The 262,039-nt window shown below is 42.4% G+C and overlaps 5 protein-coding genes and 2 long non-coding RNA genes across 12 annotated transcripts; 2 read left to right on the forward strand and 5 right to left on the reverse strand.

Moving 5' to 3' along the window:
- The first annotated feature begins 24,066 nt into the window (after positions 1 to 24,066).
- On the forward strand, positions 24,067 to 27,585 carry LOC115114305 (LIM/homeobox protein Lhx8-like). Of its 2 annotated transcripts, none has more exons than XM_029642430.2 (8): positions 24,067 to 24,291; positions 25,156 to 25,308; positions 25,618 to 25,739; positions 26,119 to 26,339; positions 26,527 to 26,630; positions 26,937 to 27,032; positions 27,122 to 27,320; positions 27,497 to 27,585. In XM_029642430.2, exons 1-8 carry the CDS (start codon positions 24,208 to 24,210, stop codon positions 27,571 to 27,573), a joined length of 1,056 nt encoding a protein of 351 aa, XP_029498290.1. In that variant the 5' UTR covers positions 24,067 to 24,207; the 3' UTR covers positions 27,574 to 27,585. The 2 variants fall into 2 exon arrangements, with proteins under 2 accessions (XP_029498290.1, XP_029498289.1); XM_029642429.2 differs by having other exon boundaries at positions 27,122 to 27,350; positions 27,497 to 27,582.
- On the reverse strand, positions 26,382 to 132,978 carry LOC115114828 (choline transporter-like protein 5-A). Of its 2 annotated transcripts, none has more exons than XM_065013349.1 (22): positions 132,825 to 132,978; positions 71,229 to 71,277; positions 56,402 to 56,475; positions 42,510 to 42,594; positions 39,757 to 39,841; positions 39,054 to 39,182; positions 36,221 to 36,281; positions 36,019 to 36,142; positions 35,811 to 35,894; positions 35,560 to 35,672; positions 34,458 to 34,589; positions 33,980 to 34,079; positions 33,767 to 33,859; positions 33,450 to 33,537; positions 33,083 to 33,345; positions 32,838 to 32,932; positions 32,657 to 32,760; positions 32,429 to 32,502; positions 32,258 to 32,328; positions 31,645 to 31,733; positions 31,468 to 31,552; positions 26,382 to 28,293 (listed from the first exon to the last, which is right to left on the reverse strand). In XM_065013349.1, exons 1-22 carry the CDS (start codon positions 132,859 to 132,861, stop codon positions 28,046 to 28,048), a joined length of 2,283 nt encoding a protein of 760 aa, XP_064869421.1. In that variant the 5' UTR covers positions 132,862 to 132,978; the 3' UTR covers positions 26,382 to 28,045. The 2 variants fall into 2 exon arrangements, with proteins under 2 accessions (XP_064869421.1, XP_064869422.1); XM_065013350.1 differs by lacking the exon at positions 26,382 to 28,293 and adding an exon at positions 28,476 to 31,162.
- An 18,103-nt stretch (positions 132,979 to 151,081) lies between these two features.
- On the reverse strand, positions 151,082 to 167,281 carry LOC115114308 (epidermal retinol dehydrogenase 2-like). 2 transcript variants are annotated; one of them, XM_065013351.1, is made up of 7 exons: positions 167,034 to 167,276; positions 166,291 to 166,622; positions 165,606 to 165,737; positions 165,211 to 165,310; positions 164,438 to 164,582; positions 163,911 to 164,036; positions 151,082 to 152,193 (listed from the first exon to the last, which is right to left on the reverse strand). In XM_065013351.1, exons 2-7 carry the CDS (start codon positions 166,609 to 166,611, stop codon positions 152,097 to 152,099), a joined length of 921 nt encoding a protein of 306 aa, XP_064869423.1. In that variant the 5' UTR covers positions 166,612 to 166,622; positions 167,034 to 167,276; the 3' UTR covers positions 151,082 to 152,096. The 2 variants fall into 2 exon arrangements, with proteins under 2 accessions (XP_064869423.1, XP_064869424.1); XM_065013352.1 differs by lacking the exon at positions 151,082 to 152,193 and adding an exon at positions 163,149 to 163,242 and having other exon boundaries at positions 167,034 to 167,281.
- On the forward strand, positions 156,562 to 162,979 carry LOC135565676 (uncharacterized). Its single transcript, XR_010461773.1, has 3 exons — positions 156,562 to 157,025; positions 161,842 to 161,948; positions 162,232 to 162,979. It is a non-coding gene; the product is annotated as an uncharacterized LOC135565676 (long non-coding RNA).
- Positions 167,282 to 195,038: 27,757 nt separating the features above from the next.
- On the reverse strand, positions 195,039 to 208,431 carry LOC115114307 (uncharacterized). Of its 3 annotated transcripts, none has more exons than XR_010461774.1 (7): positions 208,335 to 208,431; positions 203,374 to 203,467; positions 203,021 to 203,137; positions 201,025 to 201,154; positions 200,680 to 200,779; positions 198,775 to 198,920; positions 195,039 to 196,863 (listed from the first exon to the last, which is right to left on the reverse strand). It is a non-coding gene; the product is annotated as an uncharacterized LOC115114307 (long non-coding RNA). The 3 variants fall into 3 exon arrangements; XR_010461776.1 differs by lacking the exons at positions 203,021 to 203,137; positions 203,374 to 203,467 and adding exons at positions 206,883 to 206,996; positions 207,565 to 207,724; XR_010461775.1 differs by lacking the exons at positions 203,021 to 203,137; positions 203,374 to 203,467; positions 208,335 to 208,431 and adding exons at positions 206,883 to 206,996; positions 207,565 to 208,116.
- A 1,149-nt stretch (positions 208,432 to 209,580) lies between these two features.
- On the reverse strand, positions 209,581 to 218,313 carry LOC115113921 (proenkephalin-A-like). The gene is made up of 3 exons (XM_029641859.2): positions 217,933 to 218,313; positions 217,575 to 217,715; positions 209,581 to 210,754 (listed from the first exon to the last, which is right to left on the reverse strand). Exons 2-3 carry the CDS (start codon positions 217,710 to 217,712, stop codon positions 210,206 to 210,208), a joined length of 687 nt encoding a protein of 228 aa, XP_029497719.1. The 5' UTR covers positions 217,713 to 217,715; positions 217,933 to 218,313; the 3' UTR covers positions 209,581 to 210,205.
- A 29,641-nt stretch (positions 218,314 to 247,954) lies between these two features.
- Positions 247,955 to 258,205, reverse strand: LOC115114309 (3'(2'), 5'-bisphosphate nucleotidase 2). Its single transcript, XM_029642431.2, has 5 exons — positions 257,442 to 258,205; positions 255,404 to 255,563; positions 253,019 to 253,114; positions 252,234 to 252,395; positions 247,955 to 249,539 (listed from the first exon to the last, which is right to left on the reverse strand). Exons 1-5 carry the CDS (start codon positions 257,778 to 257,780, stop codon positions 249,268 to 249,270), a joined length of 1,029 nt encoding a protein of 342 aa, XP_029498291.1. The 5' UTR covers positions 257,781 to 258,205; the 3' UTR covers positions 247,955 to 249,267.
- Positions 258,206 to 262,039: the final 3,834 nt, after the last annotated feature.

The raw sequence follows: 262,039 nt of genomic DNA on the forward strand, positions 1-262,039 counted from the left end.
CAGTAGGGTTGACCAGGGAGGTTCTCTTGATAAAGTATACATTTGAATATTTTCCTGTCCTGTTAAGCATTCAAAATGTAACGAGTACTTTTGGGTGTCAGGGAAAATGTATGGAGTAAAAAGTACATTATTTGCTTTAAGAATGTAGTGGAGTAAAAGTAAATGTTGTCAAAAATACAAATAGTGAAGTAAAGTACAGATACCCCCCAAAAAAGACTCAAGTAGAACTTTACACCACTGATACTGCTCAGGCAACACTCGGATCTCTGCCTTTACTCAGTTCTATGCTGATGATAGAGTGGTGTGCGTGTGTGTACGCTCCTGTGCATAAACAAATACCTCAGGAGACAGAACTGTGTATTTTTTTTTCCTAACAGTGAAAGTTCTACAAAGATCCACTGGGTCTCATAGACTAGAATTAAATCCAGGCCACTCAAATTAGTATGATATGTTACATTTTGTGTGGTTACATAAAACAGAAGGTTATTTAAGGCAAAACCTATGGTTGGGATGGATGGATGGGTGGGTTGCGTGTTTTAATCTCATCAGGGACAACTTTACCATTTTTGCAACTACTTACTACTTTTAGCTACTTTGCAACTACTTAGCATGTTAGCTAACCCTAACCTTAACCCTACCCTTAACCCATATCCTAACTAACGCTAGCCACCTAACTAACTGTGTTGATGGCTTTAATGTGATTTCTGTTATTTCATTGACTAATGCACTTAACTTAGGAAAAACTAAAAAGGCACTTCCAAAGAGCTTTGTTATACTTGCCATTGTGCCGACTGTAATCTTTAAAGGGAAACTGCACCGGCTGATTTGGTCTTGTTTTTTGGATTGCTCCTCAAGAAATTCTGGCGGAAATGACAAAAGCCAAACGTAAGTTGGCTTGGGGGTGTGGTTTGCTGTGGGTTACTTGGGTGTGTCCTTGCCACCACCCAGACACACCCATCTGTTAGAACCTTGCCCGCAGCTGTTTCCTCCCACTCAATCACAACAAACAAACCTCCTGCAGGTTGAGTTCAATAACTACTGGCAGATGTATGGTGAGATGCCGGAGGAAGCTTTTGAATCGTCAGTAGCCTACAGAGTAATATGGTAAGAGTGCAAGTGCTGAATTTATGTAGATATTCTAAACTAAGTGTTTTCATACATTTCAAATGTAGTAACAGGTCCATGTAAAATAAACAACCCTTTACATAATACCATAGAAGCATAGAAGTCCATAATACCATACCAGAGAAGTCGTGCTAATATAACAATGTGCATGTTTCACCTTTCATTGTCATTCCCAGCCGAAACAGATACGGTGTCCATTTTGTCTGGTGGTAATGGGGCTACCTGGGCAAACATGTCAGCGTGGTCATACCTTCCTGTGTGGTGCCCCGTATACAGCAGGAGTTCCCTGATCCTAGTGCAGAATACACATGGTTTCTCCCTTCCCATATTGACTGATTCCATTCAATTCAATAATAAAACAGACAATACAAGTAAAAGTTGTGTATTTTTCACAGCCCAGTGTGAAAATATACGGCAGCAAGAAATCCAAACTGGATGGTGTGCAGAGATAGATGGGAGGGGTTGAGTGTAGCTGAAGGCTGGGACTGGATGGTCTTCAGAGATAGATGGGAGGGGTTGAGTGTAGCTGAAGGCTGGGACTGGATGGTCTTCAGAGATAGATGGGAGGGGTTGAGTGTAGCTGAAGGCTGGGACTGGATGGTCTTCAGAGATAGATGGGAGGGGTTGAGTGTAGCTGAAGGCTGGGACTGGATGGTCTTCAGAGATAGATGGGAGGGGTTGAGTGTAGCTGAAGGCTGGGACTGGATGGTCTTCAGAGATAGATGGGAGGGGTTGAGTGTAGCTGAAGGCTGGGACTGGATGGTCTTCAGAGATAGATGGGAGGGGTTGAGTGTAGCTGAAGGCTGGGACTGGATGGTCTTCAGAGATAGATGGGAGGGGTTGAGTGTAGCTGAAGGCTTGGACTAAAAACAAATATAACTCATGTAAAATATATAGTATGTACTGTATAAGCTGGAAGTAGAAACCTAAGTGTTGTTGTCCATTAGTTTACTCCAATTAGTTGGAGGGGTGGTAGGGTTAGTGGAAAATAATAAAATTGAAAATGTACAAATATATATATATTTAACATAATATATATATTTACAAAACAATATATACGGGGGATTGGAAATTATGCAGACAATTACATTGATAGAAGCCACAATCTATATGCAATATTAATGCAGAGTGCCAGGTCTGGACTCCATCACATCATCTTGCAAGTGCTGGCTCCATAAATGCATCTGTGAACACATACACAGTCACTGATTCCACCAGGCTATGTTATGAAGGTGAATTAGGACAACACTCTAAACAGTTTTGACCTTTGACCAGGTCATATGTCACCAACCTGATTCAAGTGTCCTCCTTGTACTATTTATAGGAATGCTCAAAGCGAAGGCATGTATGCGTGATGCTGAGGGTTCCCCTTGCTGGTCTTCTCTGTGTTGCATGTTCGGTTTGCAAACTGGACATCTCTCGAACAACTGCAACAGGCAATCCTCAACAATGTACTTCCTTATCGTATGAGGTGGTGTTGACTGGGAGGGCCTGTGGTAGGGTGATACAATAGACAGCCAAGTAGTCAATTGCTTTTTGATCATGCCTTCACAACCAAAATGGCTCTACTACTTGTATCTGCTTGGCTGGGTAATTTTGACCTACAAGTTTATCAAACCAAGAAAAAAGATTATACAGCTAAAGTCAGCTAACCTGCGTTGCTTTATCAAAAGATAACGTTATTGCTGAATATGTAGGTAGCTATCTAACATGGCTAGTTATGTTATTCCAGAGTGGTCATTATATTCCAGTGTCTCTGGTTACTCACCACCACCGGTCGTTGGACACCAAGCTATTGTTACTGGTGCCGACCTGGGGGCCAACGAACTCCTAGCACCTACTCCGACCGCATACGAAGGTCCTTCGGCAGGGCATGCAAACCATCAAACATTTGGCTGTGGAGTCATGGTCAATCCGTATAGGGCCAGTGATCCTTTGAATGCGTTTGGGGGCGATGAAACAATGGAACCCCATTCAATGAAGGGAAGAGAAGTGGGCAGAAGGGCGACATGCATGTGGATCTTGGCAAAAGGGGGCATGATCTGTTGACATAATTGTAATCCAAACCCAACCGTAAATTACTTGTTGTGGCTCACTGAGGTTCCAAACTCTGTTTTAGATGAGATTGACTTCATGACAAAAATTATCCTGTTTACGCTTTGTAGTCAATGTTGACACTAGAATAAATGTTTCTTACTCATGTCGATGCCAAATAGGCCGTTTTTCAAGAGATTAGTTGCATTTTAGCAGCAGTCGGTCTTTAAAGCTAACACACGGTTAATTTTTGTTTATCATGACAGATCTTAAACTGCTTTCCTCTCATAACTCATAAACTCATAACCGTGAGAAAGGAATGTCTTTGAAGAGAGAATAATTTGGCTTCTTGTCCACTCTTTCACTCTCCCTCCCTTCTATCTCTCTAAATCCCCCTCTGTCTGTCCACATGTCTCTCTTTCTCTCCCTCCTCTTTTTCTCCGCCTGCCTGCCTGCCTCTCTCTCTCTCTGACTCTCTTTGACGACATTCTGCTTCTCCTTATTTTAGAAATGGAGTAACTCCAGTATAATATTGTTTTTGTTTTACGTTGGTCGGCTGCTAGAGAGTCATGTTCGCCGGCACGCTATTGAAGGAAATTGGTAAATAACAGGTGCTAAGTGACAGGCTATTTCTAGCCTGGTAAATGGTCTAAACAAACTGAGATAATCTGGTAAACGTCCGGGTTACTCACAAACAGTGTTTTGGAGGTATGGCTGGTCGGACAAAAGCGTCAGTCAACAGGAGTGGAGACAATGCCAGTTAAACACAACTCGGAAGTCTTTGTGTCGACTGCTTTTAGAGATTTGGCCAGACTGAAATTCTTACTCATATTGATAATTCTGATACAATTGTTGCCTATGGCTGTGTGTGTGTGAGAGCTTGTGTCTTCAGGTGTGTGTGTGTATGTGTACTGTATGTCAAATTTCACTTGCTCCCAATACAACTGGTGTAGAATTTACAGTGAGATGTTCACTTACGAGCAGTTCCCAACGATGATGAGTTTAAAAATAATAATACAAATAAAAAATGTAGGTTTTTCTTTATTTTTACTATTTTCTACATTGTAGAATAATAGTGAAGACATCAAAACAATTAAATAGAACATATGGAATCATGGAGTAACCAAAAATGGTGTGAAACAAATGAAAATATGTTTTATATTTGAGATTCTTCCAAGTAGCCACCCTTTGCCTTGATGACAGCTTTGCACACTCTTAGAATTCTCTCAACCAGCTTCACCTGGAATGCTTTTCCAACAGTCTTGAAAGAGTTCCCACATATGTTGAGCACTTGTTGACTGCTTTTCCTTCACTCTGCAGTCCAACTCATTCCAAACCATCTCAATTGGATTGAGTTCGGGTGATTGTGGAGGACAGGTCATCTGATGCAGAACTCCATCACTCTCCTTCTTGGTCAAATAGCTCAAGGTGTGTTGGGTCATTGCCCTTTTTAAAAACAAATGATAGTCCCAACCAGATGGGATGGTGTATCGTTGCAGAATGCTGTAGTAGCCATGCTGGTTAAGTGAGCCTTAATTTCTAAATAAATCACCAACAGTGTCACCAGCAAAGCACCCCCACAACATCACACCTCCTCCTCCATGCTTCACGGTGGGAAATACACCCATTCACCTACTCTGCATCTCACAAAGACACGGCGGATGGAACCAAAAATCTCAAATTTGGACTCATCAGACCAAAGGACAGATCTTCACCGGTCTAATTTCCATTGCTCGTGTTTCTTGGCCCAAGCAAGTCTCTTCTTCTTATTAGTGTCCTTTAGTAGTGGTTTCTTTGCAGCAATTTGACCACAAAGGCCTGATTTACGCAGTCTCCTCTGAACAGTTGATGTTGAGATGTGTCTGTTACTTTAACTTTGTGAATCATTTATTGGGCTGCAATTTCTGAGGCTGGTAAATCTATTGAACTTATCCTCTGCAGCAAAGGTAACTCTGGGTCTTGCTTTCCTGTGACGGTCCTCATGAGAGCCAGTTTCATCATAGAGCTTGATGTTTTTTGCAACTGCACTTAAAGAAACTTTCAAAGTTCTTGACATTTTCCAGATTGAATGACCTTCATGTCTTAAGTTAAAGTAATGATGGACTGTCATTTCTCTTTTCTTATTTGAGCTGTTCTTGCTGTAATATGGACTGGGTCTTTTACCAAATAGGGCTATCTTCTGTATACCACCTCTACCTTGTCACAACACAAATGATTGACTCAAATGCAAAAAGAAGGAAATAAATTCCACAAATGAACTTTTAACAAGGCACACCTGTTAATTGAAATGCATTCCAGGTGACTACCTCATTAAGCTGGTTGAGAAAATGCCAAGAGTGTGCAAAGCTGTCATCAATGCAAAGGGTGGCTACTGTGAAGAATCTGTTTTGATTTGTTTATCCCTTTTTTGGTTACTACATGATTCCATATGATTCCACTTTTGGTACTGTAGGTTTATTAAACAAAAGCAATGTTGCAAAATAATCCCTGAGACATACAGTATGTAATAGAAATGGCAGATATAGAGTGTATTCGGAAAGTGTTCAGACCCCTTCCCTTTTCCCACATTTTGTTACGTTACAGCCTTATTCTAAAATAAGCTGGTTGAGAGAATGCCAAGAGTGTGCAAATCTGTCATCAAGGCAAAGGGTGGCTACTTTGAAGAATCTCAAATATTTGTTTAAGACGTTTTTGGTTACTACATGATTTCATATGTGTTATTTCATCGTTTTGATGTCTTTACTATTATTCTACAATGTAGAAAATAGTAAAAATAAAGAAAAACCCTTGAATGAGTACATGTGTCCATACTTTTGACTGGTACTGTATATATGTACATGAAGGCAGGGTAAAGTGACTAGGCATCAGGATAGATAATAATAATAGTAAAATAAGGAACAGAGTAGCAGCAGCAAATGATTAGTGTAAAAGTGTGTGAGTGTGCCTGTGTGTGTGTAATGTGTATGTATGTGTGTTTGTGTTATGTCGGTGCGTATGTATGTGCTATGTGTGTGTGTGCATATACCGTTTGCCAGACAGTAGCAGAGTGAATGGCTTGGGTGATTTGATTTGATTTATTAGGATTCCCATTAGCCGACACAAACGGCGACAGCTAGTCTTACTGGGGTCCGACATATAACGGAAAAGACATGACATACAAAATATTTTACAATTTACATACATTTAAAAAACATTAACATGTAGTGTGTGTGTGTGTGTGTGCATCTATCAGTTACACATGTCAGTACATACACACAAGTAGGTGACTTGGGGAGAGGCATTGTGCCATGAGGTGTTACTTTATTTGTTTTTTGAAACCAGGTTTGCGGTTCACTCGCACTATGTAAGATGGAAGGGAGTTCTATGTTCTCATGGCTCTGTATAATACTGTACGTTTACTTGAATTTGTTCTGGACCTGGGGACTGAGAAAAGACCACTGGTGGCCTGTCTAGTGGGGTAAGTGTGTGTGTCAGTCCTGTGTGTAAGTTGACTATGCAAACAATTTGGAATTTCCAACACATTAATGTTTCTTATAAAAACAAGAAGTCTCAGTCTTTCCTCAACTCTTAGCCAAGAGAGACTGGCAATGCATAGTATTAATATCAGCCCTCTGATTACAATGAAGAGCGAGACGTGCCCCTCTGTTCTGGGCCAGCTGCGGCTTAACTAGGCCTTTCTTTGCAGCACTTGACCATATGACTGGACAATAATCAAGATAAGATCAAATTAGAGCCTGCAGGACTATGGAGTGTGGTGTCAAAAAATCAGAGCATCTGACAGACCTCTCCCAATCTTTACAACCATTGAATCTATATGTTTTGACCATGACAGTTTACAATCTAAGCTAACACAAAGTAATTTAGTCTCCTCAATTTGTTCAACAGGCACACCATTTATTACCAGATTCAGCTGAGGTCTAGAACTTAGGGAATTATTTGTACGAAATTAAATGCTCTTAGTTTTAGAAATGTTCAGGACCAGTTTATTACTGTCCACCCATTCCAAAACAGACTGCAACTCTTTGTTAAGGGTTTCAATGACTTCATTAGCTGTGGTTGCTGATGGGTGTATGGTTGAATCATCAGTATACACGGACACACATGCTTTGTTTAATATCAGTGGCAGGTCATTGGTAAAAATGTTAAAAAGTAGAGGGCCTAGAAAGCTGCCCTGCGGTACACCACACTTTACATGCTTGACATTAGAAAATCTTCCATTAAAGAAAACACTCTGAGTTCTATTAGGCAGATAGCTCTGAACCCACTATATGGCAGAGGTTGAAAAGCAATAACACATAAGTTCTCTCAACAACAGGTTATGATCAATAAAAGGCTGTACTAAAATCTAACAGTAGAGCTCCCACAATCTTCTTATTACCAATTTCTTTCAACCAATCATCAGTCATTTGTGTCAGTGCAGTACATGTTGAGTTCACTTCTCTAAAGGGGTTCTCTTTGGGCCCCAGAGTGGTGCAGCTGTATAAGGCACCACATCTCAGTGCAATAGGTGTCACTACTGTCCCTGGTTCAAATCCAGGCTGTATCACATCCGGCTGTGATTGGAAGTTCCATAGGGTGGCACACAATTGGCCCAGCGTTGTCTGGGTTTGGCTGGGTTAGGCTGTCATTGTAAATAAGAATTTGTTCTTAACTGACTTGCCTTGTTAAAAAAATATTTCAAAAAAGATTTCAAAAATAAACATGCTGAAAGTCTGTTGTTCAGACAGAGAAGTAGCATTGTATTTGCTCAAACATAATTTTTTCCAACAGTTTGCTAAGAGTTGGCAGCAAGCTGATAGATCTACTGGTCTATAGTAAATGCTGCTTTACCACTCTTGGGTAGTGGCATGACTTTGGCTTCCCTCCAGGCCTGAGGACAAAGACTTTCCTCTAGGCTCAGATTAAAGATATGACAGATAGGAGTCATATCTTGCAATGCTTTTCTTGAATTATTTGTTTTTTTATGCATGAGTACAATGGCTCACTGTTGGTTGTTGGCATTTCCTGCCTGTTTTCCCACTTTGCCAATGAAGTATTCATTAAAATAATTGGCAACATCAAATGTTTTTGGTGATGAAAGATGGAATTGAATATGTCTTTCTGCCAATAATTTCATTTAAAGTATTCCAAAGTTTTAAAAAAATATATAATTGATCTTGGCTTCATAATACAGTTACTTCTTCCTTTTGTTGAGTTTAGTAACAAATAATTTCTCAATTTGCAGTAAATAAGTCAGACTTATTAGCCACTCCCTTTGCCCCATATTTTTCAACCATACAGTTTTTCAATTCCTCATCAATCCATGGAGCCTTAACAGTTCTAACAGTCAGTTTCTTAACAGGTGCATGTTTATCAATAATTGGAAGAAGTAATTTCATAAATTCATCAAGTGCAGCGTCTAGATGCTCCTCATTAATCACATCAGACCATCACATATCTTTAACATCAACCACATACGAGTCACAGCAAAATATTTGGTATGATCTCTTATACACTGGATACTGTATAGCCATTATACTGTGATCACTGCATCCAATGGGTACGGATACAGCTTTAGAATAAAGCTCTTCAGCATTAGTAAAAATGTGATCGATACATGTGGATGATCTTGTTCCTGTAGTGTTCGTAAACACCCTGTTAGGTTGATTAACAACCTGAACCAGATTACAGGCACTGGTTAGAGTGAGAAGCTTCCTCTTGAACGGACAGCTTGATGAAAACCAGTCAATATTCAGGTCCCCAAGAAAGTAGACCTCTCTGTTTATATCACTTACACTATTTCACACATTTATTTAGATACTGACTATTAGCACTTGGTGGCCTATAGCAACACCCCAAAAGAAAAGGCTTCAATAAAACGTCTCAGCATTGCAGGGATATGGCTCTGAATACTAAACAGCAACTCCACCCTCATAGGCATTCCTGTCTTTTCTATAAATGTTATTTCCTTATATGGCTACTGCTGTATCATCTAATTCATTATCTAAATGAGTCTCAGAAATGGCTAATATATGAATGTTATCTGATGTTAGCAAGTTATTGATTTCATGAACCTTATTTTCAGCCATTTCTTGGGTAGCTTATTAGAGATAGACATAATATATAAAAACCCACTATCTTGATAGGCAGTTAGCTAGCAGCTAGACTAGCTGCTACGCCAGACAGCTCCTCAGATCTGGCCTTGGTCGGCAGGATCACTGGACAGATAGTAGCAGTCCCAGCAAGGGATTCCAAACGCTTTGCGGGATCCAAACTTAAAAGGTAGCTAGCTAGTAAACAAACCTTTCAATAGACTTTCAAAACTTTCCAAAACGACATACTTTCCAAAATAACAAACCAAGCTCTCCCTTGTTCCGCGTTCAACTGAAAGTGACGACAGGAAGTGACGAGTGGCTGGAGTCTGACATTTTTTGGGGCCTTCCTCTGACACTGCCTGATATAGAGGTCCTTGATGGCAGGGAGCACAGCCCCAGTAATGTACTGGGCTGTCCGCAACACCCTCTGTAGCTCTTTGCGGTCAAGGTTGATGCATTTGCCATACCAAGTGGTGATGCAGCCGGTCAAGATGCTCTCGATGGTGCAGCTGTATAACCTTTTGACGATCCGAGGGTCCGTGCCAAATCTTTTCAGCCTCCTGAGGGGGAAGAATTGCTGCCATGCCCTCTTCAGGGCTGTACGGGTGTGTATGAATCATGTTAAGTCCTTAGTGATGTGGATGTCAGGGACCTTGAAGCTCTCGACCCACTCCACAATAGCCCGGTCGATGTGGATAGTGGTGTGCTCTTCCCTCTTTCTCCTATAGTCCATGATTAGCTTACTGACGTTGAGGGAGAGGTTGTTATTCTGGCACCACACTGCTAAACCTCTGACCTCCTCCCTGTAGGCTGTCTCATCGCCGGTCATCAGGCCTACTACAATTGTGTCATCAGCAAACTTGATGATAGTGTTGGAGTCATGCGTGGGTGAATGGGGAGTGCAGGAGGGAACTAAGCACACACCCCTGTCCCCTGTGTTGAGGCTTAGCGTGGCGAAGGTGTTGTTGCCAACCTGGGGTTGGTCCGTCAGGAAGTTCAGGATCCAGTTGCAGAAGAAGGGGTTCAGTCCCAGGGTCCCTAGCTTGGTGATGAGCTTAGAAAGGACTATGGTGTTGAACGCTGAGCTATAGTCTATAAACATCATTCTCATATAATTATTTCCCCTCTTGTCCAGGTGAGAGACGGCAGTGTGAAGTGCAACTGAGATTGAGTCATCTGTGGATCTGTTGGTGCGTTATGCGAATTGGAGTGGGTCTAGGGTGTCTGGGATGATGGTGTTGAGGTCTATCATGACCAGCTTCTCAAAGCACTTCATAATTACAGATGTGAGTGCAACAGAGCGATTTTCATTTAGGCCTGTTACCTTGGAGCTCTTGGGAACAGTGACAATGGTGTTCAGCTTGAAAGATGTTGGGATTACAGACTGGTGCTGAGGAGTATTTCTGTCTGTAATAAAGCCCTTTTGTGAGGAAAAACTCATTCTGATTGTTTGCACCCCTTCCCAGTCATGCGAAATCCATAGATTAAGGCCTCATTTATTTATTTAAATTGACTGATTACCTTATATGAACTGTACCTCAGAATTTTTTTTGAAATTATTGCATGTTGCGCTTATATTTTTGTTCAGTATATAATTCCTCCTCACATCTATCTACGGGTTCTCCTCCTCTCATCTTTTCACTTCGCTTGTGGACTGTAGTGCACAACACATCAGCTGGCCAGGTGAGAAAACCTTTCCAAGTCAAACCTTCATGTCATGACCGCTAACCGCTACACACAGCCTACATCGTTGTCACATCATAGTCAACATAGTTACTAGGACTAACACGTTAGTAAACCTGCTACAATCATGCCTTACAGTGTACGGTCAGCAGCCAGTAGTTTAGTAGCTGGCAATAAATGTATAAAATCAAAAGTTTACCTTGACTTGGAAGAGTTCCAGTGTTGGATAACCATAGTGAGCTAGCTAACATAGCATCCCTCTCTGTTTGGGCCAGGTGTTTGAGTAGGCTAAACAAGCTAGCTGCATTCAAAAGTGAAATGGAACAAAAATATACAACGGAATATAGCTCTCCATCTCTCTCTCCTCTCCTTCCCACTGCCCTTTCTATTTCTGCCCATCCCCCTCTTTCTTGGCAGTTTTCCCTCCAGTCAGTTGGATTTCTAATCATTCCTCTTTTTAGAATGGAGATCAGGTTGGATACTGCTGTGTAAAATTCATTGAAAAGCATCACTTCAATCAAGTAAGCCTTATTTCAGCAGTGAAAGGGAATTGCATAGCTGTCTGTCGCTAGCCTTTATCTCCTCCGATTTTCAGTAAAAACTGATATCTCTCTCTCTCCCTTCCCTGCTCTCTCTGTCACTGCTGCCTCTACTCCATCTGCTCCTATTGTCACTCCATCTTTCCCACCCCTCTCCATCTGCCCCTTGTTTCTTTCTCTTTCTCTCTCCCCCTCTCGCTTTAATTTTGGAACAAATTAATATGTTCAACTATTGTCTTCCTTTTTGAGTCAACTACTGCAGTGCTAGCTAAATGTAGCTTATGCTTTCAGTACTAGACTCATTCTCTGATCCTTTGATTGGGTGGATAACATGTCCTTTCATGCTGCAAGAGCTCTGATAGGTTGGAGGACATCATCCGGAAGTTTTCATAATTACCGTGTAAATCTATAGAAGGGTTTGAGAACCATGAGCCTCTTAAGTTTTGTATTGAAGCCAATGTACCCAGAGGACATCTACTTTGGGAATGACACGAGTAATTTTTCCAACAATTGTTTACAGACAGATTATTTCACTTATAATTCACTGTATCACAATTCCAGTGGGTCAGATGTTTACTTACACTAAGTTGACTGTACCTTTAAACAGCTTGGAAAATTCCACAACATGATGTCATGGCATTAGAAGCTTCTGATTGGCTAATTGACATCATTTGAGTCAATTGGAGGTGTACCTGTGGATGTATTTCAAGGCCTCCCTTCAAACTCAGTGCCTCTTTGCTTGACATCATGAGAAAATCAAAAGAAATCAGCCAAGACCTCAGAAAAACAATTGTAAACCTCCACAAGTCTGGTTCATCCTTGGGAGCAATTTCCAAACGCCTGAAGGTAACACGTTCATCTGTAGAAACAACAGTATGCAAGTATAAACACCGTGGGACCACACAGCCGTCATACCACTCATGAAGGAGACGCATTCTGTCTCAAAGAGATGAACGTACTTTGGTGCGAAAAGTGCAAATCAATCCCAGAACAATATCAAAGGACCTTGTGAAGATGCTGGAGGAAACCGGTACAAAGGTATCTATATCCACAGTAAAACGAGTCCTACGTCGACATAACATGAAAGGCCGCTCAGCAAGGAAGAAGCCACTGCTCCAAAACCGCCATAAAAAGGCCAGACTACAGTTTGCAACTGCACATGGGGACAAGATCGTACTTGTTGGAGAAATGTCCTCTGGTCTGATGAAACTAAAATAGAACTGTTTGGCCATAATGGCCATCGTTATGTTTGGAAGAAAAAGGGGGAGGCTTGCAAGCCGAAGAACACCGTCCCAGCCAAGAAGCACAGGAGTGGCAGCATCCTGTTGTGGGGGTGCTTTATTGCAGGAGGGACTGGTGCACTTCACAAAATATATGGCATCATGAGGCAGGAAAATTATGTGGCTATATTGAAGCAACATCTCAAGACATCAGTCAGGAAGTTAAAGCTTGGTCGCAAATGGGTCTTCCAAATGGACAATGACCCCAAGCATTCTTCCAAAGTTGTGGCAAAATGCCTTAAGGACAACAAATTCAAGGTATTGGAGTGGCCATCACAAAGCCCTGACCTCAACCCTATAGAAAATGTGTGGGCAGAACTGAAAAAGCGGGTGAGAGCAAAGGAGGCCTACAAACCTGACTCAGTTACAGCAGCTCTGTCAGGAGAAATGGGCAAAAATTCACCCAACTTATTGTGGGAAGCTTGTGGAAGGCTACCCAAAACGTTTGACCCAAGTTAAACAATTTAAAGGCAATGCTACCAAATACTAATTGAGTGTATGTAAACTTCTGACCCACTGGGAATGTGATGAAAGAAATCAAAGCTGAAATAAATAATTCTCTCTACTATTGTTCTGACATTTCACATTCTTAAAATAAAGTGGTGATCCTAATTGACCTAAGACAGGGAATTTTTAAATGTCAGGAATTGTGAAAAACTGAGATTAAATGTATTTGGCTAAGGTGTATGTAAACTTCCGACTTCAACTGTAGCTGTCCTTCGGCTACACCATGGTCTTAATCAATTATTTGGTGACATATGAATATATTTAGTATAGTTTTATCTAAAAAAGGATAACTTTTTAATGTTTCACTATTTTTATTTGACTTAATCTGCAAACATTAAATGGTGTTTGTGTTTGTCTGCACTGCTGTTGACTCTGGGGGTGTATGAATGAACAGGATCACAAGGCTTCAAGGTTAGAAGTTACACTGTGTTGACTTGAGGGGTTACAAAAGACCGGTTTGACAATTCCACTGCACAGAGAGGCTTTTCAGAGAGAAGAAACCCTGCTCCTGGTTTGAGTCTTTTCAATGTGATATGCATGTCATTTGTAATATCATGACAACACTAAATAAAAAACTGGTGCATATCAAACCAGTCAATATAACAATCTGTCACTTCATTGTCAATTTGTGGTCAATCAGTTATCTTCTCCTCTTTCAATTCAGTGAACCAGCCAACTGCAGAAAGCTGTATGAAGTAGTCATGAACAATAATAATTAAATGTGACATTTAAGGATATACTGGTAGATCAGTGTTTCACTTCACTTACAGTAAGTGTTTATAGGAGCACCACTGGGTGTATCTTCCAAATGGAGTGATACATTGCATCTTAGTGTCTTTAATCTGGCAATGCTAAATGTTTTAAAAAATAAACAAGTTGGGACAGCCTGAAAATCTGTTCCTGCAGTTGTCTCTCTCTGCAACTGTCACCACTCTCAGATGATAATCATCTTACAGACAGAATAGATGCCCTCCACGCAGCAAGGCTATAACTGTAAATAAGGGTGCCGTTTCTGTCTTTTCAGTGTGTGTGTGCACACATCCGTGTGTGTGTCCTTTATCTTCCCATCTTCCTATGCTCCAGAGTGCTTTGCTACATTGTTGTGGCGGCTTGAGAGATCAAGTGGGGATAGAGGGAGAAATTAGAGAATGCACCTGGGCAAAGCTAAACTGGGACCACTGGCAGCTGCCTAGCTGTAACCACATTTCATTTGCCATCAGTAAGATAGGCATAAAATATGGCGAACAATGTTCTGGCTCAATTCGCCTCCTGATTTCCTTCGGAGGGCACTCCTCAGGAAAATAGTAAGCGTATGGACGAGTTAAAATGCGTACTCTGAAGAACTACCGCATATCTTGCGACTTTTGAAAAATAAAATAATATATTTTAACACTGCCTCCTTGAATCTGAGGAGAGACCTGGAGAGAAACGATCCCTTTCTGACACGCCATCCAACAGTCTCCTGGGAGCCGGCTCCTGTGCTCATGTCCAGACATGCCACCCTTCACCAAAACTGTTTTGATAGATGGCAGCTCATGATAAATGAGATGAGAGTTTTTTTCATACTGAAATAAATATTTCTCACAGTGCGGAGTAAGCAACAGAATCACATGTGCGTGTGCATTGAACTGTGAATTTTGGCCATTTCAAAGTCACTGCAATGTGAAGTCCTACAGTACATTGACCATTAAATAATGGTCAAAGAGACTAGTATTCAAAATGGGAAATGGGATGTTCTGCACAATAGCCTCTCTTGTCATTCCCCCTCTCTCAACCCTGGGATGCCAAGATCATTTTCTCAATGGAAATACCCATAATAGGCATGTGTGGGACATCACTACAAAATCCCAGTTCAGACTGATCCCGATCAAGAGCCAGTACCCTAAATATGCTACCCAGCATTTAGTGCCCCAAAACTCCCACCCCAGACCAGTCCGGGGGCATGATCCCCACTAAACCCCATATTGGGGGTTTAGAATGGGAAGTAGATGGGGCCTCCCCTGTCTGGGGAAGTGCAAGATGACTCCCTGGCAAGAATTTCCCCTCACAATCATTTTTGCACAACAGCGGCCAAGAGAAATTCAGACTTTTTTTTGCACCTGGTTCGACACACGCAACCAGACCCCCCCAAATCCCACCAATATCCCACTTCAGGAGTGAATAATGGAGGTTTTGTGGGGGGAGGTAGAGGAGGAGGTAAGGACTCAGACTGCACAGGGCTCAGAGGGAAAGTGTGTGTGCGTACATACATGTGGTGTGTGTCCGTGGGGAGTAAGAAGTGTGTCGCTCCAGACAAGGTCCATGGGGACGAGGAGGACACGGAGCCTAGGTTATGAGGTTCTGAAGGTTGCCGAGGGCAGGAAGAGAGGAGAGGCGGGGGGCATGCAAATGTCAGATGTCACCCTCCTCTGATGGGGAGAGGAGAATAGGGGGGAGTCAGCCTCCCCCTGGTGTTTATGTAGCCTTGGCAGGATTTCCTGCTACATGATGAAATAATTAGAGGCCCAGTGTGGAGGGGCAACGCCATGCCAGGAGTCTGACCAGGAGGAGGCGGTGAATCTATTACTGGTTCTGTAGTAGATGTGTCTCCTTCCTCCCAGGCCTCTTCAATGCCCTTTGTCTTGGTGAAGCAAAGCAACGCTTCGTCCACAAAATGATCTTCAGATCTGTGTATCGTTTGAGCTAAGAGGACACAAATGATTTGTCAATAAAATGCTGGAAAAGTTCATACATTTTTATGATGATACTATTCTTCAACCTGTATTTACAGCTCACGAGCAAGCGAAGGCCATTCGCTTCTGCAACATCACTACTCGTTTACTTGTGGATGTTCAGAAACCCCGCCAGTCATTTCATGGTGTATGATTACCTTTTCTCCCCAGGTCAGGAGCACGGAGGTACGGTGCAGGGTCAGAAGGTCAGGCAGATTTGGTGCAAGGACACGTGCAACAGATCAGACTTGTCAGTAGAGGCCCAACTCACTGGAGCAGGATAGGGATGACTGCCAGTCAGCCATGTTTGGTTACAAAGCAGCTCAAGTGTTTTCTGAAGACTCAGTCTAACACATGTCAATATAAAGGTATTGAGTATGTCAGTTTTAGTTGTACTTAAATGAATGGAAATTTCCATGCACTAATAAATTGTAACTACACACTTCGGCTAAGGGCTTTCTGACTGTTTGGCAAGGTAACTCACCCACATAACAACACTCAACTGTTTTCAGACTGGATGATGTCATGTTTTTGGTGTGTATGTGTGTCCGCCCTTCTTCACGTTGTCCATTTGTTTCTCCCCATACAGCCGCGCTGAGGTGTTACCCCAACGCCCTCCGCCACTCCTGGTTTCTCCGCTGGGGCAGCTGCGACAGGTGTCAATGGTGCCTGAGTTCCCTCTGACCTCGCATTTGTTGTCATAGCTGGAATAATTGTGCAGGTTACCGTCATCGGCCTGCTTCATGCCTGCCTTCCTCTCAAAGCTCACCTTTACACCCTTTTAACTTGTGTTATGTTCCCACCTTAAAATAGGAGGGGTTGTAGAGAGGGGACGTGTGTGTGTGCTGCATGCATACTCTTACCTGTGTGTGTAAGCAGGGCAGATTCTGAAGCCTCCAACAGGCAAGCCATTTATCCCCTGGTCATGGTTGTTACCTTTTACATCCCCCCAGAAACACCCAGAATACAAGAGGCATATAAACAAGACTTGACATTTGTGTGCCTGTATTGTGTGGGCTGATGGTTCTGGTTAGTTGGTGTTTACCTTCACCTACGGTAACACAAATGTGAAACTTGTGGTTTCTGTCAACATGCCAGCTACACCATGTGGTATGTACTGTATAGTGGGAGAGACATACATCTTTTTTTCTCGGGGAGAGCTCTGTGTGTGTGTGTGTGTATGTGTGTGTGTGTGTGCCTGCACATGCACTTTGTGAATGTGTTTGAGTGTGTTGGGGGGGTATGCCTGTGTGCATTATAGGCTGTTTAAATAAGACCAAACATTGTACAATAGAAAATCTGATCAGATATTATTCAATGGAGAGAGTATTGCATCTTCCGTTCAACGCACTCAATGTACTATACATGTGCGGCCATCTACTGTACAGTCAGCGATCAAGGAGTTCAGCAAAGTCCAAACTGGGGTAGCAAGTTATGGGAACTTGCTTGAAATACTGAGCTCAACACATTTACCCAAACACTAAATGAAGCACAGTTAGAGTAACAACCCTCTAAACATACCTTGCTTAAAACACAGAACTTAATACTATCTGCAGGCCGTCTATATGCCCAACCTCAGGCCCTCTTCCTGACTTGACACATGCAGTAATCAGACCACCCCCTGACTCTCCACATAGATCAGCTAGACTCTCTCTGTCTCTGTCTCTGTATCTCTCTCTCTCTGTCTCGCTCTGTCTCTCTCTATCTCTCTGTCTCTCTCTGTCTCTCTCTCTGACGTGACTTAAGGCCAGGGGTACACTGGGAGACAAATCCTTCCTAGATGAGGACAGTGAGGCTGTGTGTGAGGGCTACAGTACAACATACAGTAACATTTCCTCTTTCTTTCAGTGACCCCCACACCACCGCTACTCCACCATGGCAACGAGATGGATGTGAGGTTTTGGGGTGTTTCTGAGTTCACTGAACACACGTAATAAACCCACTGTTGACAACAATGCAGAATTAAAAGATTTCAGTGTACCAAACATTAAGGACACCTTCTCTATCCATGACATAGACTGACCAGGTGAATCCAGGTGAAAGCTATGATCCCTTATTGATGTAATCTGTTACATACTCTTCAATCACTGAAAATGAAGGGGAAGAGACAGGATAAAGAAGGATTTTTAAGCCTTGAAACAATTAAGACATGGATTGTGTATGTGTGCCATTCAGAGGATAAGTGGGCAAGACAAAACATTTCAGTGCCTTTCAACAGTGTATGGTAGTAGTTTACAATTGGCTCATTCATCCCCCTCCTCTCCCCTGTAACTATTCCCCAGGTCGTTGCTGTAAATGAGAACGTGTTCTCAGTCAACTTACCTGGTAAAATAACAGATAAATAAAAATGTTTTAAAAAAATAGGTGCCAGACGCATCGGTTTGTGTTAAGAGCTTCACACTCAACAGTTCCCTGTGTATCAAGAATGGTCCACCACCCAAAGGACATCTAGCCAACTTGACACAACTGTGGGAAGCATTGGAGTCAACATGGGCCAGCATCCCTGTGGAAAGCTTTCGACCCCTTGTAGAGTCCATGCCCTGACGAATTGAGGCTGTTCTGAGGGCAAAAGGGGGGATGCAACTCAACATTAAGATGGAGGTCTTAATGATTTGTACACTCACTGTACAGTCGTTATAAACATGAGCGTAGTGAGAGATGCAGACTCCATAGTCCAGCTTGTGTCATCATCAGCAAAGTTGAGAAAGTTGAAGCATTTGTCAGATCATTAATATAAACTAGAATTAAAATAATACAGATCCAAGAATCGATCCCCGTTGAACACCACATGTGAAAAGTGAGGCTGCAAAATGAAGGCATCGGAAAAGTTCAGCTCATTTTAAATCATGAGGTAAGCGACCCTGTCATGGCAAGCGTCAACAACTTCACTCCATGAAATCCATCAATCAAAAGAGAGGAAATATCATCGGTCACACTTACTCTGATACATCGTGCCAGTAAATAAGGTCTGTTTGAGTACATACAAGCAGTTTTATTTCCATCCATTTCCTCTGAGTATGCGAATATGCAAGGCTTTAGAGCTCCTCTCTCATTGCTCAATCAAACTAGATCCTGTTCCAGCGCAAGTGTAATTGAGCAGTGCGTGCGATTGCTCCAGAGGGGCTCCCCCTGGCTTACGTTCCCTAGCCTCGGTGACTCAGCCCTGGCCAGATGAAAGGAAGCAAGGCCCTGAGCACTCCGCTTACATCCAGGCCTTTTTCCTCCGGTCGCTATGTGGCCCAGCCAAACCAACCGTCCCTCTGTGGGTATGAGGTGGGGGGCTTCAGCGGATGTGGGGGTCCAAGGGTGGTTGTCAAGGGGTGTGTAAAGGGGTGCGAGGGGGTATAGATTGGAACCGGAGCGGTGTGACCGAAGCTGAAGCGATGTCGGCTCACCTGGGACGCAGGGAGAAAGGACGGAGTTCAAAGCTGAACGTCTAGACAACATCTTCCTGTCTGGAGGGATCCGGTGTGGCACCAAGATGGCCGACAGGGGTGCAGAGAGGGAGGGGGTTTGGCAGCAACTGGCTGGGCTGACAGAGCTCAATTTACAATCCACATTGAATATGAATTGCATGGTTAAGAAGCCACGAGAGTGTGCTCTAAAGTTCACAGGTTTCTTGATTTCCTTGTTCATTCTTGATCCCCAAACTTCCCTCTGAAAGTGATTCTCGTTGTGTTAGGGTTAGTGACTATGGAGGGAAAGAGTATGCGAAGAGTCTTGAGTAGAAGTAGGGGGTGGGTTCTACAGCACAAAGTGCAATGTTTCACGGAGTCATAATGGCATTAAACATACAACCTTGCTGTTAGCAGCACTATGCACCAAACAACTGAGACATTTGACAGCCAAGAATGACAACATAGTTTGGGAGGTCAGTAAGGGTTTTGCAGGACACTCCTCTTAAAAGCAACAAAACAAACACCAGCTCAGAGACGGAAGGTCTGGGCCAGAGTAGGCAGATCCAGAGGAGCGGGCATTAAGGGCAGTGTGTTTTGGGTCGGACTTCCACGTGGGAGTGATGTTGTATTCTCTGTTTCCTAAGGCCAGAGTGATAGTGGCTGCACAGAGTCCTGTCGCTAGCCAAGGAGCTGTCATCAGCTCCATTTCCTACCACCAAAACAACATCCATGGACTGAAGCCCTGACATGCAACACACTAGAAGAAGAGCATTGTTCCTGCCAGCCTGACCATCCAAGCCATCAACATGGCATGTACAGTAATGCCATAAGAAGCAACATATTTTCATCCCAGTCATTCTTTCTATCCTCAATGTAAACCTTTGCCGTCCCAACGATCAACACACCAGCCTGTTTTATAAGTTGTCAACATGACTTTAAATCACATACATCTAAAAACACCTACATCTTCACATTGAAAGAGCTGGGCTCAGCATTGAGATCTGATGTCACTGAATGAGACCTGATGCATATGACACCAGTGGAGATTTATCTTCCTTCCAGAAAACATGACCTCTGCAGCCCTCTTCTGTCCCCCAGGTTAGCCTGTCACAGCTTATTTGGATGACAGGCGCTCTGAGGGCTCTAGCCCCCCAGGTCTGCTGGGTAATAGGACTCCTGCCCACCTCCACCTTAATTTTCTATATTTCGTCTTTTGGTCAAAAAGACGTATACGGTCAAAATTGTGGTTATATGCCAATGGAAAATAGCCTCCTGTTGAATCGCTATCATTTGGATTAACCTCTCTGAAACTGTCTAGACTGAAAACATATTTCACAATGTCAAAACTCATCAACATGGCTTGAAATTGTATAACAAACCCCCTAACTTAATGATGAAATAAAAAACAATCGCCATAGGTAAATGTGCTGTGCCTTTCCATCAACACCAAAATAGCAAAACAAGACCATTTCCATTAGGTTTGTTATTCTTCCATGGCCGATGACAAGATGCAATGCCTTGAGGGGTATTATCTTACACACACAGGCATATCTGTGTGGACCAAGTATATCTCCACTGTCACAATAGAGAAAGCCCTACCGAGACGTTGTTGTAAGAACAATTGCATTGCAAGAGGAAAACGGGATGTGAAATGTTTTCAGACTGTTTTGAGGGAGGAAAAACAGCAACAGAAGTCTCGAATAAAGGATCCATTTCCTTTTTTAAGACTTTGATCACTTATCAGTTTGCTTTGTAATGTATATCCTTCACCAGTTGTTGTACTACTTGCCATTTCTACTGTGTATAAATGCTTGTCCCTCCTCTTCCTTCTGCTTCCTCCACATGTGTGTAACAGGATGAGGGTTTCACTATGATGGGAAATAGAAAGAACGCCGCGAATACGAGAGAACGTTAGAACCAAGTCGCTCTTGGATTGGGCCCATTTCCCGACGAAGTTAGACAACATAGAGCAGCATCAGAATCCCGAGAACCCCTCTCCTCTCTAGGGCCAATCGAATGGAGAGGACACTGCAATTTGTCATTGTTTCATATTTGATGTGCAGCCAATACATCTCTGGACTGAGGATCTTTGTCTATTCTATCAAATCTATTTCTATGGTTGTACCAATCCAGAGCTCAACAAGGTATGAGCTTGGTGTCACACACAGTACGGTGAAAAAAGGGAGGCAAAGAGAAGCCAATGAACAAAAATTCTTCAGCTGTGCTGCAGAACATTTCACATTTAGGCCTACGTGTGGTTTTGCAGATAAACTTATCCAGAGCAACTTAGATTCAGTAAGTACTGTAACAAAGAGTAGCACAGTGCACTTTGGTGATCACTGCAGTTCTATTTGAGACAACCCCCCAAAAAAATCACCATGCAGGTGGGAAAAACAAAGCCTTTGAGTTTGGAGTTTGGAGCAAACAAACACACACGGATGTCAAGTCAACCAACAGTATTCCCCCAATACATTTTTTTATATGATGTCACCTGGTATGATATCATGACCTAACCAAAAGATTAGACTCAATGCACCTTTATCTGAGCCTTGTGCACAATGGTCTGAGTAACAGGGAGCACTAACTTAGAAAGATGACAAAATCCAGATGACTGTTTTGGCAATTATGTCAGGCATACTATGATTCCTCTCTCACACAATTATGTCAGGCATACTTTGATTCCTCTCTCACACAACTGTATCACGCAAGCATTACCTCAAATGGACCTACACCAAAAAATAAGATATCACCAAAACAATAGCTTCCTAGTTCCAACAAGACCCTCTAACAAACTTCAGATTAACTGTTTCTACTGTATGTCTGTCTCAATGATTCAATGAGGTGAGTTATCCAATATAATGATAATGGGCTTCTATGGAAAGAGCTAAAATGTGAGCCAGTATTATGAGGGACTCAATTTACATATGTTTGTCATCATACCTGTGATGGACATGAATTGTTGGACGTCTGTGTCCATATTGCCTAACCCCCATGCTTTCCCATTAACAGCTTAGGGGAAAACATTTGGAAATAACGTTGTGAAGTGGGTCAATTAGGTTTTTTAAATGGTGAAATTCACTGGCGAAGGATTTAAATCGGAGTGGTTTACTTGTCTTTGTAATTATGTTACAAAAAAAACGTTTTCCCCAAGCGTCTGAAAGTTGATATTTTGAACGGTTGTGGGTTTTTATGAAATTCCCGCATAGGGAGAAAAACAAAGATGAAGAGGCTGATATTGTCAATCACACACTCAAAAACGAAATATAAAAATGTGCACATTATAATAAGCATACCGTTCATTTGATCAGATTCAGTGAGTTTCAGTGGTAGCCCAGAGAAAGGTTTAAATGGTTCTGTCTGCTCGTGAAATGTGATAATTCCATATTCTAGGAACGGTGAATCTAATAATAATAATAATAATTATGTATCGTCATATTTTTCCATTACAAGAAATCGATTTCTTGCACTTTGGAAAAAATGGGGTGTAAGTAGGATTTATCAAATTATCATTTAAAAATTATGTAGCTATAATAATAATAAAAAGCATTTGTATGAATGTAATTGGCACGTTTAAACTAGGACTATCTGAAAGAATGTCATTGCTGATAACAAATAAATACATATATTTTAAAGAAAGGATAACATTTACAAAATACTTTAATAAAATATTTTCAACGGTGATGATTAAAAAAAATCCACTGTGTGTATGTGTCAGAGCTGATGTCACGCGCACAAAGTCAAGAGTGGTCAGCTGCTCTCTTATAAAAACAAAACAAGAAACGAACTTTGTAAAAACAAATAAAACGTTAATACAGGCATAAATGTTAGCACAAGGCTATCACAGTTAGCATAACTCAACGTCAATACAAGTAATTATTAAATATTATGCTGGCTATTATAGCAAATGAGCACCACTATACTAGAATTAGCATGCATTTGTATTATGAAAACGAAAAAATGAAAGAGACGTGCTGAAAAATTCATTTAGAGCAAAATTATACCATTTCAGTAAAACAGGGAAGGTAAAGAATTGCTATAGTGGGCCATACATCGCATAACTTTTAAGAGTTGCATTATGATCATTGTTATAATGCTTTTCCAATTGAAAAGGGTCCCCACGCCTATCAGGTTTAACTAATGCGTTGTGCGTACAATGCCAAAAGAAATAATGGGCAAACAATAAATTATTTTTAAATATTAGAGGTTTCACAAACCTGCTTGTATTTAGCAATTATAGGGCCCATTGTTCATTGAACTACTACCACCATCATAATCAGCTGCAGGTAGCAATAACGATACTGAACTCAGCTGGGATACAATAAGCCAAAATTGGGTGCTGTCCGTTGCTTTCTGCCCAGATGCCACCGGTTAGTCCTAATGGGGTGGATTAAAAAAGAAATGATTGCGGCTGTACGAGTTCGTTCTTTTCTGAAACTAAGGTTGCAAACATTCGGCTACACTAGTAGCTGTAAGATATACACCAGGCCTAAATGGGCTGTTAAATTTTGTTCCAATTTCTTTTTACGTTTGGCATTGGATCAGCGTGTAGCCTACTGTGAAATGGGAATTAATCACGAGCGTTTTATCCAGGAAGATTGTTGCATATGTCCCCCCCCAAAAGATCAAAGGTTACATCGAAATACTTGCCCTATGGATAACATGTCATATCCACTACAAGGCGGGCATGTGGTAAAGGAGGTGCGGCCAAGACCGTCATAATGAAAATGGAGAGGGAAAAAGCTACACCCTCAGTAATGTAAAGACCGCTTTCAGTGGAGCATGGTTGGTGCAGCAGCCTCTGACACTGGACTATATCGGATTATTCTCCTGGTCGATTTGTTTTAGGACTACAAGTAATGTATTGGAAAAGTGAACTAATGTTGGCTTGCTCCAAGGTGGACGATATTGAAAATGGGTTCAACTCAATTTCCAACAGCACGGTAAGCCTATGTTCAATATTGGCAAAATAAAGTATCGGAGCATTCATCGTGTTTTGAGAATATTTTTCTTCATTTCTTGCTATTACCACTAGTTTAAACGACCTATAATTGGACCGAATTGTGGTTACTCCAAACCGATAGGCCATGATTCGGTTCCAAGTTAACGACATCATTTTATATTAGTTTTCTTGGGCACAAATCAGTTAATTCATTACCTGAGGGAGTGTGCGTTTATTAATCAAAAATAAACCCCTGCAGCTGTGACAGCCGCGGGCTGATCGCACGTTGGTTTGAAGAGGGTTGCAATGGCGCTAATGGCCAAAAGTCAGCAAACATTTTGTTTATTTGATTTGGCCATTAAGGCTTTAATAAAAATATATATAGCCTATTCTGGTCGATAATTTGTCTTAAATTTCACTTTGAGAATTGCCCTCCTGCAGACAACTAATTTGACATCGGAAACGGATGAGTTGGTAATGTGAACCATCCTGTTGCGAAAAATGCTTGAAGTAGGCTATAACATTTTTCTCAAGAATCGTGCAATTTGGTTTGTAAATTTTAATTATTCGAGATGGTAGCTTATTTTGCTCCAATTTCTTTTGACCCCTTACTATACCTAAGGAGAGATGTGTAGGGACATCTTCCGACCCTCAGGACTTAAATGTAAATGTAAACAGGCTACCTGTGATTCCTACTTTTACTTGTACGCCTATTTCAGTATGCGTAAAACCTTCAGTGGAAATTATGACAACTTCCAAACTGTTAGGCCACATTTTGTCAAACATACATTTTTGTCCGTAGTTTACACATGGAAAATATTTTGTACGTTTTATTTGACTTTAATTTATTCCATTTTATATCCAGGGCACCTCGGAAGACATTTTTGAAGACGAGTCATATTCACCGTCATCGTCTTTGTCGTCATCCTCGACACTGCAGACGATGGCATCAGCCTCTCTGGGGAAAAGCCTTTGTGCAAGTTGTGGCTCGGAGATAGTTGACAAATACCTGCTCAAGGTAGGTGGACCGGCATTATTAGGCCTATTCAACCAAGGCCTAAAAGTATTATGTTAAATGGTTGTCCCACCTCCATAAACTAACCGGCCTACAGTAGTCACATTTTCAACTGAGAAGGTTTGACATTGACCTATTTAAGTTAGCCCAACTAAAATCACATTTCAGTTCAGATATTTAAAAAATTATTAAACATTTTTCACTGACATTGAAAGATATTCATACTTGCCTTTCGTGTACTGAAACTGTAGATGAAGCTACTATTTCGGTTGAATAAATGTTTGAGGTCGGACTGTTATGGCTACATTTCAGGTGAACAACTTGTGCTGGCACGTGAAGTGCCTCTCATGCAGCGTGTGCCAAACTCCTCTTGGAAGGCATGTCAGTTGTTACATCAAAGAGAAAGAGGTTTTCTGCAAACTCGACTACTTCAGGTAATTATATGGCCTCAGATTGTTTATCTTAAGCCTGTTTAAATAAAAAATATTGATTCTTAGAATTAAGTGTTGACATTACCTTGGGCCCTATGAGGCCATGTACCACCTCAGCCTACAATTTGTTTGAGAACAAAGGTTTAAATCTTCAATTTGAACATGTATTTTTACATCTAACTTTTCATAACGTATACAAGTTTATAAGAGTTGCTATATAGAATATTTGCATTCCCCACAGTTCTACATTATTAGTAGGCTATAATGTATTTTGGCCTATCATGCAAAATTGTATAATACAAATGTGTTACATTATGTAGTTTACTGTAAACTACAAACATATCAGTGTCATGTTAAAAAATACAATCCAACTTCCTCACAGGAAGTATGGAACTCGCTGCGCCCGCTGTGGCAGGAACATCCACTCCAACGACTGGGTAAGGAGGGCGAAGGGCAACACCTACCACCTGGCCTGCTTTGCCTGCTTCTCCTGCAAGCGCCAGCTTTCCACGGGGGAAGAGTTTGCCCTGGTGGAGGAGAGGGTGCTGTGCCGCATCCACTACGACTGCATGCTGGACAACCTGAAACAGGCCATGGAAAGTGGTAAGCAACATTAAGGGTGCATAGAAAGAACAGGAAGGCCTGTATTTTGAGAAGGTGTTTATTGTACAATATTCAGACTGTACACAGGCCTTTTTCCAACACATTGATGATGTAGCAATTTATTTTAAGCTTGTTCTTTTGAAACATTCATTGATAACTGAATGTCTGTGGTCACATGTCCTTACAGGAAAAGGTGTGAATGTAGAGGGAGCCCTACCGTTAGAGCAAGAAGGGTCCCAGGCCAAACCAACTAAGAGGGCTCGCACTAGCTTCACTGCAGACCAGCTACAGGTGAAATTCATGGATTATTTTTGACTTTTCTGTTCCCCCAGAAACCACTGACGTGCATTTTTGGAATTGCACTTTACACGCCCCAAGCGCTCACTCTGCTGATAGATACTGTACTTTGTGGAAAAATGTACTTTCTATGCCTGTGGTATGTGGTTGTCCAACCTAGCGATCTTAAGATGAATGTACTAACTGTGTAAGTTGTTCTGGATAAGTGTCTGCTAAATGCCTAAAATGTAGAAGTGCCAAAACCATACCAAGATCAATATTCATGTGTGCATCTTGCATTCTCTGCATCTTGTCTGTCAGGTGATGCAGGCTCAGTTTTCTCAGGACAACAACCCGGATGCTCAGACCCTCCAGAAACTGGCAGAGAGGACTGGTCTCAGTCGCAGGGTTATCCAGGTTAGCGCGCTAACATTTTAGCCTAGTCAAATAATTAGGTGTCCCTGAAATGACAAAGAAAGCTTAACCCACCCCTGTTCCATCTCCAGGTTTGGTTCCAGAACTGCAGAGCTCGTCATAAGAAGCACGTGAGCCCCAACCACCACATGTCGTCCGCAGCAATGTCATCACTACAGCAGTCCAGGCTCTCTCCGCCCCTCCTGGATGATCTCCAGTACACAGCTTACATACCAACAGACACACCCATGCACACGCCCATGCTTACTGCACTGCACACATACATGGATGGTGAGCAAAGTCGGCACTTGGAGATCACAGGTTCATATTTTTACATGTCTTGTGTATCATGAGTGACATCTAATTTTGTGTTAGAAATCGGTGCAAAGATCTGAAGTCACAATATTTGAAATCACAATAACCAATAATGGATTTTGGACTAACAATAGCATGTTTGTGTTCTTCAGTGCACTCTCCATCCTCACTGGTGTTCCAGCCTATTATGTCCCATTCCATGACACAGCTGCCAATCAGCCATGCCTGATCGTTATATTCCACCCCCTGCAGAACCGGGTCAGAATGCTGTGGAGCGACACTCACCGTCCATCAAAGGGTGTGGGGCACCTACATTAAATTATTTGAGGGTTTATCGAAGGAGATCCAATGGTCAGAATTTAATGTAAAATAAGGAGGTTGATTTCTAAACTTTTTGTTAATATATATATATATAGTATCTATATTGGTTATGAAATTTCATATTTAATTTATTTGATGCATGTGACAGCACTTTGTTTAAAGTAATGAAATTATTTGATATGTTAAGTTTCTATTTTGTCGCTGATATATAGCTGAGCTCTGTTTTTGATGGCTGTGAAGAAATACTGAATAAAAGCCATATGATCACTGCTGACAATGAGGGACTGGTCTTTACTAGATGCTTGTTCTGATGTCCATGAGGATCATAATGCCATTTGACACACTTCACATTTTAACTGATTGAATAGTCTTTGTTGAGCCTAAAAGTCACATTTCTGTTGCTGGTAGACTATTTCACATGGGCACTGGCACATGCCCATGGGCAAGAATGCCATTAAAACATTGAGACTAATCCTCTTGCCTTTAGTCCCTCGTCGTTTCAGTCTTCTGAATCTTTTTCTCTCCCTACTCGTCTGTCTTTTCGTCCAGCGTCTGCGGAGCATCCTCAGAGTGCTGGTATTGTAGTAGGGTCGAGCGGCTGAACCATCATTGTACTCTTGATCCAGCACTGGAATAAGAGTGGAAAATACTAAATGAAACTGAGGGAGAATAGACTGGTATTTGGGATTTATGGTTCGGTGTAAAAAAAGGTCTTAGCTGCAATAGGTGTGGATTTGTATCATGCAGGTACACTTTTTTTTTTAATGGTGTAATTTCATTGTGGCACAGCAAATGCTGTAAAGCACATGGAACTATTCAAATGTGTTTTATTTATAGAAGTCACTTCACGTTCATTGACAACATCTTACAAAAGAAAATCCCAAATGAAAAATACATTAAATACGGATCCCAAAATGTAGAAAAGAGCATGTACAAGTAATTGACAATATTAAAAATGTAGCACTTTTTTCATCTGTACCACTGACCGTACAAATTCGACAAATGGCTTTGACATCCTTCCATTGTCAGGAGTCTAAAATATGTTTAGCTTAAAGTAAAACCCTACATTTTCCACTAGCTAGGCACGCTAACTAGAACCTGCAGTTGTCATAACACCTTATGCTCAACTAACAGAACTGCATTTGTTTTTGTATGGGTCTTCATTGCAGTGACACTGACACCAAGTATTTGCCAGAGCCACAGTGATCAAGGTAAAAAGAAAATCACTTCAGACAACTGTAATCCACCAAACATCAGCCAAAACTAGGCATAGGAATTATTTTGCTTGCAGGCTTTCCTATCAGACAACATACAGTATATGTATGGCTTATGGAAAGCAGTCCATTGGCCAGGAAGTAACACCATTCAGTTGTAAGGACATCCCATAAAGACCAAGAGATGACATGCCTTCAAATCCTGAGCTCTGGTTGAGTTAAGTGAAACATCAGGTTTGATGAAGTCGATTCACTATTCATACAGCAGGGGAGGAGCATATTAGATATACGGGAGCCCTTATTTGAAACTGCTAGCCCCCCCATACATACAGTATTAGTCAAGTTTGGTCACACCTACTCATTCAAGTTTTTTAAATAAATGATTTTCCAAATGTTCTACATTGTCGAATAATAGTGAAGACATCGAAACTATGAAATAACACACAGAATCATGTAGAAACCAAAAAAAGTGTTAAACCAATCAACATTTTTTAATTGGGTTGAGGTTGAGTGATTGTGGAGGCCAGGTCATCTGATGCAGTGCTCCATCACACTCCTCCTTGGTCAAATAGCCCTTACACAGCCTGGAGGTGTGTTTTGGGTCATTGTCCTGTTGAAAAAATCTCTGAATAGTTGAAATTGAGATGTTTCTGTTACAGATTGAGGTACAATCTGAGGTGCAGTTAATTGCCGATTTCTGGGGCTGGTAACGCTAATGAATTTATCCTCCGCAGCAGAGGTAACTCATCACAGCACAGAGCCAGTTTCATCACAGCACTTGATGGTTGTTGCGCCTGCACTTGAAGAAACTTTCAAAGTTCTTGAAATGTGTCTTTGCTTATTTAAGCTGTTCTTACCATAATATGGACGGTGTCTTTTACCAAATAGGGCTATCTTCTGTATACCCCCCTACCCTGTCACAACACAACTGTCACAAATTAACTTTTAAAAAGGCACACCTGTTAATTGAAATGCATTCCAGGTGACTACCTCATTAAGCTGGTTGAGAGAATGCAAAGGGTAGCTACTTTGAAGAATCTCAAACAGAAAATATATTTGGAGTTGTTTTACACTTTTTTGGTTACTACATGATTCCATATGTGTTATTTCATAGTTTTGATGTCTTCACTATTCTACAATGTAGAAAATAGTAAAAAAAGAAAGAAAGAAAAGCCCTGGAATGAGTAGGTATGTCCAAACCTTTGACTGGTACTGTACATGTAGGGTATCACACACATAATGTAGGCTACCCGTGCTATACATTACATGAGCCCATGTGTGGGTGTAAAGGTCATCACAGATGCAGGTTTTGACTGCAAACTGCACTGTTTTCTGCAGTAGTGGGATATAGGGCAGAATTTGATCATGATTGTCCTTTGACACTGTTGTTGCTTAACCTTTAGTGGCTGAATATTGGGAACTCCATTAGTACCCAATATTGACTTTGAGTAGCATAAATCAACTGGTTGATTTAGCTAAAAGTCTGCAGAACAAGTATTAGTCGGACCACAATTGAGAGTTATGTCAGTCTGCTGCACCCAAAAGGTTCCTTTTGTTCTAAATAATGAAGTTCATGGCGTGATTGTTTTTGCAGTAAGGGCAATCGTCCATGTAAACTGCAGTTACAGTACAGCTGCTGAGGACTAATAATGATGCTAGGGATGATACAGTAGTGCACTGCATGTTGGATATGCATAGCCTCTGATCTGTTTGGCGCAAACCAGAAGTGTTTCTCTCTCTCGCTGGACCAGAGAGTTACACGTTGATTTCAGTATCAGCACAAGTCACAGTGAAGTCTGACCACCTGAACTTGTTCCAAAATAGTTCCTGCCTGTCAGTCCCTAGTCTTGAGGTAAGGCAGTAGCAAAGTCTAATGGCCACACTATTAGTCTCATTGTTCGATTCTCTAGGTCTAACAGTTATTCTAATGATCACACATGTCATAGTCAATGTAAGTGTTCGTATGAGTCTCTCAAAATCGGTCAATGTTAGTTCTGAAGACTTTCGAAGTTTCTGAGTTGCAAAAGTCACAGTCAGTGGTCTCATTCTCCATTAGGGACTGATATCTCCTTGTTAGCTGATAGACAGCATAGTGTAGGTAGCCAGAGTTGAGCTCTGTTCAGTTTAAAGCATGCTAAATAACTTGGAAGAAGTAAAGCTATTAGTTTGTAGGAGAGTGTTGCATTCCTCAGTGGTGTTCAGTTTTTCTCAGAATACTGTGCAGCTCAGCAGACATGAGGAAGGGTTTCTCAGGGCTCCCGTCGTTCCTCTCCAAGTCCTCACCTGGAGGGGTGTATGGGAGGAGTGGAGAAAGGAATACAGGAGGAAGGGAGAGGTGGAAAGGAGATGAGCGAGAGGGATTAGAGGTGCTCAGATAGAACGTGAAGCAAAGCAAGAGAACAGCCACGGTGTGTAAAAAAAGAAGAAGGTCAAAGCGTTGATATTGGGATCGACTGAATATCCAAGGATAAGAGCAGGTGTATTCCTTCAGGTGTTATTTTTGATTTAAAATGGAAATGAATCAAAAACCAACACCACAGTGTTTTGGAAGCACGTCTATGAAGAACAATTACGTAGGCTTTACTTACAGAAACACAGAAACAGCGTGTCCACACACATTGCATAGACGCTGAAGAATCCATGAGCGATCAAATAGGACCCGAATATCACCGTCTGCCAATGAGAAGACACGATACTACACCATCAATACCCAGCTGAATGTAGGATGTACCCATTTCTATACCCTTTCTATTGTTGTATCTTACCAGTAGAGGTACCCAGTAGTAATGCAAGGTCGGCACATCTTCCTGAACAATTGGTATTTTGTGTGTGAAGAAAAAGAAGGCTATGACGCCTGCAACACACAAAAAACACAACATTATAAATACCCCAGCCAGGTCACCTGTGATACAAATCAGTATTCGACGTCCATCCATGTCTGAGGATGTCGGGAGTTTATGTGGAAACTGGCCACTAGGTGGCACCAGTGAGCGCTGTTACCTTAAAGTAGGTTTCGGTAAGCATCTGCCTTTGATTCCAAAGGTTGTAAGTTTGAATCCAGCGATAACTATTAACTTAATCATTCAGAGTAAATGACTAACCTTAAGAATTGGGAGTTCATGCCTAAACTTAGCCTTAAACACTTGAAATTCAACGTTTGGTACAACTTTGAAATTCGACGTTTGAGAAACATGGATGAACATCTAATTCTGACATGAAACTGTGAGAGCTTGTTGAAAAACCCACAGATATGCTTCATCGTTTATTTAGACTTTAAAACGTGACTTTTGACTGATTGCAGTCAAATAAAATATCAACTGTTATCCTAAAAGGATTACGTAGTCACAAGAAAAAATATGTTTTTTTGCAATGACTCACCTACACTCCCTGCTATTAGCACTTTCCCCAGGAACAGTAGGAAGTCTGTCACTCTGTCCAGCACCGCCACCCTGCAGGAGAAAGGGGTGAACCCAGTAAGGTTACCCCAGTGAAGTGCCAGCCAACACTGGGTAGCCTAATAATCCAACCCCTGGCTTCAGAGGGCCTTACCTTACTACGTTTCTCATCAATAGGCAGAAGGCATCTCGAGCTGATGTGCAGAAGCACTTCCCATATATTGCAATCTAGAGGGAACCCACAGACCATGGGACCATATTGAGTTATAGCATACACCGTAGCTAATCTACCCTTGATACAGTTGCTACATATGCAGCGATTAACACAGATCAAAACCATGTAATAATATCAATACATATAGACACACATCACACTACTCACCATAATGTAAGCATTTCTGTTCATGAATTTGATGAAGCGCTCTAGACACCAGAAACAGCATTTGAGGCAGCAGAGCAGGAAGCGTGCTGCCACGTTACTGGCACCTGAACACAGACCACCGACCATTAGTGATGAGTTACTCCACAGAGTCACATCCACGACTAGATGAAGCCGAACTCACCTTTGAGTTTTGAATCTAGATACTCCAGGATAACTCGAGCCATCTGAACCAGGGCCAGAATCAGAGCACCAAATGCCAGCGAGCCAGTGTGATACCTGTAACCCAGCCACACACACATCTTTAGTCAGTCCATCATGAAAAAAAATCAGAACCTCCCAAACGCTCCAAACACCTAAAAACCTGTCTCAAACAATCGCTGAGCCATAGTGAAACGAACTGGCAGAATGGTACGGAAGGCTCCTTACCGTATGGCCCTGCTAAATGAAGAAAACAGGGGGCAGGTGGGGATGTCCTGGGGCTTCCTCCGGGCCCAGTAGTAGGAGGTGAAGGCCCCAGCCAGGGTACACTGGCCCAGGGCGATGATAAAGTTGACCAGCCACAGGAAGATTAGCAGGTTGGACAGCTGGAGGATGAAGAGGTAGCGGTGGTAGGGCGTCTCCCCGCCGTAGAACGCAAATGTACACTGGGCGCCCGGGCACGTCTTGGACACGTTGGTCTTGTTGAAAGTCTGGGAGGGAGGTTGTGATAATAAACAACTATTTATACAAATCGGGGGTACTCCACACCAGAGTTTCTGTGTATGTCTGCAGGATACTTAGAAAGGGGACTTACCTCAGGATCGCATGTCTTGTTTGCGTACATGCAGTTGGGCTCAGCAGCCATTACTTTATAGATGGCATCTCCAGAGGAGGCCAGGAATCTGTGTGTAATGCTGATTAAGCATCAAACATGTTGCTGTTGTACAACAATACACAACAAAACAGCACTTTCTTAGATCAATCTCTGTGTCTCTGTTTCTGTATTCCACAAGTCGTTCAATACAATATACTTTATAGAATCTGGGATCGGAATCATGAACAGCACGATGACCAAAGAAATGCACCAACAGCTCCCTCTAGTGGAGAAACACCACACCAGTAAGAGGATACACAGAGGTGACGGAAAAGTAGGAGATGCAGATGGCCAGCAGCAGGAAGGTGATGATTGGGTAGAAAAGTGTTGACATGATGTAGCTAACAGCCCTAGAGACAGAGGCACAAGAAGAACATTGTAAATAAACTATTCTCAAACAACAGTCGTGAAGACAGCGAGAGAACACAAGCAGTTACTGTGAGAGAAACTGTTACTATTAGTCGACTTACTTGCTTCCCTCCCTCAGTAGAGCGATAGCGATCCATACTCTCTTCCTCAGAAAGATCAGAATGATCAAGATGGAGGCCTCTATGGTACACAGAGCTATCACTAACAGAGAGGGGGGTGGCACAGCAGAAGGTCTGAGCCAAACCATAGTAACATCAAACCATAGTAACATCAACCCATAGTAACATCAACCCATAGTAACATCAATCCATAGTAACATCAACCCATAGTAATATCAAATCATAATAACATCAACCCATAGTAACATCAAACCATAGTAACATCAATCCTAACCCAAATTATCCTCTCCAAATGTAATGTATTAAGTAAATGACAGACTGTGTATTTACAAAACATCTATTTACTAATTTTCAACTTTTACAGGAACTGGTAATCAGGCTAAATGGTTTGAAAGAGGCTTATCCCTAAGATAAAGCTGAGAGAGAGAGAGAGATTGTCATGAGTGAGGTGATGACATACAGAAGATGAGCCATGTCTGACTGAGATGCAGGTAAACCGTGACGTCTGTCTGGAAGCCGATGTCTACGATGGTCACATCTGCCCCGGGCTGCTGCCTCAAGAGGGAGAACTCCAGGTAACAGTGCCATATCCCTACAGAGACACGGGAAGCAGAGGTTAGGGAGGTAAAAACAGACACACAATGACACACACTGGTACACGGCCATGCACGCACACGCGTATGTACAGTTACACACACTTTATTATAGTAAACTAAAACTGAAACTAAAATGAAAACTAATCATGAAAAAACTATTTGTAAATCAAATAAATAATGAACACACCCGTTGCCACAGCAGCACCGCAGATATTGGCCACGTTTGAGTGGTAAAGGCTAAAGCAAACAACTGTAGACAAAATTGGAGTGAAGTCGGGGGAGGTGCATCTGCGACAGCTGAAAGTCTAACATTGCTGTGTTTTTTCAACAGCAAGGCTCCGATCAACATGGCAGTGTTGCCATTGTTTCTAAAAGGTTTTCTGTGTAATGTCGAAATAAACATGTCTCCAACCCCCATATCACACACTCACAAACTGAAATCATAATATAATATTATGTGTGTACATTGTACAATCCCTTAGTGAGACAGAGCCTCAAATATCAAATTCATTTGTATATATCCACTGTACACATAAATTTGTGTGTACAAAGTATTAACTTAAGGGGGCTGAATAATTTTGCACGCCCAATTTTTCAGTTTTTGATTTGTTAAAAAAGTTTGAAATATCCAATAAATGTCGTTCCACTTCATGATTGTGTCCCACTTGTTGTTGATTCTTCACAAAAAAATACAGTTTTATATCTTTATGTTTGAAGCCTGAAATGTGGCAAAAGGTCGCAAAGTTCAAGGGGGCCGAATACTTTCGCAAGGCACTGTATATATATAAAATATATATAATATGTTTTTAATAAAACTTAGACTAAATAAAAACTATTGAAGTGGATCGGAAAACTAACTGACACTAAACTGAATTTCGAATAAAAGTCTTAAAATTAATAGAAATAAAAACAAATATTAAAAACACAAAACTCGAATAACTTTGACACACACACACACAGACCGACCGTAAGCGATCACCAGTATGACGGCGATGATGGTGAACCAGAGGAGGAGTCCGGCAGTGAAACGTAGCAGCATGATGAAGATCAGACTGACCACCAGTGCTATCACCAGACCTCTGGAAATAACACACAGTACACACTCTAAATATAGTATTTTACAGTAGCGTAAAAGTACAATAAAGTACCGTACAGCACAATTTATTGTCTGTTATAAGAACTCAACCCAGTGTATCTCTGCCAGTAAGACTTCTTACATCAAGATCCAGTTCCATGAGGCGGCGTAGTCCTCCACAATCTTCATCCCAACCTCCTTAGCATCCACCAGACCTGTGATGCCACTGCAGGAGACAATGGCCATTATAAAACTGCCATAATTACAGAAATGTTTGTGTGTGTACTATATGTGCCCGCATGCATGTATACACACATCCACATGCATGTGTGGGTGTCTTTGTAACTCACTTGGCGGCATCTCTTAGTTCAGTCACACTGCGGGCTTTGTCCAGGGCATCTTTGAAGTGGGTTCTTTTGGCCACCGTCAGGGTTCCATTCAGAGTGATGAAGTCAGGAAAACAACGCTGTAGGACTAGTAGACAAGATCATTCAGTATCATGACTTCTTCCTTATTGCCCACCAGTTGCTGTCATTTTTTTGCTGTACTTACACGGTCTGCTAGGCACAATCATTGATGGACAGTCCTCGTCTCGTAACACTTGTGCAACAGGCTTAAAGCAAAAAGAGGAGAACTGTCAGCCATGTCATACTAATTGTCGTTACGCTCTGTGAACAGAAAATGACAAAAGTGTTAAAACTCTGTCTTTAATTCATCATCTTTAACACAACGCAGCACAATTCAGTAGCCTGGGTGTGAGGTATTTGTATTTATTATGGATTCCCATTAGTTCCTGCCAAAGCAGCAGCTACTCTTCCTGGGGTCCAGCAAAATTATGGCAGTTTATACAATTTTAAAACATTACAACACACTGTGTGTCCTCAGGCCCCTACACCACCACTACCACATATCTACAGTACTACATCCATGTGCATGTATAGTGCATATGTTATCGTATGTATGTGTGTGTGTGTGTGTGTGTGTGTGTGTGTGTGTGTGTGCATGCGTGTGTGCGTGCGTGTGTGTATGCATGTGTCTGTGCCAATGTTTGTTTTTTTAATCTGTTTTTTTAAATACAATTTTACTGCTTGCGTCAGTTACTTGATGTGGAATAGAGTTCCATGTAGTAATGGCTCTATGTAGTACTGTGTGCCTCCCATAGTCTGTTCTGGACTTGGGGACTGTGAAGAGACCTCTTGTGGCATGTCTTGTGGGGTATACATGGGTGTCCGACCTGTGTGTCAGTAGTTTAGACAGACAGCTCGGTGCATTCAACATGTCAATACCTCATAAATAAAAGTAGTGATGAAGTCAATCTCTCCTCCACTTTCAGCCAGGAGAGATTGACATGCATATTATTAATATCAGCTCTCTGTGTACATCCAAGGGCCAGCCGTACTGCCCTGTTCTGAGCCAATTGCAATTTTCAAAAGTCTTTTTTGTGGCACCTGACCACACGAATGAACAATAGTTAAAGGTGCGACAAAATTAGGGCCTGTAGGACCTGCCTTGTTGATAGTGTTGTTAAGAAGGCAGAGCATCACTTTCTAATAGACAAACTTCTCCCCATCTTAGCTACTACTGCATCAATATGTTTTGACCATGACAGTTTACAATCTGGGGTTACTCCAAGCAGTTTAGTCATCTCAACTTGCCTAATTTCCACATGATTTATTACAAGACTTAGTTGAGGGTCAGTGTTTAGTGAGTGTTATGTTCCAAACACAATGCTTCAGGTTTTATAAATATTTAGGGCTAACATATTCCTTGCCACCCACTCTGAAACTAACTGCAGCTCTTTGTTGAGTGTTGATGTAATTTCAGTCGCTGTAGTAGCTGACGTGTATAGTGTTGAGTCATCCGCGTACATAGAAACTCTGGCTTTACTCAAAGTCAGTGGCATGTTGTTAGTAAAAATTGAAAAAAGCAAGGGGCCTTAACAGCTACCCTGGGGAATTCCTGATTATAACGGGATTATATTGGATAGGCTTCCATTAAAAAACACCCTCTGTGTTCTGTTAGACAAGTAATTCTTTATCCACATTATAGCAGAGGGTATAAAGCCATAACACAAACGTTTTTACAGCAACAGACTACGATCAATAATGTCAAAAGCTGCACTGAAGTCTAACAAGACACCCCCCACAATCATTTTATCATCAATTTCTCTCAGCCAATCATCAGTCATTTGAGTAAGTGCTGTGCTTGTTGAGTGTCCTTCCCTATAAGCATGCTGATATTCTGTTATCAATTTGTTTACAGTAAAATAGCATTGTATCTGGTCAAACACAATATTTTCTAGACGTTTACTAAGGGTGGGTAACAGGCTGATTGGTCGGCTATTTGAGCCAGCTTTAATATTATTGGGTAGCGGAATGACTTTAGCTTCCCTCCAGGCCTGAGGGCACACGGTTTCTAGTAGGCTTAAAATGAAGATGTGGCAAATAGGAGAGGCAATATCATCTGCTATTATCCTCAGTAATTTTCCATCTAGATTGTCAGGCCCTGGTGGCTTGTCATTGTTGATAGACAACAATACTTTTTTCACCTCTTCCACACGGACTTTACGGAATTCAAAATTACAATTCTTGTCTTTCATAATTTGTAGTGTCAGGGTTTGTTGCTGGCATGTCATCCCTAAGTTTGCTTATCTTGTCAATGAAAAAGTAATTCAAGTAGTTTGCAATATCAGTGGGCTTTGTGATGAATGAACCATCTGATTTAATAAATGAAGGAGTTGAGTTGGCTTATTTTCCCAAAATTTCATTTAAGGTGCCCCAAAGCTTTTTACTATCATTGTCACGTTCTGACCTTAGTTCTTTTGTTATGTCTTTGTTTTAGTATGGTCAGGGTGTGAGTTGGGTGGGTTGTCTATGATCGTTTTTCTATGATTTGGTATTTCTGTGTTTGGCCTGGTATGGGTCTCAATCAGAGGCAGCTGTCAATCGTTGTCCCTGATTGAGAGCCATACTTAGGCAGCCTGTTTTCACCCTTGAGTTGTGGGTGATTGTTTTCTGTTGAGTGTTTATATCTGCACCAGACAGAACTCGTTCGTTCGTTCGTTCGTTCGTTCGTTCGTTCGTTCGTTCGTTCGTTCGTTCGTTCGTTCGTTCGTATTGTTTTTGTTCAGTGTTCATTTACTTTATTAAAAAGATGGACACTTACCACGCTGCGCATTGGTCCTCACCTTCTTCCACCACCAACGGCCGTTACAATCATTCTTTATATAATTTATCTTTGTTTCATAGTGTAGTTTCTTTTTCTTTTAATTTCAGTTTATTTCAGTTGTTCCTGCTTTAGACAACTAGTCGTTGTTACACGCGATGAAAGCAGTTCACATCCTAACAGTACACACTTCCAAACAGTGCTACGCCTACATGCATACCTTTGTTGGGTTGTTGAATCCTGGTTTGCAGAACAGCCTGTAATATTCCCAGGGGGCTGCAGTGATTTGGTATTGCAACTGCATATCTGTGTAGGTTGCAAATCTGTCCGGGCACTTGGAAACACACATCTGAGGAAGTATTGAACACACTAATGAATACCCAGTAAGCTGATATGACACCCTTTTTTAAAGGCCCCAACGAAACTGTTTTTATATCAATATCAAATAACTTTGGAGCGACAATTAAGTTCTTTACTGTCACAGATTAAATAAAAAAATGGACAAAAATGTATTTTTAGCAAACAACTATTTCTCAAGCTAGAATTTTCCTCGGACTGTCTGGGAGTGGTCTGAGTGGGGAAGGGAAAACTGAAAACTAGCTGTTATTGGCAGAGAGGTTTGGAACTCTCTCTCTTATTGGTCTATTAACCAATTCACTTCATGGTGAGGTCACCATGGAAAGCGTAAACTCCCACCCATGCAAACCTGCTGATTAGAAGGTTCTGTGTAGATTGTATTTTCAACCAGCAACTATTAGGAAATAACACTGATATTTAGTTTTTGTTTTTTACAGTGTTAGTTTCATCAACTGTTGTACAATAAGATATAAAACAAATAGTTTGACTGCACTGGGCCTTTAACAATAACTCCACCTATGTACTCTATGAGTCAATATTGTTATTGACCAATATGCTATGAATACCTGAGTGGTGGGACACTGGAGGTTGATGAGGACAGCAGGGTTGGCACATTTCAGGATATTGAAGTAGAACAGTATGGATTTTTTTCTATAGAGAAAAAAAAAACATTGACACAGTGCTGATACAGTATTAGCACTAGGTGGCTGTAGAGTACAGAGCACACATTCAAAGAAAAGCCCTCACATACAATGATGTAACAGTCCCACATACAATGATGTTAAAATGGTCAACTATCTCTTCCCTTCTGTTCTTAATATCTCAATGCATTTTTGGTGAATTTCAGGATGATACTCTCCAGTATTTCAGTATAATGGTTAAGATGGTGTAGTCTCCCCCCCGACACGTGTTCCAGACTAAACTCCATCGTAATCCTTTAAGCCTGGGAGAACAACACATTGCTAATTATTAGCGGATGAGATGTGAGGGCCCTAGCTAGCTGGGAGTAAACACACTACTCCCTATCTCACAGCCCGGCTCCACAAACAGCCTTATCACCGCTCCGCAGCCGCCACTAAAGAACTACTTTAATCATTGCCAAGGTTACAGCCTGTCAATCACACTTGAGGTTTATGAGGGGAATTCAACACCGAGCTGTTTAGTGTGGGGATCCAGTACCAGACTTTTGATTCAATGGGTTGGATTCTATTGACAATGGGAACTGTGTGTGTGTGGGTGAGCTGCCTTTCAATTGTAATGGTCAATATAACAACATTGAAGCACGCAGGGCTAAGATAAAGAACCAGCCAGTGGCCCAGGGGGCTACGCTTGGGCTAGATTGAAGTTAACATTAACAAACATATCTAGGATCAGATTATCCTACACTGAATTCAAGGGGATGAAAACCTATGTAACCCTGTATCAGTGGTAGGGGGGAAATTCGACTAAATTCTACATTAATATCAGCAAATTGGGCACAAGGGAATTATCATTACCTCAAATTGTTCACAGGTATGTCCCTAGGGCTGCGTTTACATAGGCAGCCTAATTCTGATATTTTCCAACTAATTGTTCTTTTGACGAATCAGATCAGATATTTTGCCATTAATTGGGCAAAAGATAAGAATCGGGCTGCCTGTGTAAACACAGAGATATCGAGATAGTCGGAAGTCTACATACACTTAGATTGGAGTCATTAAAACTCGTTTATCAACCACTCCACAAATTTCTTGTTAACAAACTGTAGTTTTGGCAAGTCGGTTAGGACATCTAATTTGTGCATGACACAAGTCATTTTTCCAAAAATTGTTCACAGACAGATTATTTCACTGATATCTCACTGTATCACAATTCCAGTGGGTCAGATGTTTACATACACTAAGTTGACTGTGCCTTTAAACAGCTTGGAAAATTCCAGAAAATTACGTCATGGCTTTAGAAGCTTCCGATAGGCTAATTGACATCATTTGAGTCAATTGGAGGTGTACCTGTGGATGTATTTCAAGGCCTACCTTCAAACTCAGTGCCTCTTTGCCTGACATCATGGGAAAATCAAAAGAAATTGGCCAAGACCTCAGAAAACAATTGTAGACTTCCACAAGTCTGGTTCATCGTTGGGAGCAATTTCCAAATACCTGAAGGTACCACGTTCATCTGTACAAACAATAGTACACAAGTATAAACACCATGGGACCACGCAGCCGTCATACCCCTCAGGAATGAGACGCATTCTGTCTCCTAGAGATGAACGTACTTTGGTGCGAAAAGTGCAAATCAATCCCAGAACAACAGCCAAGGACCTTGTGAAGATGCTGGAGGAAACAGGTACAAAAGTATCTATATCCACAGTAATATGCGTCCTATATCGACATAACCTGAAAGGCCACTCAGCAGGGAAGAAGCCACTGCTCCAAAACCGCCAAAACAAAGCCAGACTACGGTTTGCAACTGCACCACGGGACAAGATTGTACTTTTTGGAGAAATGTCCTCTGGTCTGATGTAACAGAACTGTTTGGCCATAATGACCATCGATATGTCTGGAGGAAAAAGGGGGAGGCTTGCAAGCCGAAGAATACCATCCAACCGTGAAGCATGGGGGTGGCAGCATCATGTTGTGGGGGTGCTTTGCTGCAGGAGGGACTGACGCACTTCACAAAATAGATGGCATCATGAGGGAGGAAAATGATGTGGATATATTGAAGCAACATCTCAAGACATCAGCCAGGAAGTTAAAGCTTGGTCACAAATGGGTCTTCCAAATGGACAATGACACCAAGCATACTTCCAAAGTTGTAGCAAAATGGCTTAAGGACAACAAAGTCAAGGTATTGGAGTGGCCATCACAAAGCCCTGACCTCAATCCAATAGAACATGTGTGGGAAGAACTGAAAAAGCGTGCGCTAACAAGGAGGCCTACAAACCTGACTCAGTTATACCAGCTCTGTCAGGAGGAATGCGACAAAATTCACCCAACTTATTGTGGGAAGCTTGTAGAAGGCTACCTGACACGTTTGACCCAAATTAAACAATTTAAAGGCAATGCTACCAAATACTAATTGAGTGTATGTAAACTTCTGACCCACTGGGAATGTGATGAAAGTAATAAAAGCTTAATAAATATTTGTTTCTACTATTCTTCTGACATTTCACATTCTTAAAATAAAGTGGTGATCCTAACTGACCTAAAACAGGGAATTTTTACTGGGATTAAATGTCAGGAATGGTGAAAAACTGAGTTCAAATGTATTTGGCTAAAGTATATGTAAACTTCCGACTTCAACTGTACCTGGTTAATCAGTCACTACAGCAATTACTTACGCGTTTGGGGTACCTTTCTGCCCACAGAACTGTCCGTAGCTGTCTGTAGGGTAGATCACCTTCCTGGGGTCACCGTGTAGCCACGCTAGAGAGAGAAAAGGGAGGAGGTAGAAGGACGGAGAGAAAAAGAAAGAGAGAAACCAGTGAATTAATTAATCACCCTCTTGTGTCATTACCAAAATAAAAGACCAAAAATTGAAAAAGTCTCTTTGCACGACAGAATGAAATCGTATTCCCATTCCCTGGATCTAACTGATTCTTTTGTGTAGGGCAATCTTGATGTGTTCTTCAGCTCCTGTGGCAGGGTTTTAAAGACAAGGTCATTGTGTGTATTTTAGTGCCTCTCTACTACTGTGGCTGAGTGTTGACAGGAGTCGATAATGTTGGCCTAAAGCATAATCCCTCTTCTAAGGCTTATTTTCGCATCGTTTACAGCACTGTTCAGAAAGCGTACAGGAAAGGAGCTGGATTTCCCTTTCTAAAACACCATATGTGTGTATGTGTGTGTGTGCTTGCGTACCTGCATGTTTATCTGTGTCCTTTCGTGGGGATCAATAGCAGTACCTTTTTTCCATGAATGAAAGCCTGTCACTGACTACCTCTCTCTAAGAGTCTGACTGACTAATGGGATCGTTGATTCCTGGCTGGCATGAAATGAGTGGCAGGTAATGTACTTCACTGCACAGTCTGTATTGTCGCCACATCAAAACTGATGTTTACAACTCACTCCACGCAGTAAGTACAGTATTCATGTTTTCACCCATGTCTTGGCTCTTTCCTTACCCATTAGGGTAGAGAGTCACCCATCCACAATGGGGTATCCGAATCCAACTGTAATGCGTCTGTACAGTATCTGAACTACTTAGTGAATGCTGATGACAGACAGATACAGAGATAGAGAGTGGACTGGCATGTAGGGACCTGTAGATACACTCACCGGACAGTTTATTAGGTGCACCACCCCGTTCACAAAAATGGTTCACTCCACGTGACAGTGAATCACGTGGCCGTGGCATGCTATATAAAGCAGTTACTGTTCAATTGAATGTGACCTAATTGACTTTGAGCACGGTATGATCGTCGGTGCCAGGCACGCCGGATCCAGTATCTCAGAATCATCCGCCCTCCTGGGTTTTTCACCAATGGCGGTGTCTAGGGTTTACCGAGAATGGTACGTCAAACAAAAAATAACTTCATCTTGGAACACACAACTCGTCAATCTTTGTCACGGATGGGCTATTGCAGCAGATGACCACACAAGGTTCCACTCCTATCAGCTAAAAACAAGAAGAACAGAAATATTATAAAATTCACAAAAAAATCCATGCCCTGAAGAATTCAGGCTGTTCTGGAGGCAAAGGGGGGTCCGACCCAGTACTAGATGGGTGTACCAAATAAACTGGCAGGTGAGTGTAAATAGTAAAGTTGCCACTACTCTAAAAATCAAAGAGAATCAGTAATTATGCTGAATTAATTATATAATGTATGGTGTCAGACTAATCTTTTTATTATGGTCCAAGAGTACTTTAAATCAGCACAGCCAGAGGCTTCCCCCAAACCACACATGATTCTTCTGGGGTGAGAGAGAAAGTGTGTGTGTGTGTGTGTGTGTGTGTGTGTGTGTGTGCGTGCGCGTGCGTGCGTGCGTGCGTATGAGTGTGTGCAAGAGAGAAAGAAGTGGGTTGAGTGAGCGTGTCTGAGAGGATGAAGTTCTTGTGGATTTTTTTGTGTGTTGTAGAGAGGGTTGGATTGGAGTAAATTGTAGTAAGGTGTGTGTGTGTGTGTGTGCACGTGCTCATGCTTGTGCGCATGCATCCATCCTTTTTTTGTGCATGTGTGTACGGTGTTTGCAATGACCGTCTGAGTGAGTGAGTTTGCAATGACTGTCTAAATGTGTGTTTGCAATGACTGTCTTGTGTGTGTGCGCGCGTGCGTGTAGTATGTGTGTATGTGTGTGCTCGTGCGTGTAGTATGTGTGTGTGTGTGATGGTGGGCTCTCCTCTCCTGGTAGCATGAGGTAATTTGTAGCTGGCAGGTGGGATGAAGAGTAAGGAGTGACTTCATCATTGCTCCAATATCAAGAGCTCTACGCTCTATTGGTTATGACTGCCTGCATCCCTTCTGCTCTTCAAAGGATGAGATCACACTAAAATATGAGACAAGAGCTACAACACGCCATTACCGAGGAGAACTCATACTAAAATATGAGATGGAATGGCTGTGGCACATTGAAAAAGGATGAACTTGAGTCTAGAGGACTGGGCTGCAGCGTGGACAACTTACATTATAATGGGTCTGGATGGCACGGTTCAATAATGACATTGGAAGGAATAAGGCCAGTTGGGCGGTTAAAGGTCATGAGTCTCTGGTGGCCAGTTCTGAGTAAGCTGCCAAGCATGAATATGTCTATCATCTGTCTCAAAGAAGGGTTGGGATTGGGAAGCTCCTCATCTCAATGTTTCAGAAGCATATATATATATATACTTAAAACACCGATGCCTGCATTCACTCGTCTTATTCTGAAAACTGGAGGAATGTATTTGTGTGCTAAGTTGCCAAGGCCATTCTGTGGTTTCATTTGACTACAGGACAAAAGGTTTGTTTCTATTGTGTGCTACTAAGGACTGCAATGTAGGTTTGAATTGAATGATGCCCTATGTTCTCAAAGGCAATGTCACAGTATATATATATATATATCTGTCCCTTTTCCAACAAAAAGACCCCTTGCTGAGACTGTCTGAATCAAAAGGATTTTTGAACAAAGGGCCTCTCACCCCCTTTTCTCTCTCTCCCTGGCTGTCCTTTGCAGCATATCACCTCTCTATTTCAACACTGACCAGTTATCAGTCATAACCCAGCTTTCTAGAACCGGAATCAATACACAGGAATGCTATATTTTACATTTCTACGTTTGATCCTTCTCTCTCTTTTCTCTCCCTCTCACTGAGCTACTATTGGGCATAGGGAGTAGGGCTGCCTATAACATTTGTACCTAGTGGTGATGGTAATATAAGGGGAACAGTTGATTGCATCAATAATTATTCAGAATGGAAAACGCATATCCGCTAACAGGGGAAATTGTAGAGCACAGCATGCATAGTAATTAGCTGCTTTTGTACAACTTTACCTTCAGAGTCACTTCTAAAACGACACTTTCAATTTGCTGGCTGCTTACCATTTCTGAGATCATTACTATGAGAAAAGGTACAGAACTTTTGAAGCAGAAGCAATCATTGACTGATGGATTGATCTTTACCAGAACAGGGGAGGAGGAGAAGAGGAGAGAGGGATTAAAATGCAAAATAAAAAATGAGAGAGGAGATAAGAAGCACTTCATAGAGCTGTGGGGCATGAAACATTCATTTCTACCAGAGGTGCTGTGAACGTCTTCGCATTCTGTCTCTGTGAATAGAACGGATGCTACACACTTATCTTTCTATTTCTCTCTCTCTCGCAGGCTCTTTTTCTTTGTATCTCTCTACTGCACACTCTATGATGGCGATGTTTACTATGTCTCTCACACTTGCTACTTCTTTCTCTATTTCTCTCACACACATATGCGCACACACACACACACACACACACACACACACACACACACACACACACACACACACACACACACACACACACACACACACACACACACACACACACACACTTTCTTGTTTTTACCCTTTTATCTTCCTACTCCACCATCTAAACCCCAGTAGCTAGTTAGAAATGAATGGTATTCTGTTTAATCTTTTCTAACACAGCGCTGAGTATTGAGTGGTGGGTTTTCAGAGCCCTCTGTGATCAAAAGGTTAATCTGCTGACTCGCACTCAGGGGGACAGTGTGTTTGAGTTTAGGCCAGTGTGGCATCACTGCTTTCAAAGATTTCTAAACACAAGGCTTCTCATGTAGCAGCTCCCTTTACATCGCTTGTTAACACTGTTTTGTTTTGAAAGGACCAGAAATTTGACTCAACTAGGACGATGAAATAAGGGATGGATAGAATTTTACAGAATGGGGACCTGGAGGATAATGGAGGGTCATGCTTTTTCAATTTCAGTCAGGGGGAGGGTTTAGTATTGTTTTAAATCTAGTCAAGGGGAGGGTTTAGTACTGTTTTAAATCTAGTCAAGGGGAGGGTTTAGTACTGTTTTAAATCTAGTCAAGGGGAGGGTTTAGTACTGTTTTAAATCTAGTCAAGGGAGGGTTTAGTATTGTTTTAAATCTAGTCAAGGGGAGGGTTTAGTATTGTTTTAAATCTAGTCAAGGGGAGGGTTTAGTATTGTTTTAAATCTAGTCAAGGGGAGGGTTTAGTATTGTTTTAAATCTAGTCAAGGGGAGGGTTTAGTACTGTTTTAAATCTAGTCAAGGGGAGGGTTTAGTACTGTTTTAAATCTAGTCAAGGGGAGGGTTTAGTATTGTTTTAAATCTAGTCAAGGGGAGGGTTTAGTATTGTTTTAAATCTAGTCAAGGGAGGGTTTAGTACTGTTTTAAATCTAGTCAAGGGGAGGGTTTAGTACTGTTTTAAATCTAGTCAAGGGGAGGGTTTAGTACTGTTTTAAATCTAGTCAAGGGGAGGGTTTAGTACTGTTTTAAATCTAGTCAAGGGGAGGGTTTAGTATTGTTTTAAATCTAGTCAAGGGGAGGGTTTAGTACTGTTTTAAATCTAGTCAAGGGGAGGGTTTAGTACTGTTTTAAATCTAGTCAAGGGGAGGGTTTAGTACTGTTTTAAATCTAGTCAAGGGGAGGGTTTAGTACTGTTTTAAATCTAGTCAAGGGGGGGTTAGTACTGTTTTAAATCTAGTCAAGGGGAGGGTTTGGTATTGTTTTAAATCTAGTCAAGGGGAGGGTTTAGTATTGTTTTAAATCTAGTCAAGGGGAGGGTTTGGTACTGTTTTAAATCTAGTCAAGGGGAGGGTTTAGTACTGTTTTAAATCTAGTCAAGGGGAGGGTTTAGTACTGTTTTAAATCTAGTCAAGGGGAGGGTTTAGTACTGTTTTAAATCTAGTCAAGGGGGGTTAGTACTGTTTTAAATCTAGTCAAGGGGAGGGTTTAGTATTGTTTTAAAATCTAGTCCAGGGGAGGGTTTAGTACTGTTTTAAATCTAGTCAAGGGGAGGGGTTGGTATTGTTTTAAATCTAGTCAAGGGGAGGTTTTAGTACTGTTTTAAATCTAGTCCAGGGGAGGGTTTAGTACTGTTTTAAATCTAGTCAAGGGGAGGGTTTAGTATTGTTTTAAATCTAGTCCAGGGGAGGGTTTAGTACTGTTTTAAATCTAGTCAAGGGGAGGGTTTAGTATTGTTTTAAATCTAGTCAAGGGGAGGGTTTAGTATTGTTTTAAATCTAGTCAAGGGGAGGGTTTAGTATTGTTTTAAATCTAGTCAAGGGGAGGGTTTAGTATTGTTTTAAATCTAGTCAAGGGGAGGGTTTAGTACTGTTTTAAATCTAGTCAAGGGGAGGGTTTAGTACTGTTTTAAATCTAGTCAAGGGAGGGTTTAGTATTGTTTTAAATCTAGTCAAGGGGAGGGTTTAGTATTGTTTTAAATCTAGTCAAGGGGAGGGTTTAGTACTGTTTTAAATCTAGTCAAGGGGAGGGTTTAGTACTGTTTTAAATCTAGTCAAGGGGAGGGTTTAGTACTGTTTTAAATCTAGTCAAGGGGAGGGTTTAGTATTGTTTTAAATCTAGTCAAGGGGAGGGTTTAGTACTGTTTTAAATCTAGTCAAGGGGAGGGTTTAGTACTGTTTTAAATCTAGTCAAGGGGAGGGTTTAGTACTGTTTTAAATCTAGTCAAGGGGAGGGTTTAGTACTGTTTTAAATCTAGTCAAGGGGGGTTAGTACTGTTTTAAATCTAGTCAAGGGGAGGGTTTGGTATTGTTTTAAATCTAGTCAAGGGGAGGGTTTAGTATTGTTTTAAATCTAGTCAAGGGGAGGGTTTGGTACTGTTTTAAATCTAGTCAAGGGGAGGGTTTAGTACTGTTTTAAATCTAGTCAAGGGGAGGGTTTAGTACTGTTTTAAATCTAGTCAAGGGGAGGGTTTAGTACTGTTTTAAATCTAGTCAAGGGGGGGGGGTTAGTACTGTTTTAAATCTAGTCAAGGGGAGGGTTTAGTATTGTTTTAAAATCTAGTCCAGGGGAGGGTTTAGTACTGTTTTAAATCTAGTCAAGGGGAGGGTTGGTATTGTTTTAAATCTAGTCAAGGGGAGGTTTAGTACTGTTTTAAATCTAGTCCAGGGAGGGTTTAGTACTGTTTTAAATCTAGTCAAGGGGAGGGTTTAGTATTGTTTTAAATCTAGTCCAGGGGAGGGTTTAGTACTGTTTTAAATCTAGTCCAGGGAGGGTTTAGTACTGTTTTAAATCTAGTCAAGGGGAGGGTTTAGTATTGTTTTAAATCTAGTCCAGGGGAGGGTTTAGTACTGTTTTAAATCTAGTCAAGGGGAGGGTCATGCAATTTGTAATTGATTACATTTCAATATTTCTCAGTGTTTTAGAATTAGTCGCTATATATCGATGTGTGTCCAATACCGCCCCTCATCTCTCATTCTTCGCTGGGCGTGCAATACCAAGTGAGCCTATAGGCTATCTAGTGAGGTCTCAATAAATGATCCATAGCCTATAGGCTATCTAGTGAGGTCTCAATAAATGATCCATAGCCTATAGGCTAGGGGCTACGAAGTACGTGCTGGGAGAAGCAAAGAGCAAAGTTATATTTCTAAGATAGCTGCTGGCATGGTGTAAATAAAACTACGCTGCATTACACACTGCAATGGTATTCCAACCCTGAGCCCCGGGCCTGCTCTGCTTTTGCTGATACATTTTTTGGTGTGTTCTGCCTAACCAATGGTTGTGCTGTGTAGGCCTACGGTGGCAGTTCAGTAATTTGTGATTAGGTCTAGTCCAAAAATTATTGCACGAGGACTAGCCTATACCCTATGTTCTATTCAAATTGAGAAGGAGAGCGCGAAGATGGAAAGGAGGACCGGTGGCTACTACTATAATAGATTTTCATTAAAAACAATATGTTTCTTGCCCATGATATATTTATCAGAGTTATTGGCCTCTCAATAAGACAGATTAGAGATATTTACACTGTGGTGCTGAAACTTGAAGCAGCAGCTGATGAAAATAGGCAAATTAGAGTAGGTATATTTAATTAAAACGGGTCTTCATTTGAATTAGACTTTACTAACAACAAGAGGGCATTGTGTTGGAGCCTATTTCTTCCTATTTAAGAAATTAGAGTTAGGCCTACCTGTTTGACAGATGAAATCTAGCTATAGGCTGCTATATCCATATCCATCCATTTGTCGGTCAATTTCTCCACCCACCATGTACTCTTTAAATAGCCTACCTACGTGTCAGTGAAGGGCTGTTAAGTTAAAACCAAGACTCAAATTGAGGGGGTGTGAGAGGGTATGCCATAAATCTTTCTTTAATTAAAGAAAATGGCAATCACTGGCCTACCACGTGTTATCTTAAGATTTTAAAGAAAAGAAAACAGATCCGATTATATAAAGGGATCAATAACAGCGATTTGGTCCGCAATACTTTATGCTAGAAACAAGCTGTAAAATACCAAGGAAAGACGTGACTCCGATGCATATGGGGATATCATTGTTTAGTTTATTTGTCATTCAAAGGCTGAGCTACAATCTTCTAAAGCCGAGGAGACAAAACATTTACTTTGCTTGGGAAGTAATCTAATTCTGTCACTATCCATTGATTAAGCTATTCACTTTCTGTACAATAGAAGATGTTTAAACTCAGACAGCTTTTAGGGAAACACTTGTAGGTAGCCTTACTCTGTCTGGGGTGGAAAGGTAGACCTACTCTGTCTGGGGTGGAAAGGTAGGCTTACTCTGTCTGGGGTGGAAAGGTAGGCCTACTCTGTCTGGGGTGGAAAGGTAGGCCTACTCTGTCTGGTGTGGAAAGGTAGGCCTATTCTGTCTGGGGTGGAAAGGTAGGCCTACTCTGTCTGGGGTGGAAAGGTAGGCCTACTCTGTCTGGGGTGGAAAGGTAGGCCAACTCTGTCTGGGGTGGAAAGGTAGTCCTACTCTGTGTGGGGTGGAAAGGTAGCCTTACTCTGTCTGGGGTGGAAAGGTAGGCTTACTCTGTCTGGGGTGGAAAGGTAGGCTTACTCTGCCTGGGGTGGAAAGGTAGGCTTACTCTGTCTGGGGTGGAAAGGTAGGCTTACTCTGTCTGGGGTGGAAAGGTAGGCTTACTCTGTCTGGGGTGGAAAGGTAGGCTTACTCTGTCTGGGGTGGAAAAGTAGTCCTACTCTGTCTGGGGTGGAAAGGTAGACCTACTCTGTCTGGGGTGGAAAGGTAGGCTTACTCTGTCTGGGGTGGAAAGGTATGACTACTCTGTCTGGGGTGGAAAGGTAGGCCTACTCTGTCTGGGGTGGAAAGGTAGGCCTACTCTGCCTGGGGTGGAAAGGTAGGCTTACTCTGTCTGGGGTGGAAAGGTAGGCTTACTCTGTCTGGGGTGGAAAGGTAAGCCTAACTTTTGAAAGTACCATGCTCAGATTCCTAATGACATCTCAGATTTAAATATCTGCAAACAGGAACAGTTTTGTTGCAAACAAGACACACTGATTTGGCATTTTAGAAATATAATAAGATAGGCCTATTCTCTGTCCATTCCTAGCCTGTAGTTTTGGTAATTTGTGTGGTATTAAAAAATATTCTGCTAATATATTTTTTCCAAGATGCATAGCAGTTCAGACGTCTTTTGTCCTCGTCTTGTCGTGTCCCGTATATATATATATATATTTACAACTTTTTTCACATACATTTTTTAAATTTTCCATCAACTCATCTTCAAAACACTCTCCTGCAACCCGCCTCACCAATTTATATTTATAAAAAAGTATTATTTACCTCAAATCTGTAATCCTCCAAGAAGCTAGCCAGAAACTCCAAGAAGCTAGCCAGAAACTAGCCAGAAGCTAGCCAGGAGCTAGCCAGAAGCTAGCCCAGAAGCTAATCCAGAAGCTATCCGTGTGACTATAAGCTTTTGTCGATTCCGGAGCAAACATCAATTATTCCGGAGCTAGCCAGCTCCGTCAATCACTCCTGAGTTCCATCAATCACTCCTGGGCTGCAGTCACCTATCCGGACCCGTTTTACTGCCTACGCGGAGCCCCACCGGGCCTTCACAACTGGACTGCCGACGTTATCTACCCGAAGGAGTTATCCGGCTGGCTCCTCCGTCGCGACGTTACCTGAACGCCCATCTGCGGCCTGCTAACCGTTAGCTGTCTTATCGGCTGCTATCTGAATAGACAATCAGACAATTTATTTATTTATTTTGATTATTATTATGTTTTCTTCTTGGGCCTCTATAACTATATCTATTGTTTTTATTTTTGTTGTTGTTGTGTGATTTGGATTAATCCCCTCTACCACACGGAACCCCACTAATCTACTGACGGAACGCAAGAGGTGGCTAATAACAGACCTCCATCCTATGCTAGCTTGTTACCGATGGCCTGGCTAGCTGTCTAAATCGCCGTGACCCCCAACCAACCTCTCCACTCACCGGACCCTTTTGATCACTCGACTAAGCATGCCTCTCCTTAATGTCAATATGCCTTGTCCATTGCTGTTCTGGTTAGAGTTTATTGGCTTATTTCACTGTAGAGCCTCTAGTCCTGCTCACTATACCTTATCCAACCTATTAGTTCCACCACCCACACATGCAATGACATCTCCTGGTTTCAATGATGTTTCTAGAGACAATATCTCTCTCTTCATCACTCAATACCTAGGTTAACCTCCACTGTATTCACATCCTACCATACCTTTGTCTGTACATTATACCTTGATGCTATTTTATCGCCCCCAGAAATCTCCTTTTACTCTCTGTTCCAGACGTTCTAGACGACCAATTCTTATTGCTTTTAGCCGCACCCTTATTCTACTCCTCCTATGTTCCTCTGGCGATGTAGAGGTGAATCCAGGCCCTGCAGTGCCTAGCTCCACTCCTATTCCCCAGGCGCTCTCTTTTGACGACTTCTGTAACCGTAATAGCCTTGGTTTCATGCATGTTAACATTAGAAGCACCCTCCCTAAATTTGTTCTATTCACTACTTTAGCACACTCTGCCAACCCGGATGTTCTAGCTGTGTCTGAATCCTGGCTTAGGAAGACCACCAAAAATTCTGAAATTTTAATTCCAAACTACAACATTTTCAGACAAGATAGAACTGCCAAAGGGGGCGGTGTTGCAATCTACTGCAAAGGTAGCCTGCAGAGTTCTGTCCTACTATCCAGGTCTGTACCCAAACAATTTGAACTTCTACTTTTAAAAATCCACCTCTCTAAAAACAAGTCTCTCACCGTTGCCGCCTGCTATAGACCACCCTCTGCCCCCAGCTGTGCTCTGGACACCATATGTGAACTGATTGCCCCCCATCTATCTTCAGAGCTCGTGCTGCTAGGCGACCTAAACTGGAACATGCTTAACACCCCAGCCATCCTACAATCTAAACTTGATGCCCTCAATCTCACACAAATTATCAATGAACCTACCAGGTACCTCCCCAAAGCCTTAAACACGGGCACCCTCATAGATATCATCCTAACCAACTTGCCCTCTAAATACACCTCTGCTGTCTTCAACCAAGATCTCAGCGATCACTGCCTCATTGCCTGCATCCGTAATGGGTCAGCGGTCAAACGACCTCCACTCATCACTGTAAAACGCTCCCTGAAACACTTCAGCGAGCAGGCCTTTCTAATTGACCTGGCCAGGGTATCCTGGAAGGATATTGATCTCATCCCGTCAGTAGAGGATGCCTGGATCTTTTTTTTAAATGCCTTCCTAACCATCTTAAATAAACATGCCCCATTCAAGAAATGTAGAACCAGGAACAGATATAGCCCTTGGTTCTCCCCAGACCTGACTGCCCTTAACCAACACAAAAACATCCTATGGCGTTCTGCATTAGCATCGAACAGCCCCCGTGATATGCAGCTGTTCAGGGAAGCTAGAAACCATTATACACAGGCAGTTAGAAAAGCCAAGGCTGGCTTTTTCAAGCAGAAATGTGCTTCCTGCAACACTAACTCAAACAAGTTCTGGGACACTGTAAAGTCCATGGAGAATAAGAACACCTCCTCCCAGCTGCCCACTGCACTGAAGATAGGAAACACTGTCACCACTGATAAATCCACCATAATTGAGAATTTCAATAAGCATTTTTCTACGGCTGGCCATGCTTTCCACCTGGCTACTCCTACCCCGGTCAACAGCACTGCACCCCCAACAGCAACTCGCCCAAGCCTTCCCCATTTCTCCTTCTCCCAAATCCGTTCAGCTGATGTTCTGAAAGAGCTGCAAAATCTGGACCCCTACAAATCAGCCGGGCTAGACAATCTGGACCCTTTCTTTCTAAAATTATCTGCCGAAATTGTTGCCACCCCTATTACTAGCCTGTTCAACCTCTCTTTCGTGTCGTCTGAGATTCCCAAAGATTGGAAAGCAGCTGCGGTCATCCCCCTCTTCAAAGGGGGGACACTCTTGACCCAAACTGCTACAGACCTATATCTATCCTACCATGCCTTTCTAAGGTCTTCGAAAGCCAAGTCAACAAACAGATTACCGACCATTTGGAATCTCACCATACCTTCTCTGCTATGCAATCTGGTTTCAGAGCTGGTCATGGGTGCACCTCAGCCACGCTCAAGGTCCTAAACGATATCTTAACCGCCATCGATAAGAAACATTACTGTGCAGCCGTATTCATTGATCTGGCCAAGGCTTTCGACTCTGTCAATCACCACATCCTCATCGGCAGACTCGACAGCCTTGGTTTCTCAAATGATTGCCTCGCCTGGTTCACCAAGTACTTCTCTGATAGAGTTCAGTGTGTCAAATCGGAGGGTCTGCTTTCCGGACCTCTGGCAGTCTCTATGGGGGTGCCACAGGGTTCAATTATTGGACCGACTCTCTTCTCTGTATACATCAATGAGGTCGCTCTTGCTGCTGGTGAGTCTCTGATCCACCTCTACGCAGACAACACCATTCTGTATACTTCTGGCCCTTCTTTGGACACTGTGTTAACAACCCTCCAGGCAAGCTTCAATGCCATACAACTCTCCTTCCGTGGCCTCCAATTGCTCTTAAATACAAGTAAAACTAAATGCATGCTCTTCAACCGATCGCTACCTGCACCTACCCGCCTGTCCAACATCACTACTCTGGACGGCTCTGACTTAGAATACGTGGACAACTACAAATACTTAGGTGTCTGGTTAGACTGTAAACTCTCCTTCCAGACCCATATCAAACATCTCCAATCCAAAGTTAAATCTAGTATTGGCTTCCTATTTCGCAACAAAGCATCCTTCACTCATGCTGCCAAACATACCCTTGTAAAACTGACCATCCTACCAATCTTCGACTTTGGCGATGTCATTTACAAAACAGCCTCCAATACCCTACTCAACAAATTGGATGCAGTCTATCACAGTGCAATCCGTTTTGTCACCAAAGCCCCATATACTACCCACCATTGCGACCTGTACGCTCTCGTTGGCTGGCCCTCGCTTCATACTCGTCGCCAAACCCACTGGCTCCATGTCATCTACAAGACCCTGCTAGGTAAAGTCCCCCCTTATCTCAGCTCGCTGGTCACCATAGCATCTCCCACCTGTAGCACACGCCCCAGCAGGTATATCTCTCTAGTCACCCCCAAAACCAATTATTTCTTTGGCCGCCTCTCCTTCCAGTTCTCTGCTGCCAATGACTGGAACGAACTACAAAAATCTCTGAAACTGGAAACACTTATCTCCCTCACTAGCTTTAAGCACAAACTGTCAGAGCAGCTCACAGATTACTGCACCTGTACATAGCCCACCTATAATTTAGCCCAAACAACTACCTCTTTCCCAACTGTATTTAATTTATTAATGTATTTTGCTGCTTTGCACCCCATTATTTTTATTTCTACTTTGCACATTCTTCCATTGCAAAACTACCATTCCAGTGTTTTACTTGCTATATTGTATTTACTTTGCCACCATGGCCTTTTTTGCCTTTACCTCCCTTCTCACCTCATTTGCTCACATCGTATATAGACTTGTTTATACTGTATTATTGACTGTATGTTTGTTTTACTCCATGTGTAACTCTGTGTCGTTGTATCTGTCGAACTGCTTTGCTTTATCTTGGCCAGGTCGCAATTGTAAATGAGAACTTGTTCTCAACTTGCCTACCTGGTTAAATAAAGGTCAAATAAAAAAATTAAAAAATATATAAAATTACATACAATTCCATTAAATGTTTACGAAATGATTTTTTTTCTTGGACCTACAAACAATATGAGAAATTCCTGCAATGCTTTTACTATAAAGGAGATAGTTCCAGCCCTACTCTTGTCCACAGTGGTCTGCGAACCCACAACATTCTCCCCCCTGTAGCCATATGTGCTGTCAAAATTCCTGCATTGCCATGTAATGCTTACCGGATGAAGAACAGTTTCTAAAAATGCATATCTAAGGCAATTATCTGTCCAAGAAGTGAGGGTAAATGGTAGGCATCTTCTCTGTATCCACTTTTTGTTTGAATTATTATTTTGGGTATAGGGGAGGGTCACTTGTTTAAAAAAAAAAGTGTTACAGGAGGGCTTAGATCAAATATATTTTGCTGAAGGCAGGGCCATCCATTTTCATTTTCCAAGGTGTCCAATTTTCTCTAAGTAACCCTGATTATAAACAGCGTTCACTCCACGAAGGCTAATATTTAGTCTGTCCAATGCTAGTCTCACTTCCTAGACTTGTGGGAAGGTGAGAGATCGGGTTTCGTCCAATACATGTAGACCTATATGTCATGAAAAGTTGTATAGACATCCTTACACTTTCCTGGTAATAGTGGTTATGGTTTGGTATCCACTCACCCACAGTCCCCAGTGCTATGTATCCAAGGATGACGATGATGAAGATCACACAGCAAAACACGTCTGTACAGCTTCTGGAGAGAGAGAGAGAGAGAGAGAGAGAGAGAGAGAGAGGGAGAGGGAGAGGGAGAGGGAGAGAGAGAGAGAGAGAGAGAGAGAGAGAGGGAGAGGGAGAGAGAGAGAGAGAGAGGGAGAGGGAGAGGGAGAGGGAGAGAGAGAGAGAGAGAGAGGAGAGAGACAGAGAGAGAGGAAGAAAATGTAAATACCCTTGACAAGGCTTTCAATACTCAACATACTCGCAGAAAGAGAAACGATAGGAGAGAGAAATTAGAGTGTAAAAGGGAGAGAGAAACGAGAGGAGAGAGATAAGTACCCATCAAGGCCTCGTTCATTATTCTGTTTAAGATCAAACCGCAGCCGAGGGGAACCATGGCATTGATGAGATGTTTTCCAAACGTTTAAATGAAATATTAACCTCAACAATCTGCTGCTATCAATCCCTGTGGACGCGTCACATTCCCACACTCTCTTTCCCTGGGTTTGGCCACTGGAATGGCTCTTGCAGTGTCTGTACTAGTGTGTGTACCAGTGTGTGTGTGTGTCAAGTGCTTACATGTTTCTCTGGACTGGATATTGTCACTTATCCACAATAGGTAGTGTGCATGCAAGTGTTCCAATCCATGATTTGATTTGAGATAATTGTTAGCGTGGCCTCCAGGAAATCATTGATCCAGCGACCTATCTAGTGTCATGTTTAATCACAAAGGGGACTGTGAAGAGACACAGCCATTTTATATATCTTGTATTGTAATTTGAACTGTACTATGTATTATGTCATGCTTCATGTGGACCCCAGGAAGAGCAGCTGATGCTTTTGCAGTGGCTAATGGGGATCATAATTAATACATAATTACTCAGCTTACATATCAATCGAATGTGTAGAAATCCCTCCCTTGCCTCCCAGCTGACTACTTATCGAGCACTGAGGTAATGTCTGATTACTCCAATTTGATTGGTTGGGATTGACCTCTATCAATGAGAGTTATGCCCAGCCCCTCTCTAACCTGTCAGGGAAGGCCTTCACAAGTGGCAGCGTTTGTTTTGGGCGAAAGTTCCACAGGGACCGGGCAATACAAAATGAGAGCACCCAATCCCTTTCACCAGCAGTATACTGTCATTGGAATGCATGAACCTCAACAGTCCAGGTTAGTGGGTTATAACAGACCATGACCGTAAGGTGATGTGTTTAGGGAATAGTGATCAGGTTGTGATTGGCAGCACTGGGTCATTGAGTTGACAGTGTAGTAGTAGACCTGGTGTTGAGCTGCACAGCAGGCTTTCACAAACACATTGCTCAACGCTCCCCACTGCTCAATAATTCAGTCTTTAGCTGAGCAGCACTTTTCCCAGATCCAACAGGCCTGCCGAGACACACAGAACTGTACACAAATACACAAATACACACATACACAAGCACCTGCACGCACGTATACACACACATGCGCACGCACACGTATACACACACACGCGCACGCACACGTATACACACACACGCACACGTATACACACACACGCGCACGCACACGTATACACACACATACACACACACGCAAACACACACACACGCAAACACACACACACACAAACACACACACACACAGACACACACACAATGTTGAGCCGTGTGAATAGTTTAGGAACCCCATTATCTACTGCACATGCAACAGCTACTCTTCCTGGGGTCCTCATAAAACGCACAAATACATGACGAAGAACAGAACAGTTATAGACAAGGACATTACATTATGTTTAAATAATAATACATCAATAAAAACGAAACAAGCAAAATAACTGAATAAAATAAGCGTTATATATTGGAAAGACACTAAGAGACAACAAAAATACTATTTACACACAATCCTATTAAGTATTCATATTCTTAAATACAGTTAAGCAGTAGTAGTAGAAGGAATAGTGGTAAGACAGGTTGAAGGTTCTGCCTCCCTGTTGATATTAGGTCTGCCCATAGTACAGTAGTTAGTGTTTTCCTGCTCTGTCCTTTCCAGTCCTCTGGAACAACCATGGGTGATGCTGAAAGCATAACACTCTCCTCTTAACTCTCATTCACCAGCTGATGAGAATTAAACACACTGACGTGAGAGCAGAAACATCAGCTAAACTCAAGCAGGGAGAGAGAGAGAGAGAGAGATAGAGGTAGGAAGAGAGGGAGGAGAGAGAGAGAGAGGTAGGAAGAGAGAGTGGAGAGAGAGAGGTAGGAAGAGAGGGAGGAGAGAGAGAGAGAGAGAGAGAGAGAGAGAGAGAGGTAGGAAGAGAGAGTGGAGAGAGAGAGAGGTAGGAAGATAGGGAGGAGAGAGAGAGAGAGAGAGAGAGAGAGAGAGAATGTGTGTGTGTTTATGTGTTTGTGTGCAGGCTTGTGGGTGTTTGTGTGCAGGCTTGTGGGTATTCGTATGCATGCTTGTGGATGTTTGTGTGCAAGCTTGTGGGTGTTTGTATGCATGCTTATGGGTGTTTGTGTGCAGGCTTGTGGGTGTTTGTGTGCAGGCTTGTGGGTGTTTGTGTGCAGGCTTGTGGGTGTTTGTGTGCAGGCTTGTGGGTCTTTGTGTGCAGGCTTGTGGGTGTTTGTGTGCAGGCATGTGGGTGTTTGTGTTTGTGTGCAGGCTTGTGGGTGTTTGTGTGCAGGATTGTGCGTGTTTGTGTGTAGGATTGTGGGTGTTTGTGTGCAGGCTTGTGGGTGTTTGTGCAGGACTGTGCATGTTTGTGTGCAGGCTTGTGGGTGTTTGTGTGCAGGCTTGTGGGTGTTTGTGTGTAGGATTGTGGGTGTTTGTGTGCAGGACTGTGCGTGTGTGTGTGCAGGCTTGTGGGTGTTTGTGTGCAGGCTTGTGGGTGTTTGTGTGCAGGATTGTGGGTGTTTGTGTGCAGGATTGTGGGTGTGTGTGTGCAGGCTTGTGGGTGTTTGTGTGTAGGCTTGTGGGTGTTTGTGTGCAGGATTGTGGGTGTTTGTGTGCAGGATTGTGGGTGTTTGTGTGTAGGATTGTGGGTGTTTGTGTGCAGGATTGTTTTGTGTGCAGGACTGTGGGTGTTTGAGTGTGTGTGTTTGTGTGTAGGATTGTGGGTGTTTGTGTGCAGGATTGTGGGTGTTTGTGTGTAGGATTGTGGGTGTTTGTGTGTAGGATTGTTGTGGGTGTTTGTGGATTGTGGGTGTTTGTGTGTAGGATTGTGGGTGTTTGTGTGTGTAGGATTGTGGGTGTTTGTGTGTAGGACTGTGGGTGTTTGAGTGCAGGATTGTGGGTGTTTGTGTGTAGGATTGTGGGTGTTTGTGTGCAGGATTGTGGGTGTTTGTGTGCAGGATTGTGGGTGTTTGTGTGCAGGATTGTGGGTGTTTGTGTGTAGGATTGTGGGTGTTTGTGTGCAGGATTGTGCGTGTTTGTGTTTGTGTGCAGGATGGATTTGTGTTTGTGTGCAGGATTGTGGGTGTTTGTGTGTAGGATTGTGGGTGTTTGTGTGTAGGATTGTGGGTGTTTGTGTGTAGGATTGTGGGTGTTGTGTGGATTGTGGGTGTTTGTGTGTAGGATTGGGGTGTTTGTGTGTAGGATTGTGGTGTTTGTGTGTAGGATTGTGGGTGTTTGTGTGTAGGATTGTGGGTGTTTGTGTGTAGGATTGTGGGTGTTTGTGTGTAGGATTGTGGGTGTTTGTGTGTAGGATTGTGGGTGTTTGTGTGTAGGATTGTGGGTGTTTGTGTGTGTGAAATAAAGTTAGAAAGATAATACTTTTTCAGAATCAGGATTCTAAAGATCCTGAGGACACTAAAATCAACTCAGAGTAGCACACATGGATAATGTCCCTATATACACTACCGGTCAAAAGTTTAGACACACCTACTCATTCAAGGGTTTTTCTCTGTTTTTACTATTTTCTACATTATGGAATAAAATTGAAGACATCAAAACTATGAAATAAGACATGGAATCATGTAGTAACCAAAAAAGTGTTAAACAAATCAAAATAGATTTAATATTTGAGATTCTTCAAATAGCCACCCTTTGCCTTGATGACAGCTTTGCATACTCTTGGCTTTATCAACCAGCTTCATGAGGTAGTCACCTGGAATACATTTCAATTAACAGGTGTGCCTTGTTACAAGTAAATTTGTGGAATTTCATTCCAGGTTAATGCATTTGAGCCAATCATTTGTGTTGTGACAAGGTACAGAAGATAGCCATATTTGGTAAAAGACCAAGTCCATATTATGGTAAGAACAGCTCAAATAAGCAAAGTGAAACGACAGTCCATCATTACTTTAAGACATAAAGGTCAGTAAATACGGAAAATTCAAGAACTTTAAAAGTTTCTTCAAGTGCATTCGCAAAAACCATCAGGCGCTATGATGAAATTGGGTCTCATGAGGACCGCCACAGGAATGGAAGTCCCAGAGTTACCTCTGCTGCAGAGTTCATTAGAGTTAACAGCCTCAGAAATTGCAGCGCAAATAAATGCTTCACAGAGCTCAAGTAACAAACATATCTCAACATCAACTGTTCATTGGAGACTGCGTGAATCAGGCCTTCATGGTCGAATTGCTGCAAAGAAACCACTACTAAAAGACACCAATAATAAGAAGAGACTTGTTTGGGCCAAGAAACACGAGCAATGGACATAAGACCGGTGGAAATTTTTCCTTTGGTCTGGAGTCCAAATGGAAGATTTTTGGTTCCAACCGCCATGTCTTTGTGAGATGCGGTGTGGGTGAATAGTATGGCATGTGTATTTCCCACCATAAAACATGGTGTGGGGGTGCTTTGCTGGTGACACTGTCTGAGATTTATTTAGAATTCAAGGCACACTTAACCAGCATGGCTACTGCAAAATACATCATCACCTCTGGTTTGGGCTTAGTGGGACTATCATCTGTTTTTCAACAGGGCAATGACCCAACACACTTCCAGGCTGTGTAAAGGCTATTTTTACCAAGAAGGAGAGTGATGGAGTGCTGCATCAGATGACCTGGTCTCCACAACCCCCCGACCTCAACCAAATTGAGATGGTTTGAGATGAGTCGGACCGCAGAGTGAAGTTAAAGCAGCCAACAAGTGCTCAGCATACAGTACGTGGGAACTCCTTCAAGACTGTTGAAAAAGCATTCCAGGTGAAGCTGGTTGAGAGAATGCCAAGAGTGTGCAAAGCTGTCATCAAGGCAAAGGGTGGCTATTAGAAGAATCTCAAATCTCAAATATGTTTGGATTTGTTTATGATTCCATGTGTTATTTCATAGTTTTGATGTCTTCTCTATTATTCTACAATGTTGAAAATAATAAAAAATAAAGAAAAAACCCTTGAAGAATGAGTAGGTGTTCTAAAACTTTTGACCGGTAGTGTATACAAACAAACAACCTGCAGAGTACAGTATCTATCCTTCAGTATGTTCCCACCTATCTCCCTCAGAGTGAAACAATAGACAGGGGTCCCTAGTTACATAGTTAGAAATAATTTGTACACTGCAAATTGTCCGCAAGAATCTCAAACAGATATAGTATTTGAAAAAAACTGAATTTCAAATATTGCGATACGATCACATATGCCTCTCTATTTATACCTGGGAATACTTGGTTACAGTTTCCCTTAAAATTAAAATCACATTTAGCTTATTTCCTAATAATTTTACAATACTCTATGTCCAAGAAAAATGATTTTAAAAGATACAATAAAAATTATTATTTTTTGCTCAGAAAACTTGGTGGCCCCCCAAAAATCATGCTACATATTTTATGAAAAAAAATTAGATATATTTCACCTTTATTTAACCAGGTAGGCAGATTGAGAACAAGTTCTCATTTACAACTGCGACCTGGCCAAGATAAAGCAAAGTAGTGGGACAAAAACAACAACACAGAGATACACATAGGATAAACAAACGTACAGTCAATAACACAATATAAAAATGTCTGTACAGTGTGTGCAAATGTAGAAAGATTATAGAGGTAAGGCAATAAATAGTCCATAGTGGCGAAATAATTACAATTTGGCATTAACACTGGAGTGATAGATGTGCAGATGATGATGTGCAAGTAAAGATACTGGGGTGCAAAAGAGCAAAAAAAAAAAAGATAACAATATGGGGATGAGGTAGTTGAGTGTGCTATTTACAGATAGGCTGTGTACAGATACAGTGATCGGTACGCTGCTCTGACAGCTGATGCTAAAAGTTAGAGAGGGAGATATAAGTCTCCAGCTTCAGTGATTTTTGCAATTTGTTCCAGTCATTTGCAGCAGGGAACTGGAAAGAAAGGCGGCCAAAGTAGGTGTTGGCTTTGGGGATGACCAGTGAAATATACCTGCTGGAGCGTGTGCTACAGGTGGGTGTTGCTATGGTGACCAGTGAGCTGAGATAAGGTGGGGCTTTATCTAGCAAAGACTTATAGATGACCTGTGTTTGGTGACAAATATGTAGCAAGGGCCAGCCAATGAGAACATACAGGTTGCAGTGGTAGGTAGTAAATGGGGCTTTGGTGACAAAATGGATGGCACTGTGATAGACTACATACAATTTGCTGAGTAGAGTGTTGGAGGCGATTTTGTAAATGACTTCGCCAAAGTCGAGGATCGGTAGGATGGTCAGTTTTACGAGGGTATGTTTGGCAGCATGAGTGAAGGAGGCTTTGTTGTGAAATAATAAGCCGATTCTAGATGTAATTTTGGATTGGAGATGCTTAAGGTGAGTCTGGAAGGAGAGTTTACAGTCTAACCAGACATCCCAGGTATTTGTAGTTGTCCACATATTCTAAGTCAGAAGTAGTCCAGAGTAGTGATGCTAGTCTGGCGTGCGGGTAAGGGCAGCAATCGACGTGCAGGTGCGGGTAAGGGCAGCAATCGACGTGCAGGTGCGGGTGCGGGCAGCAATCGACGTGCAGGTGCGGGTACGGGCAGCAATCGGTTGAAGAGCATGCATTTACTTTTACTAGCATTTAAGAGCAGTTGGAGGCCACAGAAGGAGTGTTGTATGGCATTGAAGCTCGTTTGGAGGTTTGTTAACACCGTGTCCAAAGAAGGGCCAGATGTATACAGAATGGTGTCGTTTGTGTAGAGGTGGATCACCAGCAGCAAGAGCGACATCATCGATATATAGTACTGTCTTTTATCGATGGCGGTTATGATATCGTTTAGGACCTTGACCGTGGCTGAGGTGCACCCATGACCAGCTCGGAAACCCTATTGCATAGTGGAGAAGGTACGGTGGGAATCGAAATGGTCGGTGATCTGTTTATTAACTTGGCTTTAGAAGACTTTAGAAAGGCAGGGCAGGGTGGATATAGGTCTATAACAATTTGGGTCTAGAGTGTCTCCCCCTTTGAAGAGGGGGATGACTGCGGCAGCTTTCCAGTCTTTGGGGATCTTAGACGATACGAAAAAGAGGTTGAACAGGCTAGTAATAGGGGTTGCAACTATTTTGGCGGATAATTTTAGAAAGAGAGGGTCCAGATTGTTTAGCCCAGCTGATTTGTAGGGATCCAGATTTTGCCGCTCTTTCAGAACATCAGCTATCTGGAAGGATGAAGGATGAAGGAGAAGCGTGGGGGGGCTTGGGCAAGTTGCTGCGGGGGGTGCAGAACTGTGGCCGGGGTAGGGGTAGCCAAGTGGAAAGCATGGCCAGCCGTAGAAAAATGCTTATTGAAATTCTCAATTATCGTAGATTTATTGGTGGTGACAGTGTTTCCTAGCCTCAGTGCAGTGGGCAGCTGGGAGGAGATGCTCTTATTCTCCATGGACTTTACAGTGTCACAAAACATTTACATTTACATTTACATTTAAGTCATTTAGCAGACGCTCTTATCCAGAGCGACTTACAAATTGGTGCGTTCACCTTATGACATCTAGTGGAACAGCCACTTTACAATAGTGCATCTAAATCTTTTAAGGGGGGTGAGAAGGATTACTTTATCCTATCCTAGGTATTCCTTAAAGAGGTGGGGTTTCAGGTGTCTCCGGAAGGTGGTGATTGACTCCGCTGTCCTGGCGTCGTGAGGAGTTTGTTCCACCATTGGGGGCCAGAGCAGCGAACAGTTTTGACTGGGCTGAGCGGGAACTGTACTTCCTCAGTGGTAGGGAGGCGAGCAGGCCAGAGGTGGATGAACGCAGTGCCCTTGTTTGGGTGTAGGGTCTGATCAGAGCCTGGAGGTACTGAGGTGCCGTTCCCCTCACAGCTCCGTAGGCAAGCACCATGGTCTTGTTGCGAGCTTCAACTGGAAGCCAGTGGAGGGAGCGGAGGAGCGGGGTGACGTGAGAGAACTTGGGAAGGTTGAACACCAGACGGGCTGCGGCGTTCTGGATGAGTTGTAGGGGTTTAATGGCACTGGCAGGGAGCCCAGCCAACAGCGAGTTGCAGTAATCCAGACGGGAGATGACAAGTGCCTGGATTAGGACCTGCGCCGCTTCCTGTGTGAGGCAGGGTCGTACTCTGTGGATGTTGTAGAGCATGAACCTACAGGAACGGGCCACCGCCTTGATGTTAGTTGAGAACGACAGGGTGTTGTCCAGGATCACGCCAAGGTTCTTAGCGCTCTGGGAGGAGGACACAATGGAGTTGTCAACCGTGATGGCGAGATCATGGAACGGGCAGTCCTTCCCGGGAGGAAGAGCAGCTCCGTCTTGCCGAGGTTCAGCTTGAGGTGGTGATCCGTCATCCACACTGATATGTCTGCCAGACATGCAGAGATGCGATTCGCCACCTGGTCATCAGAAGGGGGAAAGGAGAAGATTAATTGTGTGTCGTCTGCATAGCAATGATAGGAGAGACCATGTGAGGTTATGACAGAGCCAAGTGACTTGGTGTATAGTGAGAATAGGAGAGGGCCTAGAACAGAGCCCTGGGGACACCAGTGGTGAGAGCACGTGGTGAGGAGACAGTTCTCGCCACGCCACCTGGTAGGAGCGACCTGTCAGGTAGGACGCAATCCAAGCGTGGGCCGCGCCGGAGATGCCCAACTCGGAGAGGGTGGAGAGGAGGATCTGATGGTTCACAGTATCGAAGGCAGCCGATAGGTCTAGAAGGATGAGAGCAGAGGAGAGAGTTAGCTTTAGCAGTGCGGAGCGCCTCCGTGATACAGAGAAGAGCAGTCTCAGTTGAATGACTAGTCTTGAAACCTGACTGATTTGGATCAAGAAGGTCATTCTGAGAGAGATAGCGGGAGAGCTGGCCAAGGACGGCACGTTCAAGGGTTTTGGAGAGAAAAGAAAGAAGGGATACTGGTCTGTAGTTGTTGACATCGGAGGGATCGAGTGTAGGTTTTTTCAGAAGGGGTGCAACTCTCGCTCTCTTGAAGACGGAAGGGACGTAGCCAGCGGTCAGGGATGAGTTGATGAGCGAGGTGAGGTAAGGGAGAAGGTCTCCGGAAATGGTCTGGAGAAGAGAGGAGGGGATAGGGTCAAGCGGGCAGGTTTGGAATTAATTCCTACTACAAAACGAAAAAACGTTTTGGAATTAGTGCTACAGGATGCAAATTTCTGTTTGAAAAAGCTAGCCTTAGCTTTCCTAACTGACTGTGTATATTGGTTCCTAACTTCCCTGAAAAGTTGCATATCGCGGGGGCTTTTCGATGCTAATGCAATACACCACAGGATGTTTTTGTGCTGGTCAAGGGCAGTCAAGTCTGGAGTGAACAAAGGGCTATATCTGTCCTAAGTTCTAGATTTTTTGAATGGGGCATGCTTATTTAAGATGGTGAGGAAAGCACTTTTAAAAAAACAACCAGGCACCCACTACTGATGGGATGAGGTCAATACCCTTCCAGGATACCCGGGCCAGGTCGATTAGAAAGCCCTGCTCGCTGAAGTGTTTTAGGGAGCGTTTGACAGTGATGAGGGGTGGTCATTTGACCGCGGACCCATTACGGACGCAGACAATGAGGCAGTGATCTCTGAGATCCTGGTTGAAGACAGCAGAGGTGTATTTAGAGGGCAAGTTGGTCAGAATGATATCTTTGAGGGTGCCCATGTTTACGGATTTAGGGTTGTACCTGGTAGGTTCCTTGATAATTTGTGTGAAATTGAGGGCATCTAGTTTAGATTGTAGGACAGCCGGGGTGTTAACCTCTTCAACCTATGGGGGCGCTATGTCATTATTGGATAAAAAAACGTGCCCGTTTTAAGCGCAATATTTTGTCACGAAAAGATGCTCGACTATGCATATAATTGCCAGCTTTGGAAAGAAAACACTCTGACGTTTTCAAAACTGCAAAGATATTATCTGTGAGTGCCCCAGAACTGATCTTACAGGCGAAACCAAGATGAAACTTCAAACAATTATTGCGTAATCTGTAGGTCCATGCGCGTTCCATTTCTTCAGAAGAGAAAGTCAACTGCCACGAAGGATTTATCATCGATAGATATGTGAAAAACACCTTGAGGATTGATTCTAAACATCGGTTTGCCATGTTTCTGTCGATATTATGGAGTTAATTTGGAAAAAAGTTCGCGTTTTAATGACTTAATATTTTATAAAAAAAATAAAAAAAATCTTACCCAAACGTGATGAACAAAACGGAGCGATTTGTCAACAAAAATAATATTTTTTGTAAAAACGGAACATTTGCTATCTAACTGAGAGTCTCCTCATTGAAAACATCTGAAGTTCTTCAAAGGTAAATGATTTTATTTGAATCCTTTTCTGGTTTTTGTGAAAATGTTGCATGCTGAAAGCCAGGCATAATCCTATGCTAGGCTATCAATACTGTTACACAAATGCTTGTTTAGCTATGGTTCAAAAGCATATTTTGAAAATCTGAGATGACAGTGCTGTTAACAAAAGGCTAAGCTTGAGAGCAAATAGATTAATTTCATTTCATTTGCGATTTTCATGAATAGTTAACGTTGTGTTATGCTAATGAGCTTGCGGATAGATTTACACAATCCTGGATACAGGTTTTTTTCGTAGCTAAACGTGACGCAGAAAACGGAGCAATTTGTCCTAAACAAATAATCTTTCAGGAAAAACTGAACATTTGCTATCTGAGAGTCTCCTAATTGAAAACATCCGAAGTTCTTCAAAGGTAAATGATTTATTTGAATGCTTTTCTGGTTTTTGTGAAAATGTTGCCTGCTGAATGTTAACGCTAAATGCTACACTAAATGCTACGCTAGCTATCAATACTGTTACACAAATGCTTGTTTTGCAATGGTTGAGAAGCATATTTTGAAAATCTGAGATGACAGTGTTGTTAACAAAAGGCTAAGCTTGAGAGCAAATAGATTAATTTAATTTAATTTGCGATTTTCATGAATAGTTAACGTTGCGTTATGGTAATGAGCTTGAAGCTGTAGTCACGATACCGGATCCGGGATGGCTCGACGCAAGAAGTTAAACATTCCCAGTTTAAGCCACCTAACAGTATGAACTCTGAAGATAGATGGGGGGGGAATAAATTCACATATGATGTCCAGGGCACAGCTGGGGGCTGAGGGGGATCTATAACAAGTGGCAACAGTGAGAGACTTATTTCTGGAAAGGTGGATTTTTAAAAGTAAAAGATTGAACTGTTGGGGCACAGACCTGGATAGTATGACAGAACTCTGCAGGCTATCTCTGCAGTAGATTGCAACTCCGCCCCCTTTGGCAGTTCTATCTTGTCGGAAAATGATGTAGTTGGGGATGGAAATTTCTGAATTTTTGGTGGCCTTCCTTAGCCTGCACTAGAATAATTAAAAAATAATAAACATTGGCCTGTGAGCTCTATGATAAAGAACGACTGAAGGGTGATGGACAATTTATAGAGATAAATCACCAAGACAGGGACCTCTCAACGCCGCGCTGCAATTTATGTGTTGCCTTTCAGGAGTTATCGGCACACAAAATGTTGTTTTATAAATCACTGCCTCTGAACCAGTCATGTGTTTGGGGGGCCCTGTGCTGTTCGCTTAATCGCTGTCATAAATTCAAATTTCACAGGAGAATTTAGGAAGGAGAGAAACAGTCAGATTATGAGAATTGATGCGACTTGGGATTCAATAGCCTGGTCCATGATCTGTTCGTGCTCTTTTGCCAACTTGCGGCAATCAGTGACAAGGAGTTGGAAAGGCAACACAAACAGATCTGAGACCAGGCTAGAGATTCAATAGTCGACTGGTTTAATATGCGGCCATCTTTAAAGTCCCATCATTAAACGACTCCATATCGCTCACTCAAAATAGACATTGAAGAGACTGAATTAATGTCTCTTGTTTTTAATTAAAACCACTGATCCATTCCTGCAGGACTGCTTTATGTCTCTGAATAGGAACTTGATTAATGATTCTAACAATCGCTGTGAACGGTAATGAGAAGGTGGCAGTTGGCACCCTGAGTGAAATATGGGCTTGAAATTATAACTGCACATAACAAAGCAAATCTATATTTATGAGCTCAAAAAGAACAACCAGACAAAAGTGTCCCCAAATAGGCCTAGTCAAAGTTTTCAGCATCTTTGAGCTACTGTAAATGATTGGATAAACAGACGGGAGGAAAAAAACGATTAGTCTTCTGTGTGGCGAGCCAGAGAAAATATATGGTCAGCAGCAGAACTAGTAAATGGGCAGAGGTGGGTGGGTTCCATACGTCTCATCCTTGACAGGAACCGAGAAGTGTTCTTAGAGTCGAGGGTGGGGGGCAGAACTTGACAAATAGAGGGTCGCTAGCTGGCTACAAACCCTTCACTTCATCATGTCCACTCATTGGTTTTATAACAACTTTGCAACAAACTGCACTTGTAAGTTTGAACACGGATATCGTAAGGACATGAGACATAGTCATTAACCAGTACTTACTTATGAAATAGCGAGCGACCCAAGCGGGTATTTTGAGGTATGAGTGTGTAAGAATCTCATAGGTAGCTCTCATTATACAGGTAGGACTCTCACTGTTTTAAAGGTGAAAACTAACTATATTCTAATACAGAAAAAGATGAAGCAATACACATACACAGCTTTAGAAAACTTTTCAACATAGTCTTAGTTATCTGGGGAGGATCTCTGTCTTGTTGGGTAGCTGAAACATATATTTAATAAGATATCCACTGAGCCCTGAAATGGCTGCTTGGGTGAAAACACTGATACAGAGAAATCCTAAAATAATCAAATAGAACAACATTAACAGTTGTTGTGTAGCTATAAAAAGTGTGATAATTTAATAATTCATTCCTGTGTAATTTTTGCCACCATAAGAGCTTCACAAACACACACACACACACACACACACACACACACACACACACACACACACACACACACACACACACACACACACACACAGGATCTATAATTACATCTCTGCAGCTCCCTACTCTGACTTCAAGGGAAGCCTTCAGTAAAGGATCAATGTATTTTTCACATTCTCTATGAGAATAACTGCAATAATGTACTCTTACCTAATTAAGAAGTGAAAGACACTTTCCCTCATCTGCTAGATAAGGTGTTATTTATTGTCAGTTGAGCCTTGTGAATATAAGCTGATGAAGAAACAGTTGGAGATGGGTGGATGGCAGATCTGAGGTCTGTGCACCCACAACACTCTTAAAATCATACAATTAGTCCTAATACATTTCCATTGACAAACACTCAAAACAAAACCACAAAGATGACTACAATCCCCACAACGCCAATCCTCCAGCATTATCCCACCATAACAATCAACCACCCAGACACTTTCATTTTCTCCTCTCTTTTCCCCTGGTTAGGTTTTGTCAGTGATGTCCAATAAAGGATTTGAAGTGTCCTCCTCATTGCTTATTTAAACATCCCACTCTGCTCCACTCCTTGCCACCCCTCTTTGTCTGGCTCTAGCCGGTTGACCTGGTCCCTGTTCCAGCTGGTTGGCACTGCAGCCACACTGATTGCAGCCAGTCAGTCACCTGAGTCTCTAATAGCCATCGATTTCCTCCCCCTTTTTCTCTGACAGGCTTTTAGCTGTGACACTGTCAGACAGGAGAGAAAAGGCTTCTGTCAGGTTTAATGCTAGGAGATGGGTAGGGAAGGGAGGGTCTGTATCATCTGTGAAGGCTGGCTAAGAAATCTCAAATGTTTGGGTTTGTAATATAGTGGCAAAGACATGTATAATATGATTGGTATTAGAATAGAATGTTTTATCTCCATGGTTAATAGTCTTTCTGTCTGAGGAGATTTGTGCTTTTCCAAAGCACCAAATCCATCTATTAAATTCTATGGATTAATATTTAGTTATTTCACCAAAGGATAATCTCTTATAATATCTGAAATGTAAGTTAAACACTGGGTCTACACTGACATTTCACAGGGTCTGTATGAGAATAGGCTTAACTCATATTCAATATTAGCTTGAAAGTTAATGGCTATAGCCTATAATTTCGTTTTTTTTTTCTTCAGTTCAGCCAAAGCAGAGATCAGAGCAGACCATGGGCGCCGTCTCAAATGACACCCTATTATTTAATTACTGCACTACTTTTAGAGGGTAAGGGACAAAGCCCTTCATTCGATAAAACATTATGTTTTATATCAAATCAAACACTACTGTCGATATGGGCAGTTCCATGGTGACTGAGTCTTTAACATTGATGTGTAGTACTAAAAGTTGTGTAGTACATCACCGAAGCCCTAAAATGTGAGCAGTACATCACCAGTGGGACAGCCCTTTGGCAGCACTCTCATTTCATCACCACTGCTAGCTATTAGCAGCAGTATAGTGAAAACACTCACCGTCTGGAAATGGGATCACACATAGCAACAAGCACTCAGTGCCTCTCACAAATGAAACAAGACCCACTGTTGAGCTGTGAAGGCAAAAGCAAAGAAGGCAAAAGGGGGAAATTACCTATTGCTGATTGGTCCTCTGAATGTGGGGTCAAACTTGCTTGGTTCTCCTGAAAAAGAGAGGTTTGCACATTAGTCAAAGTGATACGAAGAGTAACGATACGAAACATAATTAAAACAGCTGTCAGCTTACACTTAATAACCAAACAGCAAGACCCAACAGACATGATTCTGTCCATGTAGTGGTCCTGGTCTTTGTGCGAGAAAAGTTGGAGAAGCCACAACAGAAGAAAAACAAAAGATAGGAAAGGTTCAAGTCAGTGACCTGGAAAGCTTTAGGAGAGAAGACTGAGCTGAGTTTGAAGGTATTCTGCTCATAAATTCTGTATCTGTCTCCAGTATAGTTCCACTTGTCTGCCTGTGGTAGCAGTGTGAGAGAGGAGTAGTGTAGAAGGGTGGTGGTGTGTGTGTGTTGAGGAGGAGGGGGGGGTGACAGAGGTTAAGAGACTGAGGCAGAGAAAGAGTTTGTGATTCTGGGCGGAAAATTACTTCATTGTGGTTTGTTGAAGGTCAGCGACAGTCAGGACAGCGGAGTCAATCACCACCTTCCGGAGACACCTGAAACCCCACCTCTTTCAGGAATACCTAGGATAGGATAAAGTAATCCTTCTCACCCCCCCCCCCTTAAAAGATTTAGATGCACTATTGTAAAGTGGCTGTTCCACTGGATGTCTTAAGGTGAACGCACCAATTTGTAAGTCGCTCTGGATAAGAGCGTCTGCTAAATGACTTAAATGTAAATGTAAATGTAATGAAGGTGACTTTCCTGAGTTTGTGTTTTCACATTCTCACTCAGGTGTATGAATGCCAGTCATCCACCATCGAATTTCCCTCTTCTTGTCCGACTAATGCAGCTTGAGTGACTTTGCTGAATGAAAATCCGGCACTTGATATAGGAGTGTGAAAAAAATGAGCGTGCTCATTGAACAATTATTTAATCTCAAACCAAAAACAAAAGATTCAGTTGATTGGCAGGCCGCAGTTTGTAGAACGAACACCTCAATTCAAGGTGCCTTTAAAGGGGAACTGCACCTGCTGATTTGGCCTCGTTTTTTGGATTGCTCCCCAAGAAATGCTGGCGGCCATGAAAAGAGTTGGCTTGGGGGTGTGGTTTGATGTGTGTGTTTCTTGGGTGTGTCCTTGCCACCACCTAGACACACCCATCTGTCAGAACCTTGCCCGCAGCTGTTTCCTCCCACTCAATCACAACAAATAAACCTCCTGCAGGTTGAGTTTAATAACTACAGGCAGATGTATGGTGAGATGCCAGAGGGAGCTTTGAAAAGGTAAGTAGCCTACAGAGTAATATGATAAGAAGGCAATTGATGAATTTATGTAGATATTCTAAACTAAGTGTTTTGATAACTTTAAAATGTAGTAACAGGTCCATGTAGAATAAACAACATTTTACACTAATACCATAAAAGCAGGGTTCTGCTAATATAACAATGTGCATGTTTCACCTTTCATGGTCATTCCCAGCCGAAACAGATACCGTGTCCATTTTGTCTGGTGGTAATGGGGCTACCTAGTCAGAGTGGTCATACCATCCTGTGTGGTGTCGGGTACACAAAAGGAGTTCCCTGATCCTAGTGCAGAATACACATGGTTTCTCACTCCCCATATTGACTGATACCATTCAATTCAATAATAAAAAAAGACAATACAGGTCAAAGTTGTCGAGCAAAACTTTAATGCCAAGTGCCAGGTCCCTCTCCATTCAGAGACATCAGCATCAAGCCCATCTGTCAGTCTGGACTCCATCACATCATCTTGCAAGTCTCTATGTACTGGCTCCATACATGTTTCTATGAACACACACAATCACTGTTCTATTACCAATGGCAGTTAGGATAGGTGATATCTGACACACAAACAGGTACTATGTGGAAGTTTGAACGGTCAGATAAAACCTACCTAAATCTGTTCTCCCCATCGATGACCGTTGGTGAGCAGGCAAGAGGTGAGGTCTTTGCCAGAGCCTCATTGATGATCATAGCAGCGTAGATTCGCTCCAACATGTGGCTGACTGTTATATTTGTAGGAATTCTCACAGTGAGGACATGTCTGTATGATGCTGATGAGGGTCCCCTTGTTGGTCTTCTCTATGCTGCATGTTCGGCTGCAAACTGTACATGTCTCCAACAACTGCAGCAGGCAATGTTCAAGGTGGTGTTGACTGGGGGGGCCTGTGGCAGGGTGACATGAGAGAGCCAAGCCTATGGGTTCGTAGCCTCAACCTCGCAGTGCACGCACACACATCAATTGATTAATGGACTGCTGAATGTATATTTTTTTCTCTTGCTTTGTCTGCTCTTTTCAGTATTATGTCTGTCTCCGATGAGTTACCCAGGAAAGGGCTGAAAATAGCCCATATTAATACAGTTGAAGTTGGAAGTTTACATACAATTTAGCCAAATACATTTAAACTCAGTTTTTCACAATTCTTGACATTTAATCCTAGTAACATTTCCGTCTTAGGTCAGTTAGGATCACCAGTTTATTTTAAGAATGTGAAGAAGAATAGTACAGAGAATTATTTATTTCAGCTTTTATTTCTGTCATCACATTCCCAGTGGGTGAGAAGTTTACATACAGTCAATTAGTATTTGGTAGCATTGCCTTTAAATTGTTTAACTTGGGTCAAATGTTTCGGGTAGCCTTCTACAAGCTTCCCACAATAAATTGGGTGAATTGACAGAGCTGGTGACAGAGATGGTGTAACTGAGTCAGGTTTGTAGGCCTCCTTGCTCACACACGCTTTTTCAGTTCTGCCCACACATTTTCTATAGGATGGAGGTCAGGGCTTTGTGATGGCCACTCCAATACCTTGATTTTGTTGTCCTTAAGCCATTTTGCCACAACTTTGGAAGTATGCTTCAAAGCACTTCATGGCTACGGACGTGAGTGCTACGGGTCTGTAGTCATTTAGGCAGGTTGCCTTTGTGTTCTTGGTCACAGGGACTATGGTGGTCTGCTTGAAGCATGTTGGCATTACAGACTCAATCAGGGACATTTTGAAAATGGGGTCTGCATTGTCCATTTGGAAGACCCATTTGCGACCAAGCTTTAACTTCCTGACTGACGTCTTCATACTACACCGGCTCCGACGCTCGTCAGATGTGGCAGGGCTTGCAAACTATTACAGACTACAAAGGGAAGAACAGCCGCGAGCTGCCCATTGACACGAGCCTACCGGACGAGCTAAATCACTTCTATGCTCGCTTCGAGGCAAGCAACACTGAGGCATGCATGAGAGCATCAGCTGTTCCGGACGACTGTGTGATTACGCTCTCCGTAGCCGACATGAGTAAGACCTTTAAACAGGTCAACATACACAAGGCTGCGGGGCCAGACAGATTACCAGGACGTGTGCTCCGGGCATGTGCTGACCAACTGGTAGGTGTCTTCACTGACATTTTCAACATGTCCCTGATTGAGTCTGTAATGCCAACATGCTTCAAGCAGACCACCATAGTCCCTGTGACCAAGAACACAAAGGCAACCTGCCTAAATGACTACAGACCCGTAGCACTCACGTCCGTAGCCATGAAGTGCTTTGAAAGGCTGGTAATGGTTCACATCAACACTATTATCCCAGAAACCCTAGACCCACTCCAATTTGCATACCGCCCAAACAAATCCACAGATTATGCAATCTCTATTGCACTCCACACTGCCCTTTCCTACCTGGACAAAAGGAACACCTATGTGAGAATGCTGTTCATTGAGTACAGCTCAGCGTTCAACACCATAGTACCCTCAAAGCTCATCACCAAGCTAAGGATCCTGGGACTAAACATCTCCCTCTGCAACTGGATCCTGGACTTCCTGACAGGCCGCCCCCGGGTGCTGAGGGTAGGTAACAACACATCTGCCACGCTGATCCTCAACACTGAAGCTCCCCAGGGGTGCGTGCTCAGTCCCCACCTGTATTCCCTGTTCACCCACGACTGCATGGCCAGGCACAACTCCAACACCATCATTAAGTTTGCTGACGACACAACAGTGGTAGGCCTGATCACCGACAACGACGAGACAGCCTATAGGGAGGAGGTCAGAGACCTGGCCGGGTGGTGCCAGAATAACAACCTATCCCTCAACGTAACCAAGACTAAGGAGATGATTGTGGACTCCAGGAAAAGGAGCACCGAGCACGTCCCCATTCTCATCGACGGCGCTGTAGTTGAGTAGGTTGAGAGCTTCAAATTCTTTGGTATCCACATCAACAACAAACTAGATTGGTCCAAACACACCAAGACAGTCGTGAAGAGGGCACGACAAAGCCTATTCCCCCTCAGGAAACTAAAAATATATGGCATGGGTCCTGAGATCCTCAACAGGTTCTACAGCTGCAACATCGAGAGCATCCTGACCGGTTGCATCACTACCTGGTACGGCAATTGCTCGGTCTCCGACGGCAAGGCACTTCAGAGGGTAGTGCGTACGGCCCAGTACATCACTGGGGCAAAGCTGACTGCCATCCAGGACCTCTACACCAGGCGGTGTCAGAGGAAGGCCCTAAAAATGGTCAAAGACCCCAGCCATAGACTGTTCTCTCTACTACCGCATGGCAAGCAGTACCGGAGTACCAAGTCTAGGACAAAAAGGCTTCTCATCAGTTTTTACCTCCAAGCCATAAGACTCCTGAACAGGTAACCAAAATGGTTACCCGGACTATTTGCATTGCTTGTCCCCCCACCCAACCCCTCTTTTACGCTGCCCCTACTCACTGTTTATCTTATATGCATAGTCACTTTAACTATACATTCATGTACATAATACCTAAATTGGCCCGACCAACCAGTGCTCCCGCACATTGGCTAACCGGGCTATCTGCATTGTGTCCCACCACCCGCCAACCCCTCTTTTTACGCTTCTGCTACTCTCTGTTCATCATATATGCATAGTCACTTTAACGATACCTACATGTACATACTACCTCAATAAGCCTGACTAACAGGTGTCTGTATAAAGCCTTGCTACTCTTTTTACAAATGTCTTTATACTGTTGTTTTATTTATTTCTTTACTTACTTACACAAACACACACCTTTTTCCCCCGCACCATTGGATAGAGCCTGTAAGTAAGCATTTCACTGTAAGGTTTACCTACACCTGTTGTATTGGGCGCACGTGACAAATAAAATTTGTTTTGAGATGTTGCTTCAATATATCCACATAATTTTCCTTTGTCATATGCCATCTATTTTGTGAAGTGCACCAGTCCCTCCTGCAGCAAAGCACCCCCACAACATGATGCTTCCACCCCCATGCTTCCCGGCTGGGATGGTGTTTTTCGGCTTGTAAGACTACCCCTTTTTCCTCCAAACATAACGATGGTCATTATGGCCAAACAATTATATTTTAGTTTCATCAGACCAGAGGAGATTTCTCCAAAAAGTACGATATTTGCCCTTTGTCCGTAGTTTGGCTTTTTTATGGCGGTTTTGGAGCAGTGGCTTCTTCCTTGCTGAGCTGCCTTTCAGGTTATGTCGATATAGGATTAGTTTTACTGTGGATATAGAAACCTTTGTACCTGTTTCCTCCAGTATCTTCACAAGGTCCTTTCCTGTTATTCTGGGATTGATTTGCATTTTCGCACCAAAGCATGTTCATCTCTAGCTGGCTGCATGGTCCCATGGTGTTTATACTTGCGTACTATTGTTTGTACAAATGAACGTGGTACCTTCAGGCATTTGGAAATTGCTTTGATTGAACCAGACTTGTGGGGTTCTACAATTTTTTTCCCCTCCATGATGTCAAGCAAAGACGCACTGAGTTTGAAGGCAGGCCTTGAAATACATCCACAGGTACACCTCCAATTGACTCAAATGATGTCAATTAGCATATCAGAAGCGTCTAAATCCATTACATAATTTTCTGGAATTTGTTATATAAATAATCTAATATAAAGCGTTACTAGCAGACCAAAGCTCTGGTTAAACCGGATGCCCTCAGATAACTCTGGGCCCAGTGTCCTCAGTCAAGTCTAGAGCCTGTGTGCAATAACATGATTATCCGAAGGACACACAGCTGCCATCACGCAAATATACTCCCCTGTAAACTACAAAGAGCAGCCTGCAACAATAACGAGCTTAGAAGAGCCAAGCTATCTCACTGACATTGAACCCTGCATGCACTCCTGCAAAGACAGGAAACACCTGGGCCTAAAGCAGACATTACCAGTCCCTAATCCACGCCTCCTTGACACACATACATCTCATGAAGCACTGTACACTCACACTCTACCCCCGCCCTACTGGTCGGGTGCCAAGAGCAAAGGACTTTGCTGTGCACCAATGGGGCCCGCTCTGGCTAGAGCAAGGCCCGCCTACAACTATTCAGGACCAGTCAGAAGACCAACACGACGAGACTCCACCTACATTATTCTGTGTATACATTCTGCTGTAAACTCTGGCTGAGCAGCCTAATTATTCTGACTCTTCACAGAGTCGCATTGCTTAGGTCCGTGCACGATAAACGGCAGGACAAGATATCTTTGACCAATAAATTGCCTTTTTTATACACCTGATTCCACTCTGTCCAGCGTCGTTGTTTTGCATTCCCTCTCCAGTATGAAACACCAACAAATTTTCCAAGCTGTTTAAAGGCACAGTCAACTTAGTATATGTAAAGTTCTGACCCACTGGAATTGTGATACAGTGAGTTATGTGAAATAAACAGTCTGTAAACAAAAGTTGGAAAAAGTACTTGTGTCATACACAAAATAGATGTCCTAACCGACTTGCCAAAACTATAGTTTGTTAACAAGATAATTTGTGGAGTGATTGAAAAAACAAGTTTTAATGACTCCAACCTGTGTATGTAACTTCCAACTTCAACTCTATATGTAGTCTTAGAAATAAGGTTCATGAAATCAATAACTTGCTAACATCAGATAACATTCATACAGTATATTAGCTATTTCTGAGACTCACTTAGATAATTCATTTGATCATACATCAGTAGCAATACAAGGATATAACATCTATAGAAGAGACAGAAATGCTTATGGGGGAGGTGTTGCTGTATATATTCAGAGCCATTTCCCTGTAATGCTTAGAGAAGATCTTATGTCAAGTGTTATTGAAGTGTTGTGGTTGCAGGTTCACCTGGCACATCTAAAGCCTTTTCTTTTGGGGTGTTACTATAGGCCACCAAGTGTTAACAGTCAGTATCTAAATAAATGTGTGAAATAGTGTAAGTGATATAAACAGAGAGGTCTACTTTCTTGGGGACCTGAATATTGACTGGTTTTCATCAAGCTGTCCGCTCAGGAGGAAGCTTGTTACTGTAACCAGTGCCTGTAATCTGGTTCAAGTTATTAATCAACCTACCAGGGTGTTTACAAACACTACAGGAACAAGATCATCCACATGTATCGATCACATTTTTACTAATACTGAAGAGCTTTGTTCTAAAGCTGTATCTGTACCCATTGGATGCAGTGATCACAGTATAGTGAATATATCCAGGAAAGCCAAAATTCCAACAGCTGGGCCTAAAATAGTGTATAAGGGATCATACACAATATTTTACTGTGACTCGTATGTGGTTGATGTTAAAGATATGTGATGGTCTGATGTGATTAATGAGGAGCACCCAGCTGCTGCATTTGATGAATTTATGAAATTGCTTCTTCCAATTATTGATAAACATGCACCTGTTAAGAAACTGACTGTTAGAACTGTTAAGGCTCCATGGATTGATGAGGATAAAAAAAATTTAAAGGTTAATTTTTTATAGGGGACAATGCACATGAATCAACATCAATATTACAATAATGCAACATCCATGTAAATGTGGAGGGGTTAGCCAAAAGCTCATTTGCACCCGTAGTCCCAGGGCAGCTAAGGACAATTACACAGCCACAATACAAATACTCACTAAAACAATACAAGATAACAAATACATCACATCCAATGATATATCATTCTAACGACAACAACAACACTATCATCAACTGTCGTCTTACATATGAGGAACCACAGATAACTCACGTGTACAGGTTTGGATAGATTTCAGCCATGTTTTCAATTCAAATGTAAAAGTATAATAATCAGTGCAGCTTCTCAAGTCCATGGGCATTGTATTCCAGTATACTGTAGCTCTAACAGAGAAGGCCGATCTAGTTACTGCCCTTGTTATCCTGGAGGTGCTTTCCTTGAGCATGATATGCCGGCATAGGGGTGGAGGGGCAAGACCATGCAGGATCTTAAAGACAAGGCTTGCATCTACATCCTGCTTAAAGCTATACAGACTAAATCAATTATGTTTGTAAATGATATGACAATGGTGGTAACTGTTTGGTTTGTTATCAAAAATCTTAAGTGCTTGTTTGTAGAGTGATTCAATTGGTTTCAGAATAGTAGTTCCTGATTGTGACCAGCATGTGAGGCAATATCTCAGATGTGAGAAGATCATAGTATGCATATATAGTTTGGCGGCCTCCAGAGGAAGGAAAGGTCTTATCAACCTAAAGTTGGATAATCCAAACTTAACCGTGTTGACCACCTTCTTCACATGTTTCTTAAAAGTCAAGTTGGAGTCCAACATGACACCAAGATATCTGAAGTTAGACACAACTTTCAGATTCTCCCCATTAACAAGAACAGCTCGTTGGGAAGAATCAATGGATTTCTTAGAGAAGTACATACAAACAGTCTTGTCGATATTTAAATGCAGGCAATAATTAGTCATTCATTTAGAAACATGTACCATAGCTCCAGTGAACTTGCTAACAACAAATGGTCTATTTTTTGAGTGTACATACAGAACTGTATCATCTGTATATATCTGCATGTTAACTTGTGGGAGATCATTTATATAGATGGTAAACCACAATGTAACATTGTGGTCAGATATGTCAGTTAGTAAATTACTGGACATAATTATTCGATCAGGTCTGTTAGTAAATACCGGATCAATTTGAGTCTGGGATGACTGTGTTACTCTGGTAGGACAGGCTGAAATAATCTGTGATTTCTTAGTTTTTTTCCTGCAAGGTTTGTTTTCCCAGTTTATATTGAAATAGCCCATGAAGACACCTTTTTATGATCACATTCTTTAAGCATGGCATTTAGATTGTCATAAAACAAGATATCAGATGTTGGTAGTCGATATAATCCAATAATAGTAAGAGACATATGTGGGGAGAGGAAGACATTCAGCCCCATACATTCAATGTCATTGGCATGTTTTCATATGATACCATTGCATTTAAAGTTATCTTTCATGTACATAAACAATCCACCCCCTCTGCCCTCTCCCTTGTCCCTCCTGAATGTGGAATATCCAGGGACGTTAAAGGCAGAAATAGGAGAAGATTTCTTCAGCCATGTCTCAGAGAAACAGAAAACATCTAGATTAGAGTCATTCAATAAATGAATTGAAAAACTGTATGGTTGAAAGAGATGGGGCAAAAGAGTGGCTAATAAGTCTGGCTGCACATCTGACTGGAGATTGAGAAATCATGTGACTAAACTCAACAAAAAGAAGAAGAAACTTTATTATGAAGCCAAGATCAATGATTTAAATTCAACTCCATCTTTCATCGAATCAGGCGGCTGATTCATCACAAAACCATTTGATGTTGCCAATTATTTTAATGATTATTTCATTGGCAAAGTGGGCAAACTTAGGGAGGAAATGCCAACAACGAACAGTGAGCAATTGTAGTCATGTATAAAACAACAAAGAATTAAATAAATGCAGTGCAAGTTTGAATTTTGTAAAAGTTAGTGCGGGAGAGGTGGAAAAAATTATTGTTATCGATCAATAATGACAAACCTCCTGGCATTGACAACTTAGATGGAAAGCTACTGAGGATGGTAGCTGACTCTAAAGCCGCTCCTATCTGTCATGTTTTTAATCTGAGCTTAGAGGAAAGTCTTTGTCCTCAGGCCTGGAGGGAAGCCAAAGTAATTCCGCTACCCAAGAGTGGTAAAGCGGCCTTTACTGGTTCTAACAGCAGACCTATAAGCTTGCTGCCAGCTCTTAGCAAAATGTTGGGAAAAAATGTGTTTGACAAAATACAATGCTATTTCTCTGTAAACAAATTAACAACAGACTTTCAGCATGTTTACAGAAGAGGGAACTCAACATGTACTGCATTGACACACATTTCTGATGATTGGTTGAAAGAAATTGATAAAAAGAAGATTGTGAGAGCTGTACTGTTAGATTTCAGTGCAGCCTTTGATATTATTGACCATAACCTGTTGTTGAAGAAACTTATGTGCTATGGCTTTTCAACTTCTGCCATATTGTGTATTCAGAGTTATCAAATATAACTCAGAGGGTTTTCTTTAATGGAATCTTCTATAATGTCAAACATGTCAAATGTGGTGTACCACAGGGCAGCTCTCTAGGCCCTCTACCCTTTTCTATTTTTACCAATGACCTGCCACTGGCATTAAACAAAGTATGCTGATGATTCAACCATATACGCATCAGCAACCACAGCTAATGATGTCACTGAAACCCTGAAAAATAGTTGCAGTCTGTTTTGGAATGGGTGGCCAGTAATAAACTGGTCCTGAACATCTCTAAAACTAAGAGCATTGTATTTGGTACAAATCATTCCTTAAGTTCTAAACCTCAGCTGAATCTGGTAATGAATGGTGTGGCTGTTGAACAAGTTGAGGAGACTACATTATTTGGCATTATCTTAGATTGTAAACTGTCATGGTCAAAAGATATAGATTCAGTGGTTGTAAAGATCGGGAGAGGTCTAGCTGTATGCTCTGCTTTTTTGACACCACACTCCAAAAATAAAGTTCTGCAGGCTCTAGTTTTGTCTAATCTTGATTATAGTCCAGTCGTGTGGACCAGTGCATAAATACATGCATGCCAGTCTCTCTTGGCTAAGAGTTGAGGAGAGACTGACTGCATCACTTCCTTTTATAAGAAACAATGTGTTAAAATAGTCAACTTACACACAGCCCTGACACACACATATTACATTTCACCAGACATGCCACCAGGGGTCTTTTCACAGTCCCCAAATCAAGAACAAATTCAAGAAAGTGTACAGTATTATATAGAGCCCTTATTGCATGGAACTTCCATCCATCTCATATTGCTTAAATAAACAGCAAACCTGGTTTAAAAAAAACATATAAAGCAACACCTCGCGGCACAACGCCTCTCCCCTATTTGACCTAGATAGTTTGTGTGTATGCATTGATATGTAGGCTACGTGTGCCTTTTTCAAAATTGTGTCTAGTTCTGTCCTTGAGCTGCTCGTCTATTGATGTTCTGTATTATGTCATTCTGTATTATGTTTCATGTTTTGTGTGGACCCCAGGAAGAGTAGCTACTGCTTTTGCAACAGCTAATGGGGATCCTAATAAAATACCAAATATACAGTGCATCCGTAAAGTATTCAGACCCCTTGACTTTTTCCACATTTTGTTTCAGCCATATTCTAAAATAGGTTACATTTAAAAAATCCTTATCAATCCACACACAATACCCCTTAATGACAAAGCGAAAACAGATTTTTAGAAATGAACAGAATTTTAGAAATGTTTGCAAATGTGTTACAAATAAAAAAGAAATAGCTTATTCAGACCCTTTGCTATGAGACTCAAAATTGAGCTCAGGTGTATCCTGCTTCCATTGATCATCCTTGAGATGTTTCTACAACTTCATTAGAGTCCACCTGTGGTAAATTCAATTGATTGGACATGATTTGAAAAGGCACACGTCTATATAAGGTCCCACAGTTGACAGTGCAATTTAGAGCAAAAACCAAGCCATGAGGTCGAAGGAATTGTCTGTAGAGCGCCGAGCCAGGATTCTGGCAAGGCACAAATCTGGGGAAGGGTACCAAAACATTTCTGCAGCATTGAAGGTCCCCAAGAACACAGTGGCCTCCATCGTTCTTAAATGGAAGAAGTTTGGAATCAACAAGACTCTTCCTAGAGCTGTCCGACCCGCCAAACTGAGCAATAGGGTGAAAAGGTCCTTGGACAGGGAACCCGATGGTCACTCTGACAGAGCTCCAGAGTTTTTCTATGGAGATGGGAGAACCTTCCAGAGGGAAAACCATATCTGCATCACTCTACCAATCAGGCCTTTATGCTAGAGTGGCCAGACAGAAGCCACTCCTCAGTAAAAGGCACATGACAGCCTGCTTGGTGTTTGCCAAAAGGCACCTAAAGGACCCTCAGACCATGAGAAACAAGATTCAAGATTGAACTCTTTGGCATGAATGCCAAGCTTCACTTCTGGAGGAAACATGGCACCATCCCTGTGGTGAAGCATGGTGGTGGCAGCATCATGCTGCGGGGATGTTTTTCAGCGGCACGGACTGGGAGACTAGTCAGGATTGAGGGAAAGATGAACGGAGCAAAGTACTGAGAGATCCTTAATGAGAACTTGCTCCAGAGCACTCAGGACCTCAGACTGGGGCGAAGGTTTACCTTCCAACAGGCCAACGACCCTAAGCACACAGCCAAGACAATGCAGGAGTGGCCTCGGGACAAGTCTCTGAATGTCCTTGAGTGGCCAAGCCAGAGCCCGGACTTGAACCCAATCTAACATCTCTGGAGAAACCTGAAAATAGCTGTGCTGCGACGCTCCCCATCCAGCCTAACAGAGCTTGAGAGGATCTGCAGAGAAGAATGGGATTAACTCCCCAAATACAGGTGAGCCAAGCTTGTAGCGTCATACAGCGTCATACCCAAGAAGACTCGAGGCTGTAATCTCTGCCAAAGGTGCTTCAACAAAGTACTGAGTAAAGGGTCTGAATACTTACGTAAATGTAATATTTCAGTTTTTATTTTTAATACATTTGCAAACATATCTAAAAACTTGTTTTTGCTTTGTCATTATGGGGTAGTGTGTAGATTGATGAATACATTCTGAATGCACTGTAAGACGGCCAAGAGGTAAGTTGCATTTTGTTCTCAAGAAAGGACAACGCTTTTTGCTAATGCAATTCACAAACAAAATGACTTGAATAGTTGTATCTGCTTGGCTGAAGAATTATCCTAATATATTATCAAACCAGGAGTTGTTTAATACAACTTTTCAAATTTCACATAACACACATTAGCTGTCGTTGTTGATGATGCCATCTGGGCAGTCATCAGGGCAATAACTCGGGTCACTATCAGAGGCCTCATGTCCTTTTCATAGGAGTCGAGGGAGACTCTTGCAACAATGGAGGTGGTGTGACAAGTCTACTTGTGTAGCATGACACACTTTTATTCTGTGGTCTTGACTGACAAGCTGTGAAAATAGCAAGTGAACAGTGAATTAAATTACTTTGGAGGTCGCTAAACCATTGCAATTACATTGGTGGACATGATATGATGCCCCCCTTTGCTCCTTCTGGTAGGTCCCAGCATCCTTTCATTACCAGAGGATTAGTCTGGCACCCTACTGAGCACTTTGTCTAACAGAAAAACAGGGTCAGTGATTGTCATCATCCCTCAATTATAAAATAACGTAGTCTTTGATTGGATTAGATTCAGGTCGGTGACGCCGTTACACTACTCAAACAACTGTGACATGTTTTGCTATGGCTCTGAGGTGGTTTGAGTTTGTTGCTGCTAGTTTGTACCACGTTGTAGTCAGACATGAGTTAGCTAGTAGAGATGGCCAAGTTATTGATTACTGTTAATAGCAAAGTTTGTCAAAAATAACTAGCAATGCTAATGTAGGCTAGCTAAAATAGGGTGGTCCCCTCAATCTTAGTTAGCTGGCTAAAGTTATACTGCATTTAAAATCACTTGCGTGACATCACAATCATGACAAAAGGTTTTCCTTCAAATGATTTGCCTTCTTTTGAAATGTTATTATGTTTCCAAGCCATATCCGAGTTGTATTGTGGTAGGCTAACGTTAGCCAGCTAGCTAGCTTGCTAGTTAGGTAGCCAGCTTGCTACAGTAGTTTGGTAGCTAGCTGGTTGGTAGCTAGCTAGCTAGTTAGGTAGCTAGCTAACGTCAGCTATGCTAGCAATGATAGTGATAATGATTGTCAAAATCTACATAACTAGATACATTACCAGCAATTTATGGTCTAGTTACCAGTATACTCACTGGGGACCAACAAACTCCAAACACCTATTTTGATAGGGTTCTTCGGCAGGGCATGCAAACCATAGTTGTTGGCTGTGCATCCTGCTGTAACCATGTATTGCACGGTCAATCCGAGTAGGGCTTTTCAGCCTCAAACGGCCATGTTCCTTTGAACAAATTGGTTGGCCGGCCGATGAAACAAAGGAGCCCCATTCAATGAAGGGAAGCAAATTGAGCGAAGGGCGATTTGCACGTGGAGCTTGGCACAAGGAGGCATGATCTGTTGACATAATTGTAATCCAAACCCAAGCTTTATTTACTCGTTGTGGCTCACTGAGGTTCCAAACTCAGTTTACGACGAAACTGACGTTATGACCAAAATTATTCTGTTTACACTTTGTTTTAAACTTTGACACTAGAATAACCGTTTCTGACTCATATTGATGCCACATAGGCTGTTTTTCAAAGGGATTAGTTGGTGTGAAAAATAGGGCTGCGCTAGAGCGGTGTTTGTGAGTCAAGGGCAGACCTGGAAAGGGGCCTGGGGCCAGGTCTTTTATCCTATCGTCTGTAGGGTCTGAAGGGTTTGAGCTACAAACTATTAAAAGCTACCTATGAAAAGCTGAGACTGTCACAAACACACACATGTTTTACTCTATGACGCTCACAAGCCACACAAGTCGCTAGAAGGTAAAGGTTTCTTCTAAAGCACATAGAAGATCATAGGAAATCCCAGGACATAGTGTCTATAATACTGTAATAAGATCATATAGTTGCTGTCACAAACTACAAACTCCATACAGTTGTCACTGACTAGTTGGATATTCATTTCCCAGTGTGCAAACAATTTCTGTACTTAAGCATTTCTTATACATATATTTTTATCAGATTTTTGCTTTTGCTGAACTTATATTTTTTTAATTGACATTTGTCAATAAAAACAAATAAATGACAAATAACTATAAAGCTCATGAATGCAACTGTTTATGTCATATTGTTTTGGGTTCTACTTGTAGCCCTGGTTGTCCTGAAAAGAAAATGTTAAAACACTTAATTGTGAGGTAAACATAAGGGCTGGACATGCAGAAAAATGAAAGTCAGATAAATGAAAAGCCCATTTTCTGCTGGGGTCTCGGAACTGATGGTGTTAAAATAACTACTGCTATACTGCTGTTTAACTAACTTCAAACTACTCCACTGGATAACTAGTATCTCCAACAGCATTCTACTGTGAAGCAAAATAAATCCTCACCTAAAATGGAGAGTAGGTACTGAATAGTCCACATTTTTCAAGATTCAGTCAAAGCTTTTAAAACTACTGTAAATCCCTCTCTATAATTGGCTCAGTTTGTGCATCATCCCTCCATGTAGTGTGTTAAGCAAAGGAAACAGAAATAGGCCAGACAGAGTTACTCTCATTTCTTATTTAACACTCTTTCATAAACAGCTACACACACACACACACTACATTATCAATGGTGGTTATGACTAACATAGTGGAACTAACCTAATCGCTGCGTTCACCTTTCTATTTCAACTCAGATATCATAAATATAAGTCAGATAAATGAAAAGACCATTTTTGCTGGGGTCTCAGGACTGATAGGGTTAATAGGTCTGATAGGGTTAAAATACCTACTGCCATGCAGTAACTTAACTATAGTACAGTATGTACATGTACTTACTGCTGTCTAACTACCTTCAAACAACTGTACTCCACTACTCCAGCATCTCCAACAGCATTCTACTGTGAAACAAAATAACCCTGACCTAAAATGGAGAGTAGGTACTGAATAATCCACATTTTTCAAGATTAAGTCAAAGCTTTTGTAAGCTACTGTCACTCTCTCTCTCTCTACACTCATCGGCTAGTTTATTAGATACACACATCTAGTACTGGGTCGGAACCCCAATGCCCGAATTCTTCGAGGTATGGATTATACAAGGTGTTTGAAACATTCAACAGGGATGTTGGTCCATGCTGACGCAATGGCATCGCACAGTTGCTGCAGATTGGACGGTAGTACATTCATGCTGCGAACACCCCATTTCATCTTAGAGGTTTGGTCAGTACAGGTTTGGTCATCAACAATGTTCAGATACGCTGTGGCGTTCACTCGTTGCTCAATTGGAAACAAGGGACCAGGAAAACATTCCCCACACCAGTAGACCACCGCCACCAACCTGTACCGTTGACACCAGGCAGGATGGGTCTATGGACTCATGCTGCTTATGCCAAATCCCGAATCCAAAACCACGGCCACGTGACTCACTGTCTGTAGGAGCGATCCATTTTCGCGAACAGGGGTGTATACCTAATAACGTGGCTGGTAAGTGTACAGATGTCGGATCTTAACTTGATCACTCTTTTGTCTGGGAGAATGTTCCTGATGCATCAGGAAATTCCAATAAGCCTCGTGAGTGGTGGAAAATGAGCAGTTCTCTTATTGTCCATGCGGAGGCAGTCGACTCATTGGGATCAGGGTTTGCTACTTTTATGTTCTCTCTTGCTTGTTCAAACGCTAGGCCTAGCTCCTATTACTGCAACATTCAAATATACATAAATGTATCTGAAATGCAGCCATACACATGAACAAACATTGTTTTATATAGCTTAATAACACAAGATAGAAACTGGTCTCAACTAGGCTACTACATACAAGTGTCTAGTGTATCCTAAGGTTACAAATTAACAAAAATTGAGGCCTGGGGTGGTCTAGCGGTTAGAGCAACTGCCTTCACCGCGCACATATAGGCCTACCGTGTCACCGTGGGTTTGATTCCGGCCCACGCCCTTCTGGCACAAATAACTCAATCCCCTGATTGACTTTAATGTAGTTATACATTTCAAATATGGACAGTATAGGGTTATTTTCCCAGTTCCCTCAACACTATAGTTTTTTAAAAAGTGACTAGGAAATACTTTATTTCTATTGTACAGAATGCTTGTAAAGTAGATAAATCGCCTTTAGTCAGTTCAAAAATAACTAAATTGTTGCGATGACAATACCAACCAGAGGATGAACATATCTTGAAAGACTTTGGTTGCAAGCATCTTTTAGGGTGTGGTAATGAGGTGACCAATAATACTTGCAATTGAGATAAGCTGTGAGTGTGAATTTAGCGAGTATTGATGGTTTAACGAGACAAACTTGTGATGCTCAGAGCTGAAGCGTGCTGCTCAGACCACTGCACTACGGCAGTTCACAATGCTTCGGCAAGCTGTGAGAATACTTGATGATACTTTATGGTATGAGTTCGGTTGGTTTGCAGAGCCTTCCCCAAAACATAGCCCCATAGGTACAGTACTGCATTTTAAATCAACCTACAAATACCACTTCCAGCTGCCCCCTGGCGACAATTATACATTTTAAATATTAAAATCCTCCTGCTAAAGGATTATTTTCTTCCTGCGATGACATGGGTCATATTGAGATCTGACATCTGTATAACTGGCTCAGTTTGTGCATCATCCCTCCATGTAGTCTGCTAAGCAAAGGAAACAGAAATAGGACAGACAGAGTTACTCTCATTTCTTATTTAACACTCTTTCATACACAGTTAAATCAAAGGGTGTCATCAGAGAATAGGCCACTGGAGTGTGGGAGTTGATTATCAGGTTTGCCTGGCAAGGATCCTAGTTATTCTTGTGTCATTGCGATGTTTTCAGAAGCTTTAAGTATCGAATAGAAGTACAGTACCAGTCAAAATGTTTAACACACCTACTCATTCAAAGGTTTTTCTTTATTTTTACTATTTTCTACATCGTAAAATAATAGTGAAGACATCAAAACTATGAAATAACACATATGTAATCATATAGTAACCAAAAAAGTGTTAAACAAATCAAAATCTATTTTATATTTGAGGTTCTTCAAAGTAGCCACCCTTTGCATTGATGACAGCTTTGGATACTCTTGGTATTCTCTCAACCAGCTTCACCTGGAATGCTTTTCCAACTGTCTTGAAGGTTGAGGTCAGTTGATTGTGGAGGCCAGGTCATCTGATGCAGCATTGTAAAAATAAAGAAAAACCCTGGAATGAGTATGTGTCCAAACTTTTGACTGAAAAGTATTCACACCCCTGACTTATTCTTCATTTTGTTGTGTTACAGCATGATACAAAATGGATTAAATATGATTTTTTTCTCACATACTGTATCTACACACAATACCCTATAATGACAAAGTGAAAACATGTTTTGAGACAATTTTCATAAGTATTCACACCCCTTTGCTATTATACTCCAAACTGAGCTCAAGTGCATCCAATTTGCATCTCTGCATGTCTGGCAGACATATCAGTGTGGATGACGGATCACCACCTCAAGCTGAACCTCGGCAAGACGGAGCTGCTCTTCCTCCCGGGGAAGGACTGCCCGTTCCATGATCTCGCCATCACGGTTGACAACTCCATTGTGTCCTCCTCCCAGAGCGCTAAGAACCTTGGCGTGATCCTGGACAACACCCTGTCGTTCTCAACTAACATCAAGGCGGTGGCCCGTTCTTGTAGGTTCATGCTCTACAACATCCGCAGAGTACGACCCTGCCTCACACAGGAAGCAGCGCAGGTCCTAATCCAGGCACTTGTCATCTCCCGTCTGGATTACTGCAACTCGCTGTTGGCTGGGCTCCCTGCCTGTGCCATTAAACCCCTACAACTCATCCAGAACGCCGCAGCCCGTCTGGTGTTCAACCTTCCCAAGTTCTCTGACGTCACCCCGCTCCTCCGCTCTCTCCACTGGCTTCCAGTTGAAGCTCGCATCCGCTACAAGACCATGGTGCTTGCCTACGGAGCTGTGAGGGGAACGGCACCTCAGTACCTCCAGGCTCTGATCAGGCCCTACACCCAAACAAGGGCACTGCGTTCATCCACCTCTGGCCTGCTCGCCTCCCTACCACTGAGGAAGTACAGTTCCCGCGCAGCCCAGTCAAAACTGTTCGCTGCTCTGGCCCCCCAATGGTGGAACAAACTCCCTCACGACGCCAGGACAGCGGAGTCAATCACCACCTTCCGGAGACACCTGAAACCCCACCTCTTTCAGGAATACCTAGGATAGGATAAAGTAATCCTTCTCACCCCCTCCCCCCTTAAAAGATTTAGATGCACTATTGTAAAGTGGCTGTTCCACTGGATGTCTTAAGGTGAACGCACCAATTTGTAAGTCGCTCTGGATAAGAGCGTCTGCTAAATGACTTAAATGTAAATGTAAAATGTAATTTCCTTAGATCATCCTTGAGATGTCACTACAGCTTGGTTGGAGTCCACCTGAGGCAAATTAATTTGTTTGGACATGAAAGAAACACACTTGTCTGTATAAGGTCCCACAGTTGACAATGCATGTCAGAGCAGGAACTATACCATAATGTCCAAAGAACTGTCCGTAGATCTGTCTTGTGATGAGGCGTACACTGAGTGCACAAAACATTAGGAACACTTGCTCGTTCCATGACATAGACTGACCAGGTGAATCATGGTGAAAGCTATGATCTCTTATTGATGTCATCTGAAGTCCACTTCAATCAGTGTAGATGAAGGGGAGGAGACAGGTTTCACAGATTTTTAAGCCTTGAGACAATTGAGACATGGATTGTGTATATGTGCCATTCAGAGGGCGAATGGGCAAGATAAAACATTTAGGTGCCTTTGAACGGGGTATGGTGGTAGGTGCCAGGCACACTGGTTTGAGAGTGTCAAGAACTGCAATGCTGCTGTGTTTTTCTTGCTCAACAGTTTCCCATTTGTATCAAGTATGGTCCACCACCCAAAGGACATCCAGCCAACTTGACACAACTGTGGTAAGCATTGGAGTCAACATGGGTCAGTATCCATGCCCCGACAAATTGAGACTGTTCTGAGGGCAAAAGGGGGTGCAACTCAATATTAGGAAGGTGTTCCTAATGTTTTGTAGTCAGTGTATATCTGGGGAAGGGTATACAATCATTTCTAGAGTGTTGAAAGTTTCCAAGAGCACAGTGGTCTGCATCATTGGGAAATGGAAAACATATGGAACTACCTAGACTCTGTCTAGAACTGGCCGTCCGACCAAACTGAGCAACCGGGCAAGAAGGACGTTGGTCAGGAATGGAAGCAAGTCCCCGCAGCAATGTTCCAACGTCTAGTCAATGATTTTGGAATGAAATTTTCGATGAGCACGTGTCCTTTTGGTAATGTAGGGTAGTAAAGCTAAACCTATCGATGTTACATTGAACTGGGTGGATGGAATATAAATGACAGTCATACAATATGATGTAATAGAAATAAGGCCATGCTCATTAAAAAAAATATTGGCCTCCCTCATCTTAAGCGGCACCGACCGCAACTTTAATCAACATAATAATTCACATTTCCTGTTGCTGCAGGATTATTTCCCTGCTGTAGCAAACTGTCTCAAATTAAGATCCTACATCTGTTATCATTTATTTGTTTATGCTATCCAAAAGTGTCTGGTATGGTAATGTCTTATAAAGAAGATTGGGGAGAAAATATCCCTGGACTGTCTATATTTAAATAAATCAAGTCAATCATGGGGATTAAGTTATTTGTGCCAAAAGGGAATGGGACGGAATCGAACCCACGCCAACACAGTAGGCTTATGTGTGTGTGGCCACGACCCTGACAGCTAGACCACCCCAGGCTAGGATTAAACTACATTTTGACCTAAGCATAAACTTGACACTAGTGGAGAACAATATCTATCTTCTGTTATTAAACTATATAAAAAATACAGTTGTTGATGTGTATGGCTGCATTTCAGAGATTTTTTTGTACATTTGAATGTTGCAGTAACAGGACCTAGGCTTAGCGTTTGAGTGAGCGAGAGAGAAAATAATTTTGATAGCAAGTCCTGATCCCAATGACTCGACTGCTCCCACATGAAGAGAAAGATAACTGCTCTTTTTCAGGGACTCATGAGGCTCATTTGAATTTTCTGATGCAGTAGGGAAATTCTCTGTGACAAAAGTGTGATGAAGATAAGATTTGACATCTATATAAGTACAGTGCATTTGGAAAGTTTTCAGACCCCTTTGACTTTTTCCACATTTTGTGACGTTACAGCCTTACTCTAAAATGGATTAAATAAAAAAGTTTCCTCATCAATCTACACACAATATCCCTTAATGACAAAGTGAAAAATGGCAAATGTATGGCAAATGTATAAAAAAAATAGGATATACCTTATTTACATAAGTATTCAGACCCTTTTCTATGAGACTCGAAATTGAGCTCAGGTGCATCCTGTTTCCATTGATCATCCTTGAAATGTTTTTACAACTTGTAGTAAATTCAATTGATTGTACCTGATTTGGAAATGAACACACCAGTCTATATAAGGTCCCACAGTTGACAGTGCATGTCAGAGCAGAAACCAAGCCATGAGGTCAAAGGAATTGCCTGTAGAGCTCCAAGACAGGATTGTGTCGAGGCTTTGAGCTGAGAGAGAGGACGGGGTACACTATCACTAAAGCTAATTTGAGCTGAGAGGACGGGGTACACTATCACTAAAGCTACTTTGAGCTGAGAGAGAGGATGGGGTACACTATCACTAAAGCTGCTTTGAGCTGAGAGAGAGGATGGGGTACACTATCACTAAAGCTACTTTGAGCTGAGACAGAGGATGGGGTACACTATCACTAAAGCTGCTTTGAGCTGAGAGAGAGGATGGGGTACACTATCACTAAAGCTGCTTTGAGCTGAGACAGAGGATGGGGTACACTATCACTAAAGCTGCTTTGAGCTGAGAGAGAGGATGGGGTACACTATCACTAAAGCTGCTTTGAGCTGAGAGAGAGGACGGGGTACACTATCACTAAAGCTGCTTCGAGCTGAGAGAGAGGACAGGGTACACTATCACTAAAGCTACTTTGAGCTGAGAGGACGGGGTACACTATCACTAAAGCTACTTTGAGCTGAGAGAGAGGATGGGGTACACTATCACTAAAGCTGCTTTGAGCTGAGAGAGAGGACGGGGTACACTATCACTAAAGCTACTTTGAGCTGAGAGAGAGGATGGGGTACACTATCACTAAAGCTGCTTTGAGCTGAGAGAGAGGATGGGGTACACTATCACTAAAGCTGCTTTGAGCTGAGAGAGAGGACAGGGTACACTATCACTAAAGCTGCTTTGAGCTGAGAGAGAGGACGGGGTACACTATCACTAAAGCTGCTTCGAGCTGAGAGAGAGGACAGGGTACACTATCACTAAAGCTACTTTGAGCTGAGAGGACGGGGTACACTATCACTAAAGCTACTTTGAGCTGAGAGAGAGGATGGGGTACACTATCACTAAAGCTGCTTTGAGCTGAGAGAGGATGGGGTACACTATCACTAAAGCTGCTTTGAGCTGAGAGAGAGGATGGGGTACACTATCACTAAAGCTGCTTTGAGCTGAGAGAGAGGATGGGGTACACTATCACTAAAGCTGCTTTGAGCTGAGAGAGAGGATGGGGTACACTATCACTAAAGCTGCTTTGAGCTGAGGGGGATATTAGTGAATTATTATTACGTAAGTCTGTGTGTGCACTATGTGTGTGTGTGTCTATTCATGGTGTATGCATGCATGCATGTGTGTATCCATGCATGTGTGTGTGTGTGTGTGTGTGACTGTGTGTACTGCACCTAGACTCTCCAGGAGAGAAGCAGAGAGGCAGAAAGAGAGCAGAAATGTTGTGTTTACTCCAGTCAGGCAAGACTACAGGGGAAGAAGTGTGCTGACACTATTGAATCGGATGTGCAGCTCCAAACCCTGCAAAGTCTGCTGGCCTGGCCCACAGACCCATGCCAGCCTTGGATTGATCTGTTTAGGTGGCTGGGGAGGGAACCTAAGTCCACTGATAGAGCTAGAGTGGTGTTGTTTTCTACACTGCTAGCATTGAGTACAGGGTAGGTACGTACGTGTGGAGAATTTTGAGTGAGCTGGGAAGTGGAGAGGAGAGGCACTTACACTTTACTAGCCAACTAGCTCACAGTTTGTGTCATGACTGAAAAGGGAGTTTCATTTGACAGCTGAGGAAGTTTTGTCTGACCACTTACAGTTTTTTCTGATAGCTGACCATTTCCTAACTGTTGATATGCAGGTTTCCATTGACCCAGGTCTATTCAACAAAAGCAATGGTCACAAAAAAATAATTGCGACGAGTAATGGAAACGGCAGATATAGGAGACATTTTCTAAAGATCAAAAACAAAATTGAGTTCAACAGAGGTGGCTATTTCTTCTGTTTAACTTTCTTTATTGCGACAAATTATTATGGAAATCGTTTTTTATATTTTTTTATAAATGATGATTGCGAATCACGGGGCATGTGATGTCACTGGGTAACTATAAAGCTTCACTCCACAATTAATTCTAAATGCTTACGTCTTGCAAAATTTATTTTTTCAACTATAAAAATGTTTCTTTGCAGGACAAGGATTGTCTTGACTTTCAAGAATGGCTGAATTGCTTCGCCTTGCTTTTCTGGTTGGCTTCACCATCCAAGTATTTCAGATGTACAGGAGTGCAAGTTTTACCATGGCACAGACCGTGGCGATACGATGGCACGTGAATAATTAGAATATGGCAAATATTAGTCAATTATTGTATTCTATCCATGCTGTCTTTCGCAGGCTGCCTGATACGTGAAACAGATAGGTGTGAGGGCATAATGGCTGTCGGCAATTTATTAATGCACAACTTGTCTAAATGGGTAATGGAAATACTTCAACCACTACATTCATTTTTTTCAACACTAGGTTTCTCCGCATATTTTTATTTGTTTGACGTCATTACTATTTTCATCGACACCAGATAGTTAAATGGAAACGCCCCCCAGCGGGTAATTGTCATATCTATTTTCTATGCTAACTTTCTATTTGCTCTGTCAAATTAGATTTTGATCCTTTCTAGACAACAATTTTCATTGTCGCGCACCACCATCTCAGGTATCCCTTGGTTACTAAAGCTCTGTCATATGAAATCTATAGTAGTTGTGAATGAAGCAGAACTAACATCCATCCATTTTGAATGTGCATCGATGACTATCAGGAACCTTTTCCCCATGAATGGCCCTGCATAAATCTATGTGCAATCTTCTCCAAGGTATCGCCGGAAACTCCCAAGGGTGGAGTGGAGCTGCTGCTTGTGTCTTATCTGTGTTCCTGACATGTGACACATGTCTCGACTAGATTCTCTTTCTCCTTATCAAGTTTTGGCCACTATAAGTAACTCCTAGTCATCGCTTTCATACGCGAGACCCCAGGGTGACTCTGATGTAGTTGCTGTAGGATAGCCTGGCGTACTGGCTGTCCTGTGCTTCCCACAAAACGCAACCATCCTGTACGCTCAACAGTTTTCCTGACACTGTATGGTGTGAATTCAGTCCCTTCTGTTTGTGTGGCCATACGCTTAGAACATATTCTCTAACTCTAGACAGCACTGCAACTTCACCTGTCCGGGTTCTCACTTGCTCTGCAGTCAGGAGTGCCATGTCTGTGACCTCGAACATCAGCACTCTGTCCTCTTGAGCTGTTATGATGGGTGTGTAGGGTGGCAGAAGCCAGCTCAAGGCTTTGGTGTTCCCATGGTACTTTCCTGCCTTGAAAACGATGACATACTCGTATGCCCTCAACGTCACTGCCCACCTCTGGCTTCTCGGAGACACCATCTGTGAAACTGCCTTCATTTAATTGAAAATAGACAGTAAAGGTTTATGATCTGTACATATGGTAAACGTCCTGCCATATACTGTATGTATTTGTGGAACCTCTGAACCCAGAACATTACTGTCGTGGAACCTCTGAACCCTAAACATTACTGTTGTGGAACCTCTGAACCCCACTTTGTCTAGTTTGGAATGGTTATTTTCTGCTGGGAACTAACAGTTCTCGACATTTAACCTTTATTGATCTCTCTCAGTTCCGTTCTGCATACAGTGTGACAGAGTTGCTCCTTCCCCTTATGTGACGCATCACAGGAGAGAATGAGGTCCTTCTCTCCGTTGTAGTGAACCAACACATCCGATGACTGCATCAGTTTCTTCGATTTTGCAAACAAAGTATCCTGCTCTTTCCCCCACTGCCACTTTGTCTTTTTACGCAGTAGTGTGAAGAGGTGCTAACACTGTTGACAAGTTCGCCAAAACCCTGTTATAATAGTTTAGCAGTCCCAGGTAAGCTTTTAACTCTCATTTGTAGGAGCAGGTGCGTTCTGCATTGCTTGTACCTTGTCATTGAGTGGATGGATACCCGCGGCGTCCACACTTTGTCCTAGGAACACTACCTCATTCTCCATGAAGGTACACTTACTCTGCTTGAGACGTAAGCCAATACTCCCCAATCTCTGTAGTACCTCCGTCAGCGTGCCCAGATGCTCCTGGTCACGCCTGTCCGTAAACAGGATGTCATCCAGGTAAATGGCAACATGTGGAATCTCTTAAAGTACACCTCAATAGTCATCTAAAAAATATCAGGACTGCTGGAGACACCAGAAGGTAAACGTATATACACAATCAACCCCTTGTGTGTGTTCACTGTACAATTCTTCTAAGATTCCTCATCCAGACTGATCTGTTGATATGCATGGCTCATATCTAACTTTGAACTTCTGTCCACCAACCCGATTTGCAAATAGATCCTGTTTTTGGAACTGGATACCGCTCCAACTAGGATACTCTGTTAACAGTCAGTTTGTAATCCCCTCAGATTCTCATAGTAGTGTCAGGTTTCCAAACAGGCACAATGGGAGCCTCCCCTTCTAAGAATTTGACTGGTTCCATAATGTCCTCTTTCAAGTGAAAGTCAATCTCTGCCTCTACGTTTGGCTTCATGGCATAAAGCACAGGTCTTGGTTTGTAAAACTGTGGTGTGTCCTCCTTGTCTACATAGATTTTTACCTGGGGGGCCTTTCAATGTTCCAAGTTCCTTTTTGAACACATGCTCATACTTAATCAACACCTCTACCAATGTCCACTGTTGAGCCTCATCAATCTGATTGACTGTTCCCCAGCCTAACTTCAGTTCTTTTATCAGGCCACAAGCTAGGTTTGGTCCAGAGTATCATAGGACTACTACCAGGTAGCTCAGTCACTGTGTCTCTGTGCTGCACCATTACTTTAGCTGCACCTAATGTTCCTACTCTCTCACCTGTGTACGGTTTGAGATGACGAGAGCAAGTCTTTATTAAGTCGTGAACTTTTGCACTCCCACAACTCTGTTCATTATGGTTACATTGCACCCTGTTTCCACTTCCAACTTCACATCTGACTCATTGACTTTCAATTTCAATGTGATCGGAGCCACTTTTGGAACGTTATCTGACATTGTGAACATATCCTCTTCTTCCTCTTTGTTTTGTTCAGCTTCCCCACTGATGTTTTGATTTTATATAACCTTTATTTAACTAGGCAAGACAGTTAAGAACAAATTCATATTTACAATGACGGCCTACCAAAAGGCAAAAGGCCTCTTTCGGGGGCAGGGGGCTGTGATAAAAAAAATATATATAGGACAAAACACACCATGACAAGAGAGACACCAAAACACTACATAAAAAGAGACCTAAGACAAAAACATAGCATGGTAGCAACACAACATGGTAGCAGCACAAAACATGGTACAAACATTATTGGGCCCAGACAACAGCACAAAGGCAAGAAGGTAGCGACAACAATACATCACGCGAAGCAGCTAGTGTCCATGATTGAGTCTTTTGAATGAAGAGATGGAGATAAAACTGCCCAGTTTGAGTTTTTTGCAGCTCGTTCCAGTCGCTAGCTGCAGCGAACTGAAAAGAGGAGAAACCCAGGGATGTGTGTGCTTTGGGGAGCTTTAACAGAACGTGTGATGTGCCCCACACTTTTTAACTAATTTTTCTTGCTTTTGCTTCCCTCCCCCTTTTGGATTGGAACTCCGCAGGGGATTTAGCCCTACATGCTCATTTTATGAGTCCTTGTTAAATCACACTTAAGGCACTTTCCATCCTGAAAATGGCCCTCACTTGCCATGTGATCACCTTCACATCTGTAACATGCCTTCACGTGCTCACCTCATGCAGGTTCCTCTCTGACGCATGCTTAGCTTGGGCACACTTCTCTGGCATGTCCCTTGTTTCCAGGTCACATTAGCACTGTCCACACATTTTCCCTGGATTTATTTTACAACCTGGTTGGCAGTCGCCATGGCTGTGCAAGAACCAATGGTCTATCAAAAGTAGTCCAGTCTCGAATAATAACTTCATTTGGATCCTGTCATTATTTATGCAGCAAACTAGCCTATATCTCAGCATTTCCTTCAGATTGTCCCTATAACTGCAAACCTGTGCCAGTTTACGCAACACAGCTACAACACTCTTGTCTGCATTTCTGTTTCTTGACAATCTCCCTCGGCTTCAGGTTGAAATGTGCTTTTAGCAACTCCACTAGCTCCTCAAAGTGTTGATCTCCAGGCTTACCAGGACTAAGCAGAACCTACAGTCTCATAAGACTGTAGGTTTGGCTTCCCACTGAACTCAACAGATTGGCTTTTTCCTTGTCAGTACTTCACAGTATTCCTCCCACGATTGCGTCTGATGATCAAAGGAAGATACAAATCCTACCGCGGCAGCCATTTCTCTGCTATCTTTAGCCTTCCTGTTAGTGAATCCTTAGAAGTCCCTGGAATGTAAACTTGAACTTTTCAAGCATCCAGTCGATCTTTTCGTCGTCCTTTTACCTCGTCGCCATTTGTAATAACCCATGGAACTCTTTATGCCTTGGAAGGAGTGAGGGAGTAGTTCTTTATAAACTGATTACTTTATTACTAACCTGATGCATAGTGTAACAGGCTGGCAGTCGCAGCTGCACAGAACGCGTGTATTGGGTGCATCCCAATCCTCTAACAATGATACCAATATGCACTCAAGTGCTACACCACCTGGTGGTGTGTATGTGTAATAACTTTAATACCACATTATCAGACTCGCCATAGATTTTCAAGCAGATTTAAGTTAACTCGGCCACTCAGAAACATTCACTGTCTTCTTGGTAAGCAACTCCAGTGTAGATTTGCCCTTGTGTTTTAGGTTTGGCTTCCCACTGTCCTGCTGAAAGCAGAATTCATCTCTCAGTGTGTGATGGAAAGCAGAATGAACCAGGCTTTTCACTATGATTTTACCTGTGCTTAGCTCCATTCCGTTTCTTTTTCATCCTGAAAAACTCCTCAGTTCTTAATGATTACAAGCATACCCATAACATGATGCAGCCACCACTATGCTTGAAAATATGAGGGTGGTACTTAGTAATGTGTTGTATTCGATTTTCTCCAAACATAACACTTTGTATTCAGGACAAATAGTAAATTGCCTTGCCACATTTTTGCAGTTTTACTTTAGTGCCTTATTGCAAACAGGATGAATGTTTCTGAATATTATTTATTATGTACAAGCTTTCTTCTTTTCACTCTGTCAATTAGGTTAGTATTGTCGAGTAACAATGTTGTTGAACCATCCTCGGTTTTCGCCTATCACAGCCATTAAACTGTGTAACTGTTTTAAAGTCACCATTGGCTTCATGGTAAAATCCCTGAGCGGTTTTCTTACACTCCAGCAACTGATTTAGGAAGGACGCCTGTATCTTTGTAGGGACTGGGTCTATTGATACACCATCCACTTCCCCATGCTCAACGTGATATTCAATGTCTGCTTTTTTTTGCCATCTACCAATAGGTGTCCTTCTTTGCAAGTCATTGGAAAACCTCCCTGGTCTTTGTGGTTGAAATTCACTGCTTGACTGAGGGACCTTACAATTATCTGTATGTGTGGGGTACAGAGATGAGGTAGTCATTCAAAAATCATGTTAAACACTATTATTGCACATAGAGTGAGTCCTGGCAACATGTTATCTCACTTGTTAAGCACACTGAACTTATTTAGGCTAGGCATAACAAAGGGGTTGAATACTTAAAAGACATTTCAGCTTTTCATTTTTAATGAACTTGAAAACATTTCTAAAAACATAATTCCAATTCGACATTATGGGGGTATTGTGTGTAGGCCAGTGACAAACAAATCTAAATGTAATCCATTTTAAATTCATTCTGTAACACAACAAAACATGGGAAAAAATCAAGGGGTGTGAATACTTTCTGAAGGCACTGTAGCTAATGACATCACTCTTAAATGGCCGTATGATGGATAGATCAAGTAAAATTTCACCTCTTTGTCTATAGGCGGGTTTGTTCAGCAATACCCTCTCTGCCACATAGTGGATGTGTTCAGTACTGAAACTCAAGTCTAGTAAACACACCTGTCATTCAGGCCCTGCATGGTTTAGGCATGGTCACACTGTGTCACTCTGGGACTTTAATCCTGGAACAATCCCATTAGCGACACCATGGCTACAATCTGTGCTGGTGTCCCCTAAATCCCTGTTTAGTTTGGCCTGCCACACTTGTTTACATTAGCCTTATGTTCCTCAGTACTACGCTCAAGTCAGGGGTACAGGTCGAATGGACCAAGCAAGGTCTATAGGCCAAGCTAGCCAGGTGAGACTAAGGCGCTTATTAGAGTCCAAAACATGTGTACGTGTCTGCACAGCAGTGTTCTAGACTACTGAACCGTTGGCTTTCATACTTATCTAATTCTCAGCCCGGCTCAAGCTATTTCTCCAACGGTCACCACATTCAAATGAATACAGGCGGACAGTTGTCTCAGAGCAGCCTAGCTATGCCACAATGGACCACCATACTATCGCGCAGATTAGATCCTTTTACAGTGAAGGAATTGAAGATGTCCAGATCCCACCACTGTCAGCAAATGTAAGATAGTGGATCTTATCTTACCAGCTTCAATTATACCAAACTTTGCTGAAATCTGGGGTGATGAGTCGGTGAATTCCTATTAACTGAACCATAAAGGCCAGTCTAGCAAGTGTAGCGTCATTTAAGTTAATATCCAGTGTGAGTTTCTTCAGCTCTCTCATGTCCCTCATCCAGCACCGTGAGCAGCCAAACTATCAGACAGTCTCCCCACGCCTCACACATTACCCAGCAAATATACTACCAGGAAATCTCCCCGTTTTTAATTCTGCTTTAATTCCCTGGCCTACAGTAAAAACACACATTAGCATTATTACTGCTTGTCAGGAGCAGACCCCATGAATCGCAAACCGTCTGCATTCCTCCTACAGGAAGAATGCTGCGCAGCGGTGTGCAGAGAGGATGACGACAAAGTTTAGTGGAGTGGTTCTGCTCTGGGCTGGCAAATCTCATGGTCAGACAGATGCTCATGGTCAAGTGAGTGCTAAGGGTTCTCACAGCTAGATGGTCACGGTCAAACACGATGAAACGCGGTCAGACATAGTCAGACAGAGTAGAAATTGAGGTAGCATTTTACAATAAAGGGTCAGACACACTGAGAAATCTGACTGCCGATAGGTACTTAGCACCTCTGCCCAGAGTGTTAACTTTTTGTTGTTCACATGGAAAATGTTTACCTCCGATTTGCTTCGTTTAAATACTCCAGGCCACAAGGTGGTAGTAGCCTGTTTGGCTTGTACCTGCTGTAGCTAATGTTATTTCTAGCTAGATAGAATTTGTAGTAAGACCTTGTTGATACTAACCAGATGGCCACAACTAGATAAATAGTGTAGCGAGCAAAATTATAATTCAATCACAATGGATTCGTTTTTGAATGAAGCAGATGCCTGTTAGCTGTTGAGCGTCAGTGTAGTAGCTAGCAAGCTATGTTGTGCTAAAGAGTGTTGCTAACCTTTTAGCTAATGTTAGCTAGCAAGCGAACTGGCACTGGCAGTATGGGAGAGTGAATTAAATTAATTCTTTATCTTGCTAGATAGCTAGCTTTGTAAAGATTTTAGTGTTGTTTCCTGCACTTACCACTCCCTTAGTTTCATATGAAGTGTGTGTGACTGCCTGGCTAGCTAACTAATGAGCAGGTGCACATTATCAAACTGAACCTAACAAAAAAATCCTTCTACAAGAACAACATTTCTTAGCTATATGTAAAATATGTAAAGACCTGCTCTAGAAAATATGCATTATGCAGCTTTATTGTTTTAGTTAGAACAATCGTGATGAAAAGGGGGCGGATCCCACTGGGAAAAGCGCCCTTTTTTCCCTTTTCTTTTCATTTCTGTCAGCTGCCTGGAGGTTGGAGGTTGGTGCTCTCTGCTTGGCTTAAAGTCAAATGTTCTACCACTGACGAGGATTGCGATTCTATAAGCAGAAATGGCAGGTTCCAGGTCGGGGCACAGCAGGAACGTATTTTGTTCTAGCAAGAGAAAGACCGGTCTCCTACTGTGCTAAGTACCTATAGCCAGTCAGACTTCCCAGTGTGTCTGTACCATAAGACTTTGTGGTGCCACAGCTATTTCTACCTGGAGTAGCACAACACAGCAGTGCAGTAAGAACTTATTTTCTTCACAGCAGTGCAGCTCCCAATACTGTAGTTGTGTTTGTTTTTCATGGTTAGGAGGATTATTAGACCACGCAGGGTTAACATTGGTGATGGCCACAGGACCTGCTGTCTATGTTATCCATTTAAGTACTGTTTTCAACAGAATCGGCAGAATGAATTCACCCCTGATCACGCATAAACACAGTTCACTTTCATAGCAGCGACGTTATATTCCTTCTCACATCTATGCGCTCTCCCCCTTTCACCTTTTCCCTTTGTTTGTGAACTTCAATGCTCAACACATCATGACCAGGCGAAAAAATCTTACCAAGCCAAACCATATCATAACCACTACACACAGCCTGCATAATTGTCACCATATTAGCTAAAGTAACGCCAAAGTCAACATAGCTAATAGAACTAACACGTTAGTAAACCTGCTACAATCATGCAGTAATGTTAGTGTATAGTCAGTAAGCAGTTTAGCAGTTTAGCAGTTACACTGGTGGGCCCCGTTGACAATACATTTGTAAAACCAAAAGCTTACCTTCACTTGGAAGAGTTCCAGTGTAGTGTTGGATAGTCATAGTCAGCTAGCTAACATAGCATGCCTCTATTTGAGCAGGGTCTTTGAGTAGGATAAACTAGCTAACTGCATTTTCTAGCTACTATTAAGTAAGTGAACCTGAAAGTGAAACAAAATTAAGAAATCTCTCTATCTCTCTCTTGATTCTCCTTCATTTTCAACTGCTGTCTTTCTCTTTGAGACAACTACTCACTACATGTTATGCACTGCAGTGCCAACTAGCTGTAGCTTATGCTTTCAGTACTAGATTCATTCTCGGATCCTTTGATTGGGTGGACAACATGTCAGTCCATGCTGCAAGAGCTCTGATAGGTTGGAGGACGTTCTCCGGAAGTTGTCATAATTACTGTGCAAGTCTATGGAAGGGGGTGAGCCTCCTAGGTGTTCTATTGATGTCAACGTACCCAGAGGAGGATGGAAGCTAGCTGTCCTCTAGCTATACCATGGTGCTACCCTACAGAACACTGTTGAGGCTACTGTAGACTTTCATTGCAAAACAGTGTGTTTTAATCAATTATTTAGTGATGTGAATAGTATAGTTTTATCTAAAAAGGACAACTTTTTAAATGTTTTTTATGAAATTCACTGAGGAGGATGGTCCTTCCTCCTCTGAGAAGCCTCCACTGGTATTCACACACATCTCACCACCACATATAGGTAGCAACTTCCAGGTCTTCAATCAGGCCGAGCTGAGACACGGACAATTCTACTTCAGTGCCACATTGCTACAACAATAAAACTCTCTTACAGCTAACTTCAGCTGAGATACAGAGGGACTTGATATAGGAACAAAAACAGATGAAGCACTTTCTCGTGTGTTGGGCTTCCCTCCCAGCACTAGCAGTGATAGATTGAGGTACTTTGTTCCAGACAAGATGATTCAAACACCAACACCCACAGTCAATGACTCTCTATCTATTGAAGAAGGAAGTCAGATTGGCTCGTTCAGTCATAATAACACAGTGAGGTAGAGGAACAACACTTTGTCCTGTCTCAAGGTGGTTAGAGCTCTGAGCTGTCATGACTACCGGCCCACTGAAATACATCACACTGGAACACACGAACACGCGCAAGGGTGCATGTACGCGCGCACACACACACACACACACACACACACACACACACACACACACACACACACACACACACACACACACACACACACACACACACACACACACACACACACACACACACACACACAGACACACACACACACACACACACACACACACAATCAGACATAGCGCCATTTCGACAGAGCTACGGAATTAAATGTCAAAAGGTCATATCAAATCAAATTTGACACGGAATTACATGTCAAAAAGTGTTGCTGTACTACCATTACCAACTCGCAAATGTTGTCATCAAGCCACAATGTCTCGGGAACGTTATCAAAAAACTAAAATTGTTTGCAATTCAGCAAAGTTCGCAGTTCAAAGGTTTGTTTGCTTGGAAGTTCGTTGTGGAGTCTGCAGTAGTGGAGGAAGTAAGTTGAGAATTTATATGGGGCGCAATAAGCATAAGTAGCCTAAATACACTACATTACCAAAAGTATGTGGACAAGTCTGCTCGTCGAACATCTCCTACCAAAATCATGGGCATTAATATGGAATTGGTCCCCCTTTTTTGCTATGACAGCCTCTACTCTTCTGGGAAGGCTTTCCACTAGATGTTGTAACATTGCTGTGGGGACTTGCTTCCATTCAGCCACAAGAGCATTAGTGAGGTCGGGCACTGACGTTGGGTGATTAGGCCTGGCTCGCAGTCGGTGTTCCAATTCATCCCAAAGGTGTTCGATGGAGTTGAGGTCGGGGCTCTGTGCAGGCCAGTCAAGTTCTTAAACAGCGATCTCGACAAACCATTTCTGTATGGACTTCTCTTTGTGCACGGGTGCATTGTCATGCTGAAACAGGAAAGGGCCTTCCCTAAACTGTTGCCACATAGTTGGAAGCACAGAATCGTCTAGATTGTCATTGTAAGCTGTAGTGTTAAGATTTCCCTTCACTGGAACTAAGGGGCCTAGCCCTAACCATGAAAAACAGCCCCAGACCATTATTCCTCCTCCACCAAACTTCACAGTTGGCACTATGCATTGGGATATGTAGCGTTCTGCTGGCATCCACCAAACCCAGACTCGTCCATCGGATTGCCGGATGGTAAAGGGTGATTTATCACTCCAGAGAACACATTTCCACTGCTCCAGAGTCCAATGGCGGAGAGCTTTACACCCCTCCAGCCAACGCTTGACATTGTATATTGTGATTTTAGGCTTGTGTGCGGCTGCTCGGCCATGGAAACCCATTTCATGAAGCTCCAGATGAACAGTAATTGTTCTAACGTTGCTTCCAGAGGCAGTTTAGAACTCGGTAGTGACTTTGCAACCGAGGACAGACAATTTTTACATGCTTCAGCACTTGGCGGTCACATTCTGTGAGCTTGTGTGGCCTACCACTTTGCGGCTGAGCCGTTGTTGCTCCTAGACGTTTCCACTTCACAATAACAGCAATTACAATTGACCGGGGCAGCTCAGAAATTTTACGAAGTGACTTGTTGGAAAGGTGGCTTCCTATGACGGTGCTACATTGAAAGTCACTGAGCTCTTCAGTAAGGCCATTCTACTGCCAATGTTTGTTTATGGAGATTGCATGGCTGTGTGCTCGATTTTATACACCTGTCAGCTACAGGTGTGGCTGAAATAGCCGAATCCACTAATTTGAAGGGGTGTCCACATACTTTTATATATATAGTGTATAATAGACAGTGGATGTAGTAGGAAAAAAAGTTATAGAAATAGAGAAATTCTCATGACTCAATCTACGCAGGAGGAGTTACAGAATCAGTCTTAAGCGCCTCCATGTAAAATGTATGATTGAGTCATCATAAGCTGTTAGGCTCCATAGACTTTCCCATCTATTTTCCAGAAGCTTTATGATTAGACTTTCACCAGTGTGAATTTAGAGCAGGTCTTGCTGTGTGGTATATAGAGGGTGATACACCCAGCTGTGTTTGTAATAACCCTTTTCCTTTCCTGCACCAAGTGTGGGGAATATAACGCTGGCTAATAATTCATTTTGGAACTGAATTATGGAGGGTGTTAGTCTCTCCTTTATCACGCTGCCACAGGATGTCTTACACATTAAGAACAGAGTTTCATCTTTGCAGATATGGGAGCTTTTCTCTCTCTCTCTCTTCTATCTCTCTTCTATCTCTTCTCTCTCTCTCATTTGGCTTGAGAGCTGCACCCATATCCTGGGTAAGAACAATAAATGAGAGAGGCATCCATATATGATGACGGTACAGGAGGTATAAATAAAACCAGGCCCTAACTCGTCTGACGCCTCCCTTCTCAGATAAATCTGTTTACCTCTTGGAGGAAAAAACTGAAATATTGGGCGAGCATGTGACATCACTCCCCTCTCATCCTGCTACTTCCTGTGAGTATGATCAAAGCGCGGGATCGTTATGTAACAGCCAATCAACCACCCCCGTCTCGACCAGGGCCCAGATACTAGAATCTCTATTTTCTCTTCCTTCTCGCTTTCTTTCTTCTTTTCCCTCCCTCTCTCTTCCTCTTCCCCTCTCCCTCCCCCTCTCTCTCATCATCTTGTCATTACTCTCAGTGAGGGATAGTTTAAATTGCCTCACTAGTATCCACTATCCTGAGTAATGCTATACTGGATCACAATGAAATGTTTCTAAACACTTAACCCATGACAATCACCCAGACCATGCTCGGCTTTTAGTCGCTGTTTCATATACAGTGTCCGAGTTCTATTGAGACTGACACAACTCCTGCTATGACTGACACAAGTCCTGCGGACACTGACAACTCCTGATGAAACTAACACAAGTCCTGCTGACACTGAGGCTGTCCTAACATGGACACCGTATCCATAAGGCCGTTTTAAAACTGCCTCTACAGTCCTAAGGTAGTGAACTAGACCGATGAAGACCAATCGAGAGAAAAACACTGGGGAGGGTTGGAGCTCCCCACAGTAATGGGATCTAGTTTGTTAGCAATTATTAAAGTTTAATACGATGCAGCCTGTTCTAAACTAGGTCACATCCACTGGCTGTGTAGATCACTGCTATCTATGGCAGTGGGAGAAAGTATACTGCTCTCTTCATCATTCCTTTTCTCTTCCTCTCATATCCTTTCTCTCTCTCTCTCACACACACACACACATACACATACACACACAAAACCACACACACAAAACCACATAAAACATAGATTTTTGTTGAGTCACGTTCAAAGAAAGATGCCAGATCCCTCCCTCCATATTTCCTTGAATCTTTTCAAACAACAAGGGATGTCAAGCTTGTGTCTTCATTATGTCATTAACAGTGCCTTGATTAGGCATAATGAGTAGTGCTCTAATTAACACAATACAGGATCATTGTCCTGTATTATCATTGACTATCAGCCAATGTTTATCTTTAATTTACAATCTGTAGAAACTATGAGAATAGAAAGGTTCAGAACGTTTGTGAAACATCACAACACAGCTGAAAAAAAAATATGGCAAATAGAAATCAATGTCCATTCATTTACACCAATTAGGGGAGGGTGGAAGGGTTAGGGGAAATAATAAAATATTCAGCATATACATATATTAAAAATATATATCTGGGATTAGAAATAATGCAGACAATTACATTGATGGAAAATATACAGTGGGACAAAAAAGTATTTAGTCAGCCACCAATTGTGCAAGTTCTGCCACTTAAAAAGATGAGAGAGGCCTGTAATGTTCATCATAGGTACACTTCAACTATGACAGACAAAACGAGAAAAGAAAATCCAGAAAATCACATTGTAGGATTTTTTATGAATTTATTTGCAAATTATGGTGGAAAATAAGTATTTGGTCACCTACAAACAAGCAAGAGTTCTGGCTCTCACAGACCTGTAACTTCTTCTTTAAGAGGCTCCTCTGTCCTCCACTCGTTACCTGTATTAATGGCACCTGTTTGAACTTGTTATCAGTATAAAAGACAACCTCAAACAGTCACACTCCAAACTCCACTATGGCCAAGACCAACGAGCTGTCAAAGGACACCAGAAACAAAATTGTAGACCTGCTCCAGGCTGGGAAGACTGAATCTGCAATAGGTAAGCAGCTTCGTTTGAAGAAATCAACTGTGAGAGCAATTATTAGGAAATGGAAGACCACTGATAATCTCCCTCGATCTGGGGCTCCACGCAAGATCTCACCCCGTGGGGTCAAAATTATCACAAGAACGGTGAACAAAAATCCCAGAACCACACGGGGGGGCCTAGTGAATGACCTGCAGAGAGCTGGGACCAAAGTAACAAAGCCTACCATCAGTAACACACTACGCCGCCAGGGACTCAAATCCTGCAGTGCCAGACGTGTCTCCCTGCTTAAGCCAGTACATGTCCAAGCCCGTCTGAAGTTTGCTAGAGAGCATTTGGATGATCCAGAAGAAGATTGGGAGAATGTCATATGGTCAGATGAAACCAAAATATAACTTTTTGGTAAAAACTCAACTCGTCGTGTTCGGAGGACAAAGAATGCTGAGTTGCATCCAAAGAACACCATACCTACTGTGAAGCATGGGGTTGGAAACATCATGCTTTGGGGCTGTTTTTCTGCAAAGGGACCAGGACGACTGATCCGTGTAAAGGAAAGAATGAATGGGGCCATGTATCGTGAGATTTTGAGTGAAAACCTCCTTCCATCAGCAAGGGCATTGAAGATGAAACGTGGCTGGGTCTTTCAGCATGACAATGATCCCAAACACACCGCCCGGGCAACGAAGGAGTGGCTTCGTAAGAAGCATTTCAAGGTCCTGGAGTGGCCTAGCCAGTCTCCAGATCTCAACCCCATAGAACATCTTTGGAGGGAGTTGAAATTCTGTGTTGCCCAGCAACAGACCCAAAACATCACTGCTCTAGAGGAGATCTGCATGGAGGAATGGGCCAAAATACCAGCAACAGTGTGTGAAAACCTTGTGAAGACTTACAGAAAACGTTTGATCTCTGTCATTCCCAACAAAGGGTATATAACAAAGTATTGAGATAAACTTTTGTTATTGACCAAATACTTATTTTCCACCATAATTTGCAAATAAATTAATTAAAAATCCTACAATGTGATTTTCTGGATTTTTTCTTCTCATTTTGTCTGTCATAGTTGAAGTGTACCTATGACGAAAATTACAGGCCTCTCTCACCTTTTTAAGTGGGAGAACTTGCACAGTATTTTGGTGGCTGACTAAATACTTTTTTGCCCCACTGTATATATATTTTTTGTAGCCATTAGACATTGATTAAAAACAATAAATTACTGTAACAACAATCAATTTATATTTAGAGATGTAAAACCACAATCAATTCATCCTCACACACACACACACTACCACTTCCAGGGCATATACTAATATTTATACACACGTCTTAGCCAAATTTATACACGTAGGCTAGAGCACCAACATCTCCTTGTCTGGGTCTCCAGTATCACTGGCGATGTGACAGACCTGAGGAGAGAGATAACCTGAACAGGCAGCTTGACCTGAACAAGTAGTGAGGTGTCCAGTCAACCTAAATCACTGTCACCACTTGCTGAAGTGGCAGGCTACAACTGTCTGCCTCTTCTTCAATGACTCATTACCAGTCCTCCTTCTGTCTGTCACTCTGCACCGTGTGGGACTCCAAAGGGAGTTTGTCACACTGTTGTCTGTCTCAGCTTGGTACATAATACAGTAGCTAGTTGTCAAATCAAATTGTATTGGTCGCATACTCATATTTAGTAGATGTTATTGTGGGTGTAGCGAAATGCTTGTGTTCCTAGCTCCATTTGTGCTGTAATACCTAATGATTCACAACAATACACACATCTAAAAGTAAAAATATATCAATATTAGGATGAGCAAAGTCCGGAGTACATAAATACAGTTGAAGTTGGTTTTCAACCACTCCACACATTTCTTGTTAACAAACTATATTTTGGCAAGTTGGTTAGGACATCTACTTTGTGCATGACAGAAGTAATTTTTCCAACAATTGTTTACAGACAAATTATTTCACTGTATCACAATTTCAGTGGGTCAGAAGTTTACATACACTAAGTTGAATGTGCCTTTAAACAGCTTGGAAAATTCCAGAAAATTATGGCTTTAGAAGCTTCTGACAGGCAAATTGACATCATTTGATTCAATTGGAGGTGTACCTGTGGATGTATTTCAAGGCCTACCTTCAAACTCAGTGCCTCTTTGCCTGACATCATGGGAAAATCGAAAGAAATCAGCCAAGACCTCAGAAAAGAAATTGTAGACCTCCACAAGTCTGTTTCATCCTTGGGAGCAATTTCCAAACGCCTGAAGGTACCAGGTTCATCTGTACAAAAAAATAGTACACAAGTATATACACCATAGGTCCATGCAGCCGTCATACCTCTCAGGAAGGAGATGCGTTCTGTCTCCTAGAGATGAACGTACTTTGGTGCGAAAAGTGCAAATCAATCACAGAACAACAGCAAAGGACCTTGTGAAGATTCTGGAGGAAACAGGTAGAAAAGTATCGATATCCACAGTAAAACGAGTCCTATATCGATATAAACTGAAAGGCCGCTCAGCAAGGAAGAAGCCACTGCTCCAAAACCGCCATAACAAAGCCAGATTACGGTTTGCAACTGCACATGGGGACAAAGATTGTACTTTTTGGACAAATGTCCTCTGGTCTGGTGAAACAAAAATAGAACTGTTTGGCCATAATGATGATCATTATGTCTGGAGGGAAAGGGGGAGGCTTGCAAGCCAAAGAACACCATTCCAACCAGGAAGCACGGGGGTGGCACCATCATGCTGTGGGTGTGCTTTGCAGCAAGAGGGACTGGTGCACTTCACAAAATAGATGGCAGCATGCCGAAGGAAAATTATGTGGATATATTGAAGCAACATCTCAAGACATCAGTCAGGAAGTAAAGCTTGGTTGCAAATGGGTCTTCCAAATGGGCAATGACCCCAAGCATACTTCCAAAGTTGTGGAAAAATGGCTTAAGGACATCAAAGTCAAGGTATTGGAGTGGCCATCACAAAGCCCTGACATCAATCCTATAGAAAAGTTGTGGGCAGAACTGATAAAGCATGTGTGAGCAAGGAGGCCTACAAACCTGACTCAGTTACACCAACTCTGTCAGGAGGAATGGGCCGAAATTCACCCAACTTATTGTGGGAAGCTTGTGGAAGGCTACCCGAAACGTTTGACCCAAGTTAAACAATTTAAAGGCAATGCTACCAAATACTAATTGACTGTATGTATACTTCTGACTAACTGGGAATGTGATGCTAGAAATAAAAGCTGAAATAAATCATTCTCTCTACTATTATTCTGACATTTCACATTCTTAAAATGATCCTAACTGACCTAAGACAGGGAACTTTTACTAGGATTAAATGTCAGAAATTGTGAAAAATTGAGTTTAAATGTATTTGGCTAAGGTGTATGTAAACGTCTGACTTCAACTGTATAAAATGGGTAAAACAGTATGTAAACATTATTAAAGTGACCAGTTTTCCATTATTAAAGTGACAAGTGATTCCATGTCTATGCAAATTTGGGCAGCAGCCTCTAAAGTGCAGTAATCGTGTGGTAGCCAGCTAGAGACAGTGACTAAGCTCAAGGCATTGTACTGGGTGGAGGCAGGCTACTGATGGCTATTTAACAGTCTGATGGCCTTGAGATAGAAGCTGCTTTTCAGTCTCTCTGCCCCAGCTTTGGTGCACCTGTACTGACCTCGCCTTCTGAATGATTGCGGGGTGAACAGGCTGTGACCTTGATGTCCTTGATGATCCTTTCGACCTTCCTGTGACATCGGGTGCTGTAGGTGTCATCTGTAAATGTTTGTGAGAGTCTTAGGGGGCAAGCCAAATTTCTTCAGCATCCTGAGGTTGAAGAGGCGCTGTTGCACCTTCTTCACCACACTGTCTGTGGGTGGACCATTTCAGATTGTCAGTGACGTGTACACCGAGGAACTTGAAGCTTTTCACCTTCTCAACTGCGGCCCGTCAATGTGGATGGGGGCGTGCTCCCTCAGCTGACGTTGAGATAACGTTGTTTTCTAGGCACCACTCCGCCAGGGCCAACACATCCTGTCTCATCATTGTTGGTAATCAGGCCTACTACTGTTGTGTCGTCTGCAAACTTGATGTTTAAGTTGGAGGTGTGTGTGGCCTCTCAGTCATGGGTGAACAGGGAGCAAAAGAGGGGGCTTAAGCACCTTTGTGGGGCCCCTGTATTGAGGATCAGCATAGCGGAGGTGTGGTTTCCTACAGTACCTTCACCACCTGGGGGCCCAGTTGCACAGAGCGGGGTTCAGACCCAGGGCCCCAAGCTTGGAGGGTACTATGGTGTTGAAAGCTGAGCTGTAGTCAATGAACAGCATTCTTACATAGGTATTTGCCTTAGTTACAGAGTTAAAATAACTCTTCATTATGCTAGGGACTGGTGGTTATGGCTCGTTCAGATATTATCCAATCAGGGCACTGTGTCAGGGCCTGGGACACCTATAGTATTAATAAGGGATGTGTACAAAAACTATTTCTCTATAATCAATCTGGATAGTAAGACAAATTCAATGTAAAGTGTAACTGACCCAAGTAGTTGCACAAAGGTAAATATTGGCTCATAGTTTATTTTTTTTATTGTTTACATATGACTAGAGAAATATAGGCTTGTTAACAAAAATCCAAAACCAGAGAGCCTAGAACTAAAGTAAATATGTGATTTTAAAGATAATCATATTCGTTGTATCTGACTAGAATAGATTGAGTGCCTGGAAGGTAAATGAGATGAACACATATTGTCCTACAGTAATAGAGACTGAGTGGGTGGCGGTGTAGCCACAGCACAGGATAGATATTGGTATGATATCACATTCACCCTTCTTCATTGCTACAGTAAAACAAGAACATGATCAAGTAGCGAAGGAGAGAGAAAGAGAGATGAAAATAATGTTTTTTTTTAATGGAGAGCACTCTTGGCCGTGCTTTATATCAGCAGTGTCATATCATATCACACACACACACACACACACACACCTCTGAAGCAGAGCCTCAGCACAAAACAAAACAGGAATCAAAGCCCAATTAGGCACCAGATGGCTGCTTAATTTATCTATTTTCAAAAGAAGCCTGGTAATGAGAAACTGCAGTGGCAGCTAAGCTGCTGAAATAACAGCTTTTTGCATAAAAGATTTCTGCTGCTGAAAGGCTGTGAAGATTTGAAGAGGGGGTGATGGAGAATTAAGAAGTAGAACAGACAATGCAGTGGGTCTCGTTGTTGGGAACTTGTCCAACCATCTGTGAGATGTGTCTATGTAACTCTGGCATCTTCACTCAAAATGGGAATGCAGAAGACGGAGAGAGTGTGTTTGTGTGTGTATGTTCGCACAGTGTGTGTGTGTGCATATGTGTGTACGGTTCCGTCTGAAAGTATTCATAACCCTTGACATATTCCACATTTTGTTGTGTTACAGCCTGAATTCAAAATGGAAAAGTATTGTAAAAAAGTATATAAATAAAAATGTTGCACCTATACACATACAATACCCCATAATGAGAAAGTGAAAACATGTTTAGATTTTTTTGCAAATGTATTAAACATTTAATAAAGAAATATCTCATTTACATAAGTTCAAGTACACCCGAGTCAATTCTTTGTAGAAGCAGGTGCAACATTTGCCCATTATTCTTTTCAAAATTCTTCATGCTGTGTCAAATTGGTTGCTGATCATTGCTAGACAACCATTTTCAGGTCTTGCCATAGATTTTCAAGTCGATTTAAGTAAAGAATTTAACTCTGCCACTCAGGAACATTCACTGTCTACTTGATAAGCAGCTCCAGTGTATATTTGACCTTGTGCGTTAGGTTATGATCCTGCTGAAAGGTGAATTAATCTCCCAGTGTCTGGTGGAAAGCAGACTGAACCAGGTTTTCCTCTATGATTTTGCCTGTGCTTAGCTCCATTCCCTTTCTTTTTTATCCTGAAAAAAACTCCCCAGTCCTTAACGATTACAATCATACCCATAACATGATGCAGCCAACACTTTCTTGAAAATATGGAGAGTGGTATTCAGTAATGTGTTGTATTGGATTTTCCCCAAACATAAAGCTTTCTATTCAGGACAAAAAAGTTAATTGTTTTCCCACATTTTCTGCAGCAATACAGGATGAATGTTTTGGAATATTTGTATTGTGTACAGGCTTCCTTCTTTTCACTCTGTCAATTAGGTTAGTATTGTGGAGTAACTACAATGTTGTTGATCCATCCTTCTCCTATCACAGCAATTAAACTCTAACTGTTTTAAGGTAACTACTGGCCTCTCTGTGAAATCCCTGAGCGATTTCCTCCCTCTCCGGCAACTTAGTTAGGAAGGGCGCCTGTATCTTTGTAGTGACTGGGTGTATTGATACACCATCCAAAGTGTAATTAATAACTTCACCATTCTAAAAGGGATATTCAATGTATTTTTTCTATTTATTTTTTACTCATCTACCACTAGGTGCCCTTCTTTGAGACACATTGGGAAAACTCTCTGTTCTTTGTGGTAGAAAAGGTGCTTGGAATTCACTACTCAATTGAGGGATCTTACAGGTAATTGTATGTGTGTGGTACATAGAAATACTTGACTAAATACATTTCAGCTTTTCATTTGTAATTAATTAGTAAAAATGTTGAGAAACAAAATTCCACTTAGGCATTATGGGGTCTTGTGTGTAGGCCATATAATCAATTTTAAATTCAGACTGTAACACAACAACATTTGGAAAAAGTCAGGGTGTGAATACTTTCTGAAGGCACAGATGTGCATATGTCTGTGTTCCCAAAGCCAAGAATGTGTTGTCAGTCTGAAGCATTTCAGCAACTCTAGCTTTCATTTACATCATCCCTGTCAATCATCCATTATCTGACCAAAAGAAAGTGCAACACAAGTTAAATCAAAGACTCTGACAACCTAATTGAAGTAAGAGATAAGACATTGACAAGAAGGATGTAGATCACCTCTATCTGCTGTGTTTCATCTGAGTGCTGAGGTGTGATTGAGAACGAGAGCTCTGCTGAGGCTGCAGTGTGTGTGAATCTTTGTTCCAGAGCAATCGCAGGGCGAGAGAGGTCGACTCACTTCAATCCACCGGAGGGAGAGCGAGACAAGTGCTACAGGGCTTCAAAACAACGCACAGATAGAGAGAGAGAGACAGAGAGGGAGAGAGACAGAGAGAGGGAGAGAGACAGAGAGAGAGAGACGGGACAGAGAGAGAGAGAGAGAGAGACAGAGAGAGAGAGAGAGACGGGACAGAGAGACAGACAGAGAGAGAGACAGAGAGAGAGAGACAGAGAGAGAGACAGAGAGAGAGAGAGAGAGAGAGAGAGAGAGACAGAGAGAGATAGACAGAGAGAGAGAGAGAGAGACAGATAGAGACAGACAGACAGAGAGAGAGACAGAGAGAGAGAGAGAGAGAGAGAGAGAGAGAGAGAGAGAGAGAGACGGAGAGAACTCATGACAGCGGCTGTCAACACAAGCCTTTGAGAGCGTCTGGCGCAAAACGAAAACAGAGATGTAAGGAGATGGGGGTGTGGCTAGATGAGTTTTGAAGAAGAAAAAAACCCAGACAGAACGGTCACGGTATCAAAGCTTAAAAGAGAGGGAGGAAAAAAGGCAAGCGGAACATGGGATGTATCAGAATGAAATATATTCACATTATTCCGAGAAGAAAAAGGGATACGAAAAGAGGCTATTACATAAGAACTCTCTAAGGCTCTGGAACAATCAAACTCTGTTGATGCCAACTGGGAATGTTACACAAAATTTGCCGGAAAACAAGTGATGAAGTCTGTTTGTATTTCTTCTAATTAAAACTGCCATTGCCGATAAAATAGATATCGTTTCTAGGGAGCGTGTGAAAAGGAATTGAAGCACTTTGTTAGATACAGCACCTTATTTTACATATAGACTCGTTGGCTGACAATGTCGTGAAAATAATGCATGTGCATCTATGTGGCCGGAAGTCGTGCTTGTGCTTTGTCATGAATCTGAACGGTCAGATAGCTAGCAACAATGACAAGAAGCTGCCATGTGTAAAATTGTAGTTGGCTTGTTTAAGCTAGTTTTGTCTTGTTCTTGACACCATGTCTTGTTTGGGGGTGTTTTGACTGATTTCAAGTCAATGCTAAAAATGCTAACATTTCCTAGCTAGGTAACCAACAACTGTAGTGATGTACACTATATATACAAAAGTATGTGGACACCCCCTCAAATTAGCCTAATCCACTATTTCAGCCGTAACCATTTCTGACAGGTGTATAAAATCGAGCACACAGCCATGCAATCTCTATAGACAAACATTGGCAGTAGAATGGCTTTACTGAAAAGCTCAGTGACTTTCAACGTGGCAGTGTCATAGGATGCCACCTTTCCAACAAGTCAGTTTGTAAAAATTCTGCCGTGCTAGAGCTGACCCAGTCAACTGTAAGTGCTGTTATTGTGAGGTGGAAACATCTCAGCCGCGAAGTGGTAGGCCACAAAAGCTCACAGAATGGGCCGCCGAGTGCTGAAGCGTGTAGCACGTAAACATCTCCTGTCCTCGGTTGCAACACTCAGTACCGAGTTCCAAACTGCCTCTGGAAGCAACGTCAGCACAAGAACTGGAGCAGTGAAAACGCTGATGACTCACGCTTCATCATCTGGCAGTCCAATGGACAAGTCTGGGTTTGGCGGATGCCAGGAAAACGCTACCTGCCTGAATGCTTACTACCAACTGTAAAGTTTGGTGGAGGAGGAATAATGGTTGTTTTTCATGGTTCAGGCTCCTTAGTTCCAGTGAAGGGAAATCTTAATGCTACAGCATACAATTACATTCTAGACAATGCACCCGTGCACAAAGCGAGGTCCATACAGAAATGGTTTGTTGAGATCGATGTGAAGAGCTTGACTGGCCTGCACAGAGCTCTGACCTCAGCCCCATCGAATTCACCTTTGGGATGAATTGGAATGCCGACTGTGAGCCAGACTTAATCACCCAACATCAGTGCCCAACCTCCTTAATGCTCTTGTGGCTGAATGGAAGCAAGTCCCCGCAGCAATGTTCCAACAAGAGGTCGACCGATTATGATTTTTCAACGCCGATACCGATTATTGGAGGACCCAAAAAAAACGCTACCGATTAATCGGACAATTTTTTTATTTTTTTATTTGGAATAATGACAATTACAACAATACTGAATGAACACTTATTTTAACAGATTATATGCAACGCAGGACACTCTAGATAATATCTAGTAATATCATCAACCATGTGTAGATAACTAGTGATTATGATTGTTTTTTATAAGATAAGTTTAATGCTAGCTAGCAACTTACCTTGGCTTACTGCATTCGCATAACAGGCAGACTCCTTGTGGAGTGCAACGAGAGAGAGGCAGGTCGTTATTGCGTTGGACTAGTTAACTGTAAGGTTGCAAGATTGGATCCTCCGAGCTGACAATGTGAAAATCTGTCGTTCTGCCCCTGAACAAGGCAGCTAACCCACCATTCCTAGGCCGTCATTGAAAATAAGAATGTGTTCTTAACTGACTTGCCTAATTAAATAAAGGTATACATTTTTTTTTTTTAAATCGGCAAATCGGCGCCCAAAAATACAGATTTCCGATTGTTATGAAACCTTGAAATCGGCCCCAATTAATCGGCCATTCCGATTAATCGGTCGAACTCTAGTTATAACTAAGTCTATGATTTGATAGAGCAGTCTGACTGAGCGATGGTAGGCAGGCTTGTAAGCATTCATTCAAACAGCACTTTTGTGCGTTTGCCAGCAGCTGTTTATGACTTCAAGCCTATCAACTCCTGAGATTAGGCTTGTGTAACCGATGTGAAATGGCTAGCTAGTTAGCGGGGTGCACGCTAATAGCGTTTCAAACGTCACTCGCTCTGAGACTTGGAGTAGTTGTTCCACATGCTCTGCAAGGGCTGCGGCTTTTGTGAAGCGATGGGTAATGCTGCTTCGAGGGTGGCTGTTGTCGTTGTGTTCCTGGTTCCAGGGACGGAAGCTATACTGTTACACTGGCAATACTAAAGTGCCTATAAGAACATCCAATAGTCAAAGGTTAATGAAATACAAATGGTATGGAGGGAAATAGTCCTATAATTCCTATAATAACTACAACCTAAAACTTCTTACCTGGGAATATTGAAGTCTCGTGTTAAAAGGAACCACCAGCTTTCATATGTTCTCATGTTCTGAGCAAGGAACTGAAATGTTAGCTTTCTTACATAGCACATATTGCACTTTTTCTTTCTTCCCCAAAACTTTGTTTTTGCATTATTTAAACCAAATTGAACATGTTTCATTATTTACTTGAGGCTAAATTGACTTTATTGATGTATTATATTAAGTTAAAATAAGTGTTCATTCAGTATTGTTGTAATTGTCATTATTACAAATAAATACATTTAAAAAATGTCCGATTAATTGATATCGGCTTTTTTGGTCCTCCAATAATCGGTATCGGCATTGAAAAATCCTAATCGGTCGACCTCTAGTTATAACATGATAACACACAGAAATTACGAGCCTTAGGTCATTAATATGGTCGAATCCGGAAACTATCATCTCGAAAACAAGACGTTTATTCTTTCAGTGAAATACGGAACCGTTCCGTATTTTATCTGACGGGTGGCATCCATAACTCTAAATATTCCTGTTACATTGCACAACCTTCAATGTTATGTCATAATTACGTAACATTCTGGCAAATTAGGTTGGCCCAAACTGTTGCATATACACTGACTTTGCGTGCAATGAACGCAAGAGAAGTGACACAATTTCACCTGGTTAATATTGCCTGCTAACCTGGATTTCTTTTAGCTAAATATGGAGGTTTAAAAATATATACTTCTGTGTTTTGACTTTAAGAAAGGCATTGATGTTTATGGTTAGGTATACATTGGAGCAACGATACGCACCGCATCGATTATATGCAACGCAGGACACGCTAGATAAACTAGTAATATCATCAACCATGTGTAGTTAACTAGTGATTGTGATTGATTGATTGTTTTTTATAAGATATGTTTATTAATGCTAGCTAGAAGCTTACCTTGGCCTACTGCATTCGCATAACAGGCAGGCTCCTCGTGGAGTGCTATGAGAGGCAGGTGGTTAGAGCGTTGGACTAGTTAACTGTAAGGTTGCAAGATTGAATCTCCTGAGCAGACAAGGTAAAAATCTGTCGTTCTGCCCCTGAACAAGACTGTTAACCCACCGTTCCTAGGCCGTCATTGAAAATAAGAATGTGTTCTTAACTGGCTTGCCTAGTTAAATAAAGATGAGAAAAAAAACGACCAAATCGGTATCCAAAAATACCGATTTCCGATTCTTCTGAAAACTTGAATTCGGCCCTAATTAATCGGCCATTCCGATAAATCGGTCGACCTCTAGTTCCAACATCTAGTGAAAAGCCTTCCCAGAAGAGTGGACGCTGTTATAGCAGCAAAGGGGGGACCAACTCCATATCAATGATTTTGGAATGAGTAGGTGTCCACATACTTTGGGTCAATGTAGTGTATTTGAGAGACAACAAGTGCTCATTGTGCAAATGTCTCTGTATATTTAATAAACATGTTTTTTTACATGTTGTCAACAATCTAAGCCAACCCTGTCTATTTTGCCATAGTTGCGCACGCATAGTTTTTGTTGCTAAACAACAAACCCATCTACCTATATATTACTACGCATTCCCAAGTGGGAATTAATGCACTCAGTAGTTAGTATAAAGACTTAGAGGTGCACTCAATTTGTAATACATGGCACACACACACACACACATGTGCACGCACACACACTCACTTGAAGATGCAGAGTCACAAATAGCAACAACGAGACGATGATGCAATTCCAGAAACTAATTTGGTGCAAATAGTATCTCTAATTGAACTGCTATGGATTATGTGAAAATAAAAGCTATTTCTTATTGCACAGAATGTGTCTGTGTCATTTGATGACCCTACTCAGAGCCTCCAGTCCACTCATTCCATTCCATTCTCATTATTAGCATGCATTAAAAACAGGTTAGAATATTACTGGAATACAAAACACCATCCTCAATCAGTAGTGAAAATCAAAAAATGTCTCTGTGTAAATGTGTATCAGTCCTGCACCACCAAGGGTATTTGCATTAGGAGTGAGATGCATACTGGGTGAAGTTATAAAATTTGCTTTTTTCTTCCAAAAAGTAGTTGGATAACAACATCCAGAGCCATATACACTACATGACCAAAGGCATGTGGACACCTGCTCGTCGAACATCTCATTCCAAAATCACGGGCATTAATATGGAGTTCTTCCCCACTTTGCTGATATAACAGCCTCCACTCTTCTGGGAAGGCTTTCCACTAGATGTTGGAACATTGCTGCGAGGACTTGCTTCCTTTCAGCCACAAGAGCATTAGTGATGTCGGGCACTGATGTTGGGCGATTAGGCCTGGCACGCAGTCTGTGTTGCAATTCATCCCAAAGGTGTTCGATGGGGTTGAGGTCAGGGCTCTGTGCAGGCCAGTTCTTCCACACCGATTTCTGTATGGACCTAGCATTGCTACAGGGGCATTGTCATGCTGAAACAGGAAAGGGCCTTACCACAAAGTTGGTAAGCACAGAATCGTCTAGAATGTCATTGTATGCTGTAGCGTTAAGATTTCCCTTCACTGCAACTAAGGGGCTCGAACCATGAAAAACAGCCCCAGACCATTATTCCTCCTCCGCCAAACGTTACAGTTGGCACTATGCATTGGGGCAGATAGCGTTCTCCTGGCATCCACATACCCAGATTCGCCTGTCGGACTGCCAGATGGTGAAGCGTGATTCATCACTCCAGAGAATGCGTTTCCACTGCTCCACAGTCCAATGGCGGTCCGCTTTACACCACTCCAGCCGACACTTGGCATTGTGCATGGTGATGTTAGGCTTGTGTACGGCTGCTCTGTCATGGAAACCCATTTCATGAAGCCCCCTGACGAACAGCTCCTGTGCCGACATTGCTTCCAAACAGAATCCACTAAGTTGAAGGGGTGTCCACATACTTTTGTGTGTATATATATATATAGTGCATTTAGACATATTTACATATATGGCTCTGGCATCACCCATATCGACCGGAACCACAAAGCAGCATAGAGTATTGCACCTTGTCTGACACGGTCCATTCTCAAACAGCCCTGACCTTTAGAGCCGTGAGTCCAGTAGTACACTGGGGAGCTACATCTGGTAATATAACCAAATATATCTCTCTGCAGTTTCTGTCGACTCCACAGTCAACACTAAGGTCACCTAGAATATTAACAATATACAGTGCTGTTCATTTTAGCACAGACTGTGACTCACCCCTGAAACTGACAGCTACTCTCTCTTCTGCTCCACAACACCTATTACATAACAGAAATCTGAAATTCAAATCATACCCACAGTACAGTATGCAAACGCGTAGACATTCCCGTGCACTCACACAGGCACATACAACACTTGCGCACACACACACACACACACACACACACACACACACACACACACACACACACACACACACACACACACACACACACACACACACACACACACACACACACACACACTGACACACACTCAAGTGCAGGGGGGTTGGTGGAGTCCTGGTAAGTCTGCCAGGGAGCTCCGGCAGTCAGCTCAGTAAGGCCCAGCAGCCCAGGACAGCCTGCCCCCCTGGGGTGCCTGGTTCCTGGGTATCCTCCATGCTCCGCCTGCTTCCTCTGATCCACCCCTGGGGAGATCCCCCTCCCCAGCCAGCTCCCATATGCCCACTGTCTCCTCCTCTTGACTTTGTGATGGCTTCTCTCTGGAGTTAACCGTCACAGTCATGTCCAACTGTAGCCGAACATTTTCCTGTGGAAAATAACGTTTCCCCCCCTTTGACTTTCCCCCCTCCCTGTCTCCCCTGTCACTCTGCAGCATAATAGCACTGTAATAACTTAGGATTGCACCATAAACAAAAGTTGCTCACTTCCTCATTGAGTTGTCCGTCACAGTGAAATAAGTTATTTTACTCAAATAACTATGAGAGACTTCAGGCAAAAAAAAGAAACAGGACCAGATTCAGTCAGGACGCAGCCATCACAGAGGTGTGTATAATCAACAGCTAGTGCTGTAAACATACCCCTACTGAAAGTATTATGGTGACCAGCTGCTTAGCAACAGATGACAGTGTCTGCAAGAGAGCGACCTGCGTGGCTGACGGTCGTCTGTGTGTTCTTGTCAACTCACTGTGGCATCCCATCCAGAGTCCCGTCCTCTTGTGGTGTGGGGGCTGTGCTTTGGCAAAGTGGGTGGGGTTATATCCTTCCTGTTTGGCCCTGTCCGGGGGTGTCCTCGGATGGGGCCACAGTGTCTCCTGACCCCTCCTGTCCCAGCCTCCAGTATTTATGCTGCAGTAGTTTATGTGTCGGGGGGCTAGGGTCAGTTTGTTATATCTGGAGTACTTCTCCTGTCCTATTCGCTGTCCTGTGTGAATCTAAGTGTGTGTTCTCTAATTTTCTGCTTCTCTCTTTCTTTCTCTCTCTCGGAGAACCTGAGCCCTAGGACCATGCCCCAGGACTACCTGACATGATGACTCCTTGCTGTCCCCAGTCCACCTGGCCATGCTGCTGCTCCAGTTTCAACTGACCTGAGCCCTAGGACCATGCCCCAGGACTACCTGACATGATGACTCCTTGCTGTCCCCAGTCCACCTGGCCATGCTGCTGCTCCAGTTTCAACTGTTCTGCCGCTTCCTGCCTCACACAGGAAGCGGCGCAGGTCCTAATCCAGGCACTTGTCATCTCCCGTCTGGATTACTGCAACTCGCTGTTGGCTGGGCTCCCTGCCTGTGCCATTAAACCCCTACAACTCATCCAGAACGCCGCAGCCCGTCTGGTGTTCAACCTTTCCAAGTTCTCTCACGTCACCCCGCTCCTCCGCTCTCTCCACTGGCTTCCAGTTGAAGCTCGCTTCCGCTACAAGACCATGGTGCTTGCCTACGGAGCTGTGAGGGGAACGGCACCTCAGTACCTCCAGGCTCTGATCAGGCCCTACACCCAAACAAGGGCACTGCGTTCATCCACCTCTGGCCTGCTCGCCTCCCTACCACTGAGGAAGTACAGTTCCCGCTCAGCCCAGTCAAAACTGTTCGCTGCTCTGGCCCCCCAATGGTGGAACAAACTCCCTCACGACGCCAGGACAGCGGAGTCAATCACCACCTTCCGGAGACACCTGAAACCCCACCTCTTTAAGGAATACCTAGGATAGGATAAAGTAATCCTTCTCACCCCCCTTTAAAAGACCTAGATGCACTATTGTAAAGTGGCTGTTCCACTGGATGTCATAAGGTGAAAGCACCAATTTGTAAGTCGCTCTGGATAAGAGCGTCTGCTAAATGACTTAAATGTAAATGTTACTATTATTCGACCATGCTGGTCATTTATGAACATTTGAACATCTTGGCCATGTTCTGTTATAATCTCCACCCGGCACAGCCAGAAGAGGACTGGCCACCCCACATATGCTCTCTCTAATTCTCTCTTTCTTTCTCTCTCTCGGAGGACCTGAGCCCTAGGACCGTGCCCCAGGACTACCTGACATGATGACTCCTTGCTGTCCCCAGTCCACCTGACTGTGCTGCTGCTCCAGTTTCAACTGTTCTGCCTTATTATTATTCGACCATGCTGGTCATTTATGAACATTTGAACATCTTGGCCATGTTCTGTTATAATCTCCACCCGGCACAGCCAGAAGAGGACTGGCCACCCCACATAGCCTGGTTCCTCTCTAGGTTTCTTCCTAGGTTTTGGCCTTTCTAGGGAGTTTTTCCTAGCCACCGTGCTTCTACACCTGCATTGCTTGCTGTTTGGGGTTTTAGGCTGGGTTTCTGTACAGCACTTTGAGATATCAGCTGATGTACGAAGGGCTATATAAATCGATTTGATTTGATTTGTGTGAATCTCAATTTTCCACTCGGTAAAACACTTTCACTGTTGATTATCTTGCGCATTAGCTTCTTCACAGGCTAAGCAAATGCGCACGATTACTAAGAACTGCACAGACACACACACACACACACGTACAGATGCACCCACCCACATGCACGGATGCCCACACAGGTACGTATGCACACACGCACACACACACGTTACTAATAACTGCACTCACACACTAACAAAAAGTTCCCTCCTTTACGATCCAAATTCATTTCACTCAATTACACAGAGACATGCAAACACCAGCATCAGTCAACATGTCCTATCTCCACTCCACTCAAACAACCACACATTCCTCCAAACCACATCCACGACTAATACAACTTGAAACTTGAAACACCCAAAAAAGGACTCAACTATAGACATTCTCTCAATAAAACCATATGAAAGGGAGATCATCTCCTTCCTGGGTTTGCCTACACACACAGACCTTTAATCCACCTCGCTAAATCTGTCCAGAATCCCTGTGAAATCCAGCAAACAAGACAGCTAATGGCGTGTACAGAGTGTTAATGGAGTCAACGCTGAGCTTGACACTCCCAATTAGTATCTGAACGCCAGTGGGAATTGTCATTTCAAAGATCCTCACAGCAGGGGGAGAATCTGGAGCCCACTCCACGACATAACTGATTTGGAATTTCTTAGATTCTTACAGTAGCCAAGGACAAAGATAAGATGGAAAATGTTGCTCGCGGCAGTGCAAGTCTACGAAGATGACCTTCATTTCTCATCATATTAACTCATTTGACATCAGAAGATAAAGAGATTTAAGGGAACGCGTGTGTGCATTTACAGTATGCACAAACATACACACCACGGAAGATACACAGCATGGTATATACTTCAACTGTCACTCGCACAAGCACCAAGTTCTCCTCAAGCACCAAGTCTCACAAAATTAGACAAACACTCAAAAAAGACCAGCTCATTCCCTAGTCTAGTCTACACAAAGCTAACCCAAGTTTCAACCTTCTCAGCAGTGCCTCTCCCATCCATTGCACTTGTGTTTACCTCGCAGTAAGATAAAGTACCTCCTAGTTACTCTCCAAAGGGAAGTTTATCAAACAGACTGTTGTTTGAAACAGATTGTTGTTTACTCTGAGTCAATCCTACAGGGAGTCTTCCAGCATGTACACAAGATGATGAAGCAGTCACAGCGGTCCAGTCCAGAACGACAAAAGCATCCAACTACGAAGCAAACACAACAATTCAGCTATAAATTAAAGACTGTTGTTGAGGACCTTTAAAGAGAAGATGTGAACCATGGGAAAGTTCAGTCTTACACTCTACTGATTTGTGTCAAATGACACCCTTTTCCCCATACAGAGCACTATGTTTTCCAAAATAGAGTAGAGGAATAGTCATTTGAGGACACTACCATTTTCTATGTAACTTTGCATGGACATTGCATATTATAGAGTTACTGTAGCTATTCAGTTCATGCATATTCCCTGTGTAGATGAGCTGAGTCATTTCTAACTCCCAGATACAGTCCCGTCCCTGGTGACCATGTCAATGAGCCCAGAGGGGACAGAGGCAGTAGGAGACAAACCCCAACAACAGAGAGCATCCTCAGTGAGGGCTTCCAAATTACACCTCTCAGAGAGACAAGTCAAGTATACAGTGTAATGGGAAAAATAGCAATAAAGCAAATTGCTTCAGCAACAGCTCACATCCATTTTGATGAATAGTGGTAATGTATTTAGGGACCAGAATTGTTTGGAGGCTATTGGTTTGGTGTTGTCCATACTGTGTGTGTGTGTGTGTGTGTGTGTGTGTGTGTGTGTGATGTGTGTGCTGATGTTTATTTGCTGGCCTTATCTGTCCTCAAACACAGTGAACGGGCTGCTTTCCCGGTCTGTCACCCAGAGATAATCCTGCCCGTCCTGTCTTACTCCCTCCTCCGGCAGTCACATAATCTGGGAGAAGGTGTCTCACTCACTCACTCACTCACACACACACACACACACACATGCACACATACAGCCCAAACCCTTAACACACAACCCTTCTTCACAAACCATACCTCTGAATACTTTCCCACCTCCTGTACTAAAAATGATGTTCCAAAGATGATCCCTTGCTGCCCCACATCCAAATACACATATCCGACCTACACCATCACTCACTCCCTTCCTGTGCAAAGCATCATACTCTTCCTGCTCTGCTCTCTCAGTATGTCTGAATAGCCTGGGTGTCTGACTGTCTGTAGCCACATCATTGCCTTCCCATTGACAAAGCCAACCATGCGTGGCAAAGCCCCAACAAGTTGGCTGAGGCACAAACAGACTGGTACCGGACTACTGAGACTTGTGTCTGAAGACATGAGACACTATTAGGAGTGGAGCTGACAAGAGTGGAGCAAGAGACTTAAACGATGCTGACAAAGCACTTTTTAGGTTTTAGGAAGTTTTTGGGAGTGAGATCGCTTTTACCTGGGGGCTCGGTAAATCCCTTTGGTTTAGGGAGTGAGGATGAACGGTACAGATTTTATCTCGGTTTTCACAGGGAGTAACAGCTTGCAGCTCTTTATCAATCCGATGATAAAAATCCTATTAGTACAACCAATTACTGAATAGTCTACACGTCATACTGATATGCCCTGATCGATTCATTACCACACAGCCAATAACATACATCAGTTAGAGGTCTGTTATCTTGGTATTGTCTGCTATAATCGCATAGAGCTTCATTCCCGACAGATACCTCACAAGGTAAAGACAAATAAATGTGTAACGACAACCGACAACTGTCACTTGACAGTTGTAAAAGAAAAGAGGGCACCAATGCAAACAAACCAATGTATATTGTACAGTTATATTCACAAGGACAAGCGGTTTGGGTCCGGTTTATATTTCATAAACCATTTCCCATTCCCGTGTGTTGACACATTTTGTCAAGATGACTTCCACCTATTTGAGGTTATATGGTAGCGATGGATCATCCTTTACTCCACAGACGTTTCAAAAAGGTGTGGAACAGAAAATCTATTATTGATGTCACCACATTAAAATTTCAATCTCAAGTCCTAAATTTGTAACACTAAATAATTTAAGAATTTTATGCTAGCCCAGGGGTGTCAAACTCATTTTGGCCCAGGGGCCTCATTCAGTTTTTAACGAGGTCCGGAGGGCCGCACTGAAAATTAGTTACATTACCTGGCTGTCAAAATTTGCTCAAAAATAGTTTGGGGAATTTTCTATGCTCCCTGACTGTCTTAGCTTCCACTTTGGTGATTATTAGCGAGCTAGAAACAGTCAAGAAACTAGGTCCATTATAATTTCTACACAGTTTCAATTTGGTTTTAGTCATTTTAAAGTATATTGACTTTGTTTCTCCCACCCAAAGAAAAAATAAAATCATAATAATGTTTTACTCAAACCACCCGTGGACCGGATTTAACCCGGGCCATATGTTTGACAAATTGACACCCCTGCTCTATCCTCACCTAAAATAGGTGTTTAGTGAAAGGTTTACAAGCACAATACTGCCCCACATCCAAATACACATATCCGACCTTACTTGAGTCATGTTACTTGTGGCAAAATCATCCAAAATGATTTATGAGGGGAGTGAACACAACCTTGCTGTGCCATACATGAATAACCAAGAGTGTTCAGAGCAGAGGCTTCCCAAGCCTCAACAAAGCCTGGTCCCAGATCTTTTTGGCACTGTTTGCCATGATAAGGACCATAGGAGTTGACAGGATGGCACAAACAGATCTGGGACCATGGCTAGCTGAAGGACACTGAATTTGAACAGCTTTTCCTGGTACGCTGGCTGATAGAAACAGAATCTGTGCCTCACAGCTTTTGAGTTTAATGTTCGAGGTTGTCTTTAAAAAACACTTCTGGAATGATGCAAAGCCTGCACACAAACAGCAGTCATATTACAGCTACTATAACACAGTACTCAGGCAGTTGATATGGTCTGCAAAAGTGTATATTTGTATGGATTTGTTTGGCCTTTTAGTTGGTTTTTAATGTATTTAGTATATCTTCTTTTGCAATATGCAGCGTCCTCTTACTGGAATTGAGCCTTTATTTTTAAACAAATGTTTCTGTTCAGAAAATTTCTCATGGGTCATAGTTATCTTCATTTCACACTGCCAATCAGTGGTGTAAAGTACTTAAGTAAAAATACTTTAAAGTACTAGTTAAGCATTTTTGGGGGGGTATGTGTACTTTACTATTTATACTTTAGGCAACTTTTACTTTTACTTCACTACATTCCCGAAAGAAAAGAATGCACTTTTTACTCCATACATTTTTCCTGACACCCAAAAGTACTTATTACATTTTTACAGGAAAATTGTCCAATTCACACTTATCAACAGAACATCCCTGGTCATCCCTACTGCATCTGATCAGGCAGGCTCACTAAACACAAATGCTTTGTTTGTAGAGTGTTTGAGTGTGCCCCTGGCTAGTCTTCAATAGAAGAAGAAAAAAAAGTTGTGCTGTCTGGTTTGCTTAATATAAGGAATTTTAAATTATTCATACTTTTACTTTTGATTCTTAAGTCAATTTAAGCAATTACATTTTTCTTTTGATAGTTAAGTATTTTTAAAACCAAATACTTTTAGACTTTTACACAAGTAGTATTTTACTGGGTGACTTTTACTTAAGGTATCGTTACTTTTACTCAAGTATGACAATTTAGTACTTTTTCCACCACTGCTGCTAATCAGCAAATAGAAGGAAAAAAGTTAGAGAAACATTATGTTAGAGAAAAACTGTAAGAAGATTGAAGTGAGACATTCACGGGGAAGCAAAAGCATACAGCAAAAATATGTTCAGAGGAAATGGGCCCCTTTAAAAATCATAAGGAGCCACACAGCTACCGTATACAGCAGCACCCATTCGGAGGACTGTCAAACTGTGTAGACACACACACACAAACACCGTTCCCAGGCAGCTCGAGGGAGGTAACCAACAGATTAGAACCACATCTCTGGATCAGAAGGACGCAGCAGAGACAACACGGGGAACCTGCTTCATTATTCATAAGCCTTAGTACAGAGGAAAGAAACTTCTCCAACTACAAAGGCACACTGGCCCACTCTCTGCCTCTGGCCCTACACTGTAGCCACCTAGGAAGAGAGACACAAGCCAGTGATGTCTGTCCTTGGGAGTTTTAGTGTAACCAACCTGATACTAAACCCTGGTATCTGTGCAACTTGAGACTGTGTTAGCTCGCTGAACTAAAGCTTTGACACTGGGAGGATTCAGGTCTCAGGCAAGGTTAGCTAAAACTTAAAGGGCAAGAGCCATGTTTTGGAAATGGAAAACTGCCGAAATCACTGTCAGCGAACAGCTTGACTTTGACTCAGTAAGAGTAGCAGTGCTTAACACTCCATGTAAATGTGTGAAAATGACTTAAGGCCCATTATTCACTAATTTTAATAGCATCGTACATCCCAGTACTCATTCACACATCCCATACCAGCACTGCTTCAATGCCTCCAACAATGGATTGTTCAAGTGAGAGAAAATCCTTTCTCCACTCTGCTTAGGAATAAGGCATTCAGGCCAGTGAACATAATACTGGTTTATACTGGTCTGGTGCACATCCAACCCTCTCATTCAAATGGCAGACTACACACATGCATACCTGACAATAGTTGACAGATGTCAGATTCTCTTCATTGAGCACAATCATATTGCATTCCAAAACAGTGCACGTTCCTGTATCCAGCTGGCACTCCAGTACCAATCTACTTTGTCACAGAGAGCAAGGTATTCCGCAGTGCAGAGAGAAATATCCTGAAGCTATGTCTCAGAGAAAAAGCAAATGACAATTATGAACAACACAGCAACCATATCAGCCTGGTCTCATAGACTAGGCGTAACATAGTAAATGAAAATCCATGATGCTAAAATTAGTATGATAAGTTACGTTTGGTATGGTTACATAAGACAGAAGGTTACTTAAAGCAAAAACTAAAGGTGGATTGTTGGTCGGGGTGGTTGATCGGGATGGATGGGTAGGCATATAATGCAAATGTCCAACAACCCAAAGGTTGTGTGTTACTACTTACTACCGTTTAGCTACATTGTATCTACACTGAAAACAAATATAAACGCAACATAAAAAATGTAAAGATTTGACTAAGTTATAGTTCATATTTCTTAAATCATTCAATTTAAATTAATTAATTAGGCCCTAATTTACAAGCTCGTCACGGTATAACTGTGCATTCAAATTGCCATCAATAAAATGCAATTGTTTGTAGCTTATGCCTGCCCATACCATAACCCCACCGCCACCATGGGGCATTCTGTTCACAAGTTGACATCAGCAAACCGCTCGCCCACGACGCCATACACGCTGTCAGCCATCAGAATGGTACAGTTGAAACAGGGATTCTTTTGTGAAGAGCACATTGAAGGTGAGTATTTGCATACGGATTTCGGTTATGATGCAGAACTGCAGTGCATTGATATCAATGGGAGAGGAGTTATCTGGGCATATCAAGTTAGGATTCCGCCCTATACGATTGCTTATATGATTCTGACAATCACTCGGGTGAAGATGCCGGACATGAAAGTCCTGAGCTGGCATGGTTTCATGTGGTCTGCGGTTGTGACGCCGATTGGACGTACTGCCATGGTATGGTAGAGAAATGAACATTCAATTATCTGACAACAGCTCTGGTGGACATTCCTGCAGTCAGCATGTCAATAGCGCGGCCCCTCAAAACTTGAGACATCTGTGGCATTGTGTTGTGTGACAAAATTGCACATTTTTGAGTGACCTTTTATTGTCCCAGCACGAGGTGCACCTGTGTAATGACCATGCTGTTTAATCAGCTTCTTGATATGCCATACCTGTCAGATGGATGGATTACCGTGACAAAGGAGAAATGCTCACTAACAGATGAGATGTTGTTCTGCACACCACTGTTGTACTGCGCCGTTATTTGTCTGTTTGTGGCCCGCCTGTTAGCATGATTCTTGACATTCTCCTACAACCTCTCTCATCAACAAGCTGCTTTCGCCCACAGAACTGCTGCTGACTGGATGTTTTTTTTTTGTCGCACCATTTTTGGGGAAACCCTAGACACTGTCTTGCGTGAAAGGCCCAGGTGGGTGGCCGTTTCTGAGATACTTCTGATCCAGCGTGCCTGGCACCGATCATTCCACACTCAAAGTCGCTTAAGTCACTCATTTTGCCAATTCTTCTAACGTTCTTTTGAACGGTAACTGAATGTCTCGATGTAGGAGCAATCCATTTTCGTGAACCGGGTGGTGTATCTAATAAACTGGCCGGTGAGGTATCCCCTTTGCCTTTCCTTTCCTTTTCCTAATTTGTAACTTATCAAATGAATTGTAATTCATAACATATCACAAGAAATGCATGATGGACACCCACAAATTAATACATAACATACCATATGTAACATATCATACTAATTTGAGTGTCCTGGACTTTCATTTACTATGTTACACCTATCTCTGAATCCAGGTTGACAATATAGGCTACAATAGCAGCTTAATGACCTTGAAAACCATAAGTTACCTAAGAATGGTGTTTGTGAAAAGCTTCAGAAAATTGATAGGGTCATTTAAATGTGGAATATAAACGAAAACCTTTCTTTCATCATCTTCAAATGCTCTGCACACTTGCCTGAGTATAGATTGGCAAAGGCCAACAATGCAAGGATGTGAGTCATCTAGTTATAAACTCAAATATAGACTATAGCCTATAAAAGTAGCCTAAAGAATGATGAATAGTGTTAAATTCAGAGAGTTCGGTTATAGTTCACCGTCAGACGAGGCTGCAGTAGCCTACAGTTGGATCGTCACTAGTTAGCACAGCCACAAAGTAATAATTATGGTTTAACCCCGTCATTTTCTACAATTTATCTTATTACATTTTTATTTTAAACTTAACCCTAACCACACTGCTAACCTTGTGCCTAACCCTAAAAAGCGAGTTTGACTTTGTGGCTGTGTTGTCTAGTGGAAACCCTACAGTTGCCATCCTCGATATCTTCGGCGCCGAGATGTGCCCTGTGCGCGAGCAGCACATGATGCCCTTACTAACAACAAAGTTGCATCCCCGACGATATTCAGGCGAGCGGCTCGTAACATTGGTTAACCTCCGGGCTTCGAATCGAAAAGCATACCAAAATAGCAAAGCCAGTTGATGCCAAGTTGAGGATTTCACGCAGGGCTGTTGTTATGTTATAGCTTTAGCATTATTAATGACAGAGACAAACATTTCCTAATCAATGTATTTCGATGTAATAGGGTAGGGTTACTTGCGCTCATGGAGGCACAAGAACATGCTCAATAATTAGTGGTCAAAATAATACCATAAGGAACCTGAGACAAAAATACGACTTAAAATCCCTTTCCCTGTTGCTTTGACAATATTTTGAGAACTCAATTTCACCTTATGCCCGATATCCTAAATATAATGTGCCGGTAGGTAGGCTGATGGTCCAATTTCTGACCCATGCTACATGCGCAATGAACGTGCCATATTCAATAACAGACCCCATCACTGTGAAACACGTGACTTAAATTAGGCTAGGCTACTCACCGTAATAAGGGGAAGGGACGTCCGATTTTCTTGCCATTTCACTTTGAACGATGGAATTGTCTAATGTGTAGAGGTTCGATGGCTTGGATGTGAATGAACAGTCGCGTATTTGGCTCCAAGTTTATAGGATTCCTCCTCTCTCCTAGCGTTTCCCTAGAGATGCAAGGACGCAGCTCAGCGTCAGCACTGTTTATAGCACGGAGCGTCATCAAGAGAGGGGATGTATGTGAATAGCGCACCTTAGTGGAGGCATGTGCCTTTGTGTGCCCAATAGGCTACTGTTATGATAAAATGTGTCTGCTGTACTTTTTACTTGCGTATTTTTTTAATTGGGTTATTGAGATGGGTGTATGGGATACTGTTGTTGTTGTGTGACAGACATATTAATATTGTAGAAAATTACATTCTGTGAAATACATTTTTTTTAAATGGATACCAGACTAGAATTTAGTTTCAAATCAAAATCAAATATATATATTTTTGTCACATACATGTGTTTAGCAGATGTTATTGCGGGTGTAGCGGAATGCTTGTGTTTTTAGCTCCAACGGTGCCGTAATATCTAACAAGTAATATCTAACAATATCACAACAATAGACACAATACACACACATCTAAATTAAAGGAATGGAATTAAGAATATTTAAATATTTGACGAGCAAAGTCAGAGCGGCATAGAAACAGTAGAATAGGATAGAATACAGTATATACACATGAGATGAGTAATGCAAAATATGTAAACATTATTAAAGTGATTAGTGTTCCATTTTTAAAGTGGCCAGTGATTTCAAGTCTATATAGGGTACCATGGCTATTTAACAGTCTGATGGCTGTTTTTAGTCTCTTGGTCCCAGCTTTGATGCACCTGTACAGACCTTGCCTTCTGGATGATAGCAGGGTCCGGGTGGTTGTTGTTTTTGATGATCTTTTTGCCTTCCTGTGACATCGGGGGCTGTAGGTGTCCTGGAGGGCAGGTAAGCCCCCTGTGATGCTTTGGACAGACCGCATCACCCTCTGGAGAGCCCTACGGTTGTGGACGGTGCAGTTGCTGTACCAGGCGGTGATACATCCCAACAGGATGCTCTCAATAGTCCATCTGTAAATGTTTGAGAGTGCAAGGACAGACGCTGGGAGACAAGAAGCAAGTACAGAGACATTTTGCAAGCAACACTGAAGCATGCATGAGAGCACCAGCTGTTCCGGATGACTGTGTGATCACGCTTTCGTAGGCGATGTGAGCAAGACATTTAAACAGGTCAAAATTCACAAGGACGCAGGGCCTGTCGGATTACTGGGGCATGTACGCAGAGCATGCGCAGACCAACTGGCAAGTGTCTTCACTGACATTTTCAACCTCTCCCTGGCCAAATCTGTAATACCTACATGTTTCAAGCAGACCACCATAGTCCCTGTGCCCAAGAATGCGAAGGTAAACTGCCTAAATGACTACTGTCCTGTAGCACTCACGTCAGTAGCCATGAAGTGCTTTGAAAGGCTGGTCATGGCTCACATGAACACTATCATCCCGGAAACCCTAGACCCACTCCAATTTGCATACCGCCCCAACAGATCCACAGATGATGCAATCTCAATCGCACTCCACACTACCCTTTCCCACCAGGGAACACCTATGTGAGAATGCTGTTCATTGACTACAGCTCAGCGTTCAACACCATAGTGCCCACAAAGCTCACCAATAAGCTAAGGTCCCTGTGACTAAACACCTCCTTCTGCAACTGGATCCTGCACTTCATGACAGGCCACCCCCAGGTGGTAAGGGTAGGCAACAACACATCTGCCACTCTGATCCTCAACATCTGGGCACCTCAGGGGTGCGTGCTTAATCCCCTCCTGTACTCCCTGTTCACCCACGACTCTGTGGCCAAGCACGACTCCAACACCATCATTAAGTTTGCTGACAACACAACAGTGTAAGGCTTGATCACCAACAGCGATGAGACAGCCTATAGGGAGGAGGTCAGAGACCTGGCAGTGTGGTGCCAGGACAACAACCTCTCCCTCAATGTGAGCAAGACGGGATGATCATGGACTACAGCCGAACAGGCCCCCGGTTACATCACCGGGGCTGTAGTGGAGCGGGTCGATAGTTTCAAGTGCCTTGGCGTCCACATCACCAACGAGCTGTCATGGTCCAAACATACCAAGACAGTCGTGAAGAGGGCTGCCAACACCTTTTCTCCCTCAGGAGACAGAACATATTTTGCATGGGTCCCCAGATCCTCAAAAAGTTCTACAGCTGCATCATCGAGAGCATCCTGACTGTTTGCATCACCGCCTGGTATGGCAACTGCTCAGCATCCAACCGTAAGGCGCTACAGAGGGTAGTGCGTACTGCCCAATACATCACTGGAGCCAAGCTTCCTGCAATCCAGGACCTATATACTAGGCGGTGTCAGAGGAAGGCCCAACAAATTGTCTAAAAATCTAGTCACCCAAGTCATAGACTGTTCTCTCTGCTACTGCACAGTAAGCGGTACCGGAGTGCCAAGTCTAGGTCCAAAAGGCTCCTTAACAGCTTCTACCACCAAACCATAAGACTGCTGAACAATTAATCAAATGGCCGCCCCTTTGTTTTTACAGTGCTGCTACTCGCTGTTTATTATCTATGCATAGTCACTTTACCTCTACCTACATGTACAAATTACCTTGACTAAACTGTACGCCCGCAAATTGACTCGGTACCGGTACCCCCTGTATATAGCCTCATTATTGTTATGTAATCTTATTGTGTTACTTTTGATTTAAAAAATTACATTAGTTTGTTTAGAAAATATTTTAACTCTATTTCATGAACTGCATTGTTGGCTTTACAATTAAGTAAACATTTCACAGTAAGCCCTACATCTGTTGTATTCAGCGCATGTGACAAATACAATTTGATTTGATATGATTTGATATGTTTTGTTCCATGAGATAATATCAGTCTGTTAACATTACCTTTATGAATTATGAAGCCTTCATGTGCGTTAGGCTTTTTAAATGATACATCCTTCAACAATCTCAAAAAGTGACATTAGCTGATGAAGATAATCTAATTGAGAAAAAAAATGTATAAGATCTCCTAATCCTGTGTTTATCACAGACCTTCTTTTTGGTGTTTAACCCTACAAAAACTCAATTTTTCCATAGGCTTTGTTCAACGAACCATGGCTGAGTTAGTGCCTACAAAAATAAGTCATTAGTATTGCTCTCTATAGCCTATTTCGGTAAATAGCCTGCCATTTGCAAAATATGTTGAACGTGTTTGCAGTCCATATTGTTGTAATTGTATATAGGCTATAGCATTTGCACTGATATGGGGGCTAGGCATACCGTAAAATTGCAGTCTGGACATGGACATGCCAAACGTAGTCAATAAGCAAGATACAATTCAATATAAAAGACAGTGTATGATTCTATATCAAATTCTATATAATTCGAAGAAAAATGAAATAATAACTTTAAATAGGCTGTCTATATACAGTTACAGGCACCATAATTGCTCCCTGTTGGAGTATAGTACAGACGAGGCAACTTCGTATAATACAGACAAGGCAATTTAGACTGTCGGGGTTTTATCAAACATTTTCACAGGAGCTGGATAAAGATCCAATATAAAGAAATCCAATACTCACCGTTATAACTGCTCGGAAATGTAGGCTAATGTTTTATAAACATAATGAAACCCTCTTACCGGTCATATTTGCACTTCTATAGAAATAGCAGACGAAATTGTTTGCATTCGAGCCATGTAGCCTACGTTCTCACCATAAACTCATGGATGGTTTGGTTTTTAATCAAATTAAATGAAAAACAATCAATCAAGCTTTTTAAACCAACATCAATATTTCTAAATAGGATCGGGTCAGAAGCATGATACACTACATGACCAAAAGTTTGTGGACACCTGCTTGTCACCCATCTCATTCCAAAATCCTGGGCATTAATATGGAGTTGCTCCCCCCTTTACTGGTTTAACAGCCTCCACTCTTCTGGGAAGATTTTCTGCGGGGGTTTGCTTCCATGTTGGGCGAGTAGGCCTGGCTCCCAGTCGGTGTTCCAATTCATCCCAAAGCTGTTCGATGGGGTTGAGGTCAGGGCTCTGTGCGGGCCAGTCAAGTTCTTACACACTGATGTCGACAAACCATTTCTGTATGGACCACACTTTGTGCATAGGAGCATTGTCATGCGGAAACAGGAAAGGGCCTTCCCAAAACTGTTGCTACAAAGTTGGAAGCACAGAATCGTCTAGAATGTCATTGTATGCTGTATTGTTTACATTTCCCTTCACTGGGACTAAGGGTCCTAGCCCGAACCAAGCTTGTGGAAACCCATTTCATGAAGCTCCCAGTGAACAGTTATTGTGCTGATGTTGCTTCCAGGGGCAGTTTGGAACTCGGTCGTGAGTCTTGCAACCAAGGACAGACAATTTTCATGTGCTACATGCTTCAGCACTCGGTGGTTCCGTTCTGTGAGCTTGTGTGGCCTACCACTTCGTGGCTGAGCCGTTGTTGCTCCTGGACGTTTCCACTTCACAATAACAGCACGTACAGTTGATCTTGGCAGTACTAGCAGGGAAGAAATTTGACGAACTGACATGTTGGAAAGGTGGCATCCTATGACTGTGCCAAGTTGAAAGTCACTGATCTCTTCAGTAAGGTCATTCTACTGCCAATATTTGTTTGTGGAGATGTCATGGCTGTGTCCTCGTGCTCCTAGACCTTAGTGCTGCTTTTGATACCATCGATCACCACAAGAAACAAAGAGATCTTCTGTTGAGTCTGACAATGAATCTTAATGGTTGTACAGTCGTCTCAAATAAAACTGTGAAGGACCTCGGCGTTACTCTGGACCCTGATCTCTCTTTTGAAGAACATATCAAGACCATTTCAAGGACAGCTTTTTTCCATCTACATAACATTGCAAAAATCAAACTTTCTGTCCAAAAATGATGCAGAAAAATTAATCCATGCTTTTGTCACTTCTGGGTTAGACTACTGCAATGCTCTACTTTCCGGCTACCCGGATAAAGCACTAAATAAACTTCAGTTAGTGCTAAATACGGCTGCTAGAATCCTGACTAGAACCCCCCAAAAATGTGATCATATTACTCCAGTGCTAGCCTCCCTACACTGGCTTCCTGTCAAAGCAAGGGCTGATTTCAAGGTTTTACTGCTAACCTACAAAGCATTACATGGGCTTGCTCCTACCTATCTCTCTGATTTGGTCCTGCCGTACATACCTACACGTACGCTACGGTCACAAGACGCAGGCCTCCTAATTGTCCCTAGAATTTCTAAGCAAACAGCTGGAGGCAGGGCTTTCTCCTATAGAGCTCCATTTTTATGGAACGGTCTGCCTACCCATGTCAGAGATGCAAACTCGGTCTCAAACTTTAAGTCTTTACTGAAGACTCATCTCTACAGTGGGTCATATGATTGAGTGTAGTCTGGCCCAGGAGTGGGAAGGTGAACGGAAAGGCTCTGGAGCAACGAACCGCCCTTGCTGTCTCTGTCTCCCCTCTTTCCACTGGGATTCTCTGCCTCTAACCCTATTACAGGGGCGGAGTCACTGGCTTACTGGGGCTCTCTCATACCGTCCCTGGGAGGGGTGCGTCACCTGAGTGGGTTGAGCCCCCCCCCCCCCCTTGTGCCGTGGCGGAGATCTTTGTGGGCTATACTCAGACTTGTCTCAGGATGGTAAGTTGGTGGTTGAAGATATCCCTCTAGTGGTGTGGGGGCTGTGCTTTGGCAAAGTGGGTGGGGTTATATCCTTCCTGTTTGGCCCTGTCCGGGGGTGTCCTCGGATGGGGCCACAGTGTCTCCTGATCCCTCCTGTCTCAGCCTCCAGTATTTATGCTGCAGTAGTTTATGTGTCGGGGGGCTAGGGTCAGTTTGTTATATCTGGAATATTTCTCCTGTACTATTCGGTGTCCTGTGTGAATTTAAGTGTGCTCTCTCTAATTCTCTCTTTCTCTCTTTCTTTCTCTCTCTCAGAGGACCTGAGCCCTAGGACCATGCCTCAGGACTACCTGACATGATGACTCCTTGCTGTCCCCAGTCCACCTGGCTGTGCTGCTGCTCCAGTTTCAACTATTCTGCCTTATTATTATTGGACCATGCTGGTCATTTATGAACATTTGAACATCTTGGCCATGTTTTGTTATAATCTCCACCAGGCACAGCCAGAAGAGGACACTCCCTTTAAGAGTGTGCTCATGATCTCAGCTCGTTACCTGTATAAAAGACACCTGGGAGCCAGAAATCTTTCTGATTGAGAGGGGGTCAAATACTTATTTCCCTCATTAAAATGCAAATCAATTTATAACATTTTTGACATGCGTTTTTCTGGTCAGTGGGCAAACGTACAAAATCAGCAGGGGATCAAATACTTTTTTCCCTCACTGTACTCATTAGATGAATTAGTTGCATTGCAGTTGCGTGTGGTGTTGTTGCCATTAAGCCTCATCTAGCGTTGGTATGGAATAACATGGAATAACATAACTGACAAAGTATCTCAGCCTTAGGAAATCATTGGGGAAAGAAGTCACACTTCCAGTTTGCACTAATCCTTATTTGATTTTCTGTAATACATAAATACAGATGGTATAAAATAATACATTCTGTAACAGTTGTCTGTGGTGGAAGAAGGTGAGGACCAAAGCGTGGTAAGTGTTCATATTCTTTAATAGAACTCAGAACACTAAAATACAAAACCAACAAGAGAACGAAATGAAACCGAAACAGTTCTGTCTGGTATAGATACGAAACAGAAAATAATCACCCACAACTCAAGGGTGAAAACAGGCTGCCTAAGTATAGTTCTCAATCAGGGACAACGATTGACAGCTGCCTTTGATTGAGAACCATAACAGGCCAAACACAGAAATCCAAAATCATAGAAAAAATAACTTTGACAACCCACTCAACTCACGCCCTGACCATACTAAAACAAAGACATAACAAAAGAACTAAGGTCAGAACGTGACACAATGTCACAATGACACAATGTCTTCATAGTGTTTTAATTGAAAATGAAAGTATAGTCTTCCTTTATCCACCATTTTAATAAGGAAAGGGCAATACCAGTATTAATGGCCAGCAGGCTCAGCTAATATCTATAATGACTATAGAGAAAGTACTCACACTTCAAGACCCTATGGACTTTTCATAAAGTCATATGGTAAGTAATGAAATACAGGTTTCTGGGTGAGTGGGTCAGTGACTTGAGTGGGAAAAAGAATCAGTGGCGGTATCAACAGGCTGGTAGAGGGGGGCAAGGTGGGACTGGGCCAGGCATGTCCAGGTGTAAGGCCAGGGTGTCCTAATTTCGGTCCAAGAGCCTCAGGCATCCGGAATGAGAGAAAGAGAAAACATTAGGGTTAGTGAGAGCATGGTGTGGTATCCCGAGAGGTCTACCCCGGGGGTTGGTGATAGAGGGAAGGTATATGCCTCGAAGTTGGCTCCCTCTGCTGGGGGTACAAGGGATGGGCACCCCAACACGCATGGCTCCAAGTAGAGGTAATTAGGGGAAAGTGCCAACCAGCCGTGGAGGCCACATAAAAGGAGCACTGTGGCACACTGCGGGAGAGAACAGAGAGACTGACACAGAGCAGAAGCTGGGAAGAAGGACCAAGCCAAATCCATGACTGGGCCTTTGTCTCTACCCTCTCCCCCCGTGCTCAAATGAGCAACCTGGTGCTCCTGACCAAGGGCTGCTGGCTACTGACCGACGTACTGTCCCTCTCAATAATCGATAAGGTCGTCCTGGATCGATATCTTCGGGCCACGCCATACAAGATGAAGATGGCGAGCATGCAGAACCCCCAGAGCCTGGAGGAAGGGAAAATCACTAGAAGACCCAGGACCTGCTGAAAGGGGCCCGGGCGGAGAGTGGACACGGGGGGTGGGAGCACAGAGGCGAGGGGCTGAAGTGCTATGAGTGCGACGAGCCGGGACACCTTGCGTGGAGCTGCCCGGCCGAGAGGAAGCCATGCCCTCCGCATCTCCCAGCTCTGGGGTAACCCGGATGCTGAGTTATGTCACCTCCTGTTTTGCGCACACCGAGGCGGCCCCTCCGATGGTTCCTGTACGAATCGATGGCGTTGACACCAGCGCTCTGCTGGACACTGCCAGCATGGTGACCCTGGCCCACCCGCAGTGGCTCACACGAGAGGGGAACGATGAATCAGGGGACGAGGAGATGACAGTTTCCTGTGTACACGGGCACACAAAGAGGGACGCAACCGTGCCGGTGAGGATAACCACTCCAAGGGGGAATGCCAGATGCGTGTGGGGGCTGTTCCTAACCTGCCTGTGCCTATTCTCCTCAGTAGAGATTGCCCCCTCTTCCAGGCACTGTGGAGGAGGGACCGGGGGAGGTGCGCACTCGAGGTAGGAAGGAGAGGAACAAGGACAGTCGCCTGCGCAAACCACGCCCTGCCGCGAGAGGTGTCCACTAGGCCCGAGTCGTTCCCGGAGGAGGGAGACGACCCCACTCTGAGAAGCAAGCCATTGTTCGAAGGAGACCTCAGGCTCCCCTTTATGCAGGTGGAGGCCTCAGACGGACCTCCCGACATGGGAATCCTCACGGGCCAGTTCGGGATGGCCCAGCTAGAAGACCCCAACCTCCAGAACCAGAGGGGCCAGGTGATTGCGGTGGATGGCTTACTGTTACCTGGGGTACGTGAGTGGCGCTAACCCCACTTCGCCATCAAGCATAATTTATTGTATCAGGTAGTAAAGCACAATGGGGAAACCCACCCGCACCCACCTGCTTGGGGAAACACCTGGGGATGGAGAAAAACGGGGAGCGGATCGGGAATCGGTTCCATTGACCCGGAGTCAAGTGCGCCATAGAGGACTACTGGTGGGGGGCCCCTGGGGGTACCCTGGTGCACGAGGTACCCCAAGCGCCCACTAGGTTCTCCCCCTTTGAGCTCCTGTATGGCCGTCGGTCCTGCAGACTGCTGGACCTAGCCAAGAAGGTCTTCCACCCCCTTTGCAGCGTGGTGGAGGAGATGAGGGAGAGGATGACGGCGATTTGGCCAGTGGTGAGGGAGCACATGTCTCAGACGCAACACGCCCAGGAGCGCGTATACAACCGGGGCGCATAACCACGAGAGTTTCACCCGGGTGAGAAGGTCTTGGTGCTGATCCCCACAAAGGAGAGCAAATTCCTGGCTACATGACATGGGCCCTACGACATCGCTGAGCGGGTAGGCGATGTCAATTATAAGGTCTGTCAACCAGGGCGGAGAAAAGTGAATTTACTGAAGAAGTGGCACGCACGAGAGGCGCTGGGCATAATGTGAACCCGGCCACAGCAGAACCCGCCCTCTGTCGAAGTTGCCCTGGGGGAAGACCTCAGCCCGACCCAACGACAAGAACTCAGAGTTGGTCCAGCAGCCGTGTTCTTTGAGGTGCCGAGGCGCACGGATCTCGTGGAACAACAAATCCGCACACGTCAGGGCCATACTGGATAACAGAAGCCCGGAGGGCGGCGGTCCAGCGCTAAGTGACAACAATGCTAGAGATGGAGGTACTGGAAGAGTCCCACAGTGAGTGGTCTAGCCCTATAGTGCTGGTACCGAAACCGGACGGAACCGTCCGCTTCTGCAATGACTTCCGGGGCCTGAACGAGGTCAGTAAATTCCACGCCTACCCCATGCCCCGGGTGGATGAACTGATCGACCGCTTGGAGAAGGCAAGATACTCAGCAACTTGGACCTAGTGAAGGGGTACTGGTAGGTGCAGCTGGCAGAGGCCTCCCGGGAGAGGACGGGACCTTGCTGTTATACTGTAGGCCTACTTGTGTTTAGTTTTTTTTGTCAATTCAGGTAGCATTTAATCTCCTGCATTTGTGTTAACCATGGCAGACAGCATTGTAAATAAAGAGATGTGCAAAAGGATAATCAGCTTCTGTGTCTTTGGATCCTTTCCCCTTAATACATGTTTTTGTCAGCCAGGCCCATCTTTTCAAAGAAAAGCCATTTATTTCAATCTCTAGTTGAACAAGGAGTCTATTGCTTCAGTCCTTGTACAGTTTTCACTTCTTGTTACCTGGTAGATAACCACAAGGAGAATAAGATGAGGAAACAGTCCATGTCAGCCAGACCACATTTTTAAAGAAACACAATTTATTTAAATCTCCAGTTCAGTAAAATAAATAGTTTTGTTCTGGTCACAAAATTATCCCGAAACTTGCGGCAAACAGCGCCACACTCAGGCAGAAAGCTGAATGTTCTATTCTCAGCCAGGTTCATATTTTGAAACAACATTTGAGCAAAATACGTTGTTTTGTTATGATCACAAGAAAATCCTTATAATTCAGGGAAAGAGCCCCACGGTCAGGCAGACAAATCTGGATCCCTGCGCAGTCTCATTGAAGATCTTGATCACTTTTCAAGCCTACCTGGACTAAAACCTAATTATGACAATTGTACCATATTACGTGTTGGATCGCAAAAAAAGTGTTTTACACTACCTTGCAGTTTGCCAATAAAATGGGCGGATTGTGAAGTAGACATTATTGGTATTTACATCTCAAAAAATATAAATGAATTTACCACAATCAATTTCAATAGAAAGTTGGTAATAATATATAAGATTCTGCAACCATGGAGAGGTAAATACTTGTCTATTGGAAAACTCACATCGATTAAGTCTTTGGTCCAATCACAGTTGAATTACTTACTAATAGCACTGCCTACTCCAGACAACTCGTTTTAAATCATATATATATTTTTTTTTTGAACGCTAAACCAGACAAATTAAACGTGCCTGTTTATATAATGAATGAGTTGGGGGGGCTAAAATTAAAAATTAAAGCGTTAAACATCTCACTAAAAGCTTCACTCATACATAAATTATACTTAAAACCAAAATGGTTCTCCAGTAGATTATTAAAACAGGCTCATCCTTTGTTCAAAAATGGCCTTTTGGCCTTTATACAGATGACAACTTTTCATTTCCGACTAATTCAAATGAAATATTGTCCTTTAACAAGCCATACAAAGCTGGTTACAAGTTCAGTTTTATCCTCCAGAATAGATATAACAAATATTACAACAAATGTCATGGTTAAACTGAAATATACTGATTAATAATCAAAAAAATATTTATGGAAAAAATGTTGGAAAATTGTATTATATTTATTAATGATATAACTCCTCCATTTCTATTCATGATGTCACATATGCAACTATCGAAATATATGGGAATATCTGATCAATCCAAATTTACAGCCAACTGATTTCAGAATTACCACAAAAATGGAGGCAAGTGGAAAAGGGAGAAGGTAGGGAGGGAACTTGTTCGCCTGCCATACATTTAAAATACAAATAAGCTGAAAGAAATTGGCATAAATAGACCAATATACCAGTTTCATTTGAGGACAACAATGTTGACGGCAGCGTTTTACAGGTTGCAAAATAAATGGGAAGAGATTTTCGATGTAGCGATTCCATGGCACAGGGTTAATGAACGGGTACAAAAAAAAAACATTTGATTCAACACTTAAGAGTTTTCAATTTAAATTATTATATAAAAATGTTGCCACCAACAGAATGCCATATATATGGGGCATACACAGTGGCGACTTTAGCAAGTAAATCTTGGCTATCAGCAGAGCCTTGTCTGCCAGCAGTTCATTCAACCTAATTTCTGCCTTTAAAAAAAACATAGCTGACTTGTTTAAACAAATGTGGTTTCTACTGACAATTGAGATGTACAAACTATGGCATAAGAGGACAACAAGCGGATCAGAGGCAATTCGTAATTTCATTTAAGACGTTAATAATATAACTATTTGTTCAGCACTTTGAAATGTACTGCGACAGAATTGAGAAAATGGGTTGTTTGATCTTACCATGTTCTTCCTGTACACCAATTCAGAACCGTAGGATAAATGAAGGGGGCATATGAGCAGACAATGAAAGCTCTTACAATATTTGATGATTACATTTCTCAAAAACAGGTTATCGGCAACACGTGCACCAGCAAGTTAGAACAGTAGGTGAAATTAAGAGGTGAAAATAGACCAATTTATTAGGCACATGGGCTACTAATAGCTTACTACACAACATACACTTAGTATTACTTTCTTAGCTACAGTAATAATATCTCCCTGGCATATTACATCATTTATGCAGCAGCATACAATACATTTTTGGACCTTGTTGTGCTGTGCTCACTTGAACAGGAAGGTGGCGCGGCAGTCCTTCGTGGGCATATTCTTTCATCAAAGTCTGGCATTCTCTGGATGTATGGTGCTTTCAAGACAACTGGGAACTTGGAAGAAGAAATATTGCCAAAACATAAGTGAGCTTCAGGTCATAGCTCTTGAAAAAGACCTGAGTTCCCAATTTACAATTCCGAGTTGGATGAAAGTTCAAAAAGTATGTTCACAGTCGTAGCTCGTTTTTCCCCGAGTTCCCAGTTGTCTTGAAGTCCGATTTTGCAGTTCAGAGTTAACAGTTGTTTTGACCGCGACACAAATCATGCTTCATTGACAGCATGGCCAATGTTGAATGTTTATCATTTTAAACTTTAAAATTAAGGGACTTGTTTCCAACTTGGGACCACACAGCCACTCCACTGAATAGTAGGCTAATGATTGCTTTGCAATGCTTGCAGTTAGCCACTGATTCCTTCCAAACCACTCATTGTTGAATTTGCGATTTCCAACTTGTGTAATGTTTATGGCCGATGAGCACTGATACATTTTATGTATAATTTCTCTTCATATGAAAAGGATTAAAAAGGACTTGCCAGTAGATTGTTGACTTGAGTCATGATGACTGCTAGCTAAGATTTTGAAAGTATGATGACATAATCAGTCCAATCAAAGCTACTGTAGATATAACATGATTTGATGTAATTGTATCTGTGGCCAATGACCTTGAGCCTTATTGGATGGGCACTTCTAATTTAACTCTATGGCAGCACCCAAGGGGCTTACATTTTCGAGCTCTCCCCTTAGACTTGGTGGTGATGTAGTGTCCCCATGAGTGACAGAACACTGAGCCAATCATGGTGCAACACTCTGTATTTTCTGATGGCTTACCCCACCACCACAGAAAGCACTGAGCTAGGCTGAAACACCTGCATTTTGGAGCTTCTTTACTCAAGACAACAAATATATTTTTTTACATTGTTTGCAAACTGAAATGTGACACGTATTAATGTCAAAATAACATGCAAAACAGGCAAGCCCCACCCAAAACATTCTAATATTAAAAAACAAAACAAATTTAGCTAAAAATTGGGGGCTCAAAACAGGTGGGGCTCCACCTGCCCTGAATGACGAGTCACCACTGGGCATACAACAATCTCAGCTCTGTAGATTTTGCTGCGAAAGAGACAGAATCAATAGATAATTTATTATAGTATTTCTCACATGTAGCTTGTTTCTGGTAAAAGGTTCAGGGATGGTTAAAAAATCACAACATGCACTTAAAAGTAACCTTACAAATAACCGTGTTGGGTGATTTAGAAAGCCATAGTCAGTCAATAAATAATAATACTCGTAGGAAAGGTTTTCATCTTTAGCTCACAATCTGTGGATATTATGAGATTGGAAAGGTTAAGAAATTATGTAAAACATCACAGCACAACTGACAAATATATGGCACATGGAAACCAAATGAGGGTGGTCTATGGTGATAGGTGGGATGGGCTGAGGGGTGGGATTAAAGAGTTGATGTTTGTTAATGTATTATTGTTATGTGACTGCTTTATATAAAAGTACCATATATGTCAAATGTGTATGCAAAATGTGTATGTAAAATGTATGTATATGTAGCAGAAAAGCTGTAAAAAAAAAGTTTTAAAAAACATTTTGTGAGAACAATTCGTTTCCCTGGCTGATATGGTTTCTACTTAATAATACTATCAGAGTAAATGAATAGATGACATTCACTGCTATAAACATGTCTTGGAGTGCGTCTGAAAGTGGGCGTTGCAAAATAAGTGGGTGGATCAACAGCGATGGGGGTAACATTAGTGGGTGGATCAACAGCGATGGGTGTAACATCAGTGGGTGGATCAACAGCGATTGGTGTAACATCAGTGAGTGGATCAACAGCGATTGGTGTAACATCAGTGGGTGGACCAACAGCGATGGGTGTAAAATCAGTGGGTGGATCAACAGCGATTGGTGTAACATCAGTGGGTGGACCAACAGCGATGGGTGTAAAATCAGTGGGTGGATCAACAGCGATGGGGGTAACATTAGTGGGTGGATCAACAACGATGGGTGTAACATCAGTGGGTGGATCAACAGCGATGGGTGTAAAATCAGTGGGTGGACCAACAGCGATGGGTGTAACATCAGTGGGTGGATCAACAGCGATGGGTGTAACATCAGTGGGTGGATCAACAGCGATGGGTGTAACATCAGTGGGTGGACCAACAGTGATGGGTGTAACATCAGTGGGTGGATCAACAGCGATGGGTGTAAAATCAGTGGGTGGACCAACAGCGATTGGTGTAACATCAGTGGGTGGATCAACAGCGATGGGTGTAACATCAGTGGGTGGATCAACAGCGATGGGTGTAACATAAGTGGGTGGATCAACAGTGATTGGTGTAACATCAGTGGGTGGATCAACAGCGATGGGTGTAACATCAGTGGGTGGCCCAACAGCGATGGGTGTAACAATCAGTGCTCCGTTATCGGTTAGTTAGATTGACTGTAGCCAGGTGCACAGCTGGTCAGCATAATGCTTACATAGTAGGTTATGAGAACTAACGTAGCAGGATAAGATAATTTACATAGCAGGTCAAGATAATAATGTGGCAGGTTAGAAGAATGAGGTTACGTTAGGAAAAAGGTTAGGCTTAACTGAAATGCAACAGTTGTCAACAATCAACTCGTCGTGAAGCCCAATCAGCCATGCAAAACAGTCCTGAGTGGGAACAAATCTGCCCAATTAGTTGATTCGCTTTCCATACACCCACTTCTGTTGATCCTCCCACTTCTGTTGACATGCCCACTTTCAGACACACTCCATGTGTGCAGTTAGCCATGACTCGAGCGATATGCATACAGTAGCTATGTTGCCAAGGCCTTTGATGCTGTTGACCATCACATTTTTATTCAAAGGATGACTGAAATATCAGGGTTCTTACAAGTGGTTTGAAAAATATATGTAAGATAGGACTCAATGTGTGACCTCTGGTGTTAAATCTAGTTTTCTGGATAGTACAAAAGGTGTACCGCAGGGGTCGGTACTGGGACCTGCTCTCTTTACTATTTATATAAATAATATTGGTCTATCTGTTAAAACTTGTAATATGGATACTTATGTATGCCATTGCCCCAACTGTTGAACAGGCTATGTTAGAGCTGCAATCTGACCTTGTTACCTTACATAAAGCCCGTGTTGGTTAAAACGTGTACTTAATGCGAGCAAGACTAAATACATATTGTTCTTCTTGCAAGAATGTTTCAGATGGACTACATATTTATTCATTGGATGGTTCTCCCATTGATCGGTTTCCCGGCTACACATATTTGGGCATCTGCATTGACTAAGACTTAAAACATACAGATGAGCTACACTACATTACCAAAAGTATGTGGACATCTGCTCGTCGAACATTTCATTCCAAAATCATGGAGTTGGTCTCCCCTTTGCCGCCTCCACTCTTCTGGGAAGGCTTTCCACCAGATGTTGGAACATTGCTGAAGGGACTTGCTTCCATTCAGCCACAAGAGCATTAGTGAGGTCGGCACTGCTGTTGGGCGATAAGGCCTGGCTTGCGGTCTACGTTCCAATTCATCCCAAAGGTGTTTGATGGAGTTGAGGTCAGGGCTCTGTGCAGGCTAGTCAAGCTCATCCACACTGATCTCAACAAGCTATTTCTGTATGGACCTCGCTTTGTGCACGGGGGCTTTGTCGTGCTGAAACAGGAAAGGGCCTTGCCCAAACTGTTGCCACAAAGTTGGAAGCACAGAATCGTCTAGAATGTAATTGTATGCATTAAGATTTCCATTCACTGGATCTAAGGGGCCTAGCCCAAACCATGAAAAACAGCCCCAGACCATGATTCCTCCTCCACCAAACTTTAGTTGGCACTATGCATTGGGGCAGGTAGTGTTCTCCTGGCATCCGCCAAACAGAGATTCATCCATCGGACTGCCAGATGGTGAAGCGTGATTCATCACTCCAGAGAACACGTTTCCACTGCTCCAGAGTCCAATGGCGGCGAGCTTTACACCACTCCAGCCGACGCTTGGCATTGCGCATGGTGACCTTAGGTTTGTGTGCAGCTGCTCGGCCACGGAAACCTATTTCATGAAGCTCCTGACAAACAGTTCTTGTGCTGATGTTTTTTTCCAGAGGCAGTGTGGAACTCAGTAGTGAGTGTTGCAACTGTGGACAGAAGATTTGTATGCACTACGCGCTTCAGCACTCGATGGTCGCGTTCTGTGAGCTTGTGTAGCCTACCACTTTGCAGCTAAGCTAATGTTGCTCCTAGATGTTTCCATTTCACAATAACAGCACTTACAGTTGACCGGGGCAGCTCTAGCTGGGCAGAAATTTGATGAACTAACTTGTCGGAAAGGTGGCATCCTATGACGGTGCCACATTGAATGTCACTGAGCTCTTCAGTAAGGCCATTCTACTGCCAATGTTTGTCTATGGAGATTGCATGGCTGTGTGCTCGATTTTATACATCTGTCAGCAACGGGTGTGTCTGAAATAGCCAAATCCACTCATTTCAATGGGTGTCCACATACTTTGGTATATATATAGTGTAGTTAACTCAGATTTAAAGTGGGATTCTTTTTTAGAAATAGATCTTGCCTCTCCCTAAATAGCAGGACGATTGCATAGTCGACTTTCCTGCCATATCTTGATTATGGTGAAACCATTTACCAGATTGCAGCAGCCACTACTCTTAAACCTTTAGCTGCAGCTACCATAGCGCCATTATTTTTCTCACTAGTGACAGTTTTACCACTGCATCCTGTATCAAAAGTTGGCTGGTCCCCATTAAAGTCCCGTAGATCAATGAATCACTCCCTTTTTGTTTGCAAACCCCCACTACACAAGCTTCCAATTTACCTGGCTTCGTTGCGTCGATAAACAGCTGGACGTAATGACGTCACAAACAACTACAGTGGCGAATAAAAATGTAGTGCTTGAAGTGTTTCCATTACGCATTAATAAATTGGCGACAGCCTATGCCCTCCCAACATATCCGTTTGTGGAATTTACAGTTACGTGATGACAAAGGTATTCAGCAAACAATTTATTCTAAAAAAACAGTTTCCATAATTTGTCACAATGAAGTTAGACAAAACACAAATCCACCCTTGAACGGATAAAAATGTTAATCTCCGCTATATCCATTACACGTGTCGTATTTTTGTTTTGTTGTTGCCTATAGTCGCTTTAGCCAGGCAAGTCATTAGCTAGGTGTACATCCAATTTGCGACAGTTTAATGGAAATATTCTCAAATCTGCATAAAACATAGGGATTTTCCCAGAGTTTTCCATCAAATAGATTGTTTTATGATAGAAGGCTGTGCGTGATGACGTGGTGCGCAATTTATTTTGCCTTTAAATTCCCCAAGTTACCATTTTCCATTGGATTTTTAACTGATGGTTGTCACAGAAACTGTTACATTATATAGCAAATGTGTCCACTCTGGTCTTGGCAGATGCGCTTAATCCAACCGCTCGCAGATACTGTGCGGGTAGGCTATTTATGTGACATTTTGGATAGAAGCGAGATTAGCTGTATTTGTCAAACAGCCCACCCTCGATATTTATTGGAAAGTAGCATCGAGCTCACCACCCTTTGAAGTTCAAAATGTATTTAATCTGTAGCCTAAACTGCATGCTTTCCTTAGTCGTAGTGGGAGGACCACAACATATCGTGGCGCGAGTCCCAAATTTCCTTCGATAGGATGGTTATTATATCAATATTTGCGCATAAAGGCATTTCCACCACCATTTCTCACACAAAAAGTTACCGACACAAAACGGTCCTACCATGTCGAACGAACAAATGGTCTATTGGCGATTATATAAAATTATTTTACATCAGCCCGGTTGTGAATATTTTCATGCGTCAAGTAGCATACTTCATCCGCACGAAATTATTTGATGGAAACGTGGTTTGACACAGTAGAACTGGTTCTCTTTCTCCACAAGATGGGGCTATGATCACGCATTCAATAATTAAGCACATTCGGACCATGTTAGTGATTCTAGAAGCATGGGAGCCATTAAGGGGAAAATATCCTGATAAGACAAATGTCTAACTTTATTTTTCAAGAGCAAACCTAAATAAGTACCTTTACTCTTAAAAGTACTTATTCAAATACCAACATTGTTACATGTAAACAATGCTATTGTGATTATTAAAATGTAAACATGACAGAATTTAAATAAAATGAGTTAAATCATGCAGTCATCTCATCTTCAATGTCAAAGTAAAACATTGTACATGATTAAGCAATAAATAAATATCTGTCAGTAAATTCAAATATAAAAAAAAGGGTAGGTCGTCCAGTTAAGAGAATAACAGTTTGGAAAATGAGTGTTTGGTACATACTATAATTTATCATAACATTCCTATTGGCGATACTGTAGACAAACTAATCCAGTACACAGATAATGATCCCTTACATGACACTTTTTCCTGAGTTTCTCTACTTGGCTGTTAGATTAGTACATGCACAATATGTTCTACAACACCCATGTGAACAATTACGTAATACCCAACAATGGGTGTATAAAGAAAAAAAAAAAAGTGCATCGACAATACAAACCCTTCCAATATTGCTTCAGGCCAAAAAAGGGAAGCATTATAAAGTGTGTGTGTGTGTTGGGGGGGGGGCAGTATCCACTGAATGATAGTGAAAAAGGAACCACATTTTGCTATTGAGCCTGTGTCAGTGTAAGGAGCTAACATACACAGCGTGAACTTCATGAAGTGACTATAACTCGTGAAAACATTTCATATAGAGTGTGTCGATCCAAAAAGCACACTCAAGTCTACTTGTGTTGATGCTATGAAAATACATATTGAGGTCATACATTCGTTACATATTTAGCAGTATTTTATTACCTTATATAGCCTACACGTATCCCTCGTCTGCCGATGTAAACTAGTACGTAGGCTTTGTCACAAAATTAGTTGTATAATAATGAAATATTTAAGGGGAAAAAAACAAACACGATAGCCCGTATTAATCACCTTTGAGTCTGAGACTAAATGTACTTAGTATGTGTGGTTGCTCTCGTCTTCTTCACTACGCCTCTTTCTTGACGCGTCCTTTGAAGGCATCCATAAAGTTGAACGCTCCCAAGTACATCCCCAGCAGATTCCCAGTCTTAAAGGGTAAAATCCTGTGAAGGTGAGAACAGTCAATTAGGCTAAATATTAGCAACGATCACTGCAACACACAACTTATAGCCTATGAGAACAAACTAGTGTCTGGAATTGAAAGAGTCAGAATGACTTCATTAGAACAAACTACAGCAAGTCATTTAGACAAACTGGTAATCACAGTGGGAATAAATTCAATCTTAATTAAAAACAGAAAACTGATGAAAATCCAATAAATTATTCAGAGCATAATAAATGCTGTTTGAATGTCTTCCGGTCCAGCGACAAAACGTATTTCAAAGGGCATAATAACCCCATAACTGCACTACTAAATATGTTAATAACAAGAGAAGCCATTTCATGTCTTAGTCAGTCTAATTGGTGGTGAGTGATTATGTCTTCTATATTAGTCATGGGTGTATTGTGTTGTATTCAACATGAAGCCAACAATTCACACTCAAAGGCCTCAAGGAACAAATGTAGCCATGCAAATGGTCCCAAATTAAGACAAATCGCCAGGACCTGGCCAAATTTCCGAACGCGTTCCCGCTACCACACCCGTCACAAGGACATTTCCATAACACAAAAAGGCTTTGCTGTAGATTTAAATGTTGAGGTTGCAGATAATTATATTCAGCTGCAGTCCAAATCAGGTGTAGGTCTTTATAAATCTGTGTTGTCTCCAGATAAATAGAGTCTTGCCGCCCACTCAAGCAGGTGCTGCTTTATCAGTGACTGAGCCGTAATTGGCATCAATGCATAACTAGCCTTGGTGTTTACCGGTACTTGCAAGCTTATGGAGATCCAAAGACAAGGTGTTGTGAATGATATCACATTGTCTGGAATGCTTGGCAAACCAGATCAACTAAGTTGAACTGTGTGCAGTGAAAAACCATCCATGTCCCTTCTCTTTCTGACTATCTATAAAAGACAAGCACCACTATTTCCCACTGTTGCGAACCCCAAGGCTATAAATTCCTACCGCCAGCAGAGTTTGTCGTGAATGATGTGATTTGCATCTCTGGCATTTAGCCTCCACTCAGAGGAATCCATGGGCAAACCATGAGTTAATTTGAAATACAATAGCCAGGAATTTCTCTAATTCGGGAGAGCAACCTTCCAGCTAACCATAGCCAGAATCGGCAAGCTGTTTTCGTGGTGATCTATAAAACGCGGGGTGGCAGAGTAGCCTAGTGGTTACAGCGTTGGACTAGTAACCGGAAGGTTGCAAGTTCAAACCCCGAGCTGACAAGGTACAAATCTGTCGTTCTGCCCCTGAACAGGCAGTTAACCCATTGTTCCCAGGCCATCATTGTAAATAAGAATTTGTTCTGACTTGCCTGGTTAAATAAAGGTTAAAAAAATAAACAACCTTATCAAATTTGAATCACATGTAGGCTAAGCATTTTTAAAATTTTTAACACAACCACACGAGGAAACAACGCATTCAAATAATTGAAGATGACGTAAGTGATACTACACCTAATAAATGTAGTTTATAGCCTACATTTTTCATTGGTTTTATATACTCTATGCTACGCTTGAGTCATTTAGCAGACACTTATTAAAAATCAGCCACACACTCTACATATTTAGCAGATGTTATTGCGTGTGTAGTGAAATGCTTATGTTCATAGATACTACTGCACTGTTGGAGCTAACAAGTCACAACAATACACACAAACCTAAAAGTAAAAAGGAGGGCCTTACAGTTGGTGCATTCATTTTAATATTGCTAGGTGGGACAACCACATCACAGGCATAGAAAGTACTTTTTTTCTTAATAATAAAGCTATAAGTACAGTCAGAGTTAAGGGGGGGGGACAAGTGCTTTTTTAACCTCCCGCTTGTTGCTTTGTTAAAGAGATGACACACCCTAAACAGCTTTAAACAGTGTTGCTCATTGACTCATGCATGCGAGCACCAGATGTTCCAGACGACTGATTGTGCTGTCAATAGCCAATATGATTAAGACATTTAAACAGGTCAACATTCACAAGACCGCGGGGCCAGACTGATTACCAGGATGTGTATTCAGCATGTGGAGACCAACTTGCAAGTGTCTTCACTGAGATTTTCAACCTCTCCCTGACCAAGTCTGTAATACCTACATATTTCAAGCAGACCACCATAGTCCCTGTGCCCAAGAAAGCAAAGGTAACCTGTCTAAATGACTACTGCCCAGTAGGACCCACATCAGTAGCCATGAGGTGCTTTAAAAAGGCTGGTTATGGCTCACAACACCTTCATCCCAGAAACCCTAGACCCACTCTAATTCGCATACCGCACCAACAGATGATGCAATCTCAATCGCACTCCACACTGCCCTTTCCCAGGTGGACAAAAGGAACAGCTATGTGAGAATACTGTTTATTGACTACAGCTCAGCGTTCAACACCACAGTGCCCAAAGCGCATCACTAAGCCAAGAATCTTGGGACTAAACACCTCTCTGCAGTGTGGTGCCAGGACAACAACCTCACCCTCAACGTGAGCAAGACAGAGCATGCCCCCATTCTCATCGACAGGGCTGTAGTGGAGCAGGTTGAGCGCTTGAAGTTCCTTGGTGTCCACATCACCAACAAACTATCATGGTCCAAACACACCAAGACAGTCGTGAATAGGGCACGTCCACAACTTTACCCCTCAGGAGACTGAAAAGATTTGGCATGGGTTCAAAAAGTTTTACAGCTGCACCATCGAGAGCATCCTGATCATTTGCGTCACCGCCTGGTATGGCAACTGCTCGGCATCCGACCATAAGGCGCTACAGAGGATAGTGCGTACAGCCCAGTACATCACTGGGCCGTATGTACATCATCTTTGACATTGTCAAAGACTCCAGTCACCCAAGTTAGACTGTTCTCTCTGCTACCGCACAACAAGCAGTACCGGAGTGCCAAGTCTAGGTCCAAAAGGCTCCTTAACAGTTTCTTCCCCCTAGCCCTAAGACTGCTTAACAATTAATCAAATTGCCACCAGGACTATTTGCATTTTTACAATGCTGCTACTCGCAGTTTTATTATCTATGCCTAGTTACTTTAACCCTACCTACACGTATAAATTACCGCGACTGACCTGTACCCCCGCACATCGACTCTGTACCAGTACCCCCTGTATATAGCCTCGTTTTTATTTTGTGTTTATTTAGTAAATATTTTCTCAACTTCTTGAACTGCATTGCGTTGGTTAAGGGCTTGTAAGTAAGCACTTCGCGGTATACATGTTGTATTCGGAGCATGTGCCAAATACAATTTGATTTTCAGGTGTGTGACAGTGATTAACTGCTTATTTTCTCCCTAGAAGTCCGGGTGGTATCGGACACTTCTGAATCGCCGCATCCTAAACACTCACTGGACCCATATTTACTTTCAATCTCTTTTCGATTTTTAATTTGTTTATACCTTCCGGTAACCTGCCTTACCCAATGTGATACGGAATCGCTATTATTTAACATTTTTAGAACACACTCAAGAACCTCCAGAAGCTAACCAGCTACAAGCTATTTAGTCATTGTTAGCCACTGCTAGCGGCTTTTACCTTTTTCCTTCTGCACAGCCAGCCAGTTTTTAACCTGGATAATACCCGCCAGTCCAGCTTCCCTGCCCCATCCACCGCTGCCCCCTGGACACTGATCACTTGGCTACATAGCTGATGCATGCTGGACTGTCCATTAATCACGGTACTCCATTCTGCTTGTTTATGTTTTATCTGTCGGCCCCAGCCGCACTCAGGCTCTGTGTGTAGTTAATCCGACCCTCCCTGCCTAGTCAACGCCATTTTACCTGCTGTTGTTGTGCTAGCTGATTAGCTGTTGTCTCACCTACTGTTTTAGCTAGCTCTCCCAATTCAACACCTGTGATTACTGTATGCCTCGCTGTATGCCTCTCTAAAATGTCAATATGCCTTCTATACTGTTGTTCAGGTTAGTTATCGTTGTTTTAGTTTACAATGGAGCCCCTAGTTCCACTCTTCATACCCCTAACTCCTTTGTCCCACCTCCCACACATGCGGTGACCTCACCCATTACAACTGTGGTTGCAAATATAACACATAGATAAATGCATAACATGTATAAAATAGCTGAACACTAAAAACAGACTACATGAAGGAAAGGTGACATAGCTGCCAGGATAGCTGGACATACCAAGGCCAGAGGGATATAACAAAGGAGGGGGTCAGTCAAATGACTAACTGATGACCAATAGACATAGTTTGCATATTTTTAGGACGTAGAGATGCAGAAGGAATGACAGAGAAGACACAGTCTGTTGCTCTGAGATAAAGACACACATACATAGTAACATATTGAGCTATTAATAATACTTCCGGCGCCGACAGAGATGGCCGCCTCGCTTCGCGTTCCTAGGAAACTATGCAGTTTTTTGTTATTTTACGTGTTATTTCTTACATTAGTACCCCAGGTCATCTTAGGTTTCATTACATACAGTCGAGAAGAACTACTGAATATAAGATCAGCGTCAACTCACCATCAGTACGACCAAGAATATGTTTTCCGCGACGCGGATCCTGTGTTCTGCCTTACAAACAGGACAACGGATGCAGCGACCCAAGGAAACGACTCCGAAAAAGAGGGAAACGTAGCGGTCTTCTGGTCAGACTCAGGACAAGGGCACATCGCGCACCACTCCCCAGCATTCTTCTTGCCAATGTCCAGTCTCTTGACAACAAGGTTGATGAAATCCGAGCAAGGGTAGCATTCCAGAGGGACATCCGAGACTGCAACGTTCTCTGCTTCACGGAAATATGGCTCACTGGAAAGACGCTATCCGGGGCGGTGCAGCCAACGGGTTTCTCCACGCATCGCGCCGACAGAAACAAACATCTTTCTGGTAAGAAGAGTGGCGGGGGCGTATGCCTCATGACTAACGAGACATGGTGTGATAAAGGAAACATACAGGAACTCAAATCCTTCTGTTCACCCGATTTAGAATTCCTCACAATCAAATGTAGACCGCATTATCTTCCAAGAGAATTCTCTTCGATTATAATCACAGCCGTATATATCCCCCCCCAAGCAGACACATCGATGGCTCTGAACGAACTTTATTTAACTCTTTGCAAACTGGAAACCATTTATCCGGAGGCTGCATTCATTGTAGCTGGAGATTTTAACAAAGCTAATCTGAAAACAAGACTCCCTAAATTTTATCAGCATATCGATTGCGCAACCAGGGGTGGTAAAACCTTGGATCATTGTTACTCTAACTTCCGCGACGCATATAAGGCCCTGCCCCGCCCCCCTTTCGGAAAAGCTGACCACGACTCCATTTTGTTGATCCCTGCCTACAGGCAGAAACTTAAACAAGAGGCTCCCACGCTGAGGTCTGTCCAACGCTGGTCAGACCAAGCTGACTCCACACTCCAAGACTGCTTCCATCACGTGGACTGGGACATGTTTCGTATTGCGTCAGATAAAAATATTGACGAATATGCTGATTCGGTGTGCGAGTTCATTAGAATGTGCGTTGAAGATGTCGTTCCCATAGCAACGATAAAAACATTCCCTAACCAGAAACCGTGGATTGATGGCAGCATTCGCGTGAAACTGAAAGCGCGAACCACTGCTTTAATCAGGGCAAGGTGTCTGGCAACATGACCGAATACAAACAGTGCAGCTATTCCCTCCGCAAGGCTATTAAACAAGCTAAGCGTCAGTACAGAGACAAAGTAGAATCTCAATTCAACGGCTCAGACACAAGAGGCATGTGGCAGGGTCTACAGTCAATCACGGACTACAAGAAGAAACCCAGCCCAGTCACGGACCAGGATGTCTTGCTCCCAGGCAGACTAAATAACTTTTTTGCCCGCTTTGAGGACAATACAGTGCCACTGACACGGCCTGCAACGAAAACATGCGGTCTCTCCTTCACTGCAGCCGAGGTGAGTAAGACATTTAAACGTGTTAACCCTCGCAAGGCTGCAGGCCCAGACGGCATCCCCAGCCGCGCCCTCAGAGCATGCGCAGACCAGCTGGCCGGTGTGTTTACGGACATATTCAATCAATCCCTATACCAGTCTGCTGTTCCCACATGCTTCAAGAGGGCCACCATTGTTCCTGTTCCCAAGAAATCTAAGGTAACTGAGCTAAACGACTACCGCCCCGTAGCACTCACTTCCGTCATCATGAAGTGCTTTGAGAGACTAGTCAAGGACCATATCACCTCCACCCTACCTGACACCCTAGACCCACTCCAATTTGCTTACCGCCCAAATATTTACATTACATTTAAGTCATTTAGCAGACGCTCTTATCCAGAGCGACTTACAAATTGGTGCGTTCACCTTAAGACATCCAGTGGAACAGCCACTTTACAATAGTGCATCTAAATATTTTAAGGGGGGTGAGAAGGATTACTTTATCCTATCCTAGGTATTCCTGAAAGAGGTGGGGTTTCAGGTGTCTCCGGAAGGTGGTGATTGACTCCGCTGTCCTGGCGTCGTGAGGGAGTTTGTTCCACCATTGGGGGGCCAGAGCAGCGAACAGTTTTGACTGGGCTGCGCGGGAACTGTACTTCCTCAGTGGTAGGGAGGCGAGCAGGCCAGAGGTGGATGAACGCAGTGCCCTTGTTTGGGTGTAGGGCCTGATCAGAGCCTGGAGGTACTGAGGTGCCGTTCCCCTCACAGCTCCGTAGGCAAGCACCATGGTCTTGTAGCGGATGCGAGCTTCAACTGGAAGCCAGTGGAGAGAGCGGAGGAGCGGGGTGACGTGAGAGAACTTGGGAAGGTTGAACACCAGACGGGCTGCGGCGTTCTGGATGAGTTGTAGGGGTTTAATGGCACAGGCAGGGAGCCCAGCCAACAGCGAGTTGCAGTAATCCAGACGGGAGATGACAAGTGCCTGGATTAGGACCTGCGCCGCTTCCTGTGTGAGGCAGGGTCGTACTCTGCGGATGTTGTAGAGCATGAACCTACAGGAACGGGCCACCGCCTTGATGTTATTTGAGAACGACACTGACCCAACTCCAGCCACTTTAATAATGGGAATTGATGGGAAATGTTGTAAATATATCACTAGCCACTTTAAACAATGCTACCTTATATAATGTTACTTACCCTACATTATTCATCTCATATGCATACGTATATACTGTACTCTACATCATCGACTGCATCCTTATGTAATACATGTATCACTAGCCACTTTAACTATGCCACTTTGTTTACTTTGTCTACATTCTCATCTCATATGTATATACTGTACTCGATACCATCTACTGTATGCTGCTCTGTACCATCACTTATTCATATATCCTTATCTACATATTCTTTATCCCCTTACACTGTGTATAAGACAGTAGTTTTGGAATTGTTAGTTAGATTACTTGTTGGTTATCACTGCATTGTCGGAACTAGAAGGACAAGCATTTCGCTACACTCGCATTAACATCTGCTAACCATGTGTATGTGACAAATAAAATTTGATTTGATTTAGCTAAGTGCAGAGCCAAAGCATAGGGCTGTAAAATAAGAGGAATGTATAGTATTTTTAGTATAGCTGGACACGCTAGAAACTGAGACACCGTCTGCTGATCTTAGATAATACACAAACAAAAGAATGCATTTAGCTATGTGCAGGAACAGGAAGGGTCTTGTAATCTGGCCGAAAGCAGATGTGGGCGTTACTGGGCTGAACAAGCAGGACGAACAGATTGGAATGTAAGGGTATTTGCATTGGGGGATGAACTGATAATGTATGCAAGGAGATAAAAAGGAGAGCGAGAGCTCTGGAGGTTGTGGGTCTCGAGGGGCTCTCCGGCTTGTAATACGGGTGTATTAAAAGTCTATCATTGAATTCAAAGTTCTTGGTCGTGTCATGTTTGAATCGATTGGCCACTACACAACCAGCATGTCCAGTGATACAACCTCGCTCATCACCCAGTGCCTGGGCTTACCTCCGCTGTACCCGCACCCCACCATACCCCTGTCTGCGCATTATGCCCTGAATATATTCTACCATGCCCAGAAATCTGCTCCTTTTATTCTCTGTCCCCAACCCTCTAGGCGACCAGTTTTGATAGCCTTTAGCCGCACCCTCATTCTACTCCTCCTCTGTTCCGCGGGTGATGTGGAGGTAAACCCAGGCCCTGCATGTCCCCAGGCACCCTCATTTGTTGACTTCTGTGATCGAAAAAGCCTTGGTTTCATGCATGTCAACATCAGAAGCCTCTTCCCTAAGTTTGTTTTACTCACTGCTTTATCACACTCTGCTAACCCTGATGTCCTTGCCGTGTTTGAATCCTGGCTCAGGAAGGCCACCAAAAATTCTGAGATTTCCATACCCAACTATAACATTTTCCGTCAAGATAGAACTGCCAAAGGGGGAGGAGTTGCAGTCTTCTGCAGATATAGCCAGCAAAGTAATGTCATACTTTCCAGGTCCATACCCAAACAGTTCGAACTACTAATTTTGAAAATTACTCTCCAGAAATAAGTCTCACTGTTGCCGCCTGATACCGACCCCCCTCAGCTCCCAGCTGTGCCCTGGACACCATTTGTGAATTGATCACCCCCCATCCAGCTTCAGAGTTTGTTCTGTTAGGTGATCTAAACTGGGATATGCTTAACACCCCGGCAGTCCTACAATCTAAGCTAGATGCCCTCAATCTCACACAAATCATCAAGGAGCCATATGTGGACATCTATAAGTACCTAGGTGTCTGGCTAGACTGTAAACTCTCCTTCCAGACTCATATCAAACATCTCCAATCGAAAATCAAATCAAGAGTCGGCTTTCTATTCCGCAACAAAGCCTCCTTCACTCACGCCGCCAAACTTACCCTCGTAAAACTGACTATCCTACCGATCCTCGACTTCGGCGATGTCATCTACAAAATTGCTTCCAACACTCTACTCAGCAAACTGGATGCCGTTTATCACAGTGCCATCCGTTTTGTCACTAAAGCACCTTATACCACCCACCACTGCGACTTGTATGCTCTAGTCGGCTGGCCCTCGCTACATATTCGTCGCCAGACCCACTGGCTCAAAGTCATCTCCAGGTCCATGCTAGGTAAAGCTCCGCCTTATCTCAGTTCACTGGTCACGATGGCAACACCCATCCGTAGCACGCGCTCCAGCAGGTGTATCTCACTGATCATCCCTAAAGCCAACACCTCATTTGGCCGCCTTTCGTTCCAGTTCTCTGCTGCCTGTGACTGAAACGAATTGCAAAAATCGCTGAAGTTGGAGACTTATCTCCCTCACCAACTTCAAACATCTGCTATCTGAGCAGCTAACCGATCGCTGCAGCTGTACATAGTCTATCGGTAAACAGCCCACCCATTTTTACCTACCTCATCCCCATACTGTTTTTATTTATTTACTTTTCTGCTCTTTTGCACACAAATATCTCTACCTGTACATGACCATCTGATCATTTATCACGGCAGTGTTAATCTGCAAAATTTTAATTATTCGCCTACCTCCTCATGCCTTTTGCACACTGTATATAGACTCCTTTTTTCTACTGTATTATTGACTTGTTAATTGTTTACTCCATGTGTAACTCTGTGTTGTCTGTTCACACTGCTATGCTTTATCTTGGCCAGGTCACAGTTGCAAATGAGAAATTGTTCTCAACTAGCCTACCTGGTTAAATAAAGGTGAAATAAAATAAAAAATTAATACATTGTCATCTATCAACAGGCCAATCAGTCAGTTGGAGATGATCTCAATCTCCAGATGGGGGACCAGCAAGGCCTGGTTTGCTGGAGATCAGGCTGAGCCAGGACACCAAGCTCCAGGACAGACTTGTAGGTGTGCTCAGAATTGTATGTAGCTATTGCTTTTTCCGGGAAAGAGCAAGAGACATTCAACTTTGACCCAGTTGTTGCGAGCATTGTATCCTGACGTGACATCATGTTCAAAATTCCTCCGCTCAGAACTTTAACACGAGGCATTTATATTACATTTAAATTCTTATTGGAAATCTGACATCTGTCTTTTCAGACTTTCACAATAAATGAAAATAAAATATAGGGGGTTGGGGAGGGAAATATGTTAAGTGTGTAATTCCTAATACTTTTACATTTGTAGCTTAGGTGTCTGGTTGTAAGGGTGCCAAGGACCTGAAGTCAGTGTGGCAGATGCTACCTTGCATCCTGTCAAACCGGCTTGACATCGCTACAACTTGGACTGGTGCAGGGGATAAGGAATGTTTCAATTACTTGTTTCTAAAGATTAATTCTTCAAAGTTTTAATATAAAAAAAAGTGTTAAAGTACCTTGGTTTTTACTTGTGTAATTCAAATGTAACTCAATGTTCTTTGTGTACAGGAACCATTCGTAAGAATCCTGCAACCTGGGATGCCACGGATAGGGGGGGGGGGTCCAGATTCAGGTCACCCGTTACCTGAAAGGGGCCTCCGATCGTGAAGACGGCTCACCGGGGAGAGGGAGCTGCTACAATGAGGGTCAGCATTAAGTCTCAGCCCACCTATCCCAAAGCCAGCCTCTACCCCAAGACTTCTACACCCTACCACCCCCACCATTTATTTATATTCTGTACACAATCACTTTAGTCTACTGGACCAATGCAATGTCACAACTGCACTATGCAGATATACTTTCATTATAATTCTATGCTGCGAACGCAGTGTAGTTATTCAGCACATGGGCAAACAATGTCCTTGCTATATGCCTATCAGCCATTTTAGTTTCATCCCATTTCCTTTGGTCTACATGTTTCTTTTGTACTTGATTTAATGTAGTCTTATTTTCAGTATATTTACAATGTTTATTTCATTCCTTCACTATGTAAATGTTGTTGCCATATCATTGTGAGAAGCCTGTCAAAAAATACAATTTGATTTCACTAAATGTATTCGTCACCTGTTGATCCAGGGAACCAGTACAGGCCTCCTTACTTCTAGGAAATCAAACCTTTTCTTCAAATGGACATGGCATCTAATGCATTTTAAATAATACAAATAAATGGCGAAAGGGAGTAGGCATGCCGCAGGATTGACGCTAAAATAAATTTAAAAAAGAAGTATCTTGCCTCCGACTGGCAGCTGTACTGTCGCCGGTCGGGAGAAGGGCGAGTGGGCTGCGTAAGGAAAACAGAAAGTGAAAGGCATATCACGGGTGCCCTGTGAATGAAGAGATGAGCAAAAAAGCTGTTGAACAGCGTGCGACCACTCTGGAGGGACGCCGGCCTCCCGATTGCTCGTTGCTAACTGACCCACTCCCAGACAGCCCTAACAAATTTCTTGCTTGAGAAATTGCCCTTCGCTAAGATAAAAACTGCTGCATTGGACCTTTAAAATCCCTCCCATACATAGTCTATTGTAATCTGACCACCTCACTCTAACTTTGGCTATCCCTGGCCTGTCCTAAGAAAACATTAAAGACCCATACTAACAGTCTAGTTTGGGCCAGAAACAGTAGAGTCAAGCCGCAAAGGATGCAATGTAACATCTAGGGAAGATATTAACCATTGAAATACTTGAATCTACTTTAGGTGGGGAGGCAGGCTAGAGAACTAGACTGAGGGCAACCTACCTTAGCAATAGTAGAGGAAACAGAGGTTGTCACTAGTGGCTATGACTATACTGTGCAGTTTGAGCATGTACTGTAACCATTTCTGAGTGTTGAAATGAGGTGACAATGCGTTGTGTGTGTCTGGGCAGCAGATCACTCCATGCGACAAATAACTAAAACTAGCATGTTATTTCCATAAGGAAAGGAAGAGTAAGAACACGAATGGATACTCACTTCTTCATGCCCATGAGAATATACATGCTCTTTGGGAGCAGAAGGTAGACCTGGTCAGTTAAAATGGCTTCAATGATCTTCTTTGCTACATAGTCTGGATCCAGGACAGGCACCAAGAGAGGCCACCTGTGGAGTCAATAAGGTGGCAGGTAGCCTAGTGGTTAGAACATTGGGCCAGTAACCGAAAGGTCGCTGGATCGAAATACCCGAGCTGACAAGGTACAAATCTGTCAAGGTACAAATCTGTCCTTCTGCCCCTGAACAAGGTAGTTAACCCACTGTAGGCCATCACTGTAAATATGAAATGTTCTTAACTGACTTGCCTAGTTAAATAAAATTAATATACATTTATTTTTTTAAAGTTCACTACCTCATAATATAAACCACTATCAGTCCACAATTGAAAAGGGTATATACATATGCAATGTGACCCTTGGCCTTCATCGAGTGTTTATTTTAACAATAAGGAATAAAATAACAACTTTCAATGATATCCTGTATAGCACCTATTATGGCTGATAACTTACTTAGAATTGCAGCCATCGAACATGCCAGTGTTCATGAAGTGTGGACACACAATGGTAGTCTTGACACCATCCTTCCCCGTTGCCAGCAGCTCCAGAGCCACAGACTCAGCAAAGCCAATAGCAGCAAACTTGCTGGCACAGTAATCTATCAGGAGAGAAACACGTGTTGGCATACAGTAGAGCAGGATAAACAAAGGTCTCAAATCAAATTGAATTCGTCACATGATTCGTAAACAGGTGTGGACTAACAGTGAAATGCTTACTTACAGGCCCTTCCCAACAATCAGATAAAGAAAATAGAGAAATAGATGTAAAACACTACAACATAGAGGATATATAAAACAAGTCTCCACATCAAGATAATGTCAACTAAATTGCACTGTCCTTGAACCATTTTCTGTAACCAAGTCAGTCTATGGAAAAGACCCTTCAGCTACAGTATATGAACAAGTTAAAAATGACATTATCACCCATTCAAGGTCAATTGATAACATCTCTATCGTTCAGCTCTACGGTAAGTCTCTTGATTGCATTATGTTCTACCCAGAGTTTAAGACAAAGGCAATATTCTGCACTATGGTTAAGGGGTGTGTAGGCTTTTGTTATTGCCCCACCCCAACACACCTGATTTATCCAGTCATTAAACAATGATTAGCTTTCAGGTGTCTTGGTGCTGACTGGAACAAAAGCCTACACACCGTTGCTCTCCAGGACCAGTATTGAGGAACATTGGAGTAAGTCATGCACACATGCATGCCTAGTGGGTGATTTACCTGCTAGTCCATTGACACCAATCAGACCCGCTGTGCTAGCAACACTGACCAGATGACCATGGTTGTTGGCAGTCATCGCTGGGAGGAAGGCTTTATAAGTCTAGAGAAAAAAGAAAAATCAAATCAGGGGGAGAACTTGTACAATGAAATATGATTTTCAGTTTGTTACAGATCTGTGTTAATTTGAGGGGATGTGGGTGGAACTGCTACTACAAAGGACATAGGCCTACAATGAGGTAAAAATGTGAATGCTCTAACAAATGTATAGGCCGATTTAGGATAATACCTTCTCATTTAAATGCCTGCATTGATAAAGACAGCAAGGAGGGAAAACCGACAAGATAGTTGTGTTGATGTCAGTGTAGCAGATGTGAGCTGTAAGCGCATTAGCTCACCCAAAAGTGTGCCATGGTGTTTACTTCAATGGTTTTCTCAATGAGGGAGTCTGGTGCGTCCATGAAATTCCTGCCTGTGACGATGCCAGCGTTGTTTATGAGAATGCTCACATCCCCCACCTCTCTCTTGACCTGAACAAAAAACATGTTTAAAACATTTGTTAACATTCAGCACACCCAGTACTTCACTTTTTGTTGTATTTTATTAACAGATACATATTGTTGCTTCCTATATCCTGCCAGCCAATTGTTGTGGTGAGGAGGATCTTATGAGACATTGCATTGTACTAACAAGTTAAACAGGGAAGGATCCTTATGCGTGACAGAGTTTAAAACCAGTTTTAAAAGTTGAGAAACATTTACTGAATAGCATGTAAGGACTTTCATGTGGCTTTCCCTTCCCTCAGCAACAATGGACGTTTACTGAACAGAAACTCTACCTCGCTTTAGGAGGGGTTGGTGAACCTCCATTTCAACTGTAGTATAATGAAACAGTTATTCACAAGGCGAAGCCTGCAATTACAGGTTAATGGATGCTTGATAGACCACAAGGCAAGGTGAAAATTACTCACCAAGGGATAGTATCAGTGCAGGCTTCCCCCTCCCTCTTTTTTTAAACAGCAACACCAATTCAACTAAGTACAGTCTTGATTAAAGACTAGTTGATTAGAATCAGGTGGTTTACCTGGTCAGCCACTCTGTAGACTTTAGACTTGTCACTGCAGTCACACAGGTAGTAGTGGACCCTAGTTGCCCCTTTCTCCTTCACTAGTCTTGCAGTCTCCTTCATGCCCTCCTGGTTGACATCCCACAGAACCAGAGAGACGCCCAGGCTGGCAAACTTTTCTGCCATGAGCCGGCCAATGCCGCTGCCCGCCCCCGTGATCAGGACGATTTCCCCGGTGACATTTTTCTTCTTAAATGGGATGAACAGTCTGACAAACGCCTCTATGTTGTAATAAATGGACATTACAATCAACTGAAGGGTTTCCAGGAGGAAATTCATTTTGCTGGCCCCTGGAAAGACAGTTGTCACAATTTAAAGTTCACTTCTGTTTGTATATTGGTGAAATTGTTGCATGCTGGGTTATTCGTCGATATCCTAATAAACAATAGGCCTAGCGAATAGATTATTGCAGATGAGCGTTTTATAGCCTACCATAAACATTGCAGTTTAGTGTTCTGCTTTCGAAGTTGGCAAATGTATTTATAACTAGGATTGTCTAAAAGGACATTTTAACCGATAAAGCGTTAAAGGTAGCCTAGACTACTCAAATCACGCTACAAACGCAAACCATTTTTAATTCGGTGATGTAAACAAACATCCATGCTACACCGAATGATAGTACAGTACGAAATACAATTTTAAAAAGTCAACCTAATTTTAGTGTTTCATAACGTATAAAATTGTAACCGACGCAAACTTACCTCAATAGAACATCAGCTTCAACCTTGAATATTTTGTAACAACTATCGCCTCCTTTCAGCACTGGGGGGAGTCTTTAATCGACCTTTGCACTCCGTGTCAAGGCGCACAGTAATCGAAACAACAACAACAAAAAAGACACGCAGTGAAACAGGATTTTCTCTACTTATATTTTCATTTAGAGTGATGAGCTCTTCAATTGGGTTTATCTGCACTTTCAGCATGGTTCCTCCTACTTATCCCTTATGCAAATCACGGAGGCTAGTCCTGTTCCATTGATTTGTGCTGGAGCATGGCTAATTAATGTCACATGACACCCAACCAAAACTCGAGCTCCAGCCCGGAACGCCCTGCTGGATAATCCAGTTTGACCAGCACAGACGGGTGACCGGTTTTTTAGTACAAACATAGTTCACTGTTTTATATTTTGTTTTATATGTAATGGGGGTGCTTTGGTGTGTTTGGACCCCAGGAAGAGCAGCAGCTAATGGGGATCCCTAATAAATAGAAATACTAGAATGCACAACGTCCTATTTCGAAAACATGGTTGTGCACTTTTCCTCTTTTTATGTCATTCATAAGCAAACCTGTTAGAAAAATATACCGTTGAGCAACTACTATCCCGTTTTAGTTACGTAGGCAAATTAGGCTAACCAGCCATCTATATCTTGTATTTATCATGGCCAGATTATATTAAACTCATTGCTCAGGGCAAACGCTACACCCATGGGTGTACATTCCTTAGTATGTAGCGAACGAAAGATAGAGCAGTAGAAGAATTCAGTTTGAGTCATTAGGCAGAAATTACGTGCCTAGGGGCCTCGACCCCTTGAGGGCCCCCATTGATTTTGTTAAATCACTGAAGTATAATATGAAGTCACATAAAACATGGTAAAATGTGTAGAATTGCAGGAAAAATAAAACGTTCTCTGCTCCCAAGGTTCGGTAAAAAGCATAAGGGATGGGGCTGGAGAAATGCAACTACTCACAAACTCTTAGATAGTGCTATAGATGCTAGGACTGACCATCCATGATATCAACAATAATTGTGTTAACCATGTTTTGAGGCTATATAGTATTTGTTTACATTTATTTTGTTTGCAAACAAAGGAGTAAAACAAGCTTATTTTGGGGTTCTAATAGAGTGCGACAGTTGAAGAACTAGGACATAGTTATATTCTTTCAGAATCAATGGGTACATATCATTCAATTATAAGTCCAGAGATGGATGTAGCAACTGCAGATTTCCCCTTTAAAACTGCAAAATAAAATGTGTATGTCTTTGCGTCCAGTATGAAGGACTTTAGATGTAGTTTCACGACCCAATGCTAACTAGCCAATGACTGGTAGTCTACAGGAACAGTTTGCATGCCAGCTGTTCCTGTTCATCTGACACTGGGGGAGTAGGTAAATTACTTCATTGCCAAAATCTCGAATTAATATGGAGGAAATTACAGTCATTGGAGCTAATTCTTAGGTGGGCAGTGGAAATTTTCAAGATGGAAAAACTGTTTCAGTGTCAACTTGAACAACCAAAACCAGATAGAAAGCATGCAGAAAAGATATTTAACAATATACAATTTTTAATACCATCTTTGAGAACTAACAATCAAATAAAAGCTAGAAAGTCAGGGAGAATCAAACATTTCAAATACCGGGCATTCAGGGCATATGCTAATTGATTTTGCTATAATGTTTGAGCAGAGGAACACACCCTTAACAATAGCAAAATGCATAGAATTGCTGCATATTAGCTTAAAAACAGCTAATTAATCTTTAAAGTCAATGGGTAAAATGTGTATAATTGCAGAAAATTTGTTTCACAACAGATAAATGTTCTCTATGCCGCCAATTGATACTGTACCTTTAGATAATGTTACAGTTTTCACTTCCTCTTCCAATGAATGGCGGGGAGGTCAAAATTACGAAACTGTCTATCAAATCTATTAATTTTAAAATGTTGATTACTTCTACTTTCCACTATTCACCTGATGATAAGACAAGACGTGATTATTATGTTGTTTGCTAAAATATGATGGTGGTTCCTGGGTCGCTGGTATGCCTGGTTGGGGTTCCCTGGGGAAGAACAGTTTAAACACCCTGGGTAGACCATCTTCCAGCTCCAGCTGGGTAGACCATCTACCAGCTCCAGCTGGGTAGACCATCTACCAGCTCCAGCTGGCTAGTGATATCATGGCATGAATGTTGGGGAGAATGAACACTCTTGTATTTGGCTCTTCCACTCTCCCCCCTTTTCCCAAGGGATGCACACATGCTGCTCAGCGTCAGCACTGTTAATTGCATGGAGTGTCATCAAGAGAGCCTTTTTTGTCTTTTTTTTAATCAACCTTTAACTAGGCAAGTTAGGAACAAATTGTTATTTTACAATGACGTCCTTCCTCGGCCAAACCCTCCCCTAACCCGAACGATGCTGGGCCAATGGGGCGCACCACCCTATGGGACTCCCGATCACGGCATGTTGTGATACAGCCTGGGTTCGAACCAAGGTCTGTAGTGACACCTCTATCACTGAGATGCAGTGCCTTAGACTGCTGCACCACTCGGGAGCCCAAAGAGCCTAGGAAGGGATGTAAGAGTATGGGCATAGCACACCTTAGTGGAGGAATGTGTCTTTACTGTATGTGCCTAATTATAGGCTACTGTGCAGTACTGTTATGATAAAATGTGTCATGAAGTGTTACGGTGTGAAATATCTGTTCTGGAACGCACTATCATCACGTATATTTATGCATTTCACCTTTTTTTCCTTTTCTTTTTTTTTTACATTCTTGGGTTATTGAGATGGGTGGATGTGATGCTGCCGTTGCTGTGACAGACAGACAGACAAGGTATTAAATTCTGTGAGAGAGAAAAAAAAATGGTACCAGACTATAGTTTTGTTTCACTGTCTTAGTCTACAAGGCTTCTTCAGGTTCCAAGAACAATCTACCCCCTCTGTATGACCACAGTACCCTCTAGTGAACAAAATGTAGTAAGGCAATGTCCCAAATAATATTCCCACTTACTACAGTATGTACAGTCAACTACAATATGACAATGTACAGTGTCTTGCGAAAGTATTCACCCCCCTTGGAATTTTTCCTATTTTGTTGCCTTACAACCTGGAATTAAAATAGATTTTTTGGGTGTGTGTATCATTTGATTTACTCAACATGCCTACCACTTTGAAGTTGCAAAATATCTTTTGATTGTGAAAGAATAAATAAGAAAAAGAAAAAAAACTTGAGCGTGCACAACTATTCACCCCCCTAAAATCAATACTTTGTAGAGCCACCTTTTGCAGCAATTACAGCTGCCAGTCTCTTGGGGTATGTCTCTACAAGCTTGGCACTTCTAGCCACCGATTTTTGCCCATTCTTCAAGGAAAAACCGCTCCAGCTCCTTCAAGTTGGATAGGTTCCGCTGATGTACAGCAATCTTTAAGTCATACCACAATTGGATTGAGGTCTGGGCTTTGACTAGGCCATTCCAAGACATTTAAATGTTTCCCCTTAAACTACTCAAGTGTTGCTTTAGTAGTATACTTAGGGTCATTGTCCTGTTGGAAGGTGAACCTCCGTCCCAGTTTCAAATCTCTGGAAGACTGAAACAGGTTTCCTTCAAAATTTTCCCTGTATTTAGCGCCATCCATCATTCCTTCAATTCTGACCAGTTTCCCAGTCCCTGCTGACGAGAATGTGTTCTCGGGATGATGACAGGTGTTGGGTTTGCGCCATTCACAGCGTTTTCCTTAATGGCCAAAAAGCTAAGTTTTAGTTTCATCTGACCTGAGTACTTTCTTCCATATGTTTGGGGAGTCTCACATATGCCTTTTGGCAAACACCAAACATTTTTTCTTATTTTTTTCTGGCCACTCTCCCGTAAAGCCCAGCTCTGTGGAGCGTACGGCTTTAAGTGGTCCTATGGACAGATACTCCAATCTCCACCGTGGAGCTTTGCGCACCTTCAGGGTTATCTTTGGTCTCTTTGTTGCCTCTCTGATTAATGCCCTCCTTCTGTTTTTCATAATCACTAGTTAACTACACATGGTTGATGTGCTGCAAATAATCAATACGGTGCCTGTTAATTTATCATCAAATCACAGCCTACTTCGCCAAACGCGTGAGGATTTAACAAGCGCATTTGTGAAAAAAAGCACTGTCGTTGCACCAATGTAACTAACAATAAACATCAATGCCTTTCTTAAAATCAATACACAAGTATGTACATTTAGTTACAATTATTAATCTTAGCAGGCAATATTAACTAGGGAAATTGTGTCACTTCTCTTGCGTTCTTTGCAACAGAGTCAGGGTATATGCAGCAGTTTGGGCCACCTGGCTCGGAAGACCATTTCTTCCGTAATTAATTTGCCAGAATTTTACATAATTATGACATAACATTGATAGTTGAGCAATGTAACAGCAATGTTTAGACTAATGGATGCCACCCATTCGATAAAATACAGAACGGTTCCGTATTTCACTGAAAGAATAAACGTTTTTTTTCTTCTAAATGATAGTTTCCAGATTTGACCATATGAATGACCTAAGGCTCGTATTTCTGTGTGTTTATTAAATTATAATTAAGTCTATGATTTCATATTTGATAGAGCACTCTGGCTCAGCGGTGGTAGGCAGCAGCAGGCTCATAAGCATTCATTCAAACAGCACTTTCCTTGCGTTTGTGACTTCAAGCCTATCAACTCCCTGAGATTAGGCTGGCAATACTATAGTGCCTATAAGAACATCCAATAGACAAAGGTATATGAAATACAAATGGTATAGAGAGAAATAGTCCTATAATTGCTATAATAACTACAACCTAAAACTTCTTAACTGGGAATATTGAAGCCTCATGTTAAAAGGTACCACCAGCTTTCATATGTTCTCATGTTCTGAGCAAGGAACTTAAACGTTTGCTTTTTTTACATAGCACATATTGCACCTTTACTTTATTCTCCAACACTGTGTTTTTGCATTATTTAAACGAAATTGAACATGTTTCATTGTTTATTTGAGACTAAATGGATTTTTATTAATCTATTAAGTTCAAATAAAAGTGTTAATTCAGTATTGTTGTAATTGTCATGATACCGGGGGTATCATCTCGGGCAGAGGGTATGGCTGTCCACTCGAGATCTGCCCCGCCGGGTGGAGTCCCGCAAACTTTCCCCCCCGTTTTATCGGCCCTTTCCCCATCACCAAGATTATTAGCCCCTCTGCTGTTCGTCTTCTGTTGCCCCGTACCCTCCGTATACATTCCCCCTTTCATGTGTCTTCGATTAAAACCTATGTCTCACAACCCTTTGTCTCCTGTTTCTAGACCCACCCCTCTTCCCCGTCTCATCGACGGCCAACCGGCGTACCCGGTGAGGCGCCTCCTGAAGGTTCAACTGCGGGGCAGGGGACTCCAGTACCTGGTTGAATGGGAGGGTTATGGCCCGGGGGAGAGGGGCTGGCTCCCCGCTAGGGACATCCTGGACGCAGGCCTCATCGCTGAGTTCAACGCAGGCACCCCGGTATGCACCCATGTAGGATGCCAGTTGGCGTCCCTAGAGAGGGGAGGGGGGTACTGTCACATCCTGATCTGTTTCACCTGTCTTCGTGCTTGTCTCCACCCCTCTCCAGGTGTCACCCATATTCCCCAGTGTACTTATACCTGTGTTCTCTGTCTGTTGCCAGTTCATTTTGTTTCGTCAAGCCTACCTGCGTGTTTCCCGTGCTCCTGTCTTTCTCTAGTTCCTGTCTTCTAGCATTCCTGTTTTTTGACCATTCTGCCTGCCCTGACCCTGAGCCTGCCTGCCTTTCTGTACCTTGTCACTCCACCCTGGATTACCAACCTCTGCCTGCCCTGACCTTGAGCCTGCCGTTCTGTACCTTTCGGACTCTGCTCAGGATTACTGACCTCTGCCTGCCCTGACCTTGAGCCTGCCTGCCGTTCTGTACCTTTCGGACCCTGCTCTGGACTACTGACCTCTGCCTGCCCTTGACCTGTCGTTTGCCTGCCCCCCTGTTTCTGTAATAAACTTTTGTTAATTCGAAACTGTCTCCATCTGGGGCTTCTCCCGAGCCTTGATATTTACCAAGATTAGAACCAATTAAGAACCATTAGAAACCTCTGTACTCTCTCCAAGATGTTTGAAGTGGACAGATGGTCGTTGATGCAGAGAGAGAAGAATAAGATCAGGGTTGAGGGATATCAGGGATAGAAGACCTACAAGTGGTGGATAAACTGCCAACAAATGAGGGACTAGAAGATGACTATTGGGCGACTACTCAAGGACTTTTGGGTGGGGGCATTGACCTATTCAGTTTTCAGTTTTTTGTTTCACCACCTGTACCTTTTTAATACAGAGTAGAGAGAGAGATTTGAAACTGTCTTCAGATAGGCTTTAGGAAAACAAGGTGAACCAATAAACAAGAATAGCAGTACAGCAAATGTGAATCAGCTAAAAGATAATTCATTGACATTTCTTGAACCACCTATGACTGAGAGCAAAGATAGTCTACTATACTGACAAGATAGTCAAGTGACTGCTCTAACAATATAAATACATGTCCTCAAAGATGGAAGGCAGTTGGGAGGACGTGAGATCAGGTTGGACCATTCTAGCCAATGAGTGGGAAGATTAGCGTATGAACGACCATAGAGATAGATCGAGGACTCATCTTTGTTTCTGTGCCATTATAGCATCTGTGACAGCATGCTTGGTGAATAGCACTTTGTTGATCTCTGGGAGCAGGACAGGAAAGGACAGTTGAATAGATCATGGGAGACAAAAGTGAGAGAAGACTGAATCAATGAAATCATCACAGTAAAGGATTGTAGATTGAGCTAGAAATGAACATCCTGACAGTCTAAGAAATTACACATACTAGGATAAAGGATAGAGGCAGGGAGAGAGGCCTACTCCCACTTAGCTACAGATTTACACCAGAATTTCCCAGCATCTTTGCCGGAATGAGTTGTTTCTATGCGACGCAGCCGCGGCCACGTGAAGAAGTAGAGGACAGCGTGTCACACAAAGTTACCAAAACTAAACATGGATTTACTATCTTTCTAAGTTTTATCTGGTGTTTGTAAAACCCAGTGGCGAACTGTGACTATAGGACTTAGGCCTTCAGGGGGGCCAAAAATCTTCCAATACGTTGTATCAAACAAAACAAATCTAAGAAACAACAGAAAACATAGCATCACTTAATGCGCCCAACAGTATATCTTCTGCAGTTGGAACATTCTAGTTCTAGTGAAGGAGGAGCAATGCTTTTTGATGACATTACGAATGACAATTCCAATGTGTCAGAAGTTAACATACACTAAGTTGACTGTGCCTTTAAACAGCTTGGAAAATTCCAGAAAATTATGTCATGGCTTTAGAAGCTTCTGATAATTGACATCATATGAGTCAATTGGAGGTGTACCTGTGGATGTATTTCAAGGCCTACCTTCAAACTCAATGTCTCTTTGCTTGACATCATGGGAAAATCAAAAGAAATCAGCCAAGACCTCAGAAAAAAATGTAGACCTCCACAAGTCTGGTACATCCTTGGGAGCAATTTTCAAATGCTAGAAGGTACCACGTTCATCTGTACAAACAATAGTACGCAAGTATAAACCACATGGGACCACGCAGCCGTCATACCGCTCAGGAAGGAGACGTGTTCTGTCTCCTAGTGATGAAAGTATTTTGGTGCGAAAAGTGCAAATCAATCCCAGAACAACAGAAAATGACCTTGTGAAGATGCTGGAGGAAACAGGTATAAAAGTATTTCCACAGTAAAACGAGTCCTATATTGACATAACCTGAAAGGCCGCTCAGCAAGGAAGAAGCCACTGCTCCAAAACTGCCATAAAAAAGCCAGACTACGGTTTGCAACTGCACATGGGGACAAAGATCGTACTTTTTGGAGAACTGTTTGGCCACACTGACCATCGTTATGTTTGGAGGAAAAAGGGGGAGGCTTGCAAGCCGAAGAACACCATCCCAACCATGAAGCACAGGGGGTGGCAGCATCATGTTGAATGGGTGCTTTGCTGCAGGAGGGAGTAGTGCACTTCACAAAATAGATGGCATCATGAGGAAACACAATGTTGTTTATATATTGAAGCAACATCTCAAGACATCAGTCAGGAAGTTAAAGCTTGGTCGCAAATGGGTCTTCCAAATGGACAATGACCCCAAGCATACTTCCAAAGTTGTAGCAAAATAGCTTAAGGGCAACAAAGTCAAGGTATTGGAGTGGCCATCACAAAGCCCTGAACTCAAGCCTATAGACATTTTGTGTGCAGAACTGATAAAGCGTGTGTGAGCAAGTAGGCTTACAAACCTGACTCAGTTACACCAACTCTGTCAGGAGGAATGGGCCAAAATTCACCCAACTTATTGTGGGAAGCTTGTGGAAGGCTACCCGAAACGTTTGAAGAAAGAGAGCAGTTGATTTGGCGTAGTATGCAAGGCATTCGCCCTGAGGTGCGTGTCCCCAGCCCGGAACCACCAGTGCCGGCACCCCGCACCAGGCTGTCTCTCCGTCCCATCAACACAGGTGCTCCCGCCTGTCCGCCGCTACCAGAGTTTCCGCCCCTCAGTCCAGAGGCGCCAGAGCCCCTCAGTCCAGAGGCGCCAGCGCCACTCAGTCCAGAGGCGCCAGAGCCCCTCATTCCAGAGGCGCCAGAGCCCCTCATTCCAGAGGCGCCAGAGCTCCTCAGTCCAGCGCTGCCAGAGCCTTCCTCTCCAGCGTTGCCGGAGCTTCCCGTCTGCTCAGCGCCGTCTGAGCTACCCGTCTGCCCAGCGCCACCAGTCTGCCCAGCGCCGCCAGTCTGTCCAGCGCCGCCAGTCTGCAAGGAGCCGCCAGTCTGCAAGGAGCCGCCAGTGCCGCCAGTCAGCCAGGTGCCGCCAGTAAGCCAGGAGCTGCCAGTGTCGCCAGTCTGCCCAGTACCGCCTGAGCTACCCGTCTGCCCAGCGCCAGTGTCGCCAGTCTGCCCAGCGCCGCCTGAGCTACCCGTCTGCCCAGCGCCATCAGAGCCGCCAGTCTGCCCAGCGCCGCCTGAGCCACCCGTCTGCCCAGCGCCGCCAGTGCCGCCAGTCTGCAAGGAGCCGCCAGTGCCGCCAGTCAGCCAGGAGCCGCCAGTGCCGCCAGTCAGCCAGGAGCCGCCAGTGCCGCCAGTCAGTCAGGAGCCGCCAGTTGTGAATGGAATGAGATATCTTTTACCCAAAAAAAGTGTAATGACATTTGGCGATTGTCATATAGGCCAGAATTTATGCGTCCACTGAGTGGGTTTACTCAATTTTCTGCTTTGGCCACAAATTCAAGTAAAGGATGAGTCAAGAACATGATTTGGGTAAACATAATGAGCCTTTAAAAATTTGATTTTCACTGGAAAGTTACTTTAAAGGGATAGTGCATTCTAAGTCTAAAGTGTCTTCAGAAAGTATTCACACCTCTTGACTTTTCCCACATTTTGTTGTGTTAGATTTTGTGTCACTGATCTACACAATACCCCATAATGTCAAAGTGTAGAAATGTTAAAAATGTTTTTAGAAATGAATTAAAAATGAAAAGTCAATAACTATTCAACCCTTTTGTTATGGCAAGCCTAAATAAGTTCAGGAGTAAAAATTTGCAGGTCTAATAAGTTGTATGGACACAGTGCAATAATGGTGTTTAACAGGTTTTTTAATGACTACCCCATTTCTGTAACCCACACATACAATTATCTGTAATGTCCCTCAGTCGAGAAGTGAATTTCAAGCACAAATTCAAGCACAAAGACCAGAGAGGTTTTCCAATGGTTCGCAAAATGGACACCTATTGGTAGATGGGTAAAAAAAGCAGACATTGAATATCCCTTTGAGTGTGGTGCAGTTATTAATTACACTTTAGATGGTGTATCAATACACCCAGTCACTACAAAGATACAGAAGCCCTTCCTAACTCAGTTGCCGGAGAGGAAGGAAACCACTCAGGGGTTTCCCCATGAGGCCAATTGTGATTTTAAAACAGTTACAGAGTTGAATGGCTGTGGTAGGAGATAACGGAGGATGGATCAACAACATTGTAGTTACTCCACAATACAAACATAAATGACAGAGTGAAAACAAGGAAGCCTGTACAGAATACAAATATTAAAAAACATGCATCCTGTTTGCAATAAGGCACCAAGATAACACTGCCCAAAAAAATGGCAAATAAATAAACTTTTTGTCCTAAATACAGTGCGTTTTTGGGAAAATCCAACACAACTGATCACGGAGTACCACTCTTAATATTTTAAAGCATGTTGGTGGAATAGAGCTAAGCACAGGCAAAATTATTGAGGAAACCTTGGTTCAGTCTGCTTTCCAACAGACACTGGGAGACAAATTAACCTTTCACCAGGACAATTACAACACAAGGCCAGGACAACACCAAATATACACTGGAGTTTCTTACCAAGACGTGGCCTAGTTACTTTAGAAAATCTCTGGCAAGGCTTGAAAATGGCAGTCTTAGCAATGATCAACAACCAACTTGAGAGCTTGAAGAATTTTTCAAAGAATAATGGGCAAATATTGTACAATCCATGTATGCAAGGCTCTTAGAGATTTGACCAGAAAGACTCACAGCTATAATCACTGCAAAAGGTGACTCTAACATGTATTGAATACTTATCTAATCAAGATATACTAGTGTTTAATTTTCCATAAATAAATCAAATATATTTAGAATTTTTCTTGCACCTTGATAAGAGTAGTTTGTGTAGATCATGGACATTAACATATAATTTAATGCATTATAATCCCCTTTTGTAACACAACAAAATGTGGAAAAACGTCAAGGGGTGTGAATAATCTTTGAAGGCACAGTATATTTGGGTCAAATTACCCTTACCTTGAGTTGTGTCTGAAGAACCATGGTAACAAAAATCCATTGTTTACTTTTGGCTGCAGCCTGGAGTTAAGTGGTTCCAGGCGATTCGATGTTAGCGAAGCTCCACTGCAAGCTGAAAGCTGCACTGCATGGAAAAAGACTTAAAAATAAGTTTGGTAGCGTCGATATTCGAAGAACCTGTCCATGTTTTCTTCATTGTGAGAATGTTGTTATTTTTGCAATAACATTCTATACTGAACAAAAATATAAACGCAACATGTAAAGTGTTGGTTCCGTGTTTCATGAGCTGAAATAAAAGATGGCTGAAATTTTCCATAAACACAAAAAGCTTATTTCTCTCACATTTTGTGCACACATTTGTCTACAATCCTTGCATTTTCCCATGCCAAAATAATCCATCCACCTGACAGGTGTGGCATAATCAAGAAGCTGATTAAACAGCATGATCATTACACAGGTGCACCTTGTGCTCAGGACAATAAAAATACACTCTAAAATGTGCAGTTGTCACACAACACATGCCACAGATGTCTCAAGTTTTTAGGGAGTGTGCAATTGGCATGCTGACTGCAGGAATGTCCACCAGAGCTCTTGCTAGATAATTGAATGTTAATTTCTCTACCATAAGCCGCCTCAAACGTCGTTCTAGAGAATTTGGCAGTACATCGAAGTGGCCTCACAACCGCAGCCCACGTGTAGCCAGCCCAGGACCTCCACATCCGGCTTCTTCACCTGCAGGATCATCTGAGACCAGCCACCCGGACAGCTGATGAAACTGTGGGTTTGTACGACTGAAGAATTTATGCACAAACTGACAAAAACCGTCTCAGGGAAGCTCATCTGCGTGCTCGTCGTCCTCACCAGGGTCTACGGACTATGAACACAATTGGCAATTTGAATGCACAGAGATACCGTGACGAGATCCTCTTCTGGGTAACCAAATTCCAACTATATTTTTTAAACTGTATGCATGTAAAAAATATCCTTGCGAACTCCACCAACTACCGAACTTACAGTAGTTTGAAATGTTTTTGAGGAAGTTGCGGCTTGCAATGCAGCTTTTATAACATCGGTTCGCCTGGAACCACTGATGAAATCTGTCTATGCTAATATGCTAACTCCAGGCTGCAGCCAGAAGTAAATAGTGTATTATTGTGAATTTTTTCACCATGGTCCTTCAGACACAACTGAAGGTAAGTGTAATTTAACCCAAATATAGATTTCAGATGAACTATCCCTTTAAGATTGCTAGCACACTCACTCATTTGTTTGTAAACAATTAACACGCTAGTTAGCTACCACATGTTCTTGTCAAAGCGACAAGATACTGAATGCCAAACAGGTCTAAAAAACACTTGAGGGCAAATAAATCTGATTTGACCGTTCAGACACAAGTCGCATGGCCAGGAATCAGATTTGTATCGGATTTCAAACCACCTATGCATGTGGTTTAAATCTGACTTGGCAATATTTGACTCCATTTGCTTTTTGGCTGTTAAGACTGCAGGAAAAATATCAGATAATAATTGGATATGCAATTTCCTTTTTTTTAATCACTTCAAACTGCCTGTCTGAATAAGGCAACTGTATTTCACATCTATAGATAACATAATTGCACTTCTCTCCAGATGACACAACAAACGGAGTATCAACTGAAGGGTCAGGAGGTTAATTAAATAAAATGTTGAAATTATTATCTAGACTAATACATGACATGAATACATTAAATCTCCCCCAGATGCATCCAGTTGCTAGATGGTGAATCTCTCCATTGCATTTGGAGACATCTGGATTTGAGTATTACTGGAGTCACTGATTAGCCTGGCTGACAAGCAGAATGACATGGTACACAGCGAGCGAGAGCGCTGTGCAGCCAGTCTGTCCCTTTAGCCATGGAAGTCATTGACAGGATTAAAAGGGTTTGGAATTCTCCACACGATGGGGCTATGATTACATAGTCAACAAGTAACCACATAACATTTTAGGATCATTTTAGTGACCATTGAATGCATGCGCATTATTACTTAATTGACGTTCCTACTGGCCATAGAGTAAACCGTCATCTTCAATGGCTACTGTAGACTTAGCTAACTTCACAAAACTAGTCCAGTGCACACTGGCGGAGCATATATTTAGAACATACAAGGCTCTGCACACAGGTAATGATCCCTTACATGGCACGTCTTCCTGAGTGTCTATACTTTGCCTTTGCCATGTGTATTGTGCATAAGTGTGCATGTAGTAACCTAAACACCCATGTGAACAACCACAACTTATAGGGATAGTTCACTTAAATTACAAAGTTACATATTGGTTTCCTTACCCTGTAGCAGTGTCTGGACAAGGTATGACAGCAATCCATGCTTTGGTTTTGTTTCCCTGGTAATGTTTCTAAATGCTAATGTTACAGCATTTCTGGCACAAATCCTGTGCAAGTCATGGTACCTATATTAGCATGTTTCGTGCGTCATGTTCAAATCATTCTTAAGTATGAAATTGATTGCGTGAAATGGATTGCGTAGCTCAATAAAGTCACTTAAAAAGTGCATTCGGAAAGTATTCAGACCCCTTGACTTTTTCCACATTTTGTTACGTTACAGCCTTACGTAACAACAGATTGCTCAATCTACACACAATACCCCATAATGCCAAAGTACAAACACGTTTAGACATTTTTGCAAATGTATTTAAAGTAAAAAATGCATCACATTTACATAAGTATTCAGATCCTTTTCTCAGTACTTTGTTGGCAGTGATTAGAGCCTCGAGTCTTCTTGGGTATGACACTACAAGCTTGGCATGTCTGTATTTGGGGAGTTTATCCCATTCTTCTCTGCAGATCCTCTCACGCTCTGTCAGGTTTGATGGGGAGCATCGCTGCACAGCTATTTTCAGGTCTCTCCAGAGATGTTCGATCGGGAATCGATCAGTTTGATCGATTCAGAGACTTGTCCCGAAGACACTCCTGCGTTGTCTTGGCTGTGTGCTTAGAGTTGTTGTCCTGTTGGAAGGTGAACCTTCGCCCTAGTCTGAGGTCTTGAGTGCTCTGGAGCAAGTTTTCATCAAGGATCTCACTGTACTTTGCTCCATTCATCCTTTCCTCGATCCTGACTAGTCTAACAGTCCCTGCCACTGAAAAACATCCCCACAGCCTGATGCTACCACCACCATGCTTCACCATAGGGACGGTGCAAGGTTTCCTCCAGATGTGATGCTTGGCCTTCAGGCCAAAGAGTTCAATTGTTGGTTTCATCAGACCAGAGATTCTTGTTTCTCATGGTCAGTCCTTTAGTTTCCTTTTGGTAAACTCCAAGCTGGCTGTCATGTGCCTTTTACTGAAGAATGGCTTCCGTCTGGCCACTCTACTCTAAGCAATGACATGGTACACATTTCTACACATACAGTAGCAGTCAAATATTTGGACCCACCTACTCATTTAAGGATTTTTCTTTATTTTTACTATTTTTTACATTGTAGAATAATAGTGAAGACATCAAAGCTATGAAATAACACATTGAATCATGTAGAAAGCAAAAAGTGTTAAACAAAAGTTACCACCCTTTGCCTTGATGACAGCTTTGCACACTCTTGGCATTCTCTCAACCAGCTTTGTGAGGTAGTCACCTGGAATGCATTTCAATTAACAGGTGTGCCTTGTTAAAAGTGAATTCGTGGAATTTCTTTCCTTAATGCGTTTGAGACAATCCGTTGTGTTGTGACAAGGTAGGGGTGGTATACAGTAGATAGCCCTATTTAGTTGAAGACTAAGTCCATACAATGGCAAGAACAGCTCAAATAAGCAAAGAGAAATGACAGGCCATCGTTACTTTAAGACATGAAGGTCAGTCATTGTGGAAAATTTAGAGGACTTTGAAGTTTATTCAAGTGCAGTCGCAAAAACCATCAAGCGCTATGATGAAACTGGCTCTCATGAGGACCGTGTCACGCCCTGACCATAGATTGCTTTGTATGTTTCTAATTTTAGTTTGTTCAGGGTGTGATGTGGGTGGGTATTCTGTTTTGTTCTATGTTTGTATTGCTATGTGTTTGGCCTGGTATGGTTCCCAATCAGAGGCAGCTGTCAATCGTTGTCTCTGATTGAGAACCAGCCTGGTTTCGCCCTTGAGTTGTGGGTAGTTGTTTTCTGTTTCGTATCTGTACCAGACAGAACTGTTTCGGTTTCGTTCGTTCACGTTGTTGTTTTTGTATTTTTCAGTGTTCTATTAAAATAATTATGAACACATACCACCCTGCACCTTGGTCCTCACCTTCTTCTCTCGAATGCCGTTACAGACCGCCACAGGAAAGGAAGACCCGGAGTTACTTCTGCTGCAGAGGATAAGTTCATTAGAGTTAACTGCAGCCAAAATAAATGCTTCAAAGTTCAAGTAACAGACACATCTCAACATCAACTGTTCAGACGAAACAACGTGAATCGGGCCTACAAAAGGACACCAATAAGAAGAAGAGACTTGCTTGGGCCAAGAAACATGAGCAATGGACATTAGGTGGAACTATTTCCTTTGGTCTAATGAGTCCAAATTTGCGATATTTGGTTCCAACCACTGTGACTTTGTGAGACGCAGAGTAGGTGAACGGATGATCTCCACATGTGTGGTTCCCACGATAAAGCATGGAGGAGGAGGTGTGATGGTGCTTTGCTGGTGACACTGTCTGTGATTTATTTAGAATTCAAGGCACACTTAACCAGTATGGCTACCACAGCATTCTGCAGCATACGCCATCCCATCTGGACAATGTCCCAAAACACACCACCAGGCTGTGTAAGGGCTATTTGACCAAGAAGGAGAGTGATGGAGTGCTGCATTAGATGACCTGGCCTCCACAATCACCCGACCTCAACCCAATTGAGATGGTTTGGGATAAGTTGGACCAGTTGAGAGAATGCCATGAGTGTGCAAAGCTGTCATCAAGGCAAAGGGTGGCTACTTTGAAGAATATAAAATATATTTGGATTTGTTTCACACTTTTTTTGGTTACTACATGATTCCATGTGTGTTATTTCATAGTTTTGATATCTTCCCTATTATTCTACAATGTAGAAAACAGAAAAACCCTTTATGTAGATAAAGAAAGACCCTTGAATGAGTAGGTGTGTCCAAATGTTTGACTGGTACTGTATGTGACGTAGGACACAATGTTCGGTGACCACTTCTGGCTCATGAGCTCTACTTTCAGAATTACTGGCTAAAAGGTATACAAAAGTACCGGAGAATATCTTTAACACTTTACAGTCGTACCAGTATACGGGTTGAAAAGGGTCCATTTTGGCACTAATAAGCACCTACATTGGAGCGTAGTGGCTGTACAGTAGCATGCTAAACATGACGTCAGAACTCTGGCTCTGTGTTTCACAGCGCAGTATGGGTTTTGACTGAAAGACATTCTGAACTTTAGCACCACGCACGACAAGAAGTTGCCCCCATCCTTCCCGGTGAATGGGCAACTTTTGCTAATTTTTGTTGTCTGAGTGATGGAAATCCTGTAAATGAAGATGACTCAATGTATTTTGAAAGATGATGTTGTGGATGATAATAAATAGCACTTTGATATCATACAAGCAAGCCAAACACCCAAGTCCATATGTACACTTCACATTTCCAAATAAAACTCATGTCATATACAAGGTCAAAGTTTATGATCATTAGGTTTCATGTACAGTTACAAGAGGACATGGTGTCACACCCTGGGTTGTTCTGAACAGTGTTTATTTAGAAAATTTACTGTGGCTCATGACTGCTTTCTATGCTCCCCAAAATTACAATCGGTTTCTCTGAACTACCTTGTGAAAGCCTGAGAATGTAAGATCGTATTTAATAACTTAGCTAGTCATGTTGGCAATAGAACAAGCTTTCAAATCATGCCCACCTGACCCAGATTGCGATTTATAATGGACCCTTTTTAGATTGCGTAAACAACAACAGTAATTGCGTGATGGCGGATGCAGGGTTGTGTTCAAAATGAACACAACTACAAGTATGGGTTGTTCTAGTTCCTCAACGGCACAATTAAGTGAGCTGAAAAAAAGTACCTTCTAGTTGAAGACTCTCTGAGTCGTAATAGTGCATTGAAATGACTTAGGAACTGGGCACACTTTGGAGAGATGTGCCCACTTGGAGACACCAGTTAGTCCTCTCACTCAAACCCTTGTAATTTCTTTGTATTATGTTGCACCTACCCCACATTTTCCAGGAATGGCCTTTCAGATTTTGTTATCAACAAATGCAGATAAAAGTACATTAAATGTAAAATGCACATACAATCAACAGTGTACTATTTGGATTCAGGCTTGTCAGGTGAACTGCTATGTACTCACCTTTGGTCTAATAATTGTCCCATTATCTTCAAAATGTTCAATTTCAATTGCTACCATGGTTACGCATATGCTTTTCACATTTCTTCCGTAAGAGACATTTCTATTTAGCCCTATACACATAGGCCAATTGCCATGAGTGTAAAGGTTTAAGATGTTAATAATAAGAAAGGAGCCATTTCATGTCATGATAATTCAGTCTAATTGGTGGTGAGTGATTAAGTCTACTGTATTAGTCATGGCTGTATTGTGTTGTGTTCAACATGAAGCCAACAACTCACTCTCAAAGGCCTCAAGGAATGAAAGTAGCCCTGCAAATCACTCCAAATGAAGACTTCACCCACCAGAACCTATCCAAGTTTCTAAAAGCCCTCTTTCTCTCACACCTGTCTCAAGGACATTTCCATAACACAAAAAGGCTTTGGTGTAGACTTAAATGTTGAGGTTGGAGATAATTATATTCGACTGCAGTCCAAATCAGGTGTAGGTCTTTATAAATCTGTGTTGTCACCAGATAAATAGAGTCTTGCCGCCCACTCAACCAGGTGCTGCTTTATCAGTGACTGAGCCGTAATTGGCATCAATGCATAAGTAATGGCTTGATAAGTGTTTACTGGTACTTGCAAGTCTTATGGAGATACATAAAATACCTATCCAGGCTTGCCTTTGTATCAGCTAACCACATACAGTGCCTTCAGAAAGTATTCAAACCCCTTCACTTATTCCACATTTTGTTTTGTTACAGCCTGAATTCAAAATATATGTATTTTTCTCACTCATCTACACACAATACCCCATAATTAAACATTAAAAAAAACATCTTAGAATGTTTCAAATTTATTGAAAATGGAATACAGAAATATTTACACCCCTGGGTCAATATTGTGTAGAAGCACCTTTGGCAGCAATTACAGCTGTGTCTTTTGGGGTAAGAGCTTTCCCCACCTGGATTGGGCAGCCATCCTTCAAGCTCTGTCAAATTGGTTGTTGATCATAGCTAAACAAACAATTATCAGGTCTTGACATAGACTTTCAAGTAGATTTAAGTCAAAACTGTAACTCGGCCACTCAGGAACATTCACTGTCTTCTTATGCAACCACCCCCATGCTTGAAAATATGCAGAGTGGTACTCAATAATGTGTTGTATTGGATTTTCACTTCGTATTCAGGACAAAAAGTGAATTGCTTTGCCACATTTTTTTGCAGTATTACTTTAGTGCCTTGTTGCAGACAAGATGCATATTTTGGAATAGTTTTATTATGTACAGGCTTCCTCCTTTTCACTCTGTCAATTAAGTTAATATTGTGGAGTAACTACAATGTTGTTGATCCATCCTCAGTTTTCCCCCTGTCTCAGCCATTCAACTCTGAACCTGTTTCAAAGTCACCATTTGCCTCATGGTGAAATCCCTGAGCGGTTTCCTTCCTCTCCGAGAACTGAGTTGGGAAGGACGCCTGTATCTTTGTAGTGTCTAGGTGTATTGATACACCATCCAGTGTAATGAATAACTGTACCATACGCAAAGGGATATTACATGTCTGCTTGTTTTTTTCAACCCATCTACCAATAGGTGCGCTTATTTGCGAGGCATTAGAAAACCTCCCTGGTTTTTGTGGTTGAATCTGTGCTTGAAATGCATTTCTCGACTGAGGGACCTTACAGATAATTGTATGTGTGGGGTACAGAGATGTGGTCATTAAAATATCATGTTAACCACTATTATTGCACACAGAGAGTACTGTACATGCAACTTAAGCAAATATATACTCCTGAACTTATTTATAAAGGGGATGAATAGTTAAACTTGACTCAAAACATTTCAGATTCATTTGTAAAAAATAATAATAATAATAATTCCACTGACATTATGGGCTTCTGTAGGCCAGTGACAAAAACATCTCAATTCTATCCATTTTAAATTCAGGCTGTAACACGTCAAAATGTGGAAAAAGTCAAGGGGTGTGAATACTTTGAAGGCACTGTATGTTATAGCAATGTGGTGCTCCTTGACGGCAGAGTCTGACGTGGTACACATGCAACGTCAGAGCAGGGGAACGGGACAAAGGGCCTGTAATGTCACATTGGATTGAGTGTCATATTACTCAGAGACGAGCAGTGTTCATCGTTCCCCTCTTTGACTGTATCTTTGTTGGTGCATGCTCTAGTACATGGTTTCCCAACTCCGGCACTCGATTATCCGTAACAGCACACATTTTTAATGTAGCCCCGGACAAAAGTTCAATTTATCAAGGGCTTGATGATTAGTTGACAAGTAGAATCATGTGTGCTTGTCCGGGGCCACGAAACATATCTGTACTGTTGGGGGTACTCGAGTACAGGAGTTGGGAAACATGGCATTTGGATACAGTGCATTCGGTAAGTATTCAGACCTCTTGGCTTTTTCCACATTTTGTTACGTTACAGCCTTATTCTAGACTGGATTAAATACATTTCTCAATCTACACACAATACCCCATAATGACAAAGCAAAAACAGGTTTAGACATTTTTGTACATATATATATTTTTTTTTTTTTATGAATTTATTTACATAAGTATTCAGACCCTTTGCTATGACTCAAAATTGAACTCAAGTACATCCTATTCACATTGATCATCCTTGAGACCAACCAAGATGGCATAGTAGTTCAGACGTCTTTTGTCCTCGTCTTGTCTTGTCGTGTCCTGTATATATATATATATATATATACATATATATACATATATATATATATACACATATACACACATATATATACATACACATATATATACATATATATATATATATATATATATACACATATACATATACATATATACATATATACACATATATATATATATATATACACATACATATATATATACACACACAACTTTTTTCACATACATTTTATTTTTATTTTCCATCAACTCATCTTCAAAACACTCTCCTGCAACCCACCTCACCAATTTATATTTATAAAAAAGTATTATTTACCTCAAATCTGTAATCCTCCAAGAAGCTAGCCAGAAACTCCAAGAAGCTAGCCAGGAGCTAGACAGAAGCTAGCCAGAAACTAGCCAGAAGCTAGCCAGGAGCTAGCCAGGAGCTAGCCAGGAGCTAGCCCAGAAGCTAATCCAGAAGCTAGTTCAGAAGCTAGTTCGCTTCTTTACTGGCAAATCGTTAGTATTCAGCTAATCACGGTTTGTGGTCATCAGCTATCCTTTAGCTCGAAAATTTATCGCCAGTTTTGTACGGCGCAGCGCGGCTCGGAACGGAACATACCGGACCAATTTTTCTCTCCATGTCCCTGGATTTCAACTGCTCTCTGGACATTCATACCCGGATCTCACAGCTAGCTAGCTGCTATCCGTGTGACTATCGGCTTTCGTCGATTCCGGAGCAAACATCAATTATTCCGGAGCTAGCCAGCTCCGTCAATCACTCCTGGGCTGCAGTCACCTATCCGGACCCGTTTTACTGCCTACGCGGAGCCCCACCGGGTCTTCACAACTGGACTGCCGACGTTATCTACCCGAAGGAGATCCGGCTGGCTCCTCCGTCGCGACGTTACCTGAACGCCCATCTGCGGCCTGCTAACCGTTAGCTGTCTTACCGGCTGCTATCTGAATAGACAATCGGACTATTTATTTATTTTTATTATTATTATTATGTTTTCTTCTTGGGCCTCTATAACTATATCTATTGTTTTTATTTTTGTTGTTGTGTGATTTGGATTAATCCCCTCTACCACACGGAACCCCACTAATCTACTGACGGAACGCAAGAGGTGGCTAATAACAGACCTCCATCCTATGCTAGCTTGCTACCGATGGCCTGGCTAGCTGTCTAAATCGCCGTGACCCCCAACCAACCTCTCCACTCACCGGACCCTTTTGATCACTCGACTAAGCATGCCTCTCCTTAATGTCAATATGTCTTGTCCATTGCTGTTCTGGTTAGTGTTTATTGGCTTATTTCACTGTAGAGCCTCTAGTCCTGCTCACTATACCTTATCCAACCTATTAGTTCCACCACCCACACATGCAATGACATCTCCTGGTTTCAATGATGTTTCTAGAGACAATATCGCTCTCTTCATCACTCAATACCTAGGTTTACCTCCACTGTATTCACATCCTACCATACCTTTGTCTGTACATTATACCTTGATGTTATTTTATCGCCCCCAGAAACCTCCTTTTACTCTCTGTTCCAGACGTTCTAGACGACCAATTCTTATTGCTTTTAGCCGCACCCTTATCCTACTCCTCCTATGTTCCTCTGGCGATGTAGTGGTGAATCCAGGCCCTGCAGTGCCTAGCTCCACTCCTATTCCCCAGGCGCTCTCTTTTGACGACTTCTGTAACCGTAATAGCCTTGGTTTCATGCATGTTAACATTAGAAGCCTCCTCCCTAAGTTTGTTCTATTCACTGCTTTAGCACACTCTGCCAACCCGGATGTTCTAGCTGTGTCTGAATCCTGGCTTAGGAAGACCACCAAAAATTCAGAAATTTTAATTCCAAACTACAACATTTTCAGACAAGATAGAACTGCCAAAGGGGGCGGTGTTGCAATCTACTGCAAAGGTAGCCTGCAGAGTTCTGTCCTACTATCCAGGTCTGTACCCAAACAATTTGAACTTCTACTTTTAAAAATCCACCTCTCTAAAAACAAGTCTCTCACCGTTGCCGCCTGCTATAGACCACCCTCTGCCCCCAGCTGTGCTCTGGACACCATATGTGAACTGATTGCCCCCCATCTATCTTCAGAGCTCGTGCTGCTAGGCGACCTAAACTGGAACATGCTTAACACCCTAGCCATCCTACAATCTAAACTTTATGCCCTCAATCTCACACAAATTATCAATGAACCTACCAGATACCTCCCCAAAGCCTTAAACACGGGCACCCTCATAGATATCATCCTAACCAACTTCCCCTCTAAATACACCTCTGCTGTCTTCAACCAAGATCTCAGCGATCACTGCCTCATTGCCTGCATCCGTAATGGGTCAACGGTCAAACGACCTCCACTCATCACTGTCAAACGCTCCCTGAAACACTTCAGCGAGCAGGCCTTTCTAATCGACCTGGCCGGGGTATCCTGGAAGGATATTGATCTCATCCCGTCAGTAGAGGATGCCTGGATATTTTTTTTTAAATGCCTTCCTAACCATCTTAAATAAACATGCCCCATTCAAGAAATGTAGAACCAGGAACAGATATAGCCCTTGGTTCTCCCCAGACCTGACTGCCCTTAACCAACACAAAAACATCCTATGGCGTTCTGCATTAGCATCGAACAGCCCCCGTGATATGCAGCTGTTCAGGGAAGCTAGAAACCATTATACACAGGCAGTTAGAAAAGCCAAGGCTAGCTTTTTCAAGCAGAAATTTGCTTCCTGCAACACTAACTCAAAAAAGTTCTGGGACACTAAAGTCCATGGAGAATAAGAACACCTCCTCCCAGCTGCCCACTGCACTGAAGATAGGAAACACTGTCACCACTGATAAATCCACCATAATTGAGAATTTCAATAAGCATTTTTCTACGGCTGGCCATGCTTTCCACCTGGCTACTCCTACCCCGGTCAACAGCACTGCACCCCCAACAGCAACTCGCCCAAGCCTTCCCCATTTCTCCTTCTCCCAAATCCATTCAGCTGATGTTCTGAAAGAGCTGCAAAATCTGGAACCCTACAAATCAGCTGGGCTAGACAATCTGGACCCTTTCTTTCTAAAATGATCTGCCGAAATTGTTGCCACCCCTATTACTAGCCTGTTCAACCTCTCTTTCGTGTCGTCTGAGATTCCCAAAGATTGGAAAGCAGCTGCGGTCATCCCCCTCTTCAAAGGGGGGGGACACTCTTGACCCAAACTGCTACAGACCTATATCTATCCTACCATGCCTTTCTAAGGTCTTCGAAAGCCAAGTCAACAAACAGATTACAGACCATTTCGAATCTCACCATACCTTCTCTGCTATGCAATCTGGTTTCAGAGCTGGTCATGGGTGCACCTCAGCCACGCTCAAGGTCCTAAACGATATCTTAACCGCCATCGATAAGAAACATTACTGTGCAGCCGTATTCATTGATCTGGCCAAGGCTTTCGACTCTGTCAATAACCACATCCTCATCGGCAGACTCGATAGCCTTGGTTTCTCAAATGATTGCCTCGCCTGGTTCACCAACTACTTCTCTGATAGAGTTCAGTGTGTCAAATCGGAGGGTCTGCTGTCCGGACCTCTGGCAGTCTCTATGGGGGTGCCACAGGGTTCAATTCTTGGACCGACTCTCTTCTCTGTACATCAATGAGGTCGCTCTTGCTGCTGGTGAGTCTCTGATCCACCTCTACGCAGACAACACCATTCTGTATACTTCCGGCCCTTCTTTGGACACTTAACAACCCTCCAGGCAAGCTTCAATGCCATACAACTCTCCTTCCGTGGCCTCCAATTGCTCTTAAATACAAGTAAAACTAAATGCATGCTCTTCAACTGATCGCTACCTGCACCTACCCGCCTGTCCAACATCACTACTCTGGACGGCTCTGACTTAGAATACGTGGACAACTACAAATACTTAGGTGTCTGGTTAGACTGTAAACTCTCCTTCCAGACCCATATCAAACATCTCCAATCCAAAGTTAAATCTAGAATTGGCTTCCTATTTCGCAACAAAGCATCCTTTACTCATGCTGCCAAACATACCCTTGTAAAACTGACCATCCTACCAATCCTCGACTTTGGCAATGTCATTTACAAAATAGCCTCCAATACCCTACTCAACAAATTGGATGCAGTCTATCACAGTGCAATCCGTTTTGTCACCAAAGCCCCATATACTACCCACCATTGCGACCTGTACGCTCTCGTTGGCTGGCCCTCGCTTCATACTCGTCGCCAAACCCACTGGCTCCATGTCATCTACAAGACCCTGCTAGGTAAAGTCCCCCCTTATCTCAGCTCGCTGGTCACCATAGCATCTCCCACCTGTAGCACACTCTCCAGCAGGTAGATCTCTCTAGTCACCCCCAAAACCAATTCTTTCTTTGGCCGCCTCTCCTTCCAGTTCTCTGCTGCCAATGACTGGAACGAACTACAAAAATCTCTGAAACTGGAAACACTTATCTCCCTCACTAGCTTTAAGCACCAACTGTCAGAGCAGCTCACAGATTACTGCACCTGTACATAGCCCACCTATAATTTAGCCCAAACAACTACCTCTTTCCCAACTGTATTTAATTAATTAATTTATTTATTTTGCTCCTTTGCACCCCATTATTTTTATTTCTACTTTGCACATTCTTCCATTGCAAAACTACCATTCCAGTGTTTTACTTGCTATATTGTATTTACTTTGCCACCATGGCCTTTTTTGCCTTTACCTCCCTTCTCACCTCATTTGCTCACATTGTATATAGACTTGTTTATACTGTATTATTGACTGTGTTTGTTTTACTCCATGTGTAACTCTGTGTCGTTGTATCTGTCGAACTGCTTTGCTTTATCTTGGCCAGGTCGCAATTGTAAATGAGAACTTGTTCTCAACTTGCCTACCTGGTTAAATAAAGGTGAAATAAATCAAATAAATAAAAAAGACGTTTCCACAACTTGGAGTCCACTTGTGGTAAATTCAATTGATTGGACATGATTTGGAAAGGCACACACCTTCCAGAGTTCCTCTGTAGAGATGGGAGCACCTTCCAGAAGGACAACCATCTCTTCAGCATTCCACCAATCAGGCCTTTATGGTAGAGTGGCCAGACGGTAGCCACTCTTCAGTAAAACACACGACAGCCCGCTTGGAGTTTGTCAAATAGCAAACCATGAGAAACAAGATTCCATGTTCTGATGAAACCAAGATTGAACTCTTTGGCCTGAATGCCAAGCGTCACATCTGGAGGAAACCTTGCACCATCCCTATGGTGAAGCATGGTGGTGGCAGCATCCGGCTGTGGGGATGTTTTTCAGTGGCACGGACTGGGAGACTAGTCAGGATCGAGGGAAAGATGAACGGAGAAAAGTACAGAGAGATTCTTGATGAAAACATGTTCCAGAGTGCTCAGGACCTCAGACTGGGGCAAAGGTTCACCTTCTAACAGGACAACGACCATAAGCACACAGCCAAGACAACGCAGGAGTGTCTTCGGGACAAATCTTTGAATGTCCTTGAGTGGCCAAGCCAAAGCCCGGACTTGAACCCGATCGAACATCTCCGGAGAGACCTGAATATAGCTGTGCAGCAACGCTCCCCATCCAGCCTGACAGAGCTTGAGAGGATCTGCAGAGAAGGATGGGGAAAAACTCCCAAATACATTACATTTTACATTTAAGTCATTTAGCAGACGCTCTTATCCAGAGCGACTTACAAATTGGTGCTTTCACCTTATGACATCCAGTGGAACAGCCACTTTACAACAGTGCATCTAAGTCTTTTAAGGGGGGTGAGAAGGATTACTTTATCCTATCCTAGGTATTCCTTAAAGAGGTGGGGTTTCAGGTGTCTCCGGAAGGTGGTGATTGACTCCGCTGTCCTGGCGTCGTGAGGGAGTTTGTTCCACCATTGGGGGGCCAGAGCAGCGAACAGTTTTGACTGGGCTGAGCGGGAACTGGACTTCCTCAGTGGTAGGGAGGCGAGCAGGCCAGAGGTGGATGAACGCAGTGCCCTTGTTTGGGTGTAGGGCCTGATCAGAGCCTGGAGGTACTGAGGTGCCGTTCCCCTCACAGCTCCGTAGGCAAGCACCATGGTCTTGTAGCGGATGCGAGCTTCAACTGGAAGCCAGTGGAGAGAGCGGAGGAGCGGGGTGACGTCAGAGAACTTGGGAAGGTTGAACACCAGACGGGCTGCGGCGTTCTGGATGAGTTGTAGGGGTTTAATGGCACAGGTAGGGAGCCCAGCCAACAGCGAGTTGCAGTAATCCAGACGGGAGATGACAAGTGCCTGGATTAGGACCTGCGCTGCTTCCTGTGTGAGGCAGGGTCGTACTCTGCGGATGTTGTAGAGCATGAACCTACAGGAACGGGCCACCGCCTTGATGTTAGTTGAGAACGACAGGGTGTTGTCCAGGATCACGCCAAGGTTCTTAGCGCTCTGGGAGGAGGACACGATGGAGTTGTCAACCGTGATGGCGAGATCATGGAACGGGCAGTCCTTCCCCGGGAGGAAGAGCAGCTCCGTCTTGCCGAGGTTCAGCTTGAGGTGGTGATCCGTCATCCACACTGATATGTCTGCCAGACATGCAGAGATGCGATTCGCCACCTGGTCATCAGAGGGGGGAAAGGAGAAGATTAATTGTGTGTCGTCTGCATAGCAATGATAGGAGAGACCATGTGAGGTTATGACAGAGCCAAGTGACTTGGTGTATAGCGAGAATAGGAGAGGGCCTAGAACAGAGCCCTGGCGGACACCAGTGGTGAGAGCGCGTGGTGAGGAGACAGATTCTCGCCACGCCACCTGGTAGGAGCGACCTGTCAGGTAGGACGCAATCCAAGCGTGGGCCGCGCCGGAGATGCCCAACTCGGAGAGGGTGGAGAGGAGGATCTGATGGTTCACAGTATCGAAGGCAGCCGATAGGTCTAGAAGGATGAGAGCAGAGGAGAGAGAGTTAGCTTTAGCAGTGCGGAGTGCCTCCGTGATACAGAGAAGAGCAGTCTCAGTTGAATGACTAGTCTTGAAACCTGACTGATTTGGATCAAGAAGGTCATTCTGAGAGAGATAGCGGGAGAGCTGGCCAAGGACGGCACGTTCAAGAGTTTTGGAGAGAAAAGAAGGAAGGGATACTGGTCTGTAGTTGTTGACATCGGAGGGATCGAGTGTAGGTTTTTTCAGAAGGGGTGCAACTCTCGCTCTCTTGAAGACGGGAGGGACGTAGCCAGCGGTCAGGGATGAGTTGATGAGCGAGGTGAGGTAAGGGAGAAGGTCACCGGAAATGGTCTGGAGAAGAGAGGAGGGGATAGGGTCAAGCGGGCAGGTTGTTGGGCGGCCGGCCGTCACAAGACGCGAGATGTCATCTGGAGAGAGAGGGGAGAAAGAGGTCAGAGCACAGGGTAGGGCAGTGTGAGCAGAACCAGCGGTGTCGTTTGACTTAGCAAACAAGGATCGGATGTCGTCGACCTTCTTTTCAAAATGGTTGACGAAGTCATCTGCAGAGAGGGAGGAGGGGGGGGGGAGGGGGAGGAGGATTCAGGAGGGAGGAGAAGGTGGCAAAGAGCTTCCTAGGGTTAGACCAAATACAGGTGTGCCAAGCTTCTAGTGTCATACCCAAGAAGACTCGAGGCTGTAATGGCAGCCAAATGTGTTCAAAGAACCGGGTCTGCATACTTATGTAAATGTGATAGGTTTATCTTTAACTAAATTTGCTAAAATGTCTAAAACCTTTTGCTTTGTCATTATGGGCTATTGTGTGTAGATTGAGGGAAAAAAACTATTTAATCCATTTTAGAATAAGGCTAACGCAACAAAATGTGGAAAGTCAAGGGGTCTGAATAATTTCCGAATGCACTGTATACTTGACATTAAGTATAATATTATTCAGATGTACTCATGCAAGTACTGTACATGCCATTGTCATACTATACTTAAACATCTGATGACCCTGTTATATAGAAAGCAGATTGAAGACCTTTTGATGGCGCTGCAAAATAAATGAACTTAGAATGAAATATTTGATATTTTCAAAACAAACTGATATGATCTCTTGATGCAATATGCGCTGGGCTGTATAATATTGTCATGAAATATTTATTTGATTTATTTAACCTTTATTTAACCAGGAAGGGCTCATTGAGATTTGAAATCTATTTTTCAAGAGAGTCCTGTCCCAGATAGGCAGCACCAAGTCATTACACAATTACAGACAGACAACATGAAAAACTACAGGTAATCTATTGAAAAAAACATAGAATTCACAAGAGTATAACAAAATCATAAAACAGCTAATTAAAAACATTGACATATCAGGCAGGGACTGTTATGTCAGATTTAAAAACACCAATCGGGACAAGTTCTTCCAGTTTAAAAGTATTTTGTAAGGCGTTCCAAGCCGATGGTGCAGAGTACATAAAAGCCATTTTACTCAATTCAGTTTGGACATTTGGAACAGTTAGCAGGATAAACTCCTGCCGAACGAAGCGAGTACCCACCACATTTCTGAACAATAAAAATGCCCAAATAAAATGGTAGTTAACCCAAAATGGCTTTATAAATAAATGATTCCAGTGACTGAGCCTACGATTGACTAGAGAAGGCCAGCCAACCCTTGTATATGAAGTGCAGTGGTGCGGTAAGAGTTTTGCAGTTTAAAATACATCTCAATGCTCCATGGTAAAGCGTGTCAATTGATCTCAAACACTGAGCAGAAGCATTCATATATAAAATGTTGCTGATACTAGCCTCCTGGCTTCAAATGAAAAACAGGCCTTATTTCTAAATTAAAATCCCAACTTCAGCTTAAATTCTTTTGTAAGTTGTTGAATATGCAAAATATGCCAATTAAGCCAATGACTTGAGGACTTTTGTTCCCAGTAGCCATCTGATTAGGTTGTAGAGAGGTCAAGCTGAGTGTCAGTACCCAAATGGCCCAGCTCTTACAGCAAAAACTGTTCCCCCATCGCCAGGGGCTTGTTCAGGAGGGTACAATGTTACAGGAAGTTTAGATAAAAATGTAGATGTGTGTAGATAATAACATATGGCCATAGAATGAGAATCATACCAGTTGTGCATCAGATAGTTAAAAGAAACTGAATACACCCCAGTAACTACTGTATTAGCACCGACTAGGTTTGCACTGGGTATGACATTGGTTTGCTGAATGATCGCAGACTATCAGATGACAAAAACGTACAAAATATTTATTATAATTTTTCGAGTATTCACATATCCCAAGGGGATTCAGAATTATGGCCATGTAAAAAGTTCAACATACTCATCCACCACAACCCCAAAACTGCATCTAGTTTTTCATTTATGCACAATAATGCATTTCATTTTACAGTGGCATTAGGCACATTCAAACAGCTTTGACATATTTTTGTAATGCAGTAGTAAAAAAATATTGGGGAATAATCAACTCCTTCACTCACTAGTTCCCTAAAATATCGTTATGGAAATCCATCAATGCACATGTAAAATCCTTCAGCAGGGCTTTGGGTGACGTCTGTTTATCACAAATAAATAAGTAAAAGTGACAGAATCTAACTTTTGTACCAATGATGATGCACCAACACTATGCAGATGGAATTCCCTGATACCTCCCATTGCCCATCTGGTGAAAATTGAATGCAGACAATTTACCTAGAGCCATTATCCAAATGTTGGAAAATTATGTTATAATAAGAAATATCCCCTTGGAGTCTTCAAACAGTGTGAAATGCAGACAGCTGTTAAAACCACAAATCTACACTTAGCTATCAGTAGCCAATGACGCTGATGCTCATATCGAATGGCTTCGAATGGAACAGAAAGCACAATTCACAGTCCGAGTTGTGTGTTGGCAATGGCCATCGGTTAAACGTGGGCCAAGCAGCGTGCAAGGGACCGACGCAGCTTAAGGCATGTTGTCTCATAGTGCTCTGTGTTCTCGAAGGCAACCCAGGTACTTCCCCAGGAGAGCAGTCTGCTTCCACCTCAAGGAACTACGAGGACACAGTGAGGAAAGGTCAGCCACTTTATTAAACACTCACGTCACCATTTGTGCATGATCAACTCTCTTGGATAAATAACCATCTATAGTGGATCAGAAGTGAAGTTTTCAACTAGAACCTGTGATCATTAATGTGTGCTCCCAAATAACAACCAGTGTGTCTCGCAATATCTGAAGAAAACCACGTTATTGAATGTAGTATTCCTTATTCTAGTGAAGAAACATAGCATTTTTGTAAAACATACGTTTATCTAGACTATATCTGATCTTATTGAGCCTGCCTGATGCAGTGAAGTAGCACACTTCATAAGTGCTCGCAGTTTAGCCTGGCTATGCATTTGTCCATAGTCAAAATACTAAAGTTCTGTTGCTTGGCAACCCAGCTCAAAAGCTTAGGTCCACATACACTAACGGTATGAAAATGTTTGACTATTGTCTTAAAGCGTGGGGTTTTTGGTTGTTTAAGTTGCGTTTCAGATTTTTTTGTGCCCAATAGAAATCAATGGTAAATAATGTAGTGTGTCATTTTGGAGTCAGTATGTCATTAAGAATAGAACATGTTTCTAAACCCTTATAATTATATAATATATCATTATAATTATCATACGCCACCAAAAAATCTAACCTCCTGTTATTGGTAATGTTGAGAGGTTTGAATGTCGGGGGATATGATCTTTGTGCCTCTAACTTTCAAAGTTGTGCCTCTAACTTTCCTTGCTGTTAAACAAGGCGTTTCAACAGCAGAATCTGAAGTTGACCTATTGCAAGGTGATTTGATTTTAAGGAGGGGGTGTTGCTGATATATATTGATTATTTAAAATGGCATGGAACTATATTTAACTATCAATTTTCCCCACAGTCCTGTCAAATCCTTGTATTAATTATAACCCCAAAATGTATTACCCCTCCACAGTTATCTTAATCTTAGCCTATAAAGTCCGGTAGCCTATGGTGTTGAATGCACTTTCTGGCCATGGTTGCTCATACGGTGGTTACAATGTATCATTTATCAAACGTTCAGCCTCCCGGGGGGGTAGGGGGTATATCGGGGACAGCTCTAGCCGAAGACAGGCTACCAAAACTATGGGCTGTCCCCGGAAATCAGGGACGTCTGGTCAACTTAACCTATTGACCTTACTCAAGCCACCTGTGACAATTTGGTCCATCCGTAAATCCCTACCATACATGGTCTACTGTAATCTGACCACTTTAGGACACCTCGCTAGTCTGTTTGGCTATTCCTGGCCTGTCTGAAGACTCATACTAACAGCCTAGCTTGGATCAGGAACAGTAAAAACAAGCTGCAAAAGCAAAAGTGACATCTAGGGCCGATATTAACCATTGAAATACTTTAATCTACTTTAGGTGGGGAGGCAGGCTAGAGAACTAGACTGAGGGCAACCTACCTGAGGGCAACCTACTTAGTCTGGATCCAGGATAGGCAACAACAGAGGCCACCAGTCCACAGTAAGCAGCATTTCGTCTAGTGTAAAGTAAGTACTTACATGTTTGTTGTTGATAGTGATTGTGTACACACGCTAAGAGAGGAAGTCTCCCAGCACCTTCGTTACTAATGTCATAACACAATTGTCAATTCCACCCTGTCAATGCCGAGACAAGGCCTTCCATTTCACGCTTCATAAAACCAATCTCAATTTAAAAAGTCTCTTGTTCAGTTTCATGTCCCATAAAAACAGAACTGGCCCTGGCTCTTAAAGGGATTGCATATTCATTTATTCATGGATGAATAAATACCCTTCAGCAGGGTCATCTCAAACTTTTCATGAGAAAAACTATTACAAATATGCAATGAGGATAATAACCTCTTATAAACACAATGGCAACTTTAAAGTGGGAAATGTAATCCCATATACAGTAACACTTCTTATGGCTGATAACTTACTTAGAATTGCAGCCATCGAACATGCCAGTGTTCATGAAGTGTGGACACACAATGGTAGTCTTGACACCATCCTTCCCCGTTGCCAGCAGCTCCAGAGCCACAGACTCAGCAAAGCCAATAGCAGCAAACTTGCTGGAAACAGTAATCTACCAGGAGAGAAACACATGTCTGTACCATTACTCATTCATATATCCTTATGTACATATTCCTTATCCCCTTACACTGTGTACAAGACAGCAGGTTAAACAAAGCATTTCGCTACACTCTCAAATCAAATTTAATTTGTTTGATGTGTTGGCATACAGTGATTAAACAAAGGTCTCAAATCAAATTTAATTCGTCACATGATTCGTAAACAGGTGTGGACTAACAGTGAAATGCTTACTTACAGGCCCTTCCCAACAATCAGATAAAGAAAATAGAGAAATAGATGTAAAACACTACAACATAGAGGATATATAAAAACAGGTCTCCACATCAAGATAATACTAACTAAATTGTGGAATTGCATTGTCCTTGAACCATTTGCTGTACAGCCTTATTCTAAAATGTATTTTAAAAAAAAACAATTATATCAATCTACACACAATACCCCATGATGACAAGTTTCTACAACTTGATTGGAGTTCATTTGTGGTAAATTCAATTGATTGGACATGATTTGGAAAGGCACACCTTTCTGTATATGGTCCCACAGTTGACAGTGCATGTCAAAAACCAAGCCATGAGGTCGAAAGAATTGCCCGTAGAGCTCAGAGACAGGATTGTGTCGAGGCACAGATCTGGGGAAGCGTACCAAAACATTTCGGCAGCATTGAAGGTCCCCAAGAACACAGTGGCCTCATCATTCTTCAATGCAAAAAGGTTGGAACCAACAAGACTCTTCCTAGAGCTGGCCGCCAGCCCAAATTGCGGAATCGGGGGAGAAGGGCCTCGGTCAGGGAGGTGACCAAGAACCTGAAGGTCACTCTGACAGAGCTCCATAGTTCCTCTGTGGAGATGGGAGAACCTTTCAGAAGGACAACAATCTCTGCAACACTCCACCAATCAATCCTTTATGGTAGAGGGGCCAGACGGAAGCCAGAAGGAAGCCACTCCTCAGTAAAAGGCACATGACAGCCCACTTGGAGTTTGACAAAAGACACCTAAAGACTTTCAGACCATGAGATACAAGCTTCTCTGGTCTGGCGAAAAAAAGATTGAACTCTTTGGCCTGAATGCCAAGCATCACATCTGGAGGAAACCTGGCATCATCCCTACGGTGTCTTTCTGCCCCCGAACAGGCAGTTAACCCACTGTTCGTCATTGAAAATAAGAATTTGTTCTTTTAACTGACTTACCTAGTTAAATAAAGGTTAAAAAATATATATTTTAAAAAAAATGGTAGTGGCAGCATCATGTTGTGGGAATGTTTTTCAGCGGCAGGGACTGGGAGACTAGTCAGGATTGAGGGAAAGATGAACGGAGCAAAGTACAGAGAGATCCTTTATTTATGAAAACCTGCTAGAGAGCACTCAGGACCTCAGACTGGGGCGAGGGTTCACCTTCCAACAGGACAACAACCCTAAGCACACAGCCAGGAAAATGCAAGAGAGGCTTTGGGACAAGTCTCTGAATGTCCTTGAGTGGCACAGCCAGAGCCCGGTTTTGAACTCGATCGAACATAGCTGTGCAGCGATGCTCTCCATGAAATTCAATGTTGCGTTTCCAGGCTAGGCTACAGGCAGTGTAGGCTTTGTTCTTGCCCTGCACCAACACATCTGATTTAGTCAGTCAAACATTGATTAGCGTTCAGGTTTCTTGGTGCTGGACTGGAACAAAAGCCTGTACACAGTTGCTCTCCAGGACCAGTATTGAGGAACATTGGAGTAAGTCATGCACACACATGCATAGTAGGTGATTTACCTGCTAGTCCATTGACACCAATCAGACCCGCTGTGCTAGCAACACTGACCAGGTGACCATGGTTGTTGACAGTCATCGCTGGGAGGAAGGCTTTATAAGTCTAGAGAGAAAGGAGAAGAAATCAGGATAAGAACTTCCACAATGAAATATGGATTTCAGTTTGCTTCAGATCTGTGTTCACTGGAGGGAGAGTGAGTGGAATTGCCACAATAAGGGAGATGATTTAGGATATTGCTTTCACATTTCAATGCCTGCATTGATAAAGACAGCAAGGGAGGGAAAACCAACAAGATAGTTGTGTTGATGTCAGTGTAGCAGATGTGAGCTGTAAGCGCATTAGCTCACCCAAGTGAGCCATGGTGTTTACTTCAATGGTTTTCTCAATGAGGGAGTCTGGCGCGTCCATGAAATTCCTGCCTGTGACGATGCCAGCGTTGTTTATGAGAATGCTCACATCCCCCACCTCTCTCTTGACCTGAACATAGATGTGTTAATAAATCCTCTAAAAGTCTAAGTCGTTTGGGGGGGGTTAGTATACTAAACTAACATATAGAATGGTTTTAAGATACCATGGCTCATTATTTAGTTTTTCGATTTTGAATTTTAGTACAACTTTTAGGTATCCCCCCAAAAATATTGAATTTGTCTTTTACTACTACAGCCCATAAAACGCATTGAATATCATTTATAAATAGCAAAAAAAGACAGTAGCATCTATCCTATATCTAGAAGATACAAGAAATCTCTATAAATATTCGTTTGACATATTTAACCCCTTATTTTTGTTGGCACAAAACTACCTCCATAATTCCGTGATCGTAAAGCAAAATGGAGAATGGTGTTCATAAGCATCTCCCCTTTCCATAGAGTTGTCATGTTAGAGTGAACAAAAATACCAATGCAACATGTAAAGTGTTTGTCCTGTGTTTCATGAGCTGAAATAAAATACCCTAGGGCCTCCCGGGTGGCGCAGTGGTTAAGGGCGCTGTACTGCAGCGCCAGCTGTGCCATCAGAGTCCCTGGGTGCTGGGTCTGCCCAGGTAGAGCTCCTGATTGACATGTGTACTATGGTGCATTGAGTTGGTTGGAATCTCTCCTACGCGCTGACAATAAACGATTACTCATTTAAGATTGACTTCAAGTGTCCCTGTGTAAGAATTTTCCCACAACATGTACAAAGTAAAATTCACATTCCACCCTTTTATCACTTGTATGAAAATAAATCATTACATTTTAAGGTAAATATTCTTTAACTTCCATACCATATCCATACCATACTTCCATACCATATTTATATTGAAGTAAGGGAAATCAACACATAAAACCAGACACTTCATTTCAATCCCTTCATTCTGGGTTGTACAGTCCAATTAGTATGGTAATACTATCATAATTAAGTTACTTCTATTAAATGGGAGTGAATTTATCAACACTACACGCACACAGCATGTTAAATAACACAATTTATACAAACTAAGAGACAAAAACACACGCCGCAGCCCATTTGGGAATTTGGGATCCCTAACTTCCAAACAGGGATTCCAACCAAGTTGTAGGTGTCCACTCCAGTTGTGGGGAATTATTCTCAGCAACAGTGGCAATGTATTCGGCGAGATCAGTCATATTAGAAGAGTGATCTGGGACAAAAGTACAACATCCATTGCCATTGATTGCACAAGTGCCCCCTTGACCTGCCAAAAGATAGTCGAGCCTCTGTTTTGCAGAGCCAGTTTACGCAATTATTTTTGCATTTCCAGTTATCTCCCGTATTTGGTCTAGGGTACATGCATATTTGTTTTTCACAGGAAAGAGAGAGAACAGTTTCACACCAACCTTGAAAGGAATGAGATTGGGGCAAGGATAGCCCAAGCTACAATTGAGTGGCTCTCCTCACATTTTAGGGGCATATCTGTCTCTAGAAGCCTTTCCAAATCATAATTATAACTACTGATAAATTATCCAACCCAAATTTAGGATGACAGTCCTTAGTGCTTCATGTTGGTTCTGTCACTTTAATTTAAGACCGTCAACTTAGCAGAATGTGCATTGTACAGTATATACACATCTTATTTTTCTAGCATGAAATTCTCTCATCAATTGTAGTAATGACAGATTGGTATCTCAATGCATTCTTAGTCTAAATTACTATAAATGTTGCAATGTGCAGACCACAATCAACCTGACAATTTTGGATAAGCCTAAATTAATTACGGGCACTGTTGACCACCCCCCTCTCGGCACCCATCCTTCTGGTGTTTCTACATGTTCTTCAGATAGTGTTTCAGTTCATCCTCCCAATGGCACATGTTCAAAGTGGATGACCCTTGACAATGTCTCTCACCTGAGCCGCCACTGTCCTTTACAGTCCATTATGTCTTTGTCCATTTTCTTCCAGTACACCAGCGTGTTTGGATGGATCTTTCTCCATGCTCACTCCACATGGACTCATGTCGTACTCCTGAGAGAAAAGGCAGTTGATAGTTTTGACTGGATGCTGTGTACAGGTTACTGGCTTGGACTCGGGTCTCACGGTAGAAGTGGTGAAAGACCATACTGAACGCCATTGTCGTCATTGCTTCAGCCGGTTAGGGAAGGTTGAGGTTCACCCAGTTCTTGGTCAAATTATCCCTTCCATGCATCTAGATATCATCTGTGGTCACCTTCGTCATTACCTCAAAAGTGTATTTTACTCACCGATCATCTTGGCGATCTCATTGCAGAGTTACAGGGTCAGGGAGTCGGAGGGCTAATCCTTAGGGAGAAATCCCGACCATCCAGCAGACCCAATCTGGAGAAATTTGTTATTGAAGCAAGATAAAAACATCACTCGAGGTGGGGAAAACTTCAACCCATTTGGAGTAACTCAACCATTACCAACACATTTTTCCGTTTACTGGAAGGCGTGTGAAGAAAAGCTATTTGCATATTTTCCAAAGGCCCAGGGAACCAAATTTGCATATTTACCATAGGGGATCGGTAATACCCCTTTGGATACATGACTCACATCGTGACTCATGCGTACCAAAAAAACAACAACAACACTGCTTGTTAAATAAAAAATAATAACTCCATAAAGGAAATAATTGTATCTCATAAGGTAATGGTAAAACAGACCAGAGACAGGTGTCCCACATTCAGGGGCAGCGCTCTCTCCCTGACATTCACGTGGCCTGAAAGCACACATAGGACTATTGATCAATTATAAACTTGTTAATGATCCGGGCACCTTTAACTGCTCTCCCAATGCACTTGCCTTAGGAAGCCTTTCAAAGGGAGAGATACAGTACATAATCATTGATAAACATGTCAATATGAAGCCTGTTGATTAACAAATCTACTAGGACCTTCAAAAAGTTGGTGCTGGCTAATCAGCTCAATATTCAGGACTAAAACCATTTACTTGGATCTACTTCAATTCGACACAGTTCAACGTAATGAAAAAATATTGTTTTAGATTACATTACCTTATTTAAATCACTGGTGCTACCTAAACTATACAATTGAGTAATTGTCAAAAACTTGTCTTATTCAATTATTCATACCCCTGTCCCAAATTCCCACACTGTCTCTCTTACAACCTGTTGAGTTCAGTGTGTACTCGAGGCCATCTATTGTTCCAATGGAAGCTTATCTCTAACCCAAACAACAGATGACTTAAACACAAGAGCAGTGGACCAGGCCTTAAAGAGTGAGCGTCCTCTAATTTAATATCAGTCCCAATGCTCAATCCCTCCATTTTACTTCTTCAAATTACTAAGACATTGCATTATTGGAGTGCTATCTGAAAGCCAATTACAATTCACTTTGTTACTTTCACTAATCTCCATATCTGTTTCTTTCAACTAGGACTCTCTTCTCAATCTACTACTACTAATATACACGGATCAGTGTCAAACAACGTTCTGCTTTTTCCTCTATTGCAAGGTAGACTTACTGAAATCAGAAGACATGTCCCTCTTTTGTTTGTGGTTGACGCGTCTCCTACTGGACAGCTCACAATAAGGATCTGAGTGGGTCTCCTCGTCTTTTGGTCAGACGGGAATTTCCCTAATGCTTCATAAAATGCGCCACCCACCGGTTTCTCGCAGACCCCCACTGGAAAGCTCCGCAGGCAGAATCAATCATTCTGTTCGTTGACACCAAATTGTCAAAATTCTTACACTCAAAGTCTATCTTAAATGAATAAATTCTTTGTCGGCATGCTGGAGAGGTTCCAACAAACTTGATGCACCATAGTGAACGTCTGTCAGGAACTCTAACGGGGCAGTCCCGTTTAGTTTCTTTATATACTGATTACGGACATGTTACATAGGCATAGTTCATAGGGTTGGTTCCTTCATGCGTCTGGCATCATCTCCTATCTTAAAGAACCTCTGACTTATTTCAGGAAACTAGGCGTATGTCGCACGTCACTTCTTCACAGGAGAGTCTTTTGAACGTAAACTTTAAAAAAAAATCTAAATGTTATTTTTGCGGCAGAAATTCCTTCTGGAACATGTGAACTTGTATGTGCCTTAATAACAAACTTGTATGCCATCTGTAAATACGAATAACATTGTTAAATTATGAGTGTAGTTTGTAGGTCATACGATTAGAACGCCTCAGACAGAAGTTAACACATCCCCTTTACAGACTTCAAATGAGTCCCGTGGGGCTTGTGGGGGAGTCGTCGAGCAAAATGGAGAACACCATCGTTCCATAGTGGTCATATTAGTTTGTAGGCCTAAAAATGTTGTAAGAAGACCGATTTTCGGGATGTCTCATGATCTGACAAGCACCGCTTTAGCTCAGCCACCTTCCTCCGCGGATGTAGAAGGCAGACACAGGCGGATGCGGTGGAATGAGACCAAGCCCATAGATATCCATTTTAGACTGATAGATTTGAATGGGGATTTTTTAAATTATGTCACTTACAGTAGATTGACACACGGGTGCGTCAATAGACGTAAGGATTTAACATTTAAAAACACATGTTGAATCAACACACATGACATCTTTGTCTCTTACATCCTGGCAACCCAGTTATGGTAAAGAATATTTAACATTGTTGCTATGTACTTATGGACATGGGTAACAGGTTGAAGGGGTTTTAAAAGATTGCCTGGAGTTTAAAACAGGCTTTTACATTTGATGTGACACCATTGTTCCATCATTTGGTGTTTTGTAGGTTTGGGCGGTATCCAGATTGTCATACCTTCATACCGACCTTGTGCCATACCGGGATATTCAGTAACACTGGGCATTTTTAAACATGGCCCTAAGCATGATGGGATGTTAACTCATGAACCACACCGGTGTGGAAGCACCTGCTTTCAATATACTTTGTTTCCCTCATTTACACAAATGTTTACTGTATTTTGGCAGTTACCTGTATATGCGACATTTGTATCTTAAAGCATAACTGAGAAATAATTAATTTAAGTACAAATGTGACATTTAGTCCTTATCCAGGCGTCCTTTAAGACTCCATAATGATAATCTGATAGTGTTACAAAGCTTGCTCTGTAATATGAGTAGTATTTTGATTTAAATAACAATTCTTACATTAATTTATGAATATTGAAAAGTCTAAACATTAATGTAGAAAATGTACATTTTTTGATTGAGCAAATTGTTCTGTATTATTAAACACTATGGCCATATCAAAGTTTCAGAGTGGGATCTCTGCTACTTTTAGAGTTATAATCCAATCTGTGAACATGACCAGAGTGAATGTGAAAATGGATTCAAAATGGTCGCCCTGTTACTGATTTTCAGGATGTGCAATGATATGTGCAAGTAAAAGGAGTGCTGTGATTTGTTGCATTGCCTACTATGCCAATTCCTCTGTATAAAATAGGTGTTAACTTTGAAAAAGTTATTGAAAAGGTACATTTATTTTTTTAAATATTTAATTGAAATTCTACTCATATTACAGGGCAAGGGGTAAAGCTTCATATTACAACTTTTTTGTTGCTTTGTAGCACCAACAGATGAAACATTGCAGAGTCTTGAAGGAGTCCCGGGTTAGGCCAAAATGTCACCATTGTTCTACAACCAATAAACGTTTTATAATGCTTTAGGTTACAAATGTCAAATATATGTAAACAATCCTTCCTCCAAAGGAGCAAACTATGGATTACATTGTGAAAATCCAAAAGACCATGGTATTTTTTTGTTCTAGTTTTGCAAGGAATCACCATCTGTCATGTGGCTTTACTTACGTTCTCAGCAACACTGGACATTTGGTAACCAGCTACTCCCTCGTTTCCCATTCCTTCAACATGCCTCCAGCACAATAGATTTCCAAACATCAGTTTGCTTTGACAGACAGTTTACTACACACAATGGAAAGAAGAGGGGGGTTGGTCAACCTCCATGATGACTGTAGTAATAATGAACAAGTCACCAGCAGCATAAGACAAAGCCGGGCAAGTTCATTGTAACGGAATTATGCTGAGACAGATTTTTCCTTTTAAAAATGTATACCGAACAAAAACCATTGATTTCAAAGTTGAACAACCCATAGAACTCTATGCACAAGGGCTACTTTTAACATTTTACAGGAAGAACTGTGCAGATACAAATTTTGCAGTTTTCCAGTGGAACATGTATTTATTTATTTACTGTCAATTGTTCAAAGTAGTCATTGTGCATAGAGTTGTATGCTTTGTTAAACTTTGAAATCAATGTTTTTTGTTTGGTATACATTTTAAAGTGAATAATCTGAGTTTAAGCATAATTTCTGGTTCGTGGAATTGCCCAGCTTGCATTTATAGGTGAACGCATGCTTGCTAACAGGTGAAAAATCTTCATCACTGAGGGTCGGTACAGGTCCCCCGGCCCCAGATACACCATATTCAAGTAATCAAAGTCCTTATGGAAGATGAGTCATCAATTGATTACCTGGTCAGCCAATCTGTAGACCTTCGCCTTGTCACTGCAGTCACACAGGTAGTAGTGGACCCTAGTTGCCCCTTTCCCCTTCACTAGTCTTGCAGTCTCCTTCATGCCCTCATGGTTGGGGGGGCAAACTTCTCTGCCATGAGCCAGCCAATGCCAACCCCTGTGATAAGGACGATTTCCCCAGTGACATTTTTCTTCTCGAGTCAGATGAACGGTCTGACAAATGCCTCCATGTAGTAATAGATGGACATTACAATGAACAAAGGTTTCCAAGAGGACATTCATTTTGCTGACCCCTGGAAAGACAGTTCTGTTTGTTTTGGTTTAACTGTTGCTGGCAAATTTGTTTGTGCCCGTTGGAGATCCTAATAAGCAAGAAACCCAATGAATAGACTGCAGATTAGCATGATTTGATCTAAAAAGGTCAACGTTCAACTGATAATATATTCATGATATGTACTCATGAATCCACACGCCAAACACAACCTCAATTCAGTGATGTAGACAAACATTTGGTGCACTGAATGATAGGATATAGCGAATAAAAAGTAGCAAATTAGGTCAACATCATTTCCGTATTTAAAAATGTATCAAAATGTAACCAATGCAAATTTACCTCAATAGACAATCAGCTCAACCTTGGATATTTTGTATCGCCTCCTTTCAACACTGGACATTCGGGTCTTTAATCGACCTTTGCACTCCACGGTGAAGCGCACGGTAATTGAAGCAAAAAAGATACTCACTAAAACAGGAATTTGTCTACTTACTTCTTGTTGACATATGAACTACCTTCTGCGTGGTTTCTTCGTTGCTTTTCCCGTCTTCAAGTGCCTGAACAGAGCAGCCGAGCATACCCTAGATTTGATCTGGAGCCTCTATGTAAGGTCACATGACAGCCAATCAAAACTCGAGTAAGGAATTCTGGGATTTAGGTGTGTATGTTTGTCATTCAAAAGGTCCCGCAGGCTACATTTTTAAACATTCTTTAGATGATTTATATTTTTGCATGTAAAAATAAAAACAGATTTTGTTCCATACAGAAAATAAATGAGAAACTAGATACATACATAATCACATGATACATAAGTAACAAATAACATTTTCTTTAAGCATATGCCTAATGAGGGCTGACAAGACATTCAATTAATATGCATTGATTAATGAATACCATTAATATTTTGACATCTTCCTATTTGACATAACCATATATAGAGATTTGATAGATATGATAGATATTAATCTATACATTTGATAAAGCACTTATCTATATGATGTCTGCATCTGCCAACATTTTGGAAGTGAAAATCTGTGGATATACACTGAGTATACAAAAAACTTTCCATGACATAGACTGACCAGGTGAATCCAGGTGAAAGCTATGATCCCTTATTGATGTCACTTGTCAAATCCACTTCAATCAGTGTAGATGAAGGGGAGAAGGGATGTTAAAGAAGGATCTCTTCAACTCAATATTAGGAAGGTTTACTTAATGTTCTCCACACTCAGTGTAGATATGGTGGTGCCTCTGAACACTGAAACTAGAGAAATTGAAGATATTAATGAATGTGGCAGAATGGAGCGGGGCTATCAATCCCCTTTTGTAGAAATCTAACTTGTGAATCGTATTTCAAATACTGCCTTATTGTTATGAAGAGCATTCTTCATATAGACCTCTAGGGGGATTAAGTTAAGCAAAATATCTATCCAAGCTGTGAAGTTTTGGTACTGCGTGAAGTTGGGGGAGCTAAGAGACAACATCTAAAGGCAATTGCCGTTAATATTTTGTGTTCAAGTGAGCAATGTGTACAAAAATATAGACAGGCCACAAAGCACCTACATTTGCTTAATAAATCTCCCCCCAAGCTGAGTGAATCTGTCAAATGAATCCAATCCTCACCACTAACACCATAGTTATTATCAGGTGGGCTTGGCAGAGTGAGACAGTAGTATTAGCTCCACTTCCCAAGCTGACAAACACATCAAACAGCCAGAACAAGACAGAGCGGAGTCCAATTATTTCTGCAGGATTCATGGGTTTATTAGGTTTTGTACAACTAATTGGTCTCAAATGCTGTTCTGTTCTCTATAGAAAGAACACAAAACGAGGACATTTTCAACTGAAAGCAACATGTTTCGACATCAGCATACTGAGATAAGTGTGAGCACGGTGGAAAGTAGGTCTAGCCACCGACATATTTTCATCTTGCCTTGCCAAGAGATTCTGGGCAATACTAAATAACCAACCATTAAAAATGGTTTGGATGACACAACAATACACTAGGTAAGTCTAAAATCAACTAACACTTCAAAAAAGTTAACTATCGATTTAAAAACAGTGGCAAGTCAAAGAGAGAGAGCAAACAGGTCATGCCATGATTGGTTTTCCACACATGCCCCAGCCCGCGCACACCACAATGAACACAGGTTAATTTATAAATAACCAAACCCATAAAACATACAGTACTGGTTGTCATAAATGTAGTTATCATCACCTGATAGGCTAAGTGTTTTTTTGTCACAGTAAACCCAAACAAACAAAAAGCAGCACAGTACAAGCACAACAACAGAATAAGAATGGATCATCTGATCAATATTGAGAGTCCAGACTCATCAGGAGTGGTTGGAGAAGGGGCCGCCCCTAGTCCATGAATCCGCCATATTTCTTCTGTATCTCAGCCAGGGGGGAGTCAACCCCCTGCCCCTCCCAGGAGCGTTTCAGGAGCCCCCCCTTGTTCTTCTGATCCTCCAGCCACTCAGGCCTCCCTACCCTCCTCATGAAGCCCCCATAACGCTTCTTCAATGGCCTGCCCGCCACCTCCAGAGCCCCGAAGTCCCCCCCTCTCCTCATGAACCCCCCGTAGCGCTTGGCCAACTCTCCGTCTCTCTGTGCCTCGGCCTCTGAATTCAGGATCTTCAGGATTTCCAGACGGATGTCCTCTTCCTCAGCCACTGGGCTGTTCTGTCCTCCCTGCACTCCTCCATCCTGTACGGGTGGGCTCCTCCTGATCATGAACCCCCCGTAGCGCTTCATGAAGCCGCCATACTTCTTGGCCAGCTGGTGCTGCTCGCCTTCCACCTCTTCCTGTTTGATTTCGTCAACAGCGACAGGCTCCTCCTCCAATAGGACGTCTCGGCAGAGGCGGAGCTTCGTGGTGTCCAGGCTGCCCTCACATTCTATTGAGCATGTCTGCAAAGATATGAAGGGGAGGGGAACCTCAAAACACAGAAGTGTAGCAGAGGCTCACAAACCCATTTCCTTTCTGTAAATCTAGTTTTAATTTGAGACTTGTCTCTATCAAGGGGCACATGGTACACAGCCGTGAAGAAATAATATATTGTCTGGAGTGATATAGTGATATATGTTTTGCCATATAAAGGCAAATTGTACATATAGAGTAGTGTTTAATTAGACAATATTTAACAGGAGCAGAAACAAGTCCAATTCTGGTGCGTGAAATAACTGGGTGCGGCCGCTATTCTCCAATGCCAGAGAGGCACAGTTGGATGTACAAACAAATGGATTCTATTTGCCTATACCAATATGTTATGATACTTCTCTATTAGTTTTAAGAATAATTAAATAAGTAAAATGGGAAACAGATGGAGGGACACTTTTATCTGGTTCATTAAATAGCTTCTGGCAAACACAGTTAATGAGACGTTCCTCAAAGCCTGTTACTACCCTACATCTAATGCCTCATAGCACTTGTCTTTTTTTATTTCTGAGCACATCAAAGCAGCAGAGAAGAGGGCTTTTGTATAGCCTACAGATAACTCTGAATACATTATCTCGTGGAAAATAAACGTCTCAGATTCATTTTTATTTTACTTTATTTTATTGGAGGTATTTGAATAATATGAAAAAATGATCTCTAAGAACAATTATAAACTGGGTTGTTGGAGCCCTGAATTCTGATTGGCTGACAGCCATGGTAAATTTAAGCAATAATGCACAAGGAGGTGTGGTATATGGCCAACATGAAAGAATAGGGAAAAAGGAAACCGCACACTGCTCTTTATAGTATCACTGATCTTTAATAAGCTTTACTTATGGCAGAGTTTTTGTGAATATTCTGAAATTTGCACCCTTATGTAGACCTAGCCCCACCCACATCCGTTCCACACATAGAAGGGGATTGGAGGCAAAGGAAAAACAAATAAGTGCTACCAAATATAACAATATGTATTTCATAAATATTACAAAAGTGTATAAATAAGACGTATGAAACACGTCTGTAAAACCACAATGAGGACATAGCAAGCTTTCATTAGTCATTGGGTACATAACGTTTAACTATTTTAGGTTTGATGATGAATACTACCTCCAAACGAATGGAACATTGATGGACTCCACATTCGCCTTTATGTGGGTCTTTTTGAAGAACGTTTTGTTAATAATGAAAACAAAAATCAATTTTTGAATAAAGTTCTGAAGTGGTATCGATATATTGACAACATTTTTTGCATATGGGAAGGAACTGAAAAAGAGCTGTCAGATTTTATGGCACTACTCAATGACATTGACCCCAATCTCAAATTCACTATTGAACGTGACACTCAACGTGTTCATTGCCTTGATATGTGGATTGAGAAATCAAATGGAACCCTGTTTTACAACTCTGTATAGAAAAGAAACGGACAGAATACTCTATTGCAGGTGGACAGCTTCCATCCTGAGCCATTAAAAAGGGGACTTCCAAGAAGCCACTTTTTCAGACTGCGCTTTATATGCCACTCCATAGAAGATTACCTAGAAAAAGCAGCGGAGATGCGCATTCGGTTTCTAAGAAGAGGCTATTCGCCACAATGTGTGGATGAAGCTCTTAATTTGGCATTTGGAGAAACAGGAGATGAACTGTTACAAAAAAAGACCCGCTAAAGCTAAAGAACACTCTGTAATGTCCACAACTACATATACTTTGAACTCGCGAAAAGTGGGATGTGTGGTCAAAAAACACTGGCATATTTTATCATCGGACCCAGCTTTGCTGGTTGATTTTTTTTAAATACACCACTTATTGTGTATAGGAGAGGTCGCAATTTACGCGATAAATTGGTTCATGCCAACTGCCAGCCACAAAAGAAAATCAGACATGCTCTTTTACGCCCTCTACCAAATGGTAGCTATTAATGCAGAGGATGCGCACAGTGCAACAATATGATGAAGTGTGAATATTTCTGCCACCCACACACAGGAAAACGGTTCCAAATAAATGACATTATTACATGTGTAACTCTGTGTTGTTGTATGTGTCGAATTGCTACGCTTTATCTTGGCCAGGTCGCAGTTGCAAATGAGAACTTGTTCTCAACTAGCCTACCTGATTAAATAAAGGTGAAATAAAATAAATAAATAAATAACATTATTAAATGTCCATGTGGGCTCTGCTATGTCGGTAAAACTTCTCGTTCTCAAACAGAGAATTAGTGAACATAAAGTTCAATCAGGGGTATAACATTTATTGGAATGACTGGAATTCTGATAGACTTTGGTTTTTAATATTAAGGTATAATTTAATCAAAATATTATGTGTAGTAGAAAGCGATGGGTTAGAAGAAGCCTACATAACCAACCCATAAAGTAAAATGTAACATCCATAGATGGCAGGCCAGGTGAACTTTAACATTGATTTATCCTGCAATAGATGTGGTTCAATTGGTAACATACATTTTTGTCTTCTTCTAATGCCTCTTAAGGGGAAAGTAATCTAAAAGTAACTGGATGTAATCCGAGTATGTTACTGAGTTTGGGTAATCAAAAAGTTACATTACTGATTACAATTTTGGACAGGTAACTAGTAGCTGTAATGGGTTGCATTTAGAAAGTAACCTACCCAACCCTGATTGCATGGAACTCCATTCCGTCTCATATTGCTCAAATAAACAGCAATCCTGGTAAAAAAACAAACAGATAAAGCAACCCCTCACCCCTATTTGACCTAGATAGTTTGTGTGTGTATGCATTGATATATAGGCTATGTGTGCCTTTATTTTTTTGATATAGTTCTGTTCTTGAGCTGTTCCTGCCTATTAATATTCTGTATTATGTCATGTTTCATGTGTTGTGTGGACCCCAGGAAGAGTAGTTGCTGCTTTTGCAACAGCTCATGGCGATCCTAATAAAATTAATTTAAAAAAATACATGTCACCATTAATATCCGCACTACGAGGAGATTTGATGTAAAGTCCCTCTTTTTAACTCACCTGCACATTCATTTTTATGTTCTTTCTTTGTTGTTCCTTTTCCATACAATCCATCATCTACAATTGCACTTAAATATGATTTTAATAATGCAAGATTTTAAATCCCAGCCGTCTTTAAAATTCCATTCAGGGGCAAAAGGTTTTTAATAGTTGTTTTTCATTCATTTTTTTTTTTGTAGTATAATATTGGAATGGAATATAAATAATAACATTAAATAACATTGGAATATAACATTTAATAACAATAACTCAGTGTAACATTGATGTGGCAATTCTCTTATGCTCTGCTATTGCACGATTCTAATTTGTACCTGTAGGTCACATATAAAGCTATCCCCAATCAAATTGGAGCACAACTCATGAGCCCACCTCCTGCACTGCTCACACCTAATCCAGTCCCCACCTGTGACTGAAAACAATGGGAGAGATATCATTTGAAAAGCTATCAATTTATATGACATAAAATGCTGTGTAAAAGAGCTAAAATTCTATAAAGTTGCATTAACTGTAAAGCTATCAGTAACTAGTGGAAACATTTACCACTGAAATTAAGTTATGTTATCTTTTTTATGTATTTTACCTCAGACGATCTGGTAGTAAGGTTGCTAGCTAGTACACCTAGCATCTTATGCTAACTAGTTAGCTGGCTAGCATTTACTGCTAGAGAAGTTGCTAGCAAGCAAGTTAGCATAAACTAGCGCTAACTGGGCTAGTCATTGTCTAAATGTCAGGTAGAAACACATTCATAACCATAAGGGGGGGGGTGAGTTGCCCCAAACACGCTCATCCAACATATTACTACTTTATTAAAATAATATCTACATTTTTCTCTCTAAACAAGTTGATTATTTAAGGCTTTCCAACTTGTATATATATATATAGATCTATTTTCATTGGAATATATCTACAACTACAAAAAATTGATCAACTTACCTCAAATATCCTTTTGTTGAAATAACATTTTTTGTTCAACAAGAACAGTGCCAGCCGGGGAAAGTGTTGGAGAAATAATATGATGACATCTTGTGGTCTTTATGTGAATTACGTGGGGGGGGGGGGGGGGGTTACCCCTACTACCCTACTCATGTAATTTTAAAAACTGAATGATGGGTGCATAGAAATGTCTCGAGGTTACATGTTGTCACCATGTTGCCTACATTAAACATCCAACCGAAACTAATTGTGACATTTCATATTGGAAACCCAAATTGGTCTACACGGACATGTTCTGGCCTGGTTTAGATCTTATCTGTCGGAAAGATATCAGTTTGTCTCTGTGAATGGTTTGTCCTCTGACAAATCAACTGTAAATTTCGGTGTTCCTCAAGGTTCTGTTTTAGGACCACTATTGTTTTCACTATATATTTTACCTCTTGGGGATGTTATTCGAAAACATAATGTAAACTTTCACTGCTATGCGGATGACACACAGCTGTACATTTCAATGAAACATGGTGAAGCCCCAAAATTGCCCTCGCTAGAAGCATGTGTTTCAGACATAAGGAAGTGGATGGCTGCAAACTTTCTACTATTAAACTCGGACAAAACAGAGATGCTTGTTCTAGGTCCCAAGAAACAAAGAGATCTTCTGTTGAATCTGACAATTAATCTTAATGGTTGTACAGTCGTCTCAAATAAAACTGTGAAGGACCTCAGCGTTACTCTGGACCCTGATCTCTCTTTTGAAGAACATATCAAGACCATTTCGAGGACAGCTTTTTTCCATCTACGTAACATTGCAAAAATCAGAAACTTTCTGTCCAAAAATGATGCAGAAAAATTAATCCATGCTTTTGTCACTTCTAGGTTAGACTACTGCAATGCTCTATTTTCCGGCTACCCGGATAAAGCACTAAATAAACTTCAGTTAGTGCTGAATACGGCTGCTAGAATCCTGACTAGAACCAAAAAATTTGATCATATTACTCCAGTGCTAGCCTCTCTACACTGGCTTCCTGTCAAAGCAAGGGCTGATTTCAAGGTTTTACTGCTAACCTACAAAGCATTACATGGGCTTGCTCCTACCTATCTCTCTGATTTGGTCCTGCCGTACATACCTACACGTACGCTACGGTCACAAGATGCAGGCCTCCTAATTGTCCCTAGAATTTCTAAGCAAACAGCTGGAGGCAGGGCTTTCTCCTATAGAGCTCCATTTTTATGGAACGGTCTGCCTACCCATGTCAGAGACGCAAACTCGGTCTCAACCTTTAAGTCTTTACTGAAGACTCATCTCTTCAGTGGGTCATATGATTGAGTGTAGTCTGGCCCAGGAGTGGGAAGGTGAACGGAAAGGCTCTGGAGCAACGAACCGCCCTTGCTGTCTCTGCCTGGCCGATTCCCCTCTTTCCACTGGGATTCTCTGCCTCTACCCTGTTACGGGGCTGAGTCACTGGCTTACTGGGGCTCTCTCATGCCGTCCCTGGGGGGGGGTGCGTCACCTGGGTGGGTTGATTCACTGTTGTGGTCGGCCTGTCTGGGTTGGCGCCCCCCCCTTGGGTTGTGCCGTGGCGGAGATCTTTGTGGGCTATACTCGGCCTTGTCTCAGGATGGTAAGTTGGTGGTTGAAGATATCCCTCTAGTGGTGTGGGGGCTGTGCTTTGGCAAAGTGGGTGGGGTTATATCCTTCCTGTTTGGCCCTGTCCGGGGGTGTCCTCGGATGGGGCCACAGTGTCTCCTGACCCCTCCTGTCTCAGCCTCCAGTATTTATGCTGCATTAGTTTATGTGTCGGGGGGCTAGGGTCAGTTTGTTATATCTGGAGTACTTCTCCTGTCCTATTCGGTGTCCTGTGTGAATAGTGTCCTATTCGGTGTCCTGTGTGCGTTCTCTAATTCTCTCCTTCTCTCTTTCTTTCTCTCTCTCGGAGGACCTGAGCCCTAGGACCATGCCCCAGGACTACCTGACATGATGACTCCTTGCTGTCCCCAGTCCACCTGGCCATGCTGCTGCTCCAGTTTCAACTGTTCTGCCTTACTATTATTCAACCATGCTGGTCATTTATGAACATTTGAACATCTTGGCCACGTTCTGTTATAATCTCCACCCGGCACAGCCAGAAGAGGACTGGCCACCCCACATATGCTCTCTCTAATTCTCTCTTTCTTTCTCTCTCTCTCGGAGGACCTGAGCCCTAGGACCGTGCCCCAGGACTACCTGACATGATGACTCCTTGCTGTCCCCAGTCCACCTGACTGTGCTGCTGCTCCAGTTTCAACTGTTCTGCCTTATTATTATTCGACCATGCTGGTCATTTATGAACATTTGAACATCTTGGTCATGTTCTGTTATAATCTCTACCCGGCACAGCCAGAAGAGGACTGGCCACCCCACATAGCCTGGTTCCTCTCTAGGTTTCTTCCTAGGTTTTGGCCTTTCTAGGGAGTTTTTCCTAGCCACCGTGCTTTTACACCTGCATTGTTTGCTGTTTGGGGTTTTAGGCTGGGTTTCTGTACAGCACTTTGAGATATCAGCTGATGTACGAAGGGCTATATAAATAAATTTGATTTGATTTGATTTGATATTGATGCTGTTAAAATGATGGGTTTCCTCATTTAATTGGTATTTCATTAATTGTCTGCCTGCATCAGAATAAATGAAAAAGAGCTTAATAAAGTCGTGTTCCAAGGATACATGCACCTCACACAGCATTGCCTAACATTGAAATCACAAAAATAAACAGGTGGGTTGCCTACTGCGCAATCTTTCCCACGAAAAAGTGACGCGGAAAAAGTAGCACCCAGTTACTTTACTTTAAAAACATTTGAATTAAAACATGTCCAAAATGTACCAATTGTGGACCTACCAGAGTGTTAATTGCCGTCTGTTGTCCCAGTATGCGGTTGAGGCAGAGCGCACAGTCCTTCTCGCAGTCCGCTCCGACCGTGAGCGCAAAATACGCACAGAGAAGCAGCCTCCATAGTGAGTTCCCCGGGACAGCCATAGACTGGAGAACATGTGTTTTGGGAGAGAATCCACCAAGACTTGATTAGAAAACGTTTGTTATTTAGAGTTTTACTTACTGTTAATTTCTCACGAAGTGCTAAATCATGGACTATACGAAAAAAGCCATTTATATCCTTAATTGGACTCTAAATTCAACTCAGTTATCCTCATTCCAAAGTTGCCAAGAAAAAAACAAACCATCAAAAGCCAATACTTGCCTCTGTTTTTTATGCTTAGTTCAATCCCCGTGGTGTTGCAGTAGGAACTGTTGATTGTGAGGTTTTATACCAAATATAGTATTTCCCCCGGTGCTTACCAAGTCGCTGGAAAAAAACACATTTAGAACTGTTGCGATTGAGCCTATCAGCTTTCTCTAAAGTCTCACGGATGGAAGAGCTCGTCGTTCACGATGCTAAATACTCAGGAGGATGCTCAAAATGGATGCTTATGTGAGCTGAGTTCATAATGCAAGTTCAGAATCTTGATAGGTATAAGTAGTCCTCAGAAAACGTAATCATTATGTTTCCAGTCGTCAGAGGGGAATTTGACGCATAGACTGACGCAATTCATATGCCTTAGATTTATTTGACCTTGCAGGCTATAATAGGATGTTTGGAAAATGTAGGCTATTCAGTCATACTTTGACTACAGGTGTGGTATGTGAGTCACTTCTTATAAGAAGCTTTGTGTTTGCATTTAATAATGGGGTCCACACTTATTTGTTTTAACATAATGACAATTTTCAGTTAATTTTGAAACATGGTGGACCAGTTATTTGTGTCACACTGCCACAATACATCACATATGTCATGAGGTAACAGAGATCAATAAAAAATGACTTCTTAGTCAAGTCGTAAACTATGAGATGATAATGCTGATGATAGCACACACACCTTTCTGTTGAAGGAGCACTCCATAGAGTGGATTGTGTTCTGTGCCATAGGATTATGGTGCCAGACTTTACAGCTATGATATTCAGAGACACACTCATCTTGCTCTGGGAGATTAGGTCACATAGGGCCAAGAGTCGGCACCTATTTTAAGATATATGCACCTGTATAAAAAAGAATAAAAGGCAATATGAATCATCATGATCAGCAATCTCTTTCGTTAATATACACTGAGTGTATAAAGCATTGAGGACACCTGCTCTTTCTATGACATAGACTGATCATGTGAATCCAGGTGAAAGCTGTGATCCCTTATTGATGTCACTTGTTAAATCCACTTCATCAGTGTTATTAGGAAGGTGTTCCTAATGTTTGGTTGGTATAATCCATGTATGTTTTACACAGGGATTTGTTACAAAAGCGTCCAATGAAATATGTCAAATTGATTCCTTAGAAAAACTTTACTTGCTGAATTCTGTAGAAAAGTCCAAGTCAGGCAAGGACAGATAATGTTGTATTGGACCTAGGCTTTTAATTAAAACTGGCCTTACACTGTTAACAGCCTTGTTTGTCAGGAAAGAGGAGCTACAGACAGTAATATGAAGTTGAGAGCAGTCAGTTACCATAATTATGGTCTACAGCTGTCTTGTCCTTATCAGAGTGAGTAAACAAAAAAGCACACCTAGTCAGATAAAGGGAGGTGAGAGGTTGGGCGGGAACTTGGTAATTATGTTCACCTCTGATTAAAGCTGATTCTGCCTCTGTCTAGACTATTGGACCTGAATACAATAGTTTACAACTGCGGTCTAAAAAGTAGTCCGTTTGGTTCTCTCTTCAAATCCTATTGAGGTGATATGAATGTGCATGCCATTGTGAGATAAACAATGCCAATGATCATGCAGATAATAATGTTGATGATGATGATAATGATGAGGATGTGATAATGATGGTAATGGTGAAGATGACAATTTATTTATATCTATTTTTTATTTAACCATGATTTAACTAGGCAAGTCAGTTAAGAACAAATTCTTATTTATGACGGCATACCCCGGCCAAACCCCTAACGACTCTGGTCCAATTGTGCCCTATGATGAAGATGAGTCCTGTTGAGCAGCAGTTTATGTAACCCCATGGTGCTATTACACCCATATTACTGCACTAAGCTCTCCTGATGAGATCGGCATGTCGGATGATAACCCGCAATAGTTGTTATTTCATCTAAATGAGTTATTTCTCCTGGAGCATGAGAAGCCAGTGGGCCAACAAGCTGGGTAGATGAAATACTACTGTGCTACAATATGGCTTCTGAGGCCCCCTGGATCCTAATGTCATTATATTCTAGAACCCTAATGGAAATCTATGTGGTTAGGTGGAAATAATGGTATGAACCAAGAGAAAACAGTTTAAATCAAACTATTACCTTGTGACCTACACTGTTTTTTTTAATAATATTTCTTTCTTTCAACTATGAACTTCAACCTTGATATTTAAACTCAACTGAAATGGTTATTCCATTATTTTTGCAGTTTTTGAGTGTCATTTTGCCATGTATGACAGTCCACTCCAATCCAGTGATATCTGATTTCTAAACTAAATACAGTGTAGCTCAACCCAGTGTGATGTGTGTGCACCTGAACATTAGTAGCGTAGAAAATCATTGTTAAGCCTTTCACAAATATGTCGACTATACAAACAAACCATCCCTGATGATGATATTCAAACACATCCCCGTTTATCTCTGCAACGTGTGTTCACAGCATCACAGGAAATTATTTTCCTGTCAAAACAGCTTGTCGGAACCTACTCAATATGCGGAGTCTATTAGTTATTGGAAGTAAATACTCTGAAAGTATCCCAAATGGCACCATATTCCCTATATAGTGCCCTACCTTTGACCAGGGCCCTCTTGTCAGACGTAGTGAACTATATAGGGAATAGGGTGCCATGGGGGACACATCCAGAATGACACCATGCTAAACAAGATCAGTTATCATTTTTTTTTTATTGCATATCCTGGATGCTGAGCAATTATAACAATGAGCTTTATTGACTACCATGTCTAGAAGAAGAGATATCCGTGACTTTAAAAGAGAGGTCTCAAGGGGGCTTAAAGTGTGTGTGTGTGTCTCTCTCTCTCTGTCACCAAATCTCAACCCAATTAAACACTTATGGAAGATTCTGAAGCGGCGCCCGAGACAGCTTTCTCCATCACCAAAACACCAAATGATGGTTTCCCACTTCTATGGAAATGATAGATCCTGTTATATGCCTAACACATAAATGTCAGCCTCTTTTGTCTCGTCATCATTTTCATCTCTTTCTCTCTCTCTCCAAATTGCTATAGTAGAATGCTACATTGTTATCAAAACAATACAAAGATGCATCATCCACCACGAAATTAAACTGTTTCTCAGAAAGATGCTATACGGCATTCATGTGAGTGAAGGATTTTTGTTGAAGTTCATGAGGTCAGTTCCAGATCATTATTTTCTTTCATTATTTTCTCTGTCTCTGTCACCCCTCTCTCATTCTCGCAGTAGCTTGATTATAAAGTATTCACACTTTTAAATAAGCCCCATGTCACTGGCGTTGTAAGAAGTGGACCAAGGTGCTGTCACGTTCGTCATAACGAGGAGACCAAGGCGCAGCGTGATATGAATACATTCTTCTTTATTAAATGAAGAACACTAAACAAACTAACAAAACAAATGTGAAGCTATAACACGAGTGCTGACATGCAACTACACATACACAATAACCCACAAAACCAAAATGGAAAATGGCAACCTAAATAGGATCCCCAATCAGAGACAATGATAAACAGCTGTCTCTGATTGGGAACTAATTCAGGCCACCATAGACCTACATATACCTAGACATTAAAACCCCATAGATATACAAAAACCCTAGACAGGACAAAACACCTAGACAATACAAAAACTAAACCAACCACCCTTGTCACACCCTGACCTAAACAAAATAATAAAGAAAACAAATATAACTAAGGTCAGGGCGTGACAGGTGTAGCGTGGTGAGCGTACAGATTCCTTTTATTTAGTAGAATGTCGCCAAAAAAAAAAAAAAAAAAAAAAAAAACACACACACACACACACACACACACACACACACACACACACACACACACACACACACACACACACACACACACACACACACACACACACACACACACACACACACACACACACACACACACACACACACACACACACACACAACAACCGTGAAGCTTAACAGGGATATGATGCCTCTAACAAAGTTAACTGCCCACACTGAAAGGAGGGAAAAAGGGCTACATAAGTATGATTGCCACTCAGAGACAACGATAGACAGCTGTCCCTGATTGAGAACCATACACGGCCAAAACATAGAAATAAAGAAACATAGAAAACGAGACATAGAATGCCCACTCCACATCACACCATGACCTAACCAAATAGAGAAATAAAACGTCTCTCTAAGGTCAGGGCGTGACACTACAAGAAGAAGAAAAACAGCGTCTCTTGCAATCGAACTGTCAGACAATAGTCAGGTTCAAATAAAGTGCAGTGATCAAATCAAATCAAATGTATTTATATAGCCCTTCTTACATCAGCTGATATCTCAAAGATGCACCTGTACTGAGCTCGCCTTCTGGATGATAGCGGCGTGAACAGGCAGTGGCTCGGGTGGTTATTGTCCTTTATGATCTTTTTGGCCTTCCTGTGACATTGGGTGCTGTAAGAGTCCTGGAGGGTGCGTAGTTTGCCCCCGTTAATGTGTTTGGCAGACCACACCACCCTCTGGAGAGCCTTGCGGTTGCGGGCAGTGCAGTTGCCCTACCAGACGGTGATACAGTGCGTTCATCCACTTCTGGCCTGCTCGCCTCCCTACCACTGAGGAAGTACAGTTCCCGCGCAGCCCAGTCAAAACTGTTCGCTGCTCTGGCCCCCCAATGGTGGAACAAACTCCCTCACGACACCAGGACAGCGGAGTCAATCACCACCTTCCGGAGACACCTGAAACCCCACCTCTTTCAGGAATACCTAGGATAGGATAAAGTAATCCTTCTCACCCCCCCCCCTTAAAAGATTTAGATGCACTATTGTAAAGTGGCTGTTCCACTGGATGTCTTAAGGTGAACGCACCAATTTGTAAGTCGCTCTGGATAAGAGCGTCTGCTAAATGACTTAAATGTAAATGTAAAGTGCTGTACAGAAACCCAGCCTAAAACCTCAAACAGCGAGCAATGCAGGTGTAGAAGCACAGTGGCTAGGAAAAACTCCCTAGAAAGGCCAAAACCTAGGAAGAAACCTAGAGAGGAACCAGGCTATGAGGGGTGGCCAGCCCTCTTCTGGCTGTGCCGGGTGGAGATTATAACAGAACATGGCCAGTGGTGGCCTGAGCAAGTATGCTTCTAATCATCTCCCATTTCCTGCTGTGTGGGAAGAGCAGGGTGTATCAGCCTGGTAATGGATGTGTCAGTCACACTGGAGCATGGAAAGATGACAGGATAGTTAATTACTGTAGAACCCTGTCTCGCTCTCTCTCGCGCACACACACGCATACACGCACTCCCTTACAAAAATGCATGCACACATGCACGCATGCAGAGGCGAATGCACGCAAAAACACACACACAGAGACTCATTGTTCACAGATAACACAGAAGTGTCAGGTGTAATCTTACTCTCACGTCCCTACACTGAAGAAACCACGGGGCGCATGTAGGATCTAGTGCACTGTAACATTTACGTCTACTGTACCGTGTGTACAGGTAACTGCCAAAATGAAGAAAACACAAACAAAGTGTTTTAACAGTGACAGACACAGCAAACCTTCTTGCCACAGCTCGCATTGATGTGCCATCCTGGATGAGCTGCACTACCTGACCCCATTCATTCTTTCCTTTACACGGATCAGTCGTCCTGGTCCCTTTGCAGAAAAACAGCCCCAAAGCAAGATGTTTCCACCCCCCATGCTTCACAGTAGGTATGGTGTTCTTTGGATGCAACTCAGCATTCTTTGTCCTCCAAACACGACGAGTTGAGTTTTTACCAAAAAGTTATATTTTGGTTTCATCTGACCATATGACATTCTCCCAATCTTCTTCTGGATCATCCAAATGCTCTCTAGCAAACTTCAGATGGGCCTGGACATGTACTGGCTTAAGCAGGGGGACACGTCTGGCACTGCAGGATTTGAGTCCCTGGCAGCGTAGTGTGTTACTGATGGTAGGCTTTGTTACTTTGGTCCCAGCTCTCTGCAGGTCATTCACTAGGTCCCCCCATGTGGTTCTGGGATTTTTGCTCACCGTTCATGTGATCATTTTGACCCCACGGGGTGAGATCTTGCGTGGAGCCCCAGATCGAGGGAGATTATCAAGGGTCTTGTATGTCTTCCATTTCCTAATATTTGCTCCCACAGTTGATTTCTTCAAACCAAGCTGCTTACCTATTGCAGATTCAGTCTTCCCAGCCTGGTGCAGGTCTACAATTTTGTTTCTGGTGTCCTTTGACAGCTCTTTGGTCTTGGCCATAGTGGAGTTTGGAGTGTGACTGTTTGAGGTTGTGGACAGGTGTCTTTTATACTGATAACAAGTTCAAACGGGTGCCATTAATACAGGTAACGAGTGGAGGACAGAGGAGCCTCTTAAAGAAGAAGTTACAGGTCTGTGAGAGCCAGAAATCTTGCTTGTTTGTAGGTGACCAAATACTTATTTTCCACCATAATTTGCAAGTAAATTCATTACAAATCCTACAATGTGATTTTCTGGATAATTTTTTCTAATTTTGTCTGTCATAGTTGAAGTGTACCTATGATGAAAATTACAGGCCTCTCTCATCTTTTTAAGTTGGAGAACTTGCACAATTGGTGGCTGACTAAATACTTTTTTGCCCCACTGTATATACATTTCCGAATTAGCTGACATACGCAGCGTTTTCAGCGAATGCCTTTACATTTCAGTCGAGCTACAACGCAGATCTTCCATGATAATTCTGTGATACAGATTGAATCCATCCCTTATTATCATCTGAGTGTGCTTTGTATGTTAAATAGGGAAAGTTGGACCTCATATCGCAAAGGATATCAAAAGGAACTTAAACACAGTTGATGTATTCACCATTATCATCAGCAAAGAGCTTCGCTCAAGCTCAACTGTTTTCCCCGAATATGTTTTGTACTATAGATGCGTCATATGGTTAGCCATCAAAGGGTCTGCTCTATCTAACCAACCACTTTACACTGTTCCACTGCCCAGGTTTTAATAGAGGATCCTCTCGGATCACTCTAATGGTATCTTAAATGTCCTCAACACAATCCATTTCTACCGAAGGCGTCTGATTTGTATAATTGTAGTAACCTCAATTGCAGTCTTAATTGGAACCTTATTTAGAAATGCGTCTGTCTGTTGCCTTAATGTATTAATTCAAAGTTCAACATTTACATAAAATATGCAATAATAACAAATCTGTATGCGTGCAGGACACAAATGTGTAAGGCCCTATTGCCACATTTGCATTTGGGTCACCGGAGAAGAGTGTCTATGAAAAGGGAAAGTGAAACATTTCATTAACAGAAAGAACATGGTTCAGGGGATACTAAAAAGGAGTCAACACGATTTAATGTTTGTCTTTTCATTCAACTGCCTGTTGGAATTCAGACTAAACCTTTCTTTAGAGTCTAGACTCCGGGGGCTTTGTCCTCGCTGGACCAGATATATTCAGCAAACCCACCCAGGAATAAAGAGAAATGTCACAATGACACAGAGTGATTCAACTCCCCCAGTCTAATATAATGTGAAAACAAGATGCCATTTGAGTAAGAGGCAGAACCTGAAAAACATATTTTGTTTGAATCCTGAAAATCCATTTGGGGTCAGCGACACTTACAAGACATTTGTGCCTTTGCTGAAGATTTTTTCGGCCACACAGCTCACTTATGCATGATTCAATATTGGGACAATGCAATCCCACTCAATATTATTTTTTAAGGACAAACCATTAAAAAAAATATATTTTTCAATTAGTAAACAAATTGATGCACATAACATCTATAGAGTATACTAACTTTATTCTGACAGGTTTCCACCTGCATCTCATGTTTGTGAATGACCCTAAATGTGGAGATGAATGTTGGCATTAGTTGGTAGAAATATAGACAAATGGATTGAGAGTTGTGAACTTGAGAGTAGAAAGCCCAGTTTAACAGATTAACCCCTACAGATAAAGGTTCCCCGGGGGCCACAATATCCGCTGCTTTCAGCTCTTGCCTTTGTATAAGTGGTTGCTTTAGACCTGAGAAATTAGGTGAGTTCTTTGCCTTATCTTGTTTCATAATTCCCTTTAATGCATCTAAGGCACAAGTGTCAGTACATGTTTAACAAAACATGTCTAAAACATTGGAACAAAGGGTTTTGACCACTAACATGTGTTTGATTCTACATGTACATGCAACAACAAATTAGCATCAGGTTCCAGGTATTCCTGGAAACAAAAGTAAACTTCTGTCAAGGCAAATCATAACCAGGATGACCTTTATGAGATGAATTGGAATAGCAAAGTGCTACAACCTTTCGATAAATGAAAACCCTCTATATTAGCCACTTTGACATTTAGTAAGGTTACCTGTCAGTCTGAATCCTGGACTGTCCACTGAGCTATGGCTGCCGGATAATTACCACACTGCATAATGAGCAATTAGATTAAATTAAATTAACAAAATCAACACCCACTTGGCACAGACGTCAATTCAACATCTATTCCACGTTGGTTCAACATAATTTTATTGAAATGACATGGAAACAACGTTGATTCAACCAGCGTGTGTCCCGTGGGCAGTGTCTATGATCACCAGGGATCCAATAATAAAATAGTTTTTCCAAAGTTGAATAACAGCGAAGATTCATTGTTGCATAAGTGTATTTGCTTGAGAGATACAGATCAACCGGCTGAGGGAAACAGGTACAGTGCCTTCAGAAAGTATTCATACCCCTTTACTTATTCCACATTCTGTTGTGTTACAGCCGGAATTCAAAATGGATTATGTCGATTTATTCTCTCAAACATCTACACACAATACCCGATAATGATAAAGTGAAAACATGTTTTTAGAACTTTTTGCTAATTTATTGAAAATGAAATACAGAAATATCTCATTTACATAACTATTCACATCCCTGAGTCAATAAATGTTAGAATCACCTTTGGCAGTGATTACAGCTGTGAGCCTTTATTGGTAAGTCTCTAAGAGCTTTGCACTCCTGGAATGTACAATATTTGCACATTGTACTTAAAAAAAAATGTCATTCAAGCTCTGTCTAGTTGCTTGTTGATCATTGCTAGACAGCCATTTTCAAGTCATATCAGAGATTTTCAAGCCATTTTAAGTCAAAACTGTAACTAAGCCACTCAGGAACACTAAATGTCATTTTGGTAAGCAACTCCAGTTTATAGTTGGCCTTGTGTTTCAGGTACTCTTGTATTTTTGGTAATTGTCCTGCTGATGGGTGAATTTGTCTCCCAGTGTCTGTTGGAAAACAGACTGGATTTTGCCTGTGCTTAGCTCTATTTTGTTTCATTTTATCCACACAAAAAAAAACTAGTCTTTGCCGATGACAATCATACCCATAACATGATGCAGCCACCACCAAGCTTGAAAATATGAAGAGTGGTACTCAGTGATGTGTTGTGTTGGATTTGCACCAAACATAACACTCTTTATTCAGGACATAAAGTACATTTCTTTGCCACATTTTACTTTAGTGCCTTATTGCAAACAGGATCCATGTTTTGGAATACTTGTATTCTGTACAGGCTTCCTTATTTTCACTTTGTTATGTAGGCTACTGTTGTAGAGTAACTACAATGTTGTAGATCCATCCTCAGTTTTCTCCTATCACAGCAATTAAACTGTAACTGTTTTAAAGACACCATTGGCCTCATGGTGAAATCCCTGAGTGGTTACCTTCCTCTCCGGAAACTGAGTTAGGAAGGACACTTGTATTTTTGTAGTGATTGGGTGTATTGATACACTATCTAAAGTGTAATTAATAACTTCACCATGCTCAAACGGATTTTCAATGACTGCTTTAAAAAAAAAAGTTTTTTTCCTATCTCCAACAGGTGCCCATCTTTGCGAGGCATTGGAAAACCTCCCGGGTCTTTGTGGTTGAATCTGTGTTTGAAATGCACTGCTCAAATGATAGACCTTACAGATAATTCTATGTGTGGGGTACAGAGAAGAGGTAGTCATTCAAAAATCACGTTAAACACTATTATTGCACGCAGAGGGAGTCCATGCAACTTGTGTGTTATGCACATTTTTCCTGAACTTATTTAGGCTTTCCCTAACAACTTATTGATTCAAGACATTTCAGCTTTTCATTTGTAATGAATTCATCAAATATCCCTAAACATAATTTCACTTTGACATTATGGAGTATTATGTGTCAGCCAGTGACACAAAATCTCAATTTAATCAATTTTAAAATGCGTAAAAAGTCAAGGGGTGTGAATAATTTCTGAAGAAACGTTCATACCTAAATGATCTGTTATGAGTATTGACAGTCATCCTCAGCTCGGAATGAGACCTGTCTCAGTGGAAACTATGATAATAGGGGAAAGTCAAATGGAACTGTAGATTTGCATAATTCTTCTATCAAGAGTGATTGGGCAAAGAAATCTTCCTGGAACATTTATCTATTCATTTAAGGACATGTAATTGCCGGGTTCTCTCTCTGCAGCCTCAGATGACTACGTTTCTTTATCTTTCCTCTGTCTATTTCATCCACTTCTTGAATATGTATGAGGAGGAAAACCTTTCACTGTTTTCTGTCTATCAAATAGGTACAATTACCGAGGAGACAAGTGATGGCTGAAGGACAGCCACCATCCATTTACTTCTACATTCACACATCTACAAAGACAATTTACACATGTACCAAGACTGAAGAGTTCTTGGAAATTCATACCACATTCAATTCAACACACAAAAAAAAAGAAAATCGTGTTTAAAGAGCAGAGATTATGGCTCGAGTCTGATTTCTTATTTTTTAAATAGAACGTACCGGGCTGAGAACATTATTTTGCATATTGTTAACACCTTTTGATCGAACACAAACAACATTTAACAATGACATAACAAATTCAAGAGGTGGAGGAGGGTACAAGGTTATATCTAATAATAATAATGTATTACATTTGTAAAGAGCTTTTCATTATACAGAATAATCTCATAGTTCCATCAAATAAAAACCAAATAGAAAAAAATGATGACAACTAGACAGTGACACAAAGAACCCAGCTGACACTACAAGGGACAAGAACACCAAGGAATACAGCTATCAACCGAATGCCTTCCTAAAGAGAAAGGTCTTTAGGCCCGTTTTAAAGGAACCCAGAGTCTGCGGTGCCTTCAGGTGGTCCGGGAGGCCATTCCAGAGGATGGGGGCAGTCGAGCTGAAGCCCGATCCCCCCAAGGAGCGTAGCGTGGTCCTGGGGGAGTAGAGGAGCAGGATATCACTTGAACTGAGGGTGCGGGTGGGGTTACGGAGGGAGAGCTGTTCTTTGAGATAAGGATGCGCATTACTATGAATACACTGGAAAGCCAGCAGGAGGGTTTTGAATTCAATCCATAATGAGACGGGGAGTCAGTGCAGAGATGCCAGGATCGGGGTGATGTGATGGTGTTTCCACGCTCTCATCAGGATCCTGGCAGCACTGTTCTGGATGTATTGGTGCTTCTGGAGTCTCCTGCCAGAGATCCCGATGAAGAGCGAGTTGCAGTAGCCTTTAGGAGATAAAGGCATGGACAAGCTTCTCTGCATCAGACTGATTGACGGTGGGACGAAGTTTGGCAATGTTCTTGATGTGGTAAAATGACACTTTACACAGTTGTTTGATGGGGTTGTCAAAGGTCAGGGAGGAATCTAGCTTTACACCCAGAGTGGAAACTGGGGGGGAGAGAGGGATGTTCTATCCTGTATTGGTGAGTGCTGGACCTGGTGGGAGGTGCCAACAAGTATGGCCTCACTTTTGCTGCTGTTCAGTTGAAGGAAGTTATAGTATATCTACACTGAACAAAACTACACTGCTCAAAAAAATAAAGGGAACACTAAAATAACACATCCTAGATCTGAATGAATGAAATATTCTTATTAAATACTTTTTTATTTACACAGTTGAATGTGCTGACAAGAAAATCACATCAAAAATTATCAATGGAAATCAAATTTATCAACCCATGGAGGTCTGGATTTGGAGTCACACTCAAAATTAAAGTGGAAAACCACACTACAGGCTGATCCAACTTTGATGTAATGTCCTTAAAACAAGTCAAAATGAGGCTCAGTAGTGTGGGTGGCCTCCACATGCCTGTATGACCTCCCTACAACGCCTGGGCATGCTCCTGATGAGGTGGCGGATGGTCTCCTGAGGGATCTCCTCCCAGACCTGGACTAAAGCATCCGCCAACTCCTGGACAGTCTGTGGTGCAATGTGGCATTGGTGGATGGAGCGAGACATGATGTCCCAGATGTGCTCAATTGGATTCAGGTCTGGGGTTCGGGCGGGCCAGTCCATAGCATCAATGCCTTCCTCTTGCAGGAACTGCTGACACACTCCAGCCACATGAGGTCTAGCATTGTCTTGCATTAGGAGGAACCCAGGGCCAACCGCACCAGCATATGGTCTCACAAGGGGTCTGAGGATCTCATCTCGGTACCTAATGGCAGTCAGCCTACCACTGGCGAGCACATGGAGGGCTGTGCGGCCCCCCAAAGAAATGCCACCCCACACCATGACTGACCCACCACCAAATCGGTCATGCTGGAGGATGTTGCAGGCAGCAGAACGTTCTCCACGGCGTCTCCAGACTCTGTCACGTCTGTCATGTGCTCAGTGTGAACCTGCTTTCAACTGTGAAGAGCACAGGGCGCCAGTGGAATTCTTGGTGTTCTCTGGCAAATGCCAAACATCCTGCACGGTGTTGGGCTGTAAGCACAACCCCCACCTGTGGACGTCGGGCCCTCATACCACCCTCATGGAGTCTGTTTCTGACCGTTTGAGCAGACACATGCACATTTGTGGCCTGCTGGAGGTCATTTTGCAGGGCTCTGGCAGTGCTCCTCCTGCTCCTCCTTGCACAAAGGCAGAGGTAGCGGTCCTCCTTTTGGGTTGTTACCATCCTACGGCCTCCTCCACGTCTCCTGATGTACTGGCCTGTCTTCTGGTAGCGCCTCCATGCTCTGGACACTACGCTGACAGACACAGCAAACCTTCTTGCCACAGCTCGCATTGATGTGCCATCCTGGATGAGCTGCACTACCTGAGCCACTTGTGTGGGTTGTAGACTCCGTCTCATGCTACCACTAGAGTGAAAGCACCGCCAGCATTCAAAAGTGACCAAAACATCAGCCAGGAAGCATAGGAACTGGGAAGTGGTCTGTGGTCACCACCTGCAGAACCACTCCTTTATTGGGGGTGTCTTGCTAATTGCCTATTATTTCCACCTGGTGTCTATTCCATTTGCACAACAGCATGTGAAATTTATTGTCAATCAGTGTTGCTTCCTAAGTGGACAGTTTGATTTCACAGAAGTGTGATTGACTTGGAGTTACATTGTGTTGTTTAAGTGTTCCCTTTATTTTTATGAGCAGTGTATAAGTGCAACATGTAAAGTGTTGGTCCCATGTTTCATGAGCTGAAATAAAAATACCCCAGAAATATTCCAGAGGCACAAAAAGCTTATTTCTCTCCAATTTTGTGGACACATTTGTTTATATCCCTGTTAGTAGGTCATCATTGTAAATAAGAATTTGTTCTTAACTGACTAGCCTAGTGAAATAAAAAAAAAATAAAAAAATAATCCTTTGCCAAGATAATCCAGACATCTGACAGGTGTGGCATATCAAGAAACTGATTAAACAGCATGATCATTACCAGTGGCGATTTTAGCAAGTAAATCTTGGTGGGGCAAAAAAAGAAAAAAAAGAAAGTGGGATGGATGCCAGCAAAGCCACTACACAACACTAAACAATACATTAATTGCACTATAACGGTGACAAACGGTACCCACAAGCTGTTAGGGCCTACAAAAAGCTGTCCCAATGTAACTGATGTGAAATGGCTAGCTAGTTAGCGGGGTGCGAGCTAATACCGTTTCAATTGGTGACATCACTCGCTCTGAGACCTTGAAGTAGTTGTTCCCCCCACAGCTTTTGTGGAGCGATGGGTAACGATGCTTCGAGGGTGGCTGTTGTCGATGTGTGCAGAGGGTCCCTGGTTCTGATCCCAGATAGGTGCGAGGAGAGGGATAGAAGCTAAACTTGTTACATTGGTGCATTGGACCCAGATCACTGGTTGCTGCGGAAAAGGAGGAGGTCAAAAGGGGGGTGAGTCACCGATGTGAAATGGCTAGCTAGTTAGCGGGGTGCGCGCTAATAGCGTTTCAATCGGTGATATCACTCGCTCTGAGTAGTTGTTCCCCTTGCTCTGCAAGGGCCGCGGCTTTTGTGGAGCGATGGGTAACGATGCTTCGAGGGTGGCTGTTGTCGATGTGTGCAGAGGGTCCCTGGTTCGAGCCTAGGTAGGGTTGAGGAGAGGAACGGAAGCTAGAACATGGGCCATCTTACAGTGTTCTCCCTGTACACCAAGTCAGAACCATAGGATAAATAAAGGGGGCATATAAGCAGACAATGAAAGCTCTTACAATATTCACATTGACATGTGCACCACCAAGTCAGAACAGTAGGTGGAATTAAGAGGTGAAAATATACCAAATTATTAGGCACATGGGCAACTAATAGCTTACTACACAGCATACACTTAGTATTACTTTCTTAGCTACAGTATACATATCTCTCTGGCATATTACATAATTTATGCAGCAGCAATACATTTTTGGACTCACCTTGTTGTGCTGTGCTCACTTGAAAAGAAAGGTGGTGTGGCGGTCCTTCGTGGGCAAATTTTGTCATCAAACTTTGTCATCAAAGTCTGGTATTCTCTGGATTTATGGTGCTGTCAAGACAACTGGGAACTTGAAAAAAAAAGTTCAATCATGATGACGTCAGTGATCTTCAGGTCGTAGCTCTAGAAAGAGGCCTGAGTTTCCGATTTACAATTCCGAGTTGGAAGAAAATTGTAAACGTATTTTCCCAGTCGTAGCTCGTTTTCCCCGAGTTCCCAGTTGTCTTGAACTCACTAAAGTCAGATTTTGCAGTTCTGAATTAACAGTTGTTTTGAGAGCGGCACAAATCATGTTTCATTGACAGCATGGCCAATGTTTTGGCCAATAATTTTAAATTAGGAAAAGAGTCCCTTAATTATAGACTTGGGACCACACAGACACGCCACTGAATAGCAGGTTAATGATTACTTTGCAATGCTTGCAGTTAGCCACTGATTCCTTCCGAACCACTCATTGTTGAATTTGCGATTTCCAACTTGTTGTGTAATGTTTATGTCTAATGACCGATGAACGCTGATACGTTTTATCTATAATTTCTCTTCATATGACAAGGATGATGACTGCAAGCTAATATTTTGAAAGTATGATGTTGACATAATCAGTCCAATCAATGCTACTGTAGATATAATGTGATTTGACGTCATGTTATCTGTGGCCAATGACCTTGAGCCTTTTCTGATGGGCACTAATAAATTCATTACAAATCCTACAATGTGATTTTCTGGATTATTTTTTCTCATTTTGTCTGTCATAGTTGAAGTGTACCTATGATGAAAATTACAGGCCTCTCTCATCTTTTTAAGTGGGAGAACTTGCACAATTGGTGGCTGACTAAATACTTTTTTGCCCCACTGTATGTGTGAAAATATTGAAACATAATATAATATAAATAATATATGCCATTTAGCAGACTCTTTAATCCGAAGCGATTTACAGTCACGCATTTATACATTTTATGTACGGGTTGTCCCGGGAATCAAACCCACTATCCTGGAGTTGCAAGCACCATGCTCTACCAACTGAGCTACAGACGATGTTCGTTTTTGGACTATAGCAATATTTCAATGCTAACAGCAACATTTCAAACATTCAAGACTGAACACTGGGTATATTCAAACCAGACTAGACATTCTGTATACCATAATACAATTGCTATTGATGTTATGTAGCATATCACTAGTATGGCTTTGACCATAATGCACATTGGAATCCTGTTGGAAACCCTGTCCCTGACCTTGTGAGTCCTCTCACTTCAGTTTCGTGAAAAACATGAGTTCACTCAACTTCTCCAGGAATCCTTTTGTTTTATTCCTTTCAGGCATAAACTCAGGGTTGGGTTGGGTCTCCCCATCTGCTTCACAGCACATGCAGATGGTTTAGATAATTACTACACTATATGCCTGAGGAGTACACTGACGCATATATTCTACACCAACCTCTTTCTTCCTGTCTTTCTTGTTTCCTGTGTATTTCTCTCTCTCTCATATACACAATAAAAAAAACTAGATCCACACAATATAAAACTATACTGAACAAAAAATACAAACGCAACAGGCAACATTTTCAATTTTTTGCTGAGTTACAGTTCAGGTAAGGAAATCAGTCAATTGAAATAAATGTATTAATCTATGGATTTCATGACGGGGCAGGGGCGTAGCCATGGGTGGGCATAGGTCCACCCACTGGGGAACCAGGCCCAGCCAATCAGAATGAGTTTTTCCCCACAAAAAGGCTTTATTACAGACAGAAATATGCCCAGGAGACAAGAGGTGCAAGGTTTTCTGGCTGTGGCCTCTGGAGCAGGGTGGTGTATGTTAGTAGGTAGTAGGTCCAGGGAGGGGCATGGTGTACATTTCCAGGTGTTTCCTCTCCCACATCTCCATGGAAAAACAAAGAGTTCACCTGTCCCCCATTGCTAATATCTCTTTATGGTTCCTCCCTATGAAGAGCAAACAGCAGCACAGGAGGAAGTTAATTACCAGTTGGAGTCAGTGGCCAATAAAGAGACGGACCGGCTATGTAACCTGTATGATTATCATCTCCAAATGTGTAGCCAGGCAAATTAAAAATGTGTGTTTTGACACGATCCAGGTGTTCTCCACCTGTGATGACGTGGAAATGTAGGGTGACATCAACTATTGGGTCAGGGCAGAATTTAATTTAGCACAGTTAATATATCAGCACTTAAAAGCTGCCGTACTGTAGTATTAAAAGGCACATCACCAGGCAGATAGGACAGTGTCACTCCTCACTGCGCAAGGCCCTGGAATGGGGACGGTATTGTAATGAACTGTATTGTATGATAATATGCAATACTGTAGGGGCTCTATTCAGTCTGTAAAGATGAAGCGTTACATATTCCACGTTAGAAATGTACAGGTTACTCCGATTGAGCCGACATCTGCAGCATTTACTGGGACTGCAGTCTCCATCTGCAGCATTTACTGGGAATGCAGGCTTCATCTGCAGCATTTATTGGGAATGCAGGCTCCATCTGCAGCATTTACTGGGAATGCAGTCTCCATCTGCAGCATTTACTGGGAATGCAGGCTCCATCTGCAGCATTTACTGGGAACGCAGGCTCCATCTGCAGCATTTACTGGGAATGCAGTCTCCGCTAAAGACGCAATCCCGCTGTAAAGCTGAACTTTGAATAGAGCCCTTAAGTAAGATATTTCCACTTTCAAATACAGTCACCCACCCAAAGCTCTGCAAATCTGTTGCTCAGATAGGACTAATGTTGGATTCAACCAAAGAACTGAAAAATAGACCTGACTGTACTTTGACTGGAGAGGATAACTGATCAGGTTGTTTATGTGGATCCCCGCATTTAAAACAGAACACATCCATACCCTGAAACAAAGATAAGAAACAGGTTACACAGGTTCATAAAGGTTAACACATACAGTAGGCCCTCTTGGTGTGTGCTTTTTTTCACCCCAGCTTTGCATGAACAAATCAACAAGGTCTTGATGGAGGAATGAAGGGTGACTCTTGGCCCTTAGAGAACCAGTAGCAGGGCCAGGGTAGCAGAGTGGAGGTTCTCTGTTGCCCCTCTCCCCCTAGGGAGAGACTAAAACAGGAAGCTCTCGCGCTCATGTCTGTTCAACGCTGGTCCGACCAATTTGATTCCACGCTTCAAGATTGCTTCGATCACGTGGATTGGGATATGTTCCGCATTGCGTCAAACAACAACATTGACAAATACACTGATTCGGTGAGCGAGTTTATTAGCAAGTGCATCGGCGATGCCGTACCCACAGCAACTATCAAAACATTCCCAAACCAGAAACCGTGGATTGATGGCAGCATTCGTGAAACTTAAAGCGCGAACCACTGCTTTTAACCAGGGCAAGGTGACCCGGAAACATGACCAAATACAAACAGTGTAGCTATTCCCTCTGCAAGGCAATCAAACAAGCTAAACGTCAGTATAGAAACAAAGTAGAGTCGCAATTCAAGGGCTCAGACACAAGAGGTATGTGGCAGGGTCTACAGTCAATCGTAGATTACAAAAAGAAAACCAGCCCCGTCGCCGATGTCTTGCTCCCAGACAGACTAAACAACTTCTTTGCTCACTTTGAGGACAATACAGTGCCACTGACATGGCCCGCTACCAAAACCTGCGGACTCTCCTTCACTGCAGTCGACGTGAGTAAAACATTTACACGCGTTAACCCTCGCAAGGCTGCAGGCCCAGACGACATCCCCAGCCGCGTCCTCAGAGCATGCGCAGACCAGCTGGCTGGTGTGTTTACGGACATATTCAATCAATCCTTATCCCAGTCTGCTGTTGCCACATGCTTCAAGAGGGCCACCATTGTTCCTGTTCCCAAGAAAGCTAAGATATCAAAGCTAAATGACTAGCACTCACTTCCGTCATCATGAAGTGCTTTGAGAGACTAGTAAAGGACCATATCACCCCCACCTTACCTGACACCCTAGACCCACTCCAATTTGCTTCCCACCCCATTAGGTCCACAGACGGCGCAATCGCAACCACACTGCACACTGCCCTAACCCATCTGGACAAGAAGAATACCTATGTGAGAATGCTGTTCATCGACTACAGCTCAGCATTTAACACCATAGTACCCTCCAAACTCATCATCAAGCTCGAGACCCTGGGTCTCGACCCCGCCCTGTACAACTGGGTACTGGACTTCCTGACGGGCCGCCCCCAGGTGGTGAGGGTAGGTAACAACATCTCCACCCCGCTGATCCTCAACACTGGGGCCCCACAATAGTCAGGTCTATTTTTCACAACCTCAGGAGGCTGAAGAAATTCGGCTTGTCACCAAATGCACTCACAAACTTTTACAGATGCACAATCGAGAGCATCCTGTCGGGCTGTATCACCGCCTGGTACGGCAACTGCTCTGCCTATATCCGTAAGGCTCTCCAGAGGGTAGTGAGGTCTGCACAACGCATCACCGGGGGCAAACTACCTGCCCTCCAGGACACTTACACCACCCGATATCACAGGAAGGCCATAAAGATCATCAAGGACAACACCCACCCGAGCCACTGCCTGTTCACCCCGCTATCATCCAGAAGGCGAGGTCAGTACAGGTGCATCAAAGCAGGGACCGAGAGACTGAAAAACAGCTTCTATCTCAAGGCCATCAGACTGTTAAACAGCCACCACTAACATTGAGTGGCTACTGCCAACACACTGACTCAACTCCAGCCACTTTAATAATGGAAATTGATGTAAAAATTTACCACTAGCCACTTTAAAAATGCCACTTAATATGATTACATACCCTACATTACTCATCTCATACAGTGCCTTGCGAAAGTATTCGGCCCCCTTGAACTTTGCGACCTTTTGCCACATTTCAGGCTTCAAACATAAAGATATAAAACTGTATTTTTTGTGAAGAATCAACAACAAGTGGGACACAATCATGAAGTGGAACGACATTTATTAGATATTTCAAACTTTTTTAACAAATCAAAAACTGAAAAATTGGGCGTGCAAAATTATTCAGCCCCTTTACTTTCAGTGCAGCAAACTCTCTCCAGAAGTTCAGTGAGGATCTCTGAATGATCCAATGTTGACCTAAATGACTAATGATGATAAATACAATCCACCTGTGTGTAATCAAGTCTCCGTATAAATGCACCTGCACTGTGATAGTCTCAGAGGTCCGTTAAAAGCGCAGAGAGCATCATGAAGAACAAGGAACACACCAGGCAGGTCCGAGATACTGTTGTGAAGAAGTTTAAAGACGGATTTGGATACAAAAAGATTTCCCAAGCTTTAAACATCCCAAGGAGCACTGTGCAAGCGATAATATTGAAATGGAAGGAGTATCAGACCACTGCAAATCTACCAAGACCTGGCCGTCCCTCTAAACTTTCAGCTCATACAAGGAGAAGACTGATCAGAGATGCAGCCAAGAGGTCCATGATCACTCTGGATGAACTGCAGAGATCTACAGCTGAGGTGGGAGACTCTGTCCATAGGACAACAATCAGTCGTATATTGCACAAATCTGGCCTTTATGGAAGAGTGGCAAGAAGAAAGCCATTTCTTAAAGATATCCATAAAAAGTGTAGTTTAAAGTTTGCCACAAGCCACCTGGGAGACACACCAAACATGTGGAAGAAGGTGCTCTGGTCAGATGAAACCAAAATTGAACTTTTTGGCAACAATGCAAAATGTTATGTTTGGCGTGAGAGCAACACAGCTCATCACCCTGACCACACCATCCCCACTGTCAAACATGGTGGTGGCAGCATCATGGTTTGGGCCTGCTTTTCTTCAGCAGGGACAGGGAAGATGGTTAAAATTGATGGGAAGATGGATGGAGCCAAATACAGGACCATTCTGGAAGAAAACCTGATGGAGTCTGCAAAAGACCTGAGACTGGGACGGAGATTTGTCTTCCAACAAGACAATGATCCAAAACATAAAGCAAAATCTACAATGGAATGGTTCAAAAATAAACATATCCAGGTGTTAGAATGGCCAAGTCAAAGTCCAGACCTGAATCCAATCGAGAATCTGTGGAAAGAACTGAAAACTGCTGTTCCCAAATGCTCTCCATCCAACCTCACTGAGCTCGAGCTGTTTTGCAAGGAGGAATGAGAAAAAAATGCAGTCTCTCGATGTGCAAAACTGATAGAGACATACCCCAAGCGATTTACAGCTGTAATCGCAGCAAAAAGTGGCGCTACAAAGTATTAACATAAGGGGGCTGAATAATTTTGCACGCCCAATTTTTCAGTTTTTGATTTGTTAAAAAAGTTTGAAATATCCAATAAATGTTGTTCCACTTCATGATCGTGTCCCACTTGTTGTTGATTCTTCACAAAAAAATACAGTTTTATATCTTTATGTTTGAAGCCTGAAATGTGGCAAAAGGTTGCAAAGTTCAAGGGGGCCGAATACTTTCGCAAGGCACTGTATGTATATACTGTACTCTATACCATCTACTGCATCTTGCCATCTTTATGTAATACATGTATCACTAGCCACTTTAAACAATGGCACTTTTATATGTTTACATACCCTACATTACTCATCTCATATGTATATACTGTACTCGATACAATCTACTGCATCTTGCCTATGCCGTTCTGTACCATCACTCATTCATATATCTTTATGTACATATTCTTCATCCCTTTACACTTGTGTGTATAAGGTAGTTGTGAAATTGTTAGGTTAGATTACTCGTGGGTTATTACTGCATTGTCGGAACTAGAAGCACAAGCATTTCGCTACACTCGCATTAACATCTGCTAACCATGTGTATGTGACCAACCAAATTTGATTTGAAAGCTCCTTCACCCTCCACATCCATCGGATTCTCCATCTCAAGAAGACCTCACTCTTTGATTGCACTCCCTCTTCAGATAAACACTTGAGGGTGTTTCATACTTGAACATCTGAATGTTCTTCTTCCTTGGAAAAGGCCCCCTAAGGAGAAGTAGTGCTCAATGAAAGCACATATAGCCACTTATGAATGCAGAATAAATAAGCAGTGTTGGGGAAGATACTCTGATATACTCAAGATAATTGGTAGTTCACCAAATTACCAATTACTTCACACTAGAAGCAGTTAAGCTACACTAAAGCTACCCTTAAGAAATATATAGTTTACTTAACCCAAGCTACTTTGTGATAAATTATCATATATAAATCTGAAATTTCATAGACTGCAAATTGCAAGAACATATCACTCTGGAGTCAGGTGTTACGGCTCTCGTCGGAATGAGGATCGGACCAAAGAGCAGCGTGGTAAGTGTTCATGATTCTTTATTACTCAAAAAACACTTTAACAAAATAACAAAGAGAAAAACAAACAGTTCTGTAAGGCAAATAAACTATACAGAAAACAACTACTCACAAAACACAGGTGGGGAAAAGGCTACCTAAGTATGATCCCCAATCAGAGACAACGATAGACAGCTGCCTCTGATTGGGAACCACACTTGGCCAAAAACAAAGAAATAGAAAACATAGAAAGAAACTAGAATGCCCACCCTAGTCACACCCAGGCCTAACCAAAATAGAGAATAAAAGCCTCTCTATGGCCAGGGCGTGACATCAGGTGTTAGCAGAATGTGTAATTTACGCTATTGAACACAAAACTATGTTTCAAGTGAGAATAAGGCAGGTCTGATGCCGAAAAATGAAATAATTGCATATTTCACGCATATTGAATGATCTTTTTGCAAAAATAAGTAGTCTGTAGTTCCAGTAGTTAGCTAGACCGCTACATGGCTAACAAGTAATTAACTACTGAACACACCAAGATTTGAATTTAATTCAACTGTCACCAAAATACTGCAAAATGTAGTTGAATTACTAGTTAAACTACATGTAGTTCACTACTCCCCAACACTGTAAATACGATAGATATGATGAATAAATCAAATCCAACGCCATCACAACACCATGCACACTTGGGGGCAAAATTGAGACTTGATTTTTTAATCACAGAAATCAAAAACATTACCTCCCAATGTGAGATCAGTTTAGATTGTATGTACATTCATTTGAACTGTTATTGTTACTGAAAGACAGAAGCGCTAGGAGTTACTCATCACTAATGTATATAATCTTACATAAATTGTGGTATTTCTTTTACACTAAAGTACCTCTGGACAGGTGGCTGAGATATATAGTCTTGATACATATTTCCGCAGTATGTAGCCATTTCATTGAGGGAAATGATAACGAAATGGACTGCAATCGCAACAAAAACTCCCAGAATCTAAAGTAATTTGTGGTCAGGGATGATTTCAGTAGCCATAAAAATATATCTGAACACATACAATCTGTGTGCTGACATCAATGACAACAACACAATGTCAGCGATAGAACAGTGCATGTTCAATGACTGAAACATCTATAGAAGCTCTCTCGGTACTAAATTGGATAGATTTAAGCATTAGCTGACAAGGTGACCTGTGTTTTGTTGCCAGGCAACATATATTCACTCTCTGAGACCAGTCGATGGCCCAGCCAGACCAGACCAGTGTTCGGTGGGGGTCTCTCGCCAATGCGTTATAAAAATATTCTCAGGGTTGAAACCCTGAACATTTGAATTAAAGAGCATAGGATACAAGGTGAGAGAGAGCGAACGGGAGAGAGATAGAGAGGCAGCGACAGAGAAGACGAGAGAGACAGAGATGGACAGAGAGAGAGCGAACGGGAGAGAGATAGAGAGGCAGCGACAGAGAAGACGAGAGAGACAGAGATGGACAGAGAGAGAGCGAACGGGAGAGAGATAGAGAGGCAGCGACAGAGAAGAAGAGAGAGCGAACGGGAGAGAGAGATAGAGAGGCAGAGAGAGACAGAGATGGACAGAGAGACAGCGAACGGGAGAGAGATAGAGAGGCAGCGACAGAGAAGACGAGAGAGACAGATGGACAGAGAGAGAGCGAACGGGAGAGAGATAGAGAGGCAGCGACAGAGAAGACGAGAGAGAGCGAACGGGAAAGAGATAGAGAGGCAGCGACAGAGAAGACGAGAGAGACAGAGATGGACAGAGAGAGAGCGAAAGGGAGAGAGATAGAGAGGCAGCGACAGAGAAGACGAGAGAGACAGAGATGGACAGAGAGAGAGCGAACGGGAGAGAGATAGAGAGGCAGCGACAGAGAAGACGAGAGAGACAGAGATGGACAGAGAGAAAGACAGACTCAGACCAACATAGGAAGAAGACTTTTACCGCCACAGGAAAGTTTCTGGGGATGAAAGTTTGATGCACTTTTTGTTGTTGTTCACAATGTGAACAAAGTCACAGTAGCTAAGCTGCTCTTTCAGGGCAAAGAGGGTCCGAAAGACCAGGCAATTTAATTCAAGGAATTAATTCACTTAAAAGGAAGTACTCTCGCTCAACTTCAGACACAGCAGGAAGAAAACCACAATGCTTTTGACATTCACAGTCAATCCATTCCAAGCAAATCTGCTCTATTCATACATTTGGTCTCATTTTTAATAGGAAAATCTGTCATCACAGCGGTTACTAATTCACTTTTTTCATTCCAGAGCCATTGAGGAAGCAGAGAATAATTGCACTTAAAAGTGAGCCCGGTTAAAGAGGGCGTGGGTTGGGGTTTGATGTGTAAATTGAAATGAGAGAATACAGTATTGAAAAATGTTACACACTGGGCACATCACGTCATTTCAACGTGGACAGTTGGGTAATATTTGGTTGAGACGTTGAGATCAATGAGATTACAGCCTATAGTCACCCAGGCAAATGGTTTTTGAATTCACAATGTGTTTTCACAATGCTTTCAAACATCTAAAAACACAACCAAATTCCAATGGAAAAACGATGTCTGAATTTCGGTGTAGTTGTCACTTAAATGTGTTATCACTGCGCTTTCAACCATTTAAAGGCACAAAAAGTTAAAATGGGAATACAATGTCAGTTATTTCGTTTTTTTTTTTATACAACAACATCAATGTGTTATCACTGTGCTTCATCTAACAGCAGAACCAAATGACCTGGATTGCTGTTGAGATGACATTAAAAGTATACACATGGTGCAAGTGATCAATGCTGTTTGAGATTCTGCACAGATTATTTTTGCAATTGTCTCTACAGACCTACAACCGTAGCATGCTATCTTGAACATGCACTCTTTCTATGATTACATAAGACATTTATTTATTTTTATTTATCCGTTATCTTACCAGGTAAATTGACTGAGAACACGTTCTCATTTACAGCAACGACCTGAGGAATAGTTACAGGGGAGAGGAGGGGGATGAATGAGCCAATCGTAAACTGGGGATTATTAGGTGACCGTGATGGTTTGAGGGCCAGATTGGGAATTTAACCAGGACACCGGTGTTTAACACCCCTACTCTTACGATAAGTGGGATCTTTAATGACCTCAGAGAGTCAGGACACCAGGGTTAACACCCCTACTCTTACGATAAGTGCCATGGGATCTTTAATGACCTCAGAGAGTCAGGACACCCGTTTAACGTCTCATCCGAAAGACAGCACCCTACACAGGGCAGTGTCCCCAATCACTGCCCTGGGGCATTGGGATCTTTTTTAGACCAGAGGAAAGAGTGCCTCCTACTGGCCCTCCAACACCACTTCCAGCAGCATCTGGTCTGCCATCCAGGGACTGACCAGGACCAACCCTGCTTAGCTTCAGAAGCAAGCCAGCAGTGGTATGCAGGGTGGTATGCTAGTAACAGTAACCTCAAATTGTGGCCATGGATGTGTTGCTCACTTTAAGGTTGAAAAAATACGGTTACATTCCTTAACTTCAGGCTATTTACTGTAGGGGAGAGTGGGGTAAGTTGAGCCAAAGGTTTGTTTCTAGGAAACCATACAGAAAATGTATCATATGACCAAAGATTTTGGAAGAGATTATAATTAATGGAGTGTGTGAAGGAAGAAACCACATGGAAAAGTGGTACGCATGTTACACTCTAAAAATTAGGGGTTCAACAAGGGTTCTTCTAAGATGCTCAAAGTTCTTGGAAGAACCTTAGGGTTCTCGGCACTGAAAATGGCCCCCAAAAGGTTCTTCCAAGAACCCCGTAGGAGGTGGGGTTCATCGAGGAACCTTCTTAGTTGGTGGGGGTTCTTGCAGGGACCTAACCACCCAACTGAAACATTTGGATTTGAATGTGAAAGGACAGCAGGTTCAGGCACTTAACTGAAAAATGCAAAGATCTCCTCAATTTAAGGTAAGTTATGTCCCTTGTATGATCTAAATGTATATTGTTTTATGATGATACCATCTATCTTTTCAGATTTGTGCAAATCTTTCTAAAATAGAACATGGACACAATTCAATGGTTAACAATCAACAAAGGGGTAAGAATATGTAGCCTATAAGAAAATGTTGAAGGCTAACTGTATTGAGTGCAGATGACTGAACTGCTCACTTTTGTGTCTGTGTCTGTAGGTATACAGACGAGGAGGCATACAAAGGTATGTCAACTGGTATTGGTATGTAATGCAGATCACATTTACCATCCTCCTCCCTTTCCTCTTCAATGAATATCCCATAGGCCTCTACATTATGGACAAGGTATGTGTATGAAAACCATTATCAAAACAGTTTTATTCATTCACCACAAAAACCAAGGTATGAATTCTGTCATGTGTTTTGTTAATCATCTGTATAATTACATTTTTGGGGATTCAGACTTCCCTACACCTCATACACATGAATATAACAGGAAACCTGTTTGATCACATTGCACTACAAAATCATTGTGGCTATGGATACGGAGAACATCAACACATTAACATCAACACACCAGAGGATATATCCATTGGACTTGGGGCTCTACTGGGATTTTACCTCATATTAAGATTTTTTATTCTGCTTTGCCACTAAAATCATAATAAACACTGAAAACTAAAATATTGTGTAATTGTTGTTATGCATATTATTATTATTAATAATAATAATAATAATAATAATCATAACTGGGGGGGGGGGGGTTAAAAAAACAAACCACAAAAGGTTGTTCAAAAGGTTATTTGAGAATCCATAAAAAGGGGTTCTTTGAAGAACTTATAGGGTTTCCCCCACAGTTTCAATTTGAAAAACCCATAAAAGGATACTCTGGGAACCATTACTTTTTTAGATAGGTCCAAAAAGCAGATTCTCACAAAGTCAAATGAATGTTTTGTGTTGTAGGTTTCATGATGCTTGTATGTAAACCTAAGTAGACATGTTATACAGTATATCATTTGGGGTCTCCACACTCTAAAAAGAAAAGGTTCCTGGAGCATCCTTTAGGAGTTCTTCAAGTTGAAACTATGGGGGAACCCTTATAAGTTATCTGAAGAACCTTTTGGGGTTAATGTTTTCACAATAACACAATATTTTAGTTCTCAGTCTTATGATTTTAGTGGCAAAGCAGAATAAAAAATATATAAATATAATGTAAACTCTCAGCAGAGCCCCAAGTCCAACGCCCTCTAAAATGTAGGTGTTCAACAAGGGTTCTTCTAAGATCCTCAAAGTTCTTCGAAGAACCTTCGGGTTCTTGGCACTGAAAATGGCCCCCAAAAGGTTCTTCCAAGAACCCCATTAGAGGTGGGGTTCATCAAGGAACCTCCTTAGTTGTTGGGGGTTCTTGCAAGAACCTACATGCAATAGAGAGGCTATGGCAGAGTAGCAGAGGACATGGAGTCTGAGCTTGATAAAGAGAGGCTATGACAAGAGTAGCAGAGGACATGGAGTCTGAGCTTGATAAAGAGAGGCTATGACAGAGTAGCAGAGGACATGGAGTCTGAGCTTGATGAAGAGAGGCTATGACAGAGTAGCAGAGGACATGGAGTCTGAGCTTGATAAAGAAAAGCTATGACAAAGTAGCAGAGTACATGGGTCTCAGCTTGATAAAGAGAGGCTATGACAGAGTAGCAGAGGACATGGAGTCTCAGCTTGATAAAGAGAGGCTATGACAGAGTAGCAGAGGACATGGAGACTGAGCTTGATAAAGAGAGGCTATGACAGAGTAGCAGAGGACATGGAGCCTGAGCTTGATAAAGAGAGGCTATGACAGAGTAGCAGAGGACATGGAGTCTGAGCTTGATAAAGAGAGGCTATGACAGAGTAGCAGAGGACATGGAGTCTGAGCTTGATAAAGAGAGGCTATGACAGAGTAGCATAGGTTATGGAGTCTAAGCTTGATAAAGAGAGGCTATGACAGAGTAGCATAGGTTATGGAGTCTGAGCTTGATAAAGAGAGGCTATGACAGAGTAGCAGAGGACATGGAGCCTGAGCTTGATAAAGAGAGGCTATGACAGAGTAGCAGAGGACATGGAGCCTGAGCTTGATAAAGAGAGGCTATGACAGAGTAGCAGAGGACATGGAGTCTCAGCTTGATAAACATGTCAAGGACCAGTTTCATGGGATTAGTAGCCTCAAATGCAGAGAACTTGCCTATGAATTGTTTGCCTGACAAATCAAACTGAATTATTCCGCTGCTCTATGTTCGCTACATACGTCAGTCTGAGGCTGCCATCGCTGAAGTTGTGGTGACGTCAAAATGAGGGGCGTTGTTCAAAACAAAGTCATCAGGGATTGGATCATCTCTAACTAATCAGCATATCAAAGCCAATGACAAATTTTCAAAACATCACTTTACCCACGTGTGTTCTGCTCTGGGCCCAACTCATCAGTTTCTGGGACAAATCAGAACGGTTAGAATGTGTTAGCGTTCTAGAAGTGTTTTGTTGTTACATTTAAGTGCCAAAAATATTGTTATCAAGGTTATTTCCTTAGTAGGTGACGTCAGACGTCAGCATGTGGGAGAAGTCAGAGCTCAGGGATGATAATAGTTTCCCACTAGTAATTTCGAGTTGGAGGGGAGTTCAAGTGGATTTTCCCAGTCGTTTATGGTAAATAGCACCTTCAACATGGTTATGAACGCAGCATAATAAAGGGGAAACTAATCTCATCATGTTCAGCAGGCCACACCATTGTTTATGTAGCCCACTCTAACAGCATAATTGTTCTATTTCTAGGGATACACAACATCCTGAAATATATGCAGATATCTTGGTTAAAGAATACTATATTTCCCATGACGTAGTGATGCTGAATGTAAAAACAATTCTCAACATACCCCACTCCCCCCTACTACAAAAGCAATATTGAATTATATTTGGTTGACAAAGCAACCAAATATCAACATTTAAAGGAGATCATCTTCTCCTTGGATAGTCCCATCTGTACAACTGAATTATTCTGGGTTTAATTCCAGTTTAGCTACAAATGAATAATTGATGTTGGATTTACATCTTGATCTCAATCAAAAAGGAAAGTTAAAGAATAGGACTAAATTGAATCAGACCAAACTTTAAATGCACTTGATATAAAGTTTGATTCAAGGCCTATTCTGTATCATCGATTTTCGGTTGAGATGAAGATGTGAATCCAACTAATTATTAACTTGTAGATTCCATTTGAAATCAACCAAAGTTTAACCTACCCTTTCAAATGACATCAATGAATCTATTTTGTTTTTAAGTGGAGATCTCTCAAATCCTTTGCGCGATAGCACATTGGTAATAGTCAGACAGTGGCATATACTGTATCAAAGCTAAGCAGGGCTTAGTTAAAACCCTGGATGGGAGACCAACGGGATTGCTGTAGATCAGGGCTCTCTAACTCATTCCACGGAGGGCCGAGTTTCTGCGGGTGTTCGTTTTTTCCTTTCAATTAAAACCTAGATAACCAGGTGAGGGGAGTTCCTTACTAATTAGTGACCTTAATTCATCAATCAGGTACCAGGGTGGAGCAAAAACCCACAGACACTCGGGCCCTCTGTGGAATGAGTTTGACACGTGCTGTAGATAGATTAATTCTCCACAGGGAGGTGTTGCCCAGCCTATAGTTTTTTTTTGTGATAGTGGATATAATGTTGAAGATCTGACGCCGTTTCAAACGTACAAATTCAACATATTTTATAAAAGGTTTGTCTATGTTGAAAACTGGTAACCACATTATCCTGTGGTTGACATTTCATCCGCAAAACAACACTGAAACATTGATTCAACCAGTTTGTGCCCAGTGGGTAGTCTGTGCCTCATAAGTCAGGGGTGCTGGAAGGTTGGACTTTGCTGGTAGATAACTGTTTGGGCCACTCAGGATTTTAGTTGTACCGTGGTACGTCGTGCCATTGTGTGCCTATAGTGGCCTGTTACTTGAATGTAGAGTTCAATCTCCGACAACAAATCGGTTCAAACAATAGATGGACTCCAGTACACTCAAGAGAACTGCGCTAAACCAATTTCGTCCCGACAAACAGAATGGCCATGCAAACGTCTCCCTCTTCTGGTAAAACAATACACGTTGTACTGTAGTTTGGACTTTTTGAATCTACCTTCATGGGTTATGTACAGTGAACAGACTTCATCGTTTAGGATTCCACCATTCTGCTTCTTTATTTTTGCTGTAATCTCTTCAAAGATACACTATCTTTTGAAAACATGACAAGTGCTGATAGAAACGGGTTCAATTAATGGACAGGGACAGCTTTGAACCTGTAATTCTCAACAGTGCAACATACGTCAAACAGAAATGAAATGATCTCGATCACGTATGAAGCAGTCATAACCCCGTCACTGATGTCATGCACACCGCCATTTCATTTGAAACACAAGAGGGGAGTTTGAGAGACACAGCTACATGACAGCTATATGCACAGGCTTAGCAATCACATCCAGTTCAGACACAAAACATGTGCACACACGGCACAAAAATAGTCCTTTTGAGAAAGCGCAGTTGGACAATACAGTTAAGTATTCACAGTGTTAGTGATATCCATGTATGGATGGTCTACTCCGAATGTCAACAGAACACCCCTACTGTATATTGACAATCTAAATCATTACCAAAGATCTCCAATATATTGTTGCTAAATTAGCATGTTTAGCTAATAAGTATTTCCACTTAACATACGTACAAAAACATGGTTTCTAGTAGAGTAGACTTACAAATGCATTGACTAAATAAGCCACATATGGATTTAACACACTGTATAGCCTTTTTCCCAAAAGGTGGAGGCGAAGGAGGCTGCGATACAAACTGAACTCTGATGATATTCATGAAAAAATAAGGAAACTGTACCTTCACATGCATACAGAACAATCAAATGAATGTGAATCTGAAGGAAGTACCATGCATTAAAGGACAAATCCACTCAAACAATCTTTTGGTATTTTTTCCATTAGTCCACTGTACAATCCCAAAATGTCTTGCATGTCAGCAGTTAAGACTTTCCAGGATGTAGGATTTTCACGTTGGGACTGTGTCAAAAGCAAAGATCTACTCAAACTACCATTCCAATATTCAAACTCGATTCGCATTGCAGCAGCCAAAACCCCACCCCTATCATGTAAGGTGTTAAGCGAGAGTTAAACAATTTATCTCCTCAAACGGTTAACCTATCTAGCTTAACAAACATTAACAAATGGAGAAAGGAGTTTGAAGGAGACTGGCGGGCTTTGTAATATATTGCATTATTGTCTTGTCCTCTCATCTGTGCTTGTTAGGTCTTCAAGGCTTATGGTCATCTTGTCCATTTGTCTCTGATCATCTGTGTGTGTGTGTGTGTGTGTGTGTGTGTGTGTGTGTGTGTGTGTGTGTGTGTGTGTGTAAATATCTGTGTCTGTGAATATGTGTGTGTGTGTGTTCCTCAGTGTTTGTCAGAGGAGTCCGGTGTGTGTTCCTCAGTGTTTGTCAGAGGAGTCCCATGCCGGCAGTTTGGCCACCAGGTCCTGGTGGTCCACCTTGACGCTGGCCAGCAGACCCTCCCTGTTGCCCGCGGCCCCCGAGTAGTCTATCTCCTCGCCCTTCAGCGTAGTCATGTGACCTCCCAGGGCCGCGAGCAGGGCGTTGCCGGCGCAGATGTCCCACTTCTTGATGAAGGTGACGTGGATGTACACGTCAGCCTTCTCAATGTCCTCATCAAGGGGGTCCAGCAGAGCCAACACCTTATAGCCTGGGATCAATGGAAAATACAACAGCAATAATTGCAAACCATAGTAATAATGAGCTATATAAACTTAGCAAAAAAAAAGAAAGACCTTTTTCAAGACCCTGTCTTTCAAAGATAATTCGTAAAAATCCAAATAACTTCACAGATCTTCATCATAAAGGGTTTAAACACCGTTTCCCATGCTTGTTCAATGAAACATAAACAATTAATGAACATGCAACTGTGGAATGGTCGTTAAGACACTAACAGCTTACAGTGACGGTGGGAAAGGTCACAGTTATGAAAACTTAGGACACTAAGGAGGCTTTTCTACTGACTCTGGAAAAACACCAAAAGATGCCCAGGGTCCCTGCTCATCTGCATGAACGTGTCTTAGGCATGCTGCAAAGAGGCATGAGGACTGCAGATGTGGCCAGGGCAAAAAATTGCAATGTCCGTACTGTGGGACGACTAAGACAGCGCTACAGGGAAACAGGACAGACAAGCTGATCGTCCTCGCAGTGGCAGACCACGTGTAACAACACCTGCACAGGATCGGTACATCTTAACAACACAACTGCGGGACAGGTACAGGATGGTAACAACTGAGCGAGTTACACAAGGAACGCACAATCCCTCCTTCAGTACTCAGACTGTCTGCAATAGGCTGAGAGAGGCTGTACCGAGGGCTTGTAGGCCCGTTGTAAGGCAGGTCCTCACCAGACATCACCGGCAACAACGTCGCCTACGGGTACAAACCCTCCCTCGCAGGACTGGCAAAAAGTGCTCTTCACTGACGAGTCGCTGTTTTGTCTTACATGGGGTGATGGTCGGATTTGCGTTTATCGTCGAAGGAATGAGCGTTACACCGAGGCCTGTACTCTGGAGTGGGATCGATGTGGAGGGTCCGTCGTGGTCTGGATCGGTGTGTCACAGCATTATCGGACTGAGGTTGTTGTCATTGCAGGCAATCTCAACACTGTGCGTTACAGGGAAGACATCCTCTTCCCTCATGTGGTACCCTTCCTGCAGGCTCATCCTGACATGACCCTCCAGCCATACTGCTCGTTCTGTGCGTGATTTCCTGCAAGACAGGAATGTCAGTGTTCTGCCATGGCCAGCGAAGAGCCAAGATCTCAATCCCATTGAGCACATCTGGGACCTGTTGGATCGGAGGGTGAGGGCTAGGGCCATTCCCCCCAGAAATGTCAGGGAACTTGCAGGTGCCTTGGTGGAAGAGTGGGGTAACATCTCACAGCAAGAACTGGCAAATCGGGTGCAGTCCATGAGGAGGAGATGCACTGCAGTACTTAATGCAGCTGGTGGCCACACCAAATACTGACCGTTACTTTTGATTTTGACCCCCCCTTTGTTCAGGGACACATTATTCAATTTTTGTTAGTCACATGTCTGTGGAACTTGTTCAGTTTATGTCGCAGTTGTTGAATCTTATGTTCATACAAATATTTACACATGTTAAGTTTGCTGAAAATAAACGCAGTTGACAGTGACAAGGCATTTCTTTTTTTGCTGAGTTTACATACCTGAAGTAATTTGATTCCAAAATGACATAACACTTAAAACCAATGTTCCCTCAAACCTTTTGCGAGTAAGTAGCAAATTCTTGGTCTTGTGAGTGGAATTTTGTGCAACTTCCGGCACGCGTTTACAGTGAACACTAAGGCTGTACCCTTACAGTTTAGACAGTAGCCAATAGGCTATTGTGGCTATCTGAGCATAATGTAGGCCAACCAACAAAACCAATTGAGAAAATCAGATAACATTTTTGAATGGAAATACATTTGAAATGTACATGATATAGCCTACAGTAGCCTATAGGTGGTGTTCAATGCAGGCCTACATTGCATGAGACTTTTAAATGCGATTTTACATTAATTCATGTTTTCTTTTACTTGGTCTAATACCATGGGCCAAATAGATGACAAAATTGCATGGTACTGTGTTGCATGTTGCAAGAAACCCCTTTACAAAATACAATTATTATTACCATATAGAGAATTAGACAATGTAGACTACCCCTCCGCCTATTGGCTTATTTACATATTCAAGCCGGTCTCAAAATACAACACTGCCCCTTTAATTAAGCTTGACTGGCTTTTCAAAAAGACAGCTTGAAATGTAGCCTAGACGTTTTGTGCTCTTGCAGGAAGCAGTAACTCCCCATTGCTGACCTATACTGATCTGTAACGGGGCTAATAACTCACTAACTAGCAAAGAATATCAACAAATGTGCACACGCAGCTCTGCGCTCTGATATGAAGTGATCTGAAAAGCGCATTCACTCACGGGTGATTGAAAGACCGCTCGTGGGCTACTCCCCCGCCAATAGAATTCTAATCCGTTGCACTCTGGATCTGCCTATAACAAAATCACAGACTCAATCTTGCAAAGTTAGACTTGTTTTGGTTTGTTGCATCGAAAAAGGGGCTGATATAATGCCGATATGAGCACAGAAAAAACATTGATCCATATAGTGCAAATTAAAATGGGGCGAAGTGAAGTTTAAAGTCTTTCGTCTGCGCGGCAGTCCTGGAGGAGGTGTGCTGCCACGTAGAACATTGCATGAAACTAACATCCGCAGAAATATGTATGCCTCTCAAAATGTTAAGTAATGACTAATCATAGGTTGCATTCAATCATAGGCGATAGACTACTACCATAACAAATGTGGGTGAACGCTTAAGCACAGCGCTGTACCTGCGCCCCCTGCTGGGAGAATAACTGTAGTGTTGCCGAAGGCCTCCTCGATGAAACCCTTCACCTTCCCGGCATGCGACCGGGACACGATGACCTTGGGGGGGTTCATGTTGTAGGTGGTGCGAGGCTTCATGTTAGACCCATGACCAACCAAGGCCCAAGCTGTGGACAGGAACATATGCTTTAAATAGCTGGAGATGGACTTTTAGTTCCACACCAACAGGACTGGTTACAGTTATGTAATATAGAATGCAAGAAACAGATATAACTGTCAGGAAAGAAACGCCTGTGGGTAGAGGCTAGGCCATGACTTATTTTGGCTGTAACAATAAAGATGAATTGAAATCATTTTCTTTGGGCATGGACGGGACACTGCAAGTCAACACAAACCCACACTCTCCTGACAGTGGGTTCGCACATCCATCGTCTCGCCATTCAATGGACACAATGCAGCCGTTCACAATCACCAATGAAGCCATTTTATAGTGAGCTCCCCTCCCGGGGGAATTCTCAAAGGAGTGACTTAGCCCCTGTTGTCACCAGTCCACTGACTGGTATATCTTACAGTAGAACAGTGTTGCTCTGCCCTGAACCCAAATTATGTCTCTCCCCCTTCTCTCCAAAGCTTGCACTCGTTCACTCCCCTAACAGATTTAAAAGCATTAGATTGGTGTAGGAAATATGGTGAGCATTTTGTCTACTCAAAAATATCCCATTCTTTAAACCATTGAGGGAGTGTCACACGTACACACCTTGTATACAATCGGTGACAGTGAAAAACCCACCTGTGTATCCTGTGAAAGGTTTGTGGATCACGCCTATGACAGGTTTCCCATCCACGGCCACACACACCATGGTCGTGACATACTTGAGCAGGTTCTCTGTCAATAGGAGAAAGAAAACAATGGGCTCATTGAAACAGGATACAGCTTAGGAAACAGGACACTGCTAAGACAACTACTCTGTAGCTGAGTATAGGTAGCCCCCACAGTCTCATTTCAATCACCCACACAAAGAGTAGAGATCAAACTTAAGCTGTGTCTAAATAGTACTTATATATATATATTGTTTCTCCATCTTGTCCTATGGTACAGATCTGTCCTAAACTACTTCGATTCCCACGGGGGACCAGTATGGAAAGAAAGTATGAAGATGTATGCACTCTACTGTAAGTAGCGCTGGATAAGAGCGTCTGCTACGTGACTAAAATGTAAATGCATCTTGATTAGATAAGTATTCAACCCTCTGAGACCATACATGTTGCGATTGCAGCTGTAAGTCTAAGAGCTTTGCACACCTGGATTGTACAATATCTGCTGATTATTCTTTACATTTGTCAAGCTCTGACAAATTGGTTGTTGATCATTGCTAGACAGCCATTTTCATTGTCAAGTCTTGCCATAGATTTTCAAGACAATTTAAGTCTAAACATTAACTAGGCCACTCAGGAACATTCCATGTTGTGTTGGTAAGTAACTCGAGTGTATATTTGGCCTTATGTTTTAGGTTATTGTACTGCTGAAAGGTGAATTTGTCTTCCAGTGTCTGTTGGAATGCAGATAACAGGTTTTCTAGGACTTTGCCTGTGCTTAACTCTATTCCATTTATTTTTGATCCCAAAAACGCCATAGTCCTTGTCAATAACAAGCATAACATGATGCAGCCGCCACCATACTTGAAAATATGAAAAGTGGTACTCCGTGATGTGTTGGACTTGCCCCAAACATAACATTTGTATTAAGGACACTTTTTTTTTTTTTTACAGTATTACTTTAGTGCCTTATTTCAAACAGGATGCATGTTTTTGAATAGTTTCATTCTGTACAGACTTCTTTTCACTGTCATTTAGGTTAGTATTTTGGATCTATGTTAATGTTGTTGATCCATCCTCGGTTCTCCAATCACAGCCATTAAACTCTAACTGTTTTAAAGTCACTATTGGCCACATGGTGAAATTCATGAGCGGTTTCCTTACTCTCCGGCAACTGAGTTAGGAAGGACACCTGTATCTTTGTAGTGACTGGGTGTATTGATACACCATCCAAAGTATAATTAATAACTTAACCATGCTCAAAGGGATATTCAATGTCCGCTTCTGTTTTTAAACTATCTACCAATAGGTGCCCTTTGCGAACCATCGGAAAACCTCCCTGGACTTTGTGTTTGACTCAGCTTGAGAATCACTGCTCGACTAAGGGACCTTACAGATAATTGTATGTGGGTTACAGGGGAGGGGTAGTCATTTAAAAATCATGGTAAACACTATTATACAGAGTAGGTCTATGCAACTTGTGAAGCACATTTTTACTACTGAACTTATTTAGCCTTGCCATAAAAAGGGGTTGAATACTTATTGACTCAAGACATTTAAATTGTTCATGTTTTATTCATTTGTAAACACTTCTAAAAACAAAATTACACTTTGACATTATGGGGTATTGCATGTAGGTCAGTAACACAGAATCTCAATTTAATCCATTTTAAATTCAGGCTGTAACAATAAAATGTGGAAAAAGTCAAGGGGAGTGAATACATTCTGAAGGCACTGTATTTCTTATCTTGACAATGGCTAACATTGACATGGTATAACAGGACTGGTGAAAGTAAACCCATCTGTTGGCCTCCTATTGCTGTGGCCCATCTACAGTAGGGCTCCATTTTGACATGGCATCTGGCGGAAAAGCTTAGTATAAATCTGAACATTAACATAGATAATCAAATCATTGAGAAGGTTCGGCATTAGGCAAACCAGTGTACACATGTGGTTTCGACGCAGGTTTATGGGTTTGGCTGACGAAATAAAAAGACTAGGGTGGACCATCTTAGGGTAGGTTTCAAGCTCTGGTTAGGATGAAGATTTGATGGCTTGTAATGCCAGTAGGTACATTTGAGATACAAGTTGTGATAAGAGGTTGTTCTAGGATGTTGTGGTTTTTAGTCAGGTCACGTACAACAAAGGAAAAGGAATAAGGACTTGGGCCTCCCCATGCCACCAAACAATAAGGTAAAACAAGCTACTGAGGAAGGGAGTGGAATGGTGATTATCAGAGCGAGTTCAGTTAAGGTGAGTTGGCAAGAGTTGGGCGTGTCCAGAGGGTAAATAGGGAATTGGTGAGGTGGCATGATCCTTCAGAACACCGACCATAGTGGGTTGCTACATGACACCATACCTGTATACTCCTGAGTGGCGTCCAGTGGGTCTATCCAGATGGTGATACTGTCAGCAGGCACATCCCTGCCCACCTCCACGCTTTTTAGGATGTCAGCAGGGATGTCTCTGTTCCACACCCCCAGCTCATTGTTGGTCTCATCATGCTCTTCAGAGTTCACCTACAAAAGGGACAGAACACACGTAAACATCAGCGTGTAAAAATCATTATCAATACTATGAAGACTAAGGCTGTTCTGTTGAACACGTGGTTATGTTAGAAGTAATGTCGACATGAAAAGAGACCAATGCCTCTTATGGTGATTGACACTGAACAATACAGGGACAAATAAGGGTGTGCTTTCCATTGCAAACACTCTGGGGCGTAGACAATGGAACGACAATAAGTCATGGTATGTGTCAGTAATACACCTTTCAAACCAATATGTTTTCCCACCAACTTAAAAACAAAACAAAAAAAGTTAAAACTTTAACTACTATTTATTTGAATTCTTATTTACAATGACGGCCTACCGGGGAACAGTGGTTTAACTGCCTTGTTCAGGGGCAGAAGGACAGATTTTTAACCTTGGCAGCTCTGGGATTCGATCCATCAACCTTTCAGTTACTGGCCCAAAGCTCCAGGGCTCTAGAGAAAGGTATTGTCGGCGACAAAGCCTCTAATTATATTTCCGCTAAACGACCTAATCATGATTGCAGTGAAGTTCTGCCTACGGCTTAGTATGAAATGTAGCCGTAATGCAATGCATTGGCACATACTACGCTCTTGATGGTTGCTAGGCAGTGCCCATTACTACTATCCTTCTGCTAGTTCTTAACTTTGCGAAGCATGTCACTTCACCCATCTCTTTGCATAGCCCACCATATGCATTGTTTTCTTAACCACAACTGGACGGATTTATAAAGAATAACTGTGGGAATAAATATTACTGAATGATACAAATATTGGAATAAAGTAGGCTAATGCCATGGAAGGCATCAAATAGTTGCTTACTGAAACTCCCAGTCATCCAATTGTTATAACACATTTGAAGCAATAGCCTGCCCGCGTGTTCAACTATTACAGCACCGTTTCATGCTGCTTTGAGACAAGTGTGGGGACTCGTTTGGATACGTCAATCAATGTCTGAATGTTTTTTCCCCCCTCTGAATCTCCGTTTGTACGTTGGTTAGGCTACAATTAGGCTGTAGAAATGTTAGCTGTTGAAATATTGCTTGAAATGCATTACAAAAATCGGATTACTTTTGGAGTATTTAGTGACATATGCAGGCTGCATCACATCCGGCCGTGATTGGGAGTCCCATAGGGAGGCGCACAATTGGCCCAGTGTCGTCTGGGTTTGGCCGGGGTAGGCTGTCATTGTAAATAAGAATTTATATATTCTATATTTCTTAATTCCATTCTTTTACTTTTAGATGTGTGTGTATTGCGAGATATTACTGCACTGTTGGAGCTTGGAACAAAATCATTTCACTACACCCGCAATAACTGCTACACTTGTGTATGGAGCGATACAATTTGATTTAGCATACAGGCTGCAAGACCAGTAACACTATTCTACTCACAATAGGACACTATTATTTAGAAAATAAATTGTATTATTCTTATGTTTCTTAGGGCCTGTCTAAAAATAATTAAGAATGGACTTCTTTGTGATAGTGTATATTCAATGGATCTATTCAAATAGATGCCCAGCCAAATCGGCCCACTTCTACTCCAGCTCCTAAACATGCACGGGAGATATAAAAGGCTTATCCCGGGAAGAATGTGGTAAAAATTGGTCTGTGTGAATTGGGCACAGATATTTTGACAGATTTTTTTTTTTTACAGGCAACATACCGGTAAGTCTATCTGTAAAGGGTATAAATAAACAATGTGGTACACAGTGTGAGCCTGATGACGTGGATGTCGATTAAGGCAGCCCCCTGAATCAGAGGGCTTGGGTTAAATGGAAGACACATTTCAGTTGAACAACTGACTAGGTACCCCCCTTTTCCAACTCCTCGTGCACTGATACACATAAATATAATTTCTTTACCTGTACATATGGATAAGTGTTCTTGATAAGATAATACATCTTTCTGTGAGAGTTTAAGTCCCCCTGAGTGAGCTTTTCACTCGCCCCTTCCTTCGTTTTCCCCTTGGTCTTCTCTTCTAACTTGTCCTCTTCTCTGACCCTCTTCACCTCCCGACCGCCCTGGACTGCAGCCTCCACTGACAGTGCGAGCAGGTCGCGGAGATTCACTGTTCTCTTCGACGTGAAAGCAGCTATGCGGCTGGATATAACTCCGGCATACAGGTGGTAGATCACGCCGAGTCCCAATAAGCAAAACACGGCCACTCCAAGTGGCGAAAGACGGATTCCCATAGGAGCCATCGGTTTAGTTAATCAGCTAACTAGCTAAATGTCACACACAACCACTGCCGGGGTTCGTAAATGCAAGACAATGATAATGATTGCTAGCTAGTTTTCATTTCAAAAGTTATTTACATTCCTAGCTTACGCAGTTGAACAATTTACCTGTGTTTTTTTATGGGTTACCTAGCTAGCTTGCTAGCGACATTAGTTAGCTAGCTAACGTTACCTGGAGTGCTATCATTGGCTGTCAAGCAAACGTAGAAAACATGACTTCTAAAGATAACATCAGCTTCCTCATATAGTTTGTTAAATAATATACCACCGGTCAGTACCTATTTCTCAAAAATTCTTGCACGACTAAGGTCAGAAGAGAAAACGAGCAGCATATGAGTAATTGTTTTTGCTCCACGTACACGGTGGGCGGGGTCAGAGTTCAAAGTATCTGATTGTTTCTTTTCCGGGTCACGAATATGACATGGCCTGTTCAATTTAGGTTCACATAAAATGTTTGCGAGTATTTTACATTTTGGCCATTTAGCAGACGCTTTTATCCAGAGCGACTTTACAGTCGTTGCATTTAACTAAGGTAGGTAAGACAACCACATATCACAGTCATTGCAAGTAAGTAACGTTACTTCCCTCCCCCCAAAAATAGTAGTTTCAGTGAAATTAGTGCTAGTAAAAGACAAGTGCGAGTGCAATAAATACGTATTTTTACGAAATCATTCCGTACTTCATATATGTTGTTAATTCCGAATGATCATATACATTGTTGCATTTTATTTAACTGCGTTTATCAACCACTAGATGTCAGCAAATACTAACAGCTCTGGTCTAGGTTGAAAAAGTTTGGCATGGGCCCTCAAATCCTGAAAAGGTTCTACAGCTGTACCACTGAAAGCATATTGACTGGCTGCACCACTAACTGGTATGGCAATAGCACTGCCCTCTATACTCCTGTAAACTGGTCATCTCTGTATACCCGTCGCAAGACCCACTGGTTGATGCTTATTTATAAAACCCTCTTAGGCCTCTATCCCCCTTATCTGAGATACCTACTGCAGCCCTCATCCTCTACATACAACACCCGTTCTGCCAGTCACATTCTGTTAAAGGTCCCCAAAGCACACACATCCCTGGGTCACTCCTCTTTTCAGTTCGCTGCAGCTAGTGACTGGAACGAGCTGCAACAAACACTCAAACTGGACAGTTTTTCATCATTCCCTTCATTCAAAGACTCAATCATGAACACTTACTGACAGCTGTGGCTGTTTTGTGTGATGTATTGTTGTCTATACCTTCTTGCCCTTTGTGCTGTTGTCTGTGCACAATGATGTTTGTACCATGTTTTATGCTGCTACCATGTGATTCTACCATGTTTTTGTCATGTGTTGCTGCCTTGCTATGTTGTCTTAGGTCTCTCTTTATGTAGTGTTGTGTTGTCTCTCTTGTCGTGATGTGTGTTTTGTCCTATATTTATGTTGTATTTATTTTTTATTTTTAATCCCAGGCCCCTGTCTCCGCAGGAGGCCTTTTGCCTTTTGGTAGGCCGTCATTATAAATAAGAATTTGTTCTTATCTGACTTGCCTAGTTAAATAAATAACATTGTGCGGACAGACCAGTACATTACTGGGGCAGAGCTCCCTGCCACCCAGGACCTCTATATCAGGCGGAGTGAAAAGAAGGCCCGGAAAATCGTTTACCCCAACCACCCAAGCCATAGACTATTTTCTCTGCTGCCACACAGCAAGAGGTAACGGTGCAAGTCTGACACCAACAGGGTCTTGAACAGCTTCTATCCCAAAGCAATACTATATCTTTATTGACCATAATGCTGCTAATAACAAAATAGCTAACAAAATGGCTTCACGGACTGTTATGCACACTCACAGGGCCCTACTGTCTGTTTCATTCCAACACACACACAAGCACACACACATAAAATAATTTACTCACTCACACATGATATGTACATACATTTAAACTGACTCTACGTACTCGCACACCCAATCATATGCAAGCTGCTGCTACTCTGTTTATCTTATATCCTGTGTGCAATGCAATTCAAAGAATAATGACTTACAGTGCATTCTGAAAGTATTCAGACCCCTTGACTTTTTCCACATTTTGTTGCGTTACAGCCTTATTCTAAAATCTACACACAATACCCCATAATGACAAAGCAAAAACAGGCAGCAATTACAGCCTCTAGTCTTATTGGGTACACCTGTATTTAGGGAGTTTCTCCCATTCTTCTCTGCAGATCTGCTCAAGCTCTGTCAGGTTGGATGGGGAGCCTTCGCTCCACAGCTATTTTTAGGTCTCCCTAGAGATGTTCGGTGGGGTTCAAGTCCGGGCTCTGGCTAGGCCAATCAAGGACATTCAGAGAATTGTCCCAAAGCCACTCCTGCATTGTCTTGGCTGTGTGCTTAGGGTCGTTGTCCTGTTGGAAGGTGAACTTTTGCCATAGTCTGAGGTCCTGAGCGCTCTGGAGCAGGTTTTCATCAAGGATCTCTCTGTACTTTGCTCCATTCATCTTTCCCTTGATCCTGACTAGTCTCCCAGTCCATGCCACTGAAAAACATTCCCACAGCATGATGCTGCCACCACCATGCTTCACCGCAGGGATGGTGCCAGGTTTCCTCCAGACATAACACTTGACATTCAGGCTAAAGCGTTCAATCTTGGTTTCATCAGACCATAGAATCTTGTCTCTCATGGTCTGAGAGTCCTTTAGGTGCCTTTTGGCAAACTCCAAGCAGGCTGTCATGTACCTTTTACTGAGGAGTGGCTTCCTACCATAAAGGCCTGTTTGGTGGAGTGCTGCAGAGATGGAGGTCCTTCTGGAAAGTTCTCCCATCTCCACAGAGGAACTCTGGAGCTCTGTCAGAGTGACCATCAGGTTCTTGGTCACTTCCCTGACCAAGGCCCTTCTCCCCTGATTGCTCAGTTTGGCCTGGCGGCCAGCTCTAGGAAGAGTCTTGATGGAGGCCACTGTGTTTTTGGGGACCTTCAATATGCAGACATTTTTTGGTACCCTTCTCCAGATCTGTGCCTCGACACAATCCTGTCTCGGAGCTCTACGGACAATTCCTTCGACCGCATGGCTTGGTTTTTGCTCTGACATGTACTGTCAACGGTGGGACCTTATATAGACAGGTGCATGCATTTCCAAATCATGTACAATCAATTGAATTTACCACAGGTAAACTCCAGTGAAGTTGTAGAAACATCTCAAGGATGATCAACGGAAACAGGATGCACCTGAGCTCAATTTTGAGCCTCATAACAAAGGGTCTGAATACATATGGAAATAAGTTCTTTCTGTTTTTTTTTTTATTTGAAGACATTTCTAAAAACATGTTTTCGCTTTGTCATTACGGGGTATTGTGAGGATTTTAAAAATGTAATCCATTTTAGAATTAGGCTTTAACATAACAAAATTACAGCAGTCTTTCCACATTACATTTACATTTAAGTCATTTAGCAGACGCTCTTATCCAGAGCGACTTACAAATTGGTGCGTTCACCTTAAGACATCCAGTGGAACAGCCACTTTACAATAGTGCATCTAAATCTTTTAAGGGGGGTGAGAAGGATTACTTTATCCTATCCTAGGTATTCCTGAAAGAGGTGGGGTTTCAGGTGTCTCCGGAAGGTGGTGATTGACTCCGCTGTCCTGGCGTCGTGAGGGAGTTTGTTCCACCATTGGGGGGCCAGAGCAGCGAACAGTTTTGACTGGGATGCGCGGGAACTGTACTTCCTCAGTGGTAGGGAGGCGAGCAGGCCAGAGGCGGATGAACGCAGTGCCCTTGTTTGGGTGTAGGGCCTGATCAGAGCCTGGAGGTACTGAGGTGCCGTTCCCCTCACAGCTCCGTAGGCAAGCAGGTAAAGAAGCCGGATGTGGAGGTCCTGGGCTGGCTTGGTTACACCTGGTCTGTGGTTGTGAGGCCGGTTGGACGTACTGCCAAATTCTCTAAAACGACGTTGGATGCGGCTTATGATAGAGAAATGAACATTCAGTTCTCTGGCAACAGCTCTGGTGGATAATCCTAAAGGCAACATGCCAATTGCACGCTCCTTCAAAACTTGAGACATCTGTGGCATTATATTGTGTGACAAAACTGCACATTTTAGAGTGGCTTTTTATTGTCCCCAGCACAAGGTGCACCTGTGTAATGATCATGCTGTTTAATCAGCTTCTTTACATCCCACACCTGTCAGGTGGATGGATTTACTTGGCAAAGGAGAAAGGCTCACTAACAGGGACATTAAT

This window comes from Oncorhynchus nerka, linkage group LG9b, assembly GCF_034236695.1.
Source record: "Oncorhynchus nerka isolate Pitt River linkage group LG9b, Oner_Uvic_2.0, whole genome shotgun sequence".
Taxonomy (NCBI): Eukaryota; Metazoa; Chordata; class Actinopteri; order Salmoniformes; family Salmonidae; genus Oncorhynchus; species Oncorhynchus nerka.

Coding starts and splice junctions, on each gene's coding strand:
- LOC115114305 (XM_029642429.2), top strand. CDS start 24,208: ATGTATTGGAAAAGTGAACTAATGTTGGCTTGCTCCAAGGTGGACGAT. Junction 26,340..26,526: donor GAAACAGGCCATGGAAAGTG/GTAAGCAACATT, acceptor ATGTCCTTACAG/GAAAAGGTGTGAATGTAGAG. Junction 26,631..26,936: donor TCACTGCAGACCAGCTACAG/GTGAAATTCATG, acceptor CTTGTCTGTCAG/GTGATGCAGGCTCAGTTTTC.
- LOC115114828 (XM_065013349.1), bottom strand. CDS start 132,861: ATGGCAAGAAAATCGGACGTCCCTTCCCCTTATTACG. Junction 33,538..33,766: donor TACTTTTCCGTCACCTCTGT/GTATCCTCTTAC, acceptor CATTACACACAG/ATTCCTGGCCTCCTCTGGAG. Junction 32,933..33,082: donor TCATTTAGCAGGGCCATACG/GTAAGGAGCCTT, acceptor GCTGGGTTACAG/GTATCACACTGGCTCGCTGG.
- LOC115114308 (XM_065013351.1), bottom strand. CDS start 166,611: ATGAATTTCCTCCTGGAAACCCTTCAGTTGATTGTAATGTCCATTTAT. Junction 165,738..166,290: donor TCTACAGAGTGGCTGACCAG/GTAAACCACCTG, acceptor TTTTTTGTTCAG/GTCAAGAGAGAGGTGGGGGA. Junction 164,037..164,437: donor TTCGATGGCTGCAATTCTAA/GTAAGTTATCAG, acceptor TTGACTCCACAG/GTGGCCTCTCTTGGTGCCTG.
- LOC115113921 (XM_029641859.2), bottom strand. CDS start 217,712: ATGGCTGTCCCGGGGAACTCACTATGGAGGCTGCTTCTCTGTGCGTAT. Junction 210,755..217,574: donor AGACGGCAATTAACACTCTG/GTAGGTCCACAA, acceptor ATATCTTTGCAG/ACATGCTCAATAGAATGTGA.
- LOC115114309 (XM_029642431.2), bottom strand. CDS start 257,780: ATGGCTCCTATGGGAATCCGTCTTTCGCCACTTGGAGTGGCCGTGTTT. Junction 255,564..257,441: donor ACACTTATCCATATGTACAG/GTAAAGAAATTA, acceptor TCCCTTTTGTAG/GTGAACTCTGAAGAGCATGA. Junction 253,115..255,403: donor CGCCACTCAGGAGTATACAG/GTATGGTGTCAT, acceptor TCCTATTGACAG/AGAACCTGCTCAAGTATGTC.